The sequence below is a fragment of the Myotis nattereri genome (assembly GCF_964212035.1).
Source record: "Myotis nattereri genome assembly, chromosome: 5".
Classification (NCBI taxonomy): domain Eukaryota; kingdom Metazoa; phylum Chordata; class Mammalia; order Chiroptera; family Vespertilionidae; genus Myotis; species Myotis nattereri.
Genome location: NC_138080.1, coordinates 53,342,104 through 53,630,461, shown reverse-complemented (window position 1 = coordinate 53,630,461; position 288,358 = coordinate 53,342,104). Strand labels below are relative to the sequence as shown.

General features: G+C 38.9%; 1 protein-coding gene across 3 annotated transcripts; it reads right to left on the bottom strand.

Moving 5' to 3' along the window:
• Nucleotides 1-78,359: 78,359 nt before the first annotated feature.
• On the bottom strand, nt 78,360-253,416 carry FBXW7 (F-box and WD repeat domain containing 7). 3 transcript variants are annotated; one of them, XM_081091975.1, is made up of 12 exons: nt 252,357-253,416; nt 164,820-165,392; nt 107,454-107,536; nt 104,103-104,244; nt 95,502-95,636; nt 90,304-90,427; nt 87,974-88,110; nt 86,695-86,808; nt 85,292-85,473; nt 83,170-83,395; nt 81,390-81,600; nt 78,360-80,304 (listed from the first exon to the last, which is right to left on the bottom strand). In XM_081091975.1, exons 2-12 carry the CDS (start codon nt 165,321-165,323, stop codon nt 80,036-80,038), a joined length of 2,127 nt encoding a protein of 708 aa, XP_080948101.1. In that variant the 5' UTR covers nt 165,324-165,392; nt 252,357-253,416; the 3' UTR covers nt 78,360-80,035. The 3 variants fall into 3 exon arrangements, with proteins under 3 accessions (XP_080948101.1, XP_080948103.1, XP_080948102.1); XM_081091977.1 differs by lacking the exons at nt 164,820-165,392; nt 252,357-253,416 and adding an exon at nt 139,903-140,248; XM_081091976.1 differs by lacking the exons at nt 164,820-165,392; nt 252,357-253,416 and adding an exon at nt 109,953-110,741.
• Nucleotides 253,417-288,358: the final 34,942 nt, after the last annotated feature.

The following is a 288,358-nucleotide window of genomic DNA, read 5'->3' as shown; positions in this document are numbered from 1 at the left end:
AATAAGAAAGGAAATAAATTTCAAACTGAAAAAAAAAGTTTGCAATGTACTCACAGATTAAATAAAAATCCTAAAGTCCTGAATTTTCATTGGAAGTATCAGTATGAACTCAAAGTATATTTTATCTTTAAAAAAATACATAATTTCCCCTGAAAAGGCCCAGAAATGAAAACCAGGCCTGTACCAAGGAATGACCCTAGTGCTCAAATTATAGTCTTTAAATGCATTTCCACTGAAGGGAACCAGGAGAAAATGCTGATTTCTCCTGGAGAAAAAGCTGACTCCAGGTCTAAGGCAGAAAATGTACAAGATGAGATGGAGCAACTTTTGATATAGACAGCAAGGGAAATAAATGTCAAGGACTATTGGAGCCAGGTCAAAACACTCCGGAGCCAACTTGAAGAGCCCAGGAGGCAAAGGTAGAACATTATAAGAATAATAACTGCAATGGATTGAAATTTTTTTTGAAGGATAACAAGATTGCCTCAAATACATGTAAGTCCATGGGTTCAGAATAACATTTAACAAAGAAGCTCATGGGTTCCCTTTCATGGATGCTAGGAAATACACAAAAAATTCTGAAACAAACATTTATCTTCATTTATTTTGCCTTTCCTATATGAACTATAGCTCAGGGTAACCAAATAGTTGATGAGAAGTTGGTAGTCTTGTTAATACATGAAGGAGAAATGACAGAATTAGGGCATCCCCATTTTGCAACCCCTGATGATGATCTATTAGATCTGACAATGATCATCAATGACTGTTGATATCACAGAAATGGAGACAAAAAGACACTGTGTGCCTCTTGATGAAGGTACACAATATTGTTTTTAAAGTATTGCCAAAAAGTTGAACCTGAATCTGAGTGTAACTCTAGTTTAGATCTAAAAACCAATTTAAGGAAAACAGAGTAGATAAAGGAACATTTTAAATAACAATATAAAAATGTGGTCAGCAGAATCCAGCCTGTGAAAACCTATAGGACAATGACCCTCTTTCTTTAAGAAATACACTACAGAAAAAGAGAGGGAGGGAATGAAAGATGGAATGAAGGAGATAAAAAGAGGAGGAAGAGGAGAAACCTATAAATTAAAAGAGACTTACAAATATCAACCATGATAAGGTGTGAAGCATATTTGAAATATGATTCATATAAAGAAACTATAAAAAGATATTTTTAAGACAACTAGGAAAACTTGAACATGGACTGGATATTTGATAATATTAAATAATTATTATTATTTTAATTTAGTTGTGATGAAGGTATTTTAGTTACATTAAAACTTTTAGAAATATGCACAGTGCCTGGCCAGTGTGGCTCATGAACCAGGAGGTCACGGTTTGATTCCCTGTCAGGGCACATGCCTGGGTTGCAGGCTCCATCTTCAGTAAGGGGGCATGTAGGAGACAGCCGATCAATGATTCTCATCATTGATGTTTCTATCTCTATCTCTCCTATCCTCTCTGAAATCAATATAAATATATATTTTAAAATAAATATTAAAGCAATATTAATGAAGAAAATAATATATTTATCTTGGATTTGCTTCAAAATCAACACGAGAGGAGATAGAATATGCGAATAGAGACACATGGCAAGATTAGTCCTGAGTTGATCATTCCTGGATCTCTGTTAGAGATGGATATATGGAAATTCATTGTATTAGTCTACTTCTTTAAAGGTTTGAAATTCTCCATAACAAAATTTTTATTGTTATGTTTCCTTGTGTGAGGAAAGGGCTTTGAGGAGTTCTAGTTAGTTCAGGTGCAGCAGATGCAGCCCACAAAGCACTAAAAAGCACTTACTGTATACAGAGCATAGTGAGACCAGGATACTGCAATAGTTCAGGTGAAATACCAAGTAAAATTATGGTGGTGGCAGTGGATACAGGAAAAAGAAAAGAATGGAAAGTTGTTTCTTTATTAGGAAAAATGTTAGCCACTGTGAAATCTATGCATAGTCCAACAAAGAAACATTCATATGTGTTATATTTAATGTCCTTGGAAGAACCAATGAATAAGCCAATTGTCTAAAGAGATAATAGATTTCTCTCTATTTGAATAGAAGTTCAAGTTCTTTGAATTTCATTAGAATTAAATACCTTGAGAATTTACATCTTTTTATTCATTGACGTTCAGAAACCAAACATTCTATTACAATTTACAAGGTCTGCACTGTTATCTATTTAAAAGAAGGATAACAAGATTGCTTGCAGAATAATTAACAATGCTCCATATTGTTGCTGCTACTTATCAACCCTGACCTTTATTTTACCTATTTATTCTAACTTCTGCTTTCTGCCAGCAGCCCACACTGTGCTTGAGGTAGTCCTTTGTGAGTGCCTATGAAGGGTCCGTCCTCAAGTTGCCACAAGGAATAGGGGTCCGTTGAATGTAAGGACTGTGTCTAAAACTAGAAAAGCATCTGGAACCAGAGCAGCATCCAGAATTAACTAGGTTGTCTCTTTCATACTGGCCCTGCTTTCTCTCTGCAGAGGCTGCTCTCTCCACTGCCTGTAGCTTCCTCTCCTTTTTCTTCACTTTTGTGCAGTTTTAACTTTACCTTACACAAGGCCCATCAGAGCCTCTGTTTTGTAAGTTTTAATCACCAAGTAAAGCAGTATGACTGGCCCAGCCTAGATTCCCCTGGTCATGGAGCAGCCTAAGGACTGCCCCTGGGCCAAGGGCCTATGCTTGGCCAATCAGCTGTGACCTAGGCAGGCGATGGGCTGAATCACATGGCAAAATACATGCTGCCTGTAACTGACCCTTCAGCAGGGCCTGTGGATGGGGCAGAGGCTCTTAGAACGGGCCTCGGGAAGACTAGTACTACATAAATGTTTAATATATTCCGTAAACCTGGGTCTATTGCTGCTCTTTTTGATATTAAGTCTCAAAATCAATGTGGGCCTCCATTTATCAAACTCCAGAGTCTAACACATCTCAAATGAAAGAGTATTCATTTAGGGTTTAACAACCTGCTCAGTACAACCCATGAGGAAATGACGTTGGGTCCTAAGAACAAAACCATCATCAACAGCTGCTACCTTCTACCTCTTTGGATGATACGAAATGGAACAAACTACCAACTTGGCCAATAGGGAAATTGCTGTGGGTGGGGATGGGAGTAGGGGTCAGTTTTGCTCCTTCTGATATTTGTCAATGTTCAAGGTCACCAATAATTATTTGACAAGCTGCAGTTTGTTGTACATTTGTTATATATCAGCAGTGTGCCCAGAGTGTTTGCCTATGCCACCCCATTTAATTCTCCCAACAATAGGCACAGTCTCTATTTGAAAGATGAGTAAACTGAGGCTTAGAGAGGCAGAGTGGTTTGTCTAAGATAACACAGTTACTAAGTGGCACATCTGGATCCAGAATCTAGATCCAGAAATCCAGAGCTGACTTCTTTCTTAACCCATATATTTTGACTTCTGTGCTGGACTCCCTGGATTCACTGTTGCCACGTTACCACTCATCATGTCACTTAACTCACTGGGCAATATCATATTTCTTCAATGAAGAGGAACCATATTTTGATCATTAAATGCCTTTCCCAACTTGTTGGACATTGCTGGTCCATGCCAAGTTGCAGTGTCTGAGGGTGGCCTAGCTCATTCCAGGGACAAATGTCCCTGCTTTTGCAAACTCATTCAATGACTACAACATTTTCTGATAAGGAGGTCTTGGCCTGCACAGCATGCAAATGCTTTTTAAAATGAACTCATTTATGATCGCATTAAGAAAAAGTCCAACATAATGAGTTTCTGTGGTCTTGTTTATGAAAATGGAACTTTTAGACTCTGCAATTACCTAAAGCAGTAAAGTAGTAAAGAAAGCCAACATGTTAAATAATAATTGCAAATGTTATATAAATGAGAGTGGTTTGATGGAATTTATTAGATATGTGTTGCTGGCATTTTAAGATATAAAGCATTTATCACCAAAAAAAACGATGATTTCTTCACTTAAGCTCATTAGGAAATCACACATCAATTCACACATAATTACAGCGGAATTTCTGCTGTTCCCCACAAGTCATTACCCTGTTAGCTGAAGTTGAATTGGTTTTTACATGATTTGGAAAGGTGGGTCAACACCTCTCTCCTGTGGAAAGAGGAATACAACTTCCTAGGGGCCCCATCAACCCGAGGAAAGCGTGGCCCAAGAACTCTGAGGCAGGAGACTGTGACTAGTCCTGAAGCAGGACCTTAGCATCATAATCTCACATGCGGATCTTCATGCTCCAGGGACTTAATGAAGAGTTAACTGTTAGAGATAACATTTTGCATCAAATGATAATCAATATTTGAAAATAAAGTGGAAGGAGAGTTATAAAAAATAAGGGGTATGAATATAAGTTTAAGAAGTTCGTTGAATTTGGCATTAATTTAGTCAATGAGCAAGATACAAGGTTACCAAGTGTTCATCAATCAACCAAGAGGAAGAACAGTCTTTGATACTGATGTAGATACCAGGTAAAAGGCCTTTCTGGCTTCAGACTTTCTTCATATACCTCTTACAAAATATATACTCACTGGATATTCAAAAGTATATTTTCTCACAAACTTGACTCTCATCCTCAGTTCCTGTTCACATAAACAAGGTAAAGTAAATATACAAGAAAGTAGTATCAGAGATAGGATGGGCGAGAACATGAGGAAGTTGATATATAAGGGCAATAATTGATTGTTAGAAATAAAAAAAATGAGGTGGCTTTAAAGGGCACAAATCATTGATCCATTTCTTCAGTATGTGAAAGGCTTTTATGAATCACCAGGAAAATCATCAGCAATTCGATAGAAAAAATGAGCAAAGATCATTAAAAAGGTAGGCCACAGAGAAAGAAATACAAATGCTTTTCCAACAAAGAGAAGAGGCTCAATCTCATTTAAAATTAACTGTAGATTAAAACAATAATGAGATATAACTTTTAACCTATCAGGTTGATAGAGATCAAAAAGTTTGGTAATACATCATGTTTTTAAGGGTGCCAAGGAACACTCATATAACTGGTGAAGTTTAATGCGCTACAACTCCTTTGGTAAGTGAAATATGTCAATGTGTATCAAATTTTTAAATGCCCACACTCTTTGACCCAGCAATTCCACTTCTACAAATATATTCCATAACTATGCTTATACAGTACACATGTTGAAATTCATATAGAGATATTCATCATACCACTGTAATAGCAAGATATTGGAAACCCTAAATTGTAATAGCAAGATACTGGAAACCCTAAATTTTCTTAATGTGTCCAATTAGGAATAGTTAAAGAATGCCATATAACAGTTAAAGAAGAATGAGATAGGTTTCTTCTGACATACTGATACCTAAATTTTTATGTATCCAAGGACCAACACAAAGTTTTTAAAAATACATAAACTATACAACATGCTAACATTTGTATAAAAACAAAAAATGTGTACATGAATATAGGACATATTCATATAGAGAATACATGAAAACAGAAATAACCCTTTTCTCTTGTGCACTGCTGGTGGGAATGCAGACTGGTGCAGCCACTATGGAAGACAGTATGGAGTTTCCTTAAAAAACTGAAAATGGAACTCCCATTTGACCCTGTGATCCCACTTCTAGGAATATATCCCAAGAAACCAGAAACACCAATCAGAAAAGATATATGCACCCCTATGTTCATAGCAGCACAATTCACCATAGCTAAGATTTGGAAACAGCCTAAGTGCCCATCAGTAGATGAATGGATTAGAAAACTGTGGTACATCTACACGATGGAATACTATGCTGCTCTAAAAAGGAAGGAACTCTTACCATTTGCAACGTCATGGATGGAACTGGAGAGCATTATGCTAAGTGAAATAAGCCAGTCAATGAAGGAAAAATACCACATGATCTCACTCATTCATGGATAATAGAGACCATTATAAACTTTTGAACAATAATAGATTCAGAGGCAGAGCTGCCTCAAACAGATTGTCAAACTGCAGTGGGAAGGCCGGGGAGGGTTGGGGGGCAGGAGGTAGGGGGGTAAGAGATCAACTAAAGGACTTGTATGCATGCGTATAAGCATAACCAATGGACATAAGACACTGGGGGATAGGGGAGGCTGGGGGACTGTCTAGGGCGGGGGGATAAAATGGGCACATATGTAATACCCTTTGTAATACTTTAAGCAATAAAAAAATTAAAAAAAAAAAAAGAAATAACCCTTTTCTCATTGAGAATGTGTAATAGACTTTGCTACCACTGACCATGCCAAGCCAACATTAAAAATTGTAGAATTTATTCAATATAATTCTGAAGGTTTTTCTTTTTCTCTGTGGAAAAAGAAGTCTTTGAAATGTAAATTTTGTGTGTGTGTGTGTGTGTGTGTGTGTGTGTACAAACACTAATATGCTTCGTAATAGAATACTTCTGGAAGGACATTGAAGAAAGTATATTAGCCTCTGGGAAAGGAGGTGTCTGGGGAACTTGGAGTATTTTCGCAGTAAATTTATTGGGTTATTTATACTTTTAGAACCAAGCTCCTATATTACAGTTTTAATTAAAAACAAGACTTATGGGGGGAGCTCCTTGAGATATAAATAGAATTGACATCTGTGAGAATGATTTAAACCAAGGAAAGTCACATGTTAGGTTCTTGGGAGCAAAGGGTTCTCATCTTGAGAAGATAGACAAGGTCAGGTGGACAACACTGGTCATCGCTGGACACACATGGGTTTTAATTTATCTGCTTCCAAAATTGGTAAAGGGTAGAGGAGGCATATACCCTCAGCTCTTTACCCTACCTTACAGAGATGTTTCTAGGGTAAAGGGACTGTTCTATGAAGTGTTTCCTAATGGCTTTCCATGATATGTCTTTTCAGAAAAGATGGGAAGATAAATGACAGGCACCAGTATTAAAATCCCCCTTCAGAGAGCAATCCACCCTTTGATGGGAAACTGCTTTGGAAACTATATGAACTTCAAGGAATTAAAGCAAATCAAAAATCTTCTAAGAGCCCTGGCCAGCATCACCCATACACCAAAGGTTGTGGGTTTGATTTACAGTCAGGGGACATATCTAGGTTGTGGATTCGATCCCCAGTCAGGGGAAGTATGGTAGGCAACAGATGAATCTCTCTCTCTCTCTCTCTCTCTCTCTCTCTCTCTCTCTCTCTCTCACACACACACACACACACACACACACACACACACACACAATCAATCAATAAACATATCCTCAGGTGAGGATTTTAAAAAATCTTCGAAGAAACTCACTTCATTGAACCCTCCAGACCTTTTCCTATGGGTGGTTTGGGGAGCTGGAATTTCCCTTCAACTTGCTTTGGGTCTCACTGGGCATTTGGTGCCCTTAGAAGCCCCACATCCATCTGCAGAGCATGGCCATCTGTCCTCGGTCCCACTGGGAAGCCATGGATAGAACATTCCAGGCACCCCAAATCCATAAAAGTATGCTCAGAATCAGAACACCTGCCTCTTGGAACTTACCAATTTCCTAGACACCAGAATTTGTGTCCCTCAGATATTCTGGAAGCACTCAAGGTTTTGAGTGATCTTACCCCAACTCGAATAGGACCAGATGCTGTCTAGAGCATGCCATTTTAGTGCTTCAGGAGGCCAGTTAAAAAACAGAACCAAAGTTTTAAAAAAAACAAACAAACAAATACCACCTCTGAGCTGAGACCCAGACAGTGCTAGGCATTTTCTCCTGGGAATGAGCTTTGTATAATGAGCTCAGCATGCTGCTAGCCTAGGATCAGAGCTGCTCAAACCCCAAATTTGCTAGCCTAATAGCCAATAATAAAAAAAGAGGATATAACAAACCCAGAGTCTTCTTGAAGGATAAGCTGAAGAATTATATTCTGCTTTTTTTTAAATGCTCCAATTGCCAGGCAAGTGAGAGTAGGAAAGAGATTCTCTTGTTAAGAATGAAAGGGAGCAGATTTCACCTCTCTTTTCAGGTGTTGAAGGAGAAAAGCAATGAATAGGAAAGTGAAATAGTTTTCTCCTTTTGGGGAAAGAATAGTTTTAACCTTCAAGTAACTGCAGAGGTTGTTGGAGCTTATACAAGGAAACTCTTCAGAAAGAAAGGGGCATGAGTCATGGGTCGTTTTATCTCCACTTTAAAGCACACGAACATTTAAATTCCCCAAAGAGAAGAGAGCTGGTGGTGCGAACGACCCAATCTAATGGATTTATTAATATCCCCAGCACTAGCCCAGGAGGTGCCTTCGCCTCTGTTGGTGACACCAGCAGGGTTTTTTCCTGAGTCTGAGTCACACTTTCCCCGGTCCTGGGGTTAAGGTCACTGGAGAGGGGAATTATGAGCCACTCTGGGTGTGCTTTCCATTTTTCGTGTACTAGTGAGATGTGGGGAGAACCTGGTTACAGGAAGTCACGTGCTGGACCAGGGCTGCTCAATGCAGGCAGTTTGACAAATGTCTAAAGAATGTTCCGTTAACAATAGGAAAGCTCAGATGGCAACTGGGAAGGAGCAATCCAACTAAGTGCATTTCAGAGGGCCGTGTGCAGGATGCCCTGTGCAATACCAGGCTCCTCCAGGTCAGCGAAGGAATAGGAACGGATGGGAAATAGCTGGCTGGCCCTCCCCAGTGAGAGATGAAGGATTACGGGGCAGAAGTTTTATGATAGGAATTTATGTTCTCTGGGAAAGGGCTGATGCATTTCCTTCTCCAGCAACATACATCAGGACCTGACGTTTATTTGACATTCCCTCATCAGATATTCATGAACACACAGCGAGCCGAGCGCTGTACTTGCAGGAGAGTGGCAAACACAATGGATGAGACCCCTTCCCTTGGGAAGCTTGCAGGTTCCTGGGTGGCACCCATGGGAATGGGGCAACCACACGGTGTGTGGTGAGGACCATGATGAGGATAAGCAGAAATGCCTAGGACACACAGCAGGAGCATGCCGGGGGACGGGGGGGGGGGGGTCAGAACAGGTGTCCTGGAAGAAGAGACAATCAGCCCTAGCAAAATGAGAAACAATCCAAACCATACATGTTGGGCTCTGCCCCCAGTCCTAGCACAGAGCTCCTGGAACGCTTGTGATGTCCTAAGTGTTAAGAGCACTAAGAGCATTTCAGTTCTAATATTTGGTCAATGACTCTGTCTCCTAACTTCCATGGGATTTCCTGGGTGACAGTACTTTTTGTTCTGATGAGGTGACTCCTATGTCAAGCCAGGATTGAAAGCTTGGGATGTTCAGCCCCACCCCATTCTCCAGGGAAGGGAGAGGGTCTGAAAACGGAGTTATCAATCAAGCCTAAGTGATAAAATCTCTACAAAAATCCCAAAAGTATGAGGTCCTGGCAGCTTCTGGGAAGGTGGTGCACCCCAGCTCTGCAAGGACTGAAGTTCCTGTACTTGCGACCCTTCTGGGGTCCTGTGTGCCTCTTCACCTGGCTGTTCACCTATGTCCCTCCTCATATTCTTTATTACATAATAAACTGGCAAGCCAGGTAAGTGTTTCCCTGGGTTCTGTGAACTATTCTAGCAAATAATCGAATCCAAGGGAGGGTCATGGGACCCTCCGACGTGTAGCCGAGTCAGACAGAACTTGTGGGTAACCTGGGAACTGCTAATTGGCATCTGAAGTGGGGGGAGCAGGGCACAGCCTGGTGAGACGGAGCCCTTCACTTGTGTGCTCTTCACTAACTCCCGCTAGGTCAGAACTGGGCTCAATTGTAGGACACGGAGCTGGGGTTGCAGAGAACTGCTTTGTGTGGGGAGAAGTCCACACCTCTGGGGTGAGAAATGTCGTGAGTGGTAGTAGTGAGAGAAGAGCAGAAACAGCAGGGAGGGTCATTTCTTCTTTGCACAAAAGAGGGAAGTGGGGAAAGCAGGGTGAGCAAGTACCAGCAGCAAGAGAGAGCAAAGGCCCTTCCATGCCCTTGCCAAGTCTTTACCTTTCTTCTAACTCAGCTCTTTCCTTCTGAGTTTCAGCTTCTGTTCCCTTCAGAACCAATTCAGACCTGCCCGTCTCTGCCCACACCTCATCCCATCTCCTGTACATAGGCCTCCTGGTCCAGAGTTCCTGCTACAGGCCACCCGGAGCTAACCTGATGCTCCAGCCCCGTCTGACTCCAGCCCCAGCTCAGTCCTGGATGTTGAATCTCCAGCCTCAGCTGCTACTCAATGCTTTCTCCCTCTCCCCTCCCTTTCCCTCTCCTTCTCCTGTTCAATGAAAAAGACGGAAAAGAATGTGAGGCCAAGTAGAAAGAAAGTAGGTAAAATGAAATCCATAAAGGGTTTATACCAGGAACAAAAACAGAAACCCTTCAATTAAAATGAGTCCCTTTCAGAGAAACTGGCATGCACTTCCATCTTGCCTTATCCTACTTCAGGCCCCAGTGAGTGAGAGCAGGGAGCTGACAGAAAAGGAGAAAATTCAATCTGACAACTAATTTTTCTATATACCTGTCCAATGTCCCTTTTGAATGGCTTTTCATTAAACTGTCCAAATATTTTCGTTTTCCATTATAGATCGTGGGACACATGTGATATTTTCAACAGAACCCTAGTAGACTTTCATAATGATTTTATACCTTTGTATCTTTTTATTCCCATAGTGCCTAACCTACTCAACAAATTAATTTTGAGTGAATGAATGACTTAAATTGTCCTTGGGTTAAGTTTGAAGTTGCTTAAAGGCAAAACCCAAAAAGAAAAGCTCTCTCATCCAGGCAAGGCTAATTTACTTTGTAGAAACCGCAAATGCTTCCCATTACTCAGGGGAGGGAAGAAGGGCAATTCTTAACTCTTCTAACTCGCTACTGATCTGATCAATACCCAGATACCCAGCTGTTTACCATGAACAGAACACATCCAAACAATATCAGCAAAGCAAACTCTGCCCAAAGGTATTTCATCTGTCTAAACTTTCTAAGGTCTTGTTTGTATGTCAGAAACAGAACTGGTGGGGAGGAAGAGAGAAAGACTTTCTGGAACTAACGTCTGAGTTAATGATGCAGAACCATCCTGAGGCTCACTCTCGGGACTCCGCCCTCTCCCTCTTCCTCCTGTCTAACAAACCCATCACTCTGCACAGATCTGTCAATCACTCCACTGGATCCTCCCCGCAGCCCAATTTGCCATAATGTGTATGTAATGGAATTTGGATCTGGGACACCATCCAAAATCATTGCCAGAAGGGCCAGAACAATCCCACTGGGACATTTACACACATGGTACAACCCATGGTGAGTGCCCCCAAGTCTTCCAGTGTTTTATATTTGAGGCCTCAGGGTCCTTTTGGTTTGGGCTGGGGGTGGACAAATATGCTTGCTTTGTTGCTTATTTCGCCCTTCCATACTTTCAGCACAAATTGAGCGACGAAAGTAAACCTGTATGTGGTGACACGCCTAGGAAATCCCAAACTCAGACATCCAGAGAGTAGACAACAAAGAGCAGGCCTGCCACGTGGATGCAGATGGCAGGGTAGGCTCCTCGCTCAGCCACATTGGTGCCATCCAGTTTCATCCCTCTGCAAAATGACCGACTCTACATGCAGTGGACTTTACTGGAAAACAAACCAACAAACCCTGAAAGTGAGAATGTTCCTCTGTGGATACCAAGACCCTGCCTTAAAGTGACCTCACTGAGCGAGGCGCCTCACAGTTTAAAACAACTTGCCGCCATTCTCCCTGAGCAGGGGATGAAGACTAGAAACACCACCACACACGCCTGGAAGGAAAAAGCCTTCACTGCATGAGCAGCTACAGAGAAAGACCAAGCCATCCGGAGGGACAGACCAGGCACATTCCATCCTTTCCTGAACTTTCTCGGGGGAAAGTAAAGGCACCTGGGGAAGGAAAGGGAAAGGGTGCACACCCACAGGAAGGGCTCTCACCTTTGCTGGACACAGAGCTGGGCTGCTCGCTGGATGCCTGGCAGAGGTCCCTGTGACCACTGAACAGGTGGAAGGTGCTCCCTGGCCAGAGGCGACAGCTGGGTATAGAATGCAGCGTTGGGGAGCAACTCTGCCATTTCACCCTCACGCATACCTTTTCTCCCAGGAATGCTCACTGCTGATGAGGCCAAGTATCATCTGACCCTGTAAAGTAGATGAGAATTAGAGTGTGAAAGGAAGGAGGAAATGTGGTTCCTGTGAGCTTGTCATCAATGTCCCACCACATATGCGCATCAAGAAGCCCGTTTCCTCCTGGGTCTGGCATTCCCACTGGCGTGGCTAGTTAGCAACTCATCAGACACAGCCTTTGACAAAAGGACCTTTGAGTCCTACCCAGGATAGGACTCAGGCTATGTAGTGTGTGCCACCTAGGGCCTAAATATGCCTGGAGCGCTGCGCCACGGCAACCAGTGCAGTCAGGACACTTCCTGTAGGGGAACCCTTAGCCCTCCTCCTCTGAACCCCAAAGCCACAAGGAGAGGGCCATACACATGTCCTCTGTACCACTTCCTCCTTTGCTCACTGAGCAGCTCTTCTCCCATATACCACCTGCAGCCAAGGCGGTGTCTTCCCAGCTCAGAGCATGGGAATAAACCACTCATCTGCCCCCCAGAGAACCCAATGGCCCCTGGATGAGCTGGGGAACCTGTGAGTAGGAACTGCTCGGCTTGGCAGCATCTCTCCTCGCTACCCCATGCCCAGAGCCCCAGTCTATGTGCAGAGGCAGCAAATGCTCTCCCTGGAGCAACTGTTGACCTCGGTCTAGAATCCAGCTCCCTCAGCCTCTGCCCCGCTGCTGTCCAGGTTTCCCTGAGGCCACTTTCTCCCTTTCTTTCTGAATGAGGAAGAGCAATTTTGTGGGCCTCTTTTCTCCTGACCACATGAAGTGGAGCGCCCATCCGCTGTCAGCCCTCAAATGTGTGCAGGGCGCTCTGTGCTCATGCAGGAGAGAGGTGCTCCAAGAGCACTCCTAGGAAAGGATTTTCTTCCCACCTTCATGTGCAAAGAACTGACCTAATGTGAGGATCAGTACGTTCAGAAAGAGAATAAAGAGGTAGGGAGGTAAAAGAAAACATATACAAATGAATCACTAAATGTAGAGGCAAAAAGGCAAGTGGCTTGCTTGGCGGATCCAATTGTTTATGCAATGATATTTTTTGAGCCTTATAACATGCCAGACCCTGCTCTAATTACCCCCAGGACAAAGGGTGTCAGCGTGTGGGCATCTCCAGGATGTGACTGTGACTCAAATGGCCCTCACTGACCTCTACCCTAAGACCTTCAGAGGAGAAAGTCCACTGGAAGCCCCCTGTCAGGCCTCAGTATCTCCCACAAAGGCCACGATGGTCGTGATATGATGGCAGAGGGGCCTGTGCCAGGCCAGAGGCTGAGAGCACCCTCCGGCTCTAGGTCATCTACTCAGTTCAATTTTCTCCATGTGGTTCATCAAATCCCCTCAGATCAACAGGCCCAAGTTAAAGAATATGCTCCAAGCTGGAGCCCATACACAAAGGGTAACTTGGAGCAGTATTGTGAACAGTATTGTAGAGATCCTATGTAGATGGAAAATGAAAGGATTTCATAATTTAATAATAGTCTCTGATATATATGAAGATATTTTTCTAGGGTTATCTGTGCTGTGAATATTAACTGATTTCCCGGAATTTGAAGACTAGGTATAAAACAACCATTAACCATCACGTTCTTTTATTAACAAAAATTAATAAGGTTATGTGTGTACAGTGTATTTATATTCAGCTTTCATAGATGTACCTCCCTCTTTTGACTCCAGACCACACCACTTAGCTACCCAGCCAGATTTCAGGGGACCTCCCTATAGGGTGGGTTGGCCAGGAGAAGACATTCTTTACAAACAGGGATGAGGATGAGGATGGTGGTTGAGGTGATGATAATAGTGATGGTGGTGATGGTGTAGATGGTATAGTAGAAAATGGGAAGTAAGTAAGGTAAATCAGTTCAACAATTGGCTATTTTAATATTTTTAAATAATACTTATCATTTTAAGCACTCAAAGGAAGATTAACTTTCACCATCTGGCCTTAAGTCTTCCAAGTTCTTTTCTCTGTTACACCTAGCAGACAGCCATTTCTCAAAGGTCAAATCATAAAGGCCAATTATTTTATATCTTCAGATGTCAGGGTCATTTCAGGATTTAAACTAAGACTCATTCATCTCCAGGCACTGACCACCCCTCCTTCTTCAAGGTTTCCTCAAGGAAAGCAACTTATAACTTACCTGTAAGCCTCCTATATACTTGTTAAAGACACTCCCCTAATGATCTTGGCATTTTTCCCTTTTCTTCTGGCTCCCAAGATACTATGTCACTAAGACCCAAAGAAAACCTATTACATGCAACAGGGAAAGGGGTAAACAAAGCTAGAAAGAGAGTCTGGAATTAGGCCTTTGTTCCTTTGCACCTTTGATAAGTGAGCTTCTATGGCACTCATTCATTCATTCAACAAGTACTTACTCTGAGCACTGTGGGCTAGGCACTGTGGGAAAATGGAAAACCAATGATTCCCAGCCAGGGCAAGAGATTCTACACACCCCAGGAATAGGAAAGGAAAGATGAAGCAGTTTTTGAAGTATGACTTTCTGAAAGCCCTGTGGAAATCCTTTTAAGATCTCCTTTAAAGACTACAGGACTTCATAACAATTAGGCTAGAAGGATGTCACTCCTATTTGTCCATGGACTAATGGCATTATAATCACCAAGCATTATTATTATTTTAAACATATTTTATTGATTTTTTACAGAGAGGAATGGAGAGGGAGAGAGAGTTAGAAACATCAATGAGGGAGAAACATCGATCAGCTGCCTCCTGCACACCTCCTACTAGGATATGCCCGCAACCAAGGTACATGCCCTTGACTGGAATCGAGCCTGGGACCTTTCAGTCCACAGGCCGACGCTCTATCCACTGAGCCAAACCGGTTAAAGCTATTATTATTTTTTAAAACATGTTTTTATTTATTTTAGAGAGAGAAAGGCAAAGGGAGAGAGAAAGAGAGAGAAACATCAATAGATTTCTTCCCTGGTGATGGAACCTGCAATCCAGGCATGTGCTCTGACCAGGAATCAAACCATAACCTGCTGGTTCGTGGGCCGACGCTTAACCACTGAATCATACTGGCCAGGCCAGAGGAAGCCTTTTAAAATGTAAATGAGGTCAGGCCACTCCTCTGCTCACTCAGCACCACTTTACAGTGACCTAAGATATCCTACAAAATCTGCTCTGTGCTGTTCTTTCTTTCACAAAACTTGACATAGTAAATATTTCCTTTATTATATATTTCTTTCCACTAGAGTCTAGGGGCCCTCAAACTACGGCCCGCGGGCCACATGCGGTCCACCGAAAACATTTATCCGGCCCGCCGGGTGTTTCTGCCGCTGCTGCCTGTCCTGCTTAGCAGCGGACTCGTCCCAGGTCCGCAGTGCGCATGTGTGGAATGTCTGAGGGACAGTGAACTGGCCCCCTGTTTAAAAAGTTTGAGGACCTCTGCCTGAGACTATAAGGGTCTTGAAGGCATGGACTTTGTTTCGTTTAGGCTGAATTCTCAACAGATAAGGCAGTGCAAATAGTTCTTAATAAGTTAATGAATGAGTAGAAGGTGTTCCATTAGGTGAGTCAAAAGATGAGCAACTGATGAAATTAATTGGTGCATGCATGAAGTTGTATGTACAACCCTGAGAACCCAGAACCCTCTTTCCTTGGGCTCATGTGGAGCAAAGGGGGCATTTATGGAAATATAGCATGATCATTCCCCTCTCCTTTTCTCTCATCTAGACCTTTTCATTCAACTGGCATGCACTGATGTAGGCTTACACTGTGCCACATATGAGGAATATACTCATGGTTCTCCATGAGCTATTGTTAACCCAGAAGACATGCAAACATATTGACTTGGACATGAGGTAAGAGGTGATGTAGAGCCGCATCTGAAGAGAGTGAACTCCACACCAGGAAGCCATGTGAGGCCAGGAAGACTTCTCTGAGGGGAGGCAACCAAACCAAGTCTAGAAGATAAAGAGGGATTTTTAAAAGGGATAAAATTAGAAGCATTCCAGAAAACACCATTCGGGGAAACAGGAACAAAAGACAGGAGATACATGGCACTTAGAGGAGCTAGAAGTTATTGGGCATGCCCATGGTCCAGACCAAACATCAGAGAGCTATGAGACGTAAAGCAAGAGAGATCAGCAAATATCATCAAGGGCTTGTTGGTACTTAGGGTCTTCATTCTCCAAACAATATGAAGTCTGGTTAAACAACAGGTTAACACAATGAGGCAAGAAAACAGTAATACAATAAATCCCAGGGCATAAGAAATTTGAGCTGTGCATTGAATTCTGTGGACATACAGGGGGCGGGGGTTACAGCCTAACCTGACAGTTAGGATTATGGCAGGAAGAAGGAAGTGACAAAGTGTCCCCTAAGAGAGGACACTAAGACAGCTTTTAAAGAATAAGGAGGAGTAAGCCAGGCAGGCAGGAAGGACCAGGGTTTCCCAGGAGAGGAGCAGGAGGTTTCAAAGCCAGAGCTGAGAGACGTGATGCACCGCTGTATCTGAAGAGAGTGAACTCCACACCGGGAAGCTATGCAAAACCAGGAAGACTTCTCCGAAGGGAGGCAACTGACCCAAGTCTAGAAGATAAAGAGGGATTTTTTTTTATTTTGTTTATTTTCTCCTTAGTTTCCATTGCCTTAGAAGCTGTATCAGTAAAGATATTGCTATGACATACGTCTGATATTTTGCTGCCTATGGATACTTCTAAGATTTTTATGGTTTCCCATCTTACAAAGAGGGATTTTTTATACGGACAAAATTAGAAGCATTCCAGAAAACACCATTCGGGGAAACAGGAAAAGACAGGAGATACAAGGCATTTAGAGGAGCTAGAAGTTATTGAATGCCGTATTAATGCTCACTCCTTTTAAAACCTAAAAGGGTCGCCTAAATCCTTTTATATTCACATATTGCTAATCCTCCTAGATCTTCATCAATAAACCAAGGAGTCGTAATTCTAAAGGGCAGAAAGGCATCTTGGAATACTTCTAAGGGTGCTTCTCAACTCTCCCCATCCAAGTACCCTGAGTAATAAAGAATGTGGACCAATATTTTTTACACTGCCTATTATACTCTTTTTTTAAGTGTAAATTTTGCATTCTGAGCCAAAATGTATTTGCTTTCATGTAAAAATGATACTTTCTCCTCAAAATCTTCTAGTAAGGTTGATCCTCCATAGGAAGTTGCATCGTCTTTATTCACAGACACCCCCCTAATCACCCCCTCAGGTGTGTGGACATCTGTAAATGTCTCCTTTATAGATGAGGACACAGAGGCCAACAGAGAGGTTATGCCACCTGCCTGAGTTCACACAGAAGGTAAGGGATAGAGTGAAGCCTGGAACCAGCACCAGAGCTCTCCTTGGACCCTCTTTAATCATGGGCCCTGCAGTTGACACTGTAACCCCCTTTTTCTTCCTATCCTCTTCCTTCCTCTTCCCAGTTTCACTGACTGCCCCTCCTTTCTCCCATCTTGGCCCCCACTCCTAACCCCATTAGGGCTCCAGAGGGCCCAGAGGTAGAAAGGAGAGAGGAGAGAGAAAGCCCTGGCAGGAGAGATCACAGGAAACAACACACTGAGCAGCCCTGGCCACATCCTTAACTGCTACAGCTTCTCATTCCTCCGGGATCAAAGGTTTATGAGTGCTTTTTAGCTGGTCTTGATTAATTATACCTTTGCTTTCAGGAGGCACTTAGAACATAATTCTGAGCCACAGCTCAGAGCACAGAAGGGAAAAGTGACAGTCCCAGTGCCTGTCCCAGAACACTTCACACTGGCCATTTTCACCTGTGCTGAAGGTTTTCTGAGCATCTCCAGCAGCGTCCCTTGAGTGGCAGTGCCCAGACTTCCCTCCCACAAATATGAAGAGTTGCTATTTAGAACAAGCCAGAATTATTCTTCAGTTCCCTGAGCCAGCCAGTGCAGGAAGAAAGCTAGGAAGCTTGTATGGTTTCTCTTCAAAACACAAATCTGGTCTGGTCACTCCCTCTGCCTAAATCATATCAGCAGCTCTCACTGTTCCCCAGAAAAGGACAGCTCCCTGACATGGCCTCTCAGGCCCCAAGTCTGTCCCCTCCTGATTGTCCCAGACTCCACCTGCACCCTTCTCTTTCCTCTCTCTACTTCGGCCATACTGATGCCCTTTGCTCGCCCCTCTCCCTGCCACAGGGCTTTGTGCCTTCCCTGTCCTCAGCCTGGAAGGCTCTTTCATGCTCTCTTGCCTGTTTCCTCCTCACCATCCTTCAGCTCTCAGCTCAAATCCTCCCTCCTCAGAGAAACTGACTCTGACCTCCCAACTGACTCAAACCTTCCATTATAGGTTCTCAGAGCATCAGGAGCCTTTCTTCACAGCACTTATCACAATCACAAATTTACATTTATAATTAATCAAGAACAGCCACATGTGATTGATTACTTGATTGCTATTTGTTCTCCCATGAGACTGACTATGTGACCCACAAGGACAAAGACCAGGGAAGGATATATGTGCTCATTTTCATATCTTCATCACCTAACATTATGCCTAGCATATAGTAGATACTTTAAAAATCTGTTTAAATGACAAATTAAATAATGAACAAATAAATAAATAATAGATTTGGTAAGTTCAAAACATAATTGGGGAATGAATGTCTAGAATTGTTTATAAAGGTCTCAGGGACTCAGGATTTATTTAATCTTTGGACCTGCATGTCTATTGGGAAGCAGTTGTTGTAGTACGCAACACTACCCCTCACTGTTTCTCATTGAACCATCTGTGTTTTTTATGTGCCTGTTATGGGGAGTACTCTGCTAAAAACTCTCTTGGCTACCCTCTTTCCCATTATCACCCTCTATTCCAGTCATCAGAAAATCCTACTAACTTCATCCCAAGGTATACCAAATTCTACAGACATAGAAAAACTGAGAGACTTTATCATCAACAAATTTTCATGAAAGAGGGTTTTGAAAGAAAGAAAATTATCTCAGAGGGAAGATTTAAGATGCAAAAAGAAATGTAAGAATAGGAAAACATGCAAGTAAATCTAAATAAATAGTTACTGTATAGAGCTACAAGATAGTGCATAATTTAGGAATTTCAAAAAAGCTGTCAATAATAATGTGTAACATATGAGAGAGTGGTCAGATTTAAATGTACTAAAAACTTTAAAAAGAGTAAGAGATACTAAGTAATTTTAGGCTTTGTTAAGTACAATTAAACTTTTAAGGCTCCCTAATAAATAATGAAAATACAGTTTATCCTGTTCAAAAAGTAATGGGGAAAATGCTTTATTTAAAAAATTCTCAATCAAAAAAAGTCACAAAATAAAGAAAAAAGTACTCAAAATCTATAATAATAAAAGCATAATATGCTAATTAGACCGGGACAGCCGAATGACTTTCTGGACATCCTTCCAGATGACCTTCCAGACGAAGCCGGGGCTGCGAACAAGGGCCAAGGCAAGCCGCTGCAGCTGTGAGGGCCAAGCCCATTGCATGAATTTCATGCATCGGGCCTCTAGTTTTTAAATAAATAGCACAAGATAGTAAATATAGGTTTAAATATATAAACTATCACAATAAATGTAAATGGGCTAAAGTTGCCAGATAAAGATAGGGATTGTCAAATTATGTTTTAATATCAGCTCTGTGCTGTTTGTAAGAGACATATCTAACATATAAGGAATGGAAATATTGAAAATAACCAATAAAGATGGATATAATACAAATATCAACTAAAAGAAATCATATATAGTTCTGTTAATATAGATAAAATAGACTTTAATCCTTTTAAATATTAGGGAGCCTCCCTAATGATAAAATGTTAAATTCACTAGGAAAAAATAACAATGTTAATCTTGTATGAACTAAGAACCTAACATCAAATATACAAATCATATCTGATAAAATTATAAGGAGCAATTGAAAAATCCACAGTGGGAGATTTTAACATACCTCTTTCTGAAACTGATATATCAAGCAGACAAAAAATTAATGAAAGTATAGAAGATTTGACAACACAATTAACACCTTGATTTCTGGATTAAAAACCAGAAACCACATGCATAAAATTTATTTTAGAACATGTGTTAAATGGTACATGTGTAAAACTGACTTCATAATAGAGGTCAATAAACAAGTCTTAACATATTCCAAAGAATCTGTGTACTTACAGATCATATTTTATAAATTATTGCAATTAGCTTAAAATAAATAATAAAAAGATACTTTTAAAAACATTTATTTTAAAATTAAAAATTTATATCTAGATTATCAGTGTTAAAAATGTAAAATCATGAAACTATAATAAAACCATTATGACCCACAATGATCATATAACATGTCAAAACCTATAGGATGTGGCTAGTGGTACTTAGAGGGAATTTTGTAGCCTCGGGGCTCAGTGAAGCTTTCCTTCATTTCTCCAATTAAGCAGTTCATTGATTTATATATTCATTCAAAAAATGCTTAAGCTGGCATTGTGGAAGTCATAAGAACAGAGGCTGCACAGCACTCAGCTCCTGTTAACAGCTGTAGTTACTAATAGCTCCAAAATTAAAATCCTGAGCTGCTTGGTCTATTCTCCAATTGCTGATCTGCAAGAGCTGCCGGAACTTAAATTGTCTCGCAATCAGGACATTGCAGGCTGTAAATTCCCCATGACTATTCTGCTACTGGTCAGAGGCCTTGACTATGGTCTCATGTTCAGGCAGACTGCAGATAGTGGAATTCTTCAAACCAAAAGGTGATACAGAGCATTCCTGGATATGTTCTTGTCTTCTTTTTTTTTTTCTTTTTCTTTTTTTTTAAAATATATTTTATTGATTTTTTTTTTTTTTACAGAGGAGAAGGGAGAGGGATAGAGAGCTAGAAACATTGATGAGAGAGAAACATCAATCAGCTGCCTCCTGCACACTCCCTACTGGGGATGTGCCCGCAACCAAGGTACATACCCTTGACCAGAATCAAACCTGGGACCCTTTGGTCCGCAGGCCGAGGCTCTATCCACTGAGCCAAACCGGTTAGAGCCGTTCTTGTCTTCTTGACTTTCTACCTCATCTACTGTAATTCCCATTTTCCCTTTTGACAGTAAAGCTTTCCTCCATATTCTCTCCACCCTAAAATAAAAAATCTCATAGGACTAAAGGATAGATATTTCTTCCCATCTAGAAGTTATTTCAAAGATTGTGTAGGAGACATAAGAGAGGTGGTGGGGAAATCTGGCTTTCCCAGGAGCAAATTTTAAGTAGAAATATAAGGACAATGGCCATCAGTTTCCTCACCTTGGCAGTGACAGAATAATGCTATACAATTAGCAATTATAATGAAATTGAGTTTGAAGAGTATATTTGTTTTTACTGTTGTGTTATCATTTTTTAAAAAAACATGATCAGATTCCATAATAAAATCAGGACAAGATCCATCTCCAGTCCATTTCTTTCTTTTTTAAAAAAATATATTTTATTGATTTTTTACAGAGAGGAAGGGAGAGGGCAAGAGAGTTAGAAACATTGATGAGAGAGAAACATCGACCAGCTGCCTCCTGCACACTCCCCACTGGGGATGTGCTCACAACCAAGGTACATGCCCTTGACCGGAATCGAACCTGGGACCCTTGAGTCCGCAGGCCAACGCTCTACCCACTGGTTAGGGCTCCAGTCCATTTCTTTGGATCTTTTCAGGTTGTCCCAGGTTACCAGATCTCCTCAAGGAAATTGTGTTCTGTATTTCTCACCATCAGTTATCTAAATCCCATGCTGGAAAAGTTGCCCCTAATCTTGTTTTCTGACATCAAAGGCTGATACTCATTTCTCAATTGTGGGGGACAAGTTTTGAGGCCATACAGTTGTAGCTGAATTTTAAGGCCACCTAAATCCCAGCATTTGTTTGTTCTGAAACATAATACTCACTGTTCTTTATTTGTTAGGCTTCCTCATTATGCAGGACATTTTAATTACAGTGCTATCATAGATTACAGTGGATATGGCTCCTCTTCTGAAAGTTAAAAATAGTGGGCATGATGCAGCTGACTTTATAGATGCTGTATCTGGGCAGATAACACTGGAGTGTGCCACTGCAAATGCAAACTAGGAAAGATAAATATTGCTGCTAATCATTGGAGCCCGCTGTGCCGCTATTATAGCTTGGCTGCTCAAGTTAAAACAGTGGCTATGAGTCAGACTGTTCCTCCCTTGGGCTTCAGAAAACTTATTTCTTTAACCAAGAGGGGTTTAGTCATTGGGTTGTGCATGACGAGGTTGCTCCAAGTTCCAAGACAAGGCATTGGAAAACAAGAGAATGTAAGCAAAGCAGGATGCATGAGTTCTCTCCTCGATAGCCTCCTCTCCCCAAAGATTTTCTACTGTCTATTTAAAGCTGGGGTTCCACAAGTTGGTCTTCGTCCCAGGGCAAGCTTGATAGACCACTGGCTTCAAGCAACACACTACTTACGGACATGGAAGACGCATGTGCTGCCTACACATTCTGGTTCTTTATATATGGGCTATCAGGCAAGTTCAAGATGCTCAGATAATGTACAAACCAGAATTGAAAAATCTCTGCAGAGAAGACATCACACATCTTCCTTTTGAGATTAAATTAAGAGCACCCTTTTAAATGCCTGCTTTAAAGACTATGGCTTCATACTAATATGTTCTAATAGCAGATGTCCTAAGCTAGTCTGTAATATAAACTTCAGATTAAAAGCCCCAACTGGAAGAAACCAGAGGGGCTGTCCTTTGAAATAGTATTTTTTTTTTCTACACAACAAAAGTAAATATATGTTCATGGTAGAAATCTTGTTAAAAACAGAAAAGCAAATCTTGCCACTAAGAAATTACTCACTATAACCTTTCAATCTTTTTTTCTTAGGTATACATAGTTTTGTAAGCCTGAATTATACATATGTGTATGTTTATAATATGATCTACAAGTTTTCACTTAATGTGTCATAACCATTTTCTCATATTATTAAGTATTATAATGGAATTTACTTTTTGATAGTATCATGTCATATGAATATACCACAATTTTCAAGATGAACTTCTATTGTTGAATATAAAATTATTTTTAATTTTTCTATTATAAACCCTAAAATGGTGAATATATTTAACATGCTATTACATTTTCCAGCAGTGTATTTTATTTAGAAGTTTTGCATCTAGTAATGTCCTAGTTCTAAAACCCGTGAGAAGTGCATGCAAGCAAAATTACTGTGTCCCATGTTTCAGAGAGAACTGTCTTAGGGCAAGGGTTTAAAACTGGGAACAGTCTTGGTACCACAACTATTTAACACTGTGTTTGCTACAGGTCCTCTCAAGAATGCAAAGCCAAAGTAATTCAATTGGCATTGGAATTAGAGCAACTGTTCTATTATTGTGTGCAAACTCCTGCTATAAATAGCCTGACAGTATCCATCTGCACGGTATGCAGAAAAACAAGAAACATGCAAAGTAAAGACCAAAATAGACTTTGGGTCCATCTGGCATACCCTCTTCATGGGGCCCCAAACAGATGGCACAAATTCCCAAGATATACCTGCCTAATGGCATTGTCCTATCTCGGAAAGGAATGGGGATTCCTTCCAGCAAATGGTGCAGCCAAAAAGGAAAGGGAAATGAGCCACTGGGATTCATCCTTTTATTTAACAAATAATTCTGTGAACACCTGACATGTTTCAGGCATTATTCTAGACCCTAGGAACATAACGATGAACAAGAGAGACAGTTCCCTCAGTTCATGGTCTGGTGATGGTTACTGTTTCCCAACCCCATTTTGCCAGTTTTTCCTCCTCTCTCTCCACCTGGTCTTCTTCTGTTCTCCCAGTTGGATTTCCCAGGCTGAGTGTCTGCTTTCCACTGAGTTTTTCCTCTAGAACAGTTTGCAACAGCTGGTAAAAGTTCAGTAACTGGCCAAGTCTTCAGCTTTAGTCCTCACCCACTAAACTTCTGGCTAGTTCTGGAGCTCAGAGGCTATGACCTGTTTATGAACCTGTGGCCTAGTATAGAACCCAGAACCTAAAAAAAAATGCTCAATAAATAATGAACTTAAGATATTAGCCTTTCAAAAGAGGAGACCCACCATATATGAATAAACTCTCCAGAAACTGTCATCGTCTTCTCTCCCTGATCTCTCCTCAAAGGACTAAAAAAGATCATTATATTCTCTTGAGGAGGTGTGATGGAGAAAAACGTGTCATTCCAGGTATATACTGAGGCATATTTACTGTACATTAAACTTGGAGGAGCTCTTTCTTTATGGGTCTCACTAGCGTTTTTCAACTCTTAACAAAGAGATGGAGATAGATAGATATATATATATATATATATACACACACACATATATATATATATATATATATATATATATATATATAGAGAGAGAGAGAGAGAGAGAGAGAGAGAGAGAGAGAGGTAGATATATATAGATAGGACAGTAGATAGAGATAGATGGATGGCAGAGGAAGTGGAAACTGGCAGGGAACACCATGTGTCACAGGCAGGAAAGAGTTGAAAGATGAAAAGGACGACTGATTATAGCCCAAAGCACCAAAGCTCTGAGTGATCCACAAAGAGGTGAGAATCATCGGGAGACTCAGAAATTAGCACTTTCCAGTAGACAGTGGCAGGACTTTAAAGGTTTTTTAAAAGCAAGGGCTCCTCACTTTTACAGTTTGCAGCTAGAGGGGGAAAAGAAAGGAGGACAGTCTGTGAATGCTTTCAGCAAAGGGAAATGACGACATGCATCCACATGCACCGGGTTAGACGCATGTACTGAAAAGTAACGGGATGATGCCTCAGATCATCCATTTTTGACCAAATCCAAGTTCTGGATATGTCTCAGGGTATGTTCCTTACAGCAAGTTGCTTCCATTCCTGAGAGAGAAAGACAGCAGATCTGAGATCCTTGCAGAGACTGGGTCCTGGGGTTCTTCAAGGAAGGTTTGAAGAATGATGACTTTGAAAACAGTAGCCCTGCCCTCACTTACCCACTGCCTGAGCCCCACAGGGGATTTGCTCCTAGGGGCCCTGCAGTGAGGGGGTGCTGCCAGTGGAGACGAAGCTACTACATGGACTCCAGAAGGTAAGCTGATGAGAAATGAGGGCGGACCCAACCGTCCGTGTGTCTGGCCCAACATCTCTGAGTTTCCTGGCAAGCCACGACCCACGAGAAATCAAGCCAAGTAACTGGGAATGAACTCGAGTTTGAATGTGGTCATTAATCCAACCCAACCATCTGTGCCAAGAGAGAAAAAAATCAAGTAGAAAAACTTCCCGTTCCAGAAAAGAATGACAACCAAACAAACCATGGCAAGAAATGTTCAGTTCAGCCTGCCCTCTTGTAAGACAGCTTGGTGTGGGCTCTTAGCTACGCTACTTCTATCTCCTTAACCTCCTTTAACGAACTCCACCTCTGAATATTTGTGCTTCAGACAATGGGATTAAGACTCGCAGGGGGGGGGGGGGGCGAGGGGGGTGGAATTGAATCCATTTCAAAGGCCTACCAAGTAATTTTTATTTCTAGGAAACTCTGGTCAGCCACTGGATCCATGGAAAGCTCAAGCCACTGGATCCTTAGGAAAGCCCCCCTTAGGAGGCTGAACCCCTCTAACTTCCCCCATTCTCACCCTGAGTTTAGCAGGAGGCATGTCCCGAAATCAAGAGAAAAGCCACTAGACAAGCCCAGAGAGACAGGCACAAAATGGTTGTTAAATGTGATCCATCATCACTGTGCGCAGAAGACCTTGGAACCCATTCCTCCTCCGCCCTTTCACGAACACTTTCAATGGCCTTATTGTGGGGAATCGCCACAAGTGTCAACCCTGCTATTTCACCCCCAAAATTAACAAGGCTTTTTGGAGGCTGCATCCCTCACCTGTCAAAACCAACACTCAGGTGAGCATGAGCCCAAAGGTACAGTAGAGGACAAGCCCTTCACAAGTGGGAAGGCAGTGATGTAGACCCAGGCCCCTTCTCTTGGCAAAGACTGGGATTTGCTGTCAGGTCTAAATAGATTGTTTTAAGAAAAAAGCTCAGTCCTTTCTTTGGCAAGTACACATTTGCCTATATTTTTAATCCATGTGGGGGTGTGTACAGATCATATTTATGCAGTCGTTTTCTCACTCAAGGTTGAACCTGCTGGCAGTGTGGCTCTGTGTGCACAAATGTGAACGCGGAACCTGCTATATCCCTTCATCTGTTCCATATGGGTATCTGAATGAGCTCTCACATGGGAGCAGTGGCTGGGCTCCCATTGCATCTGAGGCCCCACACTAGGCACTCTAAGACTGATTTTGTGGGTTTAAATCAATTTCTGCCTGCAAGTAGCTAGCCTACTTACAGTGAATGAATGGGAAAGAGAGAATACAGTCACCACACACAGGATTAAACTAGGATGATTTTTCTAGAGGGAATGATAAATTGTATTCTGCCCTACAAGATTTGTAAATGTGATTAAAGAAGTATTGATGAGTGCGAGGTGTATCCATATACATTGTCTCATTTATTCCTCCCATAGCAATCCCAGGTGTAGGCATTACTGGTTCCATCTTTGTCAATGGGTGAACCCAAGCTCAGAGAGGCTACATGCCTTCCTCAAAGGCACCCAGTGGATGGCACAGCCGGGGTCTAAACCCAGTGCTCTACGACTCCTAAGCCCATTCTTACCACTACTGGTCACTGATTTATGCACAGCCCCAGCCAGGCAGTGTTCTGAGAGCTTCAGGTGAAGAGAAGAAAGTTGAGGTCAAACATGTGACCAGTATGGAGCAATGGCTGGAGAAAACCGGCTAGGGCAGCTGGTAAATCCCTTTCCTTAGGAAGGAATCAGCAGAACCTCACACTGAGAACAGATCAGGTCCCTACAATACCCAAGGTAGTTGGCACAGAGCCCAGCGTGAGGACTTCTGGACAGTGGAGATCGTCCAGGAACCTCCAATGGGTTGTCTGCAGGGGGATCTACTGAAGTCGAACACACAGGACAGCAGAAGTCAGGGCAAGCTCTGGGGAACACAGTATGTAGGACAGGGCAAGAGGATGTGCCTCTCAGCTCACAACCCTCCAAGAGCAGGGAGAGGGAAAATAATGGAATTAAGCTCTAGAGTCTTGTTTATGCCTTCCCAGGCTCACCCAAGCCCTCCTGTGACCAGCACCAAAGTAGTAGTGGCCACTGCTCCTGCCCGTTCCCCAGGCACATCTCACCCACTGCTCCCTGCATTTTCTTCCTGGATTTCACACTCCAGTGGCTTCCTTGGGTTCCTTTGCCTCAGAACCCACTGGACACCCCCCTTTTTCTTCTTGGACCTTCGATTTCCCCCACCTGGTTTCTTGCTGTGCTACAAAAATTGGAAAGAGAAAAATTATTTTCCTAGCCTGATCTAAAAAATATCTCTAGAACTGCAGCCAGTGGGAGTATCTGCTTCCTTGTCCAGTGGGAAATTTGGTGGAAATGTCTGGTGGGACTTTATAAGAATTATGAGGCTTCTTAGTGGGTTTGAGAGGATGAAGTTAGGTATTGTAAGTTATAATGTATGTTCCAACTTCAGGAGCAAAGTAAAGTGACATGATGGGTATATTTTTATAGGGAGTTAAATCTAATTTGAGTTAATGAAGTTTGAGGTGAGGGAGATTGGTGTTAAACATTGCTTGACTGTTTGGTTCAGGAATGAGATATTTAAATGCTTGATTGTCTGATGCTCTTTTTAATTCATTGTATGGAGCACTACAGCTAAGTCAATGGAGCCAGATAGATAAATGGGAGGTGGGGATGTCCCCATCCAGAATGAGATGATCTTGAATTACAAATACTCACTGCTGAAGTCAGCAGGACCCCCATAGAGACATCCCAGAGAACCAAGGTGTGCAATCACCCCTTCCCAGGAGATGCTGCCCTGGCATGTTCTGTATGGAAGCAATGACCAGGGAAACAGTAAGCTGAGTCAGGACAATGAAGGGGATGATGCAGCCAGAGGAACCACTGGAGAGGGGCCTTTTGAGGAGAGGCGGGTGGGAGGGTACATCATTGATTTCACAGAACTTTATGAGCTCCAGGTGCACCCTGTGCAGGTCCCAGATTGTGAATGTCCCATCATAGCTGCCACATCAGTGTCAAACTCTGAAGGAGCATTCACAAGCCTACCTTGTCCCTGTCTGCACTGAACTCCCACTGCTTTCTGGAATAAAAGACTGAACAGAGATTCGTTTGCCCTGGGGCTTCCAGCTTGGGTCTTTCTGCTATTTTTGAGGGCCTGCCCCTGACAACCAGCAGGTGGGGGTCTGCACCATTCTGTATGTGAGGGACTACTCAGAGATAAAAGTGATAGCTACAGGAGGCTACCCAGAGGAAACTCAAAGTTTAGTTTTCCAGAATATTATTTTATGACCTTTTTCTTCTAGAATCATTTTTATAATATTTTCCCTAATAATTCTATGAGGACTTTAGATGACATTAAGTCCATACCCTCTTCTGAGCAGAAGGGATAGCTATACAATACATAGTTGTCCCATCTAAGAACAAGCGGCCTAGCCACTTCTTCTCAAGTTTTCTTTGGTCTTTCATAAAGTTTGTCATTTTTCTTCATACAGGGCACACACATTTCCCTAAAGAGAGATTTTTCTAAGTAATGTTTTGTCTTGCAAATTCTTAAATTCATTCCACAATATTGTGCAAGGCACTAGGAATTGAGTAGTGGGCAAGACACCCTCTAACTTACTGTCTAGTGGAGACACTGGCTAGTGGAGACACTGGCTAGTAAGAAAGATAGAAGTGTAAGCTGTAATTGGTAATTCCAATGAACAAGATAAATATGGAGTGCTCTGAAAATACAGCAGGGGGTACTTAACCAGTCTAAGGGATCTTGGAAGCCCTTTCGTAGGGCACAACATCTATGGCTACATCTGATTAACAGGTATGAGGTAGCCTGACAAAACCCCATGGAGAAGAAATGTAGTTCCAGGCCAAACACTTTTATGTTTGTTTGTTTACCTCTTGTATTTTTCTTGAATATTCTAAGTATATAGGAATATAATTGAGTATTATTCATGTTTATATCCTCTTCTGTTTATATTAAATTATTTTACTAATTCTAATAGCCTTTTAGTTAATTTCTTTGAGTTTTCCTGGTAAATAAGCCTTTTCTATCCAAATCTAATCTTTTTAAGACTGTTTATAACTTTAATTTTTTCTACCTCTTAGGGGAAGAAGTTTGAAAGTTTATTTTTTGACAGATAATATGGTATTTCCTTTTATTTGTCCTAAATGTACAAGCCACATGAGTTGCCCACTAGTTCTGGTACTCCATAATGTGGTGAGCAGGCCCATGTTCACCCTACTTCTACCTTTTATGAAAGAAATTATTTATTCACAGACTAAAAGCATAAATGCATGTACTGAAATAAACTGGAAACCCTCCCCCTTCCTCTTTCATCAGGAAAATCCAAAAGAATATAATCCAAGTGTGTGCCACCCCTCCTGGGTACCACAGAGAGAGCTATTTCATTGTCAGTGTGTGTCTCTTGTAATGTAATACAATAGCAGATTCAAGAAAAAACCAAATGCTTTTTAGCACAATAATGGTAGGGACTAAGGTTATGGAAAGGGCAAGAACAAAGTTCTCCTAATAGGAGCAATGTTATTTCTCTTATACAGTTAAGACTGTGTCACCTTCAAGAGAAAGTTAAACCTTGCACAGGTGAGGTGTGCTACCTTAGGTCCATAGTCGGCAAACTGCGGCTCGCGAGCCACATGCAGCTCTTTGGCCCCTTGAGTGTGGCTCTTCCTAAGCCTTTGGAGTACCCTAATTAAGTTAATAACAATGTACCTACCTATATAGTTTAAGTTTAAAAAATCTGGCTCTCAAAAGAAATTTCAATCGTTGTACTGTTGATATTTGGCTCTGTTGACTAATGAGTTTGCCGACCACTGCCTTAGGTGAACCAGTGAGGAAGCAGCCACTGTAGGCTGAATGAGCAGCAACAGACCCTCCATGACACTTACCTGTCTACTGGAATCTATTCTCTCCCTGGTACTGCCAGCAAGACATGGGAAGAGACAGAGGTAGACCTTGCTCCCAGGGGAAGAGGATAGATGAAGACAGGGAACCCATGGATTTGAAAGAGAGAGAGGTTGGATGGGAAGGAACAGGCATGGTGAATCTTTCCCAAGATTCAGGTCTGGAAGGACCTTCCTTTATGTTGGGCAAGGGTGTTGATCAAATTGATGATGGTTCCTCCCCCACCATCCTCCCCTCTCCACACACACACACTGTCCACATCCCTGGAGTTACATAAAATCAGAACTTCTTACAGGATATAAAATATGTGCTTTAATTATTCAGTCACTCTGGGTTGGTATTTTTCTTATCTGCAGCCCAAAGCACCCTGACAGATACAGAAGGTGAGTAACTTGCCTGAGGTCACACAGCTAGCAAGCCATGGAGTTGGGCTAAAATTCCAGGTCTGTGGGATTACAAGCAGCACACACCTACTACTCTGCTGGGGTGTACAACAGTGTGAAGAGTAATTTCACAGGATTCATTAGAATCCTTCCCCACACCAGGATCTTCCTGTTAGTCGGACATCTACCAACTTTCTAGTGCTAAAAAAAGACTCCGTGAAAATGGTTTTTTAAAAAGTACAAAACAAATCTCCTTCTCTCTCCTCACAGTGTTTTTCCTCTCTGAAGCATCACAACTGCTTTTTCTTCTGCCCATGGCTTCAAGATAACAGGATTTAATTACCAAATTTCTACACCCCCAGCATGGCCTAAATGCACTGGCCTGAACTGAAACGAATGCAGTTATTAGAAAAAGAAAAGAAATGCTGCATCCATACAGTGACAGCAGACACAGAGATGACAGTTTTATTTACTCTATTTCCTTGAAGGACGCAGTTAAGCCATTTCAATGAGATTATTGGGTTTTAAAGATCCAGGACATTAAAAGACACTTTTCACAGTGACATTGACACTGTACCACAGGTAAAGGAGGCGATAATTCGAAAAATAATGGCCTGCTTGTGGCAACCCCTCCCAGACCTTTCATAGTCATCCTCCAGTTAGTGTGGGTCCCTGGCTGGGGATGTCATTGGAGAAGGCTGTTTAGCCTCTGAGTAGGCAGGGGAGATCTTCCCAGATGAAGACTCAGAAGTGGCTTTCAGGCTCCATAATGACAACCACCACTGGTGCTGAGCCCTGTCTCCAGGTGCCACAGAATTCTATCAACAGCGCACTCGGCTGCCTCGCCCATCCAGGGCTAAGTCCATGTTCTCAGAACTAAGTCCAAGTTCCAAAGACCAGGGTCTCCTGTGATTCCCCTGGAACCGAGGGACACTCTCCAGACGTCAGGTAGGAAGAGGCTCTCAAAATGACCCGATTCCCTAGGGCTCAGAGCCAACCAGCCCAGAGAACTCGACCAGAGCCGTTTCCCTAGTATCTGCCTTGCCCTCTGGATGTTCACGACGGACTTTTTTTTAAGAGAAGAGACTGCAATTTCAAAAGTTTGGAAACTGAGGATCTAGGCCAATCTCTTTATTTTGCAGAGACTGAGGGCCAGAGAGAGGAAGGTAAGGTCTGGATGGTGTTGAAGAGAGAGATAAGCTGCAGCCAGGTCTCCTTTCTTCCCAGGCTGCTCCTGGATTTCTCCTGATGGGCTGCAGATGCACTTGAAGGGGTTCTTTTTAAACTTCTAACCGCCCCCCTCCAACAACCATGCTAGCCGTTAGCTGACAGCTGTGCCCTGTCCAGGTAAATAAGAAAGTGACTAAGTGCTCTCTGTTCCCCAGGTGCCCTCTCTTGGATTTATAAAGTAAAGATCCAGTCATTCACTGGGTATTACCAACACAGTCAGAATTGAGTGAGCTTCCTAATACTTTTAGCCTCCTCAAGTTTTCTATGAGAAACCTACTCTAGAGCTGTTTCCTTGGAGATGTGAAGAAAATAACTTTGTTAATCATTTTCCTAATGATATTCCTCCTCCGTAAGCATATTGGTACATGGCTGAATTTTGCAGAAATCTCCGGACTTTCCTGCAGAGCTTACGAATGCAACTCCAATGAAGCCATGGTCACCGGAGGTGATCTTACCAGCTTAAGTAGTGCCCTGATCCTTTGTCATGGAGGAAACTCTTGGACCACCTAGTCCAGGGAGCCCCCCAAAACTGTATTTTTTCTGGGCAGCTGAAGGATCTCAGCCAAGGGTGGGCCTGAGGTGGAGTATGTGTGGGCAGGTTTCCTGATGATAATGTGGACAGAGGAGGACAAATCTGGGTTGGAGCTTGTGAGTGGGGAGAGATTGGTGACCTTGTCAGGGACTGAGGTGCCTGGGAGTGCAGGTGTCAACGGGATCTCTTCAGAAAAGGGAGGCATCCCTATAGATAAGGGAACCCCAAGGACAATTCAAGCCTCATATCTATATGGGGAGCCAAAAAGAAATGAAGACCATTGCTGGCTGCTACTCAAACAGTGCTTACAAGGCAGATATGGAGACAGGCAGATTCCAGGATTCGCATGTTAAGCCATCCATCACTTTCCCAGTATGAGGTGGTCCAGCAGCAGGTAGGAGTAGCCAGGGGTTGGAGCCAGCCTACCTGGGTCACAGCCAGTCTCCCCAGGGAAAAGCTGAGCTGTTTGGGGCAAATTCCTTAGCCTCTCTCAGCCTCAGTTCCCACCACTGTGAGATGGGGATAATGGCACTCACTCTCAGAGCACAAGTTTAAAAGAGAACATGCATTTGGAGCACCCATCAGGGTGCCTGGGGCACTGAACAACAGTAGCTATTGTTAGTGTTAGGCTGTTCTTCAGACCTGCCAGGAGGTCTCTATGGACTCAACCCAGTGCTGGAATAGAAAACCCCACAGGGCAACCCTTCCACCTCATCAGAGATCTGCCTGGTGGCCCCACTATGTTCTAGGGCAACAGCGAGCTTGATCTAAGCATCATGGGAAGAGGAGGTGCAGGAGAGAACATATCCTGAAATCTTTCAAGGGCTCTCAGAGAGAAGTGGAGTTACAGGTTCCGCTACCCCAGAGGACAGCCTGGAGTCCACTTGCAGGGTGGAGCTGGGAGGCAGCCCAAGGAAGTCGCGTCTCCTAATGAGAACAGAAGATGCTGCCTGGAAAATCTCTGAGCTCCCTTCTCAAAGGTCCTTAATGTGGTTACAGTGTGTGTGCTGTCAACAACCCTCAGGAGAACAGAACTAGTGAGACTTTGCCTCAGGAAATGTTTGAGTGGAACTGGATGATCCAGTGCTGGCATGGGACACCCTGTACTATGCAAGCCTGGGACCCTGAGACCCTCTCCTGGGACATAATTATCTATAGATAAATTGCACAGTCGATATGCCAGGCAGGCCCAAGGCAAGTGCTTAATGCAGTTACTGGCTTCATCCCCCACAACAGCAACACGAGGCAGGCACGCTGGGTACTCCCACTGTGCAGAGGAGGACACTGAGGCACACAGGTGGTAAATCACTTGCCCAAAGTTGCGGTTACTAGAATATGGACACAGGATCCAAATCCAAGCACATTTCAACCTCAGAGCCTATGAGTTAATCATTGCTTTGCACTGCTCCAACCAACGCAGGGTTCATCATGCCCCCGTCTTCATGCTACTTGTGGCCAGGGCCTCTGGTGACAAAGAGGATGGGAGGCTGCAGATCTGGAAGCAGGCAGAGGCCAGGACAGGAAGCTGGCAGTTCATTGCTGGCATTGCCCCTCTGGCCTGGAGTGGGGCCCTGGCCCACAGCTCTCTGTATGAACTGAAAGAGATGCCCCTGACTAGGCCAGGAGGGTTCTGGGAAGTTTCTCTAGCAGCACAGGCTGGTTAGTTGCTTTACATGCCTATTGGTTCTGTATGTAGTAGATACCTGATTCCCCACATATGCTAACTTCCCATATGTCTTCTCTTTCCTGTATACCAGCCCCTGAAAGCCACCCTTAACTGGCAGAAGCATGGCCATCCCTGGGCTTGGGACTGTTCTCCCTCCCCCAGGTCCCCAATGGCCTCTCCCTTCCATCTCCCTAAAAGATACTTGTAATTATTGACAGCAAGTGGGTCAGAAAGCAAAATCAAGAATAAAGACCGGCATGGCCAGTGTTGCTCAGTGGTTGAATGGTGACTTATGAACCAGGAGGTCATGATTCGATTCCCGGTCAGAGCATATGCTCAGGGAACATGCAGGAGACAGGTGACCAATGATTCTCCCTCATCATTGATATTTCTATCTCTCTTCCTCTCCCTTCCTCTCTGAAATCAATAAAAATATATTAAAAAGAAAAAAGAAATAAAAAACCTAAGGGCAGCAACAATTAATGTGTTTTTTTTTAAGTTTCTTTCATTCCTTTAATTGACACAATAGAGCAATTGATGGATGTGTTTGGGTCAACATCAGATTATGCCTCTGTATCAGTGCACATACTTACTAGAATGAGAAAATCAGGACTTCCCAGTCTCAGCATTCATACAATTTCTCTCAGTATGTATAGGATGCCCCCCCAAAATGTATACACACTTTAACAGCTGTCAACTCACTTAATTTTCACTCCTTTTCAGGGTTAGCAACTGATTTGAAATAATGGGTGAAGCTAAACTATGCTCTGAACAAAGAAAATTTATCCTAAAGTGCCACTAGACTTTTTTTTTATGGGGATACATGAACGATAAAGTTTATGGTACAAAACTGGCAATAGTCCACAAATCGAGAGTGCACAAATACCGAATAAAATGATTCTTGATGTTTACAATTCCATTGCTTTAAGTTATCAGCAGAGCCTGGACCAGAATGGTCATCAGTTCGAAAACAAGCATTGACCAAAAAAAAAAAAATTTATTCATTTCTGTAGATTCTTTTAAATTTTGAAAATGAATTGTATGTTAATATACACTGACTTTATAATCACTCAAAGTGTGTATACATTTTTTGGAACACCCTTACCTTTCAGCCATAATCTGAGCTAGAAATTTTTGCTCAAATCTTTTACTCATAGAATGTGTCTGAGTTTTTTCCTATTGGTTTCCTGTGACATAAAAAAAAAGGTATAATTGATCACTGAAGGCCAGACCACATTCACTGAATTCATAAGGTTTCCATCCTGTGCAAATCCTCCTGAGGGTGCACATCTGGCCACAGGGGGCCCCACTATGACTGCATTCCTGTTTGCTAAGAGCCCACTAATTAATGCTGTGTGAGAGGCCACAGAAGGCATCTACAGAGTCATCGTATTACCAAGAATTTTCTTCTGCAGGACAACACTGGTCTGGGGTGACCAGTGACTCTCTGAGGAAAAATGTACCACTCAGACTGAGTGAATTTGCTGATGCTCACTGAGGAGTTACTTCACTTGGAAGGCTTTCTCACATTCACTGCAAATAGTCTCTTTCCTATGTGAATTATTTCATGTTTAATGAGACCTATCTTCTGGGAATAGGATTTTCCACATTCACAGCACACAAAGGGTATCTTTCCCATGTGAAATCTCCAGTGTATCATGAGAGACATCTCTGGCTGAAGCCTTTTCCACATTATATATATATATATATATATATATATATATTTGGTTTCTCACCTGTATGAGTTTGTAGATGGACCATGAGATTGTCCTTAGGGATGAAGCTTTTCCCACAGTCACTGCATACACACAGTTTTTCCTGTATCTATTTTGTAATGTATGTTAAGTGGTGATTTCTTGAGAAAAGCTTTGCCACACACGAGATTTCTCACCTGTGTGTGGCATCTGGTGTTTGTTCAGTGTCACCTTTTTGGAGAAGGCTTTCCCACACAGACTACATCGATGGGGCTTCTCTCCTATATTAAGATTCTGGTGATAATGGAGCAAACACTTCTCCATGAAGACTTTCCCACATTCATTGCATACATGGCATGTCTTTATTTTCTATGATTACTGATGCTTAATGAGTAGGAACTTAGGCCTGATGAGTTTTCAGCTTTCTAGAAATCTCATTTCAGTATGTAATTATTCACAGTTAGCATGGAGAAAAATTTCCCATCTCCAGAAAGTTTACTGATCTTCTTGATTTCATAGCTTCTGCTCTATTTAAGTAAAGATGAATCTGCTTTCATACTTTTTCCATGTGAGTCAAACATACCACAATTTTGCTGTAACAGAAATTGAGTTTTGCTCTGATGGACAGAATTTTTTAATACGTTTTTTCATACCATTGTTCTAGGCTATTTATTGTCCATGCTTTCATTTCGTACATGCTCTGGTGGGATGATCATTAAGCTTTCAGATTTCTGAACAGGTTTGACAGTGGATTTCGCTTTCCATTGTCCATGGTGGTTCTCTGTGACCTAACCTGGAGAGTGTATCTGATTTGCTAGCTTGATAACCCACTGACACCAGGTTGCTGCAGTTCTCCAACATCATATTCCAGTTCAGGCTCTTCTGAGCAGGAGCCAGGAGCTGCCACTACTTCAGGTGATGCCCATAGCCGCATTGTCAAATGTCAGGAATTCCTGAGCCTGGAGCATTTTCTTCTATTCTCCAAAAAAAACAAACAAACAACAACAAAAAAAAAAACAGCTGGCAACAGGGATGCTCTGTCTTATGGTGTTCTGGGTCTGCTCTAAATTTCTGTTCAAAAATCTGTCTTCAGTCAAGTGTGCCCCTGGAAATGCTGATACCCAATCCTGCAACTTTTGCCCCATCACATGATTCTATTGCTTCCGGGGAATCAGAACTGTGCCTCTGAGGTGATGCACTAGAAAGGTCCCACCATTATCTGTGTGTGGTTCTGTTCAAATGTTGAACCCAAGTCTCAGGAGGAGAGACACCACCAGAGAAATCCACTCTGAAGCACGTTCTAGCCTCCCTGAGGCCCTCAGGTCATACCAAAGGCTTTTACAGTACCCTGCACACTTCTGCTTCTGACCCACAGCATTCAGGGTTGTTGGGACAGGGGCCAAGGCCACTCCTGGCACCCTCAGCGCTCAGAGGGCTGCTGAGGTACCCATGCCAACAATTAATATTTAACTTGAAAACTGCCTGGGAACAGAAAGTACAGGCTATTCGTGTGCAAATCATATGCAAACAACTCTACACCAACCCCTGTAATTATTCTGTAAAACTGCCTGGCCAGCTCTAAGTGGCTGTTTGAGGACCCCCCTTCAGACTTCCAACCCTGCTCCAGCTGCACAGCATCCCATCCAGGACTGGTAGGAGCCTCTGGGTGACAACCAGCTTGCCCTGGAACTCCTCAGGTAAAAGCCCCTTCCAAGTCTGAGGTCATGCTTTGCCTGCCACAGGGAGTTCCTAGCCATGAAGCCTCAGTCCCCTCACTACTCCCCACATGCCTTCCTGAAGTTCCCACCAGGCTGACTGATAATAAATATCTGATACTAAGAACAGAGTTGGAGGAATCATGCTACCTGATATCACACTGTATTACAAGGTCATAATAATCAAAACAGCATGGTATTGGCATTAAAAACAGACATATAGATCAATGGCACAGAATAGAAAGCCCAGAAATAAACCCACACCTTTATGGCCAATTAATGTTTGACAAAAGAGGCAAAAACATACAATGGATTAAAGATAGTCTATTCAATCAATAGAATTGTAAAAATTGGTCAGATACATGCAAAAAATAAAACTAGACCACCTTTTTCCACCATACACAAGAATAAACTCAAAATGTATTAAAGACTTCAATGTTAAACTCGAAAATATAAAAATCCTAGAAGTAAACAGAGGCAGTAAAATCTCGGACATTTCTCATAGCAATACTAGTATTTTTTCTGCTCTATCTCCTCAGGCAAGGGAAACAAAAGAAAAATAAACAGATGGGAGTACATCAAACTAAAAAGGTTTTGCACACCAGAGGAAACCATCAAAAAATGAAAAGACAACCCACTGAATGGGAGAGCACATTTGCAGATATATCTGATAAAGGGTTAATATCCAAAATTTATAAAGAACTTGTAAAGCTCAACACCAAAAGAATAAACAATCCATTTTGCTTAAAAATGAACAAAAGATCTGAATAGACACTTCTCCAAAGAGGCCATACAGATGGCCCATAAACATGAAAAGATGCTCAAAGTTACTAATTACCAGAGAAATGCAAATTAAAACCACAATGAGATATCACCTCACACCTGTCAGAATGACTATCATCAATAAATCAACAAACAAGTGTTGGTGAGGATGTGGAGAAAAGGGAACCCTCGTGCAATGTTGGTGGGAATGTAGATTGGAAAGCTACTGTGGAAAACAGTATGGAGTTACCTCAAAAAATTAAAAATGGAACTGCTTTATGACCCAGTGATTCCACTTCTGGGAATATATCTGAAGAAACCCAAAACACTAATCAGAAAGACTATATGCACCTCTATGTTCATGGCAGCACAATTTACAATAGCTAAGAATTGGAAATAGCCCAAGTGTCCATCAGTAGATTAGTGGATAAAAAAACTGTAGTACATTTACACAATGGAATAATACTTGGCCATAAAAAAGAATGGAATCTTACCCTTTGCGACAGCATGGATGGACCCAGAGAGCATTATACTAAATGAAATAAGCCAGTCAGAGAAAGAAAAGTACCATATGATTTCACTCATATGTAGAATCTAACGAACAAAACGAACTAACAAACAAAATAGAGACAAACTCATAGACAGCAGGCTTACAGCTAATTGGCAGGGGAGGGAGGGGGATGGAGGCTGGACTGGGGGGTAGAGGGATTGAGCCCAAAAGAAAAAAGAGAGAGAGAAACTCACGGACACAGACAACAGTATGGTGATTGCTTGGGGAAGGGGGGAGGGAGGTGGAGGCGGGTATGAGGGGATAAATGATGGTGGGGGGAGACGTGACTTGGGGTGGTGAACACACAATATAGTGTATAGATTATGTGTTGTAGAAATGTGCACCTGAAACCTATATAATTTTGTCAACCAGTGTCACCCCAATAAATTCAATGAATACATATGAAAAAATAAATAAATTACGGGAAATAAATCCCTGATACTAATGCCTCTGCTCCATCGTCCTACAAGCCCTGGCACTGCTGTGCCTGAGCCGGCTCCTCCTCCTCCCGGCCCTGTGGGTATGAACCCTAAGGCCAGGGTGGCCTGATAGGCCCCCTCAGGAGGTTCGGGCTGGGAGGGCCGGCTCTCTCTGGAGGAGGGGGCGGGGGAGGGGGGATGGGGAAGCCTAAGCTTCCAATTTTTCTGCAAACAGTTCACTGTCCTCTCCCTCCCCAGGTCGCCCAAGGCCAGTCCCAAATGGGGGTAACCCGGGAGCCAAGAGTTCACCGGCTGCGTTGGGTCGCAAGGCCCTCCAGGCTTGAGGCCACAGGCTGAAGGCAGAAGGGAGGGTGGGGAGCCTTTCCTTGTCCGCACAGTGGGGAGCTCCCCGGGCAGGAAGCAGCCCACATCCTCCGGCCTGGGCCCCTCCGGCCAGGGCCCCTCCGGCCTGGGCCCCTCCGGCCTGGGCCGTCCTCAAACTGCAGCCAGGCTGGGAGAGGAGTCAGGAGTCGCAGGCCCAGGGCGGGGAGCAGGTCGCCAGCCCCGGCCCCCGCAGTGGAGCCTTCCGCCCCGCACTGGGCTCCCATGTCTGTGTCCTCACCCTGACACTTGAGGTTCCCAGCGGGCAGGGACCCATCTTACTTATTCTGCGTCCCCAGCACCCGGAGGGGAAGCCTACCTCGCCTGCAGCGGAGGCCGAACAACGTGGGTTTGAGCCGCGCTGGGCCGCTGCTCGCAGGTGTTTCCAGTCGGTGCAGCCGGCCCTCGTGGCCTCCGACTTCCCATCCGCAGGTTTCGCATCTGCAGATTCAACCCGCCCCGCCCGGCAGCAGTGCCTTCGCATTCGCAACGGCGGATTCCCTACGTGGATTCCTAATGGAGGAAGGAAAATACTGCTCCTGATTCGCAATTGGTTGCATCTGCAGATGCAAAGGGCCAACTATAGTTAAATTTTAGGGGAGTCAAAAGCTATAACCGGCCCTAGCCAGTTTGGCTCAGTGGATAGAGAGTCGGCCTTCGGACAGAAGGGTCCCGGGTTCCGTCCCGGTCAAGGGCACGTACCTTGGTTGCAGGCTCCTCCCCAGCCCAGGCCCTGGTAGCCCGACCAGGGCAAGAGGCAACCAATAGATGCGTTTCTCTCACATCAATATTTCTGTCTTTCCCTCTCTCTAAACAATGGAAAAATATCCTCCGGTGAGGATTAAAAAAAAAAAAGTTGCATCCGGGTTTTCCACTGGGCAGGGTGGGTGGGTGCCCCTTACTTCATGCCGTTCAAGGGTCCATGCTGTACATGGAGAGAAGGGTCGGCAAAGATGTCAGTATGTCCACTGCAGCGTTCAGCACCTCATCAGTGCTAACTGCCCTTGACCGCGAATGTTGGATTGTCCTTGCGTACCTGCATTCCCACAGCCTAGAGCAGTGGTGGCGAAGCTTTTGAGCTCGGCGTGTCAGCATTTTGAAAAACCCTAACTTAACTCTGGTGCCATGTCACATATAGAAATTTTTTGATATTTGCAACCATAGTAAAACAAAGACTTATATTTTTGATATTTCTTTTATATATTTAAATGCCATTTAACAAAGAAAAATCAACCAAAAAAATGAATTCGCATGTCACCTCTGACACGGGTGTCATAGGTTCGCCATCACTGGCCTAGAGCCATGTGTTGGAGACCCTGGGCCAACATGACCGCCCTCACCATGCCCAGGTCTGGATGGAAAGGTGGATGGTGAGAGAAAGAGTCCCCAGCCTGTGAGCCCTGCTGGACTGCCAAGAAAAGTTCTGATGCTGCCCCCTGCAAAGGCACAGATGGTCCAACTACTGACTTATCCAAGGTCTGGCCTTTCCTGGTGGATGAGTCGGTGACAGCCAGGTGAGGGACTGAGGCAGCGGAGATGTTGATGCATGAAGTGGGTTTCTCTAAGAAAGCTCTGGGAGGAGGGAGAGCTGGGGCGGAGACATAAAAGCTGGAGCAGAGAATTAGAAGCTGGAGCTGGGGCTTAAAATTAATGAAGAGAGAATGTGTTCAGGGTTTGGAAACAGCTAAAGTCTCAGGTGGCTGCGGAAAGTGTGGTCTGAGGTCTAGAGGACAACATACTGGGTCTTGGGGGTTGTGTCTGGGGCGGCTCCTCCCATCTGCTCCTCTCTGGCAATCCCCTGACTCAGTGACACCCAGGACTAACTGGGTCACTCATTCACTGAGTATTTAGTGAATATCGCTGTGCCCAGCACTGTCCCAGCACTAAAACAAAGCCCTTCCCTTAGGGACCTTCCATAACAATGAAGAGGGTGTTCATAAGACAAAGCTCTGATTGACTGACAGCTTTGAGAGGGAAAAAATACACAAAAAATTTGCTGCATTAAACATTAGAAATGAGGTCCAAAGTGAGATAAAAGTGCATCCCATTTATAAAATATTAAGTGTTGGAATGTGCATCTGAGATCTGAAGAATTGTAGTAATATAATTTTTGGTAATATATTAATAATTATGTATAGTAATAGGTATAGTGTAGATAGATATATATAATATATATATGTAATATGCAAATGAGGTTGGGACTCCATAACGGTCACAACCAGCTCAGGAGGAGGGGCCAGGCTAGGCCCTGAGCCTGAGACAACAACAAGCAGGTGTGACCTGGAGCCTGAGAGATCAACACAGAGGGGCTCCTGCTCTGAGCCTCCACTGCATGGCTGGGGGTAGGCCTCCAGCAAACAGACACACACACACACACACACACACACACACACACACACACACGGCACCTGCTCCGAGCCTCCTCGGCCAGACTGCGGCTTAGGACCGCTTCCTGTGGGGTAGGACATCCCCTGAGGACTCCCGGCCTGTGAGAGGGGGAAGGCTGGGTTGAGGGACTGCCCCCACCCCCAGTGCACAAATTTCATGCACCAGACCTCTAGTATTATGATAAAGGGAATTTTATTTTAATTATAACTCACTTGGTTGCAAAGAAGAGAAACCATCACAGCAACTCAAGTAAAAAGAACACAGGGCAATTTTATGACATTCAATTTTATGACATTCAACAGCAAGAGACACATCTGGGCCCCACAGGAATGATGCTGGGGCCTGGCACGTCATCCAGAATGGCAGCAGCCACTCTCCAGGACGTTCCTCCTCCGCCTCTTTTTCATTGCACATTTACTCCACTCTCTCTAGCTTCCTCTGTTTACTCAAGGTCTTTGGGCTGGATGGGCTCTGACTCTGGACATGGCCTTTGTCTGCTCCCTTACCCCCAACCCCAGCTAGTTCCAAGGGTATTCATTCTAAATTCCTGAAAAAGAACTTGATGGCTCAGTGCATTTGTTTGGATATCAGTTTGACTACTGCAGCAGGGAGACCCCCAAATAACAGCTGGCTTAAATAGAGCATTAGGTTCACTTCCCTGGATGTCTGTGCTGCCATGACAGCTCGCCTATGCAAAGCTGTCCGAGGCCTCGGTGCCTTCCATCTTATCACTGTCACTCCGAGGGTGATGACTTTGCCCATATGGTCCGGGATAGCTCACCACCATACCCACACAGCAGGAGCAGGATGGAGGGATGGCCCTGAAATTGCACACATCACTTCCACTCCCAGGCCAGAATCTATCCGCATGATTAAGCCCAGCTTCAAAGTTGCCCAGAAAATGTATCTTTGCTAGGCAGGCAGTCAGCTGTGGGGCAGGCAGCCATCTTTGGCACACACAGGTCAGTTGGTTATAGTGGGAGGGAGGGAGGACAGAGAGGAAAGAGAGCCGGGAACCAGCACCGGCCCATGCAAGTCTACCCAACGCAGGATCTATACTCAGCCGGACACTATCCCCTGTGTAAACTGCAATGCAGCGGACGTCCCACCTGTGAAAACACTGAGGGTGAGCATTTAATAATGGAGGTAGGAGAGAGGACACCCATGGGGTGAGCAGTGTGGGACAGTCTTGGGAGTTTCATCTTAGAGAAAACCACTTGCCTTGAGCCAAGGAAAGTGTATTAGGTTGAGGTTTGGTAAGGAGAGAAGAGAAACCCACACAGGAGAGGGGACGAGGGAGGATTTATAGTGGTCAAGTTCATAGGCAAGGACTCTTACCAGAGTTTCAAGTAAACTCTCTTACTCAGTTTCTTCATCTAAATAAAAAGCTCTCTGGGAGGGTGCTAGGGAAGATTATTTGGAATAACAAGCATAAAGCACCAGGGGTGTGTAGCACATCGTCGGCACTCAATAAATGATCAAGTGTGTTTAGATTTGAGTGCACAAAAACGCAGTGCCCAGTTCCGTGGGCTGGTCCTTGCACACTGCCCAGTCCAGGAGCTCAGTGGTCTGGTCCCTGCACACTGCCCAGTCCAGGAGCTCAGTGAGCTGGTCTTTGCACACTGCCCAGTCCAGGAGCTCAGTGGGCTGGTCTTTGCACACTGCCCAGTTCAGGAGCTCAGCGGGCTGGTCCTTGCACACTGCCCAGTCCAGGAGCTCAGTGAGCTGGTCTTTGCACACTGCCCAGTCCAGGAGCTCAGCGGGCTGGTCCTTGCACACTGCCCAGTCCAGGAGCTCAGTGGGCTGGTCCCTGCACACTGCCCAGTCCAGGAGCTCAGTGAGCTGGTCTTTGCACACTGCCCAGTCCAGGAGCTCAGCGGGCTGGTCCTTGCACACTGCCCAGTCCAGGAGCTCAGTGGGCTGGTCCTTGCACACTGCCCAGTCCAGGAGCTCAGTGGTCTGGTCCCTGCACACTGCCCAGTCCAGGAGCTCAGTGAGCTGGTCTTTGCACACTGCCCAGTCCAGGAGCTCAGTGGGCTGGTCCTTGCACACTGCCCAGTCCAGGAGCTCAGTGGGCTGGTCCTTGCACACTGCCCAGTCCAGGAGCTCAGTGGGCTGGTCCTTGCACACTGCCCAGTCCAGGAGCTCAGTGGGCTGGTCCTTGCACACTGCCCAGTCCAGGAGCTCAGTGGGCTGGTCCTTGCACACTGCCCAGTCCAGGAGCTCAGTGAGCTGGTCCCTTGCACACTGCCCAGTCCAGGAGCTCAGGCACCCTTCCTACCTCTCTTCCAGTTTTGGAGGAAGTGGTTCTCCAATTCCAGAGGACATAGAATCACCCCCCACTCCCAGAGACACTGATATTGGTGGGCCTAAGGTGGACCCAGGACTCTGTATTTTCTTGCCAGAAAATTTGGGGCAGGTGGTTGAAGGGCGGAACTTTGAGAGATACTGCAGAAAGGAGAGCTCCATCTCTTAGGCTGGCTTTTCTCATCGACATGATCATGTTCTTACACATTGATCAAATTTGTGGCCCTAGGAATACAGCTTCTCCAGTTCCTTTATATGTGGCATTTCTAGGAGAATGGGGACGGGAAGGGAGTGTGGTAGAGAGGGTGAGGTGATGGTGGGAGTCATTTGGTCGTAAAAACCCATTTGGAGCAGCCACAAGCCCACTAATGATTTCTTTCAAACTTCCACTAGAGAACTAACTCGCCATTTGGGCAGCATCTGTGGTCGCCGCTGGGACCGGAATGTGCAGACCCACTGGAGACACTGAAACACTATTAATAGTGGGGCTGTGAGGCCAGGCTCAGGAGGTGTGAAATGCCTCTTCAGGGAGCTGACAGATCCTTTGAGAGCCCAGGTCATCTCTGATTCGAATCTAGTCGTCTTGGCTGCCATCTCAGATGTGACCTCTGGTGCCCTGGGTGAGGCTGCCTGGCCACAGATGACCCAAGTGCAGCCCTCCCTGAAGTCTTTCCTTCTCATGCACTGGACACAGAGCAGGCCCTCAGTTGTCTGTGTGTAACAGTGATTGGATTTTCCCCCTGATTGCAGAAGAAATATACAATCACCATAAAAAGTGTTTCTTGAAGATATGGAAAGGCACAAAAGAAAAAGAAAAGCCACCTGTAATTGTATCATCCAGAAATAACCATCACATTTTAGAGTAACACACTACTAGTTTTTCCTATGCATATTTTTGCATAAACTTGCATATCTCATTTGGATTTTACCTAATCCCCTCCTCTGTAACCTGCTTGCTTCACTTAACAATTTATAATAATTTCCCACAGCATCAAAAGGTCTTTACCGTCCAATTTTTAATAGCTAATCATATTCTAGCATATGGATGCACAATTTAATTTGGACATTTAGGTTCTTTCTATTTTTTGCTTTTATTTCTTTTATTTTACTATTATCAATCATATTGCATGTCAGTTATGGTTTTCCTTTCTTTCTATTTTATTTTTATTTTTTTCTTTATTGATTAAGGTATTACATATGTGTCCTTATGCCCCCATTGCCTCCCAACCCCCACTCATGCCCTCACCCCTCCTGGTGTCTGTGTCCATTGGTTAGGCTTATATGCAGGCATACAAGTCCTTTGGTTGATCTCTCCCCCTTACCCTCCCCCTCCCTTACCTTCCCTCTGAGGTTTGATGGTCTGATTGATGCTTCTCTGTCTCTGGATCTGTTTTTGTTCATCAGTTTATGTTGTTCATTATATTCCACAAATGAGTGAAATCATATTCAGTTATGGTTTTTCTTAAGATTGCTTATGAGAAGCTAAATTCTTAGATCAAAAGGTGTTTTTTGTTTTTTTTTGTTTGTTTTAGATATATATTACCAAACTAGAGATATGCAAGTGGATATTGAATACGTTGCAGACATTGAAGAAGGTGTGATGAAGTCCAGGAATCCACATTAGGCTTCAGGGTGTGGACAAGGCAGTCTAATCCGAGGACTGTCTAACCCGAGCTCAAGTTCAGACCACAAAGAGGGATTTAGTCAAGCTGGGTATGTTAGGAGGACCCCCTTCCCGCTATACCCCCCCCCAAAACCCCTAAGAGTCCCTTAATGACCCACTGAAGGTTTCTCTTCTGTGATTATGCTCAACGCATTTTAAGGATTCTATGCAAATTTTTATCTGGCCTACAGCAATTATTTCTGAAAAACAGACTTTTGACAGAAGTACATTTAATTTTTTTAAAAAATAGCCTTTTTAGTGCATGCTATTATCATTGTTACTTATTCAAATGTGTTGATGGGGGAGTAGCTGGAAGGGTGATGTTTGCATTGGCATGGCAACCAGTGGCTAATTGAATCCCCCTCACCACCCGGGATGCCTTCTCTGACTCACATACATCCAGAAATGGATTTTTCCCGCCTGTGTGTCATTGCTTATGGTAGAGAAATGGTTACCCACTCATGATCTAACCCTTTTCCATTCTATTTATACTTTCAGTTTGTGCCACCTTCAAGACTAATCAGTTTAGGGAATTTGCTTCCCACCCTGTGAAGTCAGCTTCCTTTTGATCTGCAGTTACCGCTTTTTGGCTGTACAATATGCTCCCTGGTTATTATAAAAGCTAATATTTATTGAATCACTACTCTGATTCCATGGACTCTGCAAGGCATTTTACATACATTATTTCTTTTAATCCTAGGATGCGGGAACTGTCAGTATGATCCTTTCTTAAACAGATGAGGAAACTGAGGCAGAGGCCAGATGGCTTGCTGAAGGATACAGAGTTCACAACATGAGGATTTGAACCTGAGAAGTTGGGCTCCAGAGGCTGAGGATCTAACTACCCCACCCTGGCCATCTAGGAGATGTGCAGTCCCCTCCTCCTGCTGTGGGCGTCTGGGACTGCGTGAACCATTCAAACGTCAAGCACAAGCTTTTCTTTCCTGTTAGAATCCTTGGACATACGCTCTCTCAGACTTTCAACGCTGAAAAGTGTGAGCAAAGCGGTCTGTCCTCACGTAAAAGTTCAAATCCTGGGAATTAACCAAGATTTTCCTCCCGTTTCTCTAAGTTATGAATGGCACTGAACCTCACTGACTGTCAGTCCTCTCATCTGAAAACAAAATCTAAAAGCCAGCTCACATGAGGACCGGGAAGATGACATGGGAAGGCCTCTGTAAAAGCCTTTTGTGCAGAGTCTGGCACACAGTAGGTGCTCAACCAAGCTTCCTTCCTTCCATCTCTTGTAGAACTTTCCAGAGCAGTCTGTCTCTGTTGTTGAGTTCGGGATTGTGGTCCTCTCTGGCACCTGCACGCTCCTCCTGAGGGCAGAGGGCAGAGCTCACACTCCTCTTTTGAGAGCTTCCAAAAGTCCCCATCAACACCCATGGTGGTTTGGATCCCAGCCTGCCTCTCTGGTGAGTCGCGGTGCCAGGAGCTGCATGTTGAGTTCTATGCAGTTTTATCACACGGTAAATATATTTGAATAGTAATCCAGTCGATGATGCCAGTAAAGGGCTAGCACAGTTTAACTGAGGAGGTAAGGCTGACCATCTCGTCTCTTAATAGGATTCCTCTGTTTGAAACAGTTTATGGAGAATAGTAGGACTAAAGCAGAGAAAACAAGAGATTCTAAATCTATCCTGAGGAGTCTGTAAATGCAGTGGACATTTGTAGTGTTGGCCTCCCAGCATCCAGGCCCCCTTCTGGTGACAGAACTTGTATTTTACTTTGGGAAACCATCCCTCCCTCACTCTCAGGCCACATGTGCAGGAGGGCAAAGCACATTCTAAGCTTTGAGGATGAGCACCTGGCTCAGGCCTGGCCTTGTCACCTGTACTATGCCCCTGGCTGCAGCCATTGGTTCAGAGATGGGCACATGGGCCAAGCTAGTTCCAGGACTTCCTACGAATTCTATTGATAAAGACGTTCTCTTTATACCTGAGTGGCTGAGCTGGTAAATTATAAGCTTGGATCTTCTGGGAGCCACCAGGTAAAAAAGTCTGGCTGAGAAAGAAATCAACACTAAAAGATGGAGCTAGGAGACCAAGCCTTGACATTGAATGACCTCCTGCATCTGGCCATGCCTGAAATGTCACTACTTTTGCACTCTCCAGCTAAATGAGCTAAAGGATTCTAACTTCTTCTTATTGTTGCATAAACTGGTTTGAATTCGGTTTCCCAATACTTGTTCCTAAAAATGTTTTAGCCGTGATTTACCCTAATTCCCGATGCTAGACAGGGCACCCAAAGGAGGGTGGTGGTGGCTCTCCTCTTCCCAAAATGTAAATGAAAATAAGTACATAGAGAGGGATACACCTAAGCCCTGTGCAGAAACTGTCTACCTAAAAAAGTTAGCAGGTAAAAGCCCAAGAACATGGAATAAGTTCTCTTTCTGCCCTTTACTTTAGTTGGGTTTTCCCCAGCTTGTGAGAGAACTTTCAGATCTGAAAAACAGCTTCATCGCTGACAGCTTATGATTGTAGGACTGACTTCCTGGATAAGCTTTGAGTGCAGTCACTAGGAAGGCTGTGGAGAAAGCTATAAGATGAACACAATTCTCAGGCTTTCCCAACGCTGTTTTGCCTCCCAGGGGTTCCAAACCAGTCTGAGTGTTCACATGGCTGTGCGGGTATGTGCCAACAGAGGGATGCGTTTTCCTTCTGGAAAGAACCAAGTGTGTGTTAGTGTGTGTGTGTTGGGGGGGGGAATCAATAAAAATATGCAAATGAAGCCTCAAACTTCAAAACCTGTAAATGTGGGTATTTTCATATCTCTTGATACGGACAGACACAGCCATGAGAAGTTCCTTGGGCCTCTTGTCATCTGCCATTTACAGAGAGTGGGAAGCTAGGCAGCAATTAGCTGAGGACTGGGAAGCACAGTTTGGGGAGGCCGTTAAGTGCTGGAACGTGTGAGTACCAGCCGCCCCCAAAATGCATAGATCCACTCAGGAAGCTACTCAAAAAAATGTAAAAAGAGAGTCTAAATTGTGAAATTACCCTTCATCCTTCTGCTTGATCTAAAGGGCAGGCACTTGGCTGCTATTGTGTTTTTGAAATTTACTGTAAGGAACGTTTATGCCACTGGAAAGTTAATTGCGGCCTGCTCTGAAGTCATCCTTTTGTGGGAAATTACAGTTGAGCTTTCTGAGCCCTGTTTTTAACGGTCAGTCAGTTCAGCGGGGCCTTTCTCCTCTACTGTTCTTCTTAATATCGGTGCAGGGCCCCAGGTCTGAGGACGACTGTGCCCAGCTGGGCTCTGGTTCTTGTTGCTGTGTGATCATGACATGTGTGTTGCTTATCCTTTTTGAGCCTTAGTTCCCACATGTAAAATATCACACTGATACCTATTTCCGAGGTTGGTGGTGAAGATTTATAGAGTAAATCCCTTTGTAAACCAAAGACACTATAAACACATGAGATGTTATTTTGCAAACTCCTAAGGCCATCTTCTAGACACACACACACACACACACACACACACACACACACACACACTTCATAAGACCAGCCATATGTGGGGACAATGTGATTTTCTACAATGGAATAAGTTTAGTAAAAATGGGTAGACTTTTACATTTTGGGGTTTAGCCCTTGAAAATAATCAGAAGGGACCCTATTTTGAAGGACAGTAAAGATGCAAAAGGTTTTTGGGTCCCTTTAAGGGCTGAACAAACCAGAAGGAAGTTTCTAGAACTGACTCTTAGGTTCCTTGGCATTGGGTAACTGTAGAATAGTAGTGAACGCACAATTTTTGCAGCAGAACAAGCAGAGTTTGAATCCATGCCTGTGGCCTCCCCTCGTTGCCTTCCTCAATGCCTCTAGTCAGGCTTAGGGGACATACCAGAGAAGGTTCCTGTGAGGATTAAATGAGATACTGCAGGGAAGGCTTTTCACCCTGTGCCTGGCAAGAAGTGAAGCCAAGAACACTATTATTTGAGGAGACTAGGGATTCCAGGAGAGCTAAAGAAAAATATGTTTTCACGTGGCAAGAGAGAAAATAGAGACCCATAAAAACCACCCTAGCTTTGTCAGCAGATTAAGCTATGTCTTTTCTGCTTTCAAGCTACTATTTCCTCTCTCCTTCACTGTCACCTCAACTGCGTGCCACTCTGATTGTAAGTCCGGTATCCCGACAGGGCACTCTGAGGACATGAAGCACTTAATGGCATTTCCAACTTACGGAAAGTTTTCAGAAGAGCAGCCTTGTTCCAGGTGATGTTTGCAATAATCCCATGAATGAAGAGTCCACTCCCAGCACCGAGACTGTGAGGGGAGAGGTCTAAAGAGAGGGCCAGGCTAGGGAAACCAGATGGATTCCCAGACCCAACGGAATTAGGTCTTTCCAGTTCTGCCTCATCATGTTGTTGGAAACAAATTCCCAGAACATGAGATTCTGCCATTTCCAAAAGGAAAAAATTCCAACGCCCCATCTAATGTTATTTTGCTGATCAGCATCTTGAAGATGGTCCAAGCTGGTTTCCTCACCATCAGTACAAAGAACCAAGAGTGGATGCTGGCTAAATGAGGAATCCTTTAGAAATACCATAAATAGTAATTTTAGCGTTTGATCATAGTTCATCTTAGGATGGCCCAGTATCCCTCACTTCCTTTCTTTCTCACTCCAAGCATGGGCCACACATCATGTTGATATTGTGAGCGGTGGATCTCCTACTGGTTTGAGGGAGAAATGAGGACTGTATCTCATTCAACTTCATATGCACAGTGCCCAGTACAGTTGCTAGAATGGATAATAATCTGTATAAGCAGATAAATGTAAAATTTCTCAAAAGAAAAGTTTGTCTTTAACAAAAACACTAAATGGTTAGAAAGAGTTGTAAGCAAATATAGATGACTAATGTACTGCTCTGTATCTTCCATACCACTATACATGACTAACGCACTAATCCAAAGCTCCCATAAGCAATAGAGGTGACTACTGCACTGCTCCATACCTTCTATAAACCTTTATGGACAGCCTAGTATGTGCTATACACGGTCTAAGGGCTAGAGACATAACATGAAACATGGATGGTTCCTGCCTTCCTGAGATTCAGTCTGATAGGATAAAGGCAGGTGTGGGGCAAAGTTCTTGATTACAGACAATATGACTGATTCTAGCTAGTTTTAAATGGAAAGGAATTAATTAAGGCTTATAAATATTTCACAAAATCATTGGGAAGAAAGAGACTCTAGGATGAACTTCCAGGACTCCACCAAAATAGGTGGCCATTGCAATATAGACGTCACTGGGCAAGAAGCTCCAAGATAGTAAGCCATCACTGCCACTACCGGCTCTGCAACCACACCACACCTGCCATTATCAAGCAGCAGAATGACTGGCCCATGTTCTGCTTTTTTCCCCCATGAAACTTAGATCTGAACCCAAGTCCTGTGTGAGAGCACTGGCAGAAGGTAACTCAGTGTCTGTGCCATAGCACAAAGGGCTGGGAACCATGGGCATTTGTTGATGGGAACTGGAGATTTGTACCAAGGGGACCTATCAGAGTATGGAGAAGCTATTCCAAAGAGTTCGGGCCATTGTGAGTGACAATTGTTCACACAGCTATTAAATAAACAGCTACAGGAAGAAGGGAGAACGCTGTGACTGCTGTACAGAAGAGAAGGTTTAAATCACCCAGAGAAGGTTTAAATAACCCAGGTGTTTTAAAGAGCCCAGCATGGTGCAAGCATCATGGAAGTTACTTTACTTGTTTGGACCTTGACTGAGTAGGATTTAGCCAAGCAAAGAAAGCATTCCAGTGTCATCCAGCATTCCAAAACATATTCAAGCCAATGGGAACCAACTGGCTTATGCTACCTACTGAGCAGACCATTGTGAACAAAAGATCCCGGGCCCCACAGGATGGGACTTACCGTCCCAGGCAGTAGGGGAGGAGCTGCAAGCATTTTGGTGGAAGGCCGGGTGTCCTGACGTGTGCCCAGCATCACGGCACTGTGCTTAGGGAGGTGACAGATGCGGCTCATTGCCCTCCATCCTCCATTAGCTGTTGAGCAGACACTGGCCTGAGGAAGGCTAATCCATGTCAGCCAGCGACCTCTGATTTGGCATGGAGCAACGCTTCTCCCAAACAGAGACAATGGTGATCCGCTGCCCAAATTGGATTCTCTCTTTCTAAGGACTGAACTGGCAAGGTTCGGGGGTGGGGTGGGGGATTCATCAGTTGATTAATGGAACCAGAAGCAGCAAAGACTCCTCTGCACATCAGGTAGCAGGAGTTAAGGGTGCCAAGGGAGACCCCGAGTTACGTGCAAGCAGAAGACACAAAACCTACACAGATTTCCAATGAACTGCTCTCCAATGCCTCCTCTGGCCAGGGTGATGCTGGGGTGAGGAGATCATTGGAAAAGCAGGAAGAGTAGAAGCTGAGGTATCGTGGGCTCAGTGATGGCAGAGGACATAACCGCCTGCTGAGGAGGGTAGTGAGAGAGCCCAGTCCGGAGCTTTCCTGGACACGCCATTTCCTGGGCTCTGTTCCAGTGTCTGCGAGGCCTGGCTCTGTGGTGGGGCCTGTACTCCTGGAAGTTCCTCTCTTCTTAATTCCCACCTGCAGCCTTTCCTGGCCAGCCTGTGAGGGGCTGCCCAGCCTCTCTGTTCCTTGCATCAGCTCACACACTGGAAGCTGAAAGGCCTGGAAGTGGGCACAAGCAACATGGAAGGGTGGAATATTTTTCTTCAAACTGAAAAAGGAAACCAGAGTTAAACATTGATTGATAACTGTTTAAATCTTAGATTTAATGATATTTTAATTTATATCTATATGTTTATTTCTTACCAAAATGCTACATCGTGTTTATTGACTTGAGTTGCTAGGAAACTGTTACTAACAATGATTAAAATAATGCATACCATGATCACACCCTCCCACCTCAATGCCCTTTGACCCCCCGGCTCTTTCCCGGAGGTGAGGTTTGGTGCACAAGGGACTGGGTCATCAGGAAAGCAGAGAGCAGGAAGGCATGCTTTATTTGATCATTGCCAAGGAAACCTACTTGACATTCAGACCAATACAGTCCTTCTTCTTAGCCTCTGCATGTAGTAAATGCTAAACGTATATCTGGTGCTCTTAAATGCACATTGATTGATAATGATTAAAATCAAAGGACGTTCACAAAAGTTTTTGCTTCTGTGTGAAGTCAGATTGGAGGAAGAAAGGCCCTGGGTTACTGTCATAACAGCAGCCTTATCCCACTCCTGGAACTTTTTCCTTTGCAGAGAGAGTCACTGAGCCTCAGCCCCGTCTGCCTTGGCTCCCACTGTTCCTGGGAAGGAAGGGGCCTGCAGGTCCAGGTGCGAGGCTAAGAGGTGCTGTGGGCAACCAGGAAGGAAGAGAGGAGGAACCAGAGGCCCAGGGACAGGTGAGGGTCAGACCAAGTGGTGACCCAGCAGGACTTGGAGCGAATGTGGAGACAGGAATGGTGGGAGGGCGGAGTCATTTTTGCATTTGTTCATTCATTCACTCATTCATTCGGCAAAGATTTATAGAGAGAGAAGCTAGAGCTAGAAGACTTCATCTCTGCTCTCAGGTTGTTACAAGCGGAGTGTGGCCATCGGGGTGATCTCTAGAGGTGGCATGTTCAGGTGATAGAGAGGAAGCCCAGCCTCGTGAAATGGACTAGGATGTGTTAGACACTGTGCCAAACTCTCTCTTTGTCTTTCTCCTTGAATCCTCACAACTACCCTATGAGATAGGGATTTCCCAGGGGAGGGACACTGAGCCAAGGGAGGTGAAACTACAATTCACTGTCACACAGCTGGCAAATGCCACGGAGGCATTCACCCCAGGCTGGCTCCGCACTGCTCCCGTGGACGCCCAGGCATCACATAGAGGCACACAGGCACCTGAACACACAACTGGTCCTGACCCCACTTGCTCTGGTGGGAACAGGGACTAGAATTTGAATGTGCTGTGTTCACAGTCCTAGATCGATGGGACCTTGGGCTCAGACAGGAAGGGTTGTGCGGTTCCCACTCTGGTAGAGCGAGGGGTGGATCGGCTCTCAGAGGTCTCCCATCCCTCAAACAGTCTCTGCAAAATGTTCTGGATGTTGAACTAAGTTCAGTGGACGAGCACCACCAAGGGGGTGAGGCGGAGGCTAGAACAAGGACCGTCGTTCTAGATTTGAGAGATTCAGAGGTTATACTCCTGAAAGAAGGTGAAATTGTCAGAGAAGGCTGGGAGAATAAGGATGAACTCGCTGCACTGGGCATGGTCAAGTGGTAGACGATTGAAAATTGAAGGGCTCACTGTTAATCACACAAAGGAGCGACCCGTACAGGCAGCAAAAAGAAAAGTAGGGGCGAACATCTTCAAGACTAGGGAGATGAGTCTTAAAGAGATGTTTTTATGGGTGCAGTTGGTTTTACCTTTAGGATCCCCATCTTCATTGAGCCTTGTTCTTTTGTCCTAACAGTCTGTTCCGTAGGGATATTTTATCGAATGCCCACTGTGAAGAAATAGGCTCATTTACATAAAATTCAACATTAATGTGATAATCAATCTTTAAACTGGAAACTAGGGGGCCAATTTGTCTTGATCCATCACATCATCATTTAGATGCTGATTTATTTCTGCTGCCTTTCATTCTCCTTCCCTCAGAATCCTCCCCCACCAACCCCCACCCCCAGCACTCTGCATGGTCACTCTTGACTCCCTGCTTCTGCATTCAATCCTCCCTCATAGGCACAGCTGTGGGGGTGACAGAGGTGACTCCAGCCCAGATCTTGCTCTCCTTGTGCTCTGAGAGTTTTGAAACAGTTCAGCGGGAAGGCCACGGGTGTTCAGCAAAGGGAGCAATCCTTCCCGCTGGGGAGAATCAGGGTCAGCCCCTTGGAGGGTTAGCAGGTCTCCGTTAGGTGGCATTCTTAAGTCATGGGGAGGATATCCAGGGGCAAGAAAAGCAAATGTTAAGGCCAGAAGAGAGGGATGGGGTGAGGATGGGGGCTGGGAGAGAGAGGGAGACAGGAGCAAGAGCCAGGGAAAGGATGCATTAGTTTTACAAAGATGAGCCCATTAAAGCCGCCACTTGCTCTGGGCATTGTACAGTAGTCCCTCATTATCTGCAGGGAATATGGTCCAAGACTCCTAGTGTGTGCCTGAAACCATGGATAGTACCAAACCCTGTATACACTATGTTTCTTCCTATACGTACCTACCTATGATAAAGTTTAATTTGTAAATTAGGCACAATAAGAGGTTAACAACAATAACTAAAAATCAAATAGAACCACTACAGAAATATACTGTAATAAAAGTTACATGAATGCCTTTGAATCCATTATTAAGTAAAACTAGAGGCCTGGTGCACAAAAATTTATGCACTCATGGGATCCCTCAGCCCGGCCTATGCCCTCTTGCAGTGTGGGACCCCTTGGAGGATCTCCACCCCAGTGGGGACCCTCACCCCATGGAGGTTTGGCCAGCCTGGGTGAGGGGCTGATGGCTGTTTTCAGGCTGGCCACACCCCCTTTAGGGTGGGGCGTCCCCACTGGGGTGCCTGGCCAGTCTGGGTGAGGGGCTGAGGGCTGTTTTCAAGCTGGCCAAGCACCCTGGTGACATAAGCTCCCAGCCTCTCCTTTTTTTCTTTTATTCTGGGATTTATTTACCTTCTATAATTGAAACTTTGTTGCCTTTAGCAGAGGCCTGCGGAAAGCTTGGCTTCCTACATCACCAGGGGCAACCCACTCCTGCTTGCTCCAGCTCCGTGGCCACGGCCTGCTGAAAGCAGGTATGCGGGGTTAATTTACCTTCTATAATTGAAACTTTGTTGCTTTCAGTAGAGCTCAGAGCCGGGCTGCGGCAGGCGGGGAACGTTGGCTTTCTCCATCACTGGAGCAAGCAAGTCTCCTGCTCGCTCCAGCTCTGTGGCTGCGGGCCACCATCTTGGTTGGGTTAATTTGCATGTAGTTGCTCTGATTGGCTGGTGGGCGTGGCTTAAGGCATAGCAAAAGCATGGTCAATTTGCATGTTTGTCTTTTATTAGTATAGGATAGGGTGACTTGAACACAGGCACTATGATACCATGACAGCCACAATAGCTACTATGTGACTAATGGGCGGGAGCATCTGGAGGGGAGATGCTGGACAAGGAGTGATTCACATCCCCGGCGGGATGGCATGAGATTTCATCACGCTACTCAGAACAGGCAATTGAAAACGTATGAATTGTTTATTTCTGGAATTTTCCCTTTAACATTGTCATGCAGCGGTTTGACCAAGGGTAACTGAAACCTCAGAAAGCACAGCCGAAGGGGGCCTCCTGTATCTGAATGTGCACTTGGGGCCCTGGGGCCGGAGGTGTGAGCGAGGCCTTCTTCCCAAGTCTTCCCAAAACAAAGCTCCATGAGAACGCTTTTTGCTTTCAGAGTCACATCTCAGGCTCTGGGCCCGTGCGCCACGTTCTGATTTTCACCCAGTGGGTCTGTTGAGAAGCCACACTTCGCATTTCTGACAAGTGGGTGTTGCCTGCGACCGCACTTTGAGAACCACTGCTCTCAAGTATTCTTGCAGAGGGCTAAAGGGCCAGTGAAGCATTGGAGTCAAAACTACCTTTGCTTTTGTCAGGTTAACAACTTTATTATCCTTTTCAAAGAAACCTCATTATATGAGATGAGCCAAAAGTAGCTGCAGAATCCTCCACCACCCCCCCCCCCAAATTTTTTTGAGCTTTAAATGACCAAGTTAGATGCAGGGAATGTGCTACTAAGTAGGAAATGCCTGTTGGCAGGACTCTGAGCCACATGGGGCCAGGAAGTGGGGTGGCCTGGTCTACGGCAGCTCTTTAGAAGCTCCTAAACCTGAGACTCCCTCCTCATCTGTCCTCAGGGCATCACCAGCAACCCTGCACTTGAACACCTCTGGCACCCAGGTGGCCAGGGCAGGCGGAATCAAATAAGTTACCAGAACAAGTTGCTGCTTCTGGGAACCAAGGCTGTGCTGGGCCCTCCAGAGAAGCCTCCTGAGCCCGTGTGGGAACCTCCCTGCTTGCCCCCGTGGAGGGGAGACCCTGCCTTTGGTCCCCTTGCTGTCTGCTCCTGGTGGCATCTCATCCTCCCAGCAATTGCCCAGCCTCTGGGACTACCCGGCTCAGATCTTATTTTCCATTTATGATTGTTAAAGAAACAATAACCTCCTGGAAGCTAAGGAAGCAGGGCCATCCGACAGGTCATATCTGTACAAAAAGAAAATCTTTGAAATGAATGTCAAGGTAGTGATTTCTTTCATGTTGATCATGGAGAATTTCTAAGGCACTAACGTTGCTCTCTCTTTCCCCAATAAGCTCAGAAGTCTGTGGCACGCATGCTGTTTGGAACAAGAGGTTAAAGGGGAGGTAACGGAGGACTTGGGAAGAAGGGTCCTTTAAAAATCATATTTTGAAAAGATTAGATAGTTATCTATTCAAAAAAAAGCTACCAGATATGTGGAATGTCATGTTAATAGTGGTTCTCTTTGGTGGTAGAATTATGTGCCAGTTTTATTTATTCTTCAATCTTGTGGGTATTTTGCAGTTGGGGGGTGGGGGGGACATGTATTTTAAAATCAATCTTAGGTTCCATTGCCTTTGCGGGGTAGTGTGTGTGCAGGAGCCCAGACCCACAGGCAAATGGTGACCTGAGAGAAGGGTTCAAATTGGAAACGAGGGGCTGCAGACCAGGGCAGAGAAGTCCGGGGGAAATGGGTTGGCAGGTGCCTGAGGGACCCACTCCTCGGACAGAAAAGGAAAAAGTATATAATTTTATTTCTGAAATGAGAACTGGCATTTAATTCAAGAGAGAGAGGAAGAGGAAGACACTGAGTGATCCATTTAGGGGAGGCAGGGGTAGGACTGATTGGAGGTGCCCTCTGTCCCACAGCCACCCTGGTTCCCTCGGTCCCCGGCAGGTCCCTCGTCCCTGGACCCCAAGGCCCTCACCTCCTCCAGGAACACCTCTGAAATGGAGAGAAGAGCCCAGTCGCTGGGTTTTTGTGCCTTTGCTGGATGGAGCCGTGGCTGGCCTTGTCTCCTCTGGAAAGGACCTGAGTTCCTTTCCTTCTCTCTCTCTCTTCCTTTCCTTCTTTCCTCTCCATGTCTCTTGCTAAGGAGGAATTAGAGCTGATGCCCATGGGTCCTATGGAACCTCCCCTTCCGCTGTGTCCTGCTCTCTTCTTGTCACCTGCATGGCTCGGCTCTTTCCTTCCGTGTCCCATGAGCTCTGGGGATGACACTTATCCAAGTCACCTTCTCAGCTCACAGTGCCTCTCGCTGCCCTGTGGACCTCACGGCTTGGGATCGTCGTCCCCATACATTTGTTGTCACCATTCTCTGTGGCTCTTTCTTGGATTCTTGGACTAGGAATAACCTATACAAGTCAATGATGGTCAATTAACAATAAAATGAAGGCGATTAGAACAGAGAGACCTCATTTGCTACCCATCAGTTGGCAGAGATTTTTAAATGATCACGTGTGGAGTCACAGGATACACTCCCTCGTTTGCCATTGTTGAAAGTACACATGGAGGCCTCCTTCCTGGGGGGACATTTGGCAATAAGTGTAGAAACCTTTAAGACCATGTGGTACAACTTGACCTAGCAGTTCCACTGCTCGTGGAATTCATCATAAGGAAATAATCAGAGATGGACACGAACAGTCATGCACAAGATGTTCATCAAAGCATTGTTTACATTATTTTTAAAGGAAAAAGTAGGGGTTGATTAAGTAAATGGATAATAACTGCATGCAATGGAGTACTTGGCAGCGACTAGAAGGCATGTTGCAGAAATACATTTGATGCCATAGGAAATTGTTTGTGGTAAACGGCGAACTAAAACACTGAGTTGTACACCCAGCCTGCCATTACCACAGCCCTCTCCTGAGCTGCTATGTGTCGACAGCCACTTGTATTTGTGACAAGTCATACACCTCCTCCTGCCCCCACTACCCTGGTCTAGAGATCTGTGGTCAGCTTTTCCCTTTTTAAAAATTGTAAGTGAAAGAGAACCCAAAGCACACGGGCTTGGGAATGAAAGGTATTTAATTGGCTAATAACCCAAAGGCAGGTCTGGATTCAGCTGAGATACCATCAGAAGTTCAACAATGTCACCAAGGATCCTGTTTCTTTCTGGGGGAGTTACCTCTCCCCGTTTTCCCTCATGCCTGGCCTCTGAGTTGGTCATGGCTGGGATAATGGCCACATTTTCATCTCTGGGAGGAAGCTGCTGGCAAAGGCCCTCCTTTCATTGCCCCCTGGCCTGGAGCGGGTGCTGAGGCTTTCTCCTCCACCCTCCAGCAAGCTGCTGGCAGCTTTGGGCTTATCTTCCTTTTGCAGCTGCAGTGGTCTCCCCTGTACCTCGGGTCTTTCAGAGGAGGAAAGAGGACATGCCTGGTAGCTTCTGTGCAAGTTCTGGGATCAATGTTCTCGGTTGCCTGAATTCTTTCACGTGATCCCTGACCCACCCCTGAATTTGAGGGGATGGGATGGGATGCACAAACTGGCTAGAGCTCAGTTATGAGAGGTGAAAGAAGGAATCCATGCTGGAAAGGAACACATATTACATAAAGGAAAGTCAAATAAACATGGAAAATGTTAAATTAAATACAATTACTCAGATTTCTTCTCAGCCTTTAATATGCTAATGTGCACTATAAGCCACCAGACAAGAGGTGGGCAGAGGGAGGATAAGATATAATTTTACTTTGGAAAACGCTAGAGTAACCGTAAGGGAGATCAGTGCCTATAAGTAGGGTGAGCTCACACCCGAGTCTGCCCGGACAGTCTCAGTATATACCTGTTACTCCAGGTATAAATTATGGTATAATGATGACCAGCACTCACATCCCCTCTCAGAAGGATCCCAACGTTAATGATAAATTATATGGTCACCTCCAGCGACCTGTGCTGAGGACCCCATGTTGCTCTGTGTTGAATTGTGAATCATTGACACAATCAGACCTTCCCTTGAGGGTTGTGAATTTGAGACATAGGAAAAGAAACACTAGGGAGAACTCACAACAGCCAAGCAGATGCAGCAGTTGCATAGACAGAGGGAGGAGAGGCTGGCCCCGCGGCTGGTGGGTCACCAGGCAGGAGCAGCAGTGCGTGCTTCTCCAACAGTGGCAGCAGTGGGGGGGGAGGGGGGGAGGCGGACAGCAGGCAGCCTGCCCTGATGCCCCTGACAGTTAGGCTGCAGGGATGCTGTCCTGCGTGAGCCTACTTCCCAGGATGCTGCGCCACCCTCACCGGGCAGCTCATCTGAGCACAGGCCAAGACGGCCCCTCTCAGTGTGGGTCCTCAGCCCTGGCTGCACGCACATCAGGACCACCCATGCAGCTTTTAGGATATACAGACCACCCCAACACCTCCACCCCTAGCCACAAGTTTTTGATCTGCAAGAAAAATATTTCAAAAATTTTGTGAAACCAGGTTTCCAAAACCTAGCTTGCTCTAGATTATAGCAGGTTTTAATATAGCATCCTTTGTTCATTGTTGTATTTCCCCAAACTTCTGCAATGAACAAATATCTCTTTTGTAACAAGAAAATAAAATGGTTATTTAAAAAGCAAGGAAGTAGAAATAAACGCTTATATCTACATCAACAAGGGTGGCAAGATAATTCAATAGGGAAGGAACAGTCCTTTCAACAGATGATGCTAGGGAACTAGCTATCCACATACAGAAGAATGCAGTTGGAGCCTTACCTCACACCATACATAAAAATTAGGATGCTTATAGACGTAAATGTAAGAACTAAAGCTGTGAAACTCTCAGTAGAACACATAAGTGTAAATCTTCATGACCTTGGGTTAAGCAATAGTTTCTTAGATACAACACAATAGCTCAAGAAATAAAATAATAATAATAATATATGTTGGACCTCATCAAAATTTCAAACTTTTGTGCTTCAAAGGACACTATTCAAAAAGTGAAAATATCCTGGCTGGTGTGGCTCAGTGGTTGAGCTTTGACCTATGAACTAGGAGGTCAGAGTTCAATCCCCAGTCAGGGCACATGCCCTGGTTATGGGCTCGATCCCCAGTAGGAGACATGCAGGAGGGAACCGATCGATGATTCTCTCTCACCGTTGATGTTTCTATCTCTCTCTCCCTCTCCCTTCCTCTCTGAAATCAGTAAAAATATATGAATAAAAACAAGAGAATAGAGACGAGTTTAGCCCCATCCCACTTCATCTGGTCCACTGGGCTGAAGTCTTTCCACTGTCAGTGTGCTGGGACATTTTTAAAAATCAAAAGATGACTGAGGGGCCAATTATATCTTGTGAATGCATCTGCTCCTATTTTTAAAGATAAACTTTATAGTTTAGCACAGTTTCAGATTTACAGAAAAATTGTGAGGATGGTACAGAGAGTTCCCACACACCCCATACCGGTTTCCTCTAGTGGTGACATCTTACATTCTTAGTACGATACATTTGTCACAATTAATGAACCAATGTTGATACGTGACTGTTAACTGAAGTCTATCCTTTATTCAGCTGTTTTTACCTAATGTCCTTCCGCTGTTCCGGACTCCTCCTGGGACACCACATTTCATGTAGTCGTCCAGTCTCCTGTGGCTCTCCTTGGCTGTGACAGTTTCTCAGACTTCCTTGGTTTTGATGACCTTGACAGTTTTAAAGAGTTCCGGGCAGGTATTTTGTAGACTGTTCCTCTATGGGGATTTGCCTGATGTTTTTCGCATAATTAGGCTGTGGTTACAGGATTTTTGAGGAAGGTCACAGAGGTGAAGTGCCATTTTTATCGTTTATCAAGGGTCCATAGTATCAACAGGACTTACCCCTGTAGACGTCGACCTTGATCCCCACCAGGCGGAGTTTAATATTTGCTGGTTTCTTCCCTTATAAGGTTCCTCCTTTCCCCTCCTTGTCTACGCTTGGGAAGGAAGTCACTGTGCACAGCCCACACTAGGGAGTGGGGGCCACACGCCACCTCCTTGAGAGCAGGTCACACAGAAACCCATAAGGAATTTGGAATTCTGCACGGAACAGTTGTCTTTTCTCCCCACTTTTTTATGTGCTCAACCATTTAATATTATTGTGAGTATTTATTTTATACTTTTATTTATAAAGTACTTTTTCTTTTTTTCTATTCTCAACTTGTTCCAACTTTGGCCATTGGGAACGCGTTACACTTGGCCTGCTCTCAGAATTTTGGGTGTTTTGTTTTGCACCTTTTTTTTTTGAGCCCTTCCTAACTTCCTGGCAGTACAATAATTTTTTTAAAATATATTTTTACTGATTTCAGAGAGGGAGAGAGATAGAAACATTAATAATGAGAGAGAATCATTGATTAGCTGCCTCCTGCATGCCCCCCACTGGTGATCAAGCCTGAAACCTGGGCATGTGCCCTTGACTGGAATCAAACCTGGGATCCTTCAGTCCACAGGTCAACGCTCTATCCATGCGCCAAACCAGCTAGAGCAGATCCCATTGTTTTATTGCAATAAATAAATAAATAAAAAGTAGAGAGAATACCATAAACCTCACATACTTATCACTTAGATTTCACAACTTTTAACATTGTTGACATAGCTACCTCATATTTGTTTTTTGTCGTTATGGCTAATAGGTAAAGATTTTAAAAACATAATCACAATATCATTATCCTACCCAACAAAATGAATACTGATGCCTGAATATCACCTTTTACAAGTCAGGGCTTAACTTTCCCTGTTGTTTTTTTTATTAAAGCATATTTATAATTGGTTTGTTCACATCAGGTTTACAATGGATTTTGCTAATTGTAGGGTCATGGTGCTATTTAAGATGTTCATCTACCGTCACTATTTCTGATAAACTCACTTAGACCTGGGCGCCTGATTATGTTTCCTCCAAAGTTAAAAACACACCCTAATGCCGACTGTTCTTGTCGATGGAACTTACCTCCAGTGGGAGCGAACACTCCCAGGACCCGCATTTAGAAACAGAAAGTGAGGCCCCAGGGGAAGGGGAGGGAGGATGGCTTGACGGTTTCAGAAAATTCACAGCAGGTGATGCCCAGTGCAAATGCCAAGACAGACATAACCAGGCTTGGGTTTTATTGGGGCTGAGACAGCTCTGGCTAGCGCTCTGGTTACTAAATCGCAGATTTTTATGGACTGCACAGCTCTATTTTCCCCATAAGCCCTATTACTTTTTAGCACGCCATTCTGCAGAGCTCGGGGTGTTTAGCCATGTACATAAGATGTTAGAGCAGAAACGCCATACAACTTTATCGAAAAGAATCAGGATGGCCCTGGAAATCTCAGACAGGTGGCGTCTTTATGTCCAAGGCCCACCCTGTCCCATTGCCCCCTCTGCGGCTCTGACCGTCTCTCTCTGGAGGGGACTCCTGGGGCAGTGGCTCCCCTGGCGGTCCCGGGGAGGGGTCCTCCTGCGAGGCTATCTTCTCCCAAGTCGCCTGGTGCTGTTGTGCTTGCTCCCACAGGCCCTGGCCCTCACCCAGGGCAGCGGGACCCGGTCCTTTTACAGAATATGATGGGTCAGCTGCCCAGCTGATGCCCAGGACAGCACTTTGAGTGCCCTCACCTGCCACCCGAGAAGGGCCTTTCGGAAATATTGGCTGATGGTGACCGAGCCCAGGAAGCAGCCCCGTGTGTGGGTGCCCCTGTTCTCCGGCAGGATGGCTGCTGGGGTAGGTTGCCAGGCCTCACTCACAGCGCCCGGAGAGGACCTGTGGCTTCCTCCATGTCTCTGCCTCATTCCCTCTCCTCCTGCCTTATCTAGGTTTCAACAAGTGGTTCTGAAATTCTTAAGAGCCACTGAGAAAATTAAATGTAAAATGTGCACTTCATAGAGCACACACACAACAGAAAGCACTGGATGGTGCTTTTGGGAGGAGGCCTGGCTGGAAGGCGGGTGTGCAATCACGCCATCTCGAGCTGATGGCTTCCGAGAGAACTGCTTTGTGTAACCTGGCCTGGGGACCCCACTTTCCCAAAGGCCCCCACTCTTCCAAAGGCACCAGCAGCAGCACAGGGAGCCAAGGAGACAGAGCCTGGTGTCAGGACCGCTCCCTCCTGCCTGGGAGAGCGTCCCAGGGATGTCCCTGCTGTCCCTGGGGCCGGTGGTGTGGGGGAAGGGGTGTCATTTCAGGACTGGTTTGCACCGCGCGCCCCTCCAGGCTCCCGGTGGCTGCGGTCCCCACACCCAGGGCTCAGGGCGATTCTGGGGTCCTTGACTCCAGGGAGGTGGAGAGCTCACTCCTCACCGCCTGGCACTGGGGGTGACCAGGACCGCTTTCCATGCCTTCTCTCTTTGAGATCCTCCTCTCCTGCTTTCCGGAAATACCACCACCTCCACTCCTCTGCACATGCCGCTCCCCCCTCAGAAACCACGTCCCAAGTCTCTGTCCTTCACGGCCCTGGCTTGCAGAACTCCCTGGAATTGGGCGGGGCATGACCTCTTAGAGACTCGGCATGGCTCCCTCCAGGACTTGCTGCTCAGCTGCTGGGAAGGCGAGTTTTACAGGCGGGAGGGAGCCCTGGGGTTTCATTCCTCCTCCTCCTCCTCTGGGAGTTCAGTTTCTTCATTTCCCAACAGTTGGGCCTGGAACCCAGGCCGGTGAGGCAGGCCCAGGGGTAGCATCAAGTCACTGAAAACCACGCTACAGTGGGGCTGCTGGTTGGGGGACAGTGAGCCATGTTTTTCCTCCAAATCTATTCTGCTGGAGGGCACTGTGCCCACCCGTCCCCTGAACGCCCAGGACCTTCTGATGTGTGAAGCTTCCGATAAGAGCTTTCTTATTCATTGACTGGCAAAAACTCTACTTATCAAACCATTCCCGGGTCCTCTACAGACACAATGGAGGGAAAACCAGAAGGAAAATTAAAGCTTGAATTCGGTCTTGCAGACTTCTGCTTCATTTCCTTGTAAATTGAGTGCAATAAGACATTCTCGGCAGCCCGCATACGCAGCTGTATACTTTTCCTTAGTGCGTGGACCTAATCCTGAGGTATCAGACCTCACCTAACAGTGGTATAAGGCTTCTGGACACTAATTACGTCTTCCTTGATGTCCTTGTTTACAGCTTAATGTACATCATTTCTCGCTGTAAAATGTTGAAGTACCTGGGAGGTTGAATACTCAGACAGTCAAACCTCTCTCCCAACACTCGTGTTCCCAACAGACTCCGGAGGGAGAGGGGCTCTCTGCCTGCCAGTCACTTCTGAGCCGTCACTGTGCACTGGACAGAAAAGCCATGACCTGGCAGCAGACTTGGGTTGTGCGAAAAGTAATAATAATAATGTTTAAAGGCTTGCTTAGTGCCGGTACCAGGCGTGACTTGCCAGCACCCATCACTGCCTACTGCAAAAGCCACACTTTTTGTGGCTGTTTGTTGTCCCAGCTTTGGTTTCCCCAGAGAGGCTCTTCCTTTCTACAGGTGCTCTCCCTGCTTCTCTGAGAATTTAGAGAAGGAGGGACGGGGAGACAGGGGAGGGGAGTCCACCTGAGCCCGGCCCTCATTTCCAGGTTCTCCCCTCGTAACACTTCACTCCTGGAAGGGTGACGCTGAGGTTAACCTAAAACTTCAAGCCCTTTCAAGGTGAGAGGCAACACGCATGCATCTGAGCTCAATAAGAATAGCTATTCAGGCCCTAGGCAGCATGGCTCAGTGGGCTGGAGTGTCGCCCCATGCACCATGGCCTCATAGGTTCAGTGCTGGTGAGGGCACAGACCCGGGTTGCAGGTTTGATTCCTGGGAGGAGGCAACAGATCAATGTTTCTCTATCTATCTCTCTCTATCTCTATCATCTCTATCTCTATCTCTATCTCTATCTCTGTCTCTATCTCTATCTCTATCTCTATCTCTATCTCTATCTCTATCTCTCCCTCCCACCATCCCTTCCTTTCTCTTCCTCTCTGTCTAAAATCAATAAAAACATGTCCTCAAGTGAGGATTATTTAAAAGAAAAAAAGAATAGGTCTCCAGAACGCACTGACTCAGGCAGAAGCCCGGATAGTGCTCCGATTAGGGAATAATGGCGATGGGTCTTCATGAGAAGGGAAGGGGCACAGTTACATCCGTAGAAGGAAGGGTTCTGTTGGTGCAGACAAGCTAGCCTAGTGATGCTATCCCACACGGCGCTTAATTTCCAGTCCAGCAGTGACCACTTACAACTGATTTCTTGCTCTCTTTGCAAACAGATCGTTGGGGCACAACGCTGCTTGAGCCCCAGTCCAAAGGTTGTTTTGACCTGTTTGCACATTCCACAGACGGAGGCGCGGCAGTTCCTCTGGGCCGGCAGCTCCGGCTCCATTTCTCAAGTGTCTCTGTTTATGGTATTTTAACAGGAGGTCGGGCACTTCGATGGCCACTGATCTCAGGGCTAATAGTGATTATGAGATTCACTTTTCTATGACTTCCCACAGTGCAGTGAGAAGGACCATTTGACAGGAAGGTGAACGGCCTGGAGGACTAACGACCAATTCTGATTCGGCAGGTCTGGCGGGACCTGAGAGCCTGCCTCTCCCAGCAGCTCCCCGGTGAGGCTGCTGCTGCTGGTGGTCCCAGGACCACACTCTGCGTCCCTTTACCTGGATTATCTGACGTCGTCTTCATTACAACCTATGCGGCAGATACTCTTTTACAGATGAGGCCAGTGACATGCAGGGAGGGTGAGGAGAGGACCTGAGGTGGCCCGGCTGGAAGCGGCAGAGCCTGGGAGGGTGACTCATTCCAGCCTCTGTGGCCTGAACACGCAGCTGCTGCACCTGCTGCCTCCCGTTCTCAGTAGGCACTCTTGTCAAGAGGAAGATATGAAGTGAATTTGATACATTGACCTTCATCCAGAGAAGTCTGTGATGAGTCCTTGTTAAAGCCACGAACCCATTTTTCATTTATCCATGTTGCCAGTTAGGTGGGCATCCCTCCAGGCATTCCTGTGTTGCCATAAGTTGGACCCAACCTCAGTGAGCACTCACTGGGTGCCTGACCTGGACCAGCCCAGAGCTCCAGCAGGGCATGGAGGACTCAACCTCACAGGTGTCTGGTCACATCTCTGGAACACGTTCAGCAGCCCCCAAAGACACCAATACATATTCTTTTTCAAAAAGATTTTTAATTGATTTTTTTTTTTTTTTTTTTTTAGAGAGAGAGAGAGAGAGGGAGAGTGAGAGAGACAGAGAAACATCAATGTGAGAGGAAATATCTATTGGCTGCGTCCTGCATGTGTCCTGCATGTCCTTTACAGAGGGTCAAGCCTGAAACGTGGCCATGTACCCTGGCCTGAAATCCAACTGGCAACCTTTTGGTACATGGGATGACGCCCAATGGAGCCACCACACCCAGGGCACCAAAGTGTATTCTGTTTCATTACTTTGAAGCAGGCTGCTCAGAAGTGATTGCAGGCAGCAGAGGTAGCTTGTGCACCTCACTTGAAGCTTACAAATGGCACAATATACCTTCTAGGTGTCCTTCTCCAATGTGTTAAAAGAACCCACTGTCTAACATTGTGCACCCACGTCAGGCCCCGAAGGGAGAAGCACAACACCCAGTGGTTAATGTGCAGCCCTTGGAGCCAGGCTGCTGAGTTCAAATCCGGCTCTGATGGGCTGCTCTGGGCGGGGGCAGTATGCATAATCTCAGTCTCTCTATGCCTTTCCCTACTTGTAAGGAGAGATGATGATAATGATAGCATCTCCCCCTATTGTGAACATGTTTTGAGCTAATTCACGTGAGGTGCCTGCCATAAGAATATTCCTCAAAAACATGCAAGCTGCCATGACCTTTCTGAGAATGTCCCCTGGAAATGCAGGGGACATTTTTGTTTCTTTGCATATGTGTAAGGCCAGGCAGCGAATCTTACTGATTCTTCCCAAGAGGAAATCGCGGGAGAAGACCTGCCACTGGGCATTTTCCAGGCCACAGCACCTGAAAAGAACGGACAGCAGGCCAGGGCAGGGAGAGAGAAGATGTGTAGGTGGGTGTGAGCACTTGTTCGAATTATGCTTCTGTTGACTCATCTAGTCTCGAAGCTCTTTAAATTAAGACCCTCTCCTTTGATGATAACCACGTGTAAGGCAATATTTGCTGAGCCCAGTACCTGCTACCACTGCAGGACCGAAATGCAAACACACTTGTAAAGGGGAAACACGCTTTTATTTCCTGAGGGCCCTGTAATCAAGGCGAAAGCTGTTACTTGATCGCATAATTAACCTTAGGAATAGGAGAGTAAATAGCACAATGCAGGGATTTGTTAATTGGTCTTCCCTGCCACTGATATTAGCCCCACGTTGATCTGTTGTTCTTCTCTGTTGATTCATCTTAAGTTTTCTCATTTGGATTTCTTCCGGGTAAGCAAGGGGAGAGAGTGAAGGAAGAGCGTTTTAACAACTTGAGCATATTCTGTGGGTAAGTGATTTTTTTTTTTTTTCTTAGAGGTGGACACAGCTCTAGCAAAGTCAGGCCTCTGGAGATCCAAATTTCTGTTCTGTGCACGGATTAGCCCGACTGCGGGTTCCTGATGTGGGAGGCCCCCAACCTGCACCCCAGGCCGTGGAGACATAAAACTGCCAGTCATGCTCATGGGCAGTCATGCTTCCAGGACTCTGAGTCTCAGTCTAATTTAGTCCTAATTTATGTTCCCCATCACTGTGACTCCCCAGCCGAGTGGGGATGAACAGAAACACTGGGGTGAGTGTGGGCTCAGGCTCTGTGGTTGGAGGGGGCGCGAGGCTTCGGTGAGCACAGGACAACAACCCCTCTCCCAGGAGCTGGAGAGGATGACACTCACCAAAGCAGGAGACCTGGGTTCTGATAGCGGAGGCACTGTCGCAGCCTTTCTCCGTGGGGCTGGTGTTTCTTTTCCACATGGCACCCCTGTGCGGGCCCTCAGGCCGATCTCCAGAGCAGCCAGTCACTGCACAGGAGATTCTTTCGCGGGAGCCCTGGCTACCTGGTTATGAAGCAGACTTGCTTCATTAGCCCTGGGTCCCTGCTGGCTGCTTAAAAAAAAAAAAGAAAAATAAATAATTCGTGGAGGGTAGTGATACTGCCTGATGTGTCATACATACTTGAGATTCAAGGATCCAGCTTATGAATGGTCACCTATGACCTCAGGACAGTAAGAATCTGCCCACTTCGACAAACCACGGACTTCAATTGACAGGTGATGGTTAAAGAGCTCTCAAAAAAGGAAAACTGGCAGATGGTCCCTCTGGGTGCTTTGAAACCTTCAGGAATCTCTGGGTAAGAGTCTAGATCGCCAACCAGAAAGCCACAATCACACACACACACACACACACACACACACACACACACGAATGAATAAATAGCCTGTAGCTACCAGACCCAAACACTACAGGAGAGCTGTGGTTTGGGGGCTTTGTGGCAACCCAGGCTGTGTTTAGAAGGATCAGCCTGTCTGTCTGTCCTTTAGACCTTACACTCAGCCTGAGGGGCTGAGCTGATAGCAGAAAGCCCCGCCCACCTGGCCCCCCAAGCCTGTGGGCCTGAGGCTTACACTGGTTCTGGAGCCTGTAGAGAGCAGCCAGGGCAGATGAAGAGTCCACAGCCAATGCCGAGGACTCTGGTGGGCAGGTTTGGAGGGTCCGGAGTAGCTCGCAGGGACCGCGCCCTGCGCAGCTGGCTGCGTATTGATAGGCGCCAGACTGAATCCACCGCACCCCTCCCCGGTGTGAAGAAGCCTCTGCAATCAGGAAATGGCGCACTGGCCCTCAGCACTGCCTTTCACAGACCTTGAATACAGGCACAAAGGAAGTTTCTGCCAACCCATTGCTTCTACTCCCACTGGCCCCACTCTGGCCTTTTTGCCATTCTGACCTGGAATTTCAAGGGAAAAACAGAGGTTCCAAAAGAGATATCCTGAACTTCATTTTACAAAAAGTTCAGTCCGTTTTAGTTTGCCGAGAAGTATTTCCAAGGAGAGAGAACACGTAAGATACCTGGTGGGAGAATTTGGAAGTAAAACCCAATTTGCCAACTAGCAAGAGATGATGGAAAACCATTTGGGGGTGGTGTGGGGTGGGGTTGGGGGAGAGGGGACTATATCCTGGGGTCTCAGAAGTGGCTAGTCCTCTTGATCTAAGCTACTGGGGCGACAACTCAGTGTATCCATCACACGCTCTCAAAGCAGAACCTGAAATCCAAAGCTCTGGGTCCTACTAGTTCCAGACCTTAATGCAAGTTTTCACCCTGAGACGGAAGGAGGGTGGTAATAATAAAGACCCCTTTAGTAAGAGCTCCTGAGCCAGAGACTCTGCTAAGCATCATCTATTCAGTCCTCCAACAGCCTCATAGGAGGGGATTCTTACTGGGGTCCTTATACAGAAGAAAAAAAAAAGACAAAGAGAACCCAGGTAACTTGCCTCGCACAGCTCCCGTCCTAGCCTCCCTTTGGCTCTCCATCGCTCCTGTCCTAGCCTCCCCTTGGCTCTCCATCGCTCCCGTCCTAGTCTCTCCGCGGCTCTGGAACTCCTCTGGAAGGAGCAGTCCTGTAGCCCCATGGACTAGGTGACTCGTGGTGATGAGCAAGGGCAATGCCTTGTAATGGATATTGACTGGAATGAGTCAAGAAATGTCATTATTCTGAAAAAATGCTATACTGATTATTTTTGGCTTTGCTTTAAACAAAATATATTTTAGCAAAGTAATGCAAAAAAAAAAGTAAAGCATATCGAAATGCAGCACCATCTTCCCCCCGTCACAAAGGCAGACACATAACTTTTTAGCTGATTTTTCTGATGTGTATGCCCTTTCCTTTTATAATATGCATATCCCCTTATTTCTTAGTGTCTTTCATTTTAGACATTAGTAATTGCTAATTATGGTAGATGAGGATTTAACTCTCTTCCCCTGAATACATGTCAGCAACAGCGTTAATCAGTATTTACATTGTTATGGCTACATAAATATGGTTTGCTGCGGGGCTAATAGTGCATTGTACTTCTGTTTCTTTCGCACACTATATTGAATTAATAATTACCTCATTTTTATCTGTTGTATAGCTTTTAATGTATTGAAACTTAGAAATTTTTTCTAAATGTATCATTAGATGTCCTAAGTACTGAGGAGCTTTTTCTCTAAATGGTCTGTCAGGATGGTGAGATGATGTGTCACTTCCTTTTGTAGTCTTGGGGCCTTTCCCCTAAGGCCCTCCTCCTCACACCTCACTGGTAGTTCCTGCGTCCAAAGGCCCATCTATCACCCTAGAACTCCCTTCACCCCTCTCCCATGTTGAAATCCCTACTTTCTGTATACCACATTTTCCTCTTTCATGTTTATTTCCTTGTTTTGTTGGACCACATTTTCCACAAACTTTAAAAAAAAATTTATTGAATTTTTGGGGGTGACAATGGTTATAAAATTCTATAGGTTTCAGGTGTACAATTTTATATCATCTGTATATTGTATTGTGTGTTCACCACCCCAAGTGAAGTCTCTTTCTGTCACTTATCCCCCCTTTACCCTTTTCTACCTCCCCCACTCCCTTTTCCCAATACTATTTTTGTGTTGGAAGTTTTGCTTTTTTGCTTAATGCCTTCACCTTTTTTATTAGCTCTCCCCCCACCAACCCTGTCGCCTCTGGCAGGTATATGTTTTCTGTATCTATGAATCTGTTCTTATTTTGTTTGTTTGTTTTTGTTCATTAAATTCCACATATAAGTGAAATCATACAATATTTGTCTTTCTCTGACCGGCTTATTTCACTTAGCGTAATACTCTCTAGGTACATCCATGTTTGTCAAAAAGGCAACATTTCCTTCTTTTTAATGGCAGAGTAGTATTCCTTGGTGCAAATGTACCACAGCATTTTTATCCACTCATCTACTGATAAACTCTTTCTAAAGAAGCTGGTGGGCTGGAAGATTTGGAAGCAGTCCACCAGCTTCCTAAGAAAGAGTTTGTGAGTAGTGTCTAGAGACTTTATATGTCTAGAAATGTCTTTATTCTTCCTCTGACTTGATCAATAATTTGGCCAATAATTTCAATCCTAAATTGAAAATAATCTGCCTGTCGAATTTTGAAGACTTCTTCATTCTAGCTTCTGATGTTGCTGTTGAGAAGTTTAAAGTTCTGATTTTCAATTTTTTAAGCTGATTTTTCTCTCCAGAAGATTTTAGGGCTTTCTTTTTAGCCTATTTGCTCCCAAATTTCATAATGATGAATCATGGTATAGATTTTTTTTTTTCATTCATTTATTCGAAGGACATTCAGTGGGTCCTTTCAATCTAGGAATTTTCTCTCCAATTCTATTAATTTTTTTGTATTAATTTTTGAATAACTTATTTTGTACTATTTTCCTTTTTGAAAGTCCTGTTTAGATATTAGATGTCTTAGACTGATCCTCTAAGTCCTTTATAGTTTCTCTACTAACTTCTATCTCTTCTTTTTACTTTTATTTGATTTCCTTAATTTTTATTTTCTATCAAAAGTTTTTCTTTTTCTCATTAAATTTCTATCACATTTTAGTATCCACGAGGCCTTTTAAAAATTGCATTCTGTTCCTGTATTATAAGATGCAGTATCTGATCTTGTCGAGGTTATTATAGTTCTTTGTCCAAGTTTATTTCATGGATCTCTTAGCTTACTTAGATGTCTTTCTCAGATGTTTGATGGTTCTTGATTATTCTTTCATACTTAAGATACACACACTCACAGTCAGCTAGGAGCTCCCTCTGTGTGGTTGGGACTCACTGAATGAGGAGTTTCTACTTGGACTGAGGGGGGAGCCTACAGTTAACTTGGAGGAACCCTCACTTCTTTGTCCAATGCCTGTATATGGAGACTTTTTCTCCTGGGTTGATCACTTCTCTGGGGAGGAATCCCCTGGTATGTGCCAGCCTGTTGGCACTCTGGGAAGTGAGGGAGAATTGCAGACTGCAACATAATCTCCACTTTCATTTCTGTGTCTTCTCCTGTGGTGTGTACTCAGTTGGGATCACATCCCTTTCAGAGTTCTCATAAACTGTGTGTGTGTGTGTGTGTGTGCGCGCGCGCACACACACACACACGTGTGGGAGGGGGGTTTTGGTTGCATAGGTGGTCCCCTGGCTGCCAGAAGGTAAGAAAGGAAAGTGGGCTCCACTCACGTCATGTGCTCTTTACTTTCAACCAGCCCCCCAGTTCTCAGCCCCATGTCTTACCCTTGCCTTCCTAATAAAGGAATTAGCCCACTTCTCATGTGTATCCCCCTCTTCCTGGGCACCTAGGGTGTAGTTTCTCTCATCTACTATCTGGAGACCACTCCGCTATCTGCTCCCTTCATCCAAAGTTGTTGATATTTTTTGTCTATTTGTTTTTTTCTTTCCTGCTCCCCTTTTGGGATTATTATGCCTTTTCAGTTTCTCTACTATTACTTAAGTGGGTCTTTGGGGAGAAAGAGATAATTTGTCATTTTAATCTGGATTGCATATTACTCTCTAACAGGGGATACTGCTTTTTCTGGGTTCCTGGCACATTGGGAAGGTAGTGTGGCCATTGTGTTTCAGAAGTTCTACAGATCAACTCTTCCAGATTAAGCTTGAAATGATGGCCTGAAAGATAGTCCCCAACTTCTTTATTGTTGGTGGCAGTGATAATACTCAGGACGGAGCACATAACTAGCCAAGCCCTGTACCAGGTGCTGCACATGTTCCCTCATCTAACATTCACAACTACCTTCTCCTTTACAGGTGATGGAAGAGGTTCAGAAAGAGTGAAAAAAACCTTCCAGAGCCACACAAGAGGCTGAAATGAAATTTGAACACAGCTGTTTTTTCGTTAATACTGCTACTAATAATAACTGCTAACATTTATGGATGTACTATGTACCAACATAACTTCTGCATGGCCCTGCCTCTCCTCAGAACTGTAAGGGTGCAAAAGCCTGCTCCTCATTTGCCCAAAAGTGATCTCAGAAAAAGAGGGATCTGCATCCAAGGCTTCCGTAGTTGTTGTAACCTTTATTATTCTATTCGTACAACTTTGGATCTAGTTTTGCTTTTTAAGAGGGTCCTTTATAAGCTTCAGGTCCCCCAAAACCTTACTAGAGTAGCAGGCAGTTTTACTTTTTACCTCTGTACCTCTTGTGTCCTTGAGGGTTTATTGAAGCTGCTGGACCTCACTCGGCAGAGTTGGATAGCATTCTCACACTGAAAGGAACCTGGTAGCTGGGGACTGTATTGTCTTTCTGATTGCATTTAATAAGGCATCAGGATTGGTCAAGTCTTAATGGGCTTCATCAATACATGTTTAAAAGGTCTCACAAAGCCCGGCCAGTGTGGCTCAGTGGTTGAGCTTCAACCTATGAATCAGGAGGTCAGGATTCGATTTCCAGCTGGGGCACATGCCTGGGTTGCAGGCTCGATCCTGAGTGGAGGCAGCTGATCAATGACTCCCTCTCATCATTGATGTTTCTGTCCCTCTCTCCCTCTCCCTTCCTCTCTGAAATCAATTTAAAAAATATATATTTTTAAAAAGATCTCACAAATAACCTTCCTCTGTGGTGAGTAGTGGTCTGATGTCTCTTCTATAATCTATGAACCTCCTTAAAACAGGGTATATTGGCAATATATTTTTGTGGTCTATTATATTTGAACCTTTGATTTGCAAGAGTGATTTCAACATAATTTTTCTTTTGCAGAGCATGACTGCCAAAGCAAAACAAAACCCAAAGGAAAACAGCCTTCAGAAGTGCTGCCACAATAGATTTTTCCAAAGCAAAGAATGAAACATCAGAATGTCCACTCACTGGTTCCTTGTCCTTAAAAATCTTGGGGAGAATCAGATCATCTGAAATAGAAACTCTGCTATTTTTATACCCAATTGCAAATGGGGACGTGGCCAGCCTTTCCTCTCAGCAATGCATCTTCTTAGGAACTGGATCTGGAGTATTCATTCTCTACCCTGTGGGGAAAGGTGCATTCTGAGTCCTTTCAGCTTCCAGTGCTGCTCCTTTCCCTGAAGGACCTTTGAAATTACCTTTTGATAGTTTGGTCTCCTCCACCTACAAAGAGAAGGTGGCAGGGGGACGAAGTTGGCAAGAACTTCACTCAGTTGGGCCTCACTAGTACTAATAGAGTGGAAAATGAGAGTTGTTGGCTGATGAACAATGCCATGCTCTGCTTGTTTGTAATTCAAATCAGTGACTAAGCACTCTCACTGGCAGAGCTGTGTTTCAAGTTAGCTGGCTCTAACTTGAAACCTATCTCCTGGACAGTAGATAGATTTTAAGAAGATAGATTTCAGGGGGAAAAAGAGGTCGGCACCCAAGGCTTCAGTAGTTGTTGTAATCTGTAACATTCTAACTGGTCAGGTTTGGATCTAATTTTGATTTTTGGACAATAGAAAATGCCAAAATCAAAAACTGTGCATCAACTTTCAAATTACTGTATGGTTACTCAAAGCAGGGCCCCAAGAACACAGTGTGAACACACACACACCGTCTTCAGAGGCCACTCACCTATCATGGAAAAGACTTAGGGTGTCTCCTCTTGGCCACCAACACCTTCCCTTTCTATGTCCCGTTCCTCTTGTTCATGGATGAAATGGGAAAAGCTTAAGGGAAATGATGTTATGATTCACTGGGAACAAGAGGCTTATTCCCAGGTTCCAATATATCCTTGTATTTGTGTGTGTGTACACATGTTCACACACACACACACACACACAATCTATCTTTAATGCAGTAGGCAGGGAACATGAAAACAACCTGCATCAGAAGTGTTTATTCAGATCCTTTCATTGACAGCCATAATGACTAAACCACTTGCTACCAGTATAACTACAAATGGTGCAAAGAAAAGGGGAGGTTCCCCTAGAATTGTTGTAAGGGATGCCCAGGCTGAATCCCTCATTGGCTGAATAATCTGGTGGAATAGAGGTTACAATCCTGACTTTGGGGGTTAGGGATGACTATGGAAAAAGAATGAAGAAGAGTGTCTGAGGAAAGGCATCGGAGAAATGCTGAATCTATTCCTGCTCTGCCAAGCTGCTTGTTTCTGGTTTCAACATGGACTGGAGGGAAGCACAGGAGGAGGATGGAGTTGGGCAGCTCCTTCGAGTATCTTCTCTCCTCTACCCCATCCCTTTGTTCCCATCATGCGGTGAGGGCAGGGAAAAGTGTGCAGAAAGCAGGCACCGCCTGGGTCTGGGGAGGCTGCCCTTGACTCTGGTTCACCTCAGGGAAAAGCACAGAGGTCTTCTCCTGTGGTTTGATTTAGACTCTTATCAAGTCAGAGAAATAGAAAGGAGACTTTATAACAGACAGGCTCAAAAGCAAACTGCTTAAAAACCAGTTAACACAAATAATTACATGTCAATTACTTTTTGAAATTAAACCAATAGGTAGGTTGAAATAATAACTTAACCATTTTGGTATGCAGTTGCTGTTGCAAATTAATGAGATAGCTGTGGTTATTGAATCTCAGTAAGAGAGTGTCAAAGTGTCAAAATTAAAACACTTCCAATGAGATGGGGGGGGGGGGGAGGGGGAGAGAGAGAGAGAGAGAGAGAGAGAGAGAGAGAGAGAGAGAGACACTCCCCCTTTGCTCAATTCAACAAGTATTCACTGAGCACTTGCTTCAGGCTTCTATGGGTTACCTTTATGACCCGATTTTAGCTTTAGTTTCAGGCAATGTCTGATCTTTGGCAACTTGTGACATCTGAATGTGGAGACAGTTTATATTTTGATACAAAGATTTAAATATTCAGTTATAGAAGGTGGTGAATATCTTCATTAAGGAGGCCACAAAGCAGAGTTCCCTTCATGACCTTTCTTAGTATAATGACAATAATTTCTTTAGAATGAGGTTAACATTTTCTCTTTTGAAAACAATAAAGATTATTCATTTATGAATTAAAAAATGAACACCTAAGTATGTACAAAATCGCCATTAGGTGCTCCATACCAGTCTACCTCACAAGGTTTTGGTAAGAGTCAAATTAGATATTTATGTGACTTTACTCTAAAAAATATAAATTGCTACATATAGAAATGCTATTTTTATTACATTCCTGGATGAGTCATGAACACGTTCAATTGTTCCCAGATACAGAAGTTACAATTATCTGGGTCAATTTTCCTAAAGTTCTAATAGTAGCTACCATTTATTGAACTCTAATACCATATGTGTGCTATATACTTTGCAACATTTCATTTAATCCCTACAGTAACCTTAGAAGGGGGCACTCTATAGTCTAGATGATGAAACGTGAGGTCAAAAAAAGATCTGATGAAGGTCCCATAACTAGAAAGTAGTATTAGAACTGAAATTTGAATTCAGGCCTATTTGTCTGTAAGCCTGTGAATTCATTGTATTCTATAACGTAGATGATGTTTTTCTTCAATTATATTAATGAAGCCACATTCATGTTATGAAACACCAAGTCGTTTCAAGACTACCAAATAGAATTACATCTTCTTCTTGACCATTCAAGAGTAGTCAGTGTTTACCCTAGAGTGAGCAGGGCTGCTGGTCCCTGCACTTCATAGCCTCATAGGATTTTTGCCTCAGTTTTTCCATCTTTCCCTTTAACTTTCACTCCTCCCTGATATCCTAGTGCTTGTAATGTGCTGTGAACTAATAAGTCAAATAACCAACCACACTGGAAAGGTATCAAAGGCAGTGGCTCTCGAAGCTGTGCCCATAACTCACCTGGTGAGCTAGTCTACAGGCAGAGACGTGGGTCCCATTCCTAGATGTCGTGACTTAGTAGTTTTGGGAAAGTGAGGCCCTATGAGTAAAGAACACATGCTTTGTGAGAAATTTATTCATTCAGAAGCATCCATTTTGTGGGTTTTCATCTATGGCTTGGATAGCTGAGATTACTGGAGATTTTATATTTATATATACACACATATAGTCACATATATGCATATATGGGGAAGAGAGAACCTGCTATTTAGAGTCTACATCATTTGAATAGCTGACTTCATTTTTTTCATTTATATTAGATGTACCACATAAAATGGTGGCAGAAGAGCCTGAAAGTACCACAACCTTGCTTTGGTCAAAATTCTAAATGTTTCTTCTTGAAGTCCAGGGCTCTCCTAGTTATCTGACTTCCAACAAGTCGCCTAACCAGTCTGAGCTGCAGTTGCACCCTCATTGTTACAAAGACAATAGTACAGCAGGTCCTCATATAACATCACTTTGCACAATGTTGTTTTGTTTTAATGTTGACAGATGCCATAGGAACTTAACTCATATCAATTAATCTGCAGTAAAAGTGGTTTCCTTGTATGTCATTTTGCTTCAAGTTGCAGAACCTATGGACGTTGTTAAGTGAGGACTTATGGTACCTACTTCGCAGGGTGGTGGGAGTCCCACAGATCATGCACAGAAAGTTCCTGGTGCTTGTAATGTGCTGTGACCACGTTTGCAAGATGTGGTCAAATTCTTAAAATGAAATTTCAGTTACAATGGTCACAAGTTTTGTGATTTTTGTCCCTTAGTTATACATCCCAAGGTAATACAGAGACGAACCCAATGGAGCATCCTTTGGAGTGTAAGGAGAGGAAGAAAACCTCTTGGACTCACAGCACATCACTCTTACTTTAGCATCACATGGGCCGGAAAGCACTGATTTCTAAGTCACACTAGGGAACGCAAAGAAACCAACACTTTGCTCTTTTAATTATTAGAGACAAACCCTAAGTATTTATAATGAAGTATTATGACCCCAGGGGAAAAAACAGGCATACTAACATGAAAAAACACATTTTATTGCACTTAAGTTATAAGAAAATAAAATTTCTAAGTGAATCAAACCATAGACACAATCCCTTTAAAGGTTGTTTTCCTCCATCATGTCAGGTTGTTACGTAACTAAAATTAACCAACTTGAATCTGATTGTTTTAAATCAGACTATAAATAAAACAAACAAAAAATAAACAGGAGGAGGAAAAAAAAAAGATCGCCTAGGATACAGTGTTAAACCACTTTCACAGTTCAGCTTGAGTTGTGGCTCTTGGAGAATGAGGCAAACCATTTGACTTTTTCATTCATCTCGTTCGTTTGCATGTGACGCCTTTACTACAAAAACGGAATCGTTTCTGCTTTGTCAGTTCCTCAGAGCAATAAAACTGTAACAGTTGTTTCCCCAAATACTGTAAAACACTAAGACTGACCAGCAACTTTATTTTACTTTTGTGTTTTATATATTTTTAAAATATCTTGTCAGTTTTATTATGTACGTTCATCCATTCACCACAGCCCTCAAAAAGAAAAGTTTCTCCACAGAACAGGCAGCAACAGCTCTGTTCCAAGGAATGTGTTTTAATTTTTGCCCAGATAAAAGAAAATAAGCTTTGCACACACTCTCAATTCTTTACTTGCAGGCAAACTTCACTCTTTATTATCTGAAACTCTCCCATTCTCAGCCTCTTAGAGGCACAGATGGTTCAAGTTTCAGTGGCAAAAAAGTCTTTTTTTTTTTTTTCTGTAACCAAACTAGAGCAAATTTGGAATTCAGTCTGGGACTAAAACGTCACAGCAGAAAAAAAATAAAAAAAAATAATTTGCTTTTTTCTTTCTTTCATTTAGCAGCATAAATAAGTTTGGCCACTGGGAGTACAGTACAGGGGTGGGACAACAATCCCATATTTGAAGACCTACTTCTAGCACCAGCATCAAGAATTAAATCCATCTCTCAGGACTCACAGAACCCAGGACAACTTGCCACCTTTGAGCAACATATGCACTGAAGAGTGTATGTGGAAGCGACAGTGAATAGATTAACAGAGGCTAATACTGTGATTGATTGACATTGGCAATGGTTGGCAAAAAAAAAAAAAAAAGAAAAAAAAAAGCTTTTCATGATAACTGTACAAAAACAATTCACAGTAATATATATTGTTTTAGCTTTTCCACTCCAGAAAAATGACTTTTGTTGCAGATGCTCTCTGATTAGAAAGTCAACCATACTTATTCTGATGTTATTGCAGCTCCTTTCTAAGAGCTCCTTTCTAAGGTCTCAGTGGTAAGAGAACAGACGCGCAGAATCTGTGACGATGTTTCGGCATTAACACTGCCCGGTGACCACTGGAGAAGAAAATAAAGAAAATAATTGCACCTGGTTTGATTTAGAAAGTCTCATTTTGCAAAGCTGCCCTCAGTCAGAAGTGAAGCCTTTGTATGTGATGAGACAGCGGATGCCTCTCTTGTCAGTTACGGTTTGTCATCTTTTCCTCTTTTCCTTCTTAGTCTGTAGGTCTTTTCATTCTGTTGCCCCAAGCCAACATCCTGCACCACTGAGAACAGGGATTTTTTTTCTTTTTCTTTTCTTTTTTTTCCTTTTTCTTTTTTTTTCTCTTTGCAGGGGGGAAGGGCAGGGGGTATATCGTCTACACATTTGGACAAATTCATCTTTTCTGCTTTTCACTTCATGTCCACATCAAAGTCCAGCACCAGCAGCTTGGTTTCTTCAGTTCCATTCCGACTCCCAACAGCACACACCAGCTTTGTGTTCGAGGCTCTGATCCGCCACACAACTCCCCCACTCCCCCCACTCTCCAATGTGACTAGGTTTCGAATAAATTCACCCGTTTTCAAGTCCCATAGTTTTACAGTCCCATCATCTGAGCTGGTAATTACAAAGTTCTTGTTGAACTGTAAACAGGTCACAGCACTCTGATGCTTGTTGGGACCTAGGCAAAACCAAAGGGGTTTGATTACTGGTTAGAACTCATGGCTACGAGTTAGTTACCTTGTACTTTTGTAGGCTTCTACATTAGAACATACAGTACACGGAATATTTAAAATGCTGCAAATTTAGAAACTGTGCTCTGAGTATTTTAGGACCAGCAGGGATATAAGAAAATCTGGTAGGTGTTTGTAACTGAAACATTAACTTTCAAGAGTTCTGTCTTCCAAGAAGCTTGGTTAGCTACCAGCACACATTTGTTTTCTGGCTGCAGAAATGAGAACTCTTCTTAGTGATGGCAGAGATAGCCCAGCTTCATGGACTCTGTGATGGATACGAGCCTAAGAGATCTACTGCCCTAATGCTCTGAAGTGGCCAGTCAAGGGCAAAGGCTGAATGCACACTATTCCAAAACTCTGAGCAAGAGACAAAACCAATGAGTAAAAAGCTGCAATATGGCCGGCCCACCAGATGGCCTCACTGAAAAAAACAAACAAACAAAAAAACACTTTCTAAGGGCTGTGACCAATACAAAGAAGTTAATCATGATGTAAGATTACACTGTTGTGCCTCATTTAATAATGGTGGCTTTCATTTTTCTTTCTCTAGTTGAGTGGGCACTATCATTCCTTCCCATTCTGGTTAAGCAGATGGTTAAGGGTGTAAGTTGAGACCAAAGTAATTTTCTATCAGATTAGAGAGCTCCCCACCCCCAGCAAGACAGTTCTTTAATTTTAGATTGGACTACAAGTTCAAAATGAAATGATCACTCAAATAATAAAATGAACATGTTGCTTCTGTGATACAGCCAAGGTTGGATAGAGTTGACTGTACATGCAGGAGGTGGTTACATAATTTTATATCAACACCACAATTTACATCTTATATTATTAATCACACAATTTAACACACTTTCTCAAGGTAGCCTAGTTTTGTCAAGAGTGGAAATGCTCATAAGCTTATCCAAAATAAGCATTTTCATTTTGTATGAGGTTAACTCTTTTTGAGACACAAAAGCTCCATATTTCTCTTTTGACTAACAATCTAATTTTTAACAAACACAACTAAAAGGGGGTACCCAATACTTACCCTGCAATGTTTGTAAACACTGTCCCGTTTTGATATCCCAGATTTTAACTGTAGAGTCTGCATTCCCAGAGACAAGAATGTTGTCTTTGAGCTCCATTCCACTCGTTAACGACTGGTGTCCTGTTAACGTGTGGATGCAATTCCCTGTCTCCACATCCCACACTCGGATTGATGTGTCAAGAGATCCACTCACCACATGGATGCCATCAAACTACAACAAACACGGTGTATTAGACCAGACGTGTGGATATTTGATATTATTTACTGACCTTAATCTTAATGGGGGAGGGGATGAGGCCAAGGAGAACAAGTAATACCAAGGACAAATGAGGTACTAGGATAAACTGTATGTAATCAAGCAACTCTACAGTGCACGTTCTCAGAAGCGCCCATCCGAAAGATGCAGAAACAATTAAAAAGAAAACACAACACCTAAAATGAACACACTACTTCCAGACCATCTGGCTACATACAGTAGCCACATACTATGGACAATTTAACAAGGACTACCATTCAAGTTTTATTTCCCTATAGGAAGTTAAAGTACTGATATAGCTTGTGATAAAGGGTGTGCCTATCAACATCTATGGCATGAAAAGGGCTACAGATAACTTTCATGATGTTTGAAAGATACCATAGTTCCACTAAAAATTGCATATAAAATAAAAATTTCATTTACAATAACCTAAATGTTAATTAGAAAATGTGCCAAAAGATAGTTAAATCTGGGATTAGAAGAGGCGGCACTTTTATAATAAAAGCAAGCTACACAGCACTTTTTCTGCTTCCCAGTTATACCCAAAGTCACTAAGTTATTTATTAATTCCCAGATCTATAATAATGTTGCCACCTCTTTTCTAAATCTAATGGTTTATTTAAATAAGACTATTATATTCATTAAGGTTCTGAGTATATCACAAAACATAAAAACAGTTGCAGCCAATTCTCCTTCCTCCAAATTAATAACCTTTTCTAAGCTAAGAAACATCTTTATTATCTGTTGATATCTCGTATCATGGTTAGTATCCCATCAATTAAGAAACAAATACTCCCAAAACAGGTCTGTCAGCACTGGGACTATGTACTAATTTGCTGATCACCAATGGACAATAACTGTTAAATGAACTATATAAGTAATTAGAATTTTTTTTGAATGAAATGCTGTCTTTCAGAAAATAAAATAAGATCCATTTTCTAAACTTGCTATTAATTTATTTATCTAAAAATATGGCAATCTATCCAAGGACATCAGGTTCAAATGTACACAAAAAAACTAGTCAAGTTTATTTCTTTATGACTGAGAATCAGCCCCGCGAAAGTAGAGTTGTATGCAGGAAGGCTCCACTTTTCCTCTGAGTGGGGATGGAACCACAATTACATGGTCCATCAACCTTCAGCTATCAAGGAAAAGGGGCAGCTTTTGGCCAAATTAATCCTCTGCTAAGGAGTTTATTAAAATCTGGGTTATTCTCCTATGAGACTATCTACCCATTAATTAATATAGCAAAAAGCTTAGGGCTCCAAAATCCCAGGTTCCAAGACAAATATTTATATTTTGGAGGGGAAATGGATCACAGAAAAACTAAAACAAATCATATAAATAATTTCAAGATTTATGTTTTTTTCGTGCTAATTTTAAAGTATATGTAAACAACAGGTAATCTGATTAGTCTTTTTTGGACTGCATTTGATCAACAATTTGACAGTGGTTATCTGAGTAAAACTATCTTGTGATTCACCAGTACAGCATCTAAGGGGTAGGGGAGATATGATCTCTTACCTGTAATGAATAGACTCTATTAGTATGCCCCTGCAACGTGTGTAGACAGGTCTCAGTCTCTGGATCCCACACCTTCACCATAAAATCATATGCTCCACTAACAACCCTCCTGCCATCATATTGAACACAGCGAACTGCTGCTACGTGACCCATCAATACATGTAAACACTGGCCTGTCTCAATATCCCAAACCCTAAGAGTGGCATCTCGAGAACCGCTAACAACTCTGTAGGAAGGAAAACAGAAAAAAAAAGTATTACAATGTTTAATAATATGAAAAAGCATTATATATAAAGTCAGCGATTATGAAACCTTTTTTTTCCTTTTGTTAAGTAGGAACATCTATTTTTTAAAAAAACAACAAAACAAACTCCTATGTAAAAACCCTGATATATAAACATATATAAGTTGAGTTACTCTGATTGGGATAGGAAGTTGAGGAGCCTAGACTTGGCCTGTTTGGTTCACCACCTGTGAGAGATCGAGCAGCTCCTTGGAGTTCTATGGAACAGTCTGAAAACTACTGTACTGTATTTTAAAAGATATGTGCTTTACACCCTACATACTGGTAAAATGAGCCAGTTTTAGACATGTTCCCAAAGGCTGCATATGCTTATAAGTATTCAACAGCTATATAAGGCATTATGATATACAGATTTTAGAAGACACATATGTTGAGGCAACATAAATTCCTTCAAAATTTGGCCCAACATTATTGAAGTTATACTCTTCTGAAGACCAGAGTGATACAAATACTGCAACCATCTCTGGATTACCAAGGAGAGCTGAAAACACAAGGCATCTTCATGTCATTCCCAAGAGATAATGAAAGGCCATAGTTTTCACATTTGGAAGAGTAGAAAGTGGAATCATTGAGAGATTTAAGTCAGAGCTGATGGAAAGTAAAAGGCAAGGTCTCTTCATACCAATTCCCCAAATTTTAATAGTAAAGTTCACTGTTCAAAGTAGACTCAAATTACAATAGAAAAGATACTTTTTCTTCACATATTACCAATCTAGTGTGAAATGTGCTTAATGCTATGGTTCTTTTTTTAAAAATATATTTTATTGATTTTTTACAGAGAGGAAGGGAGAGAGATAGAGAGTTAGAAACATCGATGAGAGAGAAACATTGATCAGCTGCCTCCTGCATACCCCCTACCGGGGATGTGCCTGCAACCAAGGTACATGCCCTTGACCAGAATCGAACCCGGGACCCTTCAGTCCGCAGGCCGACGCTCTATCCACTGAGCCAAACTGGTTAGGACTACTATGGTTCTTAATAAAGAAGATGCTTTGGTCAGAGTTAAAGGTAAAGACTGGAATAGAGTCACTAAAAGGACCCTTCATAAACACCTGTTCTGACAAATGGGGTATAAATCACATTTGTTTAATGGGGGTACCATGAAGACATGCCAAAAGAAGACAGAAAGGACTTTAAATAGGAGGGCTTTGTAGGGGGAGATAAACCAACAGCAAAGGCACTGAGGGAAAAAAAGGAAGCAGTCTGATTTGCTGAAACCATTTTGAAAACTGGATTAAGGATTATGTCCTTAATTTGGTAGACAACAGAGGACCAGGTCTGAAAGCTGTGTCAATAGTTCAGGTGATAGGTAATGAGAGAATTAATTAAAAACCGCAGGCCTCAGCTTTTGCCTAGATATAGGGAATATGATGGTGTGGGGGTAGGATGGGTACATAATTAAAAAGACTTGGAGTCTTGAAGCTTGAATAGCTGAATCTGTCCCACTAGCAGAAATATAAGAGAAAAAAAAAAGAGAAAAAAATGATTTTTTTAAAAATGATGAGTCATCAAAGATGTAGAGCAATAGAGATGTTATTCAAGATTAGAGCGTAGAAAGTTTCAAGGAGGAAGCCAACAACACTAATAAATGAAGAAGGAAATGTAAAGATAACCCTCCAATTGTAAGCCAATACACTACTGCTTTCTTAGTACAGAAACATCCAAAATCTAATCATTGAAGTCTAATTTAAGAGCACATTATCGCTACCTCTTTATTAGACACAGTTTAAGTATTATATAACTTGAACTCTACACAAAAGGCTCCAAATTCACAAGTGACAGAAGAGAATACCCAACCACAATGGACTTTTCCCTCACCTTTTTTCATGGAGATGCATACAACGGACAGTGGAAGTATGCCCGTATAAAGTGTGTATACATTCTCCAGTCTCAGCATTCCACACTTTGAGAGTCCGATCTGTGGATCCACTAATGATGATATTGTCTCTCATCTGTGATGACCACACTCCACCCGTGTGTCCCACTAATGTCCTCAGACACTGGAAAAACACTTAAGATGATTACTTTCAAGTAGAAAGAAAAATGATTTAAGTAACATTTCAGTAGCTCATTAAAATTTGGAGTAAAGTTATATTATCTCAATTGGATTATTTGGCATATCAGAAAGTTTTTCACATCAGTCTAACATGACCCCATTGCTATATATTGCTTTGTTTATTCAGTAGCACTACATATTATACACGTACACACAACTGAGGAACAAGTATATAGAAAGTAAACAGTTATCATTCGAGCATGAAAGCTCCAGCCTGGCCTCTTTGATGAAATAATACTAAAATTGCAACTTGGTTTTGTTCATGGGGGTGGATTCAATGAAAGAATGCCGATGGTGTTGGGTGTGGCTACATACCACATTCCATCTCAATCTGCCACAAGGCAGTAGTTAGGAGCCAGGTAAGGTACTTCTAGACAAGTAAAGACAGACATTAAAGCCCTGAAGTCAATCCAAAACTAACATTAAACTGTGGAAATATGAAGCGACTTTAAAAAATTTTAACAACTAACTTGGAATATTTAGAAGACTCTTGCCCAAGAAATAACATGTGATAAGACATTTTAAAAGACAGATTTTTGTCCCCACGCTTTCTTCCATTATTTTTAGGTGGTCAGTTCATGAAAATATTCTCCATTGGACAGATAAATATAAGTACTCTCTGGAGAACCATTAAAATACAATATTGTTTAAGTGAAATTGATTGCTTAGACGGCTTTTTTCTTCAAACTCCTATTTAATACCTAGTCTGCTTACCTTCCACCTCACAGGGTTTAAGATAAGTCTAAATTAACATGATTTATGTAACTGCTAAACTGTAAGTAGGTTAGCAACAAAGCAGTTGACACAAGAGAAAAAAAAAATCCCTTAATCATAGTTTTCAAAAAGATTAAAAAGGAAAAAGATATAATTTAGATAGTTAAAAAGGTGGGGAAAAATAAGACAAGAAAACGATAAAGCACATCCATAAAATCTTAATAGATATATCACAGAGACAAACTATTTAAATAAAGAAGACACTAACAACATTCCTATCACGAGAAACATCATCTTCACACCAAGGGAGAAGCTAAATTAGAGGTCTGATATTTGCTATCAAAATAAGCTAGAGACAAAAATGAGTTCTTGTTTTCCTTTCACCGGCTGATCTTTGCAAAGATATACACAAAACAGTGACTTTGTGAAGTGCAGAGAGAAGTAAACTTACTTTGCCTGTGACTGCTGACCAAACTTTTAAAGTGTTGTCATCAGAACCACTAACTATTCGGTTACCACAAAACTGTAAGCATGTAATCACATGATCATCATGTCCTTTCAGCACCTACGAGGTAGATGTACAAGTTAGAAATGTTACCAAATTATGTCTTAAAATACTGGGGAAAAGAAAAAATGAAGCCATAAATAGGAACAGTAATCTGTAGTCTATTTCTAGAATTAAAGTTGACATGAAATATGAAGCATCATCATCCCCATTGATGAATCAAGTACTAAACATTTTATTGTTTCCATATCCTATTATTTATACTCGAGACATCCCCTGTTATAAAAATGGTTCACACACAAATGTATTTTATAGTCATCTATTTTATCTGTTCAAACCAAAAGGATATGCATCTAAGTCTTACAATTTGACACACAAAAACAAAAGCACCTATTAACTAGGAAGACAAGAACAATAATCATCAACTTATTAACTTAAAACAAAAAAACCCCGTCATTGCCGAAACCGGTTTGGCTCAGTGGATAGAGCGTCGGCCTGCGGACTGAGAGGTCCCAGGTTCGATTCCGGTCAGGGGCATGTACCTGGGTTGCGGGCATATCCCCAGTGGGAGATGTGCGGGAGGCGGCTGATCGATGATTCTCTCTCATCGATGTTTCTAACTCTCTATCTCTCTCTCTCCCTTCCTCTCTGTAAAAAAATCAATAAAATATATTTAAAAAAAAACAAAAAACAAAAAAACAAAAAAACCCCGTCATAATGTATGCATAGGAATAGAACAGTATCTCCCCAAATTGCTTTTTTCCAGTTATAAAACTATATCTAAGAATTTTAAGCATTTTTGCTATCCTTTATATACTTGAAATGTTATAAGATAAAAAATCAGAATAGTTAAATTTAAAAAATAAAACACACAAAAGCCACCAAATCAAAACATGGGCACTCCTCAAAAATCATATTCAGACTATATGGTCAGAGAGGGAGCAAATTCTTAGGTAGAATGTATATGACAAAATTCAACAGGATATTCAGAAAATTTTTCATTTACATAAGAACCTAATACCAATCAACTCATCTTTTATTCAAGACAATGAGTTGTCAGACTAGAGAGATTCACAATAGAAGGATATTGTCAGTTATGCTTACAGTTATTTTAAAATATATTGTTTTCTTTGTTTCTGGAAATAGGTGTCAAGTTATAAAACACAGTAGGTACTAACACTGATTAATGGATTCTGTTACACTGTGCACAAATGAGTTCAGTTACCTTAGGAGATTTGAGTTCTCCTCGTCTCCAGTTAGTATCAATTCTATGCTGCCTGATGTACGCGCTTTTCCATGGACTGTGTATGAAACCTGGTTTTATTACTTTTCTTCTCTTGATGTGCAATGGTTCATCAATGCCTAGTTTTAAAGAGTTAAAGAGTATCATTGCCTTCACCAATAATAAATATTACACATTTTATAATGTACCTCATTCTCTCCTATGCTGAAAACCACCGAAATGCAGGCACTAATTTCTAACACTGTTTTACAAAACAAAATAATGTAAAGTTTATCTTTTGTATGGTGCTCTTTTATATTACCAATTTCATTTCTTTCTCAAAATGATCCTATGAAATGTTGGTGAGGAAGTGCAGAAATTGGAACCTTTATGCAATGCTTGTGGGAATATAAAATGGTGTGGCTGCTATGGAAAATAGTATGATGGTTCCTCAAAAACACTAAACATAGAATGACCATATGATCCAGCAATTCCCCTTCTGGATATACACCCAAAAGAAGTGGAAACAGGGATTTGTACAGATATTTGTACACCCATGTTCATAACAGCATTATTCCTAATAGCCAAAAAGGAGAAGCAACCCAAAGTGTACACTGATGGATAAACGAATAAAGAAAATGTGGTGTATACACACACACACACACACACATACACAATGGGGTATTATTCAATCTTAAAAAAATTCTAACATGCTACCACATGGATGAACTTGAAAACATTATGCTAAGTGAAATAAGCCAGTCACAAAAAGATAAATGCCATATGGCTGTATTTATACAAGGTACCTAGTGAAATCAAATTAACAGAGACAGCAAGTAGAATGGTGGCTGCCAGGGCTGCAGGGAGGAGGAACAGGGAGTTATTGTTATACTAGAGGCCTGATGCATGAAATTCATGCAGGAGGAGTCCTTCCTTCCCCTGACTGCTGGCACTGGCTTCCCTCGGCTGCTGGCAGGCACCCGGGACCTGGGCTTCCCTCACAGCCTCAGCTTCATCAGAAAGGTTGTCTGGAAGTATGTCTGGTCTAATTAGCATATTACACTTTTATTATTATAGATGGGTATTTAGTTTTAGCTGGGGAAGATAGAAAAGTTCTGAAGATGGATGTTGGTAATGGTTGTACAACATGAATACACTTAATGCCATTGAACTGTACACTTAAAAATGGTTAAAATTTTATGTAAATGTTAACAATTTTTTAAATTATTTATTGAGTTGAGAGAGAGAAACACCGATTTGTTGTTCCACTTATTTATACATTCATCAGTTGCTTCTTGTATGTTCCCTGACCAGAGATGGAACCCAAAACCTTGGTGTATTGGGACGATGCTCTAACCAATTAAGCTACCCGACCAGGGTGTCATATTTTTTTTTTGGGGGGGGGGTCATTAAAATAATGATTCTATGAGAGAAGGAAAGGGAGAAATGATTAATCTCACTTTATGTGTATAGACACCTGAGAAGAGATGAGTCCAAGGCACCAACAGGGCAGAGGCAGGACCGAAAACCAAGGCCCCTGGATCTCCACCTCCAAGCTTCCCTAACCATCAGTGCTCCCCATCCCACTAGAACCTCCAGGAAGGGGAGAAGAGCCTATGGAGTATCTGCCTCATGCTCCAAGATTCTTTCTCAAAAATGTTGCTTGTCAGAGGTAAATATTTTTACATATTTGTCAAAAATATTTTTTTTCGGGGGGGGGGGTGCAAAAAAAAATTTTTTTTCTAGAAGACTGCTGGAAAAAAAGGCTCTTTAATTAATATGGATGATACCTACTTCTCTACTAAGAAAGAAGTTCTTTTTTAACAGGTTTCAATATTACACGCTCGATGGTGGGAGGAAAATGGGAGTTTATTACTATATCCCCAGCATTTAAGAATGCCCAATTCATAAGAGATGCCCAAAAAATATTTGTGGAGGAACAAAGAGAATATGGAATATTTGAGTATTTAATTGATAATATATCTTTGGATTTCCTTTAAGTCATCTTCATCTTAACTTTTTCATTGTTTATTAATTCTACCAGAGGTTGAGACGCATATCAGATACACTTGCTATGAGTTAAAGTGTTCTTTAAAGGGATTAGCTGCAAGATCTGGCTCACTTGAACGTGTGGAATAGCCTGTGGATTTTATGTAAGTTAGGTGCTTGCCGATGAGCACTCATTTCTGATTCTCTGACAGGCTGCAAAAGTTCTCTTTTTCCATTTACCCACCACTTTATTCTACTTGCACATAAAACTTGTGTTTTTCTATTTGTTTTCAGAATCACTTTGCTTTTTCAGAGTTCGAACATCTTCCCTATGGGAACCTTACCCTCTTCTTTGCATTTCTCTCTCCAGAGAAGGTTGTCTTCAGCCAAAATTCTCCAGTAGCGACATGTCTGAGCCGCTTGTAGCAGGTCTTTGGGTTCCAGGAATGAAAGCACATAAAGTGCCAGCTATGGAAAGAAAAAGCATAGTATATCCATATTTTTACATATATAAAAATAATATGTATTCTCTATGGGGAAAGCACTTATAGATAAATGTAATACAACTCTACATTCTGATTTCTAAAATTATGAAAGGCAGTATCTTCTAATATTATATCTTAACAAATATATACAAGATTTTAAAAACCCACTCAATTGGCTCTTATGAACTTCACTCCATTAATTCCTTATCTCTTCAAGGAATACTTATTAAATGTCCAGCCTCTGCTCTTGCCTTTGCTGAGTCTCGCAACTCAAGATTTTATCTACCACCTACCTACCTATTTTACTTTTATTAATTATTGAAATTTTGTCTTCTCTCTCTCCCCAGTACAATGTAAATTCATCCAAGACAGGATACAAGAAATAAAATTTCTTTATATTCTGCATGGTATGATTTGAGATCACTTCTGATAGATACAGTTACACATCAAAGTGTTTATTAACACAATGATGAACTTTTCACACATTTCCACCCTTTACTATAAGTGACAAAAGGGGACAAATACCAAACTTCTCCAATAAACATACAAAAGTAATTGGGTGCTAATTACTTGACATTGCTTAAGGGGATTTTCTTGATGGGCCAGCTCTTTCTTGATTTAAAAATTTTATTTCCAATACTTGCAAATCATCAATTTCTTTTTCATTGTGTAAAGTCATTTAAAATAAATAAAGGAAATGGAAAAAGAAAAAAAGGGGGGGGGGGATAAAAGCTTCTGAGTATGCTTATTCAATTAGCCACACAAATCACACAGAAACTAAATTATGATAGGAGGACAAAAATGATCTAAACAGAGCAATAAACAATAATAAACAGAGCAATAAAATTTAGTTTTCATATAAATTAAATTACAAGGATTAAAACAAACTATCATTTAAAGGGCCAAAGGCCACATAAGGGAGTAAAAGTACAATTTGAATTATTTTTAAATGCTAGATAAAAATTACATGATATAAATTAAGTTTTCCCAATGACTTTGTATGTATGGAGTTCATCATTAATTACAAACTTATTGAGTGTATTCTATATAAAGAGTACTTCAACTAGTCAGTATTCAATTTACTACTAATATTGACAAATGACAGTAGAAAACTTTGTGGAATAATTATTTTTGGTCTGTCAGAAAAGGTATTCCAGTACCATAAATAGAAACGGAATCATTTAAAATAAGGCATAACTATATTCAACATAGTATGTACACCTCAACAATGTAGTTTTTTAATGAATACTTCATAAGCCACTTAATTTGGAAATAATCAATCAAAGCCTAGGCAACTTTGCTTAGAGTCAGCATAACAGTAATGTGATACCACATTATTAATTTTCCATATATTACTGATATTTAACACAGAAATTATTAGGAACAAAATTATATTTGTGTAAAAGATAGTATTTTATGCCCAAGATTTTCAGAATGGTCATATGAAAAGGTCTATTCTTTGCTTTAGTTATCTAGCTGAAGTAGAAATCAGGTAACTTAATGAAATATTCCATTTTAAAGGCTAGGAAACAAATCCAGAGCAGCTCAGATTTCAAAGGTATATCCCAGAGATTTTCAATGGGTGTGCTATGGCAGACACCTGGTGTGCCACAAGAATTTTTGAAACATGCTATACCTGACTAGTTAGGGGTACTGACCTCTATTCCCTTACATTGTCAAATAAAAAAAATGATATCAGCTAATACAACAATAGCGATCTGATTTGAATGAATCTCAAAATTATGCCTATTTTTTGGTCAGATCAGCAAAAAATACATATTTTTTTGTTGTGCTGCAAAATTTTAGTAAGTAGTATATATGTGTGCCATGAGATGAAAAAGGTTGAAAATCACTGGTATATCCCAAAGTCAATGGGTAAAGTTCCTTTGTTACTAGTGACTAAGAGGTCATTTAGGCCTATGTGTGCATGTATTACAGAAAAATGTAAAGAAACATTCATGTACTAAAGAAAGCTGAAGTGCTAACTCCATAGGTAATGGGCACACTTTAAAATAGCAAAGGAACTCAACCATGAAGTTCAATGTAGTAAATGTTTGTCTATTTACATGTAGCCAGTTCCATGAAAGCATCTAGGTATTACAGAAAATGCATACGGCAAAATGGGGAAATATGCATGAAAAAATCAGAAGCAGGAAAAATATAAATTAGAAAAGAAGGTTTAAGTCAGGGAAAAAGTAGAACACAAATACGCTGGCAACAATATTTTATATGGTCTTTAAATTAAATTGCCAAGCAAAAAGAGAACAGCAATTACACAATTCTTAGTATGGGTTATGGGGAAGTATACCAGTTCCTCAAAGCAAGCAAAGATTTGTCAGGTGGGGTTCCTTATAGAAGACAGAGACTGGGCATGGCTAATGCAGTTTTCTATTCGTTTGTCTTAAACATAAAATCTAGATCAGTTATTCTTCCTAAGGACTACTTCTACCAGATAGATGCTCTTAAATTTATACTCTATTTCAGGTAATTACCTTCTCATTGCCCAAACTTTTAATTTCAATGAGAGTTGCTTTTTTTGTTTTTCTCTATAAACTATATAAAAGATCACCATATTATACTTAAAAGTAGCTAATACCTTGCCAGAATTGCTATATTTCAGTGGATTAAATTAGTGAAAGAATAAAGAAAATAGTGGCTGATCCTATGTTAAGTATTTAGGTTTGTTCTAAATCATCTACTATATCACCTTACTTTTCTTAGTATTTATTTACAAAATAAGGATAATGCTGTTTATCATAAACCTCTTGAGTGAGACTAGTGGGATTTTTGGCAAGGTTTTTGAGATTAATAAGCAAATGCTGGTAAAGAGCTTTGAGATCTGTTGAAATAAATTATAAGAAAATTATTATATGTCCATTTCCTTACATGAAGGAAATGTTTAAATAATGATAGTACTTAGTCTCTGATAAAATAATATTCATTTCCTAGACATATACCATTACTAGAGGCCCGGTGCACCAATGAGTGCACAGATAGGGTCTGGCCAGCCCACCCCAATTGGGCAGATCAGGCTGGGTCGGCCAGGGGGAGGGGCCACGGGCGGTTGGCCAGCTGGCCCCGCCCCCTGGTCAAACTCCAGGTTGAGGGGAGAATTTGCATATTAGGCTTTTATTATATAGGATTTCTCCACATATAACATAAAGCATTTTCCAAAATAGAACATTTTTTCTAGTAGTTGTAAAAAAAGTGGGTGGGGGGGCATAGATGCTATTCTAAGTCTGGGCTCACTCTTACTCTCCAACCTAGCCTCACTTCTTTTTCCTCAGGCAATCTTAAAAAGAACACTAATCCAAAAAAAGTTTCATTTGTGCTTAATTCTTAGACTCTTAAAAATACGTTAATATTCTTATTTAAAAGCACAGTTTTGTGTGTTAAAAAGTAGAAATACAAATAAAGATAAAACAAAACAAAAACTCACCATTCTTACCTTCTAAAATAAAATAAAAATCAAGGGAACTATGACGTGTATATCAAAGGTAAATAAATTCACTTTCAGTCAAATACTTATAAAAAAGCGTTTCTTATTATTAATATCCTTCTAGAGGCAAAAAGAGCTTATTTTACTTTCATAAGCCAAATCTATTCAAAAAATTATGTTTTAGAATAAAGCAGAAAGAATAAAAGTTTTTTTTCTGGGAGAATGTCATTTTTAAAAAATTACTCCAAAGAAGAAACATTTCAGGAATGAGGTGTTTTTCCTACTTTGCTTTTTCCTGAAATTATGCTTAGTTTTGTACATTAAATACAATGAAATTATTTCATTCATATATAATATGAAATTATTATTGGGACTATCTTAAATGCCTTTGAGATATTTTCAGAATGGTTATCTGAAAAAAAAAACCCACACCAGTCTGCTTCTCTTCAAACTTGAAGTTTAAGGATCATTTGCAATGGTATATTTGCCTTCTTAATTGACATGTCAGTGGCACAAACATACTTTGTGGAAATATGATGACATTGATTACTTAATGGTATACTATTTCTCTTTGCTGACAAAAATGAAACTATGTAGCTTATAACATCAATAAAAAATTACAATTAAACTATGCCTCATCTATACAGTCAAGGATGTCCATATAATCAAAATCAATCTACAATTAAAAAATAGTGTCAGCTTACATAGAGTCAAAAACTGATGGGCATATAAAATTCCAAAAGATCCCAGCTGATGTGTCTCAGTGGCTGAGTGCTGACCCATGAATCAAGAGGTCACAGGTTCAATTCCCGGTCAGAGCACATGCCCATGTTGTGGGCTCGATTCCCAGTAGAGCAGGAGGCAATCAATGGATGTTTCTCCCTTCTGCCTCATCAATGTTTCTATCCTTCTCCCTTCCTATCTCTCTAAAAAAAAACTTTTTTAATTCCCAAAGAAATGCTATAAGAATGCAACTGGCATAGGAATCTATAATTGTGTGTGTGTGTGGGGGTGTGTGGGGGTGTGTGTGTGTGTGAGAGAGAGAGAGAGAGAGAGAGAGAGAGAGAGAGAGAGAGAGAGATGGGGGAGAAAAGTGGGATGATTAGTAGAAAAAGACATACATGTGAAATTCCATATATTTCAATATAATTACACAATGTAACAGAAAATCACAATTCAATAGGATCATAAAACTATCACTTTCAAAGGGACTTAGGATAAACAAACAACCAAAGAAAAAATATTATTGTTTTAATAAAATCAGTATTTTTTAAAAATCTACTACTACAATGAACATACCAAGACAACTAAAAATTGGGTTTCAAAAAACCTGAGAAAAAATCTTGGTAAAGAAACAATCAAATTAATGAAATTCAATAGCTTATACCCATAAATGACTTATTCCAGTGGTAGAAAGGAGTCATTCAGTCTATAAGTATATATTAATATGAAAATTATATTATTAATTCATGGCGGGTTCTCATTTACAGCCCTCTTTAGCGCTCATTAACAGTATTAAACTGTCAATACTGGATACCAAAGGATGATAACGTTTAAAAGTGGTAACTGTTACATTCTCAAATAGCACAAAAGGAAGAACATAAGTGATTGCCCTTACCTCTTTAGGGAGCAACGAAATGAAGTCTCGTTGAAACTGGGGTTCTATCACTTGCATCATATGTTTTACTTGGGTTGGTTCACAACTATCAATGAGTTCATCTAAAGCAAGCAATTTCTCTGGTCCACTCCAGCTCTACCAAAGAGGAATTAGAAAATTTTATTATTTTCATATGTCTCAAATTAAAGAAAAATCGTCATTTACATACAACATAAAAAGGAACTGCTTACAGTGACATTTTCTCCAGAAGGCAATGAAGTGATAATCATTTAGTCTCATCAAATGCACATACCTTCATTATATAAAAGTTTTTTTAAAATGTCATGGTTTTGATGGAAAAATATAATTACATAATTATAATTGTTATATATTCATCTACCACCAAGATACTGGTTTAGAAACCAAAATTTTATTCAGAAACATCAATTTGGGTTACTGAGTAAGTAGGGAATTTTGATAGATGATTTTCTTCCTTTCTCTGCATCTTTCAAGTGGGTACCAGAAAACTGGAGGGTTTGAATGAAGCACTCATCTGAGGAGACTAGCAGCATCATCGAGAGAAAAATTAGTTACTGGATACTGCACATCTGACAAGTGTCTTCTACAAATCAAAAGTACTTTGATTTGTTATGTAAAAATAATTTCAGATAAAAAAAAGCAAACAGAAAATAGTAGCTAACTTAGTATTAAAATTAGAATATGAACAAAGAATAAAAGAGGGTAAGAAATAAAACTACACATAATTATATTTCAAAAGGAACCTGTATTTTGTAATATGTAAAATAGACAATAATTGAAAACTCAGATATACTGAGGACACAGGAAGCCTTATGTAGAACACTTTTTATTTTTAAAAGTATTTATGTAGACTCTACAATAAACTTCATCTCTTTTTCCTATCATAAAGTGTAGATTATGGTATTACTATCAAACATTTCAGTATTATTTCCAGAGTACCTGTCACAACATAATCCCATTTGACCATTATAAAAACCTGGGAACTATCCCCATTTTATCACCAAATATGAGAAAACACAGGTTCTATCTAATAAGCTTCATCCTTTCCTTTCGCTTCTATACATACACACCCAGACCATTGTCCTTGAGTACTCACCTTGTAGCCTTTTGATTAGGGTGAGGATTCATTATATAAAATTAAAAATACTCACATACATGTATATGCCTACACATGACCAATTAAAAGTGGTTAATTTGAAGTTTGATTTATTTTGTTCAGTTTCCCTCACACAGATTTAAATCCTGGTTCAAAACTAACCTCTTTGATAAAATTTACACTGACCAGTCTCTACTCAACTCTGATCAATTAGTATTAATACTATAAACTCTGATTCATTGATTTACATTGCTCACAAGATTTAAGGTGGTTTTTTATATGTGGTTCCTCTCTGTCTACATTATAAAGATTTATAAACACTAGCATAAGGAGATACCCATTTGGGGTAAAGAATAACTATGCTGACTTAATTAAAATGCAACTTTAATTAAATCACTTGATAACAGAATAATTTTAATATAAAATTCTAAATCTCCTTTATATATATTATATATGTCATATATACATGTTATATATATTATATATATATGTGTGTGTGTATATACATACACACATATATATATACCTGCTTTGAAAATATTTTTGGTAGTGTTTATGGTGAAATTTTAATATAAAAATAAAGATATCCTATGTAATCCTCTATGGCAAAAAGACAGTGAAATTATTTCAATGTATTACTACTTTATATACCATATATTTTAACTACATTTATAGCTACTATGAATAATTCTAATTTAAAGTAACATACTATATACGATTAATGATTTTTCTTTTCAGTTAATGTATTATTATGATATTTAAAAAGAAAGGAATATAAAAACACTACCTACACATGAAATATGACTGCTAAAAGAAGAAAAAAATAGCTTTTATTATGGATTTTAGGGGATGGAGTATAGGATGAAAAAAGCCAAAACAGAACATAATGAATTAATTCAAATCTCAGGTAAATGTTAGACACTATATATTTAAGGCAGAATCCATGACAAAAGTTAGGCCTTATAGCAAAATGTTTCTAAGACTTTAAGCTATATTTTTATTTTGTGTTAAATAATATTTGACTTAACAAATCAGATAAGATTAAAATTCTATTTCATTTAAATGATACCTACATTTAGCAAGTGTTACTTTGTGACATTTTACTAAAAAATATAACCTATAAAGATTGGTAACGTAAGCTATTAAACTACATAGTAAATGTGACTGTTCCTACTGACCAGACCTATTCAACAGTCTAATTGTTTAAATTCACATATCTTAAGTAAAGGTCTGGACCACATACGCAGCTCTCCTCTGTCCAGCCTGGATTTCTACCCTGAACTCCAGACCTGTACATAAAATTGCTTACTCAACATGTATTGTGGGATATGTAATAGAAACCTAACAAGTCCACGATCTTTCTCCTTAAATATGCACAGCCACAATCCCATTTCAGAGCAATGTAACTCTATTAGCTGCTCAGGCCAGAAACTCTGGAGCCACCTCCTCCTCATTCCCTCACTCTCACTGGTAGATGGTTCTGATCCATCTGAGAATTCTAAGGCCTTAAACTTCAAAACATATCCAGAATTCGACTGTAACTACACTGGTTTAGGCTATTACCTCTCACCTGGATTCTACCTAAAATCTCTTACCTGGCCTCCCAGCTCCCACCTTTGCCCTCCTTGTTCTAACCTCCAGAAAGTCGTCAGTGGCACTGCTAAAAGGCACTCACTCTTCTGCTTAAACCCTCCAGACCCACTTCACTCAAAGCAAAACCCAAAGTCTTGGGTTAGCCTACAAGGTTGTAATTTCCTATTCCTTTCCCTACTCTACTTTAGTCATAAACACGCTTTCTGTGCCTCAAACATACCAAGCATGCTCTGCATCAGAGCCTTTTCACATGCTGTCTCCTAGGACATTATTCCCCTGGATACCCACGTGGCGTGCTCCATACGTCCTTCTCTGGGCAACCTCTTTAAGACTGCAAACCAGTTCCAAGCCCCCAACCCATCGCCCTCCTAACTACATTGATCTGCAAAACTGTTTTCTTTTTTTTTTTTCTTTTTTTGGGGAGTGGGGGTTAGGGAGGGTGGTGAGGGATGGGGAGGATCTTCTTTGTTAACTATTGTAGTCCAGATCCATAGTAAGGCCTAGAACCGAACAGGTATTCAATAAATATTTGTTGAATCAATAAATGAATCCCCAAAGAGTCAAGAAATACTGCACCAACACTATCTCAACACTCTCTCTGGAACGTTTCTATCCTTTATATTTGATGGTAACACTAGAACTTTCTTGCTTAGTCTACTTCCAAGACTGGGTGCAAGTTTTGTATACATATATGGTTTAGCAGAAAGGGGAAATACGTATTAATTTGAAAACCCTGCAGTTAATAACTATATTAAAATAAAATAACCACACCAACCTTTAATGAGGAATAGTGAATTGGGGGCCTAGAAAATTCAACTTTGGGAGGAGACACTGCCACTAATTAGGTTACCATTTAATCTCTGCAGCCTTAGGAAAGTTTCTTTATCTGCAAAAGTGTTGGATAATTCTGATAATAATTATTTTATTTCTGTTCTGAAAAGTAGTTATCCTGAAAAAGAAAAAATATCTCCCTTTGATCTTTCATGGTAAAGTTACGTGGAAACATAGTAGAGGGGACAGGAAAAACATTCCAAATTCAGAAACATTTACGAGACACAAAATTTAATTTATGGACTACAATGCAAATGCCGACTTGAAAATTCTCCATGAAAGTGATATTTTATTTCAGGTAATTAGAGAATACAGGTAGTAGAGAAGAATTGAAGGAGCACTGAACTATAATCAGGGGCCTGGGTTTCACCAGCAAACTTACTATGGAACCACTTGGAAGTCTCATAATTAGTCTGAGTCCCAGAGACCCCACCTGTATAATGAGGGGCTTGGTCCAGACCAGTGGTTCCCAAATGTTGGTTGAGGAATGCAAGAATCATAGAGTCCTACAACCCATCATCAAAGAGTCTGATCAGTGGTCAAGGTGAGGCTGAGGACATTTTATGTTTTAAATAAACAATTCATCCAGGATTGATGCAGAGGATTCACACACCAGCAGTGAAACCAACTAATAACACCTGGGTGATCCTTAGTATCCAATCAGATATATATTTTATGACTTTGGACAGCACTGGAGTGAACTCCCTTTGCTAGTTCGCCCAGCAGATGGTTATCAGTATGTTTCCAGTTCTCGGAGTGGAGTGCTTACTATTTCCCATTCTACTGCAGGTCAGTTCTAATTGTTAACTTCAACTTACACCAAACTCTGACTCAAAGAATATGATCCAGATTTTGTTTTCTGAAAATACCAAGAATCAGCTTAATCCTATTTTTTTATACGAAATTTTACAAAATGTTACACACAATATTTCTCCTTTATTCTTCTCTGGACTTTTTAACTCCTCCTCACACAAGGTTTCTTGATCATACTGTTTCAAGTACAATTGCAAAGCAATACTGAATTCATTTCCTGCTTTAGTATTTTGTTGACTTTAAAAAAGATCTAAATAAATAAGTTAGAAAATGTATGTACAAGTTCTAAATGTTACTATGAAACTTGATTAAATCCTTCAATAGAGTAGCTTTTACTCTACTTTTAATTTCAAAACACAGAAGTGTTTTCTACTTTATCATTTTAACAGTATTTTTAGTATAACATGTATTTTCAAAGTACATTTACAGTTTTAATGCAATGCAAATATACTTTGATTAAAATAATGCTACTGATGTTAAGTCAATGGCATCCCTGTGAAGAGAGTGTTAACAGCCCCATTTAGACCTGAGAAAGCTGAGGCTCACAAAGGCCATTTCTTGACCAAGAGAGGAAACTAATCTTTATTGACTCTCCACTGCATTTCCAAGTACAGCTTAAGCACATTTACATGTTTTCTCCCTTTTGACAATTTTTAGTGTTATATCTATTTTTCAGAGGATAAAAATAAAGGCAAGAGTGGTTATATAATATCAACAAAATGACTCAGTTATTAAGAGGCAGAGCCAGAATTTGTACTAAGAGCTTTTCTTCTAAATCATATGTGCTTCTCATTCTATCAGGATGCCTTTGAATATAAATTTCAACATAAGAGAATGTTAATGTTATTGGTGTCTTTATCTAGTGTAAATTTTTCAGATGCCTCTGAATAGAAATTTGAACATAAGAGAATGATGACATTATTGGTGTCTTTACCTAGGCTAAAATTTTCAAGTGAAAAACCATTTATTAATACCCAAATGACATAAACAACAACACAATTTTTTTTCTTTTCCCCAAAATTAATATTGTAAAGCATCAATCTGGTTGCCAAAGCAAGCAGAATCAATGGCTACTGAAAATTCAAACAGTACAAAATATCTGAGGTTTTTTGTTTTGTTTTTAATTTGCACTGCTATTTTGCAGTGGCATTCTGTTTCAATTTCCCTTTATCCAAAATGGTGTGTCATTTGTTCTCATTCAATTTATAAATTGAGTACAGAGTACTTTGTCAGAATAGATGGAACTGGACCAAAACAATGCTGTATCACTGCCGTAGGAGCAATAACGGAACAGGGAGGGGACAAACTCTCCCATTTTACTTGTTATGCAACAGAAAAAGTCATCATTAAATGCCCCCACAGCATGTCTGTAGATATCATGCCAGTCTAATTATCCCTCAACTATCCAACATAGGTCAACTCATGACTCCCCCACCTTACTATGAAATTGTATCTCTCTGCAAGTTAGGCATTAAAGCACTGTAAGTCCTTAGGCAAGTGATTCATTTCTAGTTACTTTGGCATCAGCCTTGAAAATAAAGGGCAGTGAATGACAATGAGGCCCTGGGTGTGTCAGAGACAGAAAGGTCCTGATCTATCTGTCTAGCTGACCTTTTGTTGCTAGTGGATATCTTTGCTACAGAATATTTATCTGAAAATAAAATAGTACGATATCTACAGGGACAATTCTACATGTTATTCCTATGAACTAAGAACAAGTTTTCTTCACTGCATCTACTTCTCATATAAAAAGCGATCAAATGGGCCTTTTTACTGAACAAAAGCTAATCTAATATTCTTTAGTTTACTGAGTCTCATTAATTCTAAGAAACAAGCTTTTTAAAAAAATATTAACATTTTTGAAGTTACGATGCATCTAACAATTGATTGTATCTCAGATCTGCTGACATACAGTATGTGGTAATGTGGACATTTCATTAAGTAAAGCCTGAGCTATCTAAACAAGCAAACACTGTACAAAGGACTTCCTAAAACAGCCTCATCGCAAAATAATGCACAAATGTTCCCTAGTATACAGACCAGTATTTGAGAAAGTTCCATTAAAAATTAGGGAGGGGAGACCTAAATGGCTAGCAAAGAATATTTTGGAATATTGGAAAAAATGTGCCCATATTCATTTTAAATCTCACTGTGGACTTCCTTCTCGTAAGAAATAAAGCTCTTCATATAAAATAACTATTTGGAAGCTGTCTACAATGATGATAATTTTTGATCATGTTGTTACTTATAAAAATCTGATGAAATCAGTTTTTGCCTGCTCTCAAGTGCTGTGTTGCTCACATTGCATGTGTGCAGGTATAACCACACACACCCATATTCCCATTTTGTCAGTTAATCAGAGACAGTAAAAGTCTTTAAAGTATTTCTATAAGATTATATTAATGTCTGAGTTCTATTTTCACCTCTTATTGATGGATAACTTTCTTTTGAAAAGGGTGCAACAACAAAAAAAAATCAAACTCTGAGGGTATGCATATGAAAAAAATTAATTTAAAAAAATTTTAAATCACGATCCTGGGAGGAGCAGGGAGGATAAACCTTGGGGGAAGATAAATTTAATCACTAAATAACTACAGAAATGAAAAACAAAAACAAAAAAAACCACACACCACAATTCTTTATAATTGTAGTGGTTCATAATATTGTTAAAACAATAAAATACATTTTTCATTCCTCTAATCATAGATTCTCAACCTCAGCAATATCGACATTTAGGGAGGGATAACTCTGCTGTGGGGGGCTGATCCTTAAATTCCTTCTACCCACTAGATGCCAGCAACCTCCTGCCCGCCCTCCCCCATGCCTACAGTTGTAACAACTGAATTTGTTTCAGCCATGGGAAAATCTGCTCCCTGTCAAGAACCACTGCTCTAACCTTTCCGTTACCATCAAGCGGGGGTGGGTGGGGTGGTTGAATTGGGGGTTATCCTATTTTCTCTGAAATCATCTGAAGGGTAAGAAACAATTTTTTAAAATCTATTTGAAAGCATCATTGCTTCAAGTGAGTTTTCTAGCTATTGAAGAAAAAAATTTGGGACATTTATTTAGTTTTTGCCCAGGTATTTAAAATATTAGGATTTACATAAATGGACATCTTAAAAATCTGAAATGTCAAATAAAGTATCCTCTTTTTAACCATTATTCCCTTATGCATTCATAAAATACCACCAATCAAGCTAGGTAAGAAAATATATTCATTTTACATTAGAATGGTGGCCAATATCACAGATAACTTCATTTAATGTAATTTATATTATTTACTATCTAAAAGAATAATTACGCAAGTGTTTAATCCATGCCAGCTATTTTGCTAAATATGCCATTTATAAGCATAATCTCACTGGAAGAAGAGAGAAATCAATTTAATATCACTATCATGAGTTATAAAATTCATAATTTTCAAGGTTTGGTTGTAGCTAATTATCCCGGTAAGCTTTCGAAGAATTTAAATGCTACTAAAATGTAGTAATCAGAGTTTGAGCTCAGTGAGGCACACACAAGCATGGCATAGTGAAAAGAAGCTGCATCAACTCTCAGAGGCTACAAGGTAGAGGAACACACGTGGTAAGTTACCACCAGTGATTAATTAGCGGAGTTCTTCACATTACTCCTAAATGCTTAACTTTCAAGCAATGCAGTTTAGAACACAAATACATTTAGTGATCCCAGAAACCCAAACATAAGGAGGAGAAGGAAGAAAGGTCTTATTACCTAAAAAGGAATAAAGGAAGGGGAATGCACACCTCCATAAAATAAGCACTGGACTCTCCTCACTAATTCACTTAAAAATTAAAATGAGCTTCCCTATTTTAATAGCATTTTTAAACTGAGATATTCTTCACTAACATAAAATCCACTATTTTAAATGTACACTTCAGTGGTTCCCAGCACAGCCATCTTACTATGCAACCATTACTACTATCCAATTCCAGAATACTCCCATCACCCCAAAAGAAACCTGCGCAATTAGCAGTTAGTCTACTTTCTACCTTCCCTCCCACCATGGCCTATTAATCACTCAATCTACTCTCTGTTTCTATGAATTTGCCTGTTCTGGAATATAACATACAATATGTGGCTTTCTGTGTCTGGCTTCTTTGACTTAGCATAATGTTTTCAAGGTTCATCTAAGGTGTAGCCTGTAACAATTCCTTTTCATGGCTGAATAATCTCTTATATTTTTGCAGCAATTAAGTGAAGCATTTCAAGTACTGTGTTAGACATGTCACCTGAAACATTTTCAGCCATTCCTGGAGGCCTGTAGGTGGTTGGACAGATGTAATTCGGCGACGTTGTTGCCCTTGGCCATTGGCTGCTCTCAGATCTCCAAAAGTTGTTGGTGTTGCTGAACATGGTACAAGCCCAGTGGTACTATAAAAAATATAAGGGTAAAAGTAAAGACAGGTATTTATTAAGAATATCAGGCTCAAATTTAATAAGAATGATGATCTGGCATATTTCTTTTTTAAAAAATATATTTTTATTGATTTCAGAGAGGAAAGGAGAGGGAGAGAGAGATAGAAACATCAATGATGAGAGAGAATCATTGATTGATTGCCTCTTGCATGCTCCCCACTGGAGGTTAAGCCTGCAACCTGGGGCATGTGCCCTTGACCAGAATCGAACCCGGGACCCCTCTGTCCACAGACCTATGCTCTATCTACTGAGCCAAACCAGCTAGGGCTGATCTGGCATATTTCAAACATTAATCAAATTATTATTTTTATTTGCTTATTCTCATAGAGCAAGGATACATAAAATCTATTCTTCTATTCTTAGAGTAAGTTTCCTCCCTCCTACATAACCACCTGTTATTATCCCAACAATGCTAATTGCAACCAAATGACAGAATCTCTACGGCAAAACTATAAGTTGTTGATATATACAAGTAATGTTAAAGTATTTCCTATAAGATACAGGTTCCACTTCTCTTTTGACTGGTCTTTAGTGACATCATTAAATAAAAGTTAAAATTTTGTATACAAAAAGGGGTGTGAAACTTACAAATACTTTAAAAAATTCAAATGTAGAAATAGTATGTTCAAATGTTTTGGACATTTCACTAGTCACAACGTTCCCTGAGTTTGCCCCAGATGCCTTCTAAATGGTTTATAACATTTGTCTATTTCACTTTCATTTTTGTAATTTATAAAGCTTAGTTTAAATAATATTTGACAGGAGCAAACCTTGATTAGAAATGTATTTACTCAAAACAGGTAAGTGTTGAAAACATATTATATGCAAAATTAAATGATCCAAACAGTTTTATCCAATAAACTTTGAGCCAGTTTTTAAAACACCTGAAATTCAATTCTATTATTAACTAGTAAAATGAGGAATTAAAACTAGATTATCAATCTCCAAAGTTGTCCAACTCTCCTGAAAATGACTAATTAGAAAAAAATACAGTGATAACTGTTTTTAATATATTAAACTTTACTTTCTAATGTTAATAACTAAATTATTTAAACTCATGGTAAGTACTAAACATCTCGTAGAGATAGTTAAAAAGAAGAAGAAAGATTTAGTTAAGTAGTTACATTTGTACAATAAATCTTCAATTTATTGAGCTATAATAATAGTGTTTTAAATCCAAAGAATATCTAAATTGTACCCTAATAGTTGAATATCAAGCTCTGATAAATTACTAATAAAACATCTCCCCTCAATGCTTTTCCAGCCAACAATTTCATTATTTTGTTTTAAAAAAATGTATCGCAGGCACTAGATTCTACAGAAAAATTACTATTAACATTATACATCTATGACAATTTCTAACATTCAACAATTAAATCTATTTTTTCTTCTATCAAATTTCAAAGACATGCTCTATTTTCTTCTCTGAAATGAAACAATTTTAAAATAGTGATTATAACTTACATTTTCTAATAAAAATGATGGAAAATTTTTTCATCTTATTACTAGAAAATCTGTCAAAAATTTTAAAAATATCAAATATATACTGACGACATTTCCAAAAAGACAGGGTATGCTGTTTGGCTTGCTTTAATAATATTATATGTGAAAAAGCTAAAAATAAAACTTTCATCTTTTCAGGTGCTTTCGCAATATAAAAATAAACAACTAAAGACATATTTAACTAAAATGTGTTCTGCAGTAAAAAGTCAGCATTCATTTATAAGCTGCCTTAAAAATAACTGAACAATTTAATACCTTTGTCCTGGTATCAACCATATTAATAAAAGAACAAAAATTATATGATTATCTGGAATCTACATTTAAAAAAAAAAATAGCACATTTTAACATTACACTCAACTTTCTCATCCAAGAAATACTTTACCAAGACTAGAAGGAAAAAGCAAAAATGAAGTGAGTAGTTTATCTCTATATCACTCCACACCCTCTGGTGGAAATACCAAAATGCAGTCAAATTGTCAAAAGGCAAAGGGTTAAGTAAAGGGAAGGGGACAGTTAACATGAGAAAATGATACTAAAAGCATTTCCTGATAAACTAAGAGAGAGCTTTATTTTTCTTTTCTGTATCATCCTTGCATTTTTTGTATATAAAACTATTCTAATTATTATCATTTCTAAACTTCACAAAGAAGCTTTTGAAAGAAATATATTCTGCAACTGAATTAAATAAAAGTATAAGCTGTTTTCTCTGAAAAAAGAAAGATGCAACCTGTAACAATGTTCAATCACAAAAACTTATGTTTGAGCAAAGTTAATTTTACTGCAGCTTATAGAATAAAAATAACTCTAAATAAAAATATTTAGGGAAAAAGAAATGTCACCATCATGAGTTCTTATGGTTTCTATAGCTAACTTTCAGTTATCTGAAGAACTGACAATTATGAAAAAAAAGGACAAAAAAAAGTTTTTAAGATTCTTTTCTCATTTAAATTTTAAAATACTACACTCAAAGTGACATCCAAAGCCATTTTTAATTGACTAGGTAATAGATATTGTGCTTAACTTAGCCTAATTAGTGTGAGAGTGGGAAGTTTTATACTGATGCAAAATCCAAAAATGATGGAATGGTGCAGGAAACAAGCCTACAATTGTATTTAGTTGTTATGGAAACTATTCTCCTGGTGTAGAAATGTATGTGCTAAAAACACAAGACCTACCAAGCAAATAAAAGGGGATTTCTAACACAGTAATTTCGTGAAATATGATTTAGTTAGTAATTGTGAGGCTTATTTCACTGCCAATAAATGTATCTTGTATTTTGCATATATAAATATACTCCCTAGAACAGTTGTTGCTATAGTAACAAGATACATTTGCTCATATTTATATTTTTGGGTTTACTTTTTAGAATCCCTGGAAAATTGTCATTTAAAAATTCTGTTGACAAGAGAACTTCTGCTTGTGTCTTACTTCAATGTATTTGTAAAAAAAATATAAAGCTATAGTGGAAAACATTTTTCTCCTTATTTAAAATAAGGTATTTCCCAATTTTCAGTGATCTCAAAATGTGTTAAATAGTCAACAATACTAGTGACATTATAATTCTATGAGGATAAATGGAAAGAAATGCTTTTATAATCATCAATTCTTTAAAGAAACACGAGAATCATGAGAGAATCTATTATTTATACTTAATTATTACCTTGTATATTCTGAGACTTTGCATGGTTTCTTTCCCAAAGAAAACGAGCGGACCTCAGAACCATGGTCCAACTTTCTTTTCATCTATAAGGTAAAACAAATAAGATATGTTTCTTTTTAAATCACCAGTCCAACTAACAAATTTTAATAAATATCTTAAATGTTTATATGCTACAATGTTAATTAGGAATAGTTAAATATTATAGAAAATAAATGTTTCACAGTTTCTTCTATTAGTTCTACTTTTTTCTACTCTTTACAAGACTGGAAAAGTGAATTTTACACCTAATATTTTGTCCAGAGAACAGTGTATCAGGATTTAAAAATAGATATCCATCATATATATGTCTTAAGAGCAATATACCTTTCATGTTTTCCAGTTTAAGAACCAACATAGAGGGAAATGTCATGTTAATCCACACAGAAAAGAACAATATTTAACATGCCTTTCTTACTGATGTTCATTTTCCTTTAAAAACATATTTTAAGAAAGATAAAATAAGCACAATTCAAAATTTCAGAATGAAAGTAACAGTAACTAAATTTAAAACACATATTATAAAAGGTAAAGAGAGCAATGCAAATAAAATGATCTTGAAAAGTAATAATAAGACATAAAACAATGAATATGGGCAATGAGGACAGCAAAAAAAAGTATGTCCAAAATAAGAGAAATCTGGAGATCTTATAATAAAGGTGGGGAAAAGCCATCAACTAATATTCATACAGAATATAGTTCTATGGACAGATACACAAGACAAACATTTTAATTTAAAAAGCAACAACAAAAAGACTTAAAAAGAATGAGTTACCCATCTTTGTAAGGTATATCCAACATTTATAGCTTTAACGTATTTCATTATGCTATATTTATGTAATACTGTAAATGTATTCAGAATTGCATTTTGTCAATACTGAAATATTTATTTTTTATGTTTCACTATCGGTTAACTTAGCTAATCAAACTATACATCTATTATAAAACCAGGAAATAAAATGTGATAGGATTCAACTTTTGTATTTCAACAACCCCTCTCAGATGTGTGTCTGCTAATTAATAGTAATATTACTGAAAATTACAAGGAGAAAAACCCCAGAGCGATAGCTAGCTCTTACTTGCATAATAAGGTGAAAACCCTTGCTTTGCAGCAGCCTTATTTTCTTACCTATCGCCTCACGTGGGGACATCATAACACATTATGCTACACTGTAAATACTAAAGAGGACCAACATGACTCTAAAAACCTTTCTGAACCACACTCTGAATAATAAAGACTATGTTTTTATCATCATGAAGAAAGTCTTGCAAAACACAGGGACAATCTTACAATATTAGGGGCTAGAGGTGAGAGTATAAGCTCCTCTACAATGTATACCTTAGTTCATGAAATACCGGCTGGAAATAAATGAATGTGGTCTCATTTCAACCCTGGAGAACTTTCTGTACTCATTACATTGTTTTAATGTGCTTCCTCTCAAAAACCATTATTTTCTTTCTTCAACTAATTTTAATAAAATAAAAAATAAGTATAAAAGATTTACTATATAGGTAGCCACGTGCTTGCATGGATATAAATTATAGACACGTACATATACACCCAAAATGTATCCATCAGGAAGGTCAGTAAGTACAGATTACCTTAAAATTCTAGTTTGTTGTTTTTTTTAAAAAAATAACTTCCACAGATTCTTATTTTCAAAATTATTATGAAAAACTTTGATATGAATTCTAATTAAGTTTGGAATACTGCTTTCAGAACTTCCCTAGATATCTTGTAAATACATTGGTGCAAATGCCATTTGCCACTAAAAGCAAACTTTATTTCCCATCTTAGAAAACCTTCAATTAATAAAAATGCCCACTATACATATCAAAGGAACCAGAGAAATGGTTTTTATCTTTAGAATATTTTATAAAATAAAGCAGTTCCTGTATGACTATAGAAGTCTTTTAAATAAATATTATATTGTTTACTGAAAAATACTGAGTTTAGAACCAAAAATTAATACTGGAATTTTTAAGGGGTACAGAAAGTAAATATGATCTCTTTAAATATAAATCCCCAATATCCTAGCAATTCTGCATTTTAAAAGAGTCAACTAAAGAAAAAAGAAAAAATATATAGATCTAAGGTGTGGAAAAATTAAAGGCAAGAGGTTCACTAAACGCCAACTAAGGGTAGAGTATTTCCAGGTCAGCATTTAACGGAGCCACATTTCTAAAGTCTGAATATATTTTTAGTGAAAAATTCCCAGATTCCAATATCCATTTTCTTTTCATTTCAAGCTTTTTTACAGCTCACGTCTTTCCCTTATTTGCTTACATTCACAGTATAAAACAGACTACCAGACATCCAGCCACCCACCAAAATTAGAGGATACTGCAGCCATCTCTGATGATACAGATTTTCCTTCTCAGGCAGGCACACACACACACACACACACACACACACACACACACACACACTCATACAACACAGGAAGAAAACAGATTACTTACTTTGTAAAAAATCATTTTTAGCGTGCCGTAGAAACCCATGTTTTCTGTATTTTTCCCCTTCAGTGATTCTGTGCCCCCGTGTGTCCGGCTGCTTGGCAGTCTCTGACAATATAAACCTTTTTCAGGTAGGTATGTCACAGATTCTAATGTGGACATGCTCGGGCACGTCAGAAAAGGAAGATTAGGGAGCAGAACCGGCAACAAAACTCCACAGTACAGGCAAATGCAGCTCAGTAGCAAACCGCTCCTCGGGACACACATACATACATGCAGCTTGACTGAGGAGAACTCGAGGGAATAATGAGAGAGAACCGAGAAGATTATTGGAGGAGACTATGCCCTGTCAAAGCCTTGACTGAACAGATTCCTCCCTCAGCGGCAGAGGGATCAGATTACATCTTCCCTTGAACACAGAATGGTGCAGTCCAGGATTCAGCAATGCAGACTGCACATCAATTATATGGTGATCCGCTCCAGGGAACCCGTGAGCACACAACGCACCGAGCAGAGGGAGGATGTGGGCAGCAAAAGAGACCGCCCCCACACGGCAGCCCCCTCTACCCTTTCAAACTTTCAGGAGATTATTTTTGCATTTTGTAAAACCTGCCTTTTTGAAGAGTTTGAAAGGGCAAGCATCGTTTCCACAAATAAGTCCTTTCAGAAACATTTTGAAAATGGAACATATTTTCATCGGGTCCTCCCAGCAGAAGCCAAACAGGCTATTTTCACTAACTTATCCTATTGCAGTCCTGGCACAGACTGACCAGATTTTGCAAGTAGCTGAATGGTACAAAATGGGCAATCCCTAAGAGAGGAATATTAAATATCCTTTGGGGGATTTACAATAAAGTACACCAGTTTGGAACATATAACATTTGCAGAAAATATGCACTAAGTTATTTTTCAACATGTATACTTCTTATATTAAGATTTAATGAAAATATCACCTATGCTTTTCCATTTCATTCGTTTCAAACAGTTTTCAAGAAAATTACCACACACTTCAATAATCCTTAGTAATCATAGGAATATATTTTTAAGATTAACAAAATACTACTAAGTGTATAAAGTTTGCCTAAAGGTTAATTTCTCCAAAGGGAGTAAAAACTGTGCTCATAGGAGAGTCTTAGCCTTATTGTTAATTTAATCTTATATAAATAGGAGGCACTGAACTTCTATCTCCAAAATTATTTTGACAATATGTATTGCTTATCATTAAAAAGGCATTTTACATAATAAAGGTTCCAAAGTTTGCCTGAAGACAACCTTTTTCTTAAAATGACTACTACACAAATTTAGATATTTCATCTTGCAACTTGCTACACAACTAGCTTCAGAGGCAATTATAAGATTCCTTGGACTAGAAAGGCCCATTATTAAGGGTCTAGTTAATTAACTCCTACCCTCCCCATTAACATTCTTTATTACAAGTAAACTGTGTGCCTGTAGTTATTTAAGTACTTAGAAATTCTTCAGAAAAAAGAAATACTATTTAGACTTATTACATTTTAATGTTCTCTGCTATGGTAATAAATGACTTTTGCTAGGAAATAATTCTGAATACTGTATAAAGTAGCATCATAATTTAAAAAATAAATGTTTACCTTTATAACTAAGATATTAAGTTGTATAATGCCTTTTACTTTGTAACATAAATGAAATAATCTAAAATTTTATAAAAACATACATCTAGGATCTCCTCTTGGAAATTATATTCTAGTATATTATCTTTTTTAAAAATCTTCTACTCAGCTCTTGAATTAATCCCAATCTTCAGAAACAATACACATGTGTATCCAGAAGAAGTTAGTTTTCTAAATAAAAAATTAGCTTACTTCAAAGGGAAGTTCCTTTAAAAAAGAAAACCCCTACTCTAAGAAAATCCAACCGTTAGGAATGGACCCATAAACCCTTTTATTAGAGGTCTCAGAGAAACTCAGGATTAAAAAAAAAAAAAAAAAGTCGACCTTCCTCTTTCCTCTACCCCTTCTGGGCTATCTGAAGAAACTAATTGTAAAATGAATACCTCTAAAACCAGTGGTATCTAGCTTGTCAGAGAATAAATGGTCTACCTACCAGTCATAGTTTATGCCTTGACTTCAATTGAAATCATTTCCTATCTCTAGCTGCACTTTCCTTTTCAAATTAAGTCTACTCGGTTGAAGACACAGACCAACTTTAATAAACCAGGGACACTGTCTCAAAACTTAGGCTCTTTAAAGAACAAATACATATATTAATTTTGTATATTCAAAGAATGATCTTGGGGTTACATGATTCCTATAAAGTTACAGGAAACATGATCCCCACAAATGTATGTTTATATGTAGGTAAGTATATTCATGTTTCATTTTTGAATAGGCAAAATATTTATAAGGTTTAAAAATCAAGAAGATATATAAAATATACATTGAGAAAACTTTCTACTACCTCCCAGTTCTCACTACCATGAGAATTCCTATCTACCATGATTCTCACTTAGTAATGTTTTTTTAATTAGCTTATCCTTTAAGTGAGAATGTATAAGTACTCAAGAAGACTTTATTTTCTTAAGTATTTAAATAATTTCCTCTAATATCTTGTTTACCATGTTAATTTGAACTGTGAAGAAACAATTTGCCAAGCAAAGCTAGTCAACCAAGTCTCTAACTAGATTTCAAATTAATCGAATAAAAATGAATGATTTTTAATATTCTCTGAGATACTGTTAATGAAAATTGTGATCTACTATACTATTTTCATCCTAATCTACATATGAACACAGCAAATGAAATCATTCTCACATTCCTATTTCTGGAAGTCTTGGCTAAAATACAGATGTTTAAAACGTTATGCAGAAATTTAAATTTTTTAATAGTATGACTAAAAAAGCCTTTTTTATCTGTTTTATACCTGTGAGATAGAAACATTTTAGAACTGAGATCAGCCTATATCTATGTTAAGTTTACAAAAAAGGAAGTATTTTATGCTTTATGTCAGAAAGTTAACTAGTAAGTTCGCTGAAAAGGTTAGCTAGTCAACCATGATAGCTAAGAAAATAACTATTTGTCATCCAAAATTTCAGAATTAATTTCAATGTATTAAATATATTTTCACTGCAATATACTAAATCTTCATGTAATTTCAGCTAAGCAACACCTTTCCTTTTCTATAAAAATTATTTCTTGTGGCCGAAACCGGTTTGGCTCAGTGGATAGAGCGTCAGTCTGCGGACTGAAAGGTCCCAGGTTCGATTCCGGTCAAGGGCATGTACCTGGGTTGCGGGCACATCCCCAGTAGGGGATGTGCAGGAGGTGGCTGATCAATGTTTCTCTCTCATCGATGTTTCTAACTCTCTATCTCTCTCCCTTCCTCTCTGTAAAAAATCAATAAAATATATTTAAAAAAAATTATTTCTTGTGGTGACTAACAACTTATAAGTCTTACTGAAAATCTATTAGCAAGGGGAATCACTAACAATGAGGTCCTAAAATATAGTCTATCAGATAACTTAGATCCAATGCTCATCACATCACAACTCTAATGAGCCAGGTGTACAAGAATAGATGAGAGCAATAACTTAATTTTTAAAAATGCACAATGATATGAAGACATACTGCCCAGCATCTAAGTCTCTAGGGAAAAAAATGGCTACAGAATGACTAACCTGTGAGCTAATACAAGAGAACTGGTTTTCTGAACAATTGGTTAGGCAACAAGTTTTATAAGAGCAAGTTGTGGTTACAGGCAGAAACAAAACTAATCTACAAACAAATAGTGAGAAAAATATAAACAGTAAAAGTTTTTATCTTCAGAGAAGTATGTATTTTTACACATGGTATCAATAGAAGGAGTAATTAAGAGAGTTCTCCTCACTTTGACCCCCAGAATTCATTATTTTAATGAAAAATATATTCTTCTATAATTGCACTTATCTCATTGTCATTCTTTTTATACACCCTTCTCCCCTATTATCTACTCTTTGAAAGTTTACATCTTAAAGTATAGTAGAAAATGATACATAAATATAATTAATACTTTTGAAAAATCAGCCACATAAGCAAATACTAGCAACCATGGCATCATTTTTCTAAATATAGTATGTTATACTTAAAGTTTATCTATTAATTGATACGATAAACACTACTGGTTCTCTTTTCATTGCCTTGCTAACATTTCTTAATAGTAGAAGAATGTATTTATATTCTTATGTCAGTGATTTTTCTTTACTATTATCATGAAAACATTCTTTACTCTGATATTACACCAGGAAAACCACCTACTACAGTTAGATCCCTTGCCTTGAGCATAGAATTTAGATTAGATACGGTTCAATATTTCAACATCAAAGAAAGGAATGCCAAGCATGTTGAGGCTGAAAAACTTTTTAAAATCTCACTAACGCACTGTCATTAACTTTCTGGGATGCAACTTCTTATTAACAGGTTCATGACTGATACTGGCAAGTTAATAAGTTTATCTTATGAAAGGTATTATCAATTAAAATAGTATATATGCCCAGCATCTATATTTCCTCTAATGCAAGTGGGAGGCAGTATTGATCAATAAGCTATAGTCATTCATTAAGCACTTATTTAACACCTATTATGTGTCAGGCACAGGAAAGTATATAATTAAGAAAAAATTTTCTTCCCCTACTGAATTTATGGTGAATTTAAGACACAACAGGCAATACACACACAGATAAATATACACATATGACTCTTAGGATTCACATTAAAATCAGCTCTAAACATTTTTTGATAATAGGTAAAATGAACAAAGTGAGCCAGATTATGTTTGAAATTACCATCCAAGTAAACAAATATTGAAATATTACTGCATTAGAAAAATAATCCAAACACTAACTAGTATAAATATCTAATTTAACTTTTGTTTAACACAAATTTGTTTGAGGGAGGGGGAATGTTTATAATAATACAAGCAAATAATATAACAAAATGCTAACCTCAGAAAAGCAAAACACAAGTCAAAATTTCCTGGCTCGGATTGCTTTTAAAATTCCTTTACAATAAGTATAATTGTAGAAATGGTACAAATTTTATTTTTTTCTTAAGTTCTAAGGTATATATAACTCTTTTTACAAAAAAATGCACCTGAGGGTTGAACACAATGTGTAACATTAATTGAAGCAGTAGAAGCATTTTTCCATCCCTTCAGATTGGGCCAAATTTGTGATCTGATAAACACAAGCACCAATGTATACATCAACCAATATATTAATATTCACACTTGAGTTTGACACATAATAGAAGTTAAGAGTTCTATTTATCACAGCCACATAAGAAAACAATGAGTACATTCATTTTCCTTGCTTGTTTTCTGAAATTTATATTGTTATACAGAGCTGTCAGAGGGACTTAATACATGTATCAAAATATTCTTTAGACTACTTTAGACAGGCAACACCAGCAATTCTGCAATAATTTAGCCAAGTTAGTAGGTCAGTCTGGACTTTATCTAGGAAGCAATTAATCTTTACATCTCATGCTTCAAACCCAAAATAAACTACCAGTAAGTATCTTGAACTTGTATACAAAATTTTCCTTTCAAAATTGTATTATAAAATTTTTATAGTGACCTCTTTAGTAAAGTAACAAAAATATCATGGGAAACTATAAACAATAAGGTTGACCTTAAGAAAATTAAAACAGCAAATATAATCCAGGAAAGAACTTAATTAATACGCAGAAAGAAATCAATATTTCCTCAATGTAAGGCCTAATATCCTATTCACTCGTCTACTTTTTAAATCTAATTCCATACTTACTGCTGCTAATATGATGTTCAAATACATTTATCTGACTTGAGAAAAATTTTCTATAATTGTGGCACATCATTCTTATATTTTAGAATTAAAATAACCTCTCATTTCAAAGACTATTTAATTTTTTTAAATCAGCTATTAGTCATGATCAGAAAGTTTTGCCAAAAGAGCTAAAGACAAAGAAGTAAACAACAACAACAAAACTGTATCCCCTGAATCAACAGGAAAACATTAATAGCAGAAAATCATAGTTTAGAACCAGAAGGGATCTTGAAAATCATCTTATCTAATTTCCCTTTGTTTGTGAAATGAACATGAGCGTGGGAATCAGAGCAACCTGAGTTTAAAACCAGTTTTGTCATTATTAGAGTGTAACCTATCAGGGGTTATTTGATCTTTATGAGTTTTCTCTTATTTGTAAAAATCTACCTTTACCAACCTAACCCACAGAGTCCCTGTGAGGACATGGTAGATGCCCAACAGATATCCTACTAAGACCCTATAGAATAATAACTGTTATTAACAAGTGAGAAAGGTGAGGTAGGGAATTAAGTGTCTGGCTCAGGATTATGCAGCTGCATTAAAACCTGAGACTCAGGCCCCAAGTTCATGACTTTTAACTGATTTTCATTAGATATGTGATGGTAAAAGTTGATCCAAAAAGAATTAGACATTTCTTTTTTTTTTTTTTTTTTTAAATATATTTTATTGATTCTTTACAGAGAGGAAGAGAGAGAGACAGAGAGTTAGAAACATCGATGAGAGAGAAACATCGATCAGCTGCCTCCTGCACATCTCCCACTGGGGATATGCCCGCAACCCAGGTACATGCCCTTGACCGGAATCGAACCTGGGACCCTTCAGTCCGCAGGCCGACGCTCTATCCACTGAGCCAAACCGGTTTCGGCTATTTCTAAACAAGAAAAAAGTGCTATATTTTGCAAAAAATAATTAAATATGTGAACTACGACTAAATCTTGATTATTCAGTTCATGGAATGATTATCTAGGTCCATACTGTATAACTATGCTTCCACTACATGTGGGAAATCTGAGGCAAAGACATAATGATTGGGGGGAAAGGTGACAGAAACAGATTTAGGTTAAAAGAAAGCAATAAAATAAGAAATAATCACCTACTACATCCTAATAACTGCAAAATGCTACTGAGGACAAATAAAAACATTACAATAACCCTCCTCCCCCAAGATTCTTAAAATTCTAATAGCGAGACAAGAAACTAATTGAGGACAATATCTGACTAGACATCAAGTGACTAACTGGGTAGTGTAGGAGGTTGAAAAATAGGAAAATAATTTAAATAGTTTCAAAGATTTCATAAAAGACATGGTCTTGTTTCTAAGTTTAAGACAAAAATTTGGTAGATGTTGAAGATAAAGGAGACTGTGAACCTAAGATATATGTGGAAATGCCACAACCATTAACTTGAAGGATTAACTACATCTGCAAGGCTTCTAGCAGTCCTTAGTCTTATAAGGCTCATTCGTGGATAACCTATTTAGCTTTGTGTCTCTAAATTCAAACATTTAATATTATACTTAGAATATTCTTTAACTTACAAGTAATAGTTTCTTCAAAAGTACTTCCTGCCCTGACTCATTCTTCCATTTTAGGGCTCATATGTGTCTCTCTGTACAAGGAAAACTTCACTGTGTGGGTGTGAACATTGTTGACTTTTTAAACACTGACTAATAAGGGGTCCTTCTGTTTCAAGAGGCATTCATATTAGAAATCAAACTCACAAGCAGGATTTACTTTTGAATATGGGGAAACAGTACAAACCATGTAGGATCTTGGAAGCCATGGTCCAGAGCCTGGACTTCATTCTAAATACACTGTGGTGTCATGAGAGGATTTCTAGTACAGGAGTATTTTAACACAATATATATGTGTGTGTGTATACACATGTATACATATACATATATGTATATATACATATATATTATTTTTATATTTTCAAAAATGTATATAAAATTGAAGACCACTCACAAAGAAATTCTCACTTGCTGAAATTAGAGATACAGAGAAAAGAATACATAACTGGATTAAAACTCTTCAATTCTTTCATGTAGCAATTACTCTTCCATTTCTTTCACCATTTTTCACCTCATACTACTCTCAGTCTCAGCACCTATCTCAAAAGATTCCTAAACTTGGAAAAGGAAGAGAATTGGAATAGCAGGTTAATACTTAATCTATAACATATGCCAAGCACTGTTCTAAACTGTTTCTATCTAGTAATTCAATTCTACCAGATCATATCTCTAATTCTTTGTTTGTTAACTTTCTATGTTCCGATTTTATCATTCCACTTGATAACCTACTCTTTTTGAAAAGAGAGATTGGCCTTAGATCTCTGTAGATTGTCAATGCATCTGCCAGGCTTATTTCAGCAAATATCTATGATAGTGAAAGACATGATTACCCTGAGTTACTGGAGGTGAAAGGATTTTACCTATGGTACACTTTTCTGAACCGATTCTCTATGACCATAAAGGAATCCAGAACATAATCACAGAATCTCAAGGTTGGAAAAAGCCTTCAACTAAAGTTTAATACAGCCTCAGGTACAACTCTTAGGTTCACTCTCACTAGCTTGTTGTCATCCAGGATCCTCTTAATCTAAAATACATGTTATTCTCAACTCCACGAACTTCTATTGTTTGGCTTACTGAATTTGATAATTATGTCCAATTATAAATATCTGACTAGCAGGTTCAAACTTAGTGCATTTTAAAAAATATAACATCTCTTCTCATCTCAAGCACCTTACATACATACTAGAAGAATTCCAAATGAGAAAGGATTACTTTAAACAATATCTAAAAATTTTAGGTGTGAAACAAAAGTCTGTGGACATGAACTAATTTCACTTCTTCAATAACATTTATTAAGCAGCTATTCCATATTGGTGTTGGGCTCCTAAGAAGTATGTATCACACTTGCTTTAGAAAGTGTACATTACAGTGATTTTTAAAATCAATTCTTTACTTATTTTAGAGTAGCTTGTCTGCTCTTTAACTATTCAAGAGTTTGATGTAGCTGTCAAGTGAGTAGGGAAGAACCTAGTAGTCACGCCCCCAACACATTAAAAAAGGATTAGAAATATTCATTTTAGAAGCATCAATTTACATTTTAAAGCAATTACTGTATATATAATTTAACAAACTGCATTCCTTGTGTCAAAAGAATCAAGAATTAGATGAATAGCCTGTTTACACAATCCCCCCCACCTTTTCAGGACATTCTGAAGGACTGTGAAGACTTAGGAAGTAAAATCTGAATACAAAGAAATTACTGGAAATATGTGGGTCAAGGTAGAGTTTGTCATAATGTTGCCTGTCATGGAAATATTTTCAAAGTAACTATTAATTTGAAAAGATATTTGATCTGTAGTAGTGTTATATTTCCAGTGACTATGAGCCTAATAGATAGGAGCACTTTGATAATCTTAGCAAAACTATTGTAATACAACATTTTATTTATAAGTTCGTTTTCTTTACTAAAATGTACTTTAATATTTTAGTACATAATTTTAAAAATATTTGTATATAAATACTGGACGACTCCAAATGTTTAAAAATGAACTTTGAAAGTTTATCATATTTGATACATGACTCTAAAAAGTTATTTCCCTAGGAGGAATACCCTAACTTTCCACTAGCTGACTGAAGGCACGGTATAATTGACGGCATGATAGTAAAACAAATGTTCATTACAACTTAAGAACTGCTCTGTACATACAGCTGGCCTGTTGAGAAGTACAACATGGTGATCTGAGAACACTTTAAAAAACTAAATCTTACCATATATTTTTTCAAATGTTTTTATTGATTTGAGACAGAGGAAGGGAGAGCAACAGAGAGATGGAAACACTGATAAGAGAGAAACATGGATCAGCTGCCTCCTGCACGCCCCCAACCCCCTTACTGGGGATCAAGACCGCAACCGGGGCATGTGCCCTGACCGGAATCAACCGGTGACCTCTTGGTGCATGGGATGACACTAAACCAACTGAGCCACATTGGCCAGGCTGAAAATAATGTTTTTATTGAGTCTGAAAATATTTTAGAAACTGAAAATATTTTTATTGAGTCAATGAATATTGACTTCTACAACCCCCCCCCCCCCACAAAAGCCCACGAGGAATAGCTTATTTAACTTTAGAAAAGAATACAGAGTCAAAGCTAGCATAAAAGGTGCTGAACTTTATTCTTAAATTTGAAATACTTTGGTTAGCCCTTGGGACACACACACACACACACACACACACACACACCCCTCTTCATTTTAAGCCTTTCCTTTAAAGTTATTATATCAAGAGACTAAGTAACATATTTTTCAAGAGATGTAAAATGAAGACATGTTAGTCATTATGATCACAATGCAAACAACAAAAATTAAAATTATATTTTCTAAGGAATTTTTACTCAACTAGCTTTATTAAACAATTACAATAAATAGATTTTGTTAGGCCAAGATGTCATTTATTGCCCACTAATTCATTTCTTTTCAAAGAATTTAACTTTATAATTTCATTGTATTTGTTTTTTTTTTAATATATTTTATTGATTTTTTACAGAGAGGAAGGGAGAGAGATAGTTAGAAACATCGATGAGAGAGAAACATCGATCAGCTGCCTCCTGCACATCTACTGGGGATATGCCCGCAACCCAGGTACATGCCCTTCACCGGAATCGAACCTGGGACCTTTCAGTCTGCAGGCCGATGCTCTATCCACTGAGCCAAACCGGTTTCGGCCATTGTATTTGTTTATAGATAGGTACCATAGGAAATTATTGTGAGAAAAAATTATGGTGAGCCTCTAACCCCAATTTCCACCATAATATTATCAGTCTCATCCAATGAATCCTATGTGTTATACAATGGTTCTCTATTTTCTAAACAACAAAACAAGGAGGTGTGTGTGTGTGGCAGGGGGGGACTAAATAGTGATTCAAACATTTTATTTTTATAGATCTAGATCCATCACATTCAAGAAATATTTAGGCAGGGTTACACTAAGCAAAAAAAAGGTTGTAAAATTGAGCAAGATGTAGTCTCTATCCTGGAAGAACTCCCAATTCAGGAGAAAGAACAGACGAGTCAATAAAAAATGACAAATCAATATAATTGATAAATGAAACTGCTCAATTTTTATGGCAATGCATAGAGTTGGAAAGAGTAAGAGATAAATATTTTTAGGAAATGCACATGGCAATACTTTAAACCAAAATAATAAAGGAAAAATAAATACTAGATTTTAATCTGTCTTGAGTGCTTCTTCAGTACCTACTATCAAAGATAGTATAAACTAAAGAAAACTTACTATATGCTAGGCACTTTTCTATGTGCTTTATTTATATTAACTCATTAACACTGCATTATATTATCTAATTAAAATTCAATGAAACCCTGTGAAGTAGGTACTATTATTATCCCGCTTTAGAGATGAAAAAAACAGGCACAGAGAGTTTAAGTCTCCAAGGTCACATAACTATTAAATATTGGAGTTAGGATTTAAATACAGGCAGATTTTGGTCTCTAGTCTATAGAAAATGAAATAAGTTTTTCCACATACACAGCAAGAAGTATTGGTAGTTAAGAAATCTCTAGGATACTTCCTGAGCTATTTCAATGTGCAAATGTGTGATGTGTGGGATGAAATATATATCAGAGTCACAGAAGACACAAAGAAAGAAGAGACAAATTAGGCAACTAATTGTGTACTCTGATACACTTCTGGGAATTTACCAAAAGCTACTTGACAAAGAATTAATTCACCACTGCCAATATTTCCTTGGTGAAGAACTGATCCCGTCATCTTTGACATTATATAAGCTAAATTAAGTGACCAGTAGACACAGTGAAAGGTGTTCACGACAATACGTGATTTTGCTTCCTTTTCCTAAATCCATAAGAACTTCTAATCCTATCTTCACTCCTTTATGCCCTATGCTTTATTTCCCTAAAACATAAGATGACAAAAACAAACAAACACAAAAAAACACCTGAGAACAGAATACACCAAAACAGCTCCATTGGAATGTCCTTTCGAAGGAACTAATAGCTCTTTCACCCTCACCAAAATTATCTGAACACTACAGAAAACTGGTAATAACGTTTACTTAAAAAATTGTTTCAAATGTTCTTTGTTGTTTACTCCAACCCAAATATACTTGCCAGGAAATTATGACTTCTACTTCATTTTGAATTTTTAAGTTTAGTATACAGCCTAAAAATACTTATTAACCAAGTAGTGTGTGTGAGTCTATGTATGTATGTACTTATATGTGTGTGTGTAAAGAACATCCTCTTTAATATGTAGGTATCACTTGATACAGTTTCTTAATGTCACCACATATGACCTTTTCTAAAAGCCAATCCATCTTTAATATATGTCAATTTGATCCGTGTGTGGTTATTACTTCCTAGCAGTAAATATCATATTGATACGTGCATATTTCTATCCTACACTTTATTGTTTCAACTATCTCTAATTATCTTTATTCTACCTAGGATACATAATCATAACAAATGTAGATTTATATGGTTATTTTAATCTCCCACGGACACTCACTCATTCAATAACATTTATTTGGGTGCCTATTATACATAAGCTAAATTAAGTGTGGTCTTTGCTTCATGGCTGGAGTTTATAGTGTAGTAGGGGAGAAAGGTAATGAAGCAATTAAAACAAAGCAAAACTGAAACTATGGCAAATGCTACAGTGTTAGAAAAGTGCACAAAGTTAAAGTGTTGATTAGTCTGCAGGTTCAGAAGCCTTTTTTCTCTAAAGGAATGGCTAAGCTGTTTTGGGATGGAGGAGGGGGCACCACTGAGGCTGCTTGCTCAGAATAAAAGTACTTTGACAGGCGTAAGACAAGGCTAGGGAAGTAGGCAAGGGCCAGATTATGCAAGAGCTCCTAAGGGGTTTTGGTCTTTACCATAAGAGTAATGAAAAGCTAATGTAGGATGTTAGCCAAAGGAAGGACACGATCAGATAAACCTCTTGAAAAATCATTCTGAATATAATGTTAAAAACAGAATGGACGTGAGAGTGGATGTGGAGCAACTGTGTGAGGAAGTTATTCCACTAGACCAGGCAGGAGGCAATGCTGGCTTGGACTCTCATGGCACAACAGAGATGGATAGAAGTGAACAGTTGACAAATGAGAGCATACAGCTGATAGCACTTGGTGAGAGATTGGTCATGGGAAGAAGTAAAGGAGAGGGAGTTGATCAAAGATGACACCAAGGTTTTCTTATGCAACTGCATGGAAGACGACAGAGGCTACTAGTACTGGACAAGAGTTGTGTTGTGCTTCTTTTCAGGTGTAGAGAGGCTCACAAGTTCCATTTTTGGCCATTTTTGGTCATATTTGGTTAGAGGTGTATTTGAGACGTCCAGGTGAGGATATTATACTTCAACTAGCTCTGGAGCTCAGAAGAAATGTCTGCATTGGAGATGAAAACATGGGAATCACCTCTGTATAGGCCATCTCCAATTTCCTTCATAGAGCCACCTCCTCCCCATTCTTACGGTGTTGATCACAGTGCTCAGATCCCCCGTCACAGTCTATCTGCACATGTCTATCTTCCCCATTAGACTACTAGCTCAAGCTCCGTGAATACAGTGACCACTTCTATTTTGATTCTTGTCGTACCTCAGCTTCTTCCATAGTTCCTGCACATATCAGGGTATCAATAAATAATATCCTATATAATAAAAGGCTAATACGCAAATAGACCAAACTGCAGAACAACCAGAACAACTGAACAACCGGTCGCTGTGATGTGCGCTGACCAACAGGGGGCTTGTGTGGAACATGGCAGGCGTTGGCCATGGCAGGCTGGTGGAACAGGTGAGTGGAGATGCCAGACCAAGGCAGGGCACCGGTCAATGTCATCAGGACGAGACTCTGGTGTTTACTGAAAATTCTTTGCTCCTGCACACGGCGGTCCCGCCTGGTGTTTGCACCTGCTGCCAGCACCAGCACCGCTCACACCTGCTGCTGGCGCCAGAGCCACTGCTCGCACCCACTGTCAGTGCCGGCCCTGCTCACATCAGCAGCTGGTGCCAGAGCCGCCCCTCACACCTGCTGCCAGCACCCAGCGCCTGTTCTGATCGCTTGGCGCCATCAGCGGGTGCGAGCAGAGGCTGCTGGCCCCAATCACCCCTGAGAGCTTCTCCACCTCCCCCCTGCTCCTGAGGGGTGATTGGGGCAGCAGCCACCGCTAGTACCCCCTGACAGCACCGAGTAATTGGGTCCGGCACCGGGTGCTGGCAGCGGGTGCGAACAGCAGCTCTGCTGCGGTCAGTGGGTGTGAGTGGGCTGGCGCTGTCAGTGCATGGGAGCGGCAGCAGCAGGAGTGGGGCTGCCAGCAGAGAGGGAACCGGGGGCCGTGGCAGGAGGGGCCAGGCAGGGGCACAGAGGATGGGCCGAGACCTACCCCTGTGCCCACCGCAGCCTCACAGGCCACAGTTCCTTTCAAGGTGCACAAATTTGTGCACTGGGCCCCTAGTTTATGATATAATTAGCAATGAAAGACATACTCTAATCAACAATGACAGAACTATAAAAAAAATAACTGAAATACTATTTTCAGCCTAATTTGAAAGACTTGTTATTTTCGGAATAAGGTAAGGTAATGGAAGTAGAAAATGGAGAAAAATACATTTTATATCATTTAGTATTAATGTATCACATATAGTATTTATAATATTTTATACATTTTCCCTTCAGGGGAAAGTAATAAAATTTTCTAGATATTTATCAGTTACACAATTGAAGTATAAATTTAATGGGAAGAAAACACAATTTGATATGCAATGAAAATGCAATTATCTTTGTTATTAAAAGAAGCTCATTTAGAACTTCCTGTATCTTTAAAAATGCCCAACAGAATACAAACTTTTACTATTATAAGAAATAAAAAGTTTTAACAACACTTAATGTACATTGTTTCCCACAGATCTTAAAGTAGTATTATATTTATTTGCAGGCATTAAGCTAAAAGATAGCATTTTTGCACCTCGTTTTTATTGACAAGAAAGTTTTTGAGAATTACCAAAAGCATTATAACTAATTCCAGCTAAACAAAAACACCTTTTAATTTCTATAAACAGAATAACAGGCTGAGTTCCATTTCTATTAAAATTAAATTGAATACTGCATATCTTACATATAATTGCCTAGCTTTATTTTACTTTAGCTGTTTTTTATCACCATATTTTATTTTTTTAATATATTTTATTAATATTTTTTACAGAGAGGAAGGGAGAGGGATAGAGAGAAACTTCGATGAAAGAGAAATACCAATCAGTTGCCTCCTGCACACCCCCTACTGGGGAAGTGCCCACAACCAAGGTACATGCCCTTGACTGGAATCGAACCTGGGACCCTTCAGTCCACAGGCTGACGCTCTATCCACTGAGCCAAACCAGTTAGGGCTATCACCATATTTTAGTGAGACAGAATGTATCAAGAAACACTGCACTTATTGAAAAGGGTCAAAAGGGCTAAGATCCCACTGAAATACCTTTTTTAAAAAATTATTGATAGTTATTTCAATTACTACACTCATTTTGGTTTGGCGAATATGAAAAAACTGTGTAAGTAATAATTTTAACAAATAATTTTAACACTTTGGGCATACCATTCACTTCTAACTTTGAATGCAGACAGAACATACCTCATCTTAATCTTCAAAGTGGTCAACACTGTACATATAGATTTCAAAATTATCTTTAGCTTTCAACCTCTAATACACATTGTAATGTTATATATCCAAGCTGAAGAATGTTATTACATTGCCAAAAGCATATACATTTTTGTATATAGACATAGTCTGGAAATTTTAAGCAAATATATTGAAGACTATAAAATACAGTGCAAGATTATGAAAGATGCAAACTAACAGTACTGATGCTTTTAAATTATATTAAAGAGAAACAAAATACATTAAAATAAAAAAGGAAAAACTGATAAAAAATTTCTGGAAGAGGTTGTGGTTGTTCATTTATTACTTTTCTGTATTAGAGTTAATTAATATTCTAAAAAGGTCTACAAAGGCTGAATAACCTCTTAAGCTCTGAATTCATGGCACTGACCTTAGACTTTCTCAGAATGATTTTTAATGCACTCTGTTATTAGTAAAACCTGTTCAAACACATGCCCCATCTGCCAGCACCCCATCTGCAAGAGAGTTTCTTATTTTTGTAGACAGCACAACTTCTGCCTGTTTCCTTCTCTTCTCTACATACCAGCTGTATGGTAATGAGTATGGGCAGCTGAAAATACTGCATGATAACAACGCTAATATGAAAATGGCAGAACAAGAGTTCCCCTTCAATGAGTCACTTGGCAGCATGAACATAGCAGATAAGCTAATAAACAGAAGTGGGGGCGGGGGGGGGAAGAATTTTATTTGTGTGTATTGGGGGGAATGTCCTTATGAGAGTGTATGTATTAAATATGGGGTTTCCACATAATTAAAAATAAAAAGTAGCAGAGGGTAAAAAAAATAATCTAAATTTCTACGTACTTTTGTTAAAAATTGTGAATCAATTCTTTAAATGTTTTTTAAATCTCAATTCTTATATAGTGATGCTATATCAAGTACCATTTTGACAAGCTAATTTTCTTTTTTTTTTTAAAAAAATATATTTTATTGATTTTCTTACAGAGAGGAAGGGAGAGAGATAGAGAGTTAGAAACATCGATGAGAGAGAAACATCGATCAGCTGCCTCCTGCACATCTCCCACTGGGGATGTGCCCGCAACCCAGGTACATGCCCCTGACCGGAATCGAACCCGGGACCTTTCAGTCCGCAGGCCGACGCTCTATCCACTGAGCCAAACCGGTTTCGGCAAGCTAATTTTCAAAGATGTTAACAATTATGTTCTATTTCCTAACTAACTTATTTGGGGCCTTTAGGGAAAGAATAGGAGTCAGAACTTAAAATCATAATGGTAACTATTTGTTAGACTTTTAACAACTATTTGCTAGACGTTTTAGATAATCTGTGAATCAATAAATTCTATGTTTTTAAATCCTATACAGCAATTTAAATTTTTAATTTAATGGTATTTGAAGCCAGCACATTTATTCTGAACATCAGAGAAACTCCAACAAAATACTAAGGTGGCACATGTTACCTTCTTAATTGAGGAAGACATAATGGGGTTAATTTTTCCATATGTGATAGTCATGATGAATTAATCTACATCACGTAAGTAGAACGAAATCACATTAATTTTTTATGTGCAGTATCTTTCCATTTAGAGATGAACAGTCATTTAGGAAATAGCTTAAGAAAAAGGACATTCAAAATTGATGCTGTATATTTTCACAATTTGAAGACACTAAAATTGAAAAAATATTGAAAATACTAATCGTAGGTAGGTAAAAGAAATAAGTACCAATATATCAAAAGAATTAATTATAATTTTTACCAATACATCTTCAAAAAGTGTTATGTGAGCTTCATAACAGTTATTAAGTTCTTATTACATAACTGTACTTTCTATAGGTTATTTCACTGTGTCCTCACAACAACCCTACAACGTAGATACTATTATCTCTACTTTACAGATGAAGGTAAGTAAGTGGTGGAGCTAAGAACCTGACCCCAGGTCTAATTGGTTCTATCACCCATGCTCTTAAGCACTCTGCTTCTGAAAGAAACTCCAGCAGGGCAAGGATGTGGGTCTGTTTCTTCTCTGTTGTACTCCAAATGCCTAAAGCCATTCTTGACTCATTGGAGATGTTGAAGAGACTGCATGAATAGATGGAAGAGATAACTATTCAGTTGTTTTCCTTTAAATGTAAATCACTTTCAGTGAAAAAAAAAATCTACTATACAGTTTGTAATAACCCTAATTGTTTTAATATTGAAAAAAAATACTGATTAAAAATTTTAAAATTAGACTGCTTAGTAACCTAAGTTTTGTTCACCTCTCAGTTTGAAAAATTAAGACTTTATTTTTTAAAATTCACATAATTAAACATTCATTTTGAAAGGGTGGTACAGAATTAATAAGAACAAAAGTGCACTGATTTTAGTATTTTACATATTTTCACGGATTGACTTGTCCTCATTTTTACTGTTTAAATATAAAAATGCAGTTTTCTGTTAAAAAGTTTAATGCATTCCTTGAATTCAAATATAAATCAAGGCCACGAGCTTCCCTAACATCAAATCTTTTGTATAAAATATATGAGAATAACGAATAATTCCAACTTAATTTAATAGTGCCAATTATCCTTTAAAAAGACATACAGTTGCATTTTCTCAGAAGAGCAAACTTTTAACAACACTTACGGATTTAAAAGAATTCAGACAAGATTTACAAAAACAGTCCTATACTGCCCCTACATGTTCAAACTCATAGTAACAATGACATTTTACTATTAAATTCTAAAGTGATAATGTAGAGATTTCTGTGGATTACTGATAAGCTGTTTAAGCTTAAATTCTTCCCAAGTGAACTATATGAAATCACCCACACATAAAAATGTAATTAAATATAGGAATAAGCCATAAGTTTCAATTTTCATTTTCAATACTAGCAACGAGAAGAAATTTAAGAGGATTTCCTCCAACATTATCATATTATTTTTTTCTCTCAAAACCAATTTCCTCATCATTACATGAAGATAACATACAATAACCATAAACAAATGGCTGACCAGCCATGTCTCTTTGGGTTAATATTAATGCATTAATGTCTGAGAAATACTTACTGTTGATTGTTTCCCTCCTAGAACTAAATAAATGTCAATAAAGTTTGTAAACACACACATAAGCACTTACATATATAGACACTACAAAAGCCACAAGAGAAACCTTTATTAAAATAATATCAAATTTAATTTTAAAAAATTTTTCTTTGATTATTTTACCTTTCACATTTTAGGAATAAAACATTACATATGCAAATAAAGAGTTGTGCTGCATCAATAGGTACTTGTAAAAGGAAATAACTGAATTGTAGTTTCTAACATTAGGAGTGTCATTGGCTTTACCACAAATGGTAGTCCAACTGTTATTATTTCTACAGTAAAATTTACATATTTACAAATCTTAAATTAGATCTATCATTATTTATCTACCATAAATTATACCTATCATTATTTAACTGGTTCATATGTGAGACACAAATTAACTTATACAACTTTCCACAAGTCAGGGATAGGGTCAAAAACTTCAACTGTGGCCCAGGAACAATCCAGAAAGAGATCACAGTGGTAAGCCTGATGGGATATTAAAGATTGAAGCTTCCTTGCAAGAACATAAAAAATGGAATAAGATGGAATAATATTTAATCTATCAGCCTCAAAATAATATTATATACAGAATATGACCTAACAATATTTGAAAGCAAGTAGATTATACATTTCATACCAATATAATCCTACCAATTCAGGGAAAGAGTATGTCTGTGTATGTTTGCACATGTATGTGGATATCCATATATACATATGGAGCAACTACTACACAAATGATCATCTGCTGACTTAGAAATGAAAAGTGCATAATTGAAAAAAGGAGTCTGGTGATACACTATACTGGAGCAGACCAAACATGCTGCCCATGCCGACAGAATTCTGAGTCACTAAAATGTTAAAGTATATCAAAGGTAGGATTTTTTTTCCTGCTTTGTTCACTAATGCAACTCAAGTACCTAGACCTATTCCTAGCAATTAGCAGATATTTATTTGTTGAATGAATGAAGAATCAATGTTCCTCTGGTTTTGATATGTGACCAAGAATGGGGATAATGAGCGAAGTCTCTCAGGGAGAGAAAAGCATCCGTATCCTTCTTAAGGGAAGGTTTTACCTTACTCATCTTTGTTACACTAGCAACACACACAGGGAGTATACCTAATATCTATTAGCAGAATTAAAATTAATTTAGTGGTGTTAATTTTCCATGGAAATACTGGGAGAAATAAAAACATGGCCAGGGATCCCATTCCTCATTTTAAGTGTAAATATGCTAGTATGAATTAGATTATATGGAGCTGCCTATAACTAGGTTAACACACTTTAGGTATTCATTTATATAATGTATGGTTTTTTTTTAAAGCATTTCGATATGCATGTACTCGGAGACTTAAGATAAGACTTAGACTACTTTGACATTTCAAAGTGTACTCCACTTTTCATGTGGGTGATAGCTGTAAAACTCAAAGGTCTGTGGAGTTATTTCCACAACTTTAGAGAAAACTGTGTTTCTGACTTCAGAACTTTTTTGAGTTTAGAAAGTAATATGGTTCAAGTAGAGTGCACTATAGAACATTCCCAGTACATTAAACATTAATATTTTCACAGCAAAATGTAAGCATATTCAGATAAATAATAAAAGTGGCTTTTTTTTTGTCTCAGTTAGGGTCAGATCTGGCTAACTTTAAAAAATTTATTTAGTTCTCAGGACTTTTTGAATTTGTGGTCTGCACACAAGTAACTGAATTTATTATTTCATATTTGTTTACCTTGCCAGAAGCTAGGTTTCTTTTTAACATATTTTGCATCTGTCTCCCACAAGTCTTAATATTGTTAGTTTCTGTAAAACGTAACTTACAAACTTAAATAGCCTTGCCCTGTGATGTTAAAATTACTAAACTATTTGTACAGATTGTTATCTATCAACAAAGGGATAATAATTCATGTCAGTTATTTCTATGATGTAGTTGTAGATTTATAAATCATTCTATAATTTGTTTCATATTCATATCTGACAACTGAGGCACAGTCTAATTATTATCTGATGGCAAAAACAACTAAGATAGCAACGTTATCAGTAATTAGATATTGAGGCCATCATAAATTGTGGTAGCGAAGTGAGGATTCCATATTTAAAGACACAGTGTTACATGACAAGTTAACTCTTAAAACATCTGGTAACTAAGGATCGGTTTACTCAACAAATGCTTACCCAGGCCAGTATAGTAAGCAGTGCTCATGATGCTGGAGCCAGATGCCCAACTTAGAATCTTAGCTCCATCACTTACTAGCTTTGGCAACTTATTTAACCTTCCTATGCCTCATATTCCTCATCTGTAAAATAGGTTATTTTAAGGGCAGAATAAGTTCATTTGTATAAGTACTTAGAATAGTGCCTCCCTTGCATCCCAAGTTAGACTACACTATTATCCTATTTTATAGTCAACAAAATGTTAGCATTAACAGTTACTTTTCTGTTCCCTTAAATTAGAATCCAAGCTCGCTATTATATTCACAGGTTCTAGAAAAGTTCCCAATTTTGTTCTAAGTGCTTGATACATATTTTTGGACTGATATTAATATTTATACATTCCATGCCAAGTTGTAAGTGAATAATTTGCAGTATAATTAACATGAAAACACAAGCTATGAGCCCAAGTTCCTTCTGTCCATCATTTCTCTGATTATCTGGTTAGCAAGCATCCTTCATGTTACTGCGAAGCTTTTCCCCAGCCATTTGCACTGAGACTTTGGGGGACCTGCTCATGCTCCCACCAGTACTTAGTACATAGGCCCATTTAAGCAAGCATCCTTTTGTACTGTAAGGATTTATTTATGATTTTACCCTAGACTATAAAATGCTTAAAACAATGTGAGTTTTCCCTTCTTGCATATCCACAGATAGAGGGGATGAAAAATCATCTCCTTTTTATTTATAAGCAATGCCTTCCACAGTGAGGAGAATAAGGCTGCAAGAAACTTACCATTTACATTATGTTTGCGCATGTTTCTGCATGAGGCATGAAACATTCTTAAGAAGAAAAAGACTGATAGGATCTAATTAATTAATTCCTTTATTGATAAAATAAGTAGTGACAATAAAGGATAGTAAATGATCTGAAAATGCCAATTTTCCCCAAAGTTCTGATGGAATATATGTGTAGGAAAAAAACTTAGGAAGTTACATTTTTTAAAAATCTGCCACCCCATTGAAATTTCTCTCCAAGCTTGCTCATACCATCATCTTGTTCTTCCTACTTGCCAAAATATTGTAATAATCCTTCTTTATTTCAGCATTTTCTGACATTTGGGGGCTATTGGAGACACTCAAAAGTACCACCTAAATGACTACATCTTATGTTTGTTTCTCCTTCGTTTTCAAAATTGGTAAGTAGTAATTACTTTTAAAATTAAATGTCAAAATGTATCTGAGTTTAGTTAAATTTAGAAAAGAAAATATTGAAAATCACAGCTGCACAGTCATTTTAAAACATTTAGTAAACAAAAATATGCCATAGTTTTACAGTGCAAAAAACTCCTTAAAGAATTTTTTGAGTTTAACACACACTACAATGAACTGATAATACAAATATTTACACTCACTTTTCTCTTCGTATCACTGGAAGTATTAAAAGATATTAAATTCTTTGAGTTTACAGCCTAATTGAGACAGGTTTGAAGCTGTCAAATAACACCATTGAGCAGTACATATATGCTTAAGGGCCAAAGATAATGGCAACAATGACAGTATGTTCCACTAATGAATGACAACAACGGTGGATGCAATCAGTGCCAGGAGAAAGGTTCCAACAGAGAGGGAAGCTAGACTGTGAAGTCATGGAAAAGTCTGGAGAGATAGAAGTACAAATGTAACTGTGGATACTGAATAGACTAGCATGAGGGAAGGAAAGCACGATACTGGCTTTTTAAAGGTTTCATTTTTCTATATGTTAAAAAAATACACCTAATATTTCTACGTGGCTAAGATGTTGAGTTTCATGAAATGTCTTTCAGGCATCAAGACATTTTAGAAGAGCAGACGTGCTACAACTACTTTAAATGAGTATTAATCATGGCTAGAATTAAAAAAAAAAAAAAAAGAAAAAAAAAAAAAAGGGCAAACCGGGATTGGGTCTAGAGGCAAAACTATGTCAGAAATGTAAGACTAAGTAGTAGTGCTGTAAGAAAAGGCAAGTATTCCTGGCAGCTGCTCTTAATAGCATGAGAAGTACTCTTGTAGTAGGGATTATTAATAGCAATATGCTTTGGGAGAGGCTGTCATTTACACTTACAACTATCACACTAAAACCTAGAAATATAAAAGAATAAACTAAGGTGAAAATAAAATTTGAGATAATCATAAGACTTACACTAAAAATAATGTATTAAATAAATGATAAATCATGAAACTATGCATGTGGGTCATCTTTTTAGATGAAAACACATAGTTTTAAAACTATGGGAAGAGTAGAAGAAAATTATAGTTAAAAATAACAGGTGGCAGGTCTATGCTAAATATTATTTGCTAGAAAGAATAAAAAAATAAAATCATCATAAGCAACAAATAATTTATCTATTTTTCTCATGAAGCTTTAAGTATAAACACATATCATTATTTTCTAACAATGAAAAAAAATTTCCTCTGATGGAAAATGATAATGTATAGACTGAGTAAAATCTACAAAACTTTGCCATGGTAGCAGAACTTGGCTTAGAATATGATTTCTTTCTCTTTAAGCAACATTAGAAGTCCCCCATGCTGGTTTTGAATTGGTAAAATCTTTCTGGAAAACAATTTGGCAGTATTTAACAAGAATAAAAAAGTTCATAATTCTTGACCCAATAATTCTACTTGTAGATATCTGTGTATAGAGATATTACAGATTTATATATAAAAGAGTTCAAAGCAGGTCAATGCCCAAATCAACAATAGTAGGAAAATTATGATACATTAACATGGCAGATTATGCACATCTGAGTAACAGCCATAAGGAACCATCAGCAATATCTTAAAAAATGAATTGAAGTACCAATTTTGCTTTTTTTTTTCAAAAAAAGTATTTACTTTAAATTGTTATTGAGCCCAGCTGGTGTGGTTCAGTCATTTAGCGAAGACATCATCGTTGAGTGATGACCTATGAACCAGGAGGTCAGGGTTCAATTCCTATTCAGGGCACATGCCCAGATTTCAGGCTCGATTCCCAATAGAGGGCATGCAGGAGGCAGCTGATCAATGATTCTCTTTCATCATTGATGTTTCTATCTCTCCCTCTCCCTCTCTGAAATCAATAAACATCCATTTTCAAAAAAAAAATTGTTATTGAGGTTATTTCTGAGCAGTGGAATTACTGATAATTTAGAAAATTGTAAAGAAAATTTTTTCTAAATTTACATATTGAGCATTTCTTAGGTTTATCAAGAGAAGTGAAAGATATTAATTATTGGAAGACAATAAAATTCCTTTTATCACCATTCAACTCCGAAAAGTTGAGGAATTAAAATTTATTAAATTCAGGAGGGTAATAACTCACAAATTTGCTGTACCAACAGAGCTTATGATAATCTACTTTTGGGCTACATACAAAATTTTCATACAAAAAACATTTTATCATAAATAAATAGAGATGCTGTTTTCTGAAACAAAGGTAATACAACTGTTTGATTAAACTGACACCTTTGTTGAAATATACTAATGGGCTCAACAACAGTCTATTAAAGGAGCATAACAGATTAAAATGAACTAAGCTTGAACTAACTGAAGATTATACATACAAAAACTAATGCATGAATGAGATTAAGATTTTGAATACAGGTTTGTCTATTGTCACCATCACTGACTAAATGAACTAAATTAACTAACTAAATGAACATAACAGATTAAAGTGAACTAAGCTTGAACTGAAGATTATACATACAAAAACCAATGCATGAATGCGATTAAGATTTTGAATACAGGTTTGTCTACTGTCACCATCACTGAGTAAACAATGAAGAAAAAACTAAAGTCAGAAGAGTACAAGCTAAGAGAGGTATAATATTGTTTTTACTTTTTGTCACCATTATCATAAATACTAATTGAGCAAACTGATGAGAATGATACCTCACTGCATGCATGGTTAAGGGTTCATCTGTCGGACACTGTTCTCAGTTGTTGCGTGCCTCACACAGACCCTGAAGTATGACAAAGACTCGTTCCTTCACCAAGCTCTAGTCAAGGCTCCTCTGATTTATTTTTCAAGAAGCCCTGTCCTTCAGCATGTTCTCAAGAGCCAAATTTTACAAAGAATCCTACTAAGTCAGTTTAACCAGAATCTCCGAACCTTGATATCTGACCAACCTCCTTACTAGATCACCCTCCATATCTGCTGGGTTCCTCATCCTCCATCATCCTGCAGGTGATGTCTAACCACTTTTGGTTGAGATGATGTAGCCAGAATTCCCTGATGTTTGCTCTTAGCAATTTTCCATCCACTAACTCACCCTGTTCCTTGGCTATAAATTCTCGCTTTTCTTTGCTGTATTTGGAGTTGAATCCAATCTCTCTTTTCTATCACCAAAACTCCTTTTAGTAATCTCTATGTATGGCAATAGTTCCCTAAATAAAGTCTGTCTTAAGCAAGTGTCATGAGTCATTTTTTCTTTAACCGGTTTCATACCCCAGCTTACAAAAAAACAAACACGCATACTATTAAATATTTCCAGTTTTTTTTATAATTATTGCATAATCTGTGGAGTAACTTTATAAGTGAAACATCTTAAGAGAGATTACACTCACAATAAAAACCCTAACTTTATAATGGACTGTGCTACTAAAAGTTATTTGTAGGTCAGCTGTTTGAATCTTTGAATGTATTTTCTCATAGAAACTATGTCAACAGAGAGAGGCTCCCAGGCTTACCCACCCAAATACTAATGTAACAGTAATTAAAAAGTGTTAAGTTTACAAGAAAAAATGCAAAAAGGTTTCAAACTTTATTAGAAAGAGGATGACTACTACCTGTAGCATTAGAGAATCCTGAGTTAAATACCAGCTTAATTATTTACCAAGAAAATTAGGGAAAGTTAACTTGTTTGAGCTTTAGATTTTTAGTCTAATAAAGGGAGATATTACCTAACTCACATTACTAAACTAATGTTTAAATCATTTAGGGATTAACTGAGTTAAATTCACAAAATAGCTGGGACAGTGTGTAGGATACATGATAGGTTCTTTTTAAATATAGCAATTATTAATAGCATTATTATACTAATACTGTACATTAAGAAGGGAAATAATAAGCAGTATGTTAAAAATCCTAGTGATAAGACACATAAAGATGTTTCTCTACTTAACTACAAAAGAGTAAGAAGAGGAGATGAGGGTTTTAAAGAAAATGAAAGGTTTAACGCTCTATTAATATCATACCTAAAAAATTTACCATAAGCTGAAACTTACATACAAGCAAAAAGATATATGCATAAGATTTACGGTAGTATTACTGCAATCATAAAAACCTGTATATAACTTTTTTATAGATAAAGTTTTATTAAAACAGACTTGTCCATTCACCAAGTATTGTCTACATCTGCTATAATGGCAGAGCTGAGTAGTAGTTCTAATAGTGACTTATGTGGTTCATAACGTCTGAAATATTTAATGGTCCCTTTGCAGAAAAAGTTTGTAGACCCCTGATTTAACTTAATCCTCAGTGATAACAACACACAAGAGTGAGTTTAACATTTCCTCAAATGATACAAATATCTGATTTTAATTTTATTCCTATTTTCACTTTAAAGAAAAAATTTAAATATATTATTTTAATAGAACTTGATATGGAATACAATGATTACAAAGTTATTTCCAACTAACAGAAATCCAGTCATATATTTCATTGCTGCCTGAGCTCTTGGGTTTCAAGTGAACCAGTCCTTCTCCCACATTGTCCCCACCTCACCTCCCTGCCACTCCACCAGCAGCTCCACCCTGTTCTCTAAGTCAACTGTGTTGCCAATGCTTACAGGACATACAATCACTATGTGGTCCAAACTCAAAAATATATAAGGCACTCTAAAAGCAATATTTATCTATAAACCAGTACAGTCGACCAGATTATCTTAAAAAGTCCTATATAAATCAACAATTACATGCCACTTAGAACTCTACACCAAAATAGTAATGTTGAAGAATAACCTTACGAAAATATCCTAAATCAGTGGTTCTCAACCTTCCTAATGCCACGACCCTTTAATGCAGTTCCTCATGTTGTGGTGACCCCCAACCATAAAATTATTTTCGTTGCTGCTTCATAACTGTAATTTTGCTACTGTTATGAATCGTAATGTAAATATCTGATATGCAGGATGTATTTTCATTGTTACAAATTGAACATAATTAAAGCATAGTGATTAATCACAAAAACAATATGTAATCATATATGTGTTTTCCGATGGTCTTAGGCGACCCCTGTGAAAGGGTCGTTCGACCCCTAAAGGAGTTGCGACCCACAGGTTGAGAACCACTGTCCTAAATGCTTTAAAGTCTCCAATAAAAACAAAATGAATTAAGAAATTAGGTTTAAACAATGCAGTGCATTTTCTTTCAACATACTATTTTTAATTGTAAGACAGCATTATTTCTTTTATCACTTAAAAAAATTGCTGCGAGGCAAGCTATGAAATTTCATCAAGCTGTATCATTAGTTTATATATATTTAAAATGTAGAAAAATCATGTATCTTAAGATTTAAGAACTACACTATTACCTCAACTAGACACTCCAATTTCAAAAAAATAATACATTTTTAGAGATTTTAGAGATTTAAAAAGTTTTTCCTGTAAAATTTCTCTTCCTTAAAAAACAATCAATTCTTTTTAAAATAAAAAGTTAAGTACTCAATTAGTATTTTCAACTTTTCCTGATAATGAGACTTACCTATAGAACTTCAAAAAATACAGATAGATCCTTGAGCCTTAATCCAGATCTCTTAAATAAGACTATCCAAAAGAAGAAACCCTAGATTCTGTGTTTTTAACAAGTATTCTAGGTGATACTTATAATCAAGAATGTCTGAGCAAATATAATTATGAGGATCTTAAGACTAAAAACACTTTTATTTTAGGTAACTGATTAATAGCTAGATTGCTATTTCTTTACTATTGTTAGTATTAAGTCCAAAGTATCTCTAATAAGAAACTTGAATAATTCAAACAATAATAACTAGACTACCAGCACTAATAATGAGATTAGTGAATTTCCTGAAAACACTCAAAAATATAAATTGAAGTTGTAATTTTAACAACTATTTTAAAGATATTTTACAATCTTCAAAGTTATTTTGTGCAAACATTAAGAGGACCAATGTCTATGATGAAGAGACAATATCATGTTTTTCAAATTTTAATAGGTCAAGACTGTAGACAGTCTTATAAAGGTCGCTGTACTTTCCATTAGCTCACTACTTGGAAAATAATAGCTTACAAAATACAGTAGTCTATTTGCTTTATGTACTTTGTGTTTAACAATCTGCTTGAAAGGACCTATAACTAATGTAAAAGATAAACGGGATGCTAAGACACAAAAAGATTAATTATACATCACACCGAAAGTCTCTTTTAAATCTTTGATAAAGAAAAATCCGTTTTAAAAATGTTTATCATTAACTTTACCAAGGAAAAGTTAGTAAATTAAATAGCAAAGAGCATGTGAATCAATTTAAAGCTACCTAAATAAACCAGTTGCAAAAAGGGGAGAGGGAGGATATAATTACACTATCCCTCTAATATTTCTAGTAGTCAAGTCAATGAGTTATGCAATAGTTATTGGCAGGCAGATAGTCTAAAACTGAATGTGTTAATTTTGTTTTTAGCTATCTTCTGAAAAATTTTCTAGTATAAATTTTATTTTTCAAGTTTAGTCCCCTTCTATTATTAAAAATCCAAGGCTATAATTTAACATAACATAGTAACCTAGAAAAGTCAAATTGAATAGTGACCTTAGGAAGCCCTAAGGGAAAGTCTTGAAGTTCTCTCTTAATTTTTAGAACAAAGTATCCTTATTGTTAGAATCTTAACCCTTTCATTAAAAAACCCACACTTCTCTTCCTCAATTAAAAAATTTACTTGTATTGGTATTTTCTTTTACAGAAGTATTAAAATAACAAGCTAATTTATTAATGACTTTAAAGCTATTAGAGGCCTCTGTGTAAATGCTTAAATCAGAGCAGTGACCTCATTCAGAAGTTACAAAAGCGACAAAGGGAAAGAAGATAAAATAAAAGAAACACTTTCTGAAAACAAAGTAGGAAATAAAATAAAAGAGAGATGGAGATATTTGTATTCCATTTTCAATGTTTAAACTGTATTACATTGAAACTGTATTACATTAAAAAAAATGGTTTTCAACATGGCTACTACTTGTTTGGAATACAAGTAGAAACTAATCAAAAGGAACTAAGATAATAAAAACATATTTGACAAAGGTTATTTAAGTTCCAGGAAATAGAAGAGTCCTCTTACTAAGAAGAAAAAATATTTTTCACGAGTTATGAGTTAATCTACTTGTTTAATAGAATGTTTTTCCTTTAATTAAAAAAGGTTTTAAAAAGGGGTATTAAAACACTAATAGTACTGATATATGCAAACAGTCATTTAATCTCAGACAGGTTTTTTTAAAAATGTATTCAGAACCATAAACGTATTTTAGATCTAAAAATACAGCACTCCAGTTAATATTTCAAAATGGCAATATACAAAATACAACAAAACTGCTCATATTAACAGGGTCAAAATTTGGCAGGGAGAGAGGGCAAAACATCCTGAAAAACATCCAATAGATCAGAACTTGATTATACATTAGCACAAGTTCTACAAGAGGCTTGTTAGTTCAGGACTGTCTATATATAAACTGTTATCGTAACTGCCACACAATGGCACGTTATTTTTATTTTACATAACAGCAAAAAGTAATAGCTCTATTATGTTAAGTTTGCATTTAAGAAATAGCAATTTAAAAATAATACAGCTTAAAGTGCCAGATAAACATACGGAACTTGGAATACTCTTTACATTACAAGAGCTAAGTGCTATAATTCCCATGTATAAGGAGAATACCACCAGGTTTTTGCTTTTCCCACAAAATAACCACTACAAATTTTGGATTTCAGTATTTGCCAATATATTTCAGAACATACTTCTTATATTTACCAACTTAAAATAAGGATTCTAGTATCATAAAATAATAAACGAATGAGAGATAAAGGTGGATTGGGTAACCTTGCCCTCAAGGCTATCATATTATTAAAACTATCACATATAAGTTTTTGCTGGCTACATAATGCACTGAGAGTTTTAGTTATGAAAATCAATTGAAAATCGAAGCGTTTCTTTACCAAAGGAGGCAGAAGTATTTCTTTTAAATAAATATTCCTATTTTTTCAAATGCGTAAGACTTACCCGTCTTCGACAAAAGGGGAGGCCTTGGGCAATGATGCTAATGCTAAATATCTTCATCACAGTTTGGTGTGGTAGAGGCTCTTTTGCACTTTTAAAATCAACAGGAACCAAGCCATGGTTTAGAGTAGTTTTCCCCAGTTTTGACATTTTAAAACTCTTCCTGGTTGATGAATACCCTCTACATGTAATACAGGCACATTACTAAAAATTCTAAACACCAAATTAAAATACAATTTTATATTAAAAAAAAGAAAGAAAGAAAGGCTGAGAACCCAAGGCCTGCTGCTTTTGTCTTTCAACCTTCTCCTACCAAATGTCCTGACCTGTCTGAGGCTTGGTGAAGTGCAAACTATCCTAGAATAGCCAGGAATTATAAACTACTGAAGTGAAAGCTCCTGCTCCTGCCAGTCAAACAGCTGGTGAACCTCCCATACAAAGTCAGTAATGTGAATACAACCGAAGCAGGGCTGTGTGTAAAGGCCCTTTTAAAACTTCTCCAACTACTAATGTAGGTATTCATTCCCTAGAAAGTGAAAGTAAAGTTTCTTTACAAAAATAAAAGAAATAAACATTGTATTTTCTCATGAATATCTAAGCCTATCTTACCCAAATATCAGCATTAATATTTTAGAAGTGTTTTTGGATTATGCTTCAAATTCAAGGACAGTGCTTATACATGCTCAAAAAATAGATAAACACATTTGTTCTATCTTACATATATTCAGTTTGAGCACTGTATTTTCAAGTGTTCATCTTAACCATGCTTTTTCTTTTTCCGTACATACCATTCTCTGTCTCCTACTTGGTAAGACATTGAATTGACTCGAGATCTCTATAGCTATTAATACGCATTTCAGGTTAATCTTTACAGTAGATGTTATAGTTGTTTGCAAATTTCAATCGCTATAATTCTGAAAAACTCGGTGATTCCACGTGAAAGTGCAAGAGGCATGTGCTGTGACTTATTAGGGATATTTAAAAAACAAGTATTTATAGATGTAACCTGTGATGAGAAGTAATCCTAGTAAAATGAATACTAACTAACCAGTTCATTGCCAATTCTTAGTGCCTAGTTTCTCCAGCATACTTCGGTCATATAAACACTTTTTAAAACATAGAGAGGGATGTGGTGCATAATCCATTCCCCAAGAACCTTCAATGGCTCCCAATGCCTAAGATGAAGCCTCCCCTCTACGTGGCCTCAAACTAATCTTTCCATCATTATTTAAATATTTTCCTAAATTAACCACTTATATCAGTGCTAAACTTTACACTACATTTCATATTCAAACCCTTGAACTAAACAGTTACAAAGATGATAAGAAAAAGAGGTCAGTGTGAAAATTAATAGGTAGTAGTGTTTTGTTGTTGTTTTTGTTGTTGTTTTGTAATCCTCACATGAGGGTATTTTTCCCATTGATTTCTTAGAGAGAGTAGAAGGGAGGGAGAGAGAGACACATCAACTGGTTGCCTCCCAATTTGGCCTGAGCCTGCAACCAAGATATATGTCCTTGATCGGAATTGAACCCATGACCCTTCAGGCCAACCATTGAGCCAAACTGGCTAGGGCAGTAGTAGTTTTAATAGACAGCACATACAGATGTAAACTATCTGTTCACAATGCTGTTAACTGGTTTGTTTTCTCTTTCTATTCTACGTTATTCTTTCAATATTCACTCATCTCTTTATCTCTCCTTCCAAGAGCTTTTATGGATCTTTATAGCATGCATTGACTAGGATGTGAAATGGAGAGAATTAAAAAGAAGAATGCCAGAGTGGGTGATTTCCTTTCTAACTTTGGAGAGATCTGTCTTACTAAATATAAAGTGGGCTGCTGGAAAGCCAATACATACACAAGAAAGACTCCCAATCCTACCATGATACTACTTTCTTAAAGTATACCTTCTCTTATACCACAATTTAAAATGTAGTTAAAAATGCAAAACCATTAGCTGAGGTGACATATTTAACTACACAAAAGTAAACAACTGAATTTCTCCAAAGAAGATATACAAATAATCCATAAACACGTGTAAAGATTCTCAATGTCATTAATCATTAGGGAAATTTTAAATCAAAACCAGAATAAACCACCAATGTCCACTCATTAATGAACACTAAAACACCACTGATGAATACCCATTAGCATGGCTATTATTAAAAAATAAACGGGGAGGGAGAGGAGAGAAAATAAAAAATGCTGGCAAGCATATACAGCAGTGGTTCTCGACCTTCCTAATGCCACGACCCTTTAATACAGTTCCTCATGTTGTGGTGACCCCCAATTTCATTGTTACAAATTGAACATAATTAAAGCATAGTGATTAATCACAAAAACAACATATGTGTTTTTCGATGGTCTTAGGCGACCCCTGTGAAAGGGTCGCGACCCACAGGTTGAGAACCGCTGATATAGAGACATTGGAACCCTTGTGCATCACTGGTGGGAATGTAGCCACTGTGGAAAATGGTACAGTGGTTCCTCAAAAATTACCACATTACCCAGCAATCCCGCTTTTGGAGCTATATCCAAGAGAATTGAAAGAAGAGGCTCAAACAGATAGCTGGAAACCCATGTTCATAGTGGCATTATTCGCAATAGCCAAGCAGTGGGAGCAACCCAGGTAACCAATGATGGATGAATGGGTTAGCAAAATGTGGTATATACATACAATGGGGTATTATTCAGCTTTCTGGCACATGCTACCACATGAATGAATCTTGAGGACATAATAGTAAGTGAAGAAAGTCAGTGAAAAAAAGGACAAATATTGAATGATTCCACTTATATGAGGTACCTAGAGCAGTTAAATCCATAGAGACAGAAAGCAGATAGCTGGTTGGTTGCCAGGGGCTAGGGGAAGATGGGAATGAGGAGTTATTATTTAATGGGTACAGAGGTTCAGTTGAAGAAGATGACAAAGTTCTGAAGATAGATAGTGGTGATGGCTGCACAACATTGTGAATGTACTTCATGCCACTAAATTATATACTTAAACTTGGTTAAAATGGTAAATTTTATGTCATGTATATTTAACCGCAATAAAAAATTTGTTTTAATAAAAAAGGAAATGACTAAGGATATAACCATAATCACCCAAAACAAAAACCCCAGAAGAGATCTAAGGATTGAAAACAGGATACTGGAAATCTGCAGGATGGGATGGTATGAAAAGGTGAGCCAGATATCTGGGCCAGTTCATGTCTACAGCCCCACTAGACTACTACTTTGCCTCATTCTAGTCTCAGCATCTCCACTGATACTCTCTGTATTTTTTAGCACAACAATAATCTTTTTTGTGTATAACAAAACCTTCAAACATATTCTTATTCTACTTACTAGAAAAAATTTTTTGAAGTAGGTCCCACAGAATGCCGCCTCTCCAAGTTACTATCTACTTTGTTAATATTACACATATTTTTATGCAGACTGACATTCCTTATTTTTAAAAAATTCTCTCAGTGATATCTTTGAAATTAGTTAACCACTCAAAATTCCTTTCTATGAACCACATAGAAGGTATAATTTAAACTGTTATTTAAAAGCAGAAAAATCAGAATAAAGTACTATATTCCTCCAGTTTAACACATGCATTCTGCACAGAAAAATGAATCAAACTTATCAACTCCAAATTTAGTTTCACGTAATCCACTGGTTAATAATAACATACTAAAAATATTAAATTTTTTACCTTTATATTTAAAAGCCCTCAAAGAACTTTATCGTAACATGTAGATAATTTAAAGATAAGGAAGATCAGCTCAGCCAGTGTGACTCAGTGATTGAGCATCAACCTATGAACCAGGAGTTCACAATTCAATTACCAGTCAGGGCACATGCTGGGGTTTTGGGCTCAATCCCCAGTTGGGGGTGTGCAGGAGGCAGCCGATCAATGATTCTCTCTCATCACTGATGTTTCTATCTCTCTCTTCCTCTCCCTTCCTCTCTAAAATCGATAAAAATATATTTTTAAAAATAAAGATCATGAAGCTCTCTAATCTCTCTGGAGTCTGATTCTAAGGAGAGAGAAAAATCCAGAATTGGAAGAATTTGGATTGGGAAAATTAAAACTAAAATCAAGTATTCATTTTCCTGCTTGTAAGAGAGCATAAATTCTTACAAGGTAAGAATTCATTTTCAAGAAATTGTTTACGATGACAATAGGAGTGAAAACGAAGGCTTATTTCTACGTCAAATGTTGTCCTCTACACTGGATGCCAAGTTCCGGTAAACACAAAGCAGTGACATTCTAATTCAACCTCGTTTCAAAAAATCAGTAAATAGCTGCCCTCAACTGGACAGTACAGAGCATTGCAACTCTAGCAAACCAAACACTAGATCAAATTATGTCTACAACAATATATTTTTTAAAAAAGAGACAATATGAGTGATTGCATAAGATGAGTGCTAATTTCCAAATGTCTATACTACCACATTTCATCTTTTGTGAAACGTTCATTCAGGACTTCTAAAACAGGGGTGGGCAAACTTTTTGACTGGAGGGCCACAATGGGTTCTTAAACTGGACCGGAGGGCCGGAACAAAAGCATGGATGGAGTGCTTGTGTGAACTAATATAAATTCAAAGTAAACATCATTACATAAAAGGGTACGGTCTTTTTTTTTTTTTAGTTTTAAAATGCAGCTAGTTCCATGTGTTCAAGAAAAAAATAAGTCATAGTTCCAATTACACTTTTTAAAACATTTAAGAAACTCTTAATTATTAACTCCCTCCTCCCAAACTAAGATTTTTCAAAACAGACAAGCTCTTTTTGAGATACCAACAAATATTAAGGAAGTATAACAAAGTAGGTAGGAACATGGACAGCGGGACCAAACTGCCTTAGTCCGAAGTCTGGTTCTACTTATTGATGCTATGACCTTAAATTGATGCCTCTGTCCCTCAATTTCATGTACATAGAATCTATCTCACAGGATTGTTATGAGGATTAAATCAGTTAATGTAAGTGAGGCACCTAGAATAAAATGCTTCACATCTAGTAAGTGTTTTATAGATGATATTAGAGCAGTGGTTCTCAACTTGTGGGTCACGACCCCTTTGGGGGTCAAATGACCCTTTCACAGGGGTTGCCTAAGACCATCAGAAAAAACATATATAATTACATATTGTTTTTGTGATTAATCACTATGCTTTATGTTCAATTTGTAACAATGAAAATACATCCTGCACATCAGATATTTACATTACAATTCATTAGAGTAGCAAAATTACGGTTATGAAGTAGCAACAAAAATAATTTTATGGTTGGGGGTCACCACAACATGAGGAACTGTATTAAAGGGTCACGGCATTAGGAAGATTGAGAACCACTGTATTAGAGGCCCAGTGCATGAAATTCATGCACGGGTAGGGTCCCTAGGCCTGGGCAGTGATCAGAGCCGATCAGGGCCTTCCTTCTGGCAGCTAAGGCCTTCCTTCGTTCTGCGCCACCTCCTGGTGATCAGCACACATCGTAGCAAGCGATCAAACTCCTGGTCTCCAGTTGAACTCCTGAGGGGACACTTTGCATAGTAGGCTTTTATATATATAGATTTCATTTTAAAAGTCATTAGGAAGGCAGGCAGAGATTCTAAAATCTATCTGTAATAACTTTACAGTAGAATATTTTAACATATCATCTGCAACTTTTAGAAAGACTCCCACAATTCTGTCACAATTTTTACCTAAAAAAGAAGCTATAGTATTGTAGCATTTTAAGATTCTAGACACCAACTATCCATCCAAGAACTCAACACTGGGGAAAATATGGTAAAGAGGTATTTTGCCCACGTATCGCTTCCGGGTTTTCCTTCTTCTAAGAATTTGCCTTGGTCAGATGATCTTACCTAATAATAGACAAACATGTAAATTAATCATCCCTCTGCTACACTCACTAGCCAATCAGGAGAGTATGCAAATTAATCCAACAAAGATGGTGGTTAATTTGCATACATAGGCGCGAAGCAGCGGAGCGAAGACTGAAGGCAACTCTGGCTGGAGCAGCGAAGATGAAGGCTCCGGCCGGAGCGAAGGCCTGGGTCCCGGGTGCCGGAGGAAAACCGGTGCTGGCAGCCAGGGGAAGGGAAGGCCTATTGCACGAATCTCTTTGCGTAACAGGCCTCTAGTTATATAAATGCTACATGCAACAAAATATCACCAAAATGGTATTTCTAAAATGTATTACAGTCGCATACACTCCAATTCTCTTACAACAACAACAAAAAGATTACAGCAGTTTATTCTGGGTTTTGACCTTTCCTTTCATTCATTATGATACAGATGCTAGGATTTAACTGCTCTTGACCAAAGGCCACGGCCTATGAGTGGTATAAATATTTTCCATTTTTCAAAAACTATTTTTGATGAGCTAAACAAATACTTGGAAGATACAAGTTTACCAACAAGTATGGGTGATTTTCAATCAAGAGTTTTCAAAGGCTCACATCAAAAACTTTTGAAAGGGAGAATGGCACATGCTATTTACACTCAATATTATGTCTGTGAATTTAAGCAACACAAGATTTACACTTTTATAGAAAAAGGAAAAATTCCAGATGCTAAATTGTACCACTACTAAAATGAAATAAACTAGAATATCTTTTTGAGACAATAATATGTTATTACAAAGAGATATAGAATCTTTTATTCAGAGATATAAAGTGAAAAAGACTATTCTCTATATCTCTAATTCTAAGTCATTGTTTCAGTCCTTGCTAACACCTTAGATATCAGAGTGTTAAAGTATCTTCCTAAGTTTAAGCAATTCATGTATAAAGACAGAGAGTAATCTAAGCACAGTGGAAAACAATATCAATCAAGAAATTAAGTTCTTTGTTTAATGATAAACTGTCAAGCTTGCATTAGGAACAAGTTGCAAACATTATATCATTACTTCAATTGTAGAAACAAAAGTACAATTAGATTCAGTATGAAAGAAAAATGTAAATATATGACATTCTGATTAAATTTTTATTATTCATAAAAGGCATGTCAAATAAATAGAAATCTTTTATAAAAATTAGTCACATTCAAAACAAGTCCTTAAAAAGTTCTAAAAAAACATTTAAATGCTTCAAGTGTTCATGAAGAAGAATTACAACTTTCAACTATAATGTATTTAAGATATTATATTCATGTAAGCATTTAATGGGTCAAAACATATTACTGTATTTCCCTGATAATTGTCTTTGTCCAGGCAAAAAGGTCATTCCTAACTACTTAAAAGAAGTTAGCTTGGGTAATGAAGCAGAACATACAGTTTATATAAGTGCTATAAAAATGTGACCTGGTAATTAGACAGTTGCAAAATAAAAGTATTGCATATATATAAAAATAAAATTGCTACAATACCAGGTTGATAAAGTATTGTAATTGCTGTGATATATAATCAAGGTCTGATTATTGTTGGACATTTAGATTGTTTCTGAATTCCCCTGGTAATTTCCAAAAAATACTGAGTGAATTTTTTAAAATTTATCTTTATTGTTGAAAGTATTACAGATGTTCCCTTTTTTTCCCCCATTGACCTTTTCTTACCCCATACCTACCCCTCCCAGGCCTTCACCACACTACTGTCTGTGTCCATGGGCTATAAGTTTCCTGGTTAATCACTCCCCATCCACCCCACTACCTGCACTGGGTGAATTTTAAGTTTCAGCTCCTCCACTAACCAGTAACCTTAGATAAGTCTCTTACCTTGTCTCAGGTTTCAGACTTCTAGAATAAGGAGGCTAGAATAAGGAGATGATTGTGAATAAAGTCCCTTGCAGCTTTAAGAATATATTACAGTGCTAGCAGTACCAAGTATGGAGTCTTACTGTAATGTGTTAGATTGTCAATTTGGTTAGTCTTCCTTTATTATAGTTTAGTTAATAGTACAGTTTTACAAACTATAAAGAAAATTCACTGCTTCAATTCATTTGTGTATAACTTCTAAAAATAGACCTCTATCCCTGTGTTGTGAATATCAGAAAACAGTTTATTTGGAAATTAGTGTTGCTTAATTAGAAAACAGTTTATTTGGAAAAAGGTTATAGGCATAAATAATAAAAATTATTTTAAAAGATGAAATTTAAAAAAAATTGAAGAATTTTTATTCCATACTATACCATTGTATGTATTTCCTTTGCTATCTACCACAGTTGCCTAAACAGTGACATAAGAATATCTTTGTTAGTTTTTTTAGTAAACTTTGGATTTTATTCCATATGTGTGTCTTAAGAACTTCAGTTGTTAACATTAAAATGACATTTTTCCTCATTCTTTCATTAAGCATTTAAAGAAATATTTGAGAGAAAACAAAAGTCCAACTATTGGGTTGAATTTATTAAGTATTTCAGAAATGCCCAGTATAAAGTCTCAGTGACTATAACATAATTTAAGTTTAATTCTTACAATCTGTGCTGGGTTAACCCAGCTGTTAATTGGTCTTACACAGCTGCTCACCAAGAATTTAGTTGATGGTTTTTATTGTTATACCTTTAAGTCAACTATGACAAAAATGACACAGTAATTATAGGTATTTCAGTCATGTGATGACAAAAGTCTCATGTGATGACAGAATCAGTGATTTAAAGCAACTTAATTTATACAATTCTCAAAATATAACTTAAGTGTAAGGTCACAAAAATTGTTTTAATATCAGGTTTTTAAGGTCCCTCATCTAAGTTACTTTTATGCACACATTTAAGCATAAAAGAGTCATTAACTTCAGTTAAACTAAATGTTACTTATCAATTATTTATTTTTCCTGTAGAATTTTAAGAGTGCTGCAGGCCGGAGAATCATAAATAAGGGTATAATACTAATAATTCTTTTAAACACAAAAAATACAACAGGTGGTTTTCCTATGTAGCTTTAAAAATTAATTTATAATGCAGGAAGTTGACCAAAGTGGTATTTTAACACTTTATATGAATTTATTCTAGGAAAAATACAAAGCTGAACCTATGAAAATATAAGATAGTTAAGTGTTGACAATTTTAAAAAGTAAAATAGTAAGAAGAAAGGAGTTAATTGTTTCCTACACTGTTCCATTTTTTATGCAATTACAAATAAAAATAAGTTATTTTGAGTACAATAAAGTTAGTTCCACAACTTCATTTATATAATTTCCAGTAATATGCTGTGGAACATGTGAGATTTATCAATATTCACTAAATATTAATAAATGTTTCACTGAAAAATATTCACTTCAACATCAAATTTAAGTATGAATTACTTTTATAGTAGAAAATACTTTCAGTGTAGAACTAAGCTATAGAAAATACATGTATATGTAGGGCCTCATTCTTGGATGAGCTGACAGTTAATATAACTGGACTTCTACATTGTCAAAATTATATATTCAATGAAATGCACTGTCTGATAAACATCAACATTAATTTTATAGGTACATTTAAATTAAACTGACAGCCTAAGTTTTTGTTCTTTCCAATAAAACACTAACTGATATCAAGAAAGTTTAAAAACAAAGAAAAATCCCTACAATTCTTGAGTATGCCTGAAACAGAGATCAATAGTTGATACAAAGGAAGTTTGCAGCTACAGGACAAAGAAAATACAAATGTACTATTTCAAACTGGTACAATGATGTGGCGAAAGGATTAAACACTGACAGAGTTCCTAGTAGATCATGCTTTATTCCACTTAAAATATCAAGCAAGACAAGACTGTGAAGTATTATTATCCTACATTTTACAGACAAGGAAACTGAGGCTCAGAAAGGTTTAAAACTGCCTAAGGTAATACAGCTGCAAGGCAGTGGAGCTGAGATTTCTACCCTAGCATGTCTGATTCTTAAATTCATGCTTTTGTAATGGAACATGTATTTTATTCTAGCCTATTTGTGTTACTTTCTAATCCAGTTGGAGATTTGTTATTATATATTTCAGATATGTAAGTTTGTCAGATAACAGAGTTCTAGATAACTGAGATAAAATATTACAAAAGACATATTATATGTGCAATTTGGTTTAACAAGCTTGATTTTGTAAAGTCCAAATGAAAAATAAAAAACAGTTCTAACAGCATCCCTGGCCAGGTGGCTCAGTTGGTTGGGGCATCATCCTGTACACCAAAAGGTTGTAGATTCGATTCCCACTCAGGAAATATACCCAGGTTGTGGGTTTGATCCCAGGTGAGGGTGCACAAGGGAGGCAGCCGATTGATGTTTCTCTTCCACATTGATGTTTCTTCCCCACCTTCCTCTCTCTCTCAAATCAATAAAAATATATCTTCAGCTAAGGATTTTAAAAAAAATACACAATTACCAAGTATAAGAGCAAAATTATTACCTCCTACAGCAAACTGTTTCTCAAAGATGGCACTGCAATATCCCCTATCTCACATACTCTTCTTACAATATTCTCTCACACTCCTCCCATTGGGAGGTGGAGTCTGTTTCAACCAAGAGAGAATGTAAAAGTCCATTATGTGATTTCCTAAGCTAAATAATGACAAGGAGACTGCTTCCACCTTGCTTGACGGTAACCGTCACATGGTAGCCCTTTTTCAAGTAATGATTGCCCTAAGGTCCCCATGCTATGAAAAGCCCAAATTAGCCTCAGAAAAAGACCAGATGTAAAGAAGTCCTTGGACTATGTGAAGAAATAAAGTTCTTGGGCAGCCCCCAGCTGATTGCATCCCTGAATCAGCAATGTTTAAGTGATCCCTTCCAAATTCATAACCCACATGAACAATGAGAAATAATAAAGTAATTGTTTGTTATAATCTAAAAGCTTTGGGGTGACTGATTAGGAGCAGGTAAATAAAATGAAAGAGAAATGACAAGTAAAGTTTAATACCTGGAAAGTCCATTTAAAAGATGCAATTGATTGTTGTCATGAAAGTACATGAGCACAGTAAGCCCAGATATTCCACATTTTCAAAAGAAAGTGAAAAATCAACATTTTTATGTGAACTCTCCAAATTTTTATTTTATTTTTATTTATTTTGTTGTTAATCTTCACCTGAGGATTTTTCCCCCCAATGCTTGAGAGAGAGAGAGAGAGAGAGAGATGAGATAGACACACTTATTGGTTGCCTTCTGCTTATGCCCCAACTGGGGGTGGAGAGCAAACTCATAACCTAGGTACATGCCCTTGACAAGGAATTGAACCAGAGACCCTTTGGTTTGAAGTCTGATGCTCTAAATGTTGGCAACAAATTCAAATGTGTTTTTTAAAAATACCATATAATACACCAATTAGTAATCTGCTCTATTTCTTTCTGGAGTAAAGAAGCATAAAAATACAGTAAAAATAAAATATAAGATTACTGACATCTAAATGATATAGAATAAAGATTCCATCTTAGTTTACTCTTCTTTTCTATACTAGTTAATAGAGTGATTAGTAATAAGAAATAAGATATTAGAATTAACAAATTTAAGGAAGAAAAAAAATAAGGTTCTCTTAAGTCTTCAGATGTATTATTGCTTTCTCTCTGTTACAAGATCCTTTCTGCTCTCCTCCAGGTGTAAATAATGTTTCCTCTGAATTTATCCTAATATTCCTTCACAAAAAGGGAAGTGTAAACACTAGCTGAAGAGAAATGTCCTTATTTTCCCCCCTGAAACATAATATTGAAATTAATAATGCAAAGTGCTCTCTGAAGTATATCTAAGGGAGAATAAAAATTTAACTAAGATGCTACTTAAGATGTTAAACTTCATCTTTAGAAGCTATCAAAATCAATAGTAATCCATAGGTCAAATGTAGCTCAAAAACAAGTTTTTTTTAAGCTTGCACAATATTTTCCTTTTCCTTTTTTTTAACTGAACACTAACACCTTTTAGGAAAGGCCTATTAGCCTATAGTTTGTAAGAGCCTGAGCCATCTTACTACTGGGTAACCATGACTTTTTTCACGATGTCAGTTATGTTTCTCATTTCTTCACCCCAAGCAACCAAAAGAAATTAAGGATGAAGAATTATCTGTTCAAATATTCTTTAGTTAAGGATGACCAGGTGGTCACACCCTGCAATATTGCCTTCTATCTAATTAACACAAGAGAAAATTTAGACAAGAATTTAAAGGGATCATTCTTTTCTCACATGTAAGCTGAGGAAGTCCAGAGCAACTAATAATGAAAAGACTTTTGTTTTTAATGTATTTATGTGCAGATACTTGAGAACGTTTCAAAAAGCATTACTTATATTCCCAAAGCACAGTAAGTTTGTGCGCATGTGTACATTTATTCTAAAGCTCACTTTTTTCACTTTCGTTGCATTGTTTCTTTAAAACAGCAAAATGAAGATATGCTAATTGTTAGTTTTTAAAAATCTCTAGGTATCTCACATATTACATGACAATGCACATAACTACTCCCAATATTAATTTCAAATTCTGAGAAAAAAATAGTGTACTAGAACACAAAGTAGAAGGGAGACAAGCACCTACTAAATATATTTAAATACATTAAAAGCAGCTCCTATCATCAGCAATAAAGTGCTATATGGCCCTCTAGTGTTCAATGAAGAAATAGATTAATTCTTAAGTGATTCTTACTAGTATATATGATATTTCATAGTAAAAAATACTTCCTAATTTATTGTATATGCTAAACAAGCTCTTGTATGACTTCTACACAAACCTAAATATGTTGTATCTTCTGTGACTTTATTTCTCTGTGCCTTCTTTTGAACTATTATCCATATTGAGAGTATCCACTGAGAGAACTCTAAAATGTTTTTAAAGTTTTCCCATTAAAAAAGTGGCTGGGTGAGAATGGTAAAGGGATTAAGCAAAGAAAAAAAGAAAGACTCATGGACACAGACAGCAGTATGGTGATTGCCAGAGGAAAGGAAAGTTGTGGGACACTGAAGAAGGTATAGGGGGGCTAAATGGTGATGGAAGGACACTTGACTTGGGGTGGTAAACACACAATTCAATATACAGATTTTGTTTTGTAGAACTGTATACCTGAAACCTATATAATTTTATTAACCAATGCCACCCTGATAAATTAAATTTAAAAAAATTTAATCCCTATACTAAATGGAAAAGAAACGGCAGTTCTCAAGACTAAACAATATTGAATTTAAGAAAATTTTCCAAGAAGAAACAAAAATAACAGTGTCATGACTACAAATTAGGTATTTAAAGCACACCTAAATTCTCTAAGTATATTTTCTTTTCTCTGTGTTCTACTTCTGTAATTCATCCAACTGGTTTTTTCCCTTTATCATGATTTACAGATAACAGAGATTCACTACAGCAACCAAAGCAATAAAATACATAAAAATTGTGACTCCAAGGAGAGAGGCCAAAGACGTGATTGAGACTCTAGGAAAAGAGTCAAGTAAAAAGTATACTCACAAACAGAAAAGAATCTTGCTAGGAAGAGTCTTAAGATTATAATCACTGGTGAAAGGTTTAAAAAATGATATTACCATCTAAATTAAAGCTGGTGAAACATAATTATTATTTACATACTGGAGTTGTAAAGATGATGGGGGGAGTTGTATATGAGCAAGATCTAAATTACACTCTCAGTTCTATCACTCATTTTCTGTAATATGAAGTTAATAATATTTCTAAGTTAAAACTTTAGAAATAAGAAGATTTTGTGAAATTCCTATACTTGGCTTTAAGATTAATCCTTGACACTGGATGTTAAGGTAAGTTGTCTATGGTGTGGAAACTCTGAAAACAACCCTCCAAAGTCCCATTTAGCCATCAGCAAACCACTAAGAAATAGATAGATATAAACAAAATTTAAATAAATTTGCCCAATGTAAATACATATAGATATTTGGAATATATTCAAATACGTAGGGAGGCTCTATACTATTTCAAAAAAATCTGCCATTATTCAAAAAAGTTACCACTCTTTATTTTCACTTCTTTACAGTTTCCTAACACTGTCGAATCTTCCTTATCCTTTAGATCTCAACCTAGCTTTCATCTTCTCACTTAAGATATAACTGATTTAATTATTTGGATGTAGATACATATGCATTAAGAACTACAAAACTGGGAAGGACAGTGAAAATGCTGGAAGACAGAATCTTGATAGAAACTCATCTTAGTGAGGAGGACCTATCTAAGGCAGGAACCAAAATGGATGAGGATGGAGGCAACCTGTCAAATAATGATAGAAAATCTAATAGGGGCAAATTCAAAGTCTTGTACTTAGATTCAAAAACCTGCAAATGTTCACACTAAGCAGAACAGGTTAAACAGGACCATTTTTATAAAAAGACTTAAAGACTTTGTTTTCTGAAAGTTCAATTTAATTTTAAGCAGTTTCTGTATGCAAAGTACAAGGTCCTATAAGACACAGTAGAATCTTAGAAAACCAAGTCTGTCAACAATCTAAATTTGGTGGTGGTGGGGGGTGGGGCGCAAAACAAGAAAGCTTACTATAACTACCACAATTCTACCTAATATTACCTGCCCAACTTATAACACAGGGTTATGATTCAATAGGAAAAAAGCTATTCCACAATGACTTCCATAGATCATCCCAGGGGGAAAATGTTGTGAATATAAAGGGGGGGAAAAATAAACAAAATTAAGAGCCCAGAAATAAACCTACAAGAATATAGTCAACTAATCTTTGACAAAGGAACAAAGAGCAAAGGCAATACAATGGGGCAAAGACTGTCTATTCAACAAATGGTGCTAGAAAAACTGGATACACACACTCAAAAATGAACTCAAAATGGATCATACACTTAAATATAAAACACAAAACCATACAACTCCTATAAGGTAACATAGGAAAAAACCTACAATCCCTTGGGTATGGTGATGACTTTTTAGATGTAACACCAAAGGTACAATCTATGAAAGAAATAATTTATAATCTAGACATTAAAATTAAAAATGTCTGCTCTATGAAAGACAATGTCAACAGAACCTATATATATATAAGGCTAATCAGCAAAGTGCCCCCTCGGGAGTTGGACCGGGAGACCAGGAGTTCGATCGCTCGCTATGATGTGTGCTGACCATCAGGGAGCAGTGCGGAACAAGGGAAGGAAGGTCCCTGCCAAGAGCCAGCAGCCAGGGAAGGAAGGCCCGACCGGCCCTGATCGCTGGCCAAGCCTAGGGACCCTACCCATGCACAAATTTTGTGCACCAGGCCTCTATAAGAATATAAGCCATTAACTGGGAGAAAATGCTTGCCAGAGACAATATGATAGAGGCCTGTTATCCAAAATAGATGAAGGACTCTTAACACTCAACAATGAGAAAACAAACAACCTAATGAAAAACCAGGCAAAAGATCTGAACAGACATCTCACCAAAGAAGACATACAGGTGGCAAGTAAGCATATAAAACGATATTGAACATCTTATGCATTAGGGAATTTCAAATGAAAACGAGATGCCACTGCATACCTATTAGAATGGCCCAAAGCCAAAAACACTGACATTATCAAATGCTGGCAACAGGAACTCTCCTCATTGTTCATGAGAATACAGAATAGCATAGGTACTCTAGAAGGCAGTTTGGCAGTTTCTTACAAAATTAAGCATACTCATATCTTTCAACCTATCAATTGCACTTGTTGGTATTTACAGAAAAGAGTTAAAAATGTATGCCTACACAAAAATCTGCCCATGGATGTTACAAGAAGCAGGAATGCAAAACAGTATATGCACTGACCCTTGCTATGCAAAATATGTATCCATGTGGTCAGGGACTGGCTAGGAGTAAATAAAAATGGATTCGCTAATTATTTATTGACAAACTATTAGGCATGAGGGTGCCTTATATCTGATAAATATTATTAGGCAAGATAAAAAATCAAAGGGCTTGAATAGGAGTCTAAAACAATTTTAATACAATGTGATATGAATCATAATAAATATACCATGGGAATAGAGATTAAGATGGGACAACTTTGGGGAGGGCATGAAAACAGAGGGTAAAGTGGTGGCTTTATGGGTTCAACAGTCCAACTCCTCCCAAAATTACTAACAAATTTTAACAAAAGTGCAACCAGGACCCAGAATGAGATCTGAGTTCAAATCCTAGCTCCACTGCTTATCAGCTCACTGACGATTGATGAATTACTTAATCTCTCTTCACTTGTTTCTCATCTCTGATATGGATAAAAATTAGAAGCTACATAAACTAGACTTTTAAGATTAAATGAGATTATATATTTAAGTATTTAACACAGTGACCTGGCACATAGTAGTGTTCAATAAATGGTTTATTTATCATATTACTAACATCATCATTATCAAGGCTAGTTCCATTGCACTGATAAGATTCAGAATAAGAACAGGTGATAGTCCGGCTCTACAGCACCTCAGTAGCACCATGTTGACTATAGGACACAACACTTCAAGAGCAATTTGTCCAGAATAGCAAACAGGATGACAACCCTGGAAAACACATTGATGGTATTCAGTCTGGAGAAAGATTATGGATGAATATGACAGCAGTCTTCTCCTATAAGAAGGGCTGCCATTTCTAGATGGAAGAACAAGGACCAAAAAAGACTAATAAGTGTCAACATAGAGAACTGTGTAAAAATGTAATGTTACTTCATAGTGCAGTATTCTCTAGAGATGACTTCATTTTCAAGCCCAAGTCTATTGATAAAGCCTTGGACTTGGTGATCTCAAAGGTCCCCTCCAGTTCAGATTCTATCTCAGGAATCTTAAAATTAGGATGGAAAGCCTAAACAGTTTAAATATATTAATTAGTTTGATGAAATGGGGAGTTGGGAATAGGGAAGGGGAGGGAAAACACTGGTAATTTCCTGGTGAAGCACTTTAGAATTATATTTTAAAGACAAACTCTGAAACTGGTCACAGAAAGATTTTAAAATGAAAGATATTCATGTTTTATGGAGAGTCAAAAGTGCTATCGAGAGTGCTCTAAGTTACTCTTGAAAGATACCACATATTAAATAAATGTCTTAGAAACAAAGGATATCACCATGCTAAACTGTTACTATTGCATAGGGTAAGTTGATATTATAAGAGAAAAAATTGAAATAATTCAGCCATATTGAGATATGATTACTAACATTTGGTTTAATTATTTCTGATTTTTCCCCACGTAGATAGATACGTAGATACTAGTAAGTAGGTAGTTAGGTAGGTAGGTAGATAGACAGACAGATTAATGCCTACTTTATAATTAGGATCATATTATATACATAGTTTTTAGTTCTACATTTTTAGTAAACATTGTTTATAAACATTTTCCTGTTATTAAATTTTCTTTAACAATATGGTGTTTAATGGCTGTATGAGTTACCTTCAATTGATTTCTGTATCTTAGCAACATGGTTCTAAAATTAGGATTTTAGCTTCTCCTTGGGGAGTCTTACTCTAAAACTACTAATGTATTATAATATTCCTCAATGTAACCATCTTTATATTGAATACTTGAATTTTAAAATAAACATAAATGGCATGCCTATTTATAATTTATAGTCTAGCTTGGGTATACCGTAAGAGCTGAAATGAGAATTATTCACATTACAATTTGTGAATCTTCAACTCTCAACCTGAATCAGCACTAGGGGAAAATATGTCAAATTTCTTCTGTTTAAAAAGAAAGAAAGGAAGGAAGGAAGGAAGGAAGGAAGGAAGGAAGGGAGGGAGGGAGGGAGGGAGGGAGGGAGGGAGGGAGGGAGGGAGGGAGGAAGGAAGGAAGGAAGGAAGGAAGGAAGGAAGGAAGGAAGGAAGGAAGGAAGGAAAGAAGGAAGGATGGAAGGAAGGAAGGGAGGGAGGAAGGAAGGAAGGAAGGAAGGAAGGAAGGAAGGAAGGAAGGAAGGAAGGATTAAATGTTAACTCAAAGCAAACTTACAAAAAAATCACAAGGTGATACCAAATGAACTTCGCAGCGTAGAAAATCAACAATGGATTCAAAGAATTAGTTTCTAATTCTAGGAAGGTGTAAAGATAGAGATGAAATCAGGGTTTTCAAGGATCTGGATAGCTGGAGAGGAGCAAAGTCGTTAAAAGCTAGTCGGGGCGTGGAAATGAAATCAGGGTGAAAAAAACTGTGGTAAGATTATAAAAGATTTCAAATATCCACTTATGGACTTGGCTTCATCAGAATATTTATAGTGAGGTTACAGATCTATATGGAGGTAAAAATCCATTTTAAAAAATGCATCCAATCATTCATACTGCCAACTCATTGTCAAGGACATGAAATTATAGCCTAGTGCGAACAGAAAACTAAGCAAAGATGCTTGTAACATTTTTAAACATCGACTCTCCAATTTTTATTTTATAAGCATCTGGGGGTAAGAAAAAGGAAGCCCAAGTATTCAACTCTGTTAAATTTTCAGAAGACCCATGGGATTAGAGGATAAGAAAAAGTCAAACTGTTTTTCCACAAAATGACCAGAAGAGCAGGATATTAATAAAGATTGTAAATCTGGGGAGGAAAATAAAAAATTGGTATGAAGAAAGAAACAGTAGTTTTAAGTGGACCACTCTAGTGACAATGCAGGACTGAGGTTGGGTGAATGATGGGAGCTTGAGACATCATTTTGAAATTGTCTACCACAGTTAGAAACAGAACCCACCATGACAAATTTATTTACCCTCTTCATACCATCCTCCCTAACACCAACAAAAACATCAATACAAATCAGATCCTGCACGATAACACCTGAAACAATTTGCCTCAGGAACATTTTGAAGCTAACTATTTGTGGTACCTGTGGATACACCAGAGATATTTATCTTCTCTGTGTACAAACCAATGAAACACTTTAAAAGTTTTTTAATTCTCCATTCTGTGGAGAGACTTTTTTTTTTGTCTAGAATGAAAACCAATAATCAAAGTAATCTTTAATTGCTTGCAGTGAAACATACAGATTTAAACATGACCAATGTTTAGAGCAACGGTTCTCAAACTGTGGGTCGCGACCCTTTGGCGGTAGAACGACCCTTTCAGAGGGGTCACCTAAGACCATCCTGCATATCAGATATTTACATTATGATTCATAACAGTAGCAACATTACAGTTATGAAGTAGCAATGAAAATAATTTTATGGTTGGGTCACAACATGAGGAACTGTATTTAAAGGGCCAGAAAGTTGAGAACCACTGGTTTAGAGCTATTATATTTTAAAATAATTTTAACAAATATTTTTAAAACTACACTAACAAGAAACAGAAATTGACCATAAAATAAAATTCATGTTGGCATTCACTTGTAAGATTCAAGCATTTAAAAATACAGATGTCTTAGAAGAAACTGACTTAAATTCTAATGCAGTGATGGCGAACCTATGGCATGCGTGTCAGAGGTGACACGCGAACTCATTTTTTTGGTTGATTTTTCTTTGTTAAATGACATTTAAATATATAAAATACATATCAAAAATATAAGTCTTTGTTTTACTATGGTTGCAAATATCAAAAAATTTCAATTTGTGACACGGCACCAGAGTTAAGTTAGGGTTTTTCAAAATGCTGACACGCCAAGCTCAAAAGGTTCGCCATCACTGTTCTAATGAAAGGAAATGTTACATACCTGTCAATTGGGAAGATCTGTGAATAGCATCCCCTTGAAAATGTATGTCATATTTTTATTTTTATTAGGTATGGGTCCAGCTTATTACAGTATTTCCAATCCTCCTGTGTATCCTTCTATCTATATCTTTTTCCACTAGAGAGTGATATAAAGACTTACCTCTAAAGGTCATAAAAAACAAGTAGATAAGCTGATATGTGCTGTGGGGAATGAAGATTAGGGGTGAGGGATAAGAGAAAGCCTACATCTGTGAACCCCTGAGTGTACCAGGTACTATACTACTTGCTTTACATATGTTATTTCACTTAATCCTTACAAAAACTCTAAGAAGTAGGTACTGTAGTCTTATTTTACAGATAAAGGAACAGTTCAATGAAATTACATACTTAGGATCATATAATGCGTGACAAAATCAGAATTCAAGCTCAAATTTAAAAAGCTCTTATCACTCTATGACAAGGGGAAAATCTATCTTCTCTAGTGTGCCCCCTTTCCTCCACTTCTATTGTCCTCTCCACATATTTAAAATTAGGTTAAACTAAACTGAGAGAATGTTTCCAGTTTTTCTTCCTTCACACAAAGGTAGAAGGCATGGTTATTAGTTGGTCTATGTTTATTATGGATGTTATTCAAGATGACTGCCTTACATAGCACTTGTTCTCTGGGCATGTCTATACCTAACAGAATTTTTAACTTAAGCTCTTTGTCTCACAAGAACAAGACAAGACCAGGGACATCCTAGAGCAGCCAACACTCTCTAGGTTTCTACTTGTAACAGTTATATTTCAGATGTTAGCCACACTGTCCTACAAAGTTTCCCAGTAGCTGTGGTTAATGGGAGTGGTTGGAGGTTCGTGGACAAGAAACACTAACCATTTATTTCTTACTTGAGGCAAAAGGGATTAAAAAAAACTGATTAGCTTTAGGATGGGAAGAAAAAAACAGATTAATCTGAGATCAGGAATGAAGTTGTGTGAGACCTGATGGAAGGTGCCAAACAGCTATGGAAGAAGGAGAAATCAGTGCTCAAATATGGTTCTCTCCATGAAAAGATCAAGAAGATACTAGACCTGGTCTAATGGTAATCTTAATTGCTTTTCATTTTAGTAAAAAATGAGCTGTTACTGTGCATTAAACATGCAAAATAAGTCTTTAGTATGGGCTGGCATCTCTTCAGAAAATAAGTTTTATTTATTTACTCTTTAATGTGATAGGCTATTGACAGAAGGAGTTAAAACTGAAGAGATGGGCCTTCCTATCTGGGGAAGCAAATTTACTTTAGAATTTATAGGTAGACTAATCAAGTTGACAGAAATAGCCAACATACAACCCCTGGTTAAGAAGCACATTTGATAAACTATAGAGAGAATGGTATCTGTTATCCAGCCTCAAATTTCATTGTTATATCTTCCTGTTAGAACTTGAGACTTGAGCCCTCATATCTTCAATATGGTTTGTTAAATACACAAAGAAAAGCACTTAACTGAGCTCTATATTTTTTAAAGGGTAGCTTGGTGATTTCAAATGTGACATGGCATTAGAAAACCACCATACCCCAGAGTCTAGAATATATGTAGACTTACTTATAGTTCTTCTGAAAATCTTAGTAATGTCTATCTAATTTTACCTAGAGGGAAGCATAGCAGAGAGAGGTTGTTGTTTTTTGAAATTAGGCAAATCTAAATTACATACCATATTAATCTTAAAAATGGGATTTTAAAAGTGATTATTAAACCTCTACTCTTCTCAAAAGCCACAGTTTAAAGACCTGAAGCTACGGCCTAGGTAGGGTAATGTCTATAGAAGTGTCTTATGTATATATGATTAAGAATTTAAAGCTGCTTCAAAATGAAGTATTTGAAATAGAGGGAGCTTTTCCCTATTTACTGTACTAAACACATTTATACACATGGGTGACTAACATTTTCTTTGTGAGCAACACAATAATAATTGACATTTTTTAAATTTTCTTAAAATATAATAATAAAGTACTCTGGGAATGATCCTGAAGAAAGTTTCAGGAATGGACAAAAACAAAACCAGGCCAATTTCAGATGGAAATCCTACTTACGTAGAAGGGCATTGCTGCCTTAACCATCAAATGGTTTTATATTCTTCTTGCCATATTTATAGAGGCAAGTGATCTCAAAATAAACAATATATCAAAAGCATATATACACACATACATGTATATATGTAGATATATGTATATGTACACAACATATAAATGCATACACACATCTATCACTGCTATCAATACTCAGTATACACCTGTGAGCTTGTATGTACAAAACAATAATTTGTATTCACAACTCAAGAGTCATCAACATGACTTAAATTCAGTATAGTTTGTTTCTAAGGAGTTACTATATACAACATACATCTAAAAGTTCTGTTTACAATTTCATCTTGAGGGGAAAAGTAAATAAAGCACCTGTCAAACCTGGGTGCTGGAAGTTTTCCCACTGAACATTATGATGGCTTCTCCTGTTAGAAAAAGGTCTGTTTTGTCTAGCTGGCTTTCTTGTTGTAATTGAAAATGTAGCAGAAATCATTGGCGGCTTTGCGAGTCTTCGTTTTGATTACATTTCTTTCTTAAATAAGATAATGCAATTAAATACTAACCCCCCCCCCCATTCCTACAACTGAACCCTCAGAAAAAAGAGGAAAGACATAAACTCCCTCTTTGGCATAGTAATCTTGAAGGAGAGAGACCAAGAGATGGGGATGAAAGCTGGGCAAACTTCTATGAAAGGTCTGAGCCTTACCAATGCAGTAGGGCTGCAGCAATGAGTGTCAGAGCCATCTGTCTGAGACCCAAAGCACTGCCTGAACACCTGGAGGGAGGGACGAGAAACTGCCACAGGAAGTTCCATCTAAATAAAATCTAAACTTGCAGACAGGCTAGGGAAATCAGGAATCAACATGTTTCAAGAGTTTAAATTTCACATGCTGATGCAAAATGACAGCAACTCAAGTATTAAACTAAGTATCTAAGATATATCATTCCAAGTCAGTTTAGGTTAAAAGAGATAATGTTAAATCTGTCTGTATATTGTTTATGGGCTAAATCAGTGGTTCCCTGTAAAATCTAAAAATAAGCAAACAGGAATAAGAAGATAAACTGCTACAGTCCTGGTTTGGTGGCTCAGTTAGTTGGAGTGTCATCCCTTACACCAAAAAGGTTGCGGGTTTGATTCCTGGTCATGGCATATATCTAGGTTGTGGGTTTGATCCCGGTCAGTGTGCCTATGGGAGGCAGCCAATCAATATTTCTCTCTCACAGCAATGTTTCTCTCTCTCTCTCTCTCTCTCTCTCTCTCTCAAAAAATAAATAAATAAACTTATCCTCGGGTGAGATTAAAAATAAAAGGATAAACTACTACAGACATTATTTATTTTAATGTCTATAAAATAAGTTATTATTCAAGTTAAAATGTTCTTTTCCAAAGAATTAACTCATAAGTCTACTCGAATTGGATATTCATGATTTTTATCTAATTTTCAAATGATAAAGAACCAGAAAGCATGCAAAGATAAAGATCTATGGGCACTGACGCTTGAGCGGGGAGGGAGGATAGAAGTTGTTACATACCTCATTCATTCTGAGCATAATTCTTTTTATTTTCTTTCCTCTTTGAATAGATCATTAGATAACAATACTGCCTAAAATATTGAAAAACTACACAGAATAATACCCATGAAACCTCACATCCCTGCAATCCAGCTTCAACCATCTTAGGTGCTATTTTGAAGCAAAGCCCAGACACGATATAATTTAATTCTGACTATATTTTGATGGGGGTGGAAGGGGAGAATACAGCAGAAAGACTGAGTAGTGAGAGAAATAATGCTCCCTCTTTCCACAACGCCCCCTGACCTCCCCGGCCATGACCACAATTTTAAGTGATATAATATCAAGGAATGTTTTGAGGAAAGAAGTCCACATACCACCCCAAAGAACAAGCACTGGAAGATCAAATTTACTGCAGCTGCCCAAACACTTTTTCCCTCCAGCTCAGACAGACTTCAACGTTTCAGCACCCCGCTGCCTGCCCCCAGATAATACTGGGAAGCAGTGACGGTGTGACTGGTTAGTGTACTCCAGCCCCTGATATCCAATGGAACTGTTTTTCTCAGTACTAGACTAATCGCCAAGTCCCTGAGTTAATAAGACTCCTCCAGTTTAGACAGGAATCTAACTTTCCACCTTTTAAAATATGTCTACAGTTGCCCAGCTGGTGTGGCTCAATGGTTGAGTGTTGACCTATAAATCAGGAGATCATGGTTCAATTCCAGATCAGGACACATGCCTGGGTTGCAGGCTCAATCCCCAGAAGGGGGCGTGCAGGAGGCAGTCAATCAATGATTCTTTTTTATCATTGATGTTTCTATCTCTCCCTCACTCTTCCTCTCTGAAATCAATAAAAATGTATTTTAAAAAAATAAATAAAATAAAATATGTCTATGGTTAACTCCATGGGCTACCACTAGGAAAATGAGATAGGAGGCTGAGATAACAGAGTTATCTCCCAGGAATGGGAAGGGAAAGGAAAACTGCAGGCAAGGGAAGGAGTAGCAGAAACTTAACAGGAAGTTGGAAATCTCAGCCTGGTGACATCATCTCCTCCGACCTCTCACAGTCAAATATCAACCAAAATGATTTTGGTTGTAAATATTCAAATACCTTTGAGAAATAAACAGAGTGTTCCACTGAAATGAAGTCAGAAAGAAAATCCAATGATTCTGTTGTTACTGAATATTGTAAATCTGGAGGGAAGCAAGCAGTGATGACAGCACCATGAATTCTTGTTGTTTCATAATGTAGGAAAAATGTTTACTCTTAAATGTCAGTGTCTAGTACTTTATTACTTTTAAAAATGCCAACTCAGATTTCACCAATAACCAAATATTAATATTCAGGCTGTAGTCTCACCTTGTTTAACTACATAATAAAGAGACTATTTACAAAGGATAAATTTTAATCATCATAAGAAAACAAATTTGAAGTAACTTCCAATAACTCATGTGTTGGATTAACACCTGTGAATACACAGCCACATCACAGGCTGCATTTTGTAAATAAGAAAGTATTTTTACTACCTGATTTACACAAGTCATGTTTCATCCTAAGCCTCTCCACTGCACACAACCTACTAACCTCTGTCCCAAGGATAAGATTTATTAAAGTTTGAAATTAATGATTGTTCATAATAATAAATAGGATTAATTACTTTCCCTCCATTTGTAATAAGACTGTGCCAGTATCAGTATTTCTATTTCTAATATTTTTAATACCTTCTGTAAAACAAAAATTAGCTCATTTTATTATTACACATCTGAAGAATAATTTTGCAGTAATACAAAGACTGTAAGAAGAGTTTTATTACAATTAATATGGATATGTAAAATTTCTCAAGTGCACAGCAGACTAAATATACTCACTTTTGTTGTCTTTGTATAGAATGATGAGGAGAGCTGGTGAACAGGCAGGTCCACGATACTACTGGAGTTTGTGACACTGTTACTATGCATATGTTCATCTTCCCTGCTACTATCATCAGACTGATCAAAATCATCACTCTCCTGGTCCATTTCCTCTTCCTCTTCATCCTCCTCATCTTGTTCCTCAGCATGTTCTTCATCTTCCTCCGGTTCTTCTTGGTTTCCTGAGGAATCCTCATCTACTGAAATAAAGCGATTATTGTTTTCTTCTAATTGTCCTTGCTGGGAATCATTTTGGTCTCCAGGTCTAGGTTCTGCTCCGACAACTTCACCATTCCTTGCGGTGTGTTCCTCTTCTTGTTGCCTTAGCTGTTGCTGCTGCTGTTCCTCCTCTACCACACGATTCATCTGTTCCTCATCTGCCTGGCTTGCGGAAGGGTTACCTCTCACAGAGCCTCCAGTTCGTCGTCTTTTGCTGCCCACAGAGAGCAGTTCCTGATTCATTTCCAAAAGCCAGCTTGCTACTTCTTGGACCTTGGCTAGACTATCAGAAGATGCAAAGGTTTTCACATTCTGTAGGGGAAAATGAATGAAGACAAAAAGGTTTGTACAATATACATTATCTCCTACTCTTATGTTTTGTCTATATTCCAAATTTTATTAAAGATTATAAAAAGCATTTGGTGCCACTGAGGCATTAAGGTATTTTTTTAGGAATCAGTATAGAAAGTTTTAAATTGTAAAAGTTATGAGACTTTATAAAAACATACCCCCAAATCACACAGTAAACAGCTTTATTTTAATCTTCTTTTTAAAAATAATTTTAGAATGGAGATTTAATTGCTTTGATCACTAAAAACATTTTGAAATCTTGGATCAGTAGTTCATAAACTATATCTTTTGTAAAACTTCCACAAAATGTTAAGAAGTGTCTCTCACAAAAAAAACAAACAAACAGCAAAAAAACACCCAGCCAATGCTCAGTTAAGTTCAGGAAATGCTGAGAGAAGCCAAGTTAAAAAGGCCTTTTCACCCTAGGAATTTCCCAAACTTCTCTGATCACAGAACCTTGCCTTTAGACACAATTTTCTGTCAGGTACCAAGTATAATCATTATGAGTTTCACTTTTCATAATGAATACAAATCAACTGGATAGCAAATAAACTAAAAAATAAATAAATAAAAAATAAAAATAATTTTTTTTTTAAAGGAAAAAAGTTCATGAGATCATACCCTCTGACCCAGTAACTCCACTTCTGGCAATCTATCCTAAGGAAGTAATCCTAAAACAGAAAAAAAAATTATGCATAGGATGCTCACTGCAGCTTTATCCACAAAAGCAAAATAAATAAATAAACAAATAAACAACTGTCAATAAAAATAAGGAAAATCTCTATGTTCAAGACAAAGGAATCCATGAGATAGGATAGATACAGTGCAATCACTAAACATCATGTTCACTTTTAAAAATGTGAAAACATGGATGCTTATATTATGCTAAGAGCAAAATGCAGGGAACTATATGATCACAGCATGGTTTTTAAACTACATAAAGACTAGAAGACAATATTTCAAAATATAAGCTGCGTTTAGGCAGTGGTATTATAGATATTTCAAATTTATTTTTACCATATTTCTCAAATTGTATATATCAAGCATATTTACTTTTGTATTTTTTTAACATAGACTCTAAAATTTGATGACAGAAACTTTTCATAACGTTTATTCTGAAATTTCATCCTTTGAAGACACATGGACATGTTCAAATAATACCAACTCATTACACAAGTTCATATAAAATTCCTTTAAAATATCTTTAAGGTTTAAGATATGTAAAGTATAATATCCATTTCTATCACACTTAAGAGTAACCATATTATATCACAATGGTGTGTGGATAAACCACTTATTTACTTTTCCAACCTTGCCACTAGATGGCTAATCCCCAAAATGTCCACAGTTCTCATTGCAAGCTTTGAAACAGGGCCAAGAAAGTCTGAAACATAGTTTGAAATAGCAACATTTAATTGTATTTTCTCTAATCTACACTTTCCAAGAAATAAGCTATATTGTGGGGTGGGGGTTGGGGAGGATGGAATTCTTGAATTCTAATTATACTAGAAATGTTAAGTGTAGAAAGAGAAGAGTTCCAAAAATTGAGCCCTTAAGCATTCTGAAAGAAGGAGTAAACTAGCAAAGATGATTAAGAAAAAATATCAAGAATGAGTGGTATCCTTAAAGCCACATAAAGCATATCCAAGAGGAGAAAGTAAATAATAACAACCATTGTGATAGATCAATGGGATGAAGACAAAGAACTGACAACTGGAGTTAGCAACACAGAAGTCACGAGTAATGGGAGCGATTTTTGGGAGTTGAAGTTTCATTAAAGCAGAGTTAAGATACTGGGAAGAGAATAGAGATGGTCAATATGGACAAGTTAGAAGTCTGCTGCCGAAGAGAACAAACAAGGGAGTGGTAATTGATAGGGGAAATGGGTAATTGGTAGAGAAGATTTTTGATTCTTTAAGATTGAAGAGTTAGCAACATATCTGTATAATGGCAAGAATTACCCAGTACAAAACAAAAAATTGATAATGTAAGCAAGAAAGAGAAGAAATAATTATGTTTTTAGCTGTTAAAAGGGGATGAGAAAGAATTCAAAAGTGTAAGAACTGGCTTTAGTTAGGAAACTGAATACGTCATTTAAGGTGCCAGATGGAAAAACAGAGTGGTATTATAGGTGCTTTAAATTTATTATTTTTTTTTCTATATCTCTCAATGTGGAAACAATAAAAAAACAGATGAGATTTTTATAGTGGCAGGAGTCTTTGGAAGTCCCCTTCTCATTCCTTTTGTTTTTTAACTGGTTAAAGTAGGAAGCAAGATCATCAGCTGAGGTATTCAAAATTTGAAGGAAACATTAACTAGTCCTTTAGGGTGAGAGGAAGAGAACTTCCCTTGGTGCATGTAATTTTGGTGATCAAATGTAATCAATAAACCATGATGTAATATATATTCAATGGGGCTTTTAAAAGTCAAGTGACTCTTATTTGCAACTCAGACTAGCACAATATAAAACTTCCATTTGACGTGGACTGAAACCATCAAATATTAATAACTGTATCAGTTTTGAACAAGGATAGAAGGTAAAGTTCCTTAGAAAAAGCACATTAAATCTATCCACTGTTTTCAGAAGGTAAACTCCAGAAAACAAAGGTCATCAAAACCTTAGCAGCTAATATGTGTCGAAGACAAACTGAAAAACATCACAGGAAAGCAGGTTAAAAATAAGATACTGAAAAACACTGACCTAAATCACAAGTGAATATATATCGTATCCCAATTATATAAAGGTAAATCTCTTGTACATAGGTTTTCTTCAAAGAGAGAATAAAAATCTTGCTTTAGTAACTATATCTAAGGTAGCTTTCTCAACACTGATAAGGACATTTTCACTTGCATGTTTATACACAGAACACATGAAATCAGGGACAATGCCTGGGATGATGCAGGCCCCAAGCAAATTGCCCTTCGTGTGCCCAAACTAACAGGCATGTTTTTACAAGATTGAAACAAGTTGAGTGACACATTAAGAGTAACTTACAAAGTGAAAAGATGAGAGAACAAAGTTCATAAAACAAGTCATAAAGAATAGCAAGCAGCCTATCAACAAATAGAAAATTTATTACTGGCATTTCTAAAATAGTACCAGAACTGATAATCAATAAACAGTTCTGTCACCAATTATAAATAACAAAAATTCAAATCTCTATCTTTGTGGAACTTTGTGTTATATTGAGGGAACAAAAAAGAGTGCTTTAATTTAAGCCAATAAAGTTCAGTGACTGTCATATTTACAGTGTGACATGTAAATATCTTTCAAATTAATGCAGATTCTTATAAACAGACCTGATCAAAACTGGTAAATCCAAGCAGAAAAATCAAATTTAAAGCATAGGTAATGTAAAATAAACAACACAGCTAAAAGTTAGATGACAGGAATTCCAGAATATTAGAAGAGGCTGAAAATATGTGATAGGCAGGTAAAATTTTTTTCAAGTAGTATATAGTATATTGGATTGGTTTCTCTAACCTATTTTGGTAATGGAAATGGGAATGAACATATAAATTTTAATTTTCTGTTGCTATTCATAAATTTAAAATTAAACAAAAACTGTATTCATAAGTCTGGTGAGTTGGTTCAATTGGTTGGAACATCCTCCCATGCACCAAAAGGTTGCGGGTTCGATCCCCGGTCAGGGAGTTTACAGGAAGCAAGTGACCGATGTTTCTGTCTCACATCGATGTTTCTCTCTCTCTCTCTCTCTCTCTCTCTCTCTCTCTCTCTCTCTCTCAACATATCCTCAGGTGAGGATTAAAAACAAAAACCAGTATTTCTATAAAATTAGTTCTAATAATAATCTAATAAGTAAGCTAATTGCCTAATTAAAAGAATATTTATCCAATAATTAATAAGAAATCAGAATCAGCTCCTAAATATTTTAAGGGGTAGAAAACACCTTTTAAAAAATAGTTTATAAAACCCCACATTTTTCTAAAAAATTAAGTACCCATGATCTAAAACTTGAAACTGCCATACAGGAAAATTAATAAATTAAGTATTATCAAAAGAATACATACTCTTGCTGTTGAAATTCTAATTCTAAACTTTTTTAAAGAAAACTTCTTGTATAATTTCGGATTTGTGTCATAAAAATACAAACATCAGAATCCTACATATACCCTAAAAAAAAATCAAAGTAAAATGCCAGGATGCTTTTATTTCTTCTTACCAGTAGAGGTATACAATGTCAACACAGATCAAATACGTCACTTAAGTTTTTATCAATAAATGGTGAGATCACACTGGAGGTCAGTAAAATAGAATCTGGTGGCTAATATATTGACATTAAGTTGTAGAATTTCCTTGAGTGGCATAATGAGAATGAAAATGATTCAAAGTAAGGACAGATAAGCAATTGAGTAAGAGATTAAGTAAATTTCTCAAGATTGCCAGCTTCTAGCAAAGCAGCTCTCAACTGAGTTTTTTCATGTGCCTCAGTCTACGTAACTACATAAGAATATACTCTCAAACACTGATAGTACCTTCTTTCCCAAAACCAGAATCACTATAATCCCTATTTACTGAGCCCTCAATATGTTTCAGGAACATATTAATTTTCTAGAGAATAATATTTCTTTAAAAGTTAATCAATGGCTTTTAACCTGACCAGAACCCATAGTAAAATTAGATTTTACATTATAACTCTGTATACATGTGTTCAAATAGACCTAAAACAGTGATTTCAGAGAGAGGGGATTACGAAATGTTTTACATACCTTAAGTCTGTAAGTCACCACCCTTAATTAAACACAGTCTGTTCTCATTATTTACAGTAACTGTGTTCTATAAAATTGCCACAAACACTGAACCATAGCTCCTAGGAGAAACACAGGGTTAAGTTTCTGAAAGCCTCTGGTCATGACATTTTTGCCAACCAATCAATACATAATGAGGGATTCTATTTAAAGACATGCTATTTAAAAATATTATTTCTGATTTGGTAACACTGACCTCCCGGTCAACAGCATTATAGCTCATGCCTGAACAAAGCTTATCCAACCCAGGTATGTCCTGCATAAGGCACAACACAACACTAGGCAGCACCTCATCACTGCATGAGAACCATTTTAAACAACAATAAAAGCACGAGAAACTTTTAGTGAAAAATGTTTCACTAAATGGACTTGGAAAAGGAAACAATTAGAGTATGAGAGCTGAAATAAGAAGGCAGAGTGTCACCTTGTTCGATCTCACTTGGGAACATGAGTGCCAGGTGACAAATGTTTTCATCCTCTTGTGCATGGGCATGTCCATAAATGACTGTGAAAGGATATAAGTATTGACTTGTTATAAATACATTTTAGTCAGGCCAGTGTGGCTCAGTGGTTGAGTGTCGACCTCAGAACCAGGAGTTCATGGTTCAATTCCCAGTCAGGGCATATGCCCGAGCTGAGGCACAATCCCCAGTGTGATCCTCAATGATTCTCTCTCATCATTTATGTTTCTATATCTCTCCCTCTCCCTTCCTCTCTGAAATCCATTTTAAAAAGCCATATTTTTTAAAAAAAAATACATTTTAGTGAATAGGTGAATTCACAAATACAGAATCCACAAATAATTAGGATGGACTGTACCTACTTAATCTAACTCCTCTAGACAGAGCACTGCATGGAATGCAAGATTCACACAGTATTATCACATCAATGAAAAAGCCACAGCATTAACTATTGTTATGATTCTGGTAATCTAAAAGAGGAGAAATGACTAGAGAAAGCTCCAATATAGATATTCATCACCAAATTTTTCAAAAAAATGAAATAAATAAAGTTGTAATTTTTATAAAGTAATCACTGGATTACTTTTCCTTTTGTAAGAGGAGGAACAGTGTTCTTGTGGCAGCATCTTTCACTGTAGTGTGAAGTCCAGAGAGGTCCTAACCTAAGGGTGCCTAAAGGGGGAGACACAGCTCCATACCAAGATGAAGTAACAATGATTTTACTCTCAAAACTTCAAAATTAAGGTTATTTACGTAAAACAGAACTACTTCGTGACTTTTCCCAAGTCCTAGAAAATACAGGGTAACTTTTAGTCCTCATACCTGTTGACTCAGTGATACTTCAGACCTAATTTCAGTGCTTTTATTTTTTAACCAGTTTCTCACAAACTTTTCAACTAGTTTCTTACGAACCTTGCTTTCAAAAGCCCTTTGATTATCTAAAATCATTTGAACTGCTCATGTCAGAATGCTTAAAAGAATCAAAGTGGGAGTAGTACACATTAAGCAAACAGGTCTGAAAGCCTGTCTCAGAGTGAACTAGAGTTAGGAGCCTCAAAACAAGAGTCCAAGACAAAGACTAACCTTGAAACCGTAACAGACACTGAGGAATACTGGTTACCCCAGGCATGTCAAACTCGTGGCCAGTGGTCCACATGCCTTGGGTGTGCAGCCCACTGGCCGCGATTTAACATGCTTGAGGTACTCTAATAAAGTAAGGTATGACTTAAGCAAATTGCCAGAGCCTCCAAATTACTGTGCAATATTAATATTTTCAGAAGTTACAAGGCAGGCAAGATCCATTACGTTTGAGCTAAATAGTCATTTAAAAAACTTAAGACAAAGATGGCAAGAAAAGAAACTAGTGTACTAATCACCAGAAGGAAATTCAGAGCTTCAAATCACGTTCCGCAAGGAGTTTAGGATATTCACTAAATTCTAATAGGGCTTCCCTAACCACCAGTCATCCTCTTCTGGCCACACGGCTCACTCACTCTGACTTCATATTGTAACTCTCTATACTCCAAATTAACAATTTATTTGTTAATTACTATGGCCAAACTGATTAGTACTAAGTATCTGTAATACACAATAAAGTAAGATCACTCTGCTAATGCAAAATCTAAAGAAAGCTTCCCCCTCTCGTTCAAAATAAAAGTATTTTGCCCTAGCCGGTTTGGCTCAGTGGATAGAGCATCAGCCCAAGGACTGAAGGGCCCCGGGTTTGATTCAGGTCAAGGGCATATACCTTGGTTGCAGGCTCAATCCCCAGCCCTGGTGGGGGCATGTGCAGGAGGCAACCAATTGATGTGTCTCTCTCACAGTGAGGTTTCTTTCTCTCTGTCTCTCCCACTCCCTTCCACTCTCTCTGAAAATCGGCAAGGGAAAAAAATATCTTCGAGTGAGGATTAACAACAAGAAAAAAGGGTGTTGTTTTTTTTATGGTTGTCTGTTAGGTCTTATATAACCTACACATATCCCACCATTCTGAGCTCATATTCTACTATTCTCTTTTTCACTTTGCTCCACTCTTTCTGTCCTTGCTTTCTTAAAGAGGAAAATATGCTGCTACCTCAGAGCTTTTGCACTGGCTATCACCTCTGCCAAATGTTCTCCCCCATATATCTGCATGGTTCTTCCCATTACTTCCTTCAGACTATGTTCAAATATCTCCTAATCAATGATGCTTTCCGTAATCATCCTATTTAAAATAATAATTCCCGTGCATCACATTCCCTTTCCTCCTTGCCTTCTCCACAGCACCGTACAAAAGCACTGGAATAGTGCCTGCTATGTAAGTGACTACCCATTTATTCATGTATTATCTGCCTCTTCCCACTAGAATTTAAGTTCCATAAAGAAAGAGACTTTCCTTTCCACCACTGTTATCTTAAGCACCTACAAAAATGCATGCCGTAGCAGGTCCTCATAGCATTTGTTTAGTGAGTAAATAATTATTAAATCTTTTTAAAGTCAGTGATGTGCTGAGCATTCTTTCTCTACCAAAGAAGAACTTTAAAGCAAGCCACAAATATAATATCAATTGCTTTAAACACATTTTTAAAAGTTGGAGTCTGCACTAAGCAAGTCACTTGTAGTACTTTGAAACTGATAAGGTATAAATATATATTAACATTTATTTATAAACTAGAGGCCTGATGCACGAAATTCGTGCAAGAGTAGGCCTTCCTTCCTCCAGCTGCTGGCACCGGCTTCCCTCTGGCACCCAGGACCTAGGCTTCCCTCACAGTCCTGGCTTCGTCAGGAAGGATGTCTAGTCTAATTAGCATATTATGCTTTTATTATTATAGATTATCTTCTAAGTCATTAAAATCATTGTGTCTGTCAAACTTCTTGATATTTTCAGCCATGCCATAAAAAACAAATATGTGATTTAAAAGATTAATGCTTTTTTGAGTGATTCTAGTTCCAAAGCTCGTATACTTCAGATAACTGGGAGGTAATATATGTAATTAAAGTGGCAATCTTCCAGAGACTGCAAAAGTGGCTGATCAAAAGTGGCTTAACAAAATCAACACAAAATGATTATGGAGAATATTATCATATAAAGAGCAAGTATTCAAGTTTTATAATTTTGAACTGAAAATTTTAAATCCACGTCTCATCAATCATATAAATATATCTTTACTAAAAAGGACACAAAACACTATTTCTCGATCCACATGGCAGTATCTATTTGTTACTTATAATACATATATTTGTATTGACCAAATTTAATTCTTCATTCCCACTCACCTCCACTAACTGCAATCAGGGTTTACTCTATTATAACTAAATTATAAACGGTTTGCTAAACCCCAATGGATCTTTTACCATTTTTGAACAAGCACTCTCTCTCCTTTACAACTCTCTTGTCCCATAGTTTCCCTAGATATCATCCTTTTCATGGTATCATCCCTCAGGCAGCACTATTGCTCTCCACTGCCAGCTCCTTCCTTCTCTGCAGTTTCTTTGAAACCTAGGGTTTCAACTATCACATAGAAGCTAATGACAACCAATTCTATTATCTCCAGCCAAACCCCCGTACTGAGCCTATTAGGTTTACCAGGATGTCTGACAGTCAACCTAAATTATTTTAAAACCCAAATCCTGTTTACACGCATAGATTCTCACCCCTCCCCCCCATTTCTTCTTAGATCCTCCTATTTTCTTTACATCTCTAAATAGAACCATATTCTAGCCAATTACATATTTAAGAAACCCAAATGGCTCTTCCATTCCCTTCTACAATGCCCTCTCTCAACAATGTAATGCTAAGGCCATTAGGTGAAGCCAAGCAAGTTAGATACTTGTGTGAGAAGCAGGGTAACAGTCCAGCAGAGAAGAGTCAGTCCAAAAACAGGACTATCTCATGTATGTGAGGGAGGGAAGGAGAAGTAGGCCAAAATGGAGTGACAAAGCCGACTATGAGAAGGGTGAGAAGGGATCCATATATAGTGGACAAGCCCAGAGGGTCAAAGACAAAGTCGAATGAAAATGTCTGAGTGGGGGTGTAAAGGTGAGCAGGGTAAGAAAGGTATCCAAAAGTGGGATGATGTCAAAGCCCAAATGGGATGAGGAAAGTAGGATTCGCCATATGCTGTCCTGCTCAATATCCCTCTCACAGAACCTGCTATGTATGAGGAGCAGAGCTGCTGGACAGCCCCCAGGTCCCTCACCTTGGAATCCACTGCAACATTCACTCCTGGCCATGCTTCCTCTAGGCTGCTCCCAGCAAATGATTGAACATGGTGAGAATACTCCAATAGCCAATTCTGGATGGGGGACTTCCTGCACATCAAATCTTGTGTGGACATCTGTTTCTCTGGGGACTGAATGGACTCAGAATGCATCCCTGTACTCTGGTGTCAAAAACTCTTGAGACGAAATAAAAAAGTTCTGGAAGATGCTTCAAAATGACTAACTTCATTAAGCGAAGGTCACTTCACTCCAGAATGTTTAAAGAATATTTCCTACTATATAAAGAGATCCAGTGGCTTAGCAGAGAAAAGTTCTCAACAGGGTATTTGAGCTGAAAGGGGTCCTTTTAAGACAGTAGAAGGCTAGATTTTTGTTGAGTGCTGTGAAGATGAAGAATGGCTGCAGAAACTAGCCAATGTAGCACTTACTCTTCAGTCCCTGTAAAGTATGAGGAAAATGTTTTTTACTTCAAGGGACAAGATTCTTGGATTTTTTTTAAATTAACTTTTGGAAAACATCATGTTACAAAAAGAAATCTTGGAAAGTGTCCGCTGCTGCTTGGGCCCGAGTGTAGAAGGATATCAGCAAGTCTCAAGTCTTGTGGAAACCACCTGGAGAAGTTGCAGAAAAAAACTGAACAGATTATCCTTCCCTTTCAACACAAGTGTATCACTGGTGAACTCTTTCTGAATCTTCTGATTGTGAGAATTTGACTTGAGAAAAAAGGAAGAAAAGCTGTGGTCTTACACATTCAAGGTGAGTTTTACTGATCTGTCCCAGACAAGTTCTGAATTTCTGTGAAGAAAAGAATAACCTGCTGTTCATAGGAAAACAATGGACATTATGCTGAAATTTTTAATGCCTCACACATTTGAACATCTGTTTCTTATTCACTGAACATCAAGAGCAAGCTAAGAAATGGTCTCATTTAAGTAGAAAAGGAAATCTGTATGTGCTCATTTATCTCATGTTTGACCCTGAATTGGTATTTGTGAAGCAAAGAACAAGCACAGCAGGTAAATATAATTTTTACATTAAAGAGGTAAATTTGCACTAAAGAGGAAAATACAATTTTATTTTTATTTTTAAGATTCAAAAATATTTTGTGTAAATATGAGCCTATAAAAGAAGTAATCTAATTGCTAGGCCTACATTTGAGCCTGATCATATCATTGAGTAAGAAAATGTTTTTCTTTTACTTTAATTTTATTTTTAAATTACAGTTAACATTCAATTTATTTTATATTAGTTTCAGGAGTACAGCTTAGAGGTTAGACAATTACATAATTTATGACATGATCAGCTGACAATTCTAGTACCCACCTGGTACCATACATAGTTATTTTATTTCATTTTATTTTTTTAAATATATTTTATTGATTTTTTACAGAGAGGAAGGGAGAGAGATAGTTAGAAACATCGATGAGAGAGAAACATCGATCAGCCGCCTCCTGCACATCTCCCACTGGGGAAATGCCCGCAACCCATGTATATGCCCTTGACCGGAATCGAACCTGGGACCTTTCTGTCCGCAGGCCGACGCTCTATCCACTGAGCCAAACCGGTTTCGGCCATACATAGTTATTAAACTATTATTGACTATCACTATAAGGCCCTTTTTTTCAAAATTTTGTATAAAATTATACCTAGGCAATATTTTTATTCATATTGCTTTGGCTTATGCTTTTAGTAGATCAACTATTCAACACTACCAATAAATTTTTATATTATAAACAACATTAATTAAAATTAATTTACAATCTTTAATTTAAATCTGTTGAGGCTACATTAAGAAAAATTATGTCTCGTTTTGGCTTAAGCTAGTTATGCAAACTTTTTACATTTCTTATAAGTTTGCAAAATTTATAAAAATATAAAAAAGATTAATTTCAAGGAAAGTAAGTTAAGATTAATTACCAGGGGACTGTATTTTCCCCCAAGAAAAGTTGGATAAAATGTCATTTTTAGTTTTAAATATTGGGGATGGACGGGAATTACTCTTGCATTTACTGTATCTCATTTGGACCTCATACAGTAGAAATCGGTGGTAAGGTCTATTTGGAAAAGGTAAAAAAGATAAAGTAGTAAAGTAAGAAAGAAAGAACTGGTGTTTCCTCTTCTTGCTCTACTAACTTATATTACAGCTGACATCCTTTGTGTGAAGAGGAACCACACAGAAAAAGGAGGCTAATGAATCTGCCATCAGAAACAGATCGACAAAAAAAGAGCATTCTCTACTCAAAAGAGCACTGACAATTATCAATGAGTTATATCTACAACTTACTGATTAAGTTAAGGTACCATGAGCTGTAGATATAATTTTTATGTAGGGGTTCTTAAGATCAGATAACTATTTTAAGTGTTCTCCCAGTGCAAAAAAAAACTGAGAGAGGCTGAAAGTAAACATTAGCGATGGGATAATTGAAAATATGTTTACCTAACAAAAAGCAATGAGAGTAACACAGCATCACTTCTGTGATATTTCTGCAAATGATGCATAACCTGAATCCATGAATGAGGAAACACCAGACAACCCCAAATTAAGGTTCCGAATTCAAAATGACCAGACTATAATCTTCAAAAGTGGTAAAGGAATGAAAGCAAAGATCAAGAAACTGTTCCAGATACGTGAAAACTAAATGCAACCCACAATTTGTTCTATAAGATATTATCTGAACAACTGGTGAAACTCAAATGGGGCCTGAGAATAGATAATGCCAACATCCTGATTTTAATGGTTCTATTGTGATTGTGCAGGAGACTGTCCTTGTTTACAAGAAATGCATATTCAAGTATTTGGAGAATATAGTGCGTCATGATGGCAACTTATCAAATTATTCTGGCACAATATAATTTCTTATACTGTACTTGGAACTTTTCTGAAAGTTAAAAAAGTGGGGAGGGAGAGAACAGGGAGTCATTCTCCTTCCCATCAAACTACCTTTGCCTTGTTCCCACACTTCTGCCACTCACTCATTTCATCACTATGTCCTCCTAAGTGTACCTCTTAAGTAGCTCTACAACCAATTCCACTTCTCCAGTACTATTTAATAAGCAGATACCATAGGTCTCTTGCCCAAACTATATGAATAGCATCCCTAGTATTCTCCTATTTCTGTCTCCCACCGTTCTCATCTGTTCTCTAAACTGCTGCTAGAACATGAAATATCAACACCTCAGTGGCAGTTTCTAAACTCTTTTTACATGCTGAACCATTTGTTCAACGAAGGCAAAACATCAAACAGGTAAAGAGAGACCATATAAGAGAGGTAGGCACAGGGGAGAACACAGTGTGCAGGGAGAACTGGCAACCCCTGAGTGATGCTGCAGAACTTTTGAAAACTATTATTTTACAGGATAAAGACTAAACTCCTAAACACAGCATGCAAGATATTCCTAATCTGCTCTCTCTATCCTTCAATACACAGTGGTTTGTCTAAATCTGCACATTACCCAACAACATTGATCTACTTGTATTCTACCAATATGCTGTATGTTCTCATATGTCTAAACCTTTGCAAATGATGTTTTTTTCCTCTTTGACATATTTCTTTTTTTTTTTTTTTAATCCTCACTCCAGGGTATTTTTCCATTGATTTTTAGAGAGTGGGAGGAAAGGAGGAGGTACCCTTTTTAGAGAGAGAAAAACATCGATGTGAGACACATGAGTTGCACATACCCAGACCCAGGCAGGGGATTGGACCTGCAACCGAGGTACACGCCCTTGACAGGGAATCCAACCCCAGATCCTTGTGGTGGGGAGGCAATGCTCTAACCACTGAGCAAACCAGTCAGGGCTGACATATTTCTTTGTTCACTGTTTAGTAACCCTATCTGGCAATGTAAGTCACCTTCCCTCAGTCTTCTATTCCTCTGTGTCACAGAACTTACTGAAATTGGCAGGCACAGGTCTTGAATACAAGGACTTCCCTCTTCTACTTACAAAAAGGGTAGAAAATACCAGATATGATCACATCAGAGAGCCAGGATAAAAGTTCAGAATACTGATTTTTCCACTTCAACAGGCAAGGTGGCAGTTTTCCAGAGTCCACAACTCCTGGTATTGAGGAGTCAGCCCTGTGAAACATTCCAGAGCAGGTAGAACTTTGAATGAAGAATATGATAGGGCTACATAAACAACTATACTAGAAGGAACAATATCTGTATCTACTATGTTAATAAGGAGCCGATAACTACAGGACCAAAGAAAACAGAATCTGCTAAATCTCAGGAATAACTTAGAATCTTTAAGGAAAGCCTGAACACAATGAGCAAGTACTGACTCAAATCCTTGTAGCTTTGGCCTATACTCTGCCTCACTAACATTTCACAAGAATTTTTTAACTTCAGAAAAGGCACTACTGTAATATAGAAAGTTACTGTCTGTAGAACACTAGTAAGTCTTTTTTAATAGGGTTCCCATCTTCTTAACAAGCACAATTTTTGCAAGGCAGTATTATAGAGCACCTGGGAGAAAACTGTCTTCTTGCTATTTGCTTTTTAAATTTAAGAATCCTACTCTCATTTGCTACTGCTTGATGCTCCCTTGCCTGGGTTCCTGGGAGGTTTCAGTCAGTATGTATGCTATTAGAATTCAGTAACTCCTTCCAGATTTCCTTTCTTCCTCTCTGAGGCAAAACAATGACCTCATTTAGCTGAATATGCCAAAGAATCAATATTCACAGACAGACTTCCATCTTCCTCTTCAAATTCTTGGCAAGAAGGTTGGGTGGACATATTGGGGGAAGACACTGCCTGACTGTGTGGTTTCAGAAAATGTATAAAATGAAAAAGAGAAATATTTAAACTCTACTATGTTCCAGGCACTGGGGATACAATGTTGTCCAAAGACATAGGTCTGCACCCTAAAAACTCATGAGAAAAACATCTTCATACATATAAGTATAGTAGAAACCAGGTAAAATAAATTTCATTCTAGCTTGACTCCATTACCGCCCATCAATATCACCCCATCACCACAACCAAGAAAATCCCAAATACAAAACATCTAAAACATAATTCTAATACCAAGAAACATTTATAGTCCACTTAAAATGATTACTTTCTATCTTTTTCTTTCCTCCTTTCTTTCTTAGTAAAGTCTGAGAGTTATTATTTTTTTTAATGGTAAGAAATATCATGATTTTTCTTACAAAGATGTTCTCTATATATGTAGAAATAAAGCAACACTGTCATAATGATTAAATCAGTAAACTAGACCTCTTATGTGATGATCTTTCATTTTTCAGACAGGACATTTTTAAAATTTTTCAGGTTACAGAACAGTATTTCTAGACAAACCTAACAAGGCAGTAGTTGTAAAACACTCTGAAACTTCTAAACACCCTCAATTTCAGTACAAACAATGCTGTGTTGTACCCTCAATCTAACACTAAGAGGAAGCATTGTGGGTTGGTCACAACTTGAATTCCTCATCACAATGAGGACTGCTTAGGGATCTTACCACTAACCTCAGCCATTCAAATAACCGGGAAGACCACAGTGATGCCCACTGCTCTCCAGAACCCCTGGAGTTCAGATTTGTTAGAAGAAATATTTCCTAGATCTTCAAGATTCTGGATAGGAATCCTTCATTATGAAGTTATTCCTCTCATCTAGATAAAACAGAGTTAATTCAAAATAATAATAATAATTAATGGAAGACTATAAAAGTATGCCTTCTACTACAGGAATTCAGAAACCAGATTTGAGATACAGAAACCAAAATGTTAGCGGAATCTTATAGGTTAAGAAGTCTGTTTCACATTCAGACGAGTAAAAATGCTTCCCCTGCATTCATATAATAGCAAACATTTACAGAGTGCCCACTAGAGACCAACACGATGTCAGTTACAGCATATTCATTTAATCAAGAACCCTGAGATCTTATTCCCGTTTTACAAAACAAGAACTGTGCTTGGATTAAGGTTACTTGCCCAAGATTTATAGTTAGCAAGACATGTTTGAAATACAGATATGCCTGATCCAAGTGGTCGGCAAACTCATTAGTCAACAGAGCCAAATAACAACAGAACAACGATTGAAATTTCTTTTGAGAGCCACATTTTTTAAACTTAAACTATATAGGTAGGTACATTGTTATTAACTTAATTAGGGTACTCCTAAGCTGGCTTTTGCTAAAAACGTCCTCAATCTGATTGAGGTACGTTCACTGAGTTCGACCCCTTCCAACTCTCCCATCCACACTGGTCTTATATACTTGTTTCAGATAGACGAGTGTGGATGGGAGAGTTGGAAGGGGTGGACCTCAGCGAACAAAACAATGTACTTCCCCCACGCTGCATATCCTGACTGTGCCGCATCTCCCAGCATCTCCCATCACCCGACCGATCAACCGACCGACCAACCGACATCCTCCACTTCTTCAAAACAGACTCACCCAGGCCGAAAACCAACTTCTGCGCATGGGCCAGTAAGTTTCAATAGCACTGTACGTGCGCGCCCGCACATGGTATTTTGTGGAGGAGCCACACTTAAGGGGCCAAAGAGCCGCATGTGGCTTTCGAGCCACGGTTTGCCGACCACTGCACTAGGCCAACCTAACTTCCAATATGGCACAATAAGGATCTTACAGCAGCAAGACAAAAGACACAAGTGACAGTAACATGACACCACTGCAACTATCTTTTTCATATAAACAAACAAAAGGCCCTTCTTAAGAGACCTCTTTCCTTTCTCAGATACCTAAACCTTGCCTTTCTTCCAGTAAGGGCCACCACAGACAATGGGTCTAGGCCCTTGGAGGGAGCTCTAGGTCTGGGGAGGGAGCTTTCAGGCTCCCGCTAGCCAAGTAGAATATATAAGATTTGTCCTAGGTCCCCTTCAGGACCAAAGGGCATCAGTAAATTGTACCAACACCATACATCCAAAAACTCATGCACATACTCTAAAACTGCTTTTGCTTACTAGTTACAAAGTGCTCTTAAAGCTGTACCTGAATCTGTAAATGTAGCTCTACACTTACCTATGATTACAAGTATTTTGATAGTTTCAATTGATAATTGATTTTAAGCAAAACAATGAAATGGAATTCTATAGACTCTAACCCAGCCGTGGGCAAACTACTGCCCGCGGGCCGGATGTTTGAAATGAATAAAACTATTGAAATAAAAGACCGTACCCTTTTATGTAATGATGTTTACTTTGAATTTATATTAGTTCACACAAACACTCCATCCATGCTTTTGTTCCAGCCCTCCGGTCCAGTTTAAGAACCCATTGTGGCCCTCGAGTCAAAAAGTTTGCCCACCTGCCGGGAGCCGGTCCATGCTTGCTGTTTCAAGGGACCTGGCATATATGGCATACTGTTCTTAATATGTTTGCTCACCTTCTTGGCACTATGTTTTAACCAAGGTCTCTGAGAAAGGTTGTTTCCCCAGGTGGGGATTTTCCCCTGAAGTTAGGGAGGGAATAAAACCTCTTAACTAGGAGCCAGGCGGGTAATTAATAGCTTTAACTGCGAACAATCATGCTTGAGCTACATAATCTTTACTCCCTGGAATGGAGATAAGAAACGCCCTAACCTTTGGAATAGAGATTGATAAGATTGAATCAACTGGTATAAATACAGATGTAACAAGACAGATAGAGACAGAACTTAGAACACAGAACTTGGAGGACAGATCCAGGAAGACAGAACCTACACGGAACCTGGAGACAGAGGAACTTCGCTGGAGAGAGCATGGCAAAGGATCCTGGACTGAACCTGACTACAGGAATTGGCAGGAGAGCCTGACTGGAATCTGGTGACTGAGCCTGGCTGGAGAACCTGGACAGAACCTGGCTGGAGAACCTAGCAAGACAACATGGACACAGAACCTGGCTGGAGATCCTAAGCAGAACCTCTCTGGAGATCGAGACCAGAACTTGGCTGGAGATCCTGCCTAGGCTGCTGATCAACTGAACACTGTCTCCGTGTCCTTCCTTCTTCGCCGACTCCGTCCACACCTTTGGGGACCCCTGGACCCGCTGGGGTTGGACCCCAGCACCCACCCCTGCTCTAACCCAAAGAAGCTATCCAACTTTATCGTCTTGCTTCTCAATCCAGCTGCAAAATATTATTACCTATTTATTGAATCTTACTTTATACCAGGCCTTGCTGCTTTACATATGAAACTTGATTTCACTATCAAAGCAAACTGATGATGTAGATTCCATTTTATAGATGAGGAAATGAGGTTCAGAAACTGTGCTATATTGCCTCTCAAGCACTACCCATCTTTACATAGCAATTGTCCCTCCGAACCTCTCGCTCTGAACCTCTATCTTCCTGTATCGTACTTCCAGGGCAGCAGAAATCCCATAGTATTATGGTCTAAGACAAACCATTCCTGGCTCCAGCAGAGCTAATGGTTTTATATCCAAGGTAATAGGAATACTATCACTAAAGAACATTAATAAATAGATCATTTCAATACAATATCAAAGTCAAACTGAAAGTCAAACAGCTGAAAAAAATTAAGATCATAAAACCCAGTGGTTGCACTGGCCAGTGTGACTTAGCTGGTTGAGGGTCATCCCATTCACCAAAAGGTTGCTGGTTCAATTCCCTTCCCTTCCCAGTCAGGGCACATGCCAGGGTCTTGGGCTCAATCCCCAGGGGATCCCATTGGGGGTGTGCAGGAGGCAGCTGATCGATGTTGCACTCTCACATCAATGTTCTCTCTCTCTCTCTCTCTCTCTCTCTCTCTCTCTCTCTCTCTCTCTCTCTCCTCTCTTTCTCTCCCTTTCCCTCTCCCTCACCCTCCCTCTCCCTCTCTAAAAATCAATAAAAATATTATTTTAAAAAACAAACAACAATAAAAACAATGGTTAAGAGCCCAGGTTCAGTAGTTAGACAACAGCACAAATTCTAATTCTACCACTACCTAGTTATGTACCCTGGGGCAAATTATTCAATGTCTTTAAATGTTACTTCATCTGCAAAAGGGGATTTAAAATGCTACCTGTATCTACCTCACAGGATTATTGTGAGGATTAGAGAGATAATCTTTAGGCTCCAGCCTTCATGTAGGGCAGCGGATCTCAATCTGTGGTTCGAGACCCCTCTGGGGGTCCAATGGCCCTTTCACAGGGGTCGCCTAAGACCATAGGAAAACACATATATAATTACATATTGTTTTTGTGATTAATCACTATGCTTTAATTATGTTCAATTTGTAACAATGAAATTGGGGGTCACCACAACATGAGGAACTGTAGTAAAGGGTCGCGTCATTAGGAAGGTTGAGAACCACTGATGTAGGGGCTCTCATTTTAGTTACCTTTTGGTGCATGGCCTTCTAATTTACCTCTGTCTCTAGCACTTGAAGCAGCCCTTAAATTAGAAAACTAAGGTCTCTAGATTTTGTCCCCACACTCCCATATCACACAAAAGTTAGCTCCCACAGTCTCTTGTTCTTAGTCACTATGAATTTTTTCTTCTCATTTCAACAATGCTTAAATAAATCTATCCAGCAAGGTAGCAAGCTATTTATATATTTACTAGAGTCCCAGTGCATGGATTCATGCACATTGAAAGGAAATTAATTAGAAGAAACATTTTAGAGGCCAGGGAAGGACCTTGGGAGATTGGCTGGCCGGGGTTTTATATTCAAGGTAATAGGAATTAGTCAACAGAGCCAAATAACAACAGTACAACGGGACCAAGGGAAGTTGGCTCCAGGGCCAGGGAGGGACCACAGGATGGCTCCAGGTCATGTCCAGCCCATCTCGCCCAATCCTGATAGATCGGGGCCAATGAGGAACCATGGGAGGGCTCCAGGGTGTGTCTAGCCCCGACTTGCCCAGTCCAGATTGGCTGGACCCCAGCAGCAAGCTAAGTTACTGGTCAGAGAGTCTGCCCCCTGGTGGTCAGTGTGTGCTACAGCAACTGGTCAAACAGTCAAACGAATGGTAGGACACTTAGCATTTTATTATTTAGGAGGATTTTTATCTGACATTTCAGTTGTTTCATTTAAGAGGGTTTTTCAGAGTACCTATTTGGTATTCCACCATAATGCTAAGAACCAAAGTCATAGTTAACTCTTTACAGGGAAGCCTTGGATGATTTTACAAAGAATGTAATAGTTTAAATGAGTATTAAAGTACTGTTAGGTGGCAAATTGAGGTAGAGTAGGAAAAACACATTACAAAAGCAGCAAATTAAAGAAACAGAGTTAAGATTGAGATGATTGGTTTTGCTGGGTTTAAAATTAATTTTAGGATATAGAATTGCTGGAAATGAGACTGATGATGGACTAGATCAGGCTAAAGACAGATAGGGTCCAACTTTTGAAAATCTTGGTGGGTCATGATAAGGAATCTGAATCTGAGACTGGGAGTCACTACAGAGCTATAAGCAGAGAACTGCCACTGTTACATCAATGCATTAAAAAGAATATTCTGGCAGAAATGAAAACAAGCAAATAGAAGAGACAAGAAAGTACAGCCTTGCTTTTCAAAATTAGGGCTTCCACCAGCAATTCTGGCATCACCTGGGAACTTGTTAGAAATACAAAATCCCACTCCACATCTACCTAATCATAATCTGCATTTTTAACAAGAATCCTAGGTGAATCATCTACACAGTCAACTGGTGTAAAACAAAGATCTGCAAAGTCAATGAACATTAGCTTTATTTTAAATTTTAAGAAAAAAAATCAATTATTCTAGAATACATGACATTCATTTCGTGTTCAAGTAGCTTTGTTCACCTAATAACACGCTGACTGTTAACACTGTTAGAATTAATATTTGAGGTTTGGGCACTACAAGCCTATGAGACGAAATGATTTGTTATTTAGTTGTGACATAAGTTTGAGTCCATTAACATACTGCTGTCTAAGAGCAGACCATTTAGTAAGCCCAGGAGACTAATACTCAGAATCAGAATTTGTTCTTCACTCATTGTTGCATATGTGGTAACTCTCTAGGTTAAAAAAGTGGGGTAGGAAAGACCTTCCTATTTTGTAATAGAAGTGAAAAGGTCAAAGAACCTGATGCTTTTAAATAAAAAAACATAATAAAAGATGGAGACAGTTCTTAGCTATAGAGCTATTCTGTATTTTGGATGCTTCATTTAATGTCCTAGCTATGTTCCCTATTTAATGTCAAGTGCATAATATATTTGAATCATTTTATTTATTAAATTTAATAAATATAGATCATCATCATAGTCCAAGCTTCAGAGAATGCTTTTTTTTTATTTTTATTTTTGAGTTTAACAAATTTATTGGTATTTTAGTAAAGACATTCACCTCAGTTGTTTCTCTCTCCCATCTTGACCATAGGCTAATATTTCGTTTGAGTCAAGGAAAGAATATGCAGGAGAGGGATTTTATTTTAACAGTAAAATAGACAAAAATGAAAAGTTTGCCTGCATTAAAGCAGGTTAAATTCATGTATCTTGATATCATTAAATCAAGTAAGTAAGAACTAATAGTTCTATATACATTTCCATTGTTTTACTTGGGACTTACTCTAATAAATGAAAGTGAACAAAGTATTAGGAATATAATATACAGGCTGCTTCTCGGGAGTTACTACCTTTTAAAAGAGCGGAGCGATTAGTTACCACCATTAAGACAGTCTGAAGCTGCCTATAAATTTAACATTGTAGAAGTTTTCAAGGAAATCATTATACTGAATTTTTCTTTTATCTATTACTATGCCTTTAAAGATGTGTTTAATCGTCACATTAAAAAATAATTCATACACAAAAATACAAAAACAAAACAAAACCCTACAACACATAGCTCTAACAAAGTATAGAATATGTGGTCAAAGGAGAATGCTTTTTTTTTAAAATATTTTATTGACTTTTTACAGAGAGGAAGGGAGAGGGACAGAGAGCCAGAAACATTGATGAGAGAGAAACATCAATCAGCTGCCTCCTGCACACGCCCCACTGGATATGTGCCCGCAATCAAGGTACATGCCCTTGACTGGAATTGAACCTGGGAACCTTCAGTCCGCAGGCCGACGCTCTATCCACTGAGCCAAACTGGTCAGTGCAAGAATGCTTTTTTAAAAAAAGTGTTTTCTCAAAGAATGTTGCATCAAAGTATTGCAGGGGCTGGGGTGAGTAAGAGGTGTTAAATGCAGAAACCAGGTGTAGCTATCCTAGATCAATTGAATCCCAAGCTGCATTTTTTTAAATAAGCTGCTTTCAAGTACAGTGGGGCCTTGACTTAAGAGTGTCCCGCCTAACAAGTTTTTTGAGATACCAGCTGTCTCTCCGCTGATTTTTTGCATTGAGTTGACAGAGTAATTTGAGTTAACGAGCTCGGTCTCGGAATGAATTAAACTCGTAAGTCAAGGCCCCACTGTAATTCTGTGCACATGCAAGTTATTCTTACCAAATCCGAGAAACGTTATTGTTCATTTTCTTACCTTTTTATTTGAATATAATAAGCACACCCAGAAAAGTGCCAGCACCTAGATCAAAAATAGAACATTCTGACACTCTAAAACCCCCTCTAATGCCTCCTAGAGACTAGCCCTCTATTCCAGCAGTTAGAATATACAGTGGGAAGAGGTCAGTCTCTTCACTAAAACCGGAAAGCCACATGCCAAAAAATGAAACTGGATTCCTACTTTATACCACATACAAAAATCAACTCAAAATGAATTAAAAACTTGAACATAAGTCCTGAACCATAAAACTCCTAGAAGAAAACTTAGGGGGTAAGCTTTTTTTTTTTAATACATACATTTTTTTATTGATTTCAGAGAGAAAGGGAGAGGGAGAGAGAGATAGTAACATCAACGATGAGAGAGAATCATCAATTGGCTGCCTCCTGCACACCCCACACTGGGGGATCAAGCTTGCAGCCTGGGCATGTGCCCTGATCGAAATCGAACCCTGACTTCCTGGTTCATAGGTCAATGCTCAAACACTGAGCCACGCCCACGGAGGGGGGGTGGGGGGGAAGGTGGGTAAGCTCTTTGGCATCAGTTTTGGCAATGACTTTTTTTGGATTTGACACCAAAAGTAAAGGCAACAAAAGAAAAAAATAAACAAGTGAGACAGCATCAAACTAAAAAGCTTCTACTCAGCAAAGAAAACCAACAAAATGAAAAGGTTACCTACAGAATGGGAGAATATATTTACAAATCATATCTGTTGAGTTAATAATATCCAAAATATATAAAGAACTCACATAATTCAAAAGCAGAAAAACAATCCAACTAGAAAGTGGAAAGAGAACTGAATAGACATTTTTCCAAAGGCGACATACAAATGGCAAACAGGTACATGAAAAGGTACACAACATCACTAATCGTTAGGAAAATACAAATTAAAACCACAATGAGAGATCACTGCACACCTGTGAGAATAACTCCCCGAAAGATTCCTCAGCAATGGGTTATTGTCATCTGGATTATTTTCAATAATCATTTTCATTCCAATCACAGTTCATCTTAAAAAAGCAGAAATACACAATTTCAGAAGGTATTTTAAAGTATCTGATGCATTTTTAATGGTTCTAAGAAAACTATTCAGTACAATATTCAGACTCATTGCTCCCACCAAGTCTGACAAATTCAACAAATTTAGAAATACAACATATAGCTTGAAGCTGGTGAATTGATTTTTAGACACCTCTTCATTCCACTATTTATTACACAACTAGTGTCCAAAAGAGTAATTCACTTGTGCAGCTGCAGAACAAGCTTCTCTGGATTTCTTCTAAGGTCAAAGAAGCCATTAGAATTCAAACTATAAGGTGTCAGGATGTCACTTTTACTATATAAATACACGACTTTTATATCTCTTTAAAAACTAAGGTAAGTATGTGTGTGTACATAAATACTAGGCCGTATTTGCAAAATAACCTAATTTCAATCAGCAATCTGAAGAATTCTTTGGTGTCTCATTTTAGAATTACAAATTCAATTGTATTTTTCTGAAATTCAAAACTCCTGGTACATTATAGCATACTTATATAGAGTTTCTTTTGAGGCATATGCTCTACTTTTTCCTACCACTTTTAACAAAAGTTCATTAATCAGGAAATCACAATGAATTACCAACTATGTGCTAGTTGTTGCTGTATTTTTACCTATAATTACAAGGATAAAATAATGACCATCTTAAAAAGTAGAAATTTTACTAAAACACACATATATTAACCAAACAAATTTCATTTATAAATTAATCCTAAAGAAAAATAAACATGATCAGTATAACACAGTAATATAAAACAAGGAACCTGGTATATTTTTGACCTGGAGAGATGCCATGTGTTTTTGTAAAAGTAAACAATGAATTTACCAATGCTTGAATATTATCGTTTAGCTAGGAAAATATAGTCTGTTGAAAAAGTACGAGCAGGCATGAATTAAACTGCTGACACAAACTTAAGTACAGCACCTTTCTCTCAAAAGCAGCACTGGTCTAATTAGAATAAAAACTTTCATAAAGAGCTTCCCTAACAATATTTTATCATCAATAACTGAATTAAAAAATATGAATAAGTAAAACATATTAATCCATCAAAGGAAGAATACACCTTACCTAAATCAGTAAGAAAATCCACATGTATGTGCATATATCTTTACAACTTCATTTCTGAACCTATAGTTAGGTTCAAACTGTGCTTTTGCATTCTCCGTATAAAACTAAAGATAGGAATATGGTAGTTAGAGAATCTGACTTTTGTACATACAAAATCACTGTGCTACTTTTATATAAATTATCTCTTAATCTTCAAAATAGTATTATCCTCACATAACCAAAACTCAGTCACCTAAATCTGATTCGATCAAAGTTTGCCTAACTCCAAAACCCCTTTTCTTAACTACATGGTAAAGATAATGCCTAAATTAATACCTAAACAATTTGAAGTACAGAATAATTCTAATAAAAGCTATCATAATCAACATGGCCTGTTTTAAAACATAAAGCTATACAAGGGTAAGAAACAAACAGTACTCTACTGGTACACTATTCTGTCACACTGCTCTCCTCCCTACAAGGAAGAGATGCTTGACACTAATAGCACAGGGGGAAAAAATCAACATAAATGTACACAAATACAGCTCAATGCATGAAGCATTAATGAGACAACAGTCTATTTTTCTACAACACACCTTTCTGTAATGGGGCTTAGTTCATTTATTCATCATTAAGGGATGAGGTCAGTATAATGTGAAAGTCACATTGGTCCACAAAGAATTTTCTCCATCCCAGTAATGCTTTAAAGCCATCAGGGACAAGATTTCTCACAGAGAATGCCTCATTAATACATGATGACCATAAGGGGAAAAAACTAAACAAAACCCTGAAAATCCTGTAGAAGAGGGCAAGCACAGTCTGGTTAATGGCTTTCCACATTGTTAAACTATCTGGTCAAGCTGTGAGTACAGATAAAGCCGTGGAAATATTTTCTCCGTATATATTTTTTATTATTTATTTCAGAAAGGAAAGGAGAGGGAGAGAGATAGAAACATCAATGATGAGAGAGAATCATTGATCTACTGCCTCCTGCACACCCACTATTGGGGATGGAGCCTGCAACCCGGGCATGTGCCCTTGACTGGAATCGAACTTGGGACCCTTCAGTCTGCAGACTGGCGCTCTATCCACTGAGCCAAACCAGCTAGGGCTCCATGTTTACTTTTTTTAAAGGGGGTTAGAGGTAGGAATGACTAATAAAGAATCAAAATTTTTAATTTTGACAATTTATCTTAAGTGGAATTGAATGCCCTCATGGACCTACATATCAAAGAAGGCATAAATCCTAGAACTGGATGACTGATGTTTGATACAAATGCTTAGCTTTATTAATATTTTTATTAGAATTGTTACTGGTTTTTTTAGTACATAGATTACAAAGCTGCATATGTTATAAATGGCTTGTTCCTATTTTTAGAGTGATTTTGCAGAACTTTATGTTTTTCCCAGAGATACATATATTGCTTTACAGGACCACCTGTGTTGTGGTAGTGAAGGAAACCCAGCGTCACCACCTGCTTTATTTAAACCCAGCCTAATTTCTTCAGTATTTGCTATTATGGGGTAAAACCAAGCTGCACTATGAAACTTTATTGCTGCTAAACACTTAACTACTTTGTCAAACCAAAATATTGCCCATTTTTGTTTTTGTTTTAAGAAATATTAATTTTAAAAGTTGAAGTGGAATATCAGAAATGAATAAAAAATTAGATAACATTTAAAAATACAAACTGTAGTAATAGAGGTAAAACATATCACCTCAAAATTCTGCTAAATTAAATTTAAATTATAGCATACACTGTGTGTTTTTAAAAACCAGTATTTTGAGTCGTTTTTTAATTTTATACTAATGCCACAAGGAGGATGACATTCATTAGAGTGATACAGGCTTTTCCCTTATGACAGACTGTTGTGGTTTATAGCATAGCGCACTTGAAATTACCTTAGGAAAATGTCAAATTAAGGAGAAAGCAATCTCTACCTACCTTGATCATAAAGAGAATACATTTCTTTCTCCTAATATGAAAAATTACAAAAAATCACTTCAACATTTAAATCAGCCTGCAACATGTGCCTAAGACATTCCTAACATTTTAAGAATGTGAAGTACTAATGAAAATTTAATTTTAGTAATACATTTATGAAAAAGTGAAAGTTATTAAATTTTCCCTGAAATGTTGTGCTACATTAAGGAATTTTTAAAGCACTTTGTATGATGTTCTGAAACATGCATCTGGAAGTATCAACTCACTAAAGTTAGGAATGCCAGTACAGTATGCCTACCACTTTAAAAATGGGAGGAATGCATACAGGAGCTGGCAGGAAAAAAAAGGAGAAAATGGTATCTTGAACAGAACAAGGATACCAACCTGGTAAATAAATGTAATCCATCTCCACAGTGCCAAATCACATCCGATCTGCTTTTGTATCAAAAGTCATTTGGATCTTGATGGTTCATACCACCTTCTATTCTTTTTGCCAATTAGTGATTCTTACTATAACATTCTGAATCAAATTCTGGCTCAGGGATTATCAAAAGTTCAATAATAGCTCTGAAAGTCTGTTTTTCTTTCTTCATTGCCTAAAGTTAGATGATTTGTTTTCCAAAACTTTCACTTGGGTACATGTCTCCTCTGCGCAAAATTTTCAAGATGGAAATGGCAAATTTATCTTATTAAAATAAAAATACTGGTCAAGAACATTTTCTAACTATAAGACAGAAAACATGTATTAAAACTACACAGTCCCACATAAAATGTTTATAAACACTAGAGTTTACACTTATTGAGAGGAGTGAAGCTTTCAAAACTTTGCTGTTGTCAGTTTTCGATATCTCAGTCTCAAAGGTGCTGTTCCTTTACTCCTTCTTCCTTCTCACTTGTCTCTTAAGAAAAACGTGATCCTGCCCTGGCAGGTGTAGCTCATTTGGTAGGAGCATCATCTAGAACACCTAAAGGTCCCGAATTGGATTCCCATTCAGGGCCCATGGGGAGCAGGAGGGGGGGGGGGGGGGAAGGGATGTCAATTAACATATACTCAGGTGAGGATAAAAACAAAAAAAGTGATCCCTATCATTTCCAAAACTTTATCACTACACCTTCTCCAGAAACTTGCTCCATTAATCATTCCCCTTCTGCTTAAAGATTCGATTTCTTCAATCTCATTCTTGTCTCTCTTTCTGTGAACATTCACAAGTGTATAACATTCATTCTTGGATGCAAAACAATGTAAATGAGGTGAAGCCTTAAAGTAGAAAGGGAGTCATCCCAATCTAACTAGACAAATTATTAAAATAATAAAATTCAATATTTTTTTCATTCACTATTTAATAAAGCTCTGGTCATAGAATGAAAATAAAAGAGAAAGCAAAAGTAAACATTATAAAATATGTCCCGAGCAAAGCTGTATGGCAATGACTTCTAATCTTTATTTTCAGCACCCAGGACTTATTTGTTACCAGAAAATGTATCTAAAACTTATCACAGATACAATTCTAAGGTATGAATTTTAAAAGGTACTCAAGAGGATGAACTGCTATGACCTTCAACAAGTCAACTCCAAAATTGAGGAAATAATTTCCTATATAAAAACAAAATATGTTACAAAACTTTGCTCTTGCTCTTATGCAAAATACAACACACAACATTAAACCAATTGGATTCTTAGACCTTATTTTTGCAAAGTTAACATTGTGATTTTTACTTACTTTTAATCACAGGGTTGGGGGTAAAGAGTAACATTCTTTTTTTTTTCTTTTTTTTTTTGCCAGAATATCGTAGTATCAGAATTCTGAGGTTTTTACAACAAAAATTGTGATTTTATAGGCTTACAACTTATATGTATTGATGAAAAAATTTAAAAAGTTAAGAAATTTATAAATGTTTAAGCATGAGAAAAACGAAAAGGATACATCTGTAACTCATAACTTTCCATCACTGTCACTCTCTTCTTATTCCAGCTTCATGTAACTTCTTCCTCAATTACTTTCTTCATTATTTTCAACTTACATAAACTCTAAGTCATGTCCAATCTCATCTCTAGGCACTAAAAGATCTCACTTATTATATGTTCATTTTAACTGTCACATTAATCTACTCTCACAGTATCTTGATCCAATGACAAAGCTGCAATTATAGTAGACTTAGAAATTCTGAAGAATATAGACATGTAAAGAAGAAATATTTTAAATTACCTAAAATCTCATCATCCATAGATAATCACTTAATAAATTTGCTGTATCTCCTTTTAGTCTCCCTCTCTACTATGTACAACAAATACATATTTTCAAAACCAATATCACTTTAGGTTAAACTCCATAAAAATTCTGATACTCCCTGATCTACAAAAATGATAATTTCAGATGCTTCAACCTAATACCAGATGGACTATATGTGTATGTACATATAAGTACAATTTTACATTCTTCTTCTGAGACTTTATATTATACTAGAGGCCCAGTGCACAAATTTGTGCACGGGTGGGGTCCCTCGGCCATGCTGGTGATCGGGGCTGTCTTGCCCAGTCCCTGTAGGGCCGATGGTGGTGGGCTGGCTGGGAGGGACCAAAGGAGGTTGGCAGGCCAGTGGGGAGGAACCTTGGGAGAGCTCCAGGGTGTGTCCGGCCCTCTCACCCAGTCCCCATCAGCTGGATCCCAGCAGCAAGCTAATCTACCAGTCAGAGCATCTGCCCCCTGGTGGTCAGTGCGTGTCATAGCAACTAGTCTAGTGGTCAACCAGTCGATCTATCGGTTGGACACTTAGCATATCATGCTTTTATTATATAGGGTCATGAGCATTTTCCTAGTTTTCAATATTCTTCCCAATATAATGTTTTAAGGCTAGATGGTGGCTCAAACATATGGCTATAATAAACTAATTTAACCATTTCCCTGATGTTTGAAACTGAATTATTTCTAGTTTTTCACCATTACAAATTATTCTGGTGGGAATAATCATTATACCTAAATCTTTCTGTAAATCTCTGAGTTACTTCCTTAGAATAACTTCTTAGAAGCAGGCTTACTAGATTGAAGTTTATGAGCATTTTAAATACTACCTAAGCAAGTTCTTAAAATACCTGCCATAAGAGAATTTACATTATCAATCTAATTTTCACCATTAGTGTATGAGATTGCTCATTCCATCTCAAACCTGTTTTTAACAGTCTGAGAGATGACTTTATAAATCATCTATGGTTTGTAAACCAATTCTTAGAGAAAAGGAAGCTGACAGACAACATATACATAAAGTTAAAAGAGAAGCACATTATCAACATCAATTGTTCTCAAAATTTGGTACACATAAGAATCATATAGCTTGTTTGAGCATGAAAGTTCTTGGCTCCCATTCCAGTGACTTTGTCAATGTGTTCTGATATAGATTTATATTTACTACCACCCTGAATGACACAGATACAAGTAATCTCTGAACCACACTTTGAGAAACATTACTGCAGAGAAAAAGTGCTTTATATGAATAATTACAGCAACAATAAAAAGCATATTCCAAATAGCTGAGTAAGAGGTGAATGCCATCAGTTACTTCCTACTCAAGACACAAAAATTAGGTAACCATATAAGGTCTTCAGACCAAAACTTGGCTTCATCTCTATAGTCACTGCTTAATTAAAAGTGTAAATACTTTAAAAGAATATTAAGGTACAGTATTATACCAAAGTTTTTAAAATATACAGGGTGTTCCAAAAAAATGTATACACACTTTAACAACTGATAGCTTCATTTTGAAAATGAAAGGTATTTTAATAAAAACTGCCTTTATAATTATGCAAAGAGTATGTATACATTTTTGGGGGATAATATATACATATATATGTATACACACACACACACACACACACACACACATATACACACATTTTTTAAGTAAAATTTTGAAAACTGGTTCTATTTCCTAGCTGTGTGATTTACGGTAAGTTATATAACCTCTCTTGAGCCTCAGTTCCCTTATCTTAAAAAATGACAACAAGAATAACTATCTCATAAATGACATAATATAGAAGTACTTAGTTTAGCATCTGGTCCAATTAAGGGTTCCATAGTGTTTGTTATAATAATTCTGATATAATCATCACTTCGAAAGTGCCAAATTCAATCAAACCACAGACCACTTTGCCTAGCCAACAGCTTCTGATGGACCATGTATGGAGCAAGCACTACTAGCATACAGGCTGCCTTTCAAAAAAAAAAGATTACTGAAAAATATGCTAGGTACTGAAATGAATTATTTAACAAAATTACCTTTGTTACAGAGCACAGGGGAAAATGTCAGTGCCAGAAAATAATCCCAAATTTGTTCTTTTAAAAACTAGAATAATTATTCAAAATAATTATGCTATATAGAGAATATTGGATATCAAAAAGATAAAACAGTGCTCTTAGCAAAAAAACATGCATCCCCTTCTCCACCCCTCCTCCACACACACACAAAAAAAGAGAGATGAAAAGTTAAAGAAGACATTTCATTACCTCCTAGAAACCGATTCTTTAAGAAATTTTATCTTTCCTCCTAACTCCAACTTCTATACCTTCCATGTCAAATATTATAACACCTCACACCAGTATGAACAAATTGATTTCTTTTTAAAGGAAATTTTAAGACTGTGTTTAAGGAACCTTAAAAATGTTCATATATAAATTTGATCAAGGTCATCAAACAGATTAGTAGCAAAGCCTGATTCAATCAAGTACAAGTAGGCTTTTAAAAAAAGAACAGGCAGTTCCACTGGGGCTAAAATGTCACAATGTATACTGCCTATTTATTTTACATGTTTAAATACAGAATAATCATAGTACCTTCTATCTCTTATAATCAATCTTTTTTTAAAGTAGTCAACACTTCTGGTATGCCCTTTTTTTCCTCCTATTTGCTCAGCCCTTTGCACAAAAGCTTTAATGTACACCACTCTGCTGAAACTTATATTAATGATTAATGTGTTGGTTATCTACTATTTAACATTTCAATACATATGAAATTTAGACACATCCTTGACCAAATCTCAAATGATACTAACATACTTATGTTAAGCAGTGTTCATAAAGGGATTTGAGGGGGAGGGGTGGATAAACTTGTTACCTAATGAATAATAAAATATTGCAAACACTACTTTGTAAATTATATTACAGCATTCTATAATTAATGTTTTAAGTATCTGAATTCAGGGTAAAGTACAAAATGATATTGGTAGTATATCTTTCAAGAAACACTAAGGCTGCAAACATTAAGGGCAAGTATTTAAATAATAAAAAAGAAAAGCTTTCTTCACACAGTGCTTTAAATAGTATATATAATGGTAATTTTATGCTAAATTTCTTCTACAGCAAATTATTAACATATTTATTAATATAAATGTTTTTAAATGTCATTGGAAGAAACAGTGTTTGTATCATGGCAAGAACATAAACTTGTTAAAGAACATATATTAGAGAAGGACAGTATTTTTCTGTGTCAGATTCTGTACAAAACACTCTACATACTGAATAGTTAAAGAGGTAAAGGAGCTGGTGAAATTTGAATATAAACAAAGTCTAGCACTCAGCAAAATTTGAATATAGACAAAGTCTTTAGCATCTGAGTCTCACTTTTGTTTCTGCAACACTAGTTCTCTTCTACTTTAAGCATTAGACCTATACTTCCTTTGTAATCAATTATTTTTAAAAAGGCATAGAATAAAAATGAAAACAAAGGTTATTAAAATATAATCACTGGAAATTCATAATCTTGGATAATAAGGTTTTGATTTGCTATATCCTTAAATATCACTTTAAAATAGCTACTATGTTTTCATCAATAATCCTTAAAATTGGTCCAACTCAGATTTCCTAAATCTTTGCATCTATTAAACCAATGAGAGCAAAAGACCAAAAAAGGATACAAAACAACTCTTGTACAACTCCGTAGTACAAGAACTTACCATAATTCCATTATTATAATTACAGCTGGAGTTTTAAACTTAGGTAATTTGCAAATGTTAAGAATATTCTGTTTCATTTGGATAACAAAGAATAGTTAAATAAATTCTTATATTTTCAAGATATGTCTGTGATCAATACCAGAGTATGCTGATACTATATGTTGATGCTAAACTGAGAGTAGGGAGCAGAGAGATTATATTTCATTATATTCAAGGCTAGTAGTAGTACCAATGGACTTTTTATGAATTGATGAATGAAATAATACATAGTCTCTAAAAGTTCATGGCGGGGTGGGGGTGGGTTGGGGTGGGGGGAGCTCACTCAAATTAACTGAAATTACTGAGGCTACCCAAAACTTAAAGCAAAGACAAAAAAGAGAAACTTAGTATTCTAATTTTAAAAATAAGTGCTGCTGCTTTAAATGGCCAGCAGTCTCACATCAACTCCAGGCTGCAATCACAACATCCATTAGAGTGCTCCACAGCTCAGAGCAAGCAAGCAAGTGGTTGTCAGTGCAGCTAGTAAATCACCTGATCCTATTACAAAATCAATTACTGCAGTGCATTTCCATTGCTACACAATCTGATGATGACAAAATGATATTGGATAGCTACTGCAAGGTCAAGAAAACTGCCAAGAACATCTTTAATTGGTATTTTATATTTAATCATTTGGTCCTAGTTATAATGCGTCCATTTTAATTGTATATTCTTATTTGAAATAAATCTATGTAGTTACCTTTGGTTGCCTGGGACATGCGCTGGACAATCTCTGCAACTGGTCTGATGTATGGCTACAAGAGAACAGATCGGAGCAGCAGGTCGAACGGCTCAACCTCTTCATTAAAGAAGAAATAATGCTGCAGCCACAGCCACACATTGACTTGCTCATTAGATGAGAATTTAACTTAAAAAATCAGAATTGGTAATGTCCCATATATACTCAAAATTGGCTAAATGCCTCATTCTGCAGCTCTCTGGCTGAAAGAAACACTGTTAAAAAAGAATAAAACAACAGCTTCCCTACAGAAGAAACCAGCCACAAACTCATTGCCAAGAAAAACTCGATATTAAGAACAGAAGTCTCCCGGCTACTCTTTAGAAAGAAGGTAAGAGGTGCTTTAATATTTCCAACTGTTTTATATTAAAAACCCCAGTACTTAACAAAGGAGCAAACTGAAGATATTACACCCCAAAATTATACTAACCACTCTCTCTGTCCTCCATCAGTTTAGATCTGTTTGCCTATTCCTTCAGCTCAGCCTATCCAACCTGTTCCCTCTGTAAATGCACACTATTTCAACAACCAACAGGAATGAGCCCCACCCCTCCCTGTCCCCATACACACTGTTCAAGAACCGCTCAATATCCGGAAAAGAACTGCTGCTGCATTGCTTTGAGAAACAACAGGGAGCAAATTACTGGACGGATTCTTTAACTTACCAATCAGAACTGCTGACCTTTTATGACTCTCCGATTCAAGAAGCCTGCCAAACCCTTACAGTAAGAATAATCAACTGATTTTATTTGTATATTATATATTAATTAACAAGATCATTTTCAATCTTACTATTCAATCTAAAATGCAGAAACATAGGCATAAGTATTTTTTAACAAGATTTAGACAGTAGCTATTTAAAAGATCTGTATTGCTGGGAGGGGGCAGGATGATGGCTGATGTGCAAAGTAAAATATTCCCTCTGAATATTATACTTAAACTTGAGGAATATGGAGCAATAAAATTCTATAGCAAAAACAGTGGTGTAGATAATTATGGACTAAATAAGCAAGATAATCCAAGGAGGCCCTGGTTATCATAATTTTTAGAAGAGTTTTAATGAGAAGAAAAGAATATGTATCTATAACATGTATTGACAATGAGTAGAAAGCTGTCAAAAACCTTGTTTTCATGTTAAATCTTCTCCCACTTGGTTATTTGCATCTCATTAAAAATATTCAAAAAACTCAAACCCTAAAAACATAAGCAATACTACTAAATATGTTAGCTATACTCTAATTAATCTTTTATATGTAAGCATACTCTTTTGCCTATAAAGATATTTATGTATAGCATGTAGTTATAATCCATACTATTATTTCCAGGACAAGATAACATTGATATAAATACTTTACAGTCTTCACAAATAATTGTATTTCAAATAACTATAACTTAATAAACATTCATAAACCACTGATTATCAATCTTTTTTAACAGCACTGTTTTTGAGGAAGATAGTCTAAAAACTAAATGCAATAAGAAACACCTTGAATTAAAATGTATTTTTAAAACTTCCTGTTTCCTGTGGCATTGAAAGGTTCTTTATTTGTGTGTGCCTCATGCTCAATTTCTTCCTTGGTTTAAAGCTAAAATGAGCCAATATTGCCCCTTCCTTCACCTTGCACTGCCCTCTTGATATTCATGTTATACATAAATCAATTTCCAGAATATCTAAAAACAGGCATGCATTTCACATTGAATTAAAAAATGACAAACACCTTTTGTAGATACAGACTATGGAAACAAGCAAAATAATGCAGTAACCTTTTACTCGCCTGCTGGAGGTACTGTCTGCTGCATAGAATTTTAAATCCTCATCTGCAGATGCAATTGAGTTGCTATTGCTAAGAACTCTGCTTTTCCTGTGTGCTGCTTGCTACAGCTATTCATTGAAAGAGCACATTACGTGGAAAATGTGAAGTACTATCAATTTAAGTTTCTTATATGAGTTAACAAAAGAACTTATACAATCTAGCTATGGCTCTGCTCTGTCACATTTTCACAAGCATGCCAGACACTTTGGGGGAAAAGGTCTTATTGCTGCTGATGCACTGCTCCTAGCAGATGTGTGAGACTGGGAAGCCAAGAGGTAATGAAAAAATTAATACAGCATTTTAACGTAAGGACAATATACCGTGCATTAAAACCTCATACAATTTATATTATCAACAAATATAATAATTTGAGATTTTTATTAGCTTTATAATTAACAAAAGCCTGAAACTAAATTATTGTGTCTAATATTATAGGCAAGCATCAATAAAAATCCCCTCAAATGCTATTAATGAAAGTAAGTTATTCTTCTAGCTACTCAAAATCAATGTTGTTTTTAAACAAAACCATGAAATAAAAGATCCAAAGTATAGATTACTTGTGAAGTAATTTGACATGCAATGGTTCATCCCCCTCGTTCCTCCACTAAAACCCTCCGGATCTTATATTAGTTATAACTAAAAGAGAATGTAAGCAATAAGGGCTATCTTCATTTATTATTTTTCCTTCCATGTCAGCTAATTTAATGTACTATTGATTCTTAGGTTGCATACAGATGGAGGCAAAAGGCAAACCAACAAAGATAAAGCTTTAAAAACCAGAAAACAAAAACACATAATATTGTTTAGGAAAAACAGTTAATATTTATCTTTAATTATCTTCCTATAGATATGTTTAAAAAGAGACATTAATATTTGCTCATTAATGACAATTAAGAATCATGATTATTTTTAAATAAACTGCATTTTAAAGTTATACTTTCCTCCTTAACTGCACATTACACTAAATATCAAAAAGTTTAAAATATTTTAATAATCTATTTCTATTGAGATAATGTCTACTTCTCTAAGAAATATGATAACCATTCTATTACATGGTAGTCTAAAAGATGTATAATATACAAACACAACTCTGCAGGTCAGGACATCCTCCCTCAATGCCCAAGCCAGCTTCAATATATAAGTAAGCACAAGCCAACTTCAATAGTTTCCAAAACTAAAATGTATCAAATAGAAACTTATCCAATTGAAACTATTATATTTAAATAACAGTTTCCCTGGTATTTACTAATACCAGTCAACATTTGAATTTCCAAAATTGTGTCAAAAATGTCTTTTCTAGTTAATTTGATCTAAACAGAATCCAAACAAGAACACTCTTTGTATGTGGTTATTACATTTCTTTTCTTACTTGAGAGCAACTCCCCATGCTCCTCTTTTTTATACCACTGACTTGCAGAATCCTTAGCTGTTCTATATTCTGCAACTGCATGTTTCTTTATTGCTACTCACTTTGTACCCCAATCTCTCATATTTCCTACAAATTACTTTTCATGACTATAAACAAATTCCAACCTCAAAAGAAATACTAGAGATATAGGTGGCCTACATAAAGGTCCCTCTAACTCCAGGGAATCAAATAGCAATTTAAGTCTATTGGCAATTGCTGAACACTTGTTGAAATTAATTTGAAAAATTTAACATGGTGCAATAGCTCTGAAAAGACAGAAGAGGGAACTCTAATATTTTAGAATTCCATACTTAAATAGCACAAAATTTTGTTTAATATTTAAACACTGATTTTCAACTTTGCAGTGGTTAAAAATATAGTAATGTTTTATATAATTTTCCTTGTAAAAAACAAACAAAAAATCTACAATACAGAAGAATTGGAAGAATAAAGTGAAGACTGAATACACACACATTTCTAAATTGTATCACACTAATAAATTATAACCATTAACAAAAGCTATCATTTAAAATTACAGTTGACCCTTGAATAACACAGGGGTTAGAGGTACCAACCCTTGTTTATCTGAAAATCTGCATATAACTTCTGACTCCAGAAATCTTAAGTTGTCCTTCAGTATCCACAACGGATTGGGTCCAGGACCCCAAGTGGATACCGAAATCCAAGGATGCTAAAGTGGCATAGATCAACACAGTCAGCCCTCCACATCCACAGCCGCAAATCAAAAACAGTGCAGGTATTTATTGAGAGAGAAAAAAAAAAAATCAGTGTTAGTGGACCCACACAGTTCAAACCCATGTTGTTCAAGGGTCAACTGTATTCTAACGAACAATGCACTCCCATTTTCTAAATGATTTCTTCAATAATAAATAAAGATACCTGAATAAAACCAATGTACTTTTTAAATAACCATTTTTATTCAAAATGTTTTTTAAAATAGTTTGTTTAAAAAAAGTCAGGAAAATGTATAGCAAATTACCTTTAAATATACATTTTTTTCAAAAGGAAACTGCAAAAAGACTTGAGTAATGACATCTCAAGGACAAGTATACATTGTCTACTAAGATATTTGTTTGGAGAATACAGATTTTTTTAAACAGAAATTTAATTTATATAAAAATGCACACCTGTCACTTTAATGAAAACTAAGTACTTTATGCGAGAACATAATAGAAGAGCAAATTTATAGTACACAAATGACTACTACACCAAGGCCAGATGGAACACAGTTACCAGGTAACTAAAGGACAGAACTCAAGTAAGCTTTCTGTTGCTAACTAACAAGGATCCCCTTTACTCCAGTTTCCTATAACATGTTCATTTCCTTTGGAGTTCCTACCAGTAGCACCATTAATCTTCCTATTTTCACCAAAATCCTGCTTATGGTAATTTTGGTTTTTCCCTAAGAATCTACATGCTTTCTTCACCATGATCCTTACATTCTTCTGAGTCTCTAGCATCTTTAACATCCATTTCTACCAATTCTATGTATAATGATTTAAGTAGTCTCTAAAATGGTACCTTTACTCTGTTGCACTCCTCACTTCCTTTAGAGGCCTCACCAGTAGTGTTTAACATCTGTGTTTCAACCAACAGTACATTCAGGGCAACCTAGAATTTTTCTATCATGCTCCTCAAAATTCTACCTGTTACCTAATTTCAAAGCCATCCCTATGTTTTTTGGTGTTTGTTGCAGCAGCACCCCCACTTGCAGGAACCAAAATCTGTATTTTCTTCCTATAGCTGCTGTTATAATACTGAAAACTTGGTGGTGTACAACATGAATTTATTATCTTATAGTTCTTGAAGTAAAAGTTCAAAATCAGTTTCACTGGGTGCAAGGTGTTGGTAGGCCAGTGTTCTTTTTAGAGGCTCTAGAAGAGAATCTGTTTCATTGTCTTTTCCAACTTTTAGAAAGCTGCCTGAATTCCTTTCCTCAATTTCAAAAGTGCATCACTCTAAAGTTCCAGCCGTGGGCAAACTACGGCCCGCGGGCCAGATCCGGCCCGTTCGGCTGTTCTATCCAGCCCACGGAGCCGAAAGAGCGGAGGTTCTCTTGCTCTCCCCTCCGCTCCTTCACCAGCAGCAGTGTTAACATGGCAACGTCGGGAAACACGGCCGCAGCTCCTTCTTCTGAGTCCAGTTTAAGAACCCATTGTGGCCCTCGAGTCAAAAAGTTTGCCCACCCCTACTCTAAACTCTACTTCAGTCTCCTGTCTCTTTCTTCTGCACTGATGATGGCAGGGTGGTATGCAGGGATACCAAGAGGAGAGGGGTTGGAATCTGTGTGGCCCCATCCCCATCCTTGTCCTCTCTTTCATTTGGCTGTGCCTAAGTTGTATCCTTTATAATAAAAGTGTAATTGTAAGTATAGAGATATCAGTGAGTTCTGTGAATCACTCTAGCAAATAATCCAACATGAAGGGTACATGTAGAAATCTCTAAATTTGTAGCCAGGTCAGACAGAAAGTAGAGTTGCTGGGAGATACCACCTGTGGCAGGTGTCCAAAGTAAAGGCTAGGAATCTTGCCCTTGAACTAGTAAGGTATTACACTAACTATGGGTAGTTAGTGTGTTAACTGAATTGAATTGAATTGTAAGCACCCAGTTGTCAGGTAATTGATATAGGAACATAGATATTAACTGTGTAATTTAGGGAAGATTTCTGGTTAGAAGGTAAAGGGTGGTAGTATTCAATTTCCAAAGGATTTCTCCACCACATCTATCATCCCCCCGAAAAAAAGAGAAAGTTCAGGAAACTTTGTAATTTGATGTTTAAGATAAATTTTCTAAGCAGATTGACAGAGTAGTCAAAAATAAACAATACGAGTGATAAAGTACATTTATTTTCACTTTTAAGAGTTTCTAATAAATTTTCCACAAACTTTTTGAAATTTTTAACTCTCAAAATAAAAGATATATAACAACTTAAGTCAACTAAAAAGAATGATCCAGATGTGCATGATACAGCATACCACAGGGACACTATTAGGAAATCAACACATCTGGGCTCTAAGCCAAAGTATATGATGTATATCATTAAACATTGTATCAAAAAACATTTTCAATTCTTTTTTACTATCCAGTATATATTCTATAGAGTTTATATTTTAACATAAGGCTTTTAATCATATTGGAGCTATAATTACTAATTTTAATAACAAATGAATCCAGACAAGTCAAAATTCCTCAAAAGCAAGGTCTGGAATAGTACAAGCATAGATGTACTATGTGTAAATACATGTTACTGTATAAATAAAGATGTACTATACTTACTGAGTTAAAAAGTAGCCAGTCATCCATGACAAGTAACAACACTAAACAGAAAATTTTTAGTTTATTCTATTAATAGTGTAAGATAGTGATATTCAACCATTTTCCCCCAATAGAACTCTTTCCAAATGAAATGTTACTTCTTTTAAAATTGCTTATAGTAACAGTGAACTGACAAATAATTCCATGTTTTTGTTTACCTTTTCAATGGTTCTCTTGCTTCCAGAGTTTCCCTCAGTAAATTTCCAATGCTTGGCTAGCCCTAACTTCTGTCTTATGCCACTGCAACTACAAGCGGCTAGTATGCACCCTAAGACAAGAAAGCCAAAAACATACAATTCTTACACATTACAGTTGCAGGCTTTAAAGGATAACCTCATCTGACTTCTGCTTCCTTTTGACCATTTTCCACTGCTTCTAAATAGTTGGGGTTTTTCTTTCAATATTTTATCCAGATTTTTATCATTGTTATCGGAAGGATGGTTCATTCAACTACTTTACTGGCATCATTGCATCATTGTTGGATTTAAGAATCTCAAAATTCTATTAATGTGGATTAAAAATTCACAGTCTTGATTTCCATTCCTCCCACCAAATTAAGGCCTTCATCTCATCACACAAGAATTTAGAGTACAACCACCTTCCAGTTTTCTCTCCCTGAACCCACACAATACTGGAGAGCACTCTCTCTTGCCTGTGTACTACTTTTATCATTAGAAAGAGTGTTTTCTGTGAAAACCAGGAAACGTGTAATCAGAAACCTCATTTTAACTTTCGACTCCACCACTATCTATGAAACCATAAGCAAATTAAAATCTCTGTGACCCTTATTTCTACCACCTGCAAATAAGAATATCATCTGCCTCATTAGTTAAGCTTAAGACCAAAATATGATAAGTAATGTTAGCAAGTGTAGACAAGAGTTTGCCACAGATGTTACAGGGCTGTGACATGAGAATAGGAGAATGGTTAAAATCATTACCTAAACAGAACAAACTGAACGGACTGGGAGACTCAGATAATGAGTTCATTCACTGACTCAACAAGCATGTATGAGTTCCAACAACATATCAAGCATTGTACAAAGCAAATTTTTCAGGATGAAAAAGAATAATTTTGGGTGCTGAGAATGTAATAATTGAGGGAAAATAGATAATGAAGGAAAACATGGCATTTATAAGGCATCACAAATTTGTCTTAATTCACATAATGAAAATAGACCATATTCTAGAAATGTATGATATGATTAGGAGGAGCAAAGAGCAAAGCTTCAACCCAGTGTGTACTTAAGGGGTGTATAAAGAAAGAGCAATAACAAAGAAAACCAATGTGTAGTCAGATAGATGACAGAAAGCCATTTAAGTAAACTATCACAAAAGACAGGGAGAAGTGGCTGCTAAGAAAAAAATACCAAGTGCTGAAAAAGGTAGGGTAGGATGAGAAATGAAAAGACACAGGTTTAGTAACTGGAACTTAATCTTATCTTGGGAATGATATAGAGCATTACTCAATGCCTATCTAGCTATTTTATGAGAAAAGTGGTTTACTTTCACTTGAGAAAGCAGAACTCTAGTAGAAACAATAGGCAAACTACAGAAGGTGGTTGAATAAGAGTTAAGAAATTGGACACTTAGCATGGACTATAAATCAAATAAGGTTGGTGATAATGAGAAGGATTGTCAAGTAGAAGTAAGGCATTTTTCAAGATTAAGTGTGATAAGGCAAACAACCCAGCACAGAGCATAAGGAGGGGGAATACTGGAAATAGCAAAATTCCAGTGAAGGGAAGAAGGATCAGATTAAGAATACAGATATACCTCAATTGCAGGCTGGATTTCCAATCGGGGCGAGTGCGGGAAGCAACCAATCGATGTCTCTCTCTCACATTGATGTTTCTCTCTCTCTGTCTCTCCCCATCCCTTCCACTCTAAAAATCAATGGGGGAAAATAGACTCAAGTGAGAATTAACAAACAAAACAAAAGAATACAGATGTTCATTTTCTACAAGAAATACTTTATTCTTTGGATAAAGATAAACTAAAGAAAGAAAAACTCTAGCATATAAAATAAAAAAGTAGTAAGAAAAGTAGGGCTAGGATCACTTGAGGGCAGTGGAAAGGTTTCATATAATATTCAGCATGAAATAGATAAAAAAAAAAAAAAAAAAGATAAGGCTTACCATGAAGCACTGATGCTAAACCATAAGGGTAAATGTGAACCTCTCAGAAGAGTACCATAAGCTGACAAAACTCTAGTACAGTGGCCGGCAAACTGCGGCTTGTGAGCCACATGCGGCTCTTTGGCCCCTTGAGTGTGGCTCTTCCACAAAATATCGACTTCTGCGCATGGGCCACGAAGTTTCAATCGCACTGTATGTGCACGCCCACAAGTGGTATTTTGTGGAAATTAATAAGAATAACATTTAGATGGCTACTAGATTGAATGTGGGTCATGCTGGATTTTTTCATTTAAAAAGTGATTTCTGAAAGAAAAGGCTTTTAGGAAAACTTCACTGCATGATGTGGTTGCCACAGTAACTATACTGGGAGAAAAGGGAGTCAATAGTACTTTTCAATGGTCTTCAGACATTTGTGCAAAAACAGTGTGACATTTAGAATAAATATTAAGTAAATAGTGAAATATCCTTTTGAGGAAGAATAGTTCTATCCATACAAGCCTCACCAATCCGGACCAATAGCTCTAAGGCAGTGAAGGCGAACCTATGACACGAGTGTCAGAGGTGACACGCGAACTCATTTTTTAGTTGATTTTTCTTTGTTAAATGGCATTTAAATATATAAAATAAATATCAAAATTATAAGTCTTTGTTTTACTATGGTTGCAAATATCAAAAAATTTCTATATGTGACACGGCACCAGAGTTAAGTTAGGGTTTTTCAAAAAGCTGACATGCCGAGCTCAAAAGGTTTGCCATCACTGCTCTAAGGTGTATTATTGATCAGCAGATTAGCAAACTCTAGGATGTGTGCTGGGAAGCTGCTACCTACAAATAGTATAAGGCAGCCCTTATTGACTTTAATGACAAATTATTAGTTTAACTAAAGAGTAAACTTTACCTTTGTAAGGAAAAGGGGGTATCTGCTAATATTAACCCCCCATCTATATATATAAAAGCCTAATATGCAAAGTGTCCCCTCAGGAGTAAGATTCGGAGACCAGGAGTTCAATCACTTGCTATGACGTGCACTGACCACCGGCGGTGGCGCAGAACAAAGGCAGGCCCCAGCCAGCAGCTGGAAGGAAGGCCCCAGCCGGCAGCCAGAAGGCCCCCATCGGCCCTGATCGCAGGCCAGGCCTATGGACCCTACCCATGCATGAATTTTGTGCATCGGGCCTCTAGTTTCAAATATAAATACTCAAAGAGAATATTTGCTCAATAATTATGTTAATAAGCATACAGAACAAGAGAAGGGAAAAGGGAAAGAATGCACAAAAACCATTTTGCCTTAATTCAGTCATAAATAGGTTATCAAAATCCTCTTAACCACCACATTTGGCACATACCATAGGAGGACGTAACTCTCTCAACTAAATATTTTACTTATTTTTTATCACAATGGAAAATTTAACACCATCATGAATGGTATAATATCAGTTTTTATTTCCTTTTCCATTGTAAAATGTCCATGGATAGTATAGTACAAACTACAAAACCATCAATGTGAAGAACAATATTACCCATAAAATGGGCACTTAAGTGATTGTTAACCAATGGACACCATGATTTAAAATCAACTAGGAAGAAGATTATCAATAATCTTAGCTCTATAAAATTTCATTAAAATAGATTTTGGTTATTACTAGTTAACACTGAATATTGTTAGACAATACAAAAGATAGAAACAAAAATAAATTTCCCTAATAAAAAATACATTTATTACACTACTAGAGGCCTGGTGCACGAAATTTGTGCGTGGGGGGGGGGGGGGGCCCTCAGCCCAGCCTGCACCCTCTCCAATCTGTGATCCCTCTCACAATCCAGAACTGCTGGCTCCCAACCACTCACCTGCCTGCCTGCCTGATTGCCTCTAACTGCTTCTGCCTGCCAGCCTGATCACCCCCTAACCACTCCCCTGCTGGACTGATTGCCCCTAATTGCCCTCCCCTGCCGGCCTGGTCGCCCCCAACTGTCCTCCCCTGCCGGCCTGGTCCTCCCAAACTGCCCTCCCCTGCTGGCCTGGCCACCCCCAACTGACCTCCCATGCTGGCCTGGTCCCCCCCGCAACTGCCCTCCCCTGCCATCCATCTTGTGTCCACATGGGGGTGGCCATCTTGTGTGTTGGAGTGATGGTCAATTTGCATTTTACTCGTTTATTAGATAGGATATTACAACACCTTTGTCCTTACATAGAATGCCAATGCTACTAAGAGTGGCCACATTCTACTGTTAATTGCCGTTTCTTTAAAAAACTAACTTAAACAAAATTATAGATCAATATATCCTGAAATATGCCTTCAATTGATGAAAGCCATATTATGATAAAAAATAAGAAGCTAAAATAGTCCCATAAAATTTTAAAAGCATATACTTAATAAGGCAGAGGAAAATAGACATATTCCAAAAGTAGGTTTACAAAACATTGAAATATTATTACCTACAAATAACCTGTACAAGATTAAAATCACTAAGATTCTCAAAATCTATTGTCTCTTCACAGGAAAGATTTAAAAGAATTGTTACTATGCTTAGCCTAAAAAGCAATGGTTTTATTAAGGTACAAAATCAAATACACAGCAAGTACCACGATAAACTAAAGTATTAAATTCATCTCCAGTCCAAAAAAACTAAATATAATTCATAAGACTAATATCAATAAACATATCATACAGAGCTAACGTTTTCATGGTAGCACCTGGGATCAAAACATAATGTTTTTCTTAAAACAATTAGCTGAGGAATCGAAGCACAAATACAAGAATAATTGCTTCCTTTGGGCTTTGGCTGTCAAACACGGGAAATGCCAATGCTTTATAGTCCTGTGATAATTAAAATCTTGTCACAGACCTAGACTACCAACGAATATTTATTTAAAAGTAAATTTACAGTGTGACACCAAAAGTGCAGCAACAAGAGAAAAAAACAGATAATTTGAATTTCAAAAGACACCAGAAATAAAGTGGGAGAAAGTATTTACAAATTATATATCTCATAAGGGACTAGTTTTCAGAATATGTAAAGAATGCTTACAATACAACAATAAAAAGTCCAATTTAAAATTGGGCAAAAGATTTGAACAATTACCCTAAAAACATATATAAATGGTCAATAAACATATGAAATAATGCTCATTAGTCATTATGGAAATGAAAATCAAACCCACAATGAAATACCACTTCACATCTATTAGCATGGTGAAAATCCAAAGAAGACTGACAAAACAATTATCTGTGAGAGTGTGAAGTAACTTGGAATCCTCATACACTGTTGGTAGAATTGTAAAATATTGCGACCATTTCTGACAGTTCCTCAGAGCTAAACACAGTTACTCTATTACCATGCAAATCCACTCCTATAAGTATACATGTAAAAGAATGAAAACATGCCCACACAAAAAACTTATCCAAAAATGTTTATTGCAGAAGCATTCCTAATAGCCAAAAAGTAGATATAACCCATCAACTGATGAATGGATGGATAAATGTAATATACAAAGGGATATTTTCTGGCCACAAAAATAAATGATACATGCTACAAAATGGATAAACCTTGAAAATACTATGCTAAATGAAAAAAAGCCAAATATAAAAGGAAAAATATTGTCTGATTCCAATTAATATGAAATGTCCAGAATAGACAAACCGATACAAACTGAGAATATATTGCCTAGGGTGCTAAGGGCATGGGTTTTAAGAAAAACAGATGGTTATTGCTAAAAGATAAAGGGGTTTGGAGGGATATAAAAGTATCTTAAAATTAGATTGTAATGATTATTGTACAACTCTGAATACACTAAAAATTATTGAATTGTACACTTAGGGATGACTTTTCTGTATATGAACTATATTTCAAGGAAGCAGTCACTAAACATAAATGAATAAATTTGCAATAGGAAAATATCTATATATATAAAATCCTAATATGCAAATAGACCGAACAGCAGAACAACCAGTCACTATAACATGCACTGACCATCAGGGGCACACATGGCTGTGGTGGGATAGTGGAGCAGGTGAGCGGGAGCGCCAGACCAAAGCAGGGCGCCAGTCGCTGTCATTGGGGCGAGCCTCTGGTGGTTACTGAAAATTCTTCGCTCCCGCGTGCCGCAGTCCTGCCCAGTGCTTGCACCTGCTGCCAGCACCAGCCCTGCTCGCACCAACTGCCAGCACCGGAGCCACTGCTCACACCTGGTGCCGGCCCCAATCACTGGGAGCCATCAGTGGGTGCGAGCGGTGGCTGCCGGCCCTAATCGCCCCTCAGGGCTTCTCCACCTCCCCCTGCTCCTGAGGGGTGATCGGGGCCGGTAGCCGCCTCTCGCACCCACTGTTGGTGATGGCCCCACTCACACCTGCTGCTGGCACCAGCCCCTCTGTGCCATCAGCATATGGGAGCAGCAGCAGCAGGAGTGGGGCTGCCGGCAGAAAGGGGCCTTGGGGCCGTGGCAGGAGGGGCCAGGCAAGGGCATGGAGGATGGGCCAAGACCTGCCCCTGTGACCACTGCAGCCTTGCGGCCCACAGTTCCTTTCAAGGTGCACGAATTCGTGCACTGGGCCCTTAGTATGTCATAAACATATAGAATGCAAAGATGATTACTTCCCTCAGACTAACTCAAATACATATGTCAATGAGGGGGAAAATGTCAATAAATTACTCTTTTCTATTTAATACATCTCCAGATATCAGTTACTACATTTTAAAGTAGTAAAAATTTGTTTAAAAAATTCTTGTAACATCATTTGCTCCTAAAAATATTACATTAATTATACAATAAATAGAGTAGTATAATTGTTGAATATTTAAGCATCAATTATTATTATAGAACTAGGGGCCCGGTGCACAAAATTCGTGCACTGGGCGGGGGGGCGGGGGGGGGGGGAGTGTCCCTCAGCCCAGCCTGCCCCCTCTCACATACTGGGAGCCCTCAGGCGTTGACCGCCATCACCCTCCAATCGCAGAATCGGCCCCTTGCCCAGGCCTGACGCCTCTGATAGAGGCGTCAGGCCTGGGCAGGGGACCATCATTTCCCCCCATCACTGGTTCTGCCCCCAGCCCCCTCCGATTGCTGGCTCTGCCCCATGCCCAGGCCTGATGCCTCGGCCAGAGGCGTAGACCCCCATCACCCTCCGATCGCCTGATCAATGCACATGTTCAACAAAGAACTCATATACAAAATATTTTTTTTAAACAAGCTTACATTACACCATGATAAAGACAACCCAATTTTTAAGATAGGCTAAAGACCAAACAAAAATTCACAAAAGATAACTCCAAAACCCAATAAACATATTGACAAGGTGCTCAATGTCACTAATCATTAGGAAAATAAAAAACACACACACATAATTAGATACTGTTATCTACCAAAATGACTACTTTTTACCTAAAAATATAACAGAATACCAAGTATAAGTGAGAATGTGCAGCAGCGGCATTCTCATGCACTGCAGGTAGAAGTGTAAATTGGTATAACCAGTACAGAAAACTATTTGGAAGTATCTACTAATGGTGAAAATACATATAGCCAATGACTAAGTCACACTATTCCCAGTATACAATCAATAGTTATCCTACATAATAAAAACCTAATATGCAAATCAACCGAACAGCAGAATGACCAGTGGAACGACTGGTGGCTATGAAGCACACCAACCACCAGGGGGCAGATGCTCAACACAGGCGCTGCCCCAGCCCACAGGCCCTAAGCCAGCCAAGGCAGTGCCAGTGCCCCTCTCCCCCCACCCCCAACACCCCTCTGGTCGCCCGCAGAAGGAGGCGACTGGCGGCGGCGGCGGCAGAGCCAGTGAGTGGGTACCGCCAGGCCGGCCAAGGCAGGTGCCAGCGGGGGCCCCACAGATTGGCCCTGATTGCCAGCCAGGCCTAGGGACCCTACCCATGCACGAATGTCATGCACTGGGCCTCTAGTGTGTATATATGTGCTCAAAACGATATATACAAGATTTAGTATAGCGGCATTATTAAGGGGCCCAAAACTGAATATAATCCAAATGGCCATCAGCAGTAGAAGGGAGAAATAAACTAGTATATTCATACAATGGACTCCTAAACCTCAGTGAAAATGATGCCACACACAAAATAGGCTACATCTCCCAAACATACGACTGTGTGAAATAAGCCTGGGGGGGTGGGGGGGGTGGGGGGGGGAGACACATGGAGAGATGCATACATATTAAAATATAAGCCAAACTAATCTCTGATCGCAAAGTCAGAATAACAATTACCTTGGGGGTGAAGGGATTATTTGACTGGCACAGGGAGGTTTCAGAAGAGTTGATATGTTGATCTAGCCTGTAATTAAAATGTGTGTTCACTTTGTAAAAGTTCATTAATATAGAAAAGTTTATCAACAGTTTTCTGTATGTTAATTTTACTTCAATTATTTCAAAATTTTTATTTTAAAAAAGTTTAATAAAATTTTAAGATGAAAAATTATGTTATGTGCCACTGAGTCAGTTCCGGCTCCTGAAACCCTATGAATGAGTGATGTCAACAATGTCCTGTCCGCAAAAGCCCTGCTCAGTTCCTGCAGACTCATGCCTATGACTTCTTTTATGGAGTCAATCCAGATAAAAAAGTACTTCTTAGTACTATAACCTCAAGTCATCATCCCAATGATACAAAGGTCACTAATTTGAAAATCTGAATTTCTTAATCGTGTATTTTAATTTATTACTGCTGACTGTATAAAGGTAAATTAAATATGTATGGTCATTTTGTATTAAAAGTTTAAGAATAATTTCAATGTAAACATAAATTTTACCATCAAGAGATTTCCTATTATTTTCTTTAATAGCAGGAAAAGTTTTGCATGAAATCTTGCAAATTGCCTGTTCTACATAAGCTCAAGTTAGGTTTACAACTGTGTAATTTCATTCACATATTAAAAGTATTAATAGCTAACTCAGAAATTGATTTCAAAAGCAATCAGGTGGCCAAGTTAGGCTCAGAAAAACTTTAAGGCAAATTACTTGGCCCTGTTGCTTAGAAAATCTTAAGACTTTTTAAAACCAATAACCTTTTTTTTCAGTAGATAAAGGCTTTAATTTAATTTTTTTTAATTTATATTTATTGTTGAAAGTATTACAGATGTCCCCTTTGTTTTTTGTTGTTCTCCCCCCCCCCCATTGTTCCCCCCCTCCTGGCGGCACCCGCCCCTCCCAAGCCTTCACAACAGTATTGTTTGTGTCCATGGGCTATTCACACATGCATATAAATTCCCCTAATCTCTCCCCCTGCACTCCCCTCACCCCAATAAGCTTTTGAAGAAAAACCTGGCAAATAAATATTCTTATATACCTAAAAAATGTTTAGGTTAATATTTACAATGGTACCTTCTTTATTCAAAATATAAATATCTATATGTCCTTTTGTCCCATTTTATGTTATATTTACCTAAAAATTATTTTTTTAACTAACCAACTTATTTTTCCATTCTCTAAATTAAATAACACATTATTTGGTAAGATTTGAAAACTTTTATCCTAATGGAAAACTGCCTCATTACAACCTATTTGTTTTGAGCTGTGAGACATTTTTGTTATATGAGCCTTTAAGACACAGGTCAGAGGAGCAGGATAGCATAGGCCCCAAAAAGCCAGTTCCCTGAACAATTCCCAGACCTAAACATCCTTTAGACAAACTTTACTTTAAGCAACTCATCAAAACCTCACAATAACTTTCCTCAGTCTTGGGTTGTTTTATCTCTAAGATCCTGGCCTGTTACAGATCTCTCTAAACCTTCAATTGGCCAGGAACTGCTGTCAGGTTTCTACTTGAACGCAGCCAACCATTGGGTTGTAATTCTGATACATAAGGTGCACAAGCAACACTTTCACAAAACAGGCATTTTTAATCAGTCTAACAACCCCACCCCACCCCTGGTCCCCAAGCCAAACAGAAGCCTGCTTCTTCTAATTCCAATAATTATCTTTCTAAATGGCATATTTTCACCAAGAATGCTTACTTAACAGTTCCCACTTTGGACAACTTGTGATATGAATACAATTGTTAATTTGAGAGGCACCTTAGAACAAAAAGGGGACTGCCCCTTATCTTCCTAAAAGAGAAAGATCAACTTGGTAAACCTGAGAGGCCTCCTCAGAGATCAAATATCTCAGCAAGATCACACAGACAAATACTAGGAGTAGGACCAGGATCATCTAGTTAGGGTCCAGTATGAAGCTGAGAGCCAGCAGATCCTATCCTAAATCTATAGAGTCTACAAAACTAGACACAGGTTTATTAAGACAATTACCTAACTTTATAATTTCTAGTAATACTTAAGATCCCAGAGAGGAAGATAAGGATGAACAGTCCTTCCCCAAATCAAAAAATGAACAATAAATTCAGCAACTGCACACTGTTCATTCAAGCAATAAATGTAAGAAAGATTGTTTGTGAATTATAACCATTATTTAAAAATCTAGCATCTTAAAATAGTACTAACGATATACATTCCTAGGATACTGCTATTTTGTCGTTGTTTTCTAAATCCTAAAATCTTACATAACCCCTGAGATTATACTATTCAATTGTGGAAGTGAAAAAGTTAAAACTAGGCTGGTAAAGAATATTGAAAAAAGCAGTCTCTGCTAGTCAAAAGTCATAAGTAGTTACATAGATGTCAGATCTTGAATTATCTGAAACAAAGCATTAGAAACCATCTCTCAAATTCCCCATCATCCATTCAACTTGACCAGATTACAGTATCTCACAAATCAATCCAATGCAAAGCGAGAGTTTATCTCCACCTTATACAGAACTCAATCCTATCATACATTTCAAATGTCTTCAAAAAAACCTCATACCATAATAATTTTTAAAAGATGTAAATTCTTACCTTAAAAATCTCATGTTGCATTTCTATTTCCTTAACAAAGAAGGCACAGCATTCAGTATTCATATTCTCAAGCATCTTGCCTAATGCTACAAAGTGCAAAGGAATGCTTATACAATACTTCCAACAATTTGAAAGGAATCCCTCAATGTTTTGATGACATTCTCATAGACACTACCAACAAAGGTGAAAAGTAAATTCATAGTACTTTTAAAATACCTGACTGTCCCAGTTGTTAAAACACTGCAAATGTAAGTTTCAATACAACTTCATGCATTTTTATAATCCTTTTCACTATACAATTACACTTGTATAAAGTTATACTCTCAACGTTTTCTTCAACATTTCCACAAACCTAAAAGTATTTCTAAATTTCTCACAGTTATCAATTGCCAATTTTTACAACGAACTTCTTATGATGCCTAGGCCTTATGTATCTTTCACTACCATGTTCATATCCCTTAAGTCAATATAAGCCCCAATTATCATTTTATTGCAGTGACATACAACCACTGTGAGAATACTGATTCCCTTCCAAAAAATAAATCTTATCTAGAAATGTAAACTGCTACCCACCTTGATATCTGCAACTGGAAGATTCTGCAATAAATTGAAATTTTATGGAGTCCTAAGATCACACGTAATCCCTGAGACTATACTATTCAAACTGAGTTTTAAAAAAAAAGTAAAGAAAATAATGCTATAATAACTGAGAAGAGTAAACATAATAACTTTTCAATCTATGCTATAAAATGTAATGCATTCTATTCTAAAGAAAAGAAGGCTTCCACAAAATCAAATCCATTAATATGGAAAACAAAAGCCCAAAAGGATTTATTTGAAAAAATATAGTTAGTAAAAAGCAGGCCTATCCAGAACCAAGTGTTCAGAATCCCAATCTCCTTTTCTGTTACCCCACTGACTACAAAGTAATTAGAACTTATGGTTTAATCTTATAAAAAGGTTAAAACATTTTCCCTTTTCATTAAAAAACACATTATTCCAACCAACCATATGTTTCAAGTGTACATGAAACATTTGCCAAAATAAGCCTTAATTTAAAAGAATTAAAATAACTAAAATAACATATAATATATAACATAATAGAATTAAGCTAGAAATGAGTAACAGAAAGATAGCCCTAAATCCCAACTATGGAAATCCAAGAATACATCTAAATACTCTATGGATCAAAGGAGGCTCAAAAGAAATTAGAAAATATTTTGAACTACATGAAAATAAAAATACAACATATCAGAAATTAGTGGGATACAAAATAGTGTTTAGATGGAAATTTTATAGCACTAAATGCCTATATTAAAAATAGGAAAGAAGGGAGTAAGACTTTTAAGAATATCTTTTTATATAATTTTGACTGTTAAGAGTTTTACTATACTAAAAAAGAAATGAAATTAAATCAATGGGGCAGCTAAAAATACAAGCAAAAATAAATGAACCTAAGTGTTTATCAAATTGGTGACATAAAAAATATAATTAATAAAATAACTTATGAGGACAGTACTTTTATATACTCTCATTGAGATATACTATATGGAAAAAACTGCATAGAAATCTTAAACTTTCGTTACTTAGTGGCATTCGTGTGGCAATTCCAGTATTATGTCATGTATACTGTAGGACAGAAATGAGTGAACATATATTGATGTTATTCTTAACCAGGATCCTCACTGTGGGAGAAGAGAGATCCAAATATGCAACAGGAGGAAAGAAAAACCCTGAAAAGAGAAGAACCCTTTGGTACTGGATTGGGATTACAAATATTAGTGTAGTGGTTTTTAAGTATTTCCTTGTTTTGTCCAATGAAAAGAGCCCCTATAAAAGCAATGACATTCATCCAGTAATACAGAACACATCCTATATGGAGAAATAGCTATTTCCTAGTATAGGGTAGAGGAAGCATAAGGTAAGAATGGAACATTTGTTGTGCCACGAAGCAAATAAGTACTCTAAAAATTACAGGACATATCAAAAAGACATAAAAACCAGATTGAATGAGTTCCTGCTGGCTAACTGTCAATAATTTGAGCCTTCAAAAGAAATATAACAATAATGGGTCTTACTCCACTGAATAAAAGAATCCATGAGCCCACAATGATAATGAAAAAAGGAGGGTAGAAACTCTTCCTTAGAGAAGAATGCCAGTTGATATATGTGTGAAGAATATCAGAACTAGAAAATCATCATTTTGCAAGCATCAATGTAATCAATGATTCAGACAAAAATCAACAGTGTTAAAATCATTGGGTGAAAGCCTGTTGAGAAACTATTTATTCAGCCTCAAGGCATGTATTAATTACCAAAGAAAAAAAGATACCTTTACAATGCAGAAATTTGGCAGCACTGGCTAAATCAAATAATCCAGCTTAACATCACAAATAATGGAACCAATAATAATAAAAGCATAATATACTAATTAGACCAGACGTCCTTCCAGACAACCTTCCAGACGAAGCCAAGGTGGGCAGAAGCCAAGCCCCTTGCACTAATTTCGTGCATCAGGCCTCTAGTTAGTAATACTGAGATTAAAATAAGCAAATTTTAAATACTTATATCAACATGGATAAATCTTAAAATGAACATTGAGTGAAAAAAGCAAATTACAAAGGGATGTAAACAATGTAATACTATTTACTTACATCTTAAAAACAAATCAATATTATTTACTCTTTTTATAAATGTGTGCATAAAGTATAAAAACTTAAAGGATACCTTCAGTTTAGTAATTATGTCTTGGAGGGAGGCAAAAGAATTAATTAGCAATATTAAAGTATATTTTCAATTTAATTTAAAAGTTCTAAGACAATTATAGCAAAATGTTAATATTTGCTTATTTTGACAGTATGGATACATGAGCATCTTATATTCTTCCTTGTATTTTTTATATTTTTAAATATTCCATCATTTAGAAATTTAATTTTTAAAATGAATTGCTGCTATACAAATCTTAGTTCTGTAATTCCTGGTATTTAAAACTATTGCCTTGAAGAACTTTAATTTAGAAACAGGCTCCCAGTAACCTCTTCTACTTTAATCTCTGACATTAATGGACAGAAGCAAATCAACACTTCAAAAATGATTCTATTAAGCAAAATGCATTTCATTTACTTAAATAAAAAATAACCTGGAAAGCCATATGAGGGGCATTACACCTTCTCTAAAGTTTAATATTTCCTGCCTTTTATATTGCTCTTAATATGTGTCACCATTTGAAGAATTAAAAGTTTATCCATTCTAATAACTCAGTTTTTTCAATCACTTAGACCTAACTCTACAAAACCATCCTATTAAAGTTATTATTTTATTTCCAATTAATAAGTCTATTTTTAAAACCTACTAGTGTAAAATCAGTACACACACAAAAAAAATTTTAACTCAAATTTTTTAAGTGATTTGATAACAAGTTAGTTCTTTATCACATTCCCTTTAATGCTTTAATCTATTTGTGAAAACTTTCTATTTTCTGCTTAAGAGAAGGTCAACGGCTTTCACTTCACTACTCTAACATAATCATGAATTGAAATAAGAACTCTTAGCTCTTTGGACTGACAAAGCTACCAGTATGCCTAAGCCAATAAAGCGATTCGTTCATTAACGCTGCTAATAAAGCAACCTTTTGTTAGTCTATGAAACATCAGAAACCTCAGAGACTCTAACTTTGCAATTTTCCCATTTTTGCCATAGGAATTTAAAAGTTCTCTTATGTGCCATCTACTTTAACAAGTAAAACATAATCGTTCTAAAAATTTGTCCTTCCACTCCAGGTAATTTAATAGCTTAACACATTAGTTCCAACTTCAGAAAACTGTTCCTAGATGAAACTACTTGTATTTTATTTAATTATTCTCTCTTGTTTGTCCATAGAACCAATCTGTCTAGAAATTTCTGCCAACTTCAAATAAACAACTAAAGGAATAATCCCTATAATATTCTCTAAATGAAAAACAAAAATGTTCACTTACCCAATCAGCATTAACTGATCAACTATAGTAAGCAAGGCATGGAAGATACTATGAAGATTAATACACAGTCCTTGCCCTCAAGCAACTCAATTTAAGAGAAAAGATGGGCATTTTTTTAAAATGACTGTAAGGAAGTTTTTAATAGTGTTTAATAAATATAGTAGCATGATACAATTAATTGAACTGAGACAAGATAAAAAAATCTTCAATGAGGAGATGTTTTTAAGCTAAATAAATGAAAGTATATTTTAGGCTTAGAGAATAGCTTATATATAAAACAAGATAGATAAAACATGGTAAATTCAAAATTTTTAATTAATTTAGTAAGGCTGGAATGTATTGTGCATATAAGAAATTTGTAGAGAATGTCTGTTAGTGCTTAAATAGCCACATTTGCCCTGCGCTCTAGAATTTGGACTTTATTCCATGCAATGGGCACTCATTAAAAAGTTGTAAGAAAAGGTATGTGGCACTCAGATCTGGGTTTTTGTGTGTGTGTGTATTTTGTTTTGTTTTGTTTTTAGAAAAGTCACTCATGAATGCCCAAAAGCTTCTATTTTCAATAACTTCAGATCCACAAAACAGCTAAATCACTTGATCAGTCCTGCAGCTTAGGAAATAGGAGAACCAGGACTCAACCCTGGCTTGAGTCTTCCACACTCTTAATACTATAATATGCTCTCTCCCAAGAAGAGACATCAGTTAAAAACAATCATAACAGCCCAGCCAGTGTGGCTCAGTGGTTGAGTGTCGATCTAGGAATCAGGAAGGCATGGTTAGATTCCCAGTCAGGGCATATGCCAGGGTTGTGGACTTGATCTCCAGTAGGGGGCCAGGAGGCAGTCAATTGATGATTCTCTCTCATCATTGATGTTTCACTCTCTCTCCTTTTTTGTCCCTTCCTCTCTCTGAAATAAATAAACATTAAAAAAAAATCATAACAGAAATCTAACTACTTTGTTAAACTGCCCAAGTATTCCATGGATATACAAAATAGCAAAATTCAAAAGCATTCCCTTCCCTTCAACACCTTTAATTTGTATTTGTATTATAGATAATATGTTCAGTGGTGCAATTACAACCAAGCATTTTTAGCAATCTATTATTTATCAATTCATAACTTCATTTGGAAGTGAGGCATATCAAAGTTTAAAATATACTCTATCAGTATAAAAAATAAGAAAATAGGGAGCCCTTAAAGATCATCAGCCCTGATACTAAACATCAAAACTAATAGGCAAAGGAGAAAGCACTTTAGAGAAGAGAAAAAAAAGAGGTATTTAGAGTAATCTTTATAAGTAGGAAAGGGGTCTTTTATTGCATAGCTTCCATGTAAAAAAAATAGCAAGAGCCGTAACCAGTTTGGCTCAGAGGATAGAGCGTTGGCCTGCAGACTGAAAGGTCCCAAGTTTGATTCTGGTCAAGGGCATGTACCTTGGTTGCAGGCGCATCCCCAGTAGGGGGTGTGCAGGAGGCAGCTGATCGATGTTTCTCTCTCATCGATGTTTCTAACTCTCTATCCCTCTCCCTTCCTCTCCTTAAAAAATCAATAAAATATTTTTTTTAAAAGAAAATACAAAGAGAAAATTATAAAACTCAAGAGCATTTGAGAACCAAGTGGCAGGCTTTTTGGACATGGTTCAAGATCAAAGCACACAGTGTTATTTCTCCTTTTTTATCAAATGCCAATAAAATAAAAAAGAATTACTACCTATCAATCATTCTCTCACATTCATAACTTTTTATAACATACCGACTAAAGTATACAATAATAGCTCTTCAATTCTTATCTATATATCTATATATATATAAAACCCTACTATGCAAATAGACCAAATGGCCGAGCAACCGAACAACCGAATAACCAGTTGCTATGACATGTGCTGACCACTAGGGTGCGCGCATGGAACATGGTGGGCATCAGCAGCAGGAGGCAGAGCGTGGAACTTGGCGGGCATCGGCTATGGTGGGATGGTGGAGCAGGTGAGCGGGGGCGCCAGACCAAGGCGGGGCGCCATTCGCTGTCATCAGGGCAAGCCTCTGCTAGTTACTGAAAATTCTTTGTTCCTGCACACCATGGTCCCACCGGCACTCACACCTGCTGCCGGTGCCTGGTGCCGGCCCCAATCACTCAGAGCTATCAGCGGGTGCAAGTGGCAGCTGCCAGATCCGATTGCCCTCAAGGCTTCTCCACCTCCCCCTGCTCCTGAGGGGTGATTGGCGCCAGCAGCTGCCTCTAGTACCTGCTGCCGGTGACGTCCCCACCCGCACCCACTGTCGGTGCCAGAGCTGCCACTCACAACTGGTGCTGGCACCAGCCCCAATTGCTCCATGCTGTCAGCAGGTGCGAGCAGGGCCAGCGCCATCAGTGTGTGGGAGCTGCAGCGGTGGGACCGGGGCTTCCAGCAGACAGGGAACTGGAGCCCACAGCAGGAGGGGCCAGGCAGGGGTGCGGAGGATGGGCCAAGACCTGCCCCTGTGCCCTCAGCAGCCTCGTGGCCCCCAGTTCCTTTCAAGGTGCACAAAGTCGTGCACTGGACTCCTAGTATCTTTAATACAAAAGAAAAAACTACAACAGCACAATCATCCAATAGAATTATTATGCTAGTCATTAACAGGGCAAAAATAAATACACTCTGCTCTCTGAAAACTGGAGAGATTGATGTGAACTAATCAAACAAATAGATCACAAATGTGATAAAAGCCATGAATACACATAACAGGGGCATTTAACCTACTGAGTGTTTTGAATGAGGAAAGCCTTTCTTTCAAGGAAGTGACCTTTAGATTGATATTTAGAAAATGTTTAAAAGTTAGGAGGGATTTAGAAGAGTGGCTGATGGGGGAAGGGATCGTGGAATTAAGGTGTGGTTCACAGGGTAGGACAATTATATTGGCAAAGTTTTATTAAGGTGGTGGTGAGAACATCGGTGCTGTGTATGTGTGTTCATAACATTCGTATTAAAAAAACTTTTTATGTTGAAAATTTCAAACACAAAATAAACAGAATAAACCCATATGTATCCATTACCCAACTTTAGCAATCATCAACATCTTGCTATTCTTGTTTCATCTGAACCCTCCACTCCGTGCCACCCAACTTATTCTCATGTTTTAAGGTAAAATTTACATACACTGACATATACACTCCTTTACCATACTACTCTGACAAGTACACTCCTGTAACCTCTACACTTTTTCACTTCAGGAAACTCCCTTATGCCCCTTCCCAACTGAGCATGAGCACTTCCCATAACTAAAGAACTAGCCCATTGTTCAATATTCTTTTTACCACAGATTAGCTTTGCCTGTTCTAGGACTTAATATAAATGGAATCAGAGCATACTGTGTCCAGCATCTTTCACTGGGTGAGTTTGTGAGAGCCATCCCTGTCACTGGCATGCAAGTCTTTTCCTGTTTATTACTGAGTAGTATGCCACTGTATGAACATAGGAAAACTTTTTAACCACTTATCCTATAGATTGATGTTTGGGTCGTTTCCAGTTGTTAGCTACTATGAATAAATCTGCTCTAAACATTATTTTAAAAGGCTTTTTGTAGGCATGTTTTCATTTCTCTTAGGAAAACACCAAGGAGAAGAACTAGAACTGCTGGTTCCAAAGGTAGGTATAATGCTTAAATTTATAAGAAACTGCGAAATGGTTTTCCAAAGTGGCTCTACCATTTTCTACTCACACCATAGATAAAGGGGGACTACTGTGTGCTGCTTTCCATAGATGCTGGAACTATCATCAAAGTACTTCTCATTACCTTGGTGAATGAAGTATCTCCTAGACCTCTTTGTGGATAATGGTGGGAACATGGAGAGGTGGGGATGGTCTCATTGAAAAATCCATTCCATCAGTCCTATTTCCCTTAATCTTTTGAGTTCTTCCTCTAACTATACCATGAGTGTTTAGGCCAGTGATGGCGAACCTATGACACGCGTGTCAGAGGTGACACGCGAACTCATTTTTTTGGTTGATTTTTCTTTGTTAAATGGCATTTAAATATATAAAATAAATATCAAAAGTGTAAGTCTTTGTTTTACTATGGATGCAAAGATCAAAAAATTTCTATTATGTGACACGGCACCAGAGTTAAGTTAGGGTTTTTCAAAATGCTGACATGCCGAGCTCAAAAGGTTCGCCATCACTGGTTAGGCATTTAACATCATTTAATATAGATCAATGCTGAAAGCAATCAAGGGAGCAAACAATACAACACATCCTAGCTGCTTGAGCAAGAATACTGAATCCAGAATCTCTGGTAATTGCCCCATGCCAGTATACGGAGCCAAATGCAAAAAGCATGTTCCCTTCTCATCATCAGAACCCATTTCTCTACATATTCCTGAGGTTATTACTAAGATGTTAGCAAAAATCTTTTAATGCTGATAGATAATGCTCTTCTTCCTTTTTTGCCTATGCAAAGGCAAAAAAGCATGTTACAATATGACTCCAGTTAGAGTTCTGTAAAGAACAAGGATTATTGAAGGGGGTAGGAGGAAGCTAGCTTCCTTTGAATGGTAACTGTCATAAGCAAGATTGTTATAGGTTTTCAAAGAAGACAAGGAAAGACAGCTTCTGTCAGCAAGAAACTTCATAGAATTTGGAGACCTGTAATATGTTTCCATAATGCCCTATATAAAGTAAATTTATTTAAAAGATTATTAGCAGCAATAAATATGGCCTATGTCCAATAAGGGGCATCTATTACATTGCTTTCCATCTCAAATTTTCTTAAAATTAAGCAATATAAGATTTTTCTATTATGTATTTAGTATGAACTGTCACAAAGATGAGGCAGCATTATGGTATTCAAATGCAAGAGCAATTAAATTTGAGCCTCTAGAGGGCAGCATTTCTCATTGGATAGACAGGTGAAATGCAGGATAAGAAGTTTCTTTCTGTAAGATAACTCAGTCTTTAATATATCATTGTGCATTGTGAATCTTTAATAGGTCATTATGTATACAATGTTCCTTCAAACTTACTTAGCCACAGAACCCTTTATTCAAGAATCATCTCTAATGACTACTATAGAATGCATTTTGGAAACAATCTAGTGGGCAAAATTTTCTCAAGACAAGTTGTACTTCCGTGTTCATGGACTTATTACTCTTCTAATTTTTAAAACAGGTCTTGAGACATCTCCCTGTATTCACAGATCATGACTAGGAATGAACAAAACCTGGTAAGAGTATTCATCTATTTTGTGGAAATCAGAAACATGCAGAACTTATTGCTTGGCTTGCTCAAAAGACAATAGCAGATACAGGGGTTGGCAAAAGTAGGTTTACATTTGTGTAGAAAAACTGATCTTGTCACAGTATCAAACAACTGTAAACCTACTTTTGCCCACCCCTGTAAATAAAAGAAAAAAGTTTGGTGCTCTAAATAGTTGAGATATGGACTCTCACAACTTAAAAAACCAAAGGAGTTTAAGTATATTTAATAAAACATTTTCCTATTGATTCAAATATTAAATATTTGAACAACATTAACAATCTTTCCACAATTCATGTCAACTGAAAGTCCATTTCTAATCTAAAGGACTGTTGTAAACCTGATAAGAGCCCCACAGATCTCTATAGATAAAACATTCTTAATTTTACTTGTGAGAAGGGATTTAAACAAAATTACATGCACCTTTTTTTTTTTTTTTTGGTCTTTCACCAACATGATAAAAAGTTTTTAGAATGTAAACATTTTTCCACTCTTCAAGTATTCTAATAACAGGGGGATCAAGCCACGGTTTCAAATAAAATGTGTGTGTCCAAATGCTTTTTTAATTACTAAATATCATTTAACCCATAAACAACATGTTAAACGTTTCCTATTTATTTACTTACGTACTTACTTATTTATTTATTATTTATTCATTTCCTTGTTAATGCTTCAGGACTATAAGGCATGCTACAAAGAAAATAAGCAGCTTTTTCCAGGGTTCTTGATTCAAAAGTCTTCTTGGGACTCTGCCTGTGACATTAGCATTAACAAAAAATATTATAATCCCTAGTCCCCAGTCTCCAAAATACTTTAAGAAAATATATAACCAACTCTCAAAGTTTTAATTTCCAGTCCTGGAAGTACAGTATACTAGTGTAACCAACCAATACATTAGCCATTAGCTGCATGTGAACCCTTGAAATGTGACTAGTGTTAATAAGGAATTGAATTTTTATTTAATTATAATTAATTTTATCTAAATATAAAAACTGAAGCAGTGCAAAATGTCCTTCTGCTAAAGATAATTTTATTGTTTTGGTGAGTCTACATTTCATTGTAATCACTGCACTGCACTGTACATGTAGAAATATAGTGACTCATTTCTAGTATTACACAGAAATAAAACTGATCTAGTCAGTATCAATTAACTATTTGGCTGAAATTTTTTTTTCTACACACTAATGTAATAGCAGTGCAATATATTTACTTAATTTTTTTGGCAAATAAGTTGCAGTGATGCCTATGTAAATTAAAATTGGTAACTAAATAGAGATACTTTTTCACTTTAATTTTAGTTGCTTTTTAAATTTTAATATTTTGAATATAATTAAGTTACTTTCTTTAACTCTGAAAACAAATGGACAAAGGAAGTGGTAGACAAATTTTTAAAATTAAAATGAAGGTATTCTATTTATGCAGCATCAAGTGGAGATTTGGAAACTACTAGCACTATGACCAGAACAGTGAAGTGAGACTGAAAGATATTTTACTATTAATGACAATTACAATTAGCTGTGGCAGAGCAAAATACAAAAGATGTTTCTTACGTAAAAAGTTTTTTCATTATAAAGGATAGAATTGTGCAAACTGGCTATAAAAATGACATAAAACAGTTGGTAAAATTTAGAATTGCTTTTCAACTTATACAATGTCCTTTGGAATTTGATGTTAATAATACTGAGTTGACACAAGAGTTAGTGAATTTGCTTAATTTGAGTAGCATAGTTTTGAAATTAACAAACTTTTACTTCAGAGTCTAATACATTCTACTAAAAAAGTATGAATTAGTTTTATCCATTTGGGTGCAAATATTGAAAGAAAGTTATTTTTGGTACTTAATTCGAATATTAAAAATCATAAGAATGTTGGAAACAACTTAGGTATGTGAATCTATATTTCCAACCACAAACTATGAAATCTAAATGAAGATCAAGTATTTCTGATGAAAATTTAGTGACCAAATTGAGATCTAAAATACCAGGTTTCCAAGAATTAGTACCCCCAAAAAAGTAAAATATCTCAATTATTTTTATATTGATTATCAGTTAGAATGATATGTTTTGGATAGATCAGGTTAAGTAAAATATGTTCAAATTAATTTAACCATGTTTTGCTATTTTAATGAGGCTACTGGAAATTTTTTAATTAATACAGTATGTGGCTCAAATTACATTTCTGTCACACAGTGCTATTCTGGACAAGATTAAGGATGAACATAATTAAGTTTATCCTTATGAGCAGAGCACATTCTTTAGAACATTGTTATCAACTACTAAAATATCACCTTGAAAGTTCACATTATGATTGTCCGTCACATTACATGCACAACACACAGGGAATGAGTCTCAGCAGCAGAATATAAATTTGCCCAAGGAAGATTCAATGATATACTATTGCAGCATTTGTGCTACAATAGCTTAGTCTTTAAAAAAAAAACTAAAACAGGATGAAACCATTCTCTAGGAAACTACTTGTAGAATATTATCAGCCAGAAATTATCTATATATATAAAACCCAGCGACCGGAATGGCAGGACGACCAGAATGACCGGTGGCTATGACACACAATGTGGCAGCCAGCCAGCCTGGCCCCCAAATGGCCTGCAACACCCCGATCGGGGCAGGGCGGCTGGCCAACTGCCTGCAGCCCCTCCCGCCCCCCACAGGCCCAGCCTGATGGGCCCCCAGCGGGGTGAGCTGGCCAGACCCCACCCATGCATGAATTGATGCCCCAGGCCTCTAGTATAAAGATAAGGAGAGTGGTAAAATTGGGTGCTTATTAAGAGTAAAGATGCAAACCATATGAAAATAAAAGAAATAGTGATACTATAATAGCTAAACATTCCAATTTTTTGGTAACAGGAATAGGCATCTCATTTCCTATCCTTAATTCCTAAGGACATCATAATGTTGGACTCACACAAAAATGAGAATGGCAAAGCAAAACTATAGCACTTTTTTTTTACGTTAGTGAACTGCAATTTTTCAGAAAACAGAAACAAGTCTTATGCATCCTCATGCTTTCCACAGAAGCCAAGAGAGTATCCATCACGTGATACTAAATTTATTTCTTTAGAATTTACTAAGTGCAGCATGTTTAATGCTTAAAGTGACTTATAATTTTGGTTTTATTAAGACCAAAGTGTAAAAATAGCACTTAAAGTGCCTAAAGAGTTTTTTTAAGTAAATCAACACATGAGAAATATATATTCTAAACACCATGATACATAAGGATAGAAATATATACCAGTGGAACAGTACTGAAAGTCTAGACATTACACCATACATCTATAGCCAATTAGGCGCCAAATCCAATGGAAAAAAAATCGTTTTCAACAAAGTGCTGGGACAACTGCATTTTCACATACAAAGGAAGGAATAAACACCATATACAAAAGTAAACTCAAACTAGACCAATGAACTAAATACAAGCTAAAATCACAAGCTTCTTCCAGAGAAACACAGGGGTAAATCTTCATGATCTTGGATTGCCATGACCATGGCAATGGATTCTTACAGATGCTACCAAAGTATGAGCAGTCGAAGAAAAAATAGGTAAATTGTACTTTATCAAAATTAAAAACATGTGTACATAAAGAGACATTACCAAGAAATTAAGACAACCTACCAAATGGATGAAAATATTTATAAACCATATATCTGATAAGGGATGAATATTCAGAATATAGAAAGAATTCCTACCATATAAGAACAAAAAGACAAACCCAGTTTAAAAATAGGCAAAGGACTGGATAGACATTTCTCCAAAGAAAATATATAAATGGTCAATAAGCACATACAAAAAATGCCTAACATCATTAGTTATTAGAAAAACATAAAGCTTCCTAAAGTACTAATGCAGAAAAAAAGTCTGGAAATCTATTATTTCTCTCCAAAAAGAAGTTGGCATGAGTCCTCTTCCCTTTTGCTCATCTAGTGCAATCTACATATAAAAAACCCTAATATGAAAATAGACCAAACGGCGGAACCAAACAACTGGTCACTATGACGTGCATTGACCACCAGGGGGCGTGCACAGAACATGGTAGGCAGGCATTGGGCGTGGCGGGACGGTGGAGCAGGTGAGCAGGGGCACCAGATCAAGGTAGGGCGCCGGTCACTGTCATGGGGCGAGCCTCTGGTGGTTACTGAAAATTCTTTGCTCCCGTGCGCCGCAGTCCCACCCGGTGCTTGCACCTGCTGCCGGCGCCAGCCCCACTTGTACTCGCTGCCAGCACCGGAGCCGCTGCCAACACCCAGTGCTGGTCCTGATAGCTTGGCGCCGTCAGTGGGTGCAAGCGGCGGCTGCCAGCCCCAATTGCCCCTGATGGCTTCTCCATCTCCCCCTGCTCTTGCGGGGCGATCGGCCGGCAGCTGCCACTCACACCTGCTGATGGTGCTGGCCCTGCTCTCACCCACTGCTCGCACTGGCCCCAATCGCTCCACGCTGTCAGTGGGTGGGAGCAGCAGCAGTGGGAGCAGGGTTGCCAGCAGAGAGGGAACTGAAGACCATGGTGGGAGGGGCCAGGTGGGGGCACAGAAGATGACTCAAGACCCGCCCCTGTGCCCACTGCAGCCTTGTGGCCCACAGTTCCTTTCAAGATGCATGAATTTGTGTACTGGGCATCTAGTATGAATATAACAGAAAGGACGGGAGCTTATTTAAAATCAGAAACATCTGGATTAGCATCCTGATCCCTGCACTGGTGGCATGATCATAGGCAATTACTCAAATTTTCTGGTCCTCCACTTTTTTATCTATAAACAAAGTCCAAAATATCCATAGCTTCCTTTTTCCTGTTTACATTTCCTTATTTCTTTTTTATGTTTACCAGTATAGGTAATCAAATCTCAAGTAGATACAGCTTTTGATCCAGTAATCTCACTTTGGAGAAAGTATCCTGCAGAAAATAAATAAGAAAGTTCTCAATGTACCATTATTATGAAAATACCAAGATATATTGTGAAATAAAAAGAAATCTGTATACTATGTTCTCTTTTTTATAAAATGGAAGAGAATACCACTAAACATTCCTGTGAGGGTGTGTGTGTGTGTGTGTGTGTATGCATGCACACATAAAAATATTCTGGAAATATTTTTAAGTACTCTATATGTTAAAATATTTCACCTTTACTATTTCAGACATGTTAAAAAGGAGAAAAGGACTGACTCTATCTGGATAAGAGGAAAAATAAAACTGAAGCCCCAGAATAAACAAACTGCTAATAGTGTTAACCAGAAAATGAATGATATGAATGAGTTACATGTATCAAATGTTGATTCAAATGAGGTGTTTTTTCATATTATATGAAAATGAATAGATCTATGTTTGACACAATGAATAAATCCAGAAAAAACAATCCTCTTTGTTCTACTTAGTGTTTCTCAGTACTCTGTTCTAATACTTGCCTTTCTAAGTCTCCCGAATATGTACATATACATATACAATATTTATACACATTCATTCATCCCTTGGTTTGTCAATGTAGATCTTCATTCTTAAAATTTTAGATCATTTTAAAATGAATTGAATTGACAAACGTATCTATATTGTCTACATAATCTATCATTCATATGTAGCACTTATTTTAGAAATACTAAGAAACACCACAATGGAAAAGAAGAGTGAAAAGAAAAGTGGCTTGAGGTCACACTTTGTAAAACTTTTAATGCAAACTAAGTATTTTCTATTATGCTGTATGAGCAATAAATAGCCACTGAACATTTGAACAAGAATGTGAAGAAACAATGTTCTTGGAGAATAAATGTGATCTCAAAAGCTGGGGGATTATTCATACTAGCCAAAAATTGGAAGCAACCCAAATGTCCATCAAGTGATGAATAGATAAACAAAATGTGGCATCTTCATACAATGGAATACTATTCAGCCATAAAAAAGAATGCAGTACTGGTACATGGCATAATACAGAAGAACCTTGAAAACACTGTGCTGAGTGAAATAAGCTAAACACAAAAGGCCATATGTTGCATGATTCTATCCACATAAAATGTCCAAAATAGGCAAATCTATAAAAACAGAATAGATTGGTGCTTGCCTGAGAACTGCGGGGAGGAGAAATGGGGACTGCTAATGGAAATAGGGTTTCTTCTCAAGGTGATGAAAATGCTAAAGAATTAGGTAGCAGTGATGCTTGCAAAATTTTGTCAATATACTAAAACCCACTAAATGGTATACTTCAAAGGGGTAAATATTCTGGTATGTATAGTTCTATCTCAATAACAAAGAAAACTGAGGGAATGTGTAAAAGACTGCAGTCAGGAAAAATAGAGAGCAACTATAATGGTTTAGCAATGAGTACATAAAAGCCATCAGGGCTTCTATTGTTAATCCCAATCCAGGGAGCACCATTCGGGGTATTGTGCTCCAGAAAGCACCCCTCACAGATAATCTGTAGACTGGATATAGCCTGGGAAATAGAAATAATTAAATTTAAGCAAAGGAGCAAAAGGACTGTCAATAAAAGTTAATGTGACTGAATATAAAGAGGAAGGAATAAAGAACAAAAAAAAGAAATCTATTTTCTCTTTGATTGAAAATGAAACATTCACAAAGAGGAAATTCAACAAAAGTTAACATTTGTTATCTTGAGATTGAGGAAATAAGGTCAATTTGTAGTCTCTTATCCAGAGTTTTTGAAATTTTCAACAATGACATTACTTATATAATGAGGGAAATGTATAAAAATGTATTTAACTTTATAAACAAAAAACTTTGTATAACAACCATAAAAATCATCCTGAAACACCAACACCCAAACCCAGTGGTCGGCAAACCACAGCTCGCGAGCCACATGTGGCTCTTTGGCCCCTTGAGTGTGGCTCTTCCACAAAATACGTGTGGGCGCGCACGTACAGTGCGATTGAAACTTCGTGGCCCATGCGCAGGAGGTTTTTGGCCTGGGCGAGTCTATTTTGAAGAAGTGGCGTTAGAAGTGGGGGAGTGTCGGTCAGGCGACAGGAGATGCGGCGCAGGCTGGCCACGGGATACGAAGCGTGGGGGAGGTACATTGTTTTGAGGTACGTTCACTGAGGTTGACCCCTTCCAACTCTCCCATCCACACTCGTCTATCTGAAACAAGTATACAAGACCAGTGTGGATGGGAGAGTTGGAAGGCGTCGACCTCAGCGAATGTACCTCAATCAGACTGAGGACGTTTTTAGCAAAGGCCAGCTTAGGAGTACCCTAATTAAGTTAATAACAATGTACCTACCTATACAGTTTAAGTTTAAAAAATTTGGCTCTCCAAAGAAATTTCAATCGTTGTACTGCTGATATTTGGCTCTGTTGACTAATGAGTTTGCCGACCACTGCCCTAACCTATTGGAGAGTTAAACATTATTCGAGCCAATTTCCTGAAGAGTTCATATATTACTGTCTCTAATTTTTAAAAAACTTCATAATCTACATCTGCACTGCCCAATGTGGCAGCCACTAGCTAGTGAACACTTGAAATTTGGCTAAATCCACATTGAGATGTGCTATTAAGTATAAAGTATGAATCAGACATCAAAGTTAGTGCTAAAATCAGAATCTAAAATCTGTAATAAGTTTTCATAGCTTTCATATTGATTTCTTGCTGAAATTATAGTTTGGATGTGTATTGTTTAAAAAATATACTATTAAAATTGTTACCTGTTTCTTTTTCGTTTTTTCAATGTAGCAACAAAATCACTTAAATTTAGTTATCTGGCTTGCATTACATTTCTACTGGACAATGCCATCCTAGATGGCAACTAAATGAGCTTTTGAGAGCTTCACTTGAGTCCTCCCATGGTCCCTTTTCCTCATGCTCCAGGAAGACTCTTCCCAGACAGAGTGTTTCCTCCACTAGAAAACACTGCACACACCAAGCAACATGAAACAAGCAATAAACATAGGAAATGACTAGAAGGGAAATCTTTTATGTTTCCTAAAATTCAAATTGTACTATGAATCTTATTAAGAAAACCTGAGATGATTACAATTTGAGATTGTCTTGGGGGTTATAACTGTCTTATAACAGGTGAAAAACCTCAGATAGTAACAATGTAAAATTTTTTAGGAGCTTGGAACTGTAGTTGAAAATTATTTCCGTTTATGGCCCTACAAAGACAGTAAGTAGAAAAGTGGACGAGGAAACTAGCAAGAACATACAAGGGTTAGGAGAGCCAACTTTGAATCTTCTGGGGAAAAAATGTATAAACAAAGTAGAGGCCAAGAACATCCCAGAATTGTGCTTAGAAAGCTTCACGAAGAATCATTTACCCCCCATTGAAGAAATAAATCTAAGACTGAAGAAAGAAAGGAATGTTTTCTAGGGATGATTAAAATCCCCAATCTACCACCTTTAAATCAGGAAGATTATTATAGGCCTGACCTACAGAGGTCAGTTCTTAAAGAAGGCAGAGGTTCCAAGGGAGATTCTCCTACTCTCCTGGAAGAAACAAACAACCATGTTGGTGTGCCCACAGAGAGGATAAAATGGTAAGAACCCAACAGTGGAGCCTTTAGGAAAGTGGTCCCTGACTGGCAGCCAGCAAGAAAATCAAGGACACCGTTCCCACAAACATAGGAACTGAAGTCTGCAAGCCATCAGTGAGCCTGAAGAAGACCCTGAGCTTCATTCAGATGAGATGGCTGACACCTTGATATTTCAGCCTGGTAAAACCAGAGGACAGGACCCAAAAACTGTGTGATAAGCTGCTAAAATTGTGGCAACTTGCAATGCAGCAATAGAAAACTAATACAGATGACTTCTTAGGTTTGAGGAAACATGTTTTACATTATTTCTCTAAAAGGCTACTAATCTTTTATCATCAAAACAATTTCTAATACTTCAAGTTACTATGAGTGATATGATTCAATTTCACAAGTCAGCAGGATTAAAGTAATACTACTCTCAAAACTTTAAAGGTAAAAACAACAAAAACTTTATACCATCTAAGAATTTACTTCCTCCAACTGGACACGCAAACAATACTTTAATCTTAGTATATTTGTTTCTGCTTTTCAAAACCAATGACATATTTAGAGATCTAGCATGTCATATAATTTTAGGCAAACATCTATTTTCTAAGAACCTCAGGGAACTCAGCTATTAAAAAGGGGGGAATAATAGAAATCTCAATAAAATCTGGAGTCTAATTAAGAGAAAAAAATACATACATACATACATAAATGGATAATAATGTGTGCTCTGCCCACCTTACAGTATATAATAAATGCCATTAAAATAGCAGCACTCTTACAGATCTTATTGTGTGCCAGGCACTGTTCTACAAATAACAAAAAAAGTATTAATTTACAGATGAAAAATATAGTATAGAATAGTGATTAAGGCCCCACGTTCCAGAAACAGACTGCCCAGATAAAGTCCCAGTTCCACTGATAACTGAAAGTGAGATCTTGAGCACATTTAACTTCTCTCTGCCACATTTTCAACCCTAAAATAGGAACATTAAAAATACTTACCTCAGAAGGCTAACATGAAGATTGAGTGAGTTAATACCTAGAGAGGACACAGATGAGTGCTGGCACCTATTAAGCACTCAAATTAAGCACTAACATTCACTTCTAGGAAAAGCAACCTGTGGTAGATAATGTAAAAGAACACTAACAAGCCTAAAACCTAGAATCCTAAACTCTTGAGATGATTATCTAATTCCATGCACCAACCCCCAATTTCTAAATTCTTATTTACCAGAATTCAATTCATCTTAGACCTTTTAAATCTTCAATAGAATATCATTCAGCACACTGCTCTTAGTGTTTACATAAAACTTCTGATAAAATTTTACAAAAGCAAAAAATTAAAATTCAGGAAATGGAAAAGTTCAAATGTATATAACTGGGTACAAATACAGTATTTAAAATGCGACCAAGAGTAAAAAGAAAATCTTTTAGGAAACGTGGTTAAAGGCCAATATCCAGGTTAAGCTCTTTTTAAGGTATCAAAATAACACTATAAAAACTATTTTAATCTTATAATGAACAAATAAAAATCATACTGCCCAGATGTCAAAACTATATTCCCACTATATTTATTAAATGTAAAACATCTATAAATAAACTAACTGAATAAGAAATAGACCTGTATGAAGTATGGAAAAGAAGAAAAAGAATTTTTTTAAGTGACAAACACAATCTCAGCAAACAAGGCTAGTTTAAGAAATCACAAAAAGGAAATACTCCACAAATAACCCATTGACTTAAATAATTTATAGCTTAGAGACTAACAAATTTTCTGCTATATCTTCCAAGCAAGCCAAATCATAGGTTTTAAAATCCTAAGTAATATATTTCAGAGGTTCATCCCCTAACAAGAATCTCTTTCAAAAAATTTAACTACAAAACACATTTTACACATAGAAAAAGAATTATAAATACCATCTTGCTCCACAATCTTTTAGACAGATTCTGCCTAGACAAATTTCTTCTACTGCTAAAAACATATCTGGGACACCTATCCTGATGGTGATACCAAGAGCAAGACTAAATTTAAAAAAAAATGCAGGTTTAGTGCAAGTCAATTAAAATTACAGACTTAAATTTCACAATTACTTTGTATAAGGACATAAACCTGGGAATTGCTTCTCTATGAGTCTGTTAATCTTTTTCCTTCTAACATCTGTATAGAAAGAAATGCTATCATTTCCCCCTCCTATCTTATCTAATAAAAGAGTAATATGCAAATTGACCATCACTCCAACACAAGATGGCCGCCCCCATGTGGACACAAGATGGCCGGCAAGGGAGGGCAGATGGGAGGGACCAGGCCTGAAAAGTAGGGCAGTTGGGAGGGACCCAGGCCTGCAGAGGAGGGCAGTTGGGGGGGACCCAGCCCTGCAGGGGAGGGCAGTTGGGGGCAACCAGACCAGCAGGGGAGGACAGTTAGGGGTGACCAGGCCAGAAGGGGAGGACAGTTGGAGGTGACCAGGCCTGCAGGGGAGGACAGTTGGGGGCAACCAGGACCACAGGGGAGGACAGTTGGGGGTGACCAGACCAGCAGGAGAAGGCAGTTGGGGATGACCAGGCCGGCAGGGGAGGGCAGTTGGGGATGACCAGGCTGGCAGGGGAGCAGTTAGGCGTCGGGGAGATCAGGCTGGCAGGGGAGTGGTTAAGGGCAATCAGGCAAGCAGGCAGGCAAGCAGTTGGGAGCCAGCAGTCCTGGATTGTGAGAGGGATGTCCGACTGCCCGTTTAGGCCTGAATCCAGTGGGATCGGGCCTATACCTGCAGTTGGAGATCCCTCGAAGGGTCCCAGATTGGAGAGGGTGCAGGCTGGGCTGAGGGACACACACACCCCCCCCCCATGCACGAATTTCATGCACCAGGCCTCTAGTCCTATATAATAAAAGGCTAATATGCAAATTGACTGAACAGTGGAATGACCGGTCGCTATGATGCGCACTAATCACCAAGGGGCAGATGCTCAATGCAGGAGCTGCCCCCTAGTGGTCAGTGTGCTCCCACAGTGGGGGCACCACTCAGCCAGAAGCTGGGCTCACAGCTGGCGAATGCAGCAGCTGTGGCGGGAGCCTCTCCCACCTCCACAGCAGCACTCTCAGCAGCGCTAAGGATCCCACTCCCCGGGGAGTGGGCATAAGCCAGCAGGTGGACATCCCCCGAAGAGTCCTGGACTGCGAGAGGGCACAGGCCAGGCTGAGGCACCCCCCCCCCCCAGTGCATGAATTTTGTGCACCAGGCTTCTAGTCTCAGTATAACCAATGACTTCCCATTTTCAATACAAAACTCCTTCACAGAAACTTAAGAGAAAGTATGCATGGTGATTAAAAGCATAGATCACAGAGTCAGATAGATCTGGATTTTAATCCCAGTTCTGTGAGTTCAAATTCCTATCTATATTATGTTCTTGGAAAATTCTCTGAATCTGTTTATTCTGCCATAAAACAGGCATTAGTAACTGTTTCATAGGGACTGCTGCATATAAAAAAACACCTTAGCACAGTGTCTCACATAAAGTAAACACTCCATAGTGGTAATGTTAATTAAAACAATAAATATCAAATTATTAATTTATCAAATTACCAAATCAATATTTTTATCCTCTAGATCAGGGGTGGGCAAACTTTTTGACTGGAGGGCCACAATGGGTTCTTAAACTGGACCGGAGGGCCGGAACAAAAGCATGGATGGAGTGTTTGTGTGAACTAATATAAATTCAAAGTAAACATCAATACATAAAAGGGTACGGTCTTTTTTTTCAATAGTTTTATTCATTTCAAATGGGCCGCCGCAGGCCGTAGTTTGCCCACGGCTGCTCTAGATTCACACCCATCTCCCTTCTAGATAATCTATCCTATCTAATAAAAGAGAAACATGGTAATTGGCGTACGACCGCTACCCTTCCCATTGGCTAATCAGCGAGATATGCAAATTAACTGCCAGCCAAGATGGCGGCCGGCAGCCAGGCAGCTTGAAACTAACATGAGGCTTGCTTGCTTCAGTGACTGAGGAAACCAACGTTCCCCGCCTGCCTTGCCGGCCTCTGAGCCTGCAGTTTAAAAAACATAATAACAAATATAGAAGCTAAACAAAACCCCAGAAACCTGCTTTCAGGGAGCCAGGATCTCAGAGCTGGAATTGATACAGAGTTTCGATTATAGAACCTAAACAAACCAGATACCTGCTTTCAGCAGCGGATGCCTAAGAGCTGGAGCCTCAGAGCTAAAGCTGGCCCAGAATAAAAACAAAAAGACAAAAAGGAGAAGTTGGGAGCTTCCGTCACCCGCCAGCCTGAAAACAGCCCTCAGCCCCTCACCCAGACTGGCCAGGCACCCCAGTGGGGACCCCCACCCTGAAGGATGTGTGACCAGCTGCAAACAGCCATCATCCCCTCATCCAGGCTGGCCAGGCACCCCAGTGGGGACCCCACCCTGGTCCAGGACACCCTTCAGGGCAAACCAGCCAGCCCCCACACGTGCACCAGGCCTCTATCCTATATAGTAAAAGGGTAATATGCCTCCCAGCACCGAGATCAGCGGAGCCGCGAGGCCTCCCAGCACCGGGATCAGCATGACGGGGCAGCGCCCAAACCCCTGATCGCCCTGCAGCTCTGTGTGTGACAAGGGGCGGGGCCACAACCTGCTCTGTTCCTGACAGGAGAAGGCGCCCCAACCCCCTGATCGGCCCTGCTCTGTGCCTGATAGGGGGGGAGCTCCCCAACCCCCTGATCGGCCCTACTCTGTGAGTGACAGGGGGGAGCTCCCCAACCCCCTGATCGGCCCTGCTCTGTGTGTGACAGGGGGCAGCGCCCCAACCCACTGATTGGCCCTGCTCTGTGTGTGACAGGGGGTGGCACCGCAACCTCCCCATCGACCCTGCCTTGAGTTTGACAGCGGGCGGTGCCCCAACCCCCCAATCGGCCCTACCCTGAGCGTGACTGAGGGTGACATTGCAACCTCCCAATCTGCCCTGCTCTGTGCATGACAGGGGGCGGCGCCCCAACTCCCCAATTGGCCCTGCTCTGAGCCCGACCAGGGGCTGCCACCCGGGAGCAGGCCTAAGCCAGCAGGTCGTTATCTCCCGAGGGGTCCCAAACTGTGAGAGGGCACAGGCCGGGCTGAGGGACCCCCCCTTACCCCAAGTGCACAAATTTTTGTGCACCGGGCCTCTAGTATATATATAAAAGGCTAATATGCAAAGTGTTCCCTTGGGAGTTTGAATGGGAGACCAGGAGTTCAATTGCTTGCTATGACATGTGCTGACCACCAAGGGGTGGTGCAGAATGTAGGAAGGCCCTGGCCAGCAGCTGGCAGCTGGGGAAGGAAGGCCCCTGCTGGCAGCCAGAAGGCCCCAATCAGCCCTGAGCACCAGCTAGACCTAAGGACCCTACCTGTGCACGAGTTTCATGCACAGGACCTCTAGTTCTTTATAAATAACTGGGGGAACCCTGGCCAGTGTGGCTAAGTTGGTGGAGCATCTTCCTGTACACCAAAAGGTTATGGATTTGATTCCTGGTCTGGGCACATACCTTAGGTTGCAGGTTCAATTTCCAGTTGGAGCATGTAAGGGAAGCAGATGATTTTCTCTCTCTCTCTCTCTCTCTCTCTCTCTCTCTCTCTCTCTCTCTCTCGTGTGTGTGTGTATCTCTCAAATCAATGCATGTCCTCAGGTAAGGATTCTTTTCAAAATTAAAAAAAAATAACTGGGACAGGTAAAAATCAATCATCATCAAAAGAAAAAGAGACTTTTCCTAGTAGGCACCTTCCTGGCCTCCAATTGCCCCCTCTCTCTCTCTCATGCTTCAATAGCATCAGTCATTATCCATACTTGAGAGTAAATATATACTCACTTTATTTGGACCCAAATGTACACAATTTTACTTACTGATAACTCATCCAAGATGTAAGACTAATACTAAACATTCATCTTTCAACAAGCCCAATACTACAATGGGCCCACAGATGAAAAAGAAATCAACCAGAAGCATTTTCATAAAAAGTACTTTGGATCAAAAGTCTCATTACTGAATCAAGAAAAAGGTTTACCTAATGCATCAGGTGTACCAAATATACTGTTTTACTTCTAGGATATGCTTTCTAGGAATGCAGAAGAAAAAAGTTCACATGGATTCTCTTTCAACTATTGGGGCTGGCTTCTAATTCATTCAATAAATAATTGTTGAACACCAATGGACAGAGAGTACACTAAGCACTTGGAAACAAAGGTGACAAGATAATATCCTCCTCACCCTGGCTGGGTAGCTCAGTTGGTTAGAGTGTTGCCCCAATACTCCCAAGGCTATGGGTTCCATTTCTTGTCAGAGCTCATACCAATCAATGTATAAATAAGTGGAACAATAAATTGACGTTTCTCTCTCTCTCCCTCTCTCTCTTTAAAAATCAATTTTTTAAAAAAAGATAATATCCTCCTCTTATAGAGCCTTTTAAAAAACCTTCCCAGTTAGTTTTTCTCTTCCTTTAATTTTTTAACATACTATATGTCTACTATGTAGCAGGAAATGTTAGGCACTTGGAGGTGGAGATATTAACTGAAAAGATAAATAAGACATAACTCATGTCTTTGAAGAAACAACAGATCAGTAGAAGAGAAAAATACAAATAATTATATTAAGTTCTATAAAAGCCACATAGATACTACAGGTAAACAAAAGAAAATACAACTTACTCCACTTATATAAATCAGGACAGTCTTCCCAAAGGAGGTGGTATTTAAGTAGGGTCTTTAAAAATAAATATTTCAAAAATGAAAGGAAAAAAAAAAATACTCCAGGCAGAGGAAATAACGAGATACAGAGACAAATTATACATGAATGTGTATATATGAATACACACAAATATACATTAAAATATATACATGCTGTATATAAATGGATATACAATGTTTAGATACAAGTGAAGGCATCTGAACTAAACAATACAGAAAATAATGTGATTATGAAGACCTGGGGAGGGGAAGTAGGGGGAGTCAATGTGGGGTGGGGGGTGGGAAGAACATCTGTAATACTTTCAATAATAAAGACAAATTTTTAAAAAAGAAAATAATGTGATTGACTATTTTCCCAGTTCTCCCAAAGATAATATACAATTAATAGCATTTAATTTTCTCCTGTCAATAAAGGGATAGTGCAGGGAGGTTTGAATGGTAGACAGAATCCTGGACTAGAAAGGCTCTCCCTTAAGTGTCAATTCAGATAGGAATACTAGTGCAACGGATAGAAGCAACAAAATCAATTTAGAAGCTCCTAAAATGGACAGGAACTGGGAAGAGTTCCATTTTAAACAGAGAGAAAAGAGGGGTGGGGGAGAAAGGCCTAAGTAAAACAGCATTCAACTCAGTGAGTGATAAAATATAAAGGGCGTGAGGGAAATAAGGCGCGATCTAAGCTTTCTCTCAGTAGATCATTCCATCAACCTTGATACTTGTTTTTTTCCATTAGGGTATACAGTGGGGCCTTGACTTACGAGTTTAATTCGTTCCATGATGGAGCTCGTAACTCAAATTACTCGTATGTCAAATCAAGAAGTGAACAAGTGAGACACGTGATGCTGGGCTGATGATGTGGCGTTCACTGTGATGTTCGCTGCGCCAACTAGCGGTGGGGTATCTGAAGCTGGCTCGTAACCCGAATTTTAGCTTGCAACTCAAAGCAAAAAATCGGCCGAGAGATGGCTCCTATCTCGAAAAACTCATTAGTTGGGACACTCGTAAGTCAAGGCCCCACTGTATTTGACTTTACGAATATCTACCCTATGGCACTCATATCTCTTGAGCCCCCTACCCTTGATATACTTTACAAGAACAGTTTGCCACTGTAAAAAAAAAAAAAATCCAGGAAAATCCACCTGGAAACCTTTCCTAGTTTCTAAGTAAATATAAGCACTCTTAAATTACGTTTGGAGTAACTGATATAACTTTTTATAAAAATCATGAAAGCAATTAATCTCCCTTTATGTGTCCTTTAGAATTAATATTAACTGAGGCCTATTCCATGTCTATGACTTATTTTTATCAATAATACAGAATTTAACTAGCAAAGTTCTTACACAATGAAAATATTCAAATAAGCAACTGAGAGCAGAGTTTCCCAACCCTGATACTATTGACATTTGGAACCAGATAATCCTTTGTTGCCGGGTGCTGTCCTGTACATCACTTTGACCTGGCCTCTGACCCTAGATACTAGTAGCAATCCCCCACAAACACACCTCCTCCAAGTCGTGATCCTCAAAAACATCTCCCTCTGGATATCGCCAAATGTTCCCTGGAGCCATTAAGTGACAGTCACTGTCCTATGCTTATTTATTATTTCATTTAACCTAACAACGAAGTATCCATGGGTAGCTGTTCTCCCCATCTTACAAACTAAGAAAGTGAGGCCAAAGAGATAAACAACTTGCCAAAAGTCACACAACCAATAAGAGCGGAGGTCTGTATTTGAACCCACACAATGGTGGCTTGAGTCCCTGCTCTAATCACTATTATGCCATCTCTTATTAATGCCTCAGCCTTTACCATCTGATAATTGGAAAGTAGCATTTTGAATCTTATCTAGAAAATAAAAACTAAAATTACTCACACAAATGGAAGTTAAAAGGCTCCCAAACTCAATTCAGAATAAATTAACTAGTATTTTTTAAGTACTGTCTGTAAGCCCAGTACCAACTTTAAGAACTAGAGTGGTTCAAAGAAAAGGAAACTACCATGTATTAAGGATTTGGCTCAGGACCTTTTTCACACATCATCTCTCTGAAATCTTACAACATCCCTGTGAGGAAGGTATTATCTTTTTTTTCAAGTGAGAAAGATAAGGCTTAGAATAGAAAAGTGGTCCCTGACCTAAAAGGGCTTACAATTTCATTGAAGAGACCAAAATAAATAAATAAAGATTTAAAAAACAATAACAGAATAAGCAAGTTAAGTACTTCATTTAATAATACACAGGACATGCAAAATAGAAAACAGGTGATGGGAAAGTATACAGTTAGTCAGGGAATACTTCTTAAAAGAGGTTTCTAGTATCCCCTCTCTTAAGAAATGCCACGGATGAGCAAAAGGTGATAAGCTGGGGAGAAGCTACACTTCTGCAAACTATGTAAAATAGAGGTCTGGGGGCTGAAAGGAAAGTTTTGTGATTTAAGTAGTTAGTCAAGGAAATGATGAGGAGAATAAGGCTGCCTTAAAATTAAGGTCAAGCTGTAGATGGAGACAAAGAAACTGGTTCTATGATTTTAGGGTGCCGGTGCTGCTGAATAAAGGCAATAGTATTCTAGTGATATATTCAGAAGCAAAGACCACAAATGCCCTCAGCATTTTAAAAAGCCAGCAACCTAATGGAAATAACAATAATTTAATATTGTAACAGCTAACACTTATTGAGCACTAATTCTCAGCTAGCCTCTGTGATGCATTATCTCACTCTATCCTCTTAACTACCCTATGAGAAAGGTAGGTACTAACTATTCTTATCATCCCAGTTTTACAGGAAACACACATAGAATAAACAACTTGACCAACCTCACAAAGCAGCACAGCTGGAACCTGGGTCTATCAACCCCAAAGCTTTCCTCTCAACAACTATCTCACATATATCGAATTACAAACATCTCTCTTAGGCAAAGCTTGAGAAATATGACCAATAAGGAGACAAGAAACTCCAATGTAGTCAAAAACCCTTTGTGGGTCGCTTCTCCTAGCAGGTACTGTGGAAATTTTCCCACACACTGACTATCCCATACAGATTAAAATTGGTTTAAAGAATCCAGATGTTGAAAAGCTAAGAACTAAAGCCCATCATTTAATCAACATTTCAAAGGGTGGTAGATAACAAGTGGTAACACCCCACATCCACAACCCAAAGCAATAACAGGGTGTGACCTCTGACTAAGTAAGACTGACCTCAAAACTTCCTGAACCACTCTCCTTTGTGTTTGCCTCTTCCCTCCCTCCTTTGCTGTGTGTCTCTCCCCTCCTCTGTCCACCTATCTCTCCTACTAAATGGCCCATACAAAAAATCAGAAATGTTGCGTTTCCTGCTCTAAATTTCTAATCTAGTAAGTTAAAATTTGAATATTTTTCTAATGAAAAAATTCTACTTGTGTAATACGCAATAGAAAAATGGTTCCCCATTCATTATAGCAGCATTCCAAAGTTTCTATTACCAAATTCACAGTAATCAATTTAGAACCACCAATCATGCAAAAGAAAACTAATGACCCACATACTTATCGAACCTTCTGGTATTATTGCCTACATAACAAATAAGCAGGAAGAAATTGAACTCACTAGAGAAACTATATCCGTCTCCCATCCATCCAGTAAACTATTCGTTATAAAATGCTTTTTTAAAAATCTCTAAAATGGAAAGAAGCATAACTCCAATCACTACCAACAAAGAAAAATACTTAAAATACTGATTTTTTAAAAAATAGAATATTTATTAAATTAACCACTTAACCAGAGACCCACTAGTATTTAAACCAATCTAATTTCTGTATTTACACCAAAATCTAAAGCAAACTTGCCTTAAAAGAAGAAGTTAGAGAATGAGGACAAGAGCTGGCAAGAAAATCAGTGCTAAGAAATATATCTCAATCTTGCCTTTCTGCCTTTGGATTGTTTTCATACACATATCTTAAATATACAGTTCTATTAAGTAAACAGACTATGAAGGCATAGCCAAATGGTTCTCAAAATAGAATACTTTCCAAATACAAAAACGACCCAGAAGCATTTATTTCTTTCATTCACCAATAGGACACTGTTTACACCAACCTTGAAGAAATGTTATTTCTAAAACTAATCTTCTATTTAATAAATACTATGGATGAAAGGGGAATATCAAACAATAACACTGCTAACACTATCTCTCTAATCATTTTCGGAAAGGGGGAAAACTAAAATTTAATTAAAATAGAATTACCTAAATAAAATTCCTTCTATCTTAATTTGAAATGAGATGTAATAATACAGATAAAACCTATTAAACTTCTCCATAATTTCTTTAAAGCTTTTTATTCCCAACAGTGAAGGAGATAGACAGTTAAGAGACTAGATAACTGACATCTCTAAATTGACAATTTAAACAATAGCCACTTTCAGAGATAATCAACAAATTATTTTTAAAAGTCTTGTCTTATCTAAACACTATCGAGGTCTTTGGAAATGAGTTCTAATTCCTGTTGTGTTCAAATCAGTGGTTCTGCCATTTCTCTAGTCTTTTTTTTTTAATTAATGTTAATGAATCATACATACACTGATTCAGATGTGTTTGAACACACTGCAGAATTACTTCAGTATTATTTGTCAAACTCAAGGGCTGAATTTAAATGTTGGGCAACATAAAACCTGACTTTAGCCTTCTGTCTATGTCACACTTCAAAGATCTTTAACTTAACAAGTTAACAGTGACCAGTCACATTGCTATATGCCAGGCACTGGACTACTAATAAGAGCTTTGCATATGTTTTATCCCATCTCATTTAATCCTAACAACTTTGTGAAGGACATGGGTTCCCCCCATCAACAGGTGATAAAGCTAATATTAAGATAAATACCTTGTCCAAAGCCATGAAGCTAAGAAATGAACTGCCTAACAAATGAGTCTTCTGCCTTCGTAGTATGACTATATTTTATTACATAAATGAGAAATGAACTAGCAGCATGTTGCTGGTTCCCAGGTATGCACAACATTTTAAACCATTAGATAGTTATAAATTATTATTATTAGTGAAGCAACTTCTTTTAGATCTAGAGAATGTCATGCAAAGGCCTATTATTTATTGCCCCTTACACTGCCCTAAAAAACATACCATCCTAAAAGTCTAAGATAAAATACATTCTTCCAAAATCAAACCAGCAATTTGCCATCAGATTTGACATTCGGCATTAACATACAGATGCTCCTTGACTAATGATGGGGTTATGTCCCAATAAACCCATCATAAGTCGAAAACTCATTTACTACACCTAACCTACCAAACATTGTAGCTTAGCCTAGACAGTGATGGAGAGCCTATGACACGCGTGTCAGAGGTGACACGCGAACTCATTTTTTTGGTTGATTTTTCTTTGTTAAATGGCATTTAAATATATAAAATAAATATCAAAAATATAAATCTTTGTTTTACTATGGTTGCAAATATCAAAAAATTTCTATATGTGACACGGCACCAGAGTTAAGTTAGGGTTTTTCAAAATGCTGACACGCCGAGCTCAAAAGGTTTGCCATCGCTGGCCTAGACTACCTTAAACATGCTCAGAGCACTTACATTAGCCTACAGTGTGGCAAAATCATCTCGCTGCTGCTGTCCAGCACCATAAGAGAATATCATACCCAACTTATTGCTAGCCTGGAAATACATCAAAATTCAAAATTTGAAAACTGACCACTATTGAATATATATCGTTTTCACAGCACCATAAAGTTGAAAAGTCTAAGACAAACCATCGTAAGTCAGAGACTGTCTGTATATTGATGGGTTCATTCAAGATGCTGTGTGATGAATAAACCAAAAGAAAACAGTATCTTGAATCCAATGGTGAGCCTCTCAGAGGAAAGGCTAAGTAACATTAAAAATATTTTGTGCTATGTTTTAATATTTCCTAAATTCCAAAGCAATCATGCAGAAAGGAGCATGTGGCACAATACACCAGGTACATGCACACAGAGGCACACTCACAACATGCTACCTCCTTCCGAAATCCACCCAGGTTTCCAATAGCTATCTTTCAGCTGGAAAGAAAGGGCAGAAGAGACACAGCATAGCAACAGAAAAGCACAATACTTGACTGATCCACAAGCTGTCCCTTAGATGATGGGGAAAAAGAAAAAAAAGATAAGATACTCAAGCAATAAGGCCTCCTGTGCATTCTTGTTTATTATCTTTCCACTTCCTGCATTGCAGCTACAACACAAATGTAGGCTCTCATACTTGCTTGTATTAGCTTGCTGTTTTAGAGAAATCAAGTGTTACTCAAAATTTTGAAATACAGTGCAAAAAAGGTTTAACAGCACGAGTTCATAGCTTGAAAGTACCTTTAGTCATCTGTTTGCAATGACAATTCAGCTACACTTAAAAATAATAATACACCACTCTTTTCCCTTGTCCACAGCAAGTGTCACAATATAGAATATTTCTATTCAGAATATTTGCAGATATGAGATGAACACCTGGCATCTCTTAAATTGCACCCATCCTTAAGCTTGAGAAAATGATAAAAATTACTTGAAAAGGCAAAAATTTAATTGAAGATTTTTTTTAAAGAATAAGAAAAGACTCCTCTCCTAATAAATAGAAAAGCAACTTTACAGTGACCCTCTGAAAGGTATACTAAAATTGTCAGATTATATAAACTCCTTTAAGGAAGAGGAACTGAAATACCAATTACATGTGCACATAAAGTAAAAGCAGGTTTGAAACTAACTAAAAACTGATCACTACTGCCAGAGTAACACCCTTCTCTGCCATAAACAGGAGAATCCTGAGATGAATAAGATTTATGAAATCAGAACAAAATATACCATCATCCAATGCAAGTATTTGTTGACGTGTGAAACAAATGCTCTCATATTAGCTACAATGTAAAATTACACAGAATGACTTGACCTTTCTAAACAACACATTTGAGACAGACTAACCTTAGAAATCAACCCATGGGACACATTTATTCTTAAGGATACAGCAAAGGTTTTTTAAGTATACTTTTACATGATTTAAATGATTTGTTAAGATATACTACTTGGAATTAACAAAACAAAAATTGTGGGAGCCAATAATTGTACACACTGAATTGGTCACTACAAGAGATTAAGACTTTAAGAGACAAGACTCTCACCTTAATGTTCTTATAATTTGATTCATTCTATCTGATTCAAGCCAACCATAAACTCTTCTAATTTTATATCTAAAGTAAATGCTTCATAATTTATTTTCACAACCTTTCAAAATTATATCCATAAGTCCCTTTAACTTTTGGCCTGGATACACAGCCAGTATATCACTATATGCCAATTATGGTATCCTATATAATAAAGCTTAATATGCTAAGTGTCTGGTAGTCCTGTCATCCATTCAACCAATCAAAGCGTAATATGCTAATGATATGCTAAGGCCACTCAACCGCTCACTATGATGTGCACTGACCACCAGGGGGCAGATGCTCCGACCAGTAGGTTAGCTTGCTGCTGGGGTCTGGCCGATAGGGACTGAGCGAGACAGGTGGGACATGCCCTGGAGCCTTCCCACAGTCCATCCCCAGCTGGCCAACCTCCCACATCCCTCCCTGGCCCCAACTGTGCACTGGTAGGGTCCCTCGGCCTGGCCTGCACCCTCTCGCAATCCAGGACCCCTCGGGGGATGTCTGAGAGCCAGTTTCGGGCTGACCCTGCAGACCCCACTGGTGCAACAAATTCATGCACCGGGCCTCTAGTCTGTTGATAAGAAACACAAGTAGTCCCTACTTTTTGCTGCATCCCTTTACAAATGGCATTGCCACTGCTCCTTAATCCATAGTTTTCATCACTATCTTGTACAATAGACGCTATGCTTTATGCAGAATCATATTAAGACAGCCCTTGAGGAACACATTTCATTTAGAAAACAGACCACCTAAAATAACTATACATCAGATTCGTAATGGATGAAGCTCATACAGTATTGTTGGTGGACTTGGCAGATGCTTACGTCAGGGGTCCATAAACTACATGCCCAATCCAACCTACCTCCTGTTTTTATGTATACGGTTTTACTGGCACACAGCCCCACTCATTCACTTACATATTGTCGTTGGCTGCTTTCATGCTACAAGAGCAGAATTGAATTACTAAGACAGAGACCATGTGGTCCATAAAATCTAAAATATTAACTAACCCTTTACAAAGAAAAAATTGTTAACCCCTCCTCTACACAATGAGATAGCAGAGGAAACGTAAAACATTTCCCAGAACCATCTCCAAAGTACATGAATTGGGCTGGCTCTTTAATCTTCCCATATCAATCCCAAAGCACAGCACATGAAGTTATGACTCCCTACAACCAGAGTCCCACCTTTCCCTCTGTCTGTACTAGTAAATCATGTACAGTTGCCCTTTACATTCATCAAAACACGGTTTTACCCGCATAAACACATGTTGTGGAAGAAAGGGGTGAAGAGAGCAGGCATCCATGTGGCATACATTCCAGTCCCTGTACCCTCATCCTAGAATCACCCTAGATTTAAACTTCTTGTCTAAATATCTCTTCCCCAGAGAGTTCTGCCATTGCAATGATCACTCTTAAGAAGAGGCCAAAGAAGCTACCAGGAAGGTGGAAAATTCAAACTCAGCAATGCAAAAGTGGGGATATATGTATTCCCTGCCTCAGGAGCCTTAATCCTTATTCTAGTCAACACTAAAAGCTAGCCACACTAGCTGCAGGTTTCACAAGGAAAAAAAAAAATAAAAGGACAGTCTTTCAGTTTCTCATGCCTCAAAGATGTCTGGATGTTTTTAAGTGCTAAGTTGTTTTGTGTTTCTTTTTTAATAAAAGGGTTTTCCAAAAAAGAATTTCAGCACTTCTGTGCCAGCACAGGGATATCCCCTCCATTGTGCAGGACACAAAGACACACACAACTTCAAGCAAGGGAAGCAGCCTTCTCTGCCAGCTATTTTTAGCCCCTTCGTCAAGTTAGAGGCCAAATTTAGGATAATAATGCTGGGCAAACTGTAAAAACATGAATACGGTGAAAGAAATCTGTCCCTTTAGGTATAAGTTCCTTAACAGTGAAATCCTATATATTCTTTGAACTTAACCTCAGGGGACTTATATACTCTACAAGTTTGTCATAGCTATTTCAAAAATACAGAATCATATGCTTTAAGATTAACTACTGGCCATATTTAGAGTGTTTCTTTTCAACTTCAACTCTTATCCACTTTTAAAACATTTATTTTAAGGAGAGTTCATCCATTCACTATATCTTTGCTAACTGTAACGATTTTCCTCCCCTCCACCCCAAGGAAAAATACCCATTTTTCATTCTCTATCAGCACTCTCGAGAAACCTTAATACTTTGAAAATGACTCCCAGCTCTACATTTTCAGCATATCACTCATTATTTTATTGTCTTGAGCTTGCATTAGTAGCCAATGTTTGTTTACCCTGAAATTTAAGGTCAAAAAAAAAAAATACATGCCCCATTTCTGAATTATGTCTTACAAGAAATCGCTCATTAGCACCATACTAAAATACTGGAAGGGCCTTCTTTTTCACTCATCTGTATAGCTCTTCAGTGACCACAGTGTAAAAATGTTGGTTCCCTAGAAAAAGGTATAATGCCTCTTGGCCTAAAATACAGTTTCTCCTCATCTAAAACTATCTCAGGAACATTGTTCTCAATTGCTTCTTTGATCTGTAAACATGTATTTACACAAACACAGATTGATCCTAAGCCTATTCAACAACTTCCCTCTGTATTCCTATCAAACTAAGTTTCTAATTACATTTGTCCCTCACACCCTCCAATTCCAAAAGTCTGAAACACTTTTCTTCCCAAAAAAATATCTTCACAGATTTGGTTCGGACATTCCAATTAGTCCTCCATCGTTCAACACTATCATTTCCCTAATGAAAAATGCGCAAATACATTTATATATGTGAGGTACCAAACACAGTAACTGACATATAGTGGTAGTAGATAAATAGTGGTCCCTTCTCACTTTCCTACAGTCTTGTGCAATTTGTAATTCATTGCCTTTGCCATCTATAAATAAAAGCATCTCAAAGCATCTCCAAATACTTTGTTTCTTTGATACCCAAATATGCAACAAAACATTACCATAGTCAAGCAATAAAAAGTCTTAAGGTAAGTAAACAACTTTGATGGAGTACAATCTATACTTAAACTATAGTTTGTTGGTTTGTCCTCCCTTCCTCCCTATGAAAGATTATACTTTTCTTCTTCTGTAAAACATGAGATATGAGAATTCCTCAAGGTCACAAAATAAGATAACAGAACCAGAGACATTTGTTTCTGATTTTACATCTAACATTATATCCACTACTCATGTCAGTACTCATTTAAAATCGATAGAGCTCTAGCGGGTTTGGCTCAGTGGCTAGAGAGGACAGAAGGGATTCTGGTCAAGGTTATGTACCTCAGTTGCAGGCTCCTTCTTGGCCCCGGCCCTGGTCGGGATGGTGCAGGAGGCAACCAATCAATGTATTCCTCTCAAGTCGATATTTCTCTCTGTCTTTCCCTCTCTCTTCCACTCTCCCTGAAAATCAATGGAAAAATATCCTCAGATAAGGATTTAAAAAAATAAAATAATAAAAGTAAAATAGTGCCGAAACCGGTTTGGCTCAGTGGATAGAGCGTCTGCCTGCGGACTGAAAGGTCCCAGGTTCGATTCCGGTCAAGGGCATGTACCTGGGTTGCGGGCACATCCCCAGTAGGAGGTGTGCAGGAGGCAGCTGATCGATGTTTCTCTCTCATCAATGTTTCTAACTCTCTATCTCTCTCTCTTCCTCTCTGTGAAAAAAATCAATAAAATATATTAAAAAAAAAAAAAAGTAAAATAGATAGAATTTAAGGTTCCTCATAAAAAAATAACAAGAACAAGGCATACATAAAAAAAAGGTGGAGAAGTTCCAGAAGAGAGCAAAATGATCAAAGGAATTGAAGAAATTAGTCTAAGACATACAAAGGGTCAGGAAAGATAATGGTAAAGAGAAACACTCAAACTCTGTAAAACCAGAAAAAGAATAACTCCAGCCTATAACAGCATTTCTCAAAACACAAACTCTGCATGTGTCCTGGTGCATCAAAGAAACAGGTTTGGGATAAATGAATGAATTGTTACATAAGTTAGGAGCTAATAAACTTGTAGAACTCATTACTTCAAAAGACAAAAAGTATAGGATGGAAACATTGTTTGAGAAAGTATCAAATTTAATCCAGATCCTGAATGGAGAAGTTACCACAGCTAACCTCAGACTTACATTGGTTCCCACAAAGCTTCTCTCAGCAGTGGCTTCAGAGAGAGCAAGAACACACAGTTGTCTGCAGGGACCACACTTCTCGGTGTAGTGCTCCCTATGTTCTGTTATACAAAATCCTATCCCGTGCTGAAGCCCTCAGGTCTGTATAAATTACTTTCCTGCACCTTAGTGTGGAACTCTGGGAAGATACCTAACATACAAATCCAAGATTTTATAGACTTCACCACTAAAATAATGGAAGGGGGGAAAAAATCCTCCTTCAAAATATTAAATATCAAAAGTTTCTCATTAGATAGAAAAATAAAGAAACTCAAATAAGCAAAAGTCACTCTGCCAAATAAGAGTGCTGACAGGTAGAGCATATGCTACTCGCCCCCCCCCCAAAAAAAAAGCATTTGAGTAAGGAATAAAAACTTTTAAAAACTGGTTCAAGTCCCGAATGCTCTCCCCCAATTAACTTGTGATTCATAAGAACTCACAATTTCCCGGGTAACTGAAATCTGCTACAGCGTCCTCCTGATACACAGGAATTGGACCCAGGAATTGATACACAGGAAATGAGAGGGTAAAAACTCCTGTACCGACAGGTACTGAAATGAAAAATCTCTTCAAGGAAGAGTGCAAAAGCGGGGGGGGGGGGGGGGGGAGGGGGGATTTTACTTTCAGGGGCTCACGGGGTTAAGAGATGCCCCCTTGAGAACCCAAATAAGAGTTGCCCGGAAACAGAAACTGCAGCGCCGGTCTTCGCACCTGGTGCACCAGGAAAAGGTGTGTGACAGAGATGCCCTTTGTATACACGTTCGCCCCGGCGCCCTCGGTTTCCTTTGGTCAATTACGGGCCAGAAAGGAGCAAGTGTCCCCTCTGGGGACAGACAGAACTCCTCGAGGAGACGCCTGGGAGCTTGCGTGTGGCATGGACAGGAGCTGAAAGGTGAACCTGACCCCTTCTCCTGCCGGTGGCATAAGGCACCCCCTTCTCACCCGTGCACCCCCTTCTCACCCGTGCACCCCCAATACGCCGGGCGACCATCGGCCAAACCCCCGGAGGTCGCGCCGGCACCGGCCCGCCCCCCACCCCGCAGTCCCTGTCCCAGGGCCACTCACACTTTGGAGCCGTGCGTGGCGCCGGTGGGCGGGCGGGCTCCCTTCCTCCTCGGGACCGCGGCGCCGGCCCGCGCGTCGCGGAGAAGCGGGGCTCGTGTCGCTCAGCCCGGCGGCCCCCGGGTCCCTTCCGCGCCGCGGGCGCGGAGGCGGCTGCGGCCCCGCTGGTCTCTTTTCCTTTCCTCTTCCTGGGTCTCTGCGGGCTGCCTCCGGCCGGTCCGCGGCCACTTCTCCGGGGACAGTCAGGTTCGGGAGGCTCCGGATGGCGTGTGTTTAGAAAGTTTTTCCTCCGGGCGGAGGGAGAGCGGCCGGCCCCCCGGGTGCCCCCGGCCCCGCCGCCCTCGGGGCTGGGGCGGGGAGGGGGCTCTACGAACTCCCCCCGGAGTCCTGCCGCGGAGCCGGGGGGCCGGCGACTGGCGCGGGAAGGAGACCCCCGAGGGGGTGAAGGGCAGGTGGAAGGGAAGGACTGCGGCGCTGGTTCTGCTCGGCCCGCCGCCCCGGCCGCCGCTTCACATCGGGGTCCCCGCCCCCCGGCCGGGGGTGATGGCTGGACCTGGGGCCCCGGATCATGCACTCCGCGGCGGGATGCTAAGGCCCTGGGCGGGTGGCCGCGGCGGCCGCGAGGTGGGGGACCCGGCCGGCTCCGCTCGGCGCCGCCCCCGCTCCCGGCTCATGCATGTGTCGCTGCGGCTGGGACCCCCTTCCTACACCTCGGGGGTCCCTCGCCCGCGCCCCAGGACCAGACGGAAGCTCCGATCCCTCCTCGGCGTCCTCTCACCGGGGAGCTGCTGCCCGGCCCCGGCCCCGGCCCGAGGTAGCCTCCGTCCTGCCTCCCGGCCGCCGGGTCCGGATCGGGCTCGGGCTCCGCCGGCGTGTGCAGCCGCGGCTGCCGGCCGGGAAGGTGAAGGGGGAGCGGAGCAGTGGCCTCGGATCCCGCTGGCCCAGGTGAGGGCGGAGGTCGCGGCGGCAGCCAGCGCACGGGGGCGGGGTCTCCGATGCTCGCAGGTCTCACGCTCGCGGCGGCAGCGGCGCCCGGAGCCCAGCTCACTGTCTCGCTCGCTCTGTGCGGGGCTCTCGCCTCACTCCAGAGAGAGGGGCGGGAGGGGAGCGGCGCGCGCCGATGACGTCAGTCGCCTAGCAACCGCTCTCCGCCCCTCCCTCCGCTCCCCGCGAGAGGCTTCCTCCGCTGGCCCGGGTTCCCCTTCCCCGCCGCGCCGCGCCGCCCCGCCCCGGCGATGCGGGCGCGCTCGGATGACGCTCGGAAGGAAGAGGAAGTCGGGACTGGGGTGCGGGTGGGTGCGCCTCGGGCCGCTGGGCTCGTCGCCGCCGCCGCCGCCGCCTCTGCGGCCGCGTCAGAACTGAAGGGAGGAAGGGGAGGAGCCGAGTGGAGCCCGAGCGGCCGCCCGATCTCACCCCGACCCGAGGGCGGCGGAGAGGGCTGGCTCTCTAGTGGTTTCCTTCGGGGCAGGTGGTGACTGCTCCTTGGGGAGCCCGGAGGAGAGAGGCCCGGGCCGCGCGGCCACGCTCGGGCGCGCACCCCCTGAAGGTGAGGCCTCGGGCCCCAAACAGGCCTTGGAGGAGCTGTCCCACTGCCCGATCCGCGCGCTGCACCTGTTCAGGGAGCGAGCGCCCCACCCTTTCCGCGGTGTGCGGCGCGCCCCAGCGCCGGAGAACGCGGAGTCGGCCCGAGTAGATGTGTAGTGAGTGAGTGAATGAATGAACGAATGAATGAACGAACGAACGAACGAAGGTGCGAACACTCGCGGAGCTCGGGAGTGGACGGAGTGCTGGCGCTTTGCTAACTACACAGCATTGTAACGATGGGAGGTGTGATGCATCCCTTCTTCCCCCTCCCCCCTCCTCCCTACCCCCCGAGGAAAGAAGGGTGCGGCTGGAGCACCGAGTCACCGCCCGAGCCTTTCTAGTGAAAGGGGAGTCGTCCTCCCGGATACCGTGGACGGATTGGTGCCGGTTTCCCGGGGGGAGCTTTGGATGGCGCCGCGCTCCTAGCGATCCCGCGTGCTGGTGGTTTGGAGCGCGGGAGCACTTGCCTCGGTTGTGAATCGGTGTACGTGACCGTCACCCAGAAACGGTGGCCTGTTTCAAGCCTGCGTTTCAAAGGCTATTTACTCTCTAAAGTAAATACTGACTGTTGTGCAGCTTTTCATGCAGATGTTATCCTGGAAAGTAAATTCAAGTAAAAAAAAAAAAAAAAAACTCATGAAATTGAAAGTGTAGTTCTCTAGGAAAATAAATTGTTAAAGTGCAAAGACCAGAATCCTCAGGATGAACCTGTCCTGGTGAGCAGTGAGAGTGAGAATGAGATAAAAGCAGCAGCAAGGATGAAAGGAAGCAGATTCCACAGTTCTGTCGATGGGCCCTGGCAGCCCTACCTCCTCTGGAAGGGGCAGTACTGGATATTAGAAGTCTTCCTGCCTGGGGGCCAGGGGGGGGGTGGGGGGGGGCGGGGGCGGTGGAAGGGCGGGAGGGGATGAGGAGCAAGTTCTTATCGGCAGGCTGGGGGAGCTTGGGGTTTCTGCCACTACTGCTGCCACCATATGCAAATAGTAGAGCAAGGTATAACTGGATAAATCCCAAGGCTCGTTGTTATTAAAATGGTGCAGAAAAAGTAATGGGACCGGGAGGGGTGTTGCAGAAGCAAGAGGAAACAAAGTGGCACCTGCCCACTGCCTTTGAGCCTAAATTCCAAGAGCCAGGGGAACTGTCCTGCTTAGACTACCCTGGATTTGACTGTCTTTTCATAACCTGCGTTGTTTATGTTCTTCCAAATGAGACTCACAGAGAATCAGACCATCAAAACACATGGCTACAGAACAAATCTTTTATGGTTTTCCCTGTCTTCCTGATTTCCTGATGGAAATTGAAGGAATAAGATGCACAGATTTAGGGGATTTTGTGAGGCTGGGCACCTCAGATTTTAGTTCTGAGAGGTTTTTATAATATTTTTCTCCCATTGGTTTTAGAGAGAAGAGAGAGAGAGAGAAGCATCGATTGGTTGCCTCCCATACACGTCCTGAGCCTCACCCTGGATCCAACACCAACTATGAACCCCCCACCTAGGTAAGTGCCCTGGCCAGAATTGAACCTGCCACCTTCCGGTGTACTGGACAATGCTCCAACCAACTGAGCCACACCGGCCAGGGCAGTTCTGTGGGTTTTGAATAAAAAGGGTGCAACCTAGTCAAGTACACCTCAAGGAAACTGTGTACCAGGTGGACTTTTTCAGCAGCCTGATCTTAGAACTGTAGTGCTGAAGACAGAATGGCACCCCGGAGAGCCCTCCACCACCCACCACCTACAACCTACATCAAAAGAACCAGCTGCACTAAACTTACTGGAAAAGATCCACCCACCTCACCACCCAGCATGGTAACCAGAGGAAACAGCTGGAACTGGCGACTGGAAAAGAGGAAGTTCATACATATCCAGCTTGGTCTGCAACTTTTTAGTTCTTTCATTTTTTTTTTTTTATTGATTAATCCAGAGGACAAAACAGCTAGTTTTCAAAATTCAAAAAAATTTTGGAGTTTTAGGTAACAGTTGTTTTCCTGGTCCATCAATTTGTTTCTGATAGAGATCTGCTTTCTATGTTAAAATATGACAATGGGGTATTTTTCTCCTATACTTGAAAGTGAGCTCTTATGGGGAATTAATCAGTGTTTTATTAGCCCACATCAGTGGTTTTACTATTAAAGATTTCTTAAGTAAATTATCTGGCAAAATTTCTTTCTACAAATACCATTTATAGTATTTGGTTTCTTTTAGAATTTTTATTGTGAAATATACATTACAATGCATAAAGCAGTTACTCAGTATAATGAGTAACTATAAAGTAAACCTTCATGTGACCAACCAGATCAAGAAATGGAACATTGCCAGCCCCCCAAAATCCCCCTGTTGACCTTCCTGAACACAACTCATCCCCTCTTTTTCAGAGGTAACCCTTATTCTATCTTCTGTGATAAGTATTTCCTTGCTTTTCTCTATTGTTTTATCACAAACATGCATCCCTAAACAATATCTTGTTTGGTTTTGTCCTTTCTTTTGAACTTTATGAAATGGTAAACCCTAATATGTAATCTATTATTCTGGTACTTACCGCTTTAGCTCAACATTGTTTTTAATCCATATGTTGTTCAGGTTGTTCATATAGCTTTAATTTGTTCATTTTAATTGCTGAATATTACAGTGTTCCATTGTAGTATATGCCATGATTTACTTAACCATTCTATTGTTGATAGATATCTGGATTGTTTCTAGTTTGGAAGGAACTGCTATACCTGCTGCTGTGAACATTCTTCCTATGTATTCTATCATGCCTATATCAGTTTCTGTATAGTATATACCTGGAAGTGGATGCGCATATTATAAACTTGAATAAATAATGCCAAGCTGTTTCTAATGTGTTATAATCACACCAGCCATATCTGAGTCCCATTGCTGCACATCCTCAACCACACTTGTTATTGGCAGTTCTTTTTGGTTTTGACAGTCAGGTGGGTGTGTTGTACCATGACATTGTGTTTTTAACATGCATTCCTGATTACTCATGCTATTGAAGGCCTTTTCATATATCAGCTAGCCATTTGGATTTCTTTCAGGAAGTGTCTATCTACACTAATAAAAGAGAAACATGCAAATTGGTGTCACTCTGCTACGCCCACCAGCCAATCAGAGCAACTATGCAAATTACCCAACAAAGATGGTGGTTAATTTGCATATGTAGGCATGGTGCGAAGATTGAAGGTTCCGGGCCGCAGTCAAGACTGAAGACTGAATCTTCGCTGTGGCCGCAGTGGAGAAGCCAAGCCTCACTGCAGCCAGACCAAAGGCCTGGGTCCCGGGTGCTGGAGGAAAACTGGTGCCGGCCACTAGGGGAAGGAAGACCTATTGCACGAATCTCTTCGTGCAACGGGCCTCTAGTATATATATAAAAGGCTAAGTGACCTGACCGTACGACCGTAGACTGACCGGCTGGTACATATGATGCACATTGGCAATTGAAAAATAAACATTGATTCACACATGTGCGATACATATAAAGCTCTCACTGGTGCCAATTGCACGCATATGTTTCAATCTGTCATTGTCAATCATGAATTTGGTTGACACTTCTATTATAGAGAAAGGGCGAATAGCAATATTAAAATATTTCTTCTAATTAGTTTCAAGTTGCAGGTCTCATGTTGCTTTACTCCCAAGTACTTTAACAGTGATAACGTAAGAAAAAGGATATACCTAACCCCAATCTTTAATCAGACTTATCAAAATTAACAAAAATCTTTATCTAAATACAGTTCATATTTAAATGATTGCTTTCCATCCTCATTGCTATATAATTTATAAATAACATTGTGTAAGTTTAAGGTATACAACATGATGATTACTACAATTAGGTTAGTTAACACACTATCACCTCACAGAGTTACTTTTTTGTTGTTGTTTGATGACATTTAAGATTTACTCTCAGAAAATTTCAAGTATAAAATACCAAGAATAATCTTGATGGCTGTCCCTCTCCCCCAACCTGGGTCCAGTCATGTTCACATATTGTATTCTTCAATTATATTTAAATATAAATATTTTTCAAGAAACTAAAAACTGGGCTCCAATAGTTTAAAGTAATTGCTTTACATCCTTTCTTTTAAAAAATGTTATATTTTAAGTCTACTAAGAGCATTATGTATTTTTAGTAGAGAATGGACTCCCTTCTTCAATAGCTTTTTCACTTACCTTTGACATCACTTAATGCAGCGTTAGTAGTTGGGGGAGTCGGTCACTGAGATGCTAGTCATTCCACTATTTTCCGAAAGTAGCCTGTACATTTTCTTAGACACTGCTTCCTTCCACCTGTGCCCCACATGCCATCCTCTTTCTCCCAGGCAAAATCCTATTACCTCTTTTCCCATTCCTAGCTTTCTAGGAACCCATTCAGGAGCATCTAACTTCATAGTTCTTATTCTCTATCCACAACCTCTGCTGAGCTCCACCAGAATTTGCACCTGATTTCCTTTACCAAAACCTTTTCACTAAGAGCCCTTTGCACCAGAACCCATCACCACTGCAACCTGCCACCACTAGGTGTGTATGTACATGGCTGAGTCCAAGGGAAGGAAAGGACATAACATTACAAGAACTTAGACTGTGCAGTTATTTCATTTAATCTTCATAAAACCCTGCACAAGAGGTGCAAGATGCCTACATTCCTTTTTCCTCTTCCTGGACACATGGGAAGACTTGTTCACAGCCTTCCTTGCAGTGAAAATGGGGCCATGTGATTAGTAAAATGTGGGCAGAAATAATGTGTGTCACTCCCAGGCTTGATCCCTAAAGTTTCCCATGAGATAATCAGCCTGTGATTTCTAACCTGTCAACAATACTTAGGAGCAGAGATGTTAAGATAATTGGATCACATGCTAGAAGTCCAGATTCCTTAGTTGCTACTTGAAGGAATGCTATCCGACCTCAATCAGATAAATGAGCTGACCAAAATATAAAATGGTATCATGTTGGGGTGTGTATGTGTGTGTGTGTGTGTGTGTGTGTGTGTGTGTGTGTGAATGTGAGTGTGTGAGAGAGAATGTGAAAAAAATAAAATAAAATGGTATCATGTTAAATTGTTGAGTTTAATACCAAGTTTGCATTTAGAAACATAAAGAATAGCAAGTCATTATGTTAGTATTTTAGTCTCTTGATGTTGGGTTACATAAGCTTTTGTGAGCAGACTTGAGAAGCTATCCCTTTTTGTTACACTGTTTTTATAGAAACAAAAATTCTGAGTTCCAATCTAAATGATAAAGAACTTGTAGGGATTTACTCTTCTGTGAAAGAAGTACCACACATTAGAACATCTGCACCCTCCAGGCTCTTAATGCTTCCTTTTCAACAAATAGGCAAAATATCTTCAGGTTCTCCAGCCTTTCATTCCAGGGTTGACATTTCTTTTAATCCTATATAATAAAAGCCTAATATGCAAATTGGCCAATCAGCAGAACAACTGGTCACTATGATGCACACTGACCACCAGGGGGCAAATGCTCAATACAGGAGCTGTCCCCAGCCCACAGGCCCCAGGCCAGCCAAGGCAGGTGCCAATGGGGGCCCCCAGATTGCCCTGCCGGTCACCCCACAGTTCAGCCCTGATTGCCGGCCTGGCCTAGGGACCCTACCCATGCATGAATTTCATGCATTGGGCCTCTAGTAACCAAATAAAATGTCATGACTTACACCTAATATGTTATGAAAGTTCAAAGCCAGCTCTCTCCACTGTGGCTGGCATCCTCAAAGAATTTTAATACCTTGCCCCACACTGGACACTATTATTTCATTTCATCAACATAAAACTGTCCTATGTAGTGGATTTTTAGGATGAGAGGTAACAAATTGTTATAAGAATCAACTTATATTAGAGGAAATAACTTTAAATTCAATGTCAGATATTACTTTTTCTAAAAATGTTGGCCACTGCAATCTTGGGGAATTTCTCACTAATTATGTCTTTTATTATTATTATTGATTTTTTAGAGAGGGATCGAGGGAGAGAGAGAGAGGGAAACATTGGTGGGTTGCCTCAGCCCTAGGTGGGATCCAGCCTGCAACCCAGGCATGTGCTCTGACCAGGAATCAAACCTGCAACATTTTGGTGCATGGAATGATGCCCAACCAACTGAGCCACACTGACCAGAGCTCACTGATTATGTCTTAAGTCTCTTCCTTTCACTCTGTATTTGCTTCTCAATCCCAGCAGTCTCCTTAAGTACAAGATTCCTTTTACTTTATTGCATAATTCAACTCTCTTGGTTCTCAACTTTTTACTAAAAAAGCTCTTCAGCCTGGCCAGGATGACTCAGTGGTTGAGTGTTAACCCATGAACCAAGAGGTCCCTGGTTCCACTTCCAGCCAGGGCACAAGCCTGGGTTGCAGTCTTGATCCCCAGTAGGGAATGTGCAGGAGGCAGCTGATCAATGTTCCTCTCTCATAAATGTTTCTAACTATCCCTCCCCATCTCTCTCTAAAAAATCTACTAGTCTATACCAATAAAAGGGCAATATGCTAATTATACCAGACATCCTTCCAGACAAAGCCACAGTGGTGGGGGCTGAGACAGAGGCAGTTAGGGGAGATCTGGCCAGCAGGGGAGGGCAGTTAGGGGTGGTCAGGCCAGCAGGGGAGGGCAATTAGGAGGCAATCAGGCCAGCAGGGGAGTAGTTAGGGGGTGATCAGGCTGGCAGACAGAGGCAGTTAGGGGCAATCAAGCTGGCAAGGGAGAGGTTAGGGGCATCAGGCCAGCAGGCAGAGGTGGTTAGGGGCAATCAGGCAGGTAGGCAGGCAAGCAGTTAGGAGCCAGCAGTCCCAGATTGTGAGAGGGATGCCCAACTGCCAGTTTAGGTCCAATACCTGCAGGCCTAAACCAGCAGTCAAACATCCCCCGAGGGGTCCTGGATTGGAGAGGGTGCAGGCTGGGCTAAGGGACCCCCTCCCCATGCACAAATTTCATGCATCAGGCCTCTAGTCTAATCAAATAAAAGACAAAAAGGGTAATTGACCGTTCCTTCACTATGCTTCCCATTGGCTAATCAGGGTGATATGCAAATTAACCACCAACCAAGATGGCGTCTGGCAGACACGCAGCTGAAGTGAACAGGAGGCTTGCTTGCTCCAATGATAGAGGAAGCCAAGGTTCCCGTCTGCCGCGGCCCGGCTCTGAGCTCCAAAAGCAACAAAGTTTCAATTATAGAAGCTAAACAAACCCCAGATACCTGCTTTCAGCCGGCGGTGGTCACGGAGCTGGATCCAGTTCTCAGCTCCAGTGACAGCAACAAAGTTTCAATTATAGAAGGTAAATAAATCCCAGAATAAAAAAAGAAAAAGAAAAAAAGGAGAGGCTGGGAGCTTCAGTCACCGGCCAGCCTGAAAACGGCCCTCAGCCCCTCACCCAGGCTGGCCAGGCACCCCAGTGGGGACCCCCACCCTGATCCGGGACACCCTTCAGGGCAAACCAGCTGGCCCCCACCCATGCACCAGGCCTCTATCCCAGCTGTGGGCAAACTACGGCCCGCGGGCCGGATCCAGCCCATTCGGCTGTTCTATCTGGCCCGCGGAGCCGAAAGAGCGGAGGGTTCTCTTGCTCTCCCCTCTGCTCCTTCACCAGCAGCAGTGTTAACATGGCAACATCGGGAAACACGGCCGCAGCTCCTTCTTCTGAGTCCAGTTTAAGAACCCATTGTGGCCCTCGAGTCAAAAAGTTTGCCCACCCCTGCTCTATCCTATGTAGTAAAAGGGTAATATGCAAACAGACCCTAACAGCAGAAAGACTGGGAATGACTGGTCACTATGACACACACTGACCACCAGGGGGCAGACACTTAATGCAGGAGCTGCTCTCTGGTGGTCAGGGCGCTCCCACATGGGGGAGCTCTGCTCAGCCACAAGCCAGGCTGATGGCTGCCAGAACAGCAGTGGTGGTGGGAGCCTCTCCTGCTTCCTCAGCAGCACTAAGGATGTCTGACTGCAGCTTAGGTCTGCTCCCCGCTGGCAAGTGGACATCCCCCGAGGGCTGCCGGGCTGCCAGAAGGATGTCTGATTGCCATCTTAGGCCCAATCCCTCAGGGAGCAGGCCTAAGCCAGCAGGTGGTCATCCCCTGAGGGGTCCCAGACTGTGAGAGGACACAGGCAGGGCTGAGGGACTCCCCCCCCCACCCCAAGTGCACAAATTTTTGTGCACCGGGCCTCTAGTCCTATCTAATAAAAGAGAAACATGGTAATTAGCGTACCCTTCCCATTGGCTAATCAGGGTGATATGCAAATTAACTGCCAGCCAAGATGGCAGCTGGCAGCCAGGAAGCTAGAAGTGAACATGAGGCTTGCTTGCTTCAGTGATGGAGGACTCCAACGTTCCCCACCTGCCGCTGCCAGCCTCTGAGCTGCAACTCTAAGCAACTATGTTACAAATATAGAAGCTAAACAAAACCCCAGAAACCTGCTTCAGTCGCCGGGCTTCACCGGCCAGCAGGATCGCAACATTGTTTCAAATACAGAAGGTAAACAAAGGCCAGAAACCTGCTTTCAGCAGGGGAGGCCTAAGAGCTGGAGCCTCAGAGCTAAAGCTGGCCCAGAATAAAAAGAAAAGAAGAAAAAAAGGAGCGGTTGGGAGCTTCAGTCACCCGCCAGCCTGAAAACAGCTCTCAGCCCCGCACCCAGACTGGCCAGGCACCACAGTGGGGACCCCCACCCTGAAGGGTGTGTGACCAGCTACAAACAGCCATCATCCCCTCATCCAGGCTGGCCAGGCACCCCAGTGGGGGCCCCCACCCTGATCCAGGACACCCTTCAGGGTAAACCAGCTGGCCCACACCCGTGCACCAGGCCTCTATCCTATATAGTAAAAGGATAATATGCCTCCCAGCACCGGGATCAGCGGAGCCGCGAGGCCTTCCAGCACTGGCATCAGCGCAGCTGAGAGGCCTCCCAGCACCGGGATCAGTGTGACGGGGCAGCGCCCCAACTCCCCAATCAGCCCTGCTCTGAACCCGGCCAGGGGCTGCACCTAGGGATTGGGCCTGCCCTCTGCCACCCGGGAGCAGGCCTAAGTCAGCAGGGCGTTATCTCCCGAGGGGTCCCAGACTGTGAGAGGGCACAGGCCGGGCTCAGGGACCCCCCCACCCCCGCCCCAAGTGCACAAATTTTTGTGCACCGGGCCTCTAGTATATATATAAAAGTCTAAGTAACTGGTATGACCAGTCGCTATGATGCCCACTGACCACCAGGGGGCAGATGCTCAATGCAGGAGCTGCCCCCTGGTGGTCAGTGCACTCCCACAGCAAACCTCCCATGGTGGTCAACCTCCCGCGGTCCCTCCCCGCAGCCTGTCAACCCCAATAGGCACCAATCGGGACTGGGCGAGATGGCCCCAATGGGCTCTGATCTCTGGCCAGGCCAAGGGACCCCACCCATGCACAAATTCATGCACCAGGCCTCTAGTATAATACTTTTTTAAAAGCTTATAAAATTGGTTGTTAATAATGTATGCAGATGCAAATAACGTAATCCAAGTGGCATAAACATGTGCTTCTCTTAATAAAGAATATGCTAGTGGAGAGCCCAAGATTGGCACAGGCACAGAAGCTCAATAATGCTATCAAGGACACAGGCTAGTTTTCTTTCCTTGCCATCCTTCTTGCTATACATGTCATTGCAACTTGTATCATTAAACCTGTGTCACAAATAGGCTGCTGTTCCTCAGGAGTCACATCCACATTGCAGACTGGAAGGAAGAGGAAAGGGTGGTGCCTGTATGAAGAAATGCGCTTTTTCCCCCCCAACGTTTCTAGCACACTTCTGTTTAGGTCTTATTGATTGAGTGGTACGTTGGGGACACACCAAGGGTATTTTAACTGGGCATTGTTGCTCAAAGCGAGGTTGGAATTCTGTTTATAAGAATGGTGGGGAAAATAGGTGAGTAATAGGATATTAACAGTATCTGACACATTTTGTCTTTGTTGTGACTGCTATAAGAAAATACTATAGACTGGGTGGCTTGTAAATAACAGAATTAATTTTCCACAGCTCTGGAGGCTGGAAGTTTGAGCTCAGGATGCCAGCATGGTCCAGTTCTGGTTAGTGCCCTGTTCCGAGTCAAACTGTCAACTTTTCATTGTATCATCACATGATGGAGAGCAAAAAATAGGAACCTCCGAACTCATGAGGGTGCTAATCCCACTTGTGAGAGCTCTACCCTCATGACATCATCTAATCCTAATCAACTCCCAACGGCCTCACTTCTTAGTACGTCACAGGGCAGGAGGTGAGGGGTGGAGATTTTTCAACATGTGAACACTCAGTCCATAACACCCTTAAAGATGTTTTTCTTAAAATGACCATCTAACCCAGAGATGAAATGTCACTGTCTAAATCCCAGAAATAGCCACCATAAGTATTTGTTTAAAATAGCAATTTTCTCCATTGTTTTACATACAAATATCAGTCGTATATAGAAGCTTCTTTTTGCTTCTTGTTGTTTAAAAGTTCTAGCAACTAATTTCAGGAACATTTTTTTAAATAAATAAATTTGTGATCTCCAGATGGTTGGTGTTAGCCTCTTACATTATCATTGCAAAAACACATCTTATTAGTGTCATTTTAAGCTCTTCTTTTAGACCCATGTGTAAGAATGATTGAATAGTCATTTTCCATTTAAAACAAAAATAAGTATTATTTTTATTTATTTTTAAAACAATCTGAAACTTACAGAAAACTTACAAGGACAGTATAAAGAATATTTTTTGTCTTGAACTATTTGAGAATAAGTTGCCAACCTGATGACCCATCACCCCCAAATACTAATGGGTGTGTGTGTAGGACATTCTCCCACACAATCATAATATAACCATCAAAATCAAGAAATTAATATTGATAAGCACTACTACCTAATCCTGAGGCCCCCATTACATCTCACCAATTGCCCCAGTAATATCCTTCATAGCAAAATAAAGGATACATTTAAGAATGTGTGTGTCACTGAATTTTCACACATCTTTAGTCTGAAATGCTTCCTCAATCTTTAACTTCTATGACCTTCATACTTTTGAAGATTACAACTAATTATTTTGTGAAAGATCCCCCAATTTGGGTGTGTTTGTGTTTAACAGGAATATCACCAAAGTGACGCGGTGTTCCTAACATCTCATCAGGTGATACTCAGTTTCAGTTGGTCCTATTACTGGTGATGTCCACTTTAATCACTTGGTTAAATGGTGCCTTCCAGGCTTCTCCACAAGGAAAAGATCCAAAATGAAGGTACAATTTTTTTCTATTTTGAATTAATACATATTAACTTTGTCAGGAGATACCTTAAATGTAAATAAATCTAACTTTAAATCTAAATAAATATCCTATTTCTCATCAAACTTTAATTTCTCTCTCTCTCTCTCTCTCTCTCTCTCCATATATATAATTATATATATAATATATATATAATCAGTATGAGCTCATGGGTTTCTATTTTTGTTCAATGGGTTATAATCTGTTACTATTATCTATTTTGATGCTTAAATTGTCCCATATTTGGCCAGTAGGAGCCCCTTCAAAATGGCTAATATGACATTTTATCTCACAATTCTTTGAGTATTTTTTTTTACTAGCACAACAAAATTTTACAGGTTCATGTACAGACCCCAGTGTTAAAATTAGCCATTTATTCAAGGAATAGTGTTCCCAAATCAAATAGAGGTTAATCAGTTAAATTTGAATTTCAGATAAAAATTGAAGTATAGATATGTCCCATGCAGTTTTCTTATTTGCTAATTATTTGCTGTATTTTTATATGTCTGGCACCCTATGGAGGAGCTCTTGTTCCTTTAAGTGGTGAATGTTAAGAGGAAGCCACAATCTGGGTAGGCCTGCTGGTTGCAATTTGAGTCCACAGCTCTCAGCTCCTGATGGACAGAGCTAGGGAACATTCGTGCACACACACACACATACACACACACACACACTTACATCTATATATATCGATATCGATGCCATATAGATATAGACACATTGCAACCCATGAGTTCACACTGATAACTTCTACTTCCAATCCAACACCTGAGGGTGTATTCTATTTTTCTCCCTTTCCATATTTCTGACTTCATTCTCCTAGGGTGACAAACCTGGCTCACGTTACCCTTAATATTTTTACTTAATTGATCAATGCCTTGGCATAAAATTAAGCTCACATTGCTGTCACTGCGCACTCGCCTATGAGGAGGCCCTCTCAGTCTGCTTGTGCTCAGACCCTTGTGCAAGGCCATCCCCTTGGGCTCTAACACTGCAGGTCACCCCACAGTGTGGCTCCTCTTCATCTTTCACGGGATCCGGCTATCCTCCCCCCACCCCCATGTATGCTACCTGCTGCAGGGATCTGCTCCTCTCTCTGCTCAGGCTTGGCTGCCACACCAGGCCTCCTCAGGCCTCCTCAGCCTGCTCCGAATCTGGCTCCACACCCATCCTTCCTGTCTGCACACACTCCTCACCTTACTCTAGGCATGAAAGTCTTCAGATTTAAGTGATACTTAAGTATGAAATATGATATTACTTTTACTATTCATAACACAGCTGAAGAAAATAGATCCAGAGACATAGAATCATGGAACAGACTGTGGAATCTCAGAGGGAAGGTGGGGGTGGGTGGGTGGGTGACTGGGTGAGAAGAGATCAACCAAAGAACTTGTATGCATATATGCGTAATCTATGGACACAGACAATAGTGTGGTGAAGGCCGGGGCAGGGGGTGGAGGTGGGCTAGAAGGGGTTAATGGGGAGGAAGGGGGACATATGTAATACTTCCAACAATAAGATTTAATTTTTTTTTAAAAGAGGTTTTCAATGTAAGAGGCTTTCATAGAAGCCACTGGAAACATAGCTACTTGGAAATATTTGTAATCATTTGCAGTGAGCTGATAATAACCACTACTTGTTGACTAATGATAAAAATCCAAGAAAAGTCAAAATTATAAATGTAAACTACTGTTTAAAAACCTGTTTGTCTCCAATTCCTCTCAAAAACCCCTAAAATAATAGTGAAGGAATAAAAAGACATAAAAAGTATAAGAGAACATGAGATGAAATGACAGGAGAAAAGAGATGTTCCGGAAATTTCTAGAAGGTAGAAAGTAGATGGACAAGGAATAGCTGAGACAAAAGGAAGCTAAAACTTAAGTTCCTGCAGCAGAGTGTCCAGCAGTGACCAGCCGATTCCTGATGCGGAACTCTAGGAAATGTCACAAATCGAAGTCACTAGCTGCCTCTGAAGGCACTGGTGCAGGGCAGAGCAGGGAACAAGCCAGGAACCATCAGACATTTAAGGAAAGTCTAATATGAAAACAGAACAAAAAAGAAAATTAGCCTGGAGAAAACTGGGACTGCACAGAAAAAGAAAAACATCAAAGCTTAAACCTTTATTAAGACGAAGGGCATGGGATAGTAGTGTGCACGTGTGTGTGTTAAGATGACCTTTAATTATAATAGAAACTTTATAGATGATGTCTTGGTTTGAAAAATCATGAGATATCTGTATCAGCATGTTAATTACATGAAAATACTAAGGGGAAAACCACCTAAAAAGGTGAAAGTGGTTGCCTCTAAGGAAGCCACATTAGGTGAGGGGAAAAGCAGGTGATTCTTGTTTTTCTTTTTCTTTTTTTCTTTTTTAAACAAGCCTATATATTACTTTGATTAAAAAAAAACATAAGAATTTAATTTAAGAATTATGTTTGTACAAATCAAAACATCTTAATATAGCACACAATTTGGAAAGAAGCAGGCCGTAGGGGAAAGAGCCAGAATGTAACACCTCAATTCAATTAAATGGGCAATTCAGCCCTTTCACTGCTTACATAAATCTGTATAAGGTCTTGACATTTGAGATTCAGTTTATAACTTGGGTATAATAATACTTGCCCTACTGCCTTAGTTTGCTAGGGCTGTCATAACACATAATGCTACTGACCAAGTAGTTTAAACAGAATTTATTCTCTCACAGTTCTGGAGGCTGAAAACCTAAGATCGAGCTGTGGGCAGGGCTGGTTTCTCTTGAGGTCTCTCCTTTTGGCTTGTAACTGGCTGCTTATTACTGTGTCCCAACATGGCCTTTTCTCTATAGGAGCTCATTCTCAGGGTTTCTTTCTCTTCTTATAAGAATACCAGTCATATTGAATTAGGGCCCTGCCATAAAGTAAGGCCTCATTTTATCTTAATAACATCTTTCAAGACCTTTTCTCTAAATAGTTACGTTCTGAGGTACTAGAGATTAGGATTTCAACATATGAATTTTGGGTGAATACAATTCAGCCCATTGTACCTCCCTACTACATTCATCCATTTGCTAAGATTTATTGGGACTCCTTTCATGTTCCAACTTGTGCTAGGCACTGAGGATTGAATGAGAGGATCAAATGAGATATTGGCATTTTGAAAACTTACTTAAATATAAAAATACATTAAGACATAGCTTACACAACATCATACTTTGCTTGCAACAAATAATTAAGTTGAATGAAGTCAAATGAGAAAGATGGAAAATTTCTAAAAGGGAAAAAAGTGGAAAGTGTGGGCAAAGTTATTGAATAGTACCTGTTATTTCTTAAGCATCTGATATACGCCAGGTACTACAATAAGATTTATGCAAACAATCTCATTTAATAATTACTACTACCCTGCTGGATCAATATTATCAAGATCAATTTACTAGTGAGAAATTTATCACTCACAGACTCAGTAACTTCCCTAGAGTTTAGTTTGTACAGCCAATAAGTGGCTTGAATTTGGAGCTATCTGATGCCAACACGTAGTATCCATGCTCCTTCCACTACTCTCCACTGAGAGTCACAACCAGCAAGGAATTATGGCTGGGCTTTATTTCTTTTCTCTTTTTTGTAATCTTCACCAGAGGATATGTTTATTGATTTTAGATAGAGAGACAGACAGACAAATAGACAGAGAGAGAGAGAGAGAGAGAGAGAGAGAGAGAGAGAGAGAGATGGAGGGAGAGAGAGAGAGAGAGAGAGAGAGAGAGAGAGAGAGAGAGAGAGAGAAAAACATCTATGTGAGAAAGAAACATTGATCAGTTGTCTCAACATGCCCCAGCTGGGAACAGAAGCCATGCATGTGTCCAGACAGGAACCAAACCCACACCGTTTTAGTGAACAGGATGGCACTCCAACCAGCTAAGCCATGCGGCCAGGGCTAGGTTTATTTCTTTATGTTAATTTTTAAAAATATTGAATATATTGAAAAAGTGTAATTTATGTGTATAGAGAATAGCAATAAAAAGAACACCTTTGTACTCACCACCTGGCTTTAGAAAGAGAATATGTATTGTCAGTATCTTAAAGGTCCTGTTATACATCTCTCTCAAACCCTGTTCTCTCCCCGCTCCTTCCCAGAACTATTATTATAGTTTAGTATTTACTAACCGATCACACACACACACACACACACACACACACACTTACATTTTCGTTTTGCATGTTTAAAAATCTAAATAAATGATGTGTTCTTCTGGGACTAATTTTCCCCCATCAACAATAGGTCTCTAAGATTTATTCAGGTTGATGTCAGTGGCCATAATTGCACCTCATGGCCTCAGATGGCCTAGTGCTGCCAGTCTGACCTCTGGAATCCTATTATTCCCAACGAGTCTGGGGCATCTCTTACTATCAGTCTTGCTATAGAGGACACACAGTCAGTTCTGAGCTTCTCAGTATGTAGGAGCATATTCCTTATCACTTCAGTGAGGAGAGTGTCCCCTGAGCCCTACCAGGGAACATTTTTAGCTGGTAGTTTCTCTGAGGTTACGTAATAATTGCATTCTTGATTCTAGACTGTTTGATTTTTTTTTTTACCCACTTCCTCATCTTTTTCTAAGTAATTCCAGCATCTCCATCTCATTGTTGTTTTAAAGTTTCAAGGAGCCATTCCCGCAATGTACTAGGTACAGTTCTAGGCATTCTACCAGGATATTAAGTCTTAAGTCACTGAATAATGCGCATGTATTAGTAAATTCTCCCCTATCTAGCCTTATAGTCCGTCCTCCCAAGTTGAGCACTTTCAAGATCCAGGCAAATTCTCCCAGCTCCTGCTGGTACATATTTGCCAGGTTCTGAGATGCTTTTGGTGAATAATCCTTTCTTCACATAGCAGTATTTCTCTGCTTGGCTCATAATAAGACTTTTAATTACTGGTCTAGAAGCAATAAAGGGAGGCAGGAAAAGATCTCACAGACAAGCATCATCTTGCAAGGCATCTGCCCTAGCTAAGGCCTTTGCACAATCTCCGGGCAACTAGAGACTGGCTTCCTCTACCAAGAGGGAGAGCTTCAGAGAGTTCTGGCTCAGCGTACGCAGAGGTTCTTTGTTGCCACCTGATCCAAATCTAGAATCCCATTCTGAGGATCTCGTTCCTTGCATCACTTCTAGGACCTATAGACTTAGACTGGGTTCCTCTAAAACAGGATTTAAGTATGTTAGACATGTGGTATGTTAGACTTGTAAAATGTGATAGCAGGAAGTACTGTTCGAGGAATGAAGAAGTGAGCCATCAAAGGGAAAAAAAACAATACTGAGCTGGAAACAATGCAAAGGGAAGGAAATGTTCACGAGCAGGGTACCACTGAGGACCACTGGGGCTCAATCCCACAGAGAACTCTGGGAGACAAGCAGGACACATCAAAGTTGTCCCACCCAAGGAAGCAGGGAAGCTGAGATGTTTGTCCTTCAAGTCCCATTTGCCATTGGCTGACGGCTGTTCCCCAAGAATTGGAGCAGGATCTGTACTGTGAACCATTGCTATAACACTACGGAGAAGAAACTGGTTAGTCTGGAACAGGGTAAATCACTTGTGGGTTCCTAGTTGATGTATAAGCAAATGATTTCCTCAGGGAAGAAAGAGAAGACCTTCAAAATAATAATCACAGTACTTGTTGCCTAGGGAAAGCTATTGTTGCTGGGAACTGAATACCCGACAGTTCTGAAGCTTTGATCAAGGACAGTGATCTTGCCTGTCTTATCTACTGCAGTGTACTCAGCACCTGGCACATAGTAGGTATTTAATACATATTGTTGATAAATTTTAAAAAGTCCATAGCCAGAAGATTTGACTTTGGGTGGTGGGCACACATGCAATATATAGATGATGTATCATAGAATTGTATAGTTGAAACCTATATGATTTTATTAACCAATGTCACCCCAATAAATTGGATAAAAAAATAAATGTCTGTAGCCTTAAAAATACATGGAGGCACCTGAAATGGATATTGCAAGTGAAAGAAGCCAGTTCAGTTTGAAAAGGGTGCATGCTGCATGACTCCAAGTGTATGACATTTGGAAGAGGGAAAATTGCCTAGACTATAAAAGATACTTCACAATAGATAGTTATAATGAAGACAAAATGAGATAATGAAAGCAAAATTTGTTGTTGTCATTATTCCTTCCTTCTTTGGAAAATTACAGGTTGTCTAAAAGGTACCTAGGAAAGTGCCTAATGTTTTCAGAGTATAATTTAACCCTTGGTGTGAAGACAGGAAATATATACCCCTGCTTTCAAGTTCAACTGATGGTTATCACCAGGGCTGTATCATAGGGCCATGTGAGTTATGCACTGCACAATGGCAGGGGGCACCATTTATATAATTCGGGACCTGTAGCTGAAAGCTAAGGATTAGTAGGTAAAGATTTCAGATCCCACTATATATGACATACTCGCAGATAATTACACAAACCAGATAGCTAGCTATCCAAACAAGTGGCGTATGGACCTCAAATTTTCAAATAAATTTGAGAAGTACTATACATTTAATGAATGAAAGGAATTTCCATGTTGAAGCTCTAAGTGTTTTTTAAGTAATAAAAGATATATACTAAAACTAAAAGGGACAACAAAAAATATAAGAATTTTAGCCCCCCAAACCCCACTTATTTAAGTCCTACCTCCAATTCTAAGATCAGCCACTAAAGAAGTGTCTCCTAAATTACAAATTTTAAACAGCTCTATGAGAAGAGGAAGTTTCTTCCCTATGCAAATGAAATATGCTCTCAGAAAGACAGTGGATGGCCTGGACAGGGAACAGGTGCCAGAACCCTGATCTACTTGATGGCAGGGAACACTGATCCTAGACTTTCAAGAAATATTTTCAAAGTATGCACAGCTCAATAATATCTTTCCTTGGAAGTTATCCTAATTCTCATCTGAAAGAATGAACATATGAGAACAACATGGATATTCTAAAGAGAAATGTGGTAGGGAGCTAACCCTACCAGATACATTATAAAGCAATAAGAATTAAAAGTTTGTAGTACTGGAATGGAAATTGAATTGACAGATCTCTCAGTGGAACACCACTGGGAGAAAAATCAATGCATATCTTCACCTCACATCATGAATAAAAAAATAAATTTTAGAAGATGTAAAGACACCTGAAACCTATATGATCATCTTAACCAATGCCACTCCAATAAATTAAAGAGATAAAAAAGATAAATCAATCTTTAGATAAGCTAAACAAAGAGAGAATTAAATAGTTCTCAAGCCTCTGGGAAAGTATGAATTTCTAAGCTTGAAAACAATAGAAAAAAATAAAAATTTGACAACATAAGAACAACTTTGAAAGTTAAAGTTTAAAAAAGTTAACAGAAAACTGGGAAATAGTATTGTCTCTAAAGGGTTCAGATAAATAGATAGAAAAATAACTAAGATCCTAATAGATAAGTCAGCAAAGGGCATGTGTAGAACATTTATAGAAGACCTACTATGACTAGTTTTAAACAAAAATTTTCACCTGCAGTTGTGATTTTAAAAAGCAACAACTAAAACAAAAACACATCATTTTTACCAATTAAATTGGCAATATAAAAGAGTTTTGATATAATTAATGTGGAGGGGACAGAAAAATAAACATGCTGTGTATTTCTAGGGACACAACCTTTTGGAAAGTAATAAATTTGGTAAAATATATTAAGAAGAAAATTATATCTCATGCCCTTTTATCCAGTAGATGAAGAAAATGCAAGGAAAAAGCCATATGCTCTTAGTCACAGAATATTATGTAAGGTTATAAAAGATCGGAATCAACAATTATATAACAATAAGGAACTGGTTCAGATCTTGCCAAATGATGGGTTGAACAAAAATTAATGAATGAGTGAAACACATATGGTGGAATATTATTCTGCAAAAAATAAGATCACTATGTAAATCAAATGACCATGCAATAAGGCTATTGTTTTGAGTTTTTCCCCTCCTTTGTCCAGCATGCTTACCAATTTCCTTCTGATAACAACATCCCTTTCCTTTGGAGAATCATTCCCAACCTTGTGTTATCCTGGTGGCTCAACCACATCTCTGTTAACTTGTGAGCATATGACGCAGAATGGACGAGTGACAACGGCCCCTGTGCATGGTAATTGGTCAAAGGAAGAATTTATTTATTTATTTATTTATTTTTTGCCTGACCAATTTCAGTCCTTTCACAGATTTTTCCCAAGTGAAATTAGACAGATGTTCTCTCTTCCATTGGATGACCTTGGGCTATTGGCTGTCTCACCCCCCTGCTGGCTGGGTTGAGAAATGCAGAAAAAGAGAATGGAGGTAACATATGAAGAGAACGAGAGAGAAAAAAGAAAAATCTGATGAAATTCTCTGGACCCCTGCACATAGCTCTACCTAAATCCCCTATACTTCCCACTTACATGAGCAATCCTGACACATGGTTTGGAATGGTTAATCCAGTATGCGTTGGGGGTCTGTCCTTAGCAATTGTGTCCTCACTCATGCAGAAACAATTTCCATACAGTGTGTTTGGTGGCCAGAGCATTCTTAAAAATCTAGATCAGAAATGTCACTGCCATTTCTGATGGAATTTTAATGACAATGTCATTAAAATCTTACAATAGCTTCACATTGCTGTTGGACCGTGTCCCACAGGATCCCCCCTCCCTAACACATACACATGCTCTCTCTCTCTCTCTCTCTCTCTCTCTCTCTCTCTCTCTTTCTTTCTCTCTCTCTCTCTCTCTCTCTCTCTCTCTCTCTCTCTCTCTCTCTCCTTCAACTCAGCTCCCTCCATGCTCCTCTTGCTCATTTACTCTATCACATTGGCCACCTTTCTGTTCCTCAAAGATCATTCCTGCCCTGGTGTCCTGGGTGTTGAACTTGTTTCATGTGAGGGATGCTCTGGCCCAGACCTCCACAAGGCTGACGCTTCCTTGTCAATCAGGTTCCATCCCAAGTAACACTTCTGTGAGATCTCTCCTGACTGCTTACTCTACATTATGCTCCTTTATTTACTTCACATTAACTACATCTATCTTAAATTCTCTTATTTACTTGCCTTGTGTTTTACAACAAAGAAAACTTGTAGGATAACAACATGTATGTACACTGAGATTACAACTAGGAAACAATAAGCATATGAGAAACTATATCAGATTTATCACACTGGGGTGATGGGGATTGATTGGTTATATCTGATTTCTTTCATCTCTTAAAAATTTTTCCATATTTTTTATAATGTATTCTTTTAAAAAGTCTAGATCAGATTTAATTAATTAAGATACAGATAGAAAAAGTCATAGGCTCTTCAGAAATCACTAGCTTCTTGGCATTTTTATGAAGAATTTCAGTTACCCCAGTCCTAATTTTGAGAAACTATAATGGCAGGTTCTGCCAACAACTATCTTCAGAAAGATCTATTGGTTAAAAAAGAGGGGAAAAATTAAAAGGAGCATTTGGTATGACTGCTTCGAATCACAAAGGACAGATTCTAATTGGAACATTGTTTAAACTGCCAAAGCACAAAATAAATGTGATGAGTTTCCTATGCATATACATAAGCTCGCATCAAGACACATAAAGATCAGATACAATAATAAAAGTTCTTAAAATAATTTGTCCCAATGCCATGGTCAAATGAAGAATAAAAAGGATCCACTATTTGTTATCAGCAACATGGAAGTAAATAAAAAGGCTAAGTAAGGCCTAGGAATTCTACAAACTTTATGTTTAAAGTGGTACTTATAATTTTTTAAAATATAACACTTTATGGAAATACCCCAAAGCCTAAGGTGATCACAACTTCTGTCTTGAAATCCACAATGACCTTTTCCCTCCTTGAATCACATTTCTCTTTATTACCAGTCTCTCCTTGCTCTTTCACACAAGGGACCTTGGCACGTCTGCCCTCCAGAGAGCCCACAATTCCACAGTCACCTCACTGGTTTATTTAAGAGTTTCGCCTAATTTTCAACCATCTAGTCTCTACTTGGTGAATAACATCATTCACTTTTTGTTTTTACAAATAGGTATGAAGTACCCACATGTGGTAGATCTTGGGCAGAGACAATACGTTCTTCTCTATTGAATCACAGTTTACTGGGAGAAACAAACAAAGACAAGTGATCAAATAAATTATATACAAAAATGGTTAAGTTCTAAGGAGGAAACAAATAGGATTTCCTGCTAAGATGGTCATGAAAAATCCTTCTGAAAATGTAAATTGAGATCTAAAGCGTGAGGAGGAGTCAGCTTAGGTTAGAAAAAAACATGGTTTATGTGAAGGTCTGTCTATATGGCAGGAATATCATAAGCAAGGGCTAAGTGCCATAAAGTAAAATGAGTGTGAGTAGAGTCAAGCATGGCCTTACAGGTTGGCTTTTATTTTAAGTGAAATTTGAAACAGTTGAGAGGTTTTAATCTAAAAATCAGACATATTTGATTTACTTTTATTTTTGCTTCACTTTTTCCCTTTATTTACTTGTTTTCAAAATAATAAGTGGGTTTCTTAGTATCCAGGATATAAACATTATAATCAGATTATTATACAAAATACCTGGCTGAGATATTGATTGAGATCATGTTAAATCTATTGACAAAGTTGGGATGAACTGACATCTTGAAAATATTGAGTCTTGCCATCCATGAAGGTGGACTATCTCTCCATTTATTTTGATCTTTGATGTCTTCCATCAGTGTTCTGTAGTTTTTCTTGTATAGATCTTGAAGATATTTTGTAGAGTTATACCTAAGTGTTTCTTTTGGTGTTAATGTAAATGGCATTGTGTTTTTAATTTCAAATTCATTGCTTATATATAAGAAAGCAATTGACTTTTGTAGATTTACCTTGGATCCTATAACTTTGCTATAATAGCTAATTAGTTTTAGGAGTTTAAATGATCCCCCAAAAAATTTTTACATAGATCATTTAGTATCCATCGAATTTTTTGATATATATATATATATATATATATATATATATATATATATATATATATAATCATTATGACTTCATGGATTTAAACATTTTAACCCATTTTAATCTCTTGCAATGATCATTTTTTATCAATATATGGAGCCCTTGGGAGTCTTTTTAAGTGGATTCTTGAGAACTTTTGACAGTTCCTCAGTGGCCTGGGATTGCTTCACTACTATCTAGTATGGCAAGACATTCCAGGCCAGTCTTTTACATTTCTTGCCTCAGACTTGTAATCAGCTTATTTTCCAAGGAGCCCTGACGCTTTTCATTGGGCGTCCAAGTGAACTATCACACTGTCTCCTAACCCATTTCTTTAATTCCACTTAACTGGCTTTTATTCCATTCTCTATATAAAAGCAAAGATGATTTTAAATCACACTCAGAATTATACCTTCAAAATACTATCTCCCAATAAAAGGCTCCTTGGAGAGAAAGAAAAAAAAAGACTGAAGAACAACTTACAAGTTTTGGGTGAAGACTGATGGAGAATATCAATATCAAAATAAGGAATATTCTCAGAAAGATCTGAAGTGGGATATTAAATCACTGTTTCAAAATGCCAATAGTCCTAAATTTAAAGCTATTTTATAAACAATATATCCAAAAATCCAATACACCTAGTAACTGTTCACATTTCTGTACTCTTCCAGTTCTCGTTAACTAAATCGACAATTTAAACGTTGCAAGCAGCATGTTCATTCTGCTTTATGGCCTATGTTTCCATGCGGACAATTTAAAACTGCACCACTTTAAAAGGCATTCAATCATGCAAACATATAATAATTTATGTAATCATTTTCTTATCTTGGGTTGAGTTGATTCTGATTTTTTATTATTGTGTCCCAGTTAAAACTCCCATTATAAGCAACAAAAACTGATTTCAGTTACTTTAAGATAGAGTCAATGGGCAAAAATGCAGTTTGGGCATCTGGAAGGAGCCAGAAAACTGTTGGCTTATTTTTTGTTTATTTCTGTTTTTCTTGGTGAATCTGCTTCATTCTTCTTCTCCTTATCTTGATTGTCTCTCCTTATAGGGGAATAGAGTTTCCTTATAACAGCAGTTTATTTTACCACCCTGGTAACAGCACCCATACTGCTTACACAAAGACTAACCTGCAATTCTCTGTCCCAGTTTCACATCCTTGCTTGCATTAGATCCATCTCTGGTTGAGTTGTAGTTCAAGAGCTGAATTATCCAACATCACCTTGTAGATGGGGGGTGAGGAGGGTATGCTAGGGGATGGCTTATGGGCTGGGCTGACCCCTAAAAGAGGCCACTACAATTTGAATAATGCTGCTATGAACAAGTTTGTGGAAGTTGCTTTTTTCTTTGTCCTTGGAGTATGTTCTTCGAAGTGGAATTACTGGGTCTCAGAGTAGGAACAGTTCATGACTTATCCTTAGACGATGTGAGCTGGGCCATGCTGAGGACAGGAGAGGAAATAAGGGTGTTGGGAAATACTGGTCTGGCAACTCTGAAGAAACTCTCCCTTATCTCCACGATATGCCTTTTAAGTCATTGCCTGTTTTCACTCTCAGAAAACACTCTCTTTACATTCTATTTTTGTTTTTTGGATTTTTTTTTTTTTTTTTGCTGGTGGTGTTGTTTTATTTGTTTTGTCTTTTCAGTAGTATTTACTGGACAGAGGAAATGAGAGGACAATGCAATCCAATGCTCATGTAGTAACATCACTTCTTAAAGAGTTAATTAAGTATCAAAATGTCTTCTCATGAATAAATACCCCACATCCTCTCATCTTTCTAATTAGTCCCATTTTCCAACCCTTTTCACCGTTTTTTGGCTTTTGCCACTCTCTCTACTTCCTCCCCTCACACTGAAGATTTGAACACTTTCCCTATAGAATACTCATCAGCTTAAACTATTGATCCCTTTGAGTAAATTATAACTTTCAAGGATATTGATTACTTAAGTACTTTACATTTTAGTAGATATTGATTACTAAAAGAACAAAATTACTTTGTTCTTTTTCAAAATTTTAATCTACCTTTGAATTCCTCAATTCATGAGTTTGGGAATTGGACAAAATTCAGTACAAGATTTCAGGAAGGGGGTGTGGGGTGTGGGATAGGCTATAGAGAACGGGGACAGAAGATGTCCCAGGTGGACTTTGTCCTGGCTGACCTAGCTTAGAAGACTGTGAAAGAGGCCACATAGGAAGAGGGAGAGAAGAATCAGCCAGTGTAAGATGGGGCATCTGACTGACCTAGAGGAAATGACCAAGTGTGGCCTCTGAGCTAAAAACTAGTTACTGAAAATAACAGTCCTGATTGGGCAAGAAGGTAGGCTTGAGTCCAAGATCAAAGTCCAAGGAGTAAAATGTTCAGCTCAAGGGACCAGAAGGAGAGCCAGAGAGATCTGATTCCATACAGCAGCGTTGACGGCAGTATTTGCCACGTGTTTTCAATACATTATAATTCCCCAAATTGCCGTTTTTTCTTCACTGCATGGTAAAGTCCCCTGTTGCTTATTTAAAGTTGTACAATTCACAAAGGTGCTGTCAGAGCATGACTCTTGACTCTTAAGTCAAAATCTCACCCTGTTTTATTTTTAAATGCAGGTGACAAGGGCTGGCATAACCTAGCAGATGTGTTCTAGTCCCCAGCAAGATGAGACTGTGCAGGTACCATTGACTGGGGCTCAGCCCAGGCATGGGGAAGTGTCTGTCCCCTGGAGGGTCCCTCCGTTCCTAAAGGAGTTCCTCCACGGGTACAACGGGGAGGTAAGGGGGCCTTTCCTTATATCGTTCATCGTTTTACACACTCCCACCTAGTTTTAAGGGGATAAAGGGAATGGTACCTGGCTTCTGAGTTTGTAGGGGAAAGTGCTAAAAAGCAGATAAGTACTTGGGAAATTGTCTTGAGTTCAGAGAATGAACAAGGCATTACTGTGTAATAGAGGCACTTATAACTGTTCTGGGAACACTACCAGTGTGCTAAGAAGATGGTCAGCTATTTGTTTTAAAGAATTCAAAGACTAGCAAAAGCCACTCTGGTAGTTTTGGGGGAAAACGGTGGGCAAAAATTACAGAAGAGGAGGAACCCATGAGGACCAGGAACATTTAATGCAGCTGTCTATTAGGGAACATTTAATTCAAAATAAGATAAGCAGCCATTGTACTATAAAACAAATATTTTTGCAACATTTTCATTCTTGCCTCCTTACATTTCTGTTCTCCTACTTTGCTAGAATGTAGAATAAAAAAAAAAACCCCACAATGTGAAGCTCAGATAGAATATGGCTTGATTCTACTCATCAGTATTAAGAGAAGTATTTGGCATGTTTTTTCAATACATTATAATTCCCCCAAATTGCATCTTTTCTTCACTCTATTGTAATTTCCTCCCATGTTGCTTTATTTAAAATTGCACAATTCATAGGAGATTAAGGCTTGCTCCAATGAATATGCTCAAATTTCTCATTTGACACAGAATTGTATGTGCCTCTGTCTTTGTTAGTGACTAACCCCTTCTGAGTAATTAATTCTTAATAAATATTAAGTGATATATTTGCTTTTGTGTTCTTGGCTAGAAATTCCATGACTGGGCATGCTCTCAAACTTTGCCCCTTTTTGGATAATGTGCTTTTTGTAATAGTGAATCAAAATAGATTTTTATTCAAATGCTTCCTAAAATTCAAAATAGAGAGAAAAGAACTCTAGGATCTTCAAAACGTGAAGGAAATGTGACTCTGCGATGGAATTATGTCAAAGGAAACCAACAGGGTAAACTGAAGACATATTCTTCTCACCATGAGCTCTACAAGTGAAAAGAGAATTTTTTAAAAAGAGGAATGCTCCAAATGAGATATTTTTAACAATTATAAAATAATTTCAACTATATAGGCTATGTATGATAATGAATATATGGGATCTGATTTAACTAGATGGGACTATAATTTTTCAAAGCAGTGAATTCCAACTTGTATTTAGTAAGTTTTTGGGTAGTGTTTTTGTTTTTTGGAGTTTTTTTTTTTTTTTTTTTTGCTATGCTACTGACCTACTTCCATATGTGGACTCACAAGTCCCAGGCTCCTAGGAGAGTAGGGAGAAAAAGGTACTTGCTAATAGTCTGCAACTTATTACACTTATCTATAGTCCTTCAAGTCTGGGCAGGGGATGGGCTGTTCTTTTTTATAGAAGAACCTTTTTGTCCTTTGTTGGAGACGTTTCCAGCAATTTAACAATCGACTCTAATAGAATCTTATGAATAAAACTAATGAAAACATGAAGAAATGAACTCTAGAGACCAAACATACAGTAGCTTATTGTTCACTCTCTGGAGAATAGAAATACCTTCTCTAACAAGGTACAATGGTACAAACAGGAACTAACACTCGGGTTTCAATGAACAAGGCATTTAGGGTCAGGAGAAGGCCAATATTGCCGACCTTAATCTGGTCAGTAAGAGTAAACTCCACAAACAGGTATAAGCAAAAAGGTAAATGTGCTTCAACTTTTCAATGTGTCCAGATGATTTTTTAAATTGTTTTAAGAGAACAACAAATTACTGGATCTAGTTTTTCATCCTTTGCCCCATCTTAATGTTTTGTTTGTTTGTTTTTGAAGGGGCTTATGGATAAGTAGTGTTTTATCTTTCACTGAGGCTAATCCTGATTTTGCCTAGTCTCTTGTATTTTAGGAAGTATACGGGGAACTTGGAAAGGGAGAGTTGGTAGAACTGAAATACCTAGATGGTTTTTAATGACCAAACTCTTTAATCTATATCAAAATTTTTATTGGAGTTGCAATCACAGGCAGAACAAATTACTCATTTCTTTGGGTATGTGTTCTCATCTATAAAATGAGGGGTGTATGTGATTTGTATTCAACCAAGATTGCCACCCAGGCCTCTGGTGGTACATGAAATGATTTTAGGTGATACATGGACAACTGTTTTAAGTTATACATTTAGCCCATCAAACCTGAAATATTTATGAATATTAGTGGTTGGAAGTAAAGTGAGCTTTTTTTTTTAAAAAAAGCCAGTCAACATCAAGTATTAAGTCAATGATATGAGGATATGACAAAATAGTGATGTATTATTTTTTAATCAGTAATATCTGAAAACTATTAGACTGGATAATCCCTAAAGTACATTTTAGCTCTAAATCTAAAATGTCTATAATTTTTAAGCCTTTATTCCAAATCTTGTTCATATTCACCACAATAGAAAATCCCAAATTAAATGAAACTGATGAAGGTTAAACAGCAGAAGTGGAAAGAAAGAAAAGAGAAGTGCTTGGTTAATTCTTAGACTGGATAATCACTCAAGAATGAAAACTGAATACATTTTACTTGATTTTGACATAGAATTTTCACATAACTGTCTAAGCAATTTCATGCAACACTTTCATAAAAGCCTTCTTTTAAAAAAAACACCCATCTTGAATTATAAATTATGTAAATGTGCCCCAAGTGTTTATATTATGATCAACACTGGTATTCTAAAAGAGTTGCAGATTCTGGGGTGGTTGTCCTTTCACTGCTTGCTGGAGTGGAGAGATAGTAACACACATACTAACTTCATTTATAGAGTGCCCAGGAATAGCCTTGCCCTTTATAAACCTTATCTTACATTGCCTTCAAACAACCTAGAAGACAGGGATTGTCTCCTCTATTTTCAGGTTAAGAAACTGCAGCCCTTTGAGTTTCCTAACTTGCCAACTGTCTTACCCAAAGGCTCACAGTTAGTTTGTGGTAAGCCTTTAAAAAAAAATGTTACCCAGGTCTGTCTAATTTCTAAGCACACATTTTTTCCCCCAACAACATAAAAGCTTTATGTGAGGGTTTTAAAGAAACATCTCTTTTTCCCTGCTTGTAAAAGAAAGAGGTCTTTGCATTTGACCAAGAAAAACTCTGGAAGAATTCAAATTCTTAAAGAGTAGGTCAGAGACTTAGGCTAGAGTAATAACTACAGGGTGGGCCATTTCAGAGAAATAAGTGGTTATCCTAGAGATTGTCATCTCTGTCTTAACAGTTTACTAGTATGTTGAATTCTTGGGGTCCCTGGATTGATATGTTTCCTCCACCTCTGCAGATACCCACCCCTGCCCCTTACCACACATATGCCCAGGCTGAAAGCTGGCACAGTTCATTCCTGTGGTGGTTTTCTCCCCTACAGCATATCTGGCCATATCCCCCCTCTCCCCGCCCCAAGAGCCTATTCTCTCACTGACCTCTCCACCAACTCTTAACTCTCCATGCTGTTTGACAAACTTATGCAAAGTCACCCCTTGACCTTACTCCCCTTTTATCATCCAGGGTCCTCTCTGGAATGCTCTAAAAACTCTAAGGAAGACAAACTAGCCATTCTCCTTTCCTTGAGAATTCTGTTATCCAAAAACAACTGTGGGAAGTTAGAATGTGTGTAGTTAGAAATTATGCCTGCAAAGAAAATGATCAACCCCTGGTCTTCTGAAAAGAGAAAAGTTCTTATATAAATTGACTTGATTTTTTAAACAGTTTTAAAAAGGTACCTGATCAAGGGGGAAATAAAGCTGAAAACATTTACAGTATTTGGAATGCAGTCGTAGTCATAAAAGTGCTAAGGAGAAAAGGAAGCTACTTCTAAGCAAACCTTGTTTGAAACACAATGGCTTCAGTTTAGACAGCTGCCAGGTGCCCTTAGCAGTTGCTCAAGGGCAAAGAGACCAGCAAAGAAAATGTGAATGGAAACTCCAGGTTAAATCCCACTCCCAGTGGTTCCGGTTATCAGCACCTTTCACACTCACACTGAAGTCCTAAAGGAAGCCATGTTGTCCACAGGAGACACCTCCAGGGCTGGGCTAACCCATCTATTAGTTTCAATATCAGATCGCCAATTTCGCAAGTCAAAAATGGCCAAATATCAGTCAAATGATGTCCATTTCCTTCCCATCACAGGAGGTGACACTTTTGCCCTTGTTCACTTTTAAGGGGCATAGCTTCTAGTTCAGCGGTTCTCAACCTGTGGGTCGCGACCCCTTTGGGGGTCAAACGACCCTTTCACAGGGGTCACCTAAGACCATCGGAAAACACATATATAATTACATATTGTTTTTGTGATTAATCACTATGCTTTAATTATGTTCAATTTGTAACAATGAAAATACATCCTGCATATCAGATATTTACCTTACAATTCATAACAGTAGCAAAATTATAGTTGTGAAGTAGCAACAAAAATAATTTGATGGTTGGGGGTCACCACAACATGAGGAACCATATTAAAGGGTCGAGGCATTAGAAAGGTTGAGAACCACTGTTCTAGTTCCTTTGCAGCATCTGTCTCCACATCCAGACATCATCAAACTGATGGCTGAACTTCAGCCTGGGTAGGAGATCTGCTCTGTGGTCCCTGTCCCTGCCCTACTTGCTAGGAAGAGGGGTTTACTTTAGAAGGACCATATCCTGACAAAAGTAGGATACGGGTTATAGCTCAGAGAATTCCCACCACTGAGCAGAGGCTCACTTAGTACACACACCGACACACCTAAAGCATGGATGACATTTTCTATTTTATAAAAAAAATGTCAGTGGGTACTCACAAAATTTGTTTCATGAGCCACCAATGGGTCATGACCTATTCTTCAAAGAGTACTTCTCAGAGAAGACCTTCTGGATCAATTCTCTGAATACAAGTGAGAACATAAAAACCATGGCCTGGTTTTTCTGGTCCTGCTTTACCCCTTTTGTTGTTCTGACTCAGGGTTTTCTGATCGAGGACCTTGACAGCTGCTTTGGGAGTCTTGCCCTTGCCTTCTTTAGGCCTGCCCTCCCCAGCTCCACCCCAGGCTTCCTGTCCAGAGTTTCCTGCCCCTTGAAAATGTGGTCATGGCCATGATATAAAGTTGTAGCTTCAGTGATTCAATGATTCTATGTTTTAATTCAGTCTTAAACATTCAAGATGCATTTAGTACAGTTTATCTTAACAAATAGCACCCCACACAAACAACTGAGCCCAAGTACTAACACCATTGTCAACTATGAAAGAGACTGATAGTGAGAAATGGCAAAATTACACTTCGCAAGCTTATTTTTCAATGGCTATTCTCTTCTTCAATATTTAAAAAATGTCAGAATTTTTCTCCATAGCTTTTATTATAGAATTGCATTTTTTCATTTGTGGTTATTTGATTAATCACAAGTTCTATGATCTCAGAAACTGTAATGCTAAGTATACCTATAATAGGTTTCAATAAGTATTTGCTGAATGGGTAAATGAATGTTTCCTTTCAAGAATAAAGGTAAATTCTAAAAAACAAAATAAGGAGACTTTGGTAAGATTTCTTTTTTCCCACAGAGGCTTTGAACTTTCTCCCATGTCTTATACTAGAATACCGATAGTGAATTTGTCACTGAATCAAAAATTAGATGTACAGCCCTACAGGTTTGAGTTATCTTGAGGATTTCAGTTGGGGTATAATCTCCTCAATGCACATCAGCATCCAGCCTCATCGGTAGCTTTCTAATTCTAATAGCTGCCATGGATCGCACACCTCATAGTCATTCTAAGAAGTGGGTACTATGATTATCCCTCATTATACAGAAGAGGAAATTGAGGTTCAAAAAGGGCTGATCTAGGTCTCTAGGTTCTATGCTATTATGCCTTTATGCTGCCTTTTTGTGAAGCTGTATAGAGCAAGAGCAGAGCAGACTTTTTGGACACCTTTGACAATCCAAAAGGGAGTCACTGTCAGTCATGACAGTTATGTCAAGTGCTATGTCAAGATTGAGGTAATAGGTATAATAGGAATGCCCTTAGGAGGGGCCCAGAATGCCCAAAACCACAAGTCTGGACACTGATATGAGTGGGAACTTGTCCCAAATAGCTTCTATTTCTTATATATTTAAGGCCCGTCACCTATGTCGAGGTGCGGGGGGTTCCCATATAGGTGCTGCTCCTAAGTGGGACATGCACAGGTGGTCTGGACCATCCACTTGAGGATTGTGCCAATACCTTCTGGTCAGATACTTTCACAGAGACAGCACCGAGATCTGAGCCGAGCCGGAGAAATTACACACAGACAAACAGGTTAGATGCAGGCACACAGGGGGTTTATTTACCAGTTCCTGATGGGTCTCAGACACTGGGAAGGATCTACCCGGTGATGCTTGCTGATACACACAAAGGGGTAGTTGGCTGCTGGCTCTTTCGTCGATCAATGGTTAATTGGGCAGAGTTTCGTGCTGCGAACCGAGACGTGAGCACACACAGGTCCTCATGCTCTGGCGGCAGGAGAGGTGTGCGCTGCTGGGTCGATCAGACTGTCTGGTTATATACCCCTCTGTAGGCGTGGTGTTCGTTGGTGTGTGTGTTATCAGCGGCTGCCATGTGTGGATCCACCCGGGGTCTGCTAATCTATGGGTGTGTACAAGCTTTGGGCGTTCCCGTCAGATAGGTTGTTTACCAGTACTAGTTGGGTTACAAGGGTGCATTCTTGGGTCTCACACAGTATTCCTATATCTAACATTAGGTCCTATAATAATTACTATAACAGTCCACACAGGGTTACATGCTTTAAGTCTTACATTCTAAGGTCCTAACATTAAGTACCATAATGATTACTGTAACAGAACTCGGCCCCTGATGGGCTCTAAGAACTCAGCGCTCTGACCACCCAAAGCTTGAGCTTGGCCGTACCACGGGTCACCCTGGAGCCCTGCTGGATTTTCACTCCACTGCAGTGGCCTGGCTGGAGACCTAACCCCGGCCCCCTCCACCTGCAGACACTGCCAGTGACTGGGACTTACTGTTGGACACTTGCTCTACTTGACTGGGTAGAATGTGCAAAAGGTGTTAAAAGCAGCTCTGAGGAACATGTTTTGAATTCTCTGAATTCTACAAAAGCTGTGGTAATTATTACTTTTCTCAGAGTTACTTACATTTCCAAAAGACACATATTCTGATTTTTTCTCTCTCTCATAATCGATAATCAAAATGAGCTCCTTTAAGAATCTGGCCAGCAGCAAACACAGTGACCACCCAAAGCACTCAATAAACGCTTAGTCAGTAAAAACTGGTATTAAGACCGACCTCAGCAAGCATGGGCCTGAGGCTGCCCGCATCAACCCTGAGAGGTCCGTGAACACGGACTGTTGCCTCTTTTACTTCCTTCTGCCTCTTCTCTTTCCTTTCTCTTTCCCTTCTCTCCTCTTGCCTAATCCCACCTTTGACCTCAGGAACTAGATTGACATTCTTTCTGCTGGCTCACAGTGGGAAGGTAACAAACCTAATTAGGTAACAAACAATTAGCTGACAAGATTAAGGCAACCGGCCCCTTGATTTCCATCTGTAGCCAGTACATCCGGGCTTGGACAGATGCCAGGGAAACCATGGTGACCCAGCCTCCAGGGAAACAAATCCACAGAATTGAGTTTGGTTGCAAAATCTAAGTGGAAAACTTTGCAGATAAATAAATAAATGCTGCTTTGATGGCCAATTCTGATCTCGTCACAGAGAAGTTAGGGAGTAGGAGGAGAGATGGATTTTAGAGTTCCAGGGGTTGATTATTTTGTAATATAATACTAAGGAAATGGTGGGAAAGAATCCTACACACAGATGAGGAAGACCTGTTTCTGGTCCTCCCAGTCCACCTCAACCAGTGGCTTGAGGTCCTTTCATACCTATCTGGTCTGAGGAGTCCTCCATCTGCCAAAAAATGTATACCTGTTGAGCAGAACTGCAAAAGGCTGTTTCTTTCTTTCCATGTCACGTGAAATAATTTTTTTTCCGCTTAGAGAAAGATACTATTCTATCTAATAATAGAGAAACATGGTAATTAACTGTAACTTTGCTACCCTTCCCATTGGCTAATCAGCAAGATATACAAATTAACTGCCAACCAAGATGGCGGCCGTCAGCCAGGCAGCTGAAGCGAACAGGAGGCTTGCTTGCTCCAGTGAAGGAGGAAGCCAACGTTCCTCGCCTGCCGCTGCCGGCCTCTGAGCTTGCACTCTAAGAAACAATGTTGCAATTATAGAAGCTAAACAAGCTCCAGGAACCTGCTTTCAGCAGTCAGAGCTGGAGTTGCAACAGAGTTTCAATTATAGAACCCAAACAAACCCAGATACCTGCTTTCAGCAGCCGAGGTCTCAGAGCTAGAGCTGAGCCTCAGAGCTAAAGCCAGCTCTCAGCTCCAATGACAGCCATAGAAGGTAAATAAATTCCAGAATAAAAAGAAGAAGGAAAAAAGGAGAGGTTGGGAGCTTCAGTCACCCACCAGCCTGAAAACGGCCCTCAGCCCCTCACCCAGACTGGCCAGGCACCCCAGTGGGGACCCCACCCTGAAGGGGGTGTGACCAGCTGCAAACAGCCATCATCCCCTCATCCAGGCTGGTCAGGCACCCCAGTGGGGACCCCCAACCTGATCCGGGATACCCTTTAGGGCAAACCAGCTGGCCCCCACCCGTGCGCCAGGCCTCTGTCCTATATAGTAAAAGGGTAATATGCAAACTGACCCTAACAGCAGAAGGACTGGGAATGACTGGTCACTATGACACACACTGACTACCAGGGGGCAGACGCTCAATGCAGGAGCTGCCCTCTGGTGGTCAGGGTGCTCTCACATGGGAGGAGCTCTGCTCAGCCACAAGCCAGACTAATGGCTGCCAGTACAGCGGTGGTGGTGGGAGCCTCTCCTGCCTCCTCAGCAGCACTAAGGATGTCCGACTGCAGTTTAGGCCTGCTCCCTGCTGGCAAGTGGACATCCCCCAAGGGCTGCCGGGCTGCCAGAGGGATGTCTGATTGCCAGCTTAGGCCCAATCCCCCAGGGAGCAGGCCTAAGCCAGCAGGTGGTCATCCCCCGAGGGGTCCCAGACTGCGAGAGGGCACAGGCCAGGCTGAGGGGACCCCCCCCCCACCTCCCTGAGTGCACAAATTTATGTGCACTGGGCCTCTAGTAGTAGTAATGTAAACATTATAATTTTTTAAGGAAACGCAAATACCAGATTGCCAGGACATGCACGCTCTGGAGTAATTTCTGAACTCGGGGAATTGGTTGTTTGAAGTAGGCCTCTCGTAGGGATCCCTGGAAGCCCAGATTGATAAGCCATGCGACGGCCCAGGCAAACCAAGCCAGCCTCAGTCTGCACCCAACGAGTTGGCAGTGGTGGCCTGCAAGGTGGTGGGGGAGCAGGCTTCAGAACTAGATAACTAGATGTTCCAAAACCTACTTGTCCCTCTGTTGACAGCAGTG

Excerpts from the sequence above, each read along its gene's own strand:
- FBXW7 (XM_081091975.1), bottom strand. The coding sequence starts at position 165,323 with ATGAATCAGGAACTGCTCTCTGTGGGCAGCAAAAGACGACGAACTGGA. Across the intron at positions 104,245-107,453 it reads AAAGTCTCAGAATATACAAG|TACCACTGGGCTTGTACCAT; the intron begins GTAATAATTAAG and ends TATTTTTTATAG. Across the intron at positions 85,474-86,694 it reads GGTCAGCAGTCACAGGCAAA|TGTCTGAGGACATTAGTGGG; the intron begins GTAAGTTTACTT and ends GTGTTTTTCCAG.